Source organism: Lepidochelys olivacea, assembly GCF_965140295.1.
Source record: "Lepidochelys olivacea isolate rLepOli2 genome assembly, chromosome: 2".
Lineage (NCBI taxonomy): Eukaryota > Metazoa > Chordata > Testudines > Cheloniidae > Lepidochelys > Lepidochelys olivacea.
In genome coordinates, this window is record NC_140412.1 from 252,856,967 (window position 1) to 253,088,687 (window position 231,721).

General features: G+C 43.9%; 1 protein-coding gene and 2 long non-coding RNA genes across 3 annotated transcripts; 2 read left to right on the forward strand and 1 right to left on the reverse strand.

Moving 5' to 3' along the window:
* Positions 1–39,113: 39,113 nt before the first annotated feature.
* On the forward strand, positions 39,114–230,134 carry LOC311515869. Its single transcript, XR_014710248.1, has 3 exons — positions 39,114–39,199; positions 173,728–173,839; positions 229,264–230,134. It is a non-coding gene; the product is annotated as an uncharacterized lncRNA (long non-coding RNA).
* Positions 123,500–129,809, forward strand: LOC311515870. The gene is made up of 2 exons (XR_014710249.1): positions 123,500–123,673; positions 128,302–129,809. It is a non-coding gene; the product is annotated as an uncharacterized lncRNA (long non-coding RNA).
* Positions 192,067–195,272, reverse strand: HTR5A (5-hydroxytryptamine receptor 5A). Its single transcript, XM_084619318.1, has 2 exons — positions 194,165–195,272; positions 192,067–193,228 (listed from the first exon to the last, which is right to left on the reverse strand). Exons 1-2 carry the CDS (start codon positions 194,903–194,905, stop codon positions 192,896–192,898), a joined length of 1,074 nt encoding a protein of 357 aa, XP_084475444.1. The 5' UTR covers positions 194,906–195,272; the 3' UTR covers positions 192,067–192,895.
* Positions 230,135–231,721: the final 1,587 nt, after the last annotated feature.

A 231,721-nucleotide genomic window follows, 5' to 3' on the forward strand; every position in this document is an offset into this window, starting at 1 on the left:
AGTCTGGGACTTAATTGGGTGTGGTTACGTACTATAGTGAAATCTCCACTGCGGAGTACGAAGCAGGAGACAGAAGTCTTGATTTGGCCAATTTTCCATTCATCACATGGAGGACATAAATCAAAGCCGCAGCCACTGAAACAGAGCAGTTTGCTTCCTCTACACGCTTTCTGATGACTTTCTGGGACTATATAAAGGCTGACAAATTAGTAATGAACTTAGTCTACATTAAATAGTCCTTTGGCCTGGTTTGTGACAGGTTTATCTGCAGAAATACAAAATCCCAAACTTTGGGTACGAGAGGATGACGACTTACTGGACAAGAAAAAGCTGTGGAATGCAGAGATTTCCTATTACTCTAATCATAGTTATATAGCGACTAGACTATCTCTCGTGCTCATCTTCAGAGTGCCATGTCATAATTCTGTTTTCTCAGGTCATGCTATTACTCTATTATATTAATAGCTCTGAACCAGTGTGAACTTTAGGGTTGTGGACCAGATCAGAACTTTGCAAATGATCTTTATCTCTACAATGGGCCAAACTAAAACCCCAGAGCTGAACAACCCCACATTTTGGGCAAGTTTGAATCTGCCTGCAGGTGTGAACTTTCCAGCTGGGGCCCATGTCAAAGAATCACCTTCAACCAGCAACCCACTTTAAGTGACCACTTTAAAGTATGTTTAAAGCAGGGGTGAAAGTAAGTTGAGTGACTTACTGGTACGCTGGGGCCAGCTCTGGCCTCCGGAAGGGGCAGGACCTAGGGCAGAAGGGGCAGGGTTGAGGGGGTCAGAGCCAGCCCCAGCCCACCCTGTAAGGTAAGTGCCCCTCCCCGGGGTAGCAGCAGCAGCTGGGGGCTCCAGGGGCTATTTAAAGGGCCCAGGGCTCCCCTCTTCTACTGCCCCAGCCTTTTAAATAGCCTCCAGAGCCCTGGGGAAGTGACGGTCCTCCAGTGGCTATTTAAAGGACCGGGGCGGCAGAGGCTGCTGGAGTCCCAGCCCTTTAAATAGCCCCCGGAGGGTCCCCCCCACCCTAGGGCTCTGGTTGCTATTTAAAGGGTTGGGGTGGTAGAAGCCTGGGAGCCCCGGGCCCTCTAAATAGCCGCCGCAGCCCTTCAGCCACTACCCCAGGGTTCCAGCAGCGGGGCTCTGGAGGCAATTTAAAGGGCCTGGGGCTCCAACCACTGCCCCAGGCCCCAGGCCCTTTAAATTGCCCCCTGGGGAAGCCGGGCTGCCCCAGTACGGTGCACCGGCTCTTGCCAGTACGCCGTACCGGGGCATACCGGCTTACTTTCACCTCTGGCTTAAAGCTTCCAGTACAATTGATTTGACCTTTAGTTAAACGTCACATCAACTAGGCAATAAGTCTTTACCTATTCTTTGGGCAGCCATGTAAGACTGGGTTCATTACCTCCTCTAGGAGAAAAGGGAGAAGAGTAGAAATTCACTACAGAGCTGACCACCCAGAGCGAATATACCTGGCAAGCACACAGAAACTAATATTATTTATGTGTATTGTGGTAGCACCTAGAGGCCCCACCCCAACTGTGCTGGGTGCTGTACAAACGCATAATTAAATGGTTAGGAAAAGTATTGCAAACCCTAAGATTTCTGATTGGACTAACTACTGCAAGAGTTGCTAGTGTCCCCCACTGTTGTTAACCAGATTTTATTGTATTTTTTCTTTTCCAGACTTTGTCTGACTGCTGGTCTTTTAAACCTTATCTCCAGTTTCCCCCTGCTTGATTCAGTTGGCAGGACAATGCACTGAGCTTGTCTGAATTTCATGGGGGGTGGGAGGGCGGGGTGCTACCTGCTGATATTTATCATGATGATAATCGCCAGAGACCTGAAATTCAACTGACCAGTCAGCAAGCTGTATTATAGCACAAAATTCAGTCAATGGAGAAACTGAGATGCAAGCCATGAAAAGCACATTGTTGCATCAAAAGTTTATATAGGGTTACTTTCCCCCTGCACATTGGCTGCCTGACCATTTTGGGAAAAGAGCACTGCAGGGCACCGAATCACAATATGGGCCTGGTTTAATTTACGCTGAGGCCATTTGACACTTTTAATTCAAAGGTATTAAAAGGGGGAGTGAATTCTATTTACACCCATTTGAAGGTGGTTTTCCATGACTAGAGCAGTGTAAAGTGGCCTTAGTATAAATGAGAATCAGGCCTCATGTGTTTACTTTGCAAAGTTAGTAAATTATACTACTGGGTATCTCCACCCCCACCCCAAATTTCAGGTCAGCTCTTGCTCTCGTGGCAGCACCAATGCCTAAAGAGGTCCAGAAATTGGTCCGCTATATTGCCTGGATGGGACTGTGATCTGATTCAAACAAGTACAAGTGGAATCTGTGAATGACTTTATGTTATGGTCCAGAATTTCAAATGTAAGCATTTTCAGCCATGTACCTCATTTATATGTACAAATACCCAATGTGCATGTACAAATTAGGTATTGGCACATGTACCTTGTTCATCTAAGCACTTAGTTGACATGTGCATGTATATGTGCTTAATTTGTGAATGCACCTGGGATATATGCATGCATAACTGTGCACTAAGGTACACAGACAATTATACACCCCAACTTTGAAAATTGAGCCCTGTATGTACTGATTATGGCTGTCTATCTGATACTGCACTCATTCCTGGGGGGGCTCTTAACAGTCTGCTCAATGGAGTTTTAAAATGTTATTCCTAAAGTTTCCTTAAAATGACCTGATTTCTCCCTCTAATTTCCTATATTGATTTTGCCAAATAAGGAACCATCTTGTAACCAACTTATATGGTTTATAACACTGGTTCTCAACCAGGGATACACGTATCCCTGCGGGTACACAGAGGTTTTCTGCAGGGAGGGGGAGTACATCAGGTTATCTAGAACAGTTTCTCAACCTGCAGGGGTTGTCAGACAGATTTAGGGGATCATAACTGCAGGACCAATGATGGGGAGTGGCAAGCTTACATGCTTCAGCCTTGGGCAGTGGGGAACAGGCTCCAGCCCTGGGCGGGGTGGGGGGGTGAGGCTTAGGCTTCAGGGGTACAGTAGTCTGGAAAGGTTGAGAACCACTGGTTTATAATATTGACTTATTTCCTGCTTCTAATGTGATTTAAAGCAATGTTTTCCTGTGGATTTCCAATGTAAAGTCACAAAGAAACCAGTGGGATTTTAGCAGTGCTATTTTCCTGCTTGCTTTGAATTTGTTCTGGATTGAAACTGAAAGCTATGTAAAAGGCCTATAGGGGAAAAATTAATTGTAGTTTGCCTGGACAATTTGTCCAAAATGTACCTTTTCAACTGGCTCTTGGGCTCCAGAGTTAATTTTGAGCCATCACTTCCATTCTAAACGCCACAGGAGGAATTCTCCTTGCTGCTGGAGCCCCCTACTCAGCCAGAGGAGAGGTCTCCTGGTGCAGGGAGAGAGCCTGGAGGCTGCCCTATGCATGTCCCCTCACAAGTCCCAGCTAAGGGGCATGCCAGAGAGAGGGTGGTGAGGGCATCAGGGCAGGATCATGGTACTTAGCATTAAGGAGATTCTGTGGCACCTCTGGTCTGCTTAAGTTATACCAAGGGCCCCTAACCTGCCTAGAATTAGGAGGATGCAAACGGTGGCTTAAAGTAACCTTTTCCCCCATCCCATCAGTTGTGCCTGCATCTGCTGAACCTCCTGCAGGCATGGCACTCAATCTCATCCCTATTGTTGTAAGGGTGCCTTGCTTTCTCATTGCCTTGTCTTTGTTTCCCTCTGAGAGAAGGTTTAGAATAGGGTGAGATGGTATGTCTATTTATGGTATTGAAGTTGCAATGCTGTAATTGGCCCAAAGGTAACTTTTCTGAGATAATTGTAGGCAACTGAAAATTAAAATGAATAAAATAGCTTTAGGCCTTTGCATCTCTTTCACTTGAAGAGTATAATCTGCATGAGCATGTTCTGTGAAATCTCTCACTGACTTAATGGGATTTAGATCAGATCCTGAAGGAGCTTGATCATGCAGAGTGTTCAATATTCCTGTGAGGTGCTGAGCCCCCTCAATGCCCAGTGGCTTCCATGGGCATTGAGGGCACCCAACACTGCTCAGGAATGCTCAGCACGATGTAGGACTAAGTTCCCAGAGTCTGATCCACTGAAGTCAATGGCAGCACTCCCAGGGTATGTCTATACTACATTAAAACATCCAGCTCTGTGGGACCCATGCCTGCAGACCCGTTCTTTCCAAGCTCATGCTTGAGCATCCATGCTAGCACTTGACTGGAAGTGCCCTTGCCCATCAACATATCCAACAGAGCCATTCTGGGGGTCTGCACACTCCCTGCAATGGGAGTCAGTAACATAGATCCAGAACAGGTGGGAAAAACTCCTTGTATTTTCACTCCTTCTCTTGGAAATCAGAAGGAGCATCTGCCTTCAGTAGGATAATCAGACCTCATTGGTACAGACATGGCAGCCACTAACCCAGCTGATGCTGCTCATGTCTGTTGCCATAAACATAGATTTCCCCATATGTTGACTGGCATTTCTGGAGCAGGCAGACTGGTGGAATCACATCATCATGTGGATCTAGAATGACCAGCAGTGGTTCCTTTTCCATATTTATTTATATAAATAAAGAATAAGTTTATTTAACAAAGCATAGAGATTCAAAGCAGTAGCAAGTAGAAGCACTGGAAACAATCTTCAATCTCTTGGTCACTCGATTACAGACCTAAAAGTCGCAATACTACAACAAAAAAATTTCAAAAACAGACTCCAACGACAAACTGCTGAATTGGAATTAATTTGCAAACTGCACCATTAAATTAGGCTTGAATGGAGACTGGGAGTGGATGGGTCATTACACAAAGTACAACTATTTCCCCATGCTAATTTTTTCCCCCTGCTGTTACTCACACCTTCTTGTCAACTGTTGGAAATGGGCCATCCTGATGATCACTACAAAAGGTTTTTTTTCTCCTGCTGACAATAGCCCACCTTAACTGATCACTCTCGTTATAGTTGGTATGGCAACACCCATTTTTTCATGTTCTCTGTGTGTGTGTGTGTGTATATATATATACACACATCTTCCTACTGTATTTTCCACAGCATGCATCCGATGAAGCGGGTTTTAGCCCACGAAAGCTTATGCTCAAATAAATTTGTTAGTCTCTAAGGTGCCTCGTTCTTTTTGGAAACAAATGGTTACATATAAAATACAATTATACACATGCTAGAGTTTGTTTTAATTAACTTGATACTCTCATGTCTAATAAAATATGGCTCACCAGCACTTCACAGCCAGGGTGGCTGTGACTTTTTTTTTTAATGAGACAATCATGCTGTCAGCTTGCCTCCTTGGTGATGGATGCTTTCTGTTTCTTTGCATCCCATACCAGACTAATTCTTTGATCTTTGCTATATACAGAATACCCTCTTCCTGACTTTTTTCCTGTCGATTTTCTCTCTTGTAGATTTTGCAATCTTTCAACTGATATCTGGCTCAGTATGCAAATAGGCATCGATGGCGAGGCACACAATGACTGATACTCACATGGCCAGACAGATAAGCATCTGTTACTTCTAGCCCGAAAGGAATAGGTCTGGAATATGTCTTCTCTGGGTGACCTCCCTCAACTCCCAGACCTTAAGAATATAACTTTTAGTATAATACATAATTTAATTATTATTTGTACATACATATCACAATGATTATGATGACCAGTAGGCTATTATAGGCTCTCAGTAGAGACCTCAAGTGCTACCCTTTGAACTATTTTATTTATATATAAAAATCTGACCCAGGGATCTCCATAAATCCCTGTGTACCCCGTGTGCCCCCTGCCAGTTGGCACCAAGAGGGTGCCTGGGTCACAATCTCATTAGCAAAACTGACTCACAGTAGCTAGCCAGCAAAGTTTCATTTAAGTTCAAAGGTAGAAGATAAAAGCTACTGTGCAATGAATAAGAGCAAGGGAACAATGGCCATATGTTTTATACCTTTCATTAATCTGGCATTAAATTAAAAAAACCAGACCATATAATAGGTTTCCTTCTGTAGTTTTGTCTGACACAGCTAAACATTCTGATGGTGTGGCAGATCATCAGAGAGGTGGAACTGGGAAGAGTGAAAGGATGGAGTTCCTGTAGTTCAAGTTGGTTTTTTTTTTCTGAATCAAAAGGTAGCAGCAACTCTACTAATTAGGTTCAGTGTACATGTTTTGGCTTTCTTAATAGCAGGGTTTATAGGCAGTGCTTAGTTTAATACCTTTTTAATTAGTGGCTACAGATACTCACAGTAAATAACAAATATTCCAGTTTCAATTTTGTACCCTGGAACCTACAACTGACTTGGTGATGGGTGTTCTACGAATACCCATCACAGATAGGTAGAGTAGATAAGTTAAAAGACCAGTAGGTACATGCAAGAGAGGAGAGAAAGAATGCTCCATGGGATCATTCCTAATGAAAGATTGAAAAGGCATAATAGGAATAGCTTGGCTAAGCAATGACTCAGACAACATAATAACCCACTAACATTTGTGTGTGTAAATATGGCAAAGGGAATTATTTAGGGAGATGCTAGGAATTACAGGATGAAATTCATTAAGGGAGAATTCAAGATGACTAGCATGAAAAATGTCTAGACTATGAGATCTCAGAGGCTATGGGAAAGTCTCTCTAGGGCCCCTGCTGAGTACATTTTCCGTGCCAGCTTGGGACTCCAGAACCCTGCCTTGTTGAGCCAGACATGCTAGTCTGCTGCAACACAGACCCAGGTCTGGTCCACACCCCCAAAGCTGCAGACTTTAACCAAAAAACTGCTCAGAAGGTCACATATCTCCACCACCCAGTTCCCAATGGGATCCAAAGCCCAAATAAATCCATTTTACTCTGTATAAAGCTTATACAGGGTAAACTCATAAATTGTCTGCCCTCTATAACACTGATAGAGAGATATGCACAGCTGTTTGCTCCCCTAGGTATTAATCACCTACTCTGGGTTTACTAATAAACAAAAGTGATTTTATTAAGTATAAAAAGTAGGATTTAAGTCATTTCAAGTAATAGACAGAACAAAGTAAGTCACCAAGCAAAATAAAGCAAAAACATACATGTCTGAGCCTAATACATTAAGAAACTGATTACAGGTAAAATCTCACCCTCAGAGATGTTTCAATAAGCTTCTTTCACAGACTAGAGTCCTTCCTAGTCTAGGCCCAGTCCATTCCCCTGGTACAATCTTTGTTAGTTCCAGTAGACATCTTAGGTGAAAAGCAGGTGTGTTCTCATGACTGGCAGCTGCTTTGATCTGTTTCACCCCTTTATATCTTTGGCACAAGGCGGGAATCTTTTGTGTCTCTGGGTCCCCACCCCTCCTTCTAAATGGAAAAGCACCAGGTTTAAGATGATTCCAGTATCAGGTGACATGTTCACATGTCCTGTGAGACCCCAGCCTCCATTCTTCCAGGGCTGGCCTGCACGGACCCAGGAAGGTTTGCAAGTAAACAGATCATTTACAACCAATTATCCTAGTCAGTGGGAGCCATCAAGCTTACAAACCACCATTAATGGCCCACACTTTGCATAATTACAATAGGACCTCAGAGTTATACTTCATATTCCTAGTTTCAGATACATTCATACAAATGGGATGAACACACTCAATAGATTATAAGCTTTGTAATGATACCTTACAAGAGACCTTTTGCATAAAGCATATTCCAATTACATTATATTCACACTCATAAGCATTTTCCCATAAAACATTATGGAGTGCAACGTCACAAGACTCATTCAAACTTGGTCATCTTTCACGTATGTTTTTGCTAGGGTGATGATAAAGCTTGGAAGTTTTGGGGCATGGTCACATGTTTACAGTTACAAGTGTAGTTACAGAATAGATAAGAAGCACGTCACTGCTGTATCTGAACAAGTGCAAGCGAAGGCTAAATCGATAGTTCTGGTGCTATTGTAATTGGGGGTTAGCTTTGATGAAGAGGAAGGCCTGGGACCTTGGGGACGCTGTTCTGTAGTTATGTTATAACTGATAATTACTACATCTTTAGTTCCTTATACAATATAGCTAGGGGTTAGCAATTGTAATACCCTTCTCCCCCTCTTCCTTAAGTTTCTACGGTAAAATAGAACAATGCTGGAGGCACAATGGACTGTTTGTAGCTGTGATGCTATGGAGCAAAAGTACAGATGGATGTTTCACCACCATGTCTGTTAATAAGGCATTGAATGCAATGGGAGTGGAGGAGAGAAGAATATAAGTGGGTAACTATTGAAAGACTTCTTGGCATCAATGGACTTTGGATCAAGCCCCTGGCAAACAGTCAGTAAAGCTAGGTACAAATCTATTATAAATGCCCATTCCTTACTTCTCTTCTCCCTAAGCACTTAACACAGCAACGGTAGTATAAATTGGGGAGGTGGGTGGCTTCCCACCTCAAGCATGTAGTGGAATGTGCTGGCCTCAGTGGCCAAAATAGAAGATGTACTCCAGTCCCGAACCATCCCATGGTGAATAGCGGTAGGGTATGGTGAAGAGAAGTACAGCTACCTCAGAGGTTTACACAAGGAAGAATGAGCTTGAGTGATCTAAGTGGCTTAAAATCCATCAATTATTTCTTGCCTTCATTAATGAAAATAAAGAACAATTAAGTGTCATGAGACAGAGAGAGAGCACCCAGTGGCCAGCTCAGTAACATTGGTATCTGAACTGCAATCACAAAATGGCAGCTGCCTCATTTTGCTGCAGGCAAGGAGGCTGCTTTACACTTAAAGGTGTAATACACAGAAGACATTAGCACATCTCCTTTCAGTTTCATAGCTGCATGTATCAGGATTGTTTAAGTCTGCACATATACTTTATTAGTAGTTTGGCATCTTATGTAATTTTAGGTTTTGTTTTGTTAATTATTTCTGTCCACTTTTAAGAATGGCAAGATGTTTTAGCCTGCTTTGGGCTGCTGTCCTAGTTCCAACCTTGGAATTGTTTAACTGTTAACTAGATTTCTTATGGGTTCTGTAATGAAAATACAGCATGCAGCATTCTGGCATCACTAGTAGTTGAATATCAAAACATTTTAAATTATATTTCTACATATCTAATTACTTCCACTGTACCACAATAATAGGTTCCAATACAATTACATTCTGGGCCTTTTAATATATAAAAAAAAGCAGGAACTTAAATTATAGAGAATCTGAAAAACAAAGTTCCCTGGTAGTTTTTCAATATTCATCTAGCCACTTGAGATTCCACAGTCTTTTGAATAATCCTGGATTTTTATAATCAGAGTGATGGAGCAAATTTAAGATAAACAATTCATAAGAAAGTTAAAGTTCATTTTCAGAACAAAACTGGGCCTTTTCCTCTGACTTTCCCTAAAGATAAGGGCTCTGAGGAATTCAATACATTGAAGATAAATCCTCCTAATATAAAGCAATGTATTCCTAACTACATGGAGATGAGGGAGACATTCTCCCTCTAATAAACTTCCTTTCTAACCTGCTACTGAGGAAACAAGCCTGTCTGCATGAATAAAGGCATTCCTGTCTTAAGAGACCTCATTACCATTACATTAATGCTATTCATTTCTCAAGTACAATTCCTCTGAGGATCTCAAAGCTCTTTGCAAACATCTAATTAAGTATCACACTGCACTTGAGAGGTTATATTGTTTTACCCATTTTACAGTTCTGTAAATTGAGCTGGGGAGAGAGGTTCAGTGATTTGCTCAAGGTCAGCTGGTATATTGGAATACAGTGACCTCTTCCCATCTCACAAAGGACCCACTGCCACACCCACATCTCTTTCCCAGAGTGTGCAAAATTAACAAAATTGGTTCTTCAGTCCACCCTGGGACATAGTTCCCCTTTACTTCTCAGTCCTTCCTGCAGGAATCTTCCATGCACTTTTCACTGAGCACCATTAACTGGGGCTTTCTTCCTGGAGGCCCTTTTTCCCCAGAAGGTTCCCACTGCTGCCTCTTCTGGGGAACTCTTGTCCCAAGACCTTCCTGCTGCTCTCTGGCCCTGACTCACTGAGTCTTCCCCAAGGCCCAGCTTCCCTCTTTTAAACCTAATTGGGGGCAGCTGACCAGTCTCACATGCATTAGCCTTGCTCCCACTTAAAGGGCCAATGCCACCCTGTGACACCTCTCTGTGTTTTAAGACCTTGCCAACCCATAAGCCAAGCTTTACAGCTGCTATTTTTCTTTTTGGAGTCTCTGTAGCACATGTTTTGAGGTGGCCAGTTGTTCTGACAGTCCCCCAGTCCTCACGATGGGACTCATAAAAAAGGGGTCCCCTGACTCCCCTTCCACAAAGGAACTGCATTCACCCTTAGTCATTTTCCTGGGTCCTGGCCTGCTGATGAAGTACAGTCTGGGTCCCCACTTCACACTGCTCAGTCTCTACAATGAGCTTCCCCTCCCTGGCACCCTTGTCTATCTGGAGCATGGCCAACACCTGCTCCAGTTGTTTCCCACACTACCTCCACCCGAGACCTTGCTCATTCTTCTTTCATTTTTATCTTCTGATCAGTGATTTTCTACCAGGAGCTGCTTACATCCTCTAGTTCTCGTAGATACTCTTTCAGCTGTTTCCGTAAGCTCTGAAGAGGACAGGAGGCTTCCTTTTGGCTGTCTCAACTCAAACTTCCAGCTCCCTCAACTCCTTTTACAGTGGAGTGTTGGTTTTCACCATCTGAGGCTGTTGCCCTGGGTTCATGACATCTTTCCTCTCTGCATGGTTTTGCACTACTTTCCTCTGCATCACTCCCAGGAAACAGCACCAGACTGTTCCCAAAATCACTGGCCACAGAAGATCCTTGGCTACGCTGACATGTAGCCAGCCACGCCCCTACTGTACCCCCAGCTCAACCTCTGCCATGGGATAGACAAGTGCGTTGCCCTGTACACATGAAACATGTACAGAGAGATGCTGGTCCACTTTCTTTGCCAACACTCCTCTTTTCCAGACAAGGGTGCACCTGCAACCTTGAGTCCATGAGACCTACTGACAGTCTTCCCAGCCTGACTGGCACTTCATGTGGCCAAGACCCAGTGCCATTCAGAGTGGACCTCAGGTTCACAAGCCTGGCTCTAAAAACAGGCCAGGTAAACACCCTCCATTATTGGGCATTCTCTCCTAATATGCCCAGGCTTGCCACATCTGAAGCGTACCACTGGACTTTCTGGCTGCCCCCAGAAGCACTTCTGCTAGATTGTAGGTCTGAATGGGGCCCTGGTAGCTCCTGAAAATCCTCCTGTTTTGGGCTACTTGGGGCCCTCTCCAATTGAGGGCTTCCCAGTGACTCCTTAAATCAGGGTACCCCCTTGTCTGGTCTCTCCCAGTGGGCCACTCCTAGTGTGCCATGCCATTCAGGCCAATCCGCTTCTTTGGCCTCAAAGGTGGCTTCTGCCCACCCAAAGAAGCAGGCTGGAATCATCTTACCCAGCTCTTGGATTCCAAGGGAAGAACCTTCAAAGACCATGGTTTTCTCTGTGGAAGTTGTCTCTGGGCGTAGCCACCAGGCAGCAAGATCCTGTAATCTCTGAGCCTCTACCTGTGGCCATGCCCCTGTGAGAATGGTCCAGCCCAGAAATGGTGCCAGTGTACCTCCAGCATCAGTCCTAGTCTATCAAGATGGCAGCCTTCACCACAGGTTAGGAGCTCACCTGTTCATCTCTCGCTGCCCAGTAGGCTGCCTGTGCCTCATGCCAGAAACAGTGCTCTGCAGCCCCCCAGATCGATTCGTCCAAGCCCACTGCACTGGCCACTCACTTCAGGGTATGCAGGAAGGTCTCCGGATTCATCCTCTGGCACCTGCTTCGCCAGTCCAGGGACCAGCTGGCCCAAGCTACTCCTTCCAGTATCAGCTGAACTCCCCAGAGTCCCTTGGCCCAGCCGTATCTGCATCCACTCCTGTTGCTGGAAGTGATTGCAGTGCCCCTGCTGTTGAACCCCTTGTTGTTTCTGCAGGCTGCCCATTGGTTGCAGGAATATAGCCTGGACCTATTGCGGCTGCCTCTGTAATGCAGCTGTCTTCTGCTGCTGCACATCACCTCCTCCACCTTTCCTGATCACCCAAACTGGGGTGGGGGGTTGTCAGTCAAAAGTCAGAGGCTTCAATGTCCCTTGGATTCCAGAGGCCAATCACCTGCCCACATTCTCCACCATGTGTAATGAGCTGGCCAGCTCCCCGGCTCACAAAGGACCCACTTCCACAGCCAGCGTCTCTTTCCAGGCAGTTTGAATTTCCCCATTCTAGACAACAGTAACAAAACCAGTTCCTCAGCCCTCCCTGGGATACAGCTCCCTGCGGATTTTCCTCCCTTTACTTCACAGTCCTTCCTGCTTCAGGGCTTCCTGCAGGACTATTTCATGCTCTGCTCTCTGAGTACCACTACACTAGGCTTTCTCCCTGGAGGCCTTTTGTCCCTAGTACCTCTCCTCCCAGGGGATGCTGGTAGCCTGTTGTCCCAGGAACAACATAACAACCTCCTCCTCCTCCTGCTGTCAGCAGCAGCTGCTGCCCTTGCTCTCCAGGTCTCCCCTCCCCCCATCTCTAGGGTCAGTGCCCTCTTCTAGACCTAATTGGGGTCAGCTGACCAGTCAGGTGCGCTGATCTTGCTCCCTCTTATGGAACTAGGGAAAGAATCTAGGCCTCCTTGTTCCCAACTCTTCGTTCTAACCAGTAGACCAGAACATCTCACACAAGCTAACTAATGACAACATTCTTTTGAAATGTTTGAGCACACAACAGATTTCTGCTGGCTTGAGAGTAAAGTGTCCAGTGCATCTGTAATCATTGTCTACCGTATTTAGCCTTTATTAAAACCAGCTGGAGGGCCACAAACTCTAGATTGGTCTAGAGAGATGCCAAATGGTTCTGTAAAAACCTTGATGCTTCATGTGCAGTATAGACGTGTTTTCTCCAGCATGCTGAGTCCATTCACCACGTATGCCTACATCCTGCAAAGGCAAAGAAAACTCATAGTGACATTGTTATATCTTTGCACTATGGGGCTAAAAAATAGCAATTGGGCTCAGGCTGGAGCCATGGCTCTGAAATCCAGTGAAAGAAGTGGAGCTCTGAACGCGGGCTCTATGCCTAGCAGGAGCATGTATACTGCTTGCTGTGGCCTCCTAGCGTAAGCCAAGTCAGTTGGCCTGGACTCTGAGACATGCTGCCGTGGTTGGTTATTTTTGGTTTTTTCCCCCAGCATAGACATGCCCTTTGTGTCTTGACTGACAGTAGGTCACAAGTGTTTAGGATATAAGTTTTGGGTTGGGGGTGGAAAGCGTTCCTTTGCAAGGAGATAATCCCCACATTTTAGAGACGTAAGTATCCATAAAATAGAACAAAGTTAATGGGAAGTGAAAATCATTGAAGAAGTGGGTCCTTTTGAAGCAAGCAGTTGTGACTTTTAAGGCAAAGTTCTAGTAAGCTCTTTCACCCCTACCTCACCGGCACAGCACCAGGGTAGGATTCCAGTCTAGGGCCCTGATCCAGCAATTGGATCCATGCAGATGTGCCTTTGCATGCAGAGTTCCATTCACTTCTGTGAGGCTCAGTGCAGCTGCGAAGATCTGCCTATGTGGATCCAATTTGCAGGACCTCAACCTAACTAAAAAGTTGCTAGAGTGGGGACTCCGCAGATCCAGAGGAGTGATCATGGTCTGCTGCTTAGGAAACATGGCCAAGTGGCAGGGGTGGTCTGCAATATACGCTTGGAGAGTTACATGTGGCTCGTATTTTGGTGTGGCAGTAAGGTGCACCCCACCAGCACTCACTTCCACCCCGAGCCAAATACCGTGTCCACAACGTGAATGCAGCATGCTTGGCACTGCTCCACTCCCATTTCCCCTACTCCCCACATGATTCACATCTCCTATAGCAAAATCCCTGGGCTCCATTCTCCAGTAAAACTACGAGAAAGATATTCAGAGCAAGGGTTTTCCAAATCCTCTCCTTAATCTGACAAAGAGCTGAGGACAGTCACATGCCCAAAGCTTGACACACAATGGTTTAATCTAACTCAATTTAACAAGGCAGAGAATAAGTTACACGGTTCTGCAAACCCACCTGAGGTCAGAGAGCTAAGTAACTTCCAGAGTGTCCTCCCCTCTCTTTCAGATAGAGCAGCCTGTCAATCCCCAAAAGCCTTATGCTGCCTTTGCTGCTTTTAGTAGCCTGGATATGTCTGTAGAGCGCAATAAAACAGTCTGCAGAGCTACCTGAGTCCTGAGGCAGCTATAACATAGGACCCTTGAGTGTGCCCTGCTGCCTGACAGGGCAACTCTTATTGACGTTATAAGGCTTCTCTCGTGCAATGTGGCTGAATAGCTCCCATCTGACTGGATCAATTAGCAGCTCGCAGCACTGATGTATTTCTCTCCCCCACCGCCTGTGCCTAGATTCATCCTTTAGTTTAGCACCTTGGCAGCTGCGCGGGATGGTCTGCTTTTAGTAAGTTGGCTCTGCACTTTTCCTGCAAGTTTGTCAATCAAGAACCTTTCTACCCAGTGTAAGGGCCTGATTCTGAGAGGTGCAGAGCCCAATAATTGTAACAGGGCTTGAGGGTTGCTCAGCATTTCACAGGATGAGTCTCTAATCACTTCTAACTCTCCAGCCAGTCCACGGCTTGCTTTCTGCACAGTGGCTAATGTTTCCTCTGACAACATTTTCCCCTTAGAGCCGGTCTCCGTATCTAGAGGCTCTTCTTCCCCCAAGGTTCCTGTACTCGCTCAGGCCAGCCTTCAGCCCTAGTGTGACTCCATTAAATTCAGTGCCGTTGTGCCACTTTGTACCATTGCTGAGTTTGGCCTAATGGTTCTACTAGGTTTCTTTGCCTATATCTTGTATCCTACACTAAAGAAAGTCATGGCACAGACACCCATGTATTTTATACTCTATATTCTTTTCATCTAGGGCTGGGCTTTGTTCTGAAAATCTCCCCACTTCCATTCCCCCTCCCAATTCTGCAGCTCGGGCACTGTTCTGCTTAGAAGCAGAAGAACAAAAATGAGCGTAAAATAAACCTTCTTCCCACTTCTGTGCAGCTCTTTCAGATGGAGGATTTTAGTGGGGCACAGTGGCATGCCAGGAGGGCACTTATTGTGTAGGGTACATTCCAATGATGGGCTCTGAAAGCAGCAAAACTTCATTAAACAGCCTGGCAGCCACAGCTCAGGGGTATATTTTCAACTGGGCCTTTAAGGCACTGCCCCATGTTGGAGGTATTGTGGAATCACACTGCTCCAGAGGCATGTGCACAAGCTTTCCAAGGCGCCAGTGAGCATGGGGGGAACAGACCACTGCCACATGGTGTTGAGATCCAGGCATAACAGGCATTGAATCAGATCTGCAGTTGGTGTAAATTGGCACGGCTCTATTGACCTCAGTGGATCTCTGTCAGTTCATATCAGCTGAGGATCTAGATCATCCTTTTCTCATCCTCTTCCCCTAGAATCAAAACATTAAAAAAATCCTACATGTTTCTCTGAGCCAGAGGAATGGAGTATGGGGGTGGAGAAAAAGCTTTAATTTTGGACTCCTATGCTCAAATTAGATCTCAGCACTCTAATATTGTGCAGCATTTAGCTACCATGATAAGCATTGGCCACAACGTGAATGTGTGTACCTAAGGCAAGTTACAAAGCCCCACCCCTGTTTTTGATCTGGAGTCACAACTGGTTAATCCTGATCTCCTTCATATGCAGTCATGTTTGGGTATTGTTACAGCTGCCTATCAAGATCTGTCCGGCTCAAAACACCATCAATTCTCCTCTTTCTCCTTTCCATTGAAACTGACTGCACATTCTGTAACCAGTGATGATTACATAATAGTGATCTAATGATCTTTCATTGGTCTAATACAAAAAGTAAATCTATTTATGCACGTCTGAATATCAGTGACATAGCAGAATTTTCAGAAGCCTTCACAATCCGTCGCTAACTTTAAGCACTCAGCTGCTGCCCTTCCATGGATCTGCCACACACCATCCACCCAGCTCCTCATTGGTCATCCCCTACAACTATGACCCTCTACCATTCCCTCCATAATAACTTTCTGAAGGTTATGTCCATGTCTACCCCTAATGTGACCAAAATACATAAGTTTGTGTCTATTGATTTCTGACACCAGGGTCTGCTTCTCTCCGGTAATAATTCTAACATAGGCATTCATCTTTTTTTTCAGTCCAGGACATATGCAAGAACCTGCATCAGCACTACATTTCCAAAGTGTTGATTTTCTGGTCAGCAGCATTAACTTCCCATGATTTACATCCATAAATAGTTATGGAGAAAAGTTTGTACATTTTGAGATGCTATGTTTTTTCCACATTTTAAGGAAGTCCATAACTGATCAAGACATCATTAGTCCTCTTCCAATTTTATTGGATCAGGCCTGTTGGGTGATATTAAATTAATTAATAATTAATTAAATTAATACAGCTTGTTCATTAATTGTGGTGTCAACTTGCATTTTTTTTGTCACATCCAGGAATAGTCCATATTCCTCGCTAACTGTTTTTATAGACTCCAACATTTATTGTATTGCATCAGTGGTTGTAGCAAAGAGTGTCATGTCATTAGCATATCCAGAGGTTGGTTAGAGATGTCCACCAATGGAAATCCCAGCTTCTTCCACTTTGTCAAAACATTCCAAAGCTTCTCTTTTCATAAATTCTGTGTTTTATGTTAGAGGCTTGGGGACCTTTGTCTTACACCCTGCCAAGTGGAAAACCACTCACTGTTGCCTATTGCTGTTCATACCGTGGTCTGTCGGTGCTCAAGACTTGCAGTGAGTTTAATGAGATGCTTTAGAATCCCCACGTCTGCCACTATCCTCCAAAGATGATCACATTGATGGTATCAAAGGCTTTTGAGTAGTCAATGACGCACATGGTCAGTGGATGATGGTCCTCTGCATTTTTTACTGATGTAACCAAACTGTGAGTATCAGTCACATGTGTCTTGGCCCCCTCTGAAACCAGCTTGTTGTGGTGATAGTTCTGCTTCTATTCTTCATTTCAGGTTATGCTGGATTATGCAGAACAGAATTTCAGAGAGATGATACAATAGTTACTTCACTCTGTTATGACTCCCTTCTTTAGCAAGGGCTGAAGAATTCCCTTTGTCCAGTCCTCCAAACAATTTCTAGTCATCCATACATTGTCACAAATTTTCCACATAAAATCAATGCCATGTTCACCAATAGCTCTTAAAAATTCTGCAGTCATGTTGTCTACCTTCGTTTTCCTAGTAGCATGAACCACTTCCTCTCACAGAATTCATGGCTCCATTTCCATACCCTGTACTATGAATGGTTCTGGTGAGGCATACAGATAGGCACAGTAAACTCTCAATGTGCATTTCATATCTTCAGTGAGGACCCTGCCATCATGATCTTTTGTTATGTTTGATCCACAGGGAAAACTTTTTTGTAAGAAGCCTGACCACTGTGAACACACCATCTGGGTTATTACTCTTTATAATTCTGAAGTTCCATTCTTTTTGCCCCTATATATTCACCCTTGTCTTGTCTATTCTGCCTTTGACACAGTTCCTTATATTGTCTGCACCTTTCATCTCCAAGCCACTCTCTAACTCCATATTGTATTTCTGCCAGCTCAAGCATTTTTTCAGTTAACCATGGTGCAGTCTGACATGCTGACTTTTTGGAATGTGTGTTTTGGCAGTTTCAAGCATAATAGTTTTCATTTTACTCCAGAGGTCATTGGGATTGTTCTCCTGTGTCACCTATGCCAATGCCTCAAACCCATTCTGGACAGAAGTTACATAATTTTTATTGATTTATGGACCAGTTCAAATGCAGTGACCTGTGTGTCGACCATCCTATCTTTTTAAGTTTTAATTTTGTTTGAGACTAACAGCTGCAGGGCTGACCCACAGTCTGCACTTGGGAAAGTTTTTTGTTAATTAAACACTATCTCTCGCATTGCTGTATCATTACATATGCAATTTGGTTCTGTCATACTATCAGGTGACCTCCGTGTGAATAAATATCTAGAATTTGAGTGAAGATGGTATTTGAATTCTGCTGCTCTAATAACCTGGTCATTACAGCTAAGTGCCTTCCTCTCTCATTTTGTGACCTCTGATCATTGTTTCCCCTTACTTTATAAGAGCGTACAGCTCCAACTTTCTCATTCATGTCCCCAATTACAAGGTTGACATCTTTACTTGGGTGTTTTAGTGAGTGTCTCTTTGAGTCATTCATAGACCTCAATCACGTCACTTTTGAGCAAAGCTAGTAATGTATCAATCATACAGCCTTATGCCCCTACAACAACAGCATCAATATGTATGTATGATCAACATATTGACTAGGTTTGCTCAAAGCTGAATTATCATGATTCTATTGCTGATTGGATTATCATAGAATCATAGAATATCAGGGTTGGAAGGGACCTCAGGAGGTCATCTAGTCCAACCCCCTGCTCGAAGCAGGACCAATTCCCAGTTAAATCATCCCAGCCAGAGCTTTGTCAAGCCTGACCTTAATTATATCCAAAAACACACTTGGATGTCTCCTTGGATGAGATAAATGCAACTTCATTCTCTCTCCTTTTCTCAGTAAATGGTATCCCTCCATTGTGATGAAATGATCCCTATTCTTCTTGTAACCAAAGAATTTGAAAGAGGTAAGGTAGAAATATGTGCATCTAATGAAAGGAAGTATTAGCACATGTGCCAAGAAACAGTCCCCAAGAGTATACTTGATCAAAAGGAAATACAGGTGGCCAGATCGCAACAGTAAAATATCGGGCCACATTCGGGTGCCGTCGGCCCCGCCCACGCTCCACCCCAGGGACCCACTTGCCGCCGTGTCCCTCCTGCCCGCCGCTGGCTTGCTGAGTCCCGCCTTACTCCCACACCTGACACTCTCCACCTCACATCCCCACTGGCCTGCTGCTTGCCTCCTCACTCCCGCGCGTGACCCCTCCCCGCAGCAAGACAATACAAGTGACTAATAATAATCCCTTGAATGGGCTTCGGGTCAGACCCATAGAGTCCTGGCTTTCCTCTAATACACCCTTCTCTTCCCTCCCCCTTAGCCATGTCCCCTCTTGGTGTCCTTGAGCTCCGCATAGATTTGAGCAGGCTATATTGTTTCCAAATCGCAGTATATCCTGGGATCTTAATCATGCTAGAACAGGGGTGGTCAAACTTTTTGGCCTGAGGGCCACATCTGGGTATGGAAATTGTATGGCAGACCATGAATGCTCACAAAATTAACAATTCAGAGATATTCAAATAAACTTTAATACATTTTAGTGGAAATAAACATAAAACCTTACTATTATAATATACCATCATAACAATGTATTACAATAATTAAACCAAACTTACCCCTTTCCACGCCCTCTTTGATTAATGTGAACAATGCAGCTGGTCACCCTTCTTTGACACCAGACTTTGATGCTGTTGTATTCTCATTGTGGAAATCTGCAATAACGAGCTGAGATGCTGGTCAGTTAACTGACATCTGTAACAAGATTTGTTGTAATTCACCAGGGAAAATGTTTGTTTGCACACATAGGTGGAGCTGTACAAAACAAGGATTTTCTGTGCCACTTTGCTAATATTTGGAAACTTTGTTTCACTCAAGGAGGCATAACACTCATCCAGTTCTTCTGAATTGTACTTTTTCCTTCAAGGTAGAATCGCACTGGAGATCAGTGCGCTCCAGTTGTAATTCTTCTGGGCTTTCTTGTAGTCAAATGATGGTGGGCATGACACCAGCTCCAGTGTCTTCTCTATCTGAAAGTCAAAGAATCAATGAAAAAATTCTCCATGCAAGTCACGCAAAATTTTGCTGTATTTTTCTGTCTGCTCTGCCAACACTTCCAAGTATTTCAGTGTTGGAAAGTGAGCGAACACTTTTGTCCTTAATTTATTTTGAAAACAAGACTAACTTGACTTTGAAAGCTGTCACACGAGAATACAATTCGTGTACAAACACATTCTTTCCTTGCAGCTTCACATTAAGTTCATTTAAATGTACCAAGATATCCACACCAAAAGCGAGGTCGCACACCCAGTTAGAATTCTTTAATTCAGGGAAATCATTTTCCTTCCCTTGCATCTCCAGAAAAGTGTGAATTTCATCTCTGAGCTTCCACACTCTCTGCAATACCTTTCCTAGGCTGAGCCAGCAGACATTTTATGATAAAGTCAGTCCTGGTGTTCGGCGACAGTGTCTTCAAGAAAGGAAATGACTTGCTGCTGATTAAGTCCCCTCACTCTTATGTAGATCACTATTTTCACTACGATGTGAACAATATGATCAATGTCCAGGACATTTTTGCAGAGGGCCTCCTGATGTATGATACGATGCAGAAACATCACCTCTTTATCAGGGTCGTCTTCCTTTACTTTGTCCTGAATTCTTTTTAAAAGTCCTACGTTTTTCCCAGTTAAATTTGGTGATCCATCTGTTGTTACGTTTGCCAGTTTACTCCAGGGGAGCTTCAGATGTTCAAAGCAGCCAGACACCCTCTCGTATAAATCGTATAAATCTGATCCCTTAGTTGTGCTTTTCATTGATTCCATTGATAAAAATTCCTCTGTGATTTCAAATTTGTCATCAATTCCTCTGACAAAAATCAATAACTGTGCTGTGTCCTTAATGTCAGTGCTGTCACCAAAAGCTAATGAAAACAATGTAAAGCCCGGTGCTTTCTTGTTCAACTCAGAAGCCAAATGTTCATCAATCACTTCTACACAGCGAGTAACAGTTCGTCGTGACAAACTAATGGTCTCAGATATGTTTTGGTATTCTGGGCACAGCATGCCAGCAACATCAGCCAGGCATTCTTTCAAAAACTCCCCTGCAGCAAAAGGCTTATTTTGTTTAGCAATTTTAAATGCCAGAACATAACTTGCCTTTGTAGTGACTTCCTGAACTGTAACTTGTTGCACATAAATATTTTGCTGAGCTTTTAAACTCATGACGAGTTTCTCAACTTTTCTCGTCCTTTCCTCAGTTGTTAAATTGCTGCCATAATTAGGATGTTTCATTGAAAAATGGTGATTCAAATTGTACTCCTTGAACACCGCGATGCTGTCCTGACAAATCAGGCAATACAGCCTTCGAGTTCACATTTGTGAAAAAATATTTTGCATTCCATTCTTTGTTAAAAACCCGACACTCACTGTCCACGTTTTTTTTTTCAGCACTCATTTTTGAAAGGGAAAAGAAAATCCTAACTGCTGCCCTTATTTCAAACTGACGTTTTACAAGACGACACGCACTGTGAAAAACCGAGCGCTCTCCCTAGCCTGGATTTCTCAGGCGGCAGCTTCCAGTCATTGGAACTCATGGAGATTCACCACCCACCTGCTCTCAGAAATCTCTTCCCACATAGGTCCTGAAAGCCCACAACTTTGAAACCCCCCACTAAGCACTCCCTGGCCAACTACTCTGTTTTATCCTCAACAATGGAAAATGAACACTACTAAACCATCAGAGTCACCTCAGCAGGCACGTGGGCTTGCCATCAGAGCCTGGAACGTGCACACGAGGCACATGTATGTTGTGCAGTCAGAGTAACATGTGTGCCTTCATGTCCATCACTCAGGTCCTGAACATGAGGGAGGGCCGGCCGGGCAGAGCGGGGCAAGTCCCTGACCCCACTCCCCAGCTGGAGCGCGGGAGCAGGGCAAGCTCCCAACCCCACTCCCTGGCCAGAGTGCCAGACGGGAAGAGCGGGACAAGCCTCCGACCCTACTCCCCTGCCGGAGAGGGGCAATGGAACTCGAGGGCAGGATTAAAAGGTCTGATTGGCCAAATGCGGCCCACGGGCCATAGTTTGCCTACCCTGTACTATCAGGTTACTACCTGCAATCCCAAGGGCAGATTGTGCATCAGGATTTGGTCCTAAATATCTTGAGTCAATCACACAAGCAAAACCCACAGAGCAAATCCTTACTGCTAACAATCACACCCAAGCCTGTGCCCTGAGGGCAGTGTTTAGAGATATTTACCTTCACAGGGGAGGACTTTTTAGGAGTCTGTAATGACCCCACCATTTGTAACTTCTGAGCTCACCCCTTCAGTGTGATAATGTCTTTCATCACAAATCCCACGCTTCGCCTAGGCTGGGAAATCAACTAGAGGCTGAGGAAACATCCACCTCTGAAACTTCAGATTCAACCCTCATTTACACCCCTGCAAATCCGGAGTGACTCCACTGAGGCCAGGGCAGTAAGCAGAGCACATTTGGAGCCCTCGCTCTGGAATGGAGCATTCAGAAGGAGACAGTAGGCGTTTGCTTGTCAGTGGGGATCACGGAGTCTCCTGTTGCAGTAAAATAGTTCTGGGGAGGGGGCTGATTCCTGAAAACTCTGGCTCAGCCGCATGTGCCCCGCGAGGCTGCGTCTGAATTCCCCACTGGTGGTGTCGGAAGCCATGCGATCTGTGCGCCTTTGGGAATGGCTGGGGTTGGGGAGCTGGGGCTAGCAGCGAGGCTGCCGTGTGCGGGGTGCTCGCACCCCGCTGAGTCCGGTGCATGCCCCCCATGTGCAGCCCCTGCTCTCCAGTGTTGGGAAGAGACCTGGGCAGTAGCTTAGCAGCACTCAGCCCTGGCCTGCTCTGCACATGCTGATTCTACCCAGGGCTCCAGCAGCAGCCTCTGCAGCCCTGTCCCCAGCATGGCTGCGCACCTCCTTTCCCTGGCCCCACTGTGAGCTAGGTGGGTCGGTCTGCACATGCTCTGCATCCTCACCCAGCAGCTATTACCTCTGCAGGGCATCTGCCCCTCCCCCTGCACCCATGCAAAAACAGGGGGGGCAAGCAAAGCTGGGAAACGGCAAGGCACTGCTTCTAGCAGCCTCCCACAGTGAACACGGAGCTGCGTCTCATTTCAGAGTCGGCGGTTCTAGCCCTTCCACTGCATCCATGGAGCTGGCCCCGGGGGACTCCCTGCCCGGCTCTGGGTACCAGCTGCCCTGCCCAGCCCTTCTTAGGGGCACCCCGAGCACAGAGGGGTCCAGCTCTGGGACTGTCACTCAGCCCTGGGTGCCAAGAGCCATTGGAATGCTCCAGTCCTGGGGCTGGGCCGGGGGCCAGCAGCCCGCCCTGGGCTCAGTTGGGTTTTCCTGTCTGTTGTCGCTGCAGAGTGGAGTCTCCCAGGCGGCAGAGCTTTCTGGGGGTGCTGCCCCCAACCCTTAAAATAAATGAGTGACTTCAGTTCACTTTGGATCGGATCCCAAAGCTCGTTCGCCAAAAGCAGGTTTGAATCTGGCGCAGCTCTAAACCTGGTCACAAAGAGCTGGTGGTGACAGCTGAATTGAAGTGCAACTTTTGTTCCCACCTCAAGGAAAGGTCAGCCCTTTCCCCTCCCTGCCGCTCTGCTCAGTGATTGCCAGGAGTCGAGACTCTGGGGGTGTGCTCTGGTTTGTGGGGAGGAGACCCCCCTGCCAGCCACTTCACCCCTCTGCCCACCTGCTGCTCGCCTCCTCACTCACCCACCAGACCTCCTGCCCCACCCGAAGTGAGACCCCCCCACCTGCCTCCTCACCCCTCTGCCTGCCTGCTGCTCACCTCCTCACTCCTCCACCAGACCCCCACACCCACTGCGAGACTCCCCAAACCCGCCACTGGCTCACCATTCACCTCTTCATCCCAATGCATGCCGCTGGCTTCCTGCATCCCTCCTTACTCCCCCACCCACCACTCACGTCCTCACCTGAATATCAGGACAAATGGCATCCCAGTTGTACATTAGTTGGGAAGTGGGACAAAGAGTTAAATATCGGGACAGTCCCGATTTTATAGGGACGTCTGGTCACCCTACACAGGACACAGAACTTTAAAATAACAGAACATACCATAGGTGCTGACTTTTGTTTTTGGCAGCGGGTGCTTTTGAAGAGGTATGTGTGTTTGGGGTGGTGGTGGGGGGCTCTGTTTTGTGGGGAGGCTATTTTCAGTATATTTAGACACTTCTTTCCTATTCTAGTTATTGAATGTATTGTATTGTATTGGTATCTTTACTATTTTAATAATGATTAAATTATTATGAACTACATAATTACACTATCATGAATTACAGTTATTAAATTACAATTATTAAAATCATTACAGTCACCTAAAAGCTGTCTTCACTAACATCCCAGTTTAAAGTCATTATGTCTTACAGTAGCTTTGCAATCTTATTTACATCTAGTTCCCTGGTATGGTCTTGATGCCAATTAAGGACAGCTACATTATTTAGGTTTCAGAGTAGCAGCTGTGTTAGTCTGTATCCACAAAAAGAACAGGAGCAATTGTGGCACCTTAGAGACTAATAAATTTATCTGAGCATAAGCTTTCGTGGGCTACAGCCCACTTCATCAGATGCATGCAGTGGAAAATACAGAAGGACGATTTTATATACACAGAGAACATGAAACAATGGGTGTTACCATGCACACTATAACGAGAGTGATTAGTTCATGTGAGCTATTACCAGCAGGAGAGAAAGAAAAAAAACCTTTTGTAGTGATAATCAAGATGGGCCATTTCCAGCAGTTGACAAGAAGGTGTGAGGAATGGTTGGAGGGGGGGGGGAATAAACATGGGGAAATAGTTTTACTTTGTGTCATGACACATCCATTCCCAGCCTTTATTCAAGCCTAATTGAATGGTTTCCAGTTTGCAAATTAATTCCAATTCAGCAGTCTCTCGTTGGAGTCTGTTTTGAAGTTTTTTTGTTGAAGTATTGCCACTTTTAGGTCTGTAAACGAGTGACCAGAGAGATTGAAGTGTTCTCCAACTGGTTTTTGAATGTCATAATTCTTGACGTCTGATTTGTGCCCATTTATTATTTTACGTAGACACTGTCCGGTTTGGCCAATGTACATGGCAGAGGGGCATTGCTGGCACATGATGGCATATATCACATTGGTAGATGTGCAGGTGAACGAGCCTCTGATAGTGTGGCTGATGTAATTAGGCCCTGTGATGGTGTCTCCTGAATAGATATGTGGATAGAGTTGGCAACGGTTGTTGTGAGGTGTGTGGTTGCTGGTGAGTATTTGCCCCCAACCTGAAGCAAATACTATCTTGAGTAATTTTGTATCATCTACAAATTTTGCCATCTCACTGTTTACCCCTTTTTGTAGATCATTTATGAATATGTTGAACAGCACTGGTCTCAGTACAGGCTCCTGGGGGATACCAGTATTTACCTCTTTCCATTCTGAAAATAGACCATTTATTCCTACCTTTGGTTTCCAATATTTTAACTGGAGTGCCTGGCAATGCTTTCAGGATCATCTAATGATCCTTTATGTAATTTAATTAGAAGCCTTTTGTTATCTTAATCACCCTGCCTCTGTTTTTAAACAAACTCCCTGCCCCAAGGAAAGAAGCTGGGAGCAGCACAGAATTTATTACATTCCACACCCAGGCGCTGTCTGAGGCTTGGGCGTGTGCTATGATCAGACCTCAGATATGAAACTCTGCGGAGGCAGGAACCCCTATGGCTTGTGGGTGCTGAGCATTTTTCCATGGGTGCTTGAGCCCCAGCACACCCACTGAGTCTAAAGCTGAAGTTTTAGAACATGGTACAGTATAAGGTACTCCATTCACAGATTCCAAGACCAGAAGGGACCACTGTGCTCATCTAGTTTGACCTCCTGTGTATCACAGGCCAAAGATCTTCCCCCAAAATAATTCCTAGAGCATCTCTTAAAAATAAAATCCAATCTTGATTTAAAAATCACCAGTGATGGAGAATCCACCACAAGCCTTCATAAATTGTTTTAATGTTTAATTACCCTGTATGACAGACTGCACCCTTGTATTCACACCATATACACTATTGTAACAATTGTACAAGGTATGCCTTGTAAGGTAACATCTGAAATCTCATAATTTTCTGGTCAGTATTGTAATAATAAAATGTGTGGCAACACAGTTAACTTAACACTGAAGTTAAGATTTCCCTGTATAATGTTATTAACACATGTTCCATATTCAGCAAACAGGTCTGTGTCAAACAAAGGACTCTGTGCTTGCATAAATGTGTGCTTGCTTGAATCTGCATTTAAACAGTAAAGGAAGTCATCAAGCAGGAAGGGAAAACAAAGAAAGCTCAAACAGGTGAAAAACGTCAACAAGGAAATTCCTTCCACACAGATTCTTTGTCTCTTGGTTCTCAGCTGGAAATGTTCTTCAAGAGGGGGACTGAAACTATAAAAAGCAGGGGCAAACATCCCAAGACACCCCCCCCCCCACCACAACCACCCTTCTCTCTCCCTGTCTGTGTCGGACATCACACCTAAGATGACAAAGGAAAACAGCTGTTGGACTTGGGGGAAGGTGGAGGGTCTGACTGGAAGAGTCTGGTCAGTAACCGTGCTGGAAGCATGTGGTGAGAAATTTTGCTTGAGTCTAATATAGTTTATTACATTAGGCACTGGAAACATTACTTCTATTTTTCTTGTAACCATTTCTGATTTTTATGCCTCATTACTTGTACTCACTTCTTTGAAACTAATACTCTTGTGTTACTCTTTTATCTAATCCAGTGTGTTTAAATCTGGCCCCTGGTCTACACTACAGAGTTAGGTAAACATAAAAAGAGCCTACACTAAATTGTTGCTTCCTCCAACTTAACTCATCCGCTATGCTGACTTAACTCCACCTCTGCGAGGTGCATAGTGCTTAGGTTGACAAAGTTAAGGTAACAGTGTCAGTGTAGACACCGTTGCTTACATCAACTGTTGCTGGCTTTCAGAAGCCATCCCACAATGCCCACACTGACAGCTCAATCGATGCAAGCGCTCCTGGTGAGGCTGTGCATTGCCGACACAAGGAGCACGGTGTGGACATTCAAAGGAGATTTAATGACTACGGTGTCTGTACATTGACACAACTTAGGTCAACATAATTTTGTAATGTAGACATACCCTGGGTAACTCCATTTAAGGCAATAAACTGGCATATTATTCCTTTAAAGGAATAATGGACTTAATATATTGGGACTGTCCAGGAGAGGGCTGGGCAGGACAGGGCATACATTTCTGGGGGAAGATGCAGGACTGGGGTTTTGATGGGGTCACGCTGCAGTATAACCAAGACTGGTGAAAGCCAAGATGTAGCTTGCTCTCAGGGTATGGCTTACATGCTGGAAGGCTGTTTGTGAGCAGCGCAGGTGGGAGCTACTTCAGCAAGGCATTGTAAGGTACCCAAGGTTGCAGGGCAGGGGTGGCACAGCCCACTGCTGATGTGAATTGTACCCTGGTATGTGTCACCCTCACTGTTAAAAAATTACACCTTATTTCCAGTCTGAATTTGTCTGGCTTTCAGCTATTGGATCATGTTATACCTTTGCCTACAAGATTGTCAAATATTTGGTACTTATAAACGGTGCTCAAGTCACCCCTTTTGTGTCTTTTCATTAAGCTAAAGAAATTGAGCTCCTTAAGTTTATCACTATAAGGCATGTTGTCTAATCCTTTATTCACGCTCATGGCTCTTCTCTGAACCCTTTTCATTTTATCAACATCCTTCTTGAATTGAGGACACCAGAACTGGACATAGTATTCCTACAGTGGTCTCACCAGTGCCAAATGCAGAAGTAAAGCAACCTCTACTACTTCAGATTCCCCTGTTTATGCATTCAAGGATTGCATTAGCCCTTTTGGCCACAGCATCACACTGGGAGCTCATATTCAGCTGATTATCCATTACTGAGCCTAAGATTTTGTCAGAGATATTTTTAGTAAAAATCACGGACAGGTCAGGAGCTTCTGTGAATTTTTCTTTATTACTGTGACCTGTCCGTGACTTTTACTAAAAATATCCATGACAAAATGGGGAGCTGCAGAGTTCCCACACTGCCCACGGCGGCAGGACAGTGGCAGGGGCACCGGCTCCGAGCTCCGAGATGCCACCCGTGGCAGCTCAGAGTTCTGGAACCTCCCCGCCACCGGCTACAGCAGGCAGCAGGGGGACCCTGCAGCTCTCAGCTGCTGCGGGCTGAAGTCATGGTTGTCTCTGGAAGTCACAGATTCTGTGATTTCTGCAACCTCCATGACAAAATTGTAGCCTTATCCATTACAACCTCAAATCTTTTTCAAAGTCATTGCTTCCTACCAGCCTGTAAGTATATGGCCTACTTTTTTCCCTAGATGCATACATTTACATTTAGCCTGATTAAAATGCATAGTTTGCTTGCACCCAGCTTACCAAGCACACCAGATCACTCAAGTATCAGAGACCTGTCCTCTTCATTATTTACCACTCTGCCAATTTCTGTCTCCTCTGCAAACTTTATCAGGGCTGATATTATGTTTTCGTTTAGGCCATTGATAAAAATATTAAATAGCATAGGACCAAGAACCAATCCCTGTGGGACTTCATTAGAAACACACAAGCTTGATAATTCCCTGTTTAGTTATATTTGGAGACCGACCCGTTAGCCAGTTTTTAATCCATTTAACATGTGAATGTTAATTTTATGTCGTTCTAGGTTTTTAATCAAAATGTCCTGGGTACCAAGTCAAATGCCTTACAGAAGTCTAAGTATATTACATTACCACTATTGATTAAGATGTAGCTAATTGTTTGACTACACTCATGGTTCATTATTAAAAGTGTTCAAGAGACCAAATAACCAAACTTAGCCAATTTACTGCCTAAAGACAAAACCGTACAAAACAAAAAGGAGATATACATACCTGTCTTTGTCAGGAAGTAACTTTTATCTTGCAGCAGATTCACCCTACACAGTAGATGTGCTTCAAAAATATGCTTCCAAACACATTCATATTTATAGGTTTCAGAGTAACAGCCGTGTTAGTCTGTATTCGCAAAAAGAAAAGGAGTACTTGTGGCACCTTAGAGACTAACCAATTTATTAGAGCATAAGCTTTCGTGAGCTACAGTGAGCTGTAGCTCACGAAAGCTTATGCTCTAATAAATTGGTTAGTCTCTAAGGTGCCACAAGTACTCCTTTTCTTTATTCATATTTATAGCATGCTTGTTTACAAGTTAGAAAGCACTTTATAGGTCACCTAAGATCCAACCTACCAGTTCCTTACTTTGTTTTTTGGTACCTTTTGATATCTCTGTGGTGGATATGACTTTCCAAACCAGTTGCCTTTTAAGATACCTCCCAAAATATACTAAGATTTAGAACGAATGTATCTTGCCTTTGACAGGTTTTATATTTGCTAATGCTTTGCAGAGTGTTGTGGCATATATTTCTCTTGACATAAGTAAGCAGTGGCTTACAGAACAGAACAGAATGGCGGGAAAGATATAATATAATTCAGTTAATATATGCTGGGTATAGTACAATATTAATGTTATCCCCTATGCCTAGCATGTAGTTTTAGCTAACAACACTATTACATCAACCACACTTGTAATCTCATCAGAAAAAGATATCAGGTTAGGCAGGATCTATTTTCCATTAAACCATGTTGATTGGCCATAATTATGTTACTCTCCTTTAATTCTTTATTAACTGAGTCCCATATCAGCTGCTCAATTATCTTGCTTGGGATCGGTCAGAGTGACAGGCCTATAATCACTCAGTTTATCCTGTTTACCCTTTTAAAATATTGGCACAACATTAGCTTTCTTCCAGTCCTCTGGATCTTCCCCACTGTTCCAAGACTTATTGAAAAATCAAAATTTTATGATACAGCAAGCTCTTCAGCCAGCTTTTTTAAAACTCTTGGGTGCAAGTAATTTGGATCCGCGGATTTAAAAATGTCTTACTTAAGTAGCTGCTGTATAACATCCTCCAGAGGTACTAGTGAAATGGAAAGAGTTTTATGTGAAGGGGTAAATAACACTTCCTTATTTTACTTTCTCCACACCATTCATGATTTTATAGATCTCTTTCATACTTCTACTCCTCCCCTTCCCCCTCCCCCCCATTATGTGTCTCTTTCCTAAGATGGACAGATCCAGGCTTTTTAGTTTCTCCTCATATGGAAGCCGTTCCATACCCTTGATCATCTTTGCTGCCCTTCTCTGTGCCTTTTCCAATTCTAATATATCTTCATTGAGATGAGGTTACTAGAATTGCACATACTATACAAGGAGCGGGTGTACCATGGATTTATGTATTGGAACATTTTGTACCCTGGTACTATTATGTTTCCAACTCAAGCACTTTTCTGGATTACAGTTGCAGCAGGATCACATGGGGAGACAGACAGTCTCTCAGGTAGGCAGGTCCCAGACCATTTAGGCATTTAGATCTAGCCTACATCCAGAAACTAATAGGCAGTCTGTGCATTTCACAGAGCACTGTTGAAACGTGCTCCCAGCAAGACAGTTCCCTAAACAATCAGTGAGGATAATATGTCAAGAAGGAGAGGCTGATTGACCCTTCAAAAAGCAAAAGAAAGGTTAAGGAAGACATTTGCATCATTATCTACTGAAGTCCAGTAACTGGTTCGCTCCACTTAAGTTGCTGGAGATGTTATACTCCATGTCTAGTTGGCAGCTGGTATCAAGTGGAGTACCCCAAGAGTTGGTCCTCAGGCCCATTTTGTTCAATATCTTCATAAATGATCTGGAGGATGGTGTGGATTACAGACTCAGCAAGTTTGCAGATGACACTAAACTGGGATGAGAGGTAGATACGCTGGAGGGTAGGGATAGGATACAGAGCGCCCTAGACAAATTAGAGGATTGGGCCAAAAGAAATCTGATGAGGTTCAACAAGGACAAGTGCAGAGTCCTGCACTTAGGACGGAAGAATCCCATGCACCGCTACAGACTAGGGACCGAATGGCTAGGCAGCAGTTCTGCAGAAAAGGACCTTGGGGTTACAGTGGACGAGAAGCTGGATATGAGTCAACAGTGTGCCATTGTTGCCAAGAAGGCCAATGGCATTTTGGGCTGTATAAGTAGGGGCATTGCCAGCAGATCGAGGGACGTGATCGTTCCCCTCTATTCGACATTGGGGAGGCCTCATAGAATCATAGAATATCAGGGTTGGAAGGGACCCCTGAAGGTCATCTAGTCCAACCCCCTGCTCGAAGCAGGACCAATTCCCAGTTAAATCATCCCAGCCAGGGCTTTGTCAAGCCTGACCTTAAAAACCTCTAAGGAAGGAGATTCTACCACCTCCCTAGGTAACGCATTCCAGTGTTTCACCACCCTCTTAGTGAAAAAGTTTTTCCTAATATCCAACCTAAACCTCCCCACTGCAACTTGAGACCATTACTCCTCGTTCTGTCATCTGCTACCATTGAGAACAGTCTAGAGCCATCCTCTTTGGAACCCCCTTTCAGGTAGTTGAAAGCAGCTATCAAATCCCCCCTCATTCTTCTCTTCTGCAGGCTAAACAATCCCAGCTCCCTCAGCCTCTCCTCATAACTCATGTGTTCCAGACCCCTAATCATTTTTGTTGCCCTTCGCTGGACTCTCTCCAATTTATCCACATCCTTCTTGTAGTGTGGGGCCCAAAACTGGACACAGTACTCCAGATGAGGCCTCACCAATGTCGAATAGAGGGGAACGATCACGTCCCTCGATCTGCTCGCTATGCCCCTACTTATACATCCCAAAATGCCATTGGCCTTCTTGGCAACAAGGGCACACTGCTGACTCATATCCAGCTTCTCATCCACTGTCACCCCTAGGTCCTTTTCCGCAGAACTGCTGCCTAGCCATTCGGTCCCTAGTCTGTAGCTGTGCATTGGGTTCTTCCGTCCTAAGTGCAGGACCCTGCACTTATCCTTATTGAACCTCATCAGATTTCTTTTGGCCCAATCCTCCAATTTGTCTAGGTCCTTCTGTATCCTATCCCTCCCCTCCAGCGTATCTACCACTCCTCCCAGTTTAGTATCATCCGCAAATTTGCTGAGAGTGCAATCCACACCATCCTCCAGATCATTTATGAAGATATTGAACAAAACCGGCCCCAGGACCGACCCTTGGGGCACTCCACTTGATACCGGCTGCCAACCAGACATGGAGCCATTGATCACTACCCGTTGAGCCCGACAATCTAGCCAGCTTTCTACCCACCTTATAGTGCATTCATCCAGCCCATACTTCCTTAACTTGCTGACAAGAATACTGTGGGAGACCGTGTCAAAAGCTTTGCTAAAGTCAAGAAACAATACATCCACTGCTTTCCCTTCATCCACAGAACCAGTAATCTCATCATAAAAGGAGATTAGATTAGTCAGGCATGACCTTCCCTTGGTGAATCCATGCTGGCTGTTCCTGATCACTTTCCTCTCATGCAAGTGCTTCAGGATTGATTCTTTGAGGACCTGCTCCATGATTTTTCCAGGGACTGAGGTGAGGCTGACTGGCCTGTAGTTCCCAGGATCCTCCTTCTTCCCTTTTTTAAAGATTGGCACTACACTACTACTCATCTGGAGTACTGTGTCCAGTTTTGGGCCCCACACTAGAAGAAGAATGTGGAAAAATTGGAAAGAGTCCAGCGGAGGGCAACAAAAATGATTAGGGGACTGGAACACATGACTTATGAGGAGAGGCTGAGGAAACTGCAATTGTTTAGACTGCGGAAGAGAAGAATGAGGGGGGATTTGATAGCTGCTTTCAACTACCTGAAAGGGGGTTCCAAAGAGGATGGATCTAGACTGTTCTCAGTGGTAGCAGATGACAGAACAAGGAGTAAAGGTCTCAAGTTGCAGTGGGGGAGGTTTAGGTTGGATATTAGAAAAAACTTTTTCACTAGGAGGGTGGTGAAACACTGAAATGTGTTACCTAGGGAGGTGGTGGAATCTCCTTCCTTAGAAGTTTTTAAGGTCAGGCTTGACAAAGCCCTGGCTGGGATGATTTAGTTGGGGATTGGTCCTGCTTTGAGCAGGGGGTTGGACTAGATGACCTCCTGAGGTCCCTTCCAACCCTGATATTCTATGATTCTATATGTCTCTCCCAATCTTCAAAGTTTGGTGGCTTTCCCCTGTTCTTGTGCCATCACTGGGGGAAAATGTTGAAGACACAGCTTGCGGGGAGGGATAGCTCAGTGGTTTGAGCATTGGCCTGTAAACCCACGGTTATGAGTTCAATCCTTGAGGGGGCCATTTAGGGATCTGGGGCAAAAATGGGGGATTGGTCCTACTTTGAGCAGGGGGTTGGACTAGATGACCTCCTGAGGTCCATTCCAACCCTGATATTCTATGATCTTGAACACTAAATGTCTTCCACAGCATAACAAGGTCCTGTTTTAAAATGGTGAATATTCTCATGTGCCAGTTAATACTCCAACAGCAGATGAAGAAATCTGCCATAATTGCAAAATGCCCAAAGTTGTAATATACTGTTCTTGCAAATGCCTGCCAGGGGCACAGAGAAGGGAATACAGCTGGAGGAAGTGTCTTCCAGGGTCCAGGAGCAAATGAAATGCAGCTGGAAGAGATGGCCCTAAATCAGTACTGACTTACACCCCATGCAGCCCTACAAACTTAGGCTGGATTGCACCAAGTATAAATCAACCCAGAATTGAGCCCAGTCTCCTGGAGACCCAAGACTAGCAGTGATATAGATGTGCACAAATTATAGTACTAGCAGTAGGAGTATTTTGTGCACCCTTATCATGCATGTCCTCTGCTTTCCCCATCAAATACAATCTTTGGCTAGGCGTTCTTTACCCTTTTTTATAGCCCCCTTCCTCATTAAAGCTACCATTATATCACGGAAGTCACGGAATCGGTGACTTCCATTGACCTCCGTGACATTTTCTGCCCTGGGGCTGGAGGTCCCAGCCAGCCCCGCCCTTGCAGCTGCCCAACCATGGCGGGTGGCCGGCGGGACCCCCTGCAGCTCCCAGCTGCCCTGAGGGTGAGGGGACCCCGCATAAGCCCAGCTCCCACACACCACATTGGTGGGGGACCCGGGAGCCCCAGCAGCAGTGGGTGCTGAACCCACCTTCCCCTTTTGTCTGGGATATTTTTAACGAAAGTCAGGGACAGGTTGCAGGCTGCCAAGAATTTTTGTTTATTTCCCGTGACCTGTCCCTGCCTTTTACTAAAAATATCCGTGACAAAAACTTAGCCTTACTCATCATCCATGTACCTTTTTTTGCACCACTAGTGCCTTATTGTGATGGGGTGGCCAAAGAGGTAAATCAGGCCAATTAACCTATTGGCCAGGGTTCTCAACCTTTTTCTCTCTCAGGCCCCCCTCGACATGCTATAAAATCTCCAGGGCCCAGTGATGGAGCCTCGGGGCAGGGCCCTTGGGCTTGGGCATAGTTTGACTTTTATTTTGGGGGGCGCAGAGGCCAGCCGGGCTCAAGCCACCTCTGCATGATGGGGTCCAGGGTAAGGTTGCCAACTTTCTAATCCCACAAAACTGAACACCCTAGCCCCACCCCTTCCCTGAGGCCCCGCCCCTGCCCTGCCCCTTTCCCAAGGCCCTTGCCCCCTACCACTACATTTCCCCCACCACCACCACTCACTTTCAGTGGCCTGGGGCAGGGGGTTGGAGTGTGGGAGGAGGTGAGGGCTCTAACTGGGGGTACAGGCTCTGGGGTGGGGCTAGCAATTAGGGGTTCAGGGTGCAGAAGGGGGCTCTGGTTTGGGGGGGCTCAGGGCTGGGGCAGGGGATTGGGGCTCAGGGTTGGGCTGCAGGCTTACTGCTGGTGGCTCCCGGTCAGCGGCACAGCAGGGGGCTAAGGCAGGCTCCCTGCCTGTCCTGGCACCGCATACCGCGCTGCGCCCCAGAATTGGCCATCAGGTCCGGCTCCCAGGTGGAGGCATAGCAGACGGCTCTGCATGTGCTGCTCTCGCCCCCATGCACTGCCACCACAGTTCCCATTGGCCACGGTTCCTGGCCAATGGGAGTGCAGAGCTGGTGATCGTGGTGGGAGCACCGCACGGAGTCCTGTGGCCCCCCCGCCTAGGAGCCGGACCTGATGGCTGCTTCCAGGGCGCAGCGTGGAGCCAGGACAGGTAGGGACTAGCCTGCCTTAGTGCCTCAGCACTTCTGACCGCACTTTTAACAGCCCGGTCAGCAGAGCTGACTGGAGCCACCAGGGTCCCTTTTCGACTGGGTGTTCCGGTCAAAACCGGATACCTGGTCTCCCTAACTCAGGGAGGAAGTGCCACCTCCACCCCCTGACTCACCTCAGCAGGCCACCAGCCTGTCTGGGTTTGGGCAGGCAGGGGCACAACCAAAAATTATAACTCAAAGGTGGGGGGCTTATCTCAAAAAGTTTGAAAACAGCTTAGGGAGCAAGGAGTGGGTAGCTAGGGGCTGTATGCAGGCAGGGGATAGCTCAGGGCGCAGGGAGGGGGTAGCTGGGGTTGTGTGCAGGGGGTAGCTCAGGGTGCAGGGAGGGCATAGCTCAGGGTACAGGGAGAGAGGTACTAGGGGCTGGGAGGGCTCCCCTGCAGTCCTTGTTCTCCAAGGGCTCTGCCAGCCACAGAGCCCGGTCTCCCCACCTGGGTGGCTCTTACCAGCTGTCTCTGTGGGAGCAAAGGGGACTGGGAGCAGCTTCAATCCAGGGCACCAGCAGGAGAGGCGGGAACGCTGCCTGTTCCATGGCACCAGCCAGAGCAGCAGCTGCCCTGCACTGCCCGGCTTCCTGCCTCCAACCTGGCCAGGGGGCGGGCAGAGGAGATGGGGCGGGGGAGGTGTGTAGCTGCCCCCAGGACTGACATGCTCTTGTGCTGCAGTTTTTTGGGGGGGGGGCAATGCCCTCCATGTCCTCAACTCTGCCCATGGCCTCAGGGCTTCTGCCCCACAGGGGGTGTGCTAGGGCTAGGGCTTTGGGTTTCAGCCACAGGGCTCCACGGCCCCCTGGAAAAGGGCTCATGGATCCTGAGGGGTTCGCAGAGCCCTGGTTGAGAACTGCTGCCATAGGCCACCCCTGGAGGAATCACAGGGCACACTAAGAATTAATTTGCAGATGAAATCCAGCTGGGGAAGAGCTGGGCTGGGGTTATAAAAGCAGGAAGCAACAGAGAGGGCTGCAGGGAAGTAGTCTGCAGTTACTCACTGGGAGGAGTGTTTAGGTCTCCAGACCCAAATAGCCTACAGTTATTCCCAGGAGGAGGAGGAGCTGTGAGGCTGGCAAACCCAGAGCAGTAAGAAGGTGAGGAAAGGCAGTAATGTCCTGGAGGGTGCTGGGCTGCTGGTTGTAGGGTCTCTGGGCTGGAACCTAGAGTAGTGGGCCTGCCTAGGTCCCCCTACTAGCCACTGGGGAAGTGGCTCTGTTTGGGCAATGAATGGGAAGACTGTCTGAGCCAGTTTAGAAAAGACTTTGACTCCTTGGAAAGGGGAAACATGTATAGTTTCCCATATTGCTTTGTCTGCCTAGACATATGGGTCCCTATGCAAAACTAATAGAGGCCCCTGGAAGTACCCCAATGACTTGGCCTGATCCAGCCCCCATTCCCTTTTTTTCTTTAAGAAGTGTTGAGCATCCACATTTCAATTCAAGCTGTGGAAGCCACATTTCTGAAAATCAGAAACTTGGTGCTCTATTCTAGTCTCCCACTGGTGTAAGTCTGGAGTAATTCTATGGTTGTCAATAGAGTTAGACCAGATTTAAAATTATACAAGTGCTGGGAGATCTTCAAAATCCAAACTGAACTGAGAGCTGCATTTTGCTGATGGCCCTTATCCTTATGATGGAAGGAACCAAACCCATAGCTGTAAACATTCATGAAAGCTATGAAGTCGGGCTTGTCAGGCATTTTCCAATACTGTATAACATTTTCCATTGAGAAATCCCAGTTGGTCAAAAGCAAAATATTATAAGGAAATCTGTCCATTTCAAGGAAGTTTTGGTTTTGGGGGCAGGGAGGGAGGGAGGGAGAGACTCGGAATGGAACATTTCAATGAGGGCAAAACAGAACATCTCAATTTTCTACTTATAAAATTTTAAAAATGAAATGAAAACTCATTTAGATTATAGTATCTAAGTCAAAATTAGAACAAAACTAGGGCTGTCAAGCGATTAAAAAAAATTAATTGCAATTAATTGCCCTGCTAAACAATAATAGAATACCATTTATTTAAATATTTTTGGATGTTTTCTACATTTTCAAATATATTTATTTCAATTACAACACAGGATACAAAGTGTACAGTGCTCACTTTATATTTATTTTTATTACAAATATTTGCACTGTAAGAAACAAAAAAAGTACTGTATATTTCAATTCACCTAATACAAGTACTGTAGTGCAATCTCTTTATAATGACTGTTGAACTTACAAATGTAGAATTATGTACAAAAAAAACCTGCATTCAAAAATAAAACAATGTAAAACTTCAGAGCCTACAAGTCCACTCAGTCCTACTTCAGGCAATCACTCAGACAAACAAGTTTGGTTACAATTTGCAGGAGATAATGCTGCCTATGTCTTGTTTACAATTGTCACCTGAAAGTGAGAACAGGCATTCGCATGGCACTGTTGTAGCAAGCATCACAAGATAATTACATGCCAGATGCACTGAAGATTCATATGTCCCTTCATGCTTCAATCACCATTCCAGAATACATGCGTCCATGCTGATGACGGGTTCTGCTCAATAATGATCCAAAGCAGAACGGACCAACACCTGTTCATTTTCATCTTCTGAGTCAGGCGCCACCAGCAGAAGGTTGATTTTCTTTTTTGGTGGTTTGGGTTCTGTAGTTTCCGCATTGGAGTGTTGGTCTTTTAAGACTTCTGAAAGCATGCTCCACACCTCATCCCTCTGAGACTTTGGAAGGCACTTCAGATTCTTAAACCTTGGGTCAAGTACCGTGGCTATCCTTAGAAATCTCACATTGGTACTTTCTTTGCATTTTGTCAAATCTGCTGTGAAAGTGTTCTTAAAACGAACATGTGCTTGGTCATCATCCGAGACTGCCATAACATGAAATATATGGCAGAATGCGGGTAAAACAGAACAGGAGACATACAATTCTCCCCCCAAGGAATTCAGTCACAAATTTAATTAACGCATTATATTTTTAACGTGCATCATCAGCATGGAACCATGTCCCCTGGAATGGTGGCTGAAGCATGAAGGGGCATATGAATGTTTAGCATATGGCACATAAATACCTTGCAAAACCGGCTACAAAAGTGCCATGTGAATGCCTGTTCTCACTTTTCAGGTGACATTGTAGATAAGAAGCAGTCAGCAGTAGCTCCTGTAAATGAAAACAAACTTATTTGTCTTAGCAATTGGCTGAACAAGAAGAAGGACTGAGTGGACTTGTAGGCTCTAAAGTTTTATATTAACTTGGTTTTAAGTGCAGTTATGTAACAAAAAAATCTACATTTGTAAGTTACACTTTCATGATAGATTGCACTACAGTACTTGTATGAGGTGAATTGAAAAACACTATTTCTTTATCATTTTTACAATACAAATATTTGTAATAAAAATAATATAAAGTGAGCACTGTACACTTTGTATTCTGTGTTGTAATAGAAATCAATATATTTGAAAATGTGGAAAAACATCCAAAATATTTAGTAAATTTCAATTGGTATTCTATTGTTTAACAGTGCGATTAATCATGATGGTTTTTTTTAATCACAGTTAATTTGTTTTAGTTAATCGTGTGAGTTAACTGCAATTAATTGACAGCTCTAAACCATTTCAATTTTATTGAAACAAAACATTTTAATCAACTCAACTTTTTCTGAACTTTCATTTCACAGGAAATATTGAAATATTTTGTTTTGTCCGTTTTGAAATTCTACAATTTCCCACAGAACAGAAGATCCAATTCCCATCCAGCTCTACTTTGTTTAAAATCCTGATCTTGCATCAGGATACAGTCCATCTAATCTGTAGATGGATGCTATCAGTTTAAAATATGTTCAAAGACCAAATTTCCTTGCTCCTCTTACCAATAAGACAACCGTAGTCCCACGTGGCTCTACTTGCAGGGTCAGGGCCTGCTAAGGACAGAAATAAATTTTCTCTATTTTCACTGATCTTGGACAGAGAAAACAGACAAGTTAGTTTCACTTCATTTCTACTCAATTTCACTTCCTGGTTCTTCTCACACTCATACAATGTTATAATAGTGGAGGTCCAGACACAGCAGGGAAATTGTAATGGGAAGGCGGAGAGATTCCAGGACCCTATATGGGGACACAGGGCTTTTCTGTTAATGCTTTACTAAGTGCCTGCGTGCAGCATGAAGGTGTGGAGGACATATTGCTGAGCTGTATGTGCAAATGGAGTCAATTAACTCCAATCAAATTATAAAGGTGAGCATCCTCCCTGCCCTATTTTTAAGGGCAGAATAAATTAACATGCAGAAAAGGGAGAAGTTTTGGAACAGTCAAGCTTAGTGGTTGTTTCCAACTTTTTCAGTAAACCCCAGGAAGCGGTTATGTTTGGATTGTATGTGGTCTCGGTATGCTTTCTTAGGAGCCATTTTCGTGGAATCTTTAAGCCACAAAACAGGGAGACTTCCATTTAGTATTAATCTTTAGTGCTTTCTTCCAAAAAGACTGGAAACAACAGAAGCAAATATTTCAAGCATGTGGAATATTTCTTGGATAAATATTTTAAAATGATTCTCCACCTTCTTATGCTCATTTAGACTCCCACTGGAAGAAGCTAGATCAGACCCTGCATTGTATCTACTTGTTTGTTTGTCTTATTCTTTGTGCTTGGCAGGTGGCATTTTTGTTCAGTGATTCATCCTCAACCTCGCATGTATTTATCTAATCTGACATTTTAATCATGCAAATAAGGATCTCCTTAATGAAGAAAAAATGAATTTCTCAACAGCTGCTATGTACACAGTGACAGTCTTGCTGATGTTATTACATTTGTAATATGGTTAGTGACTTTTCATAATTGCTAAAAATTTAAATTTAACATCAGAGTAAAGGTTGCATGAAGAACCATATGATTCCTGTCTGCATTCTGTTTTTATTGAGAATGTTTTGGACTCTTCAGACATTCCTTAAGTCTTTCAATTCTAGCTGTTTTATAGTCTGTACTGCAGATGGTTTTGCCTTTGTTGCTCACCATCTCTGGCAGAAAGACAAAACAAAGGAAGTGGCAAAAATCAGCTAATCTGCAACCTTTTGTGGCTCCTTGTCTTTCAAATTGCAGTGTGCTGAGCAAAGACAGTGACTCATTCTTTTTTAATAGACAACTGCCCGTCTACATTTTTCATTTGCATAACTTCACTGTTTTACATCTGTCTCTGAATAGCAGTGTAATTTGAGCTGTGAGAGGTCACTCGGGGTATGTACAGTATACACTGCAATAACACAGCTGTAGCTAGCCTGTCTCAGCTGACTCAGGGGCACTGGCTGTGGGACTATAAAAGTGCAGTGTAGACATTTGGGCTTGGGCTGGAGCCTGGGCCCAGGAACCCTTCCCCCACCACAGGGGAACCCTGGGACCCCACAAGGGGGAGGGTCCCAGAAGCCAGGCTCCAGCCTGATCCCAAACATCTACACGGCAATTTTATAGCCCTGCAGCCAGGGCCGTCCCTAGCTATTCTGGGGCCCTACTCAGCTCATCTCTGGGGGAAGGTGTGGGGCCCCAGGCCTCCACAGGGCTGGCTTGGGGGGCAGGTGGGAACCGCCCCCCCAGGACTCACTGGCAGCACGGCTGGGGCTGGGCTGCTGCACTTCCTGCTGTCGGTGAGTGCAGGCCTGGCCCTGCTGCAGTCCTCGGGGTGGGGGGTGGGGGAGTGGTGATGGGGAAGGGGTGGAGTGGAGGCGGGGCTGGGGAGGGGAAGGGGTGGAGTGGAGGCGGGGCTGGGACAGGGGCTTTGAAGGGAAGGAGTGGAGTGGGGGTGGGGCAGGGCTTGGGCTTGGGCTGGAGCAGCACGCAGCTGCGCAGGGCACCAGGAAATTTCCTGGTGCCCTACGCAGCTGCTTACTTTGCGTCTGGGTAAGGAAGGCCCTGCCTGCAGCCTAAGCCCCAGTCAGCTGGCATGGGCCAGCCATAGGTGTATTATTGCAGTGTAGACATACCCTCAGCCGGTATCTGCTTCCAGACACCCCCAGACTTCATGCAAGGTAAGCAATTAGTGTCCTATATTTTCATATAGTGCCAATCACATCCTTGTCACATATGTTTTGATGTTACAGTTTGCCCTTAGACCAACCCCAAATTAATGAATCGGTTACAAGCTTAAAGAGTTATGAAGTGAAGAATGATAGGAATAAAGATTAAGAATTGGTGGAGGTGCTATAAAGTCCTGAAACGAGCAGAATAGACAGTGACTCATCAAACTCTGCTGTGAGTAAACTGTGGGTACTAACTGGCTGCAGAAGCTGTGAAGCAGAAATAGTTGTTTCACATTGAATGTGCTAGGTCTTCTCTCCTCTTTTGTTCAAGAGGCACAGGAGGCTTAGCTGAATGTTACCTCATCTCCAAAGAACAAGACAGTCTGTTCTCTCAGAAATGAGTTGGGAAGAGTGCCCTATTTTCAAGTTTTAAAGGTTGAATTTTGGAGCATGTGCTCATTCCAGCACTGCTACTGAAATTTTCTTTGACTTTGTCCTTAGCAAACAAGGGGCTAATGTTTGATTCCAGCCCCCAAAACAGAACTGCTGCAATTTGTCCCAGGGTCCCTTTGAACAGACGTTTGGGACTATGTCAATGAGACACATAGTACCGGTAGGTTTCAGAGTAACAGCCGTGTTAGTCTGTCTTTGCAAAAAGAAAAGGAGTACTTGTGGCACCTTAGAGGCGAACCAATTTATTTGAGCATGAGCTTTCGTGAGCTACAGCTCACTGTCCTGCCTAATTTTATTTCTTTGCAAACTATATTGAGGTGGGTTTTTTTGGCAGCAGCAGCATAGGACGAAGGATTCTCATACACTTTTAGACCACTACTAGGGAACAGTGGAGCTGTCTCCAAAATTTCCCTGCAAACTTCCTGTGTTCCTTTGTGAAAGGAAGAACAATGAAGAATTAGGGGCAAGAGAGGAAAGAAGAGGAGACATTGTCTACTGTATTTCACTTGTTTTGTAAAGCACCAGGCACATTTATGGCTCTATATTAATAATAAAATAGGACACTGGGAATCGAGCCAGTCCTGGGTTCTATTCCTGACTCTATTGACTTTCTCTGTGACCTTGAACAAGTCACTTAAGGAGAGATCTCCAAAGATGCAGAGGGGAGCTGGGTATTCTACCAGGGTTAGCAGTTCAGTCAGCAGGCCTAGCAGTCAGGTCCTGCTGCCCCAATCTCTTTTCATTCAGTAGGTCCAGGATCTCTGAATGGGATCCAGCTGAGTCAGCTTTCTTGTCAGCAGACCCCTGGTCCTACCCACTCCATGGCGAAGCAGAAGTGGAATCAGGGGTGGGAAGCCATGCGTGGAGCTGAGAGCCCTGGCTCTCAGCCCTCTACCCTCTTCCTCTTAAGTCAGTGGAACCGCTTCTGGTGAGGATGCCCACCACCAACAGAAGAAGGGCAGTGTGGACATGAACCTTGCTATTTATTGCGGTGCCTGTATGTCAACCTAACATAGGTTGACTTAAGTTTATAGAGTAGGCTTGGTCTACACTTAAAAATGTACCAGCATAGCTGTGATAGTCAGGGGCCTGATATTTTTTTAACCAATATAGCTATGCCAATAAAAGCCCTTGTGTAGATATAGTGATGTCAATATAAGAGTGCTTAGCATATGGTGGTTCCAGTACAGTTAAACCAGTAAAACGTTTAAATGTAGACAATTCCTTAGTTGCGGTAAACTCTAGGTATCAGCAGGCAACATAAGCTACTGGTTGGCTGGTTTTTGTCATTCCTCTGAACAGCATTAGCTTGTCATCCTTTGTGTTACAGATGGGGCTGGTTGACTGCTTACTATTAAGATTGCTCAATACTTCCCATTATGAGACCTTGTTTCCCGTTGCTTATAACTTTACCCAATTGAACTTTTTGGGCTGCAATTTGTCATTCTGGGTGTCTGCCTCAAGCTAAATGTTTGTTCTTTAAAGTTTCAGGCAAACCAGTTCAGCCATCTCTGAGAATGAGGCTTGTGAAAAGTGCATTCCCCACGTTGAAAATGTTTGCCCATGTTGAAAATTTCTGACTCTCTTTTCTTTGAGAAGCTCTGGTGTCCCCACAATTTGGAGCAGAGACTTTATATTTGGCCTGTGTGTCAGGGATATGCCTTTTGCCACTGCAATGAAAATCTGTTCAAAATTGGCCAAGTTAAGTCTTTGAAAAATTGCAGTTTGTACATGCTCATTTAGAGGCTTACTGGAGCTTTGCAGCTAAAATCGCCAAAGAGTCTGTCCACACTGAGCATGATCCAGCCGGGAGCTAATCAGGATTTTCCCTTCAGTTGTAGATCTGGGCTGGGTCCAGGCACTGGAACAGAGAGCACGGAGCCTGTCTCTCCTGTGCGTTCAGTGACTGCCCTGTTGGGTCCAGCCAGAATGGAGGACCAAGCTGCCTGATTAGAATGTGGAGAGGATAAGACACAGACAGGGACAAGGTGCCTGATGGGGGAACTGGGACTAGATGTTTTGGGGCGGGGCAGGGGCTAGGAAGGCTCAGCAAGGAGAATGGGAGCTAGGGAGGACTATGAGCCAGGAGGTGTGTAGGGGGAGATTAAGATCTGATGAGAAGACTGGGAACCAATGTGGCTGGGGGAAGGAGAGACAGATCTGAGGAGGAGCCAGTATGCAGGGTATGGGGGAGAACTGGCACTAATGGGGACAAGTAGCCAGGAAGGTGGTGGAGGGGAGGCTGAGATTAGATGAGGACTATTGGGAAGGAGCCTGGTCCTGAGAATGGAGGGAGAACTGAAAAGGGGAACCTAGGACTCGCTGGGCCATGAGGCTGGTACTGGCATAAGGTGCCTGAGGAGTTGAGACTGGGAGTGTGTAGGTGAGGGGAATGGGATGAAGAGCCAGGAGTAAGGAGGAGACAAGACTGGGAGAGGCAGAAGTGCCCAGTGCTGGGGGAAATGGGCAAAAGTTGGTACCCACTAGAACATGTTCCCCTCCAGAGCCTGGAATGGAAATCAAGATTTCTGAGTCTCACCCTTCCTCTGTTGTCCAGTTCTGGGCACCACATTTCAGGAAAGATGTGGACAAATTGTAGAAAGTCCAGAGATGAGCGACAAAAAATATTAAAGGTTTAGAAAACATGACAAGAGGAAAGACTGAAAAAATTGGGTTTGTTAAGGCTGGAGAAGAAAAGACTGAGGGGAGACATAACCTTTTATGTACTTGAAAACTGTTACAAGGAGGCGGGAGAAAAATTGTTCTCCTTAAGCTCTAAGGATAGGACATGACGCAATGGGCTTAGATTGCAGCAAAGCAAGGTTTAGGTTGGACATTAGGAAAAATTTCCCAACTGTCAGGGTGGTTAAGCACTGGAATAAATTGCCTAGGGAATCTCCATCATTGGAGGTTTTTAAGAACAGGTTGGACAAACACCTGTCAGGAATGGTCTAGTTATTACTTAGCCCTGCCTTGACTGCAGGGGACTGGACTACATGACTTACTGAGGTTCCTTCCAGTCCTACACTTCTATGATTCTAACACTAGTGCTGACCCCCAATCTGCCCAGTATCTAATACACACTCCCTGCAGTCCCACCAAGGCTGTTGACACTCTAGGACTTCATGAAAGTTAACACAAGGGACACACAGACTTTGCAAAGGAATTTCTAAACAAACACATACACTTTGCTCAGAGACAAAGCACAAGAGATATACAGATCCACAAAAAAAAACAAGTACTTGCATGCAAGACCCTCTATCAGTTTTGTCACTGATCTTGAGAGCCCGGCTTTGGGTCTTAGTCAATGTCCATCAGAGACTCCCACACTCTTTCTGCACCCTTCCTTCTTCTGCTAGATCTCTTTTGAGTCTGCGCTTGTCTTCCCTTGCCAGAGACTCCTTTTTAACAACAGATTCTAACATCTTTGTCTCTTTCTGTCCTTTCCATTCTTCAATCCTCTGAGTTCATTACAGTGGATCAGAATCATTAGCAAGCCAGTAGTCTTTGGCCGGTACTCTCTATCTTCCTATTTGGACCCCGTTTCTGTTGTAGGGCTAGTCTACGCTACCACTTTTGTCAGTATAACTTATGTCGCTCAGCGGTGTGAAAAAAATCACTCTCAGAGCAACATGAGTTACGCTGACAGAAGCGCCAGTGTGAACAGCACTATGTCAGCAGGGGAGCTTCTCCCGCTAGCAAAGCTACTGCTGCTTCTGCAGGTGGTTTTATTATGCCGATGGGAGAGCTCTCCTGTCAGTGTAGAGCAGTGACATGAGCAATCTTACTGCAGAGGGTCTTTTTTTCTCTGCTATGTGATTTATTTGAAACATGTTGGCAATTTGAGAATTGGTTATTGTTTTCTGGCGAGGTGCCAGAGGCCTTTGGGGCTAGGGTATGAAAATTAAAGTGTCTTTGTAGTAATCGATGAGTAGTGTGCATTTCAGTCGTAATTCCCCTTCAGTGGGATTGGCACCTGGATGACAGAATTAAGGCCCCAATCCTGCAACGAGGGCAGTGATACCCATTGACTTCAGTGGGGTCCCACTCAGGTGCAAAGGTCTACCCATGCAGAGCTCGTTGCAGGATCAGATCTAAGTCTTTCAGCTATGAGGGCATTGAAGGGATGTCCGGTTACAGATCGTGGGGCCAAATGCTAAAGATCTTTGTTTTACTCAGTCAAACAAAGGTCTTTAGGATTTGTTTTGGAATTTTGGGGTATGGGCTATTTGCACTGTGTTTTGGTTAATAAACTATGTTGGTGGACTGGAAGATAAGTTCATATGGAGTTACTGGGGCTCCGAGAAGGGAACTGAGATAAGGGGCCATGTACAGGGCTGCCCCAAGGCCAAGAGAGGGCACACAAGAGGAGGCCACTCATTTGCAGTCCCTCTGTTACTAATACCCGCTTATAGTTAAATCTGAATGGATTTAAAAGGTCCAGTTTACTTTTCCCGGTTCATGATGTTTGTTTACTTTTGCACTGCTCACAGCCTGGGCAATACAAATAGACTGCTAAGCAGACTCATGTCGCAGTGCACAGGATTTTTTTTTTTAATAAAAATGCTTCCACTGAACTTTCAAAATTCTTGGCCCAGTTCCTATTGGTCGCAGACTTTAATTTCTTCATCCAAACCTAAAACCAATAAAAATGTTCTAGGAGTCTTTTAAAAATTCTCAAAGACCGTTCAACAAATAAGCTTTTATAAATCCTAAATTCCAGTCCAAACTTGAGCTAATAGTATCCCTTTGGATTAGTCCCATCCACTGAGACTTGCAAGTTGCTCTTCTGAAAATGACTTGCAACTGCATTTTGCATGCACAAATGTGACATTTGAAGGTGCACTGGGAAGATACACTCCTGCTGATGATGCAGATCATACTGCCAGCATTATAAATTTGGCTTGAAAAGTGGGATCAGTGCTGATGGAATTATTTTGTTGTGTGCTGCTGCCTTTTCTTTTTTCCTCCTTCTCCTTGAAAGAACAGGAAAACTATTACTTGGTGCTTCAACTGCTGAATATAGAATTGACATTTTTGAGACACGTCAAGCAGAGGAAGCAGAGATGTTCTGATCCAACGTAGGCAAGGTTGATGGCAATTTAAAGAAGATGGTTTTTGTATGTGGTAAGATGTCAGAGTAGTAGGTTGATGGAAAGAAAAACTGCTGGTGAAAAATAGCATTGTATAGGAAGAAATTCTACTGCAAGGAAGTCTCTTTAGATGGAGTATAATCTTTAGTATTTAAAGGGAAATTATGATGGTGTTTCAAGTGTGCTTATTTACAATACTTGATTCTTTTTTTTAACAAATAAGAGGATAAATATTAAGGGTTGGTTGGAAACTCTGAGAACCCTGCGAACTTCAGATTGGGTTCACCAAACTATTGTTCAGTTCATGAACAGTTCCCCCCTCCCCCACTCTTTAAATCCAGAAACTTATTTTTAAAGTTTGATTTGGTTTTTAAAAGCAAATATTTTTCTAGCTAGAGGGAAACCTGTGCTATGTAAAACTAAAACTATACTTATATATAACTCTACATGAATACCTAGTGGTGCCCAGATAATTAGGTGATGGATGGATAGAAAGACCGATCTCTACTTTCATTAGAACTTTTCACTCTGCCTCCTCTCTCTCTATTCATTCTTTCTGTTGCTTTTCTCTGCAGAACGTGAGCTCAATAAATCTGAGTTCTACTCATAGTTTTGAACCCAGGCTAGATTTTAAAATAGGAAAAAGCTAACATATCCTCAGCCCACAGTGCGTTGAACAGAATTGATTTGTGTATCTCACACTGTATCTTAACTTTTCCCAAGCTCACTTCATTTAATTCTGAAATAGTTATGTTAGACTGCAGTAGCAAGGAACTAACACTAGATAGCATTTCATCTTTATTTTGAGAAAGAAAAGTCCTTTGTTCATGTGCATAGACAGATGCCTGCTAATGTCCAAAATTCAACATGAACAGAAATTTTAAACCTGAAATATTAGCTGTAAATCATGGTGATCTGTATAGAGTCTAATCTAAACTCAAAACAGAGAATAAAATTTATTTTTTCTCTCTAATTTTTTAGCTAGATACAACATTGTATCTATATACACTATATCTGCATTTCTAAAGTCCCTTTTGCTAGATGCTGATATAAGAGGCAAATATTTGAATCTTTGTATTGCCCTTGATCCAGAACCCATTAAATACTTGGAAAGGCCCCTGATATTAAACACAATATAAAAAGGTTAAGTCTGAATAGCTAATTTCATTTTCCATGTGAAATTAGAGCTACTACATTTTGAAAACGAGCTAAGCTATTGACAGGCTGTTTAGTAAGGCCTAGGGCCAAAATCTTTACATTTGGGTTCCTTGATCTTGATTTTAGGCACTTAGGCCCAGATTTGTAGAGGTATTTAGGCATTGCTGAGCTCAGCGTTGTGGCACCTACTTGAGTCAGGAGCTTAAATCTTATTTTTCAAAAGGGCTTTAGGCACTTAGGAGCCTAAATCCCATCAACTGTAATAGGATTTTGGCTCCTAAGTGCCTAAATCCCTTTTGAAAATTAGATTTAGGCTCCTGAATCAGTTAAGCATTGCCATGCATGTGTGGCAATGCTTAAATAGCTTTAAAATCTGGGCCTTAAACACTGACTTAAATGCATCACGGCCTACTTTTCAGAGGTGCTCAAAGCACATCTTGCTGAAGAAAACTAACTTCAGGCACCCAACTGGGCCCGAAGAGTGCAATCCTGAGAGGTGGTGAGTGCCGTCGTTCCTTGGGAACATCATTTTAGGAGTCACCCCTCGTCTCACAGCGAGGGGCCTGTGTTATTGAGAAACGTGGCAACAACATAGTGAATCTATTCTTAAAAAAAAATGCTACTCACACAGTAACTTGAGGCAGCTCCACTATAGTATCTTATGATAACAGCACTAGAGCATATGAAATTGTTTGTGCTGAAAGTATTCGACTGCTTATTCCATTTGTGCAGAGTTCCTTGTAAATCTGCAAAAAAAAATGAAGAGCTTTCATGTTTGCATTTCTTTGAATGCAAACCAAAAGTTTTTTGAATTTCCTTGGCAGGGCTAATGATTAAAACAGGTGTCTGAAGGTGATTGTTGCTCTGGGATCTCACTTTATAAAAATCAGGTTAATAACGATATCTAACATTTAGGTAACTCTGTACATGTTCAAGCTGCTTTATAAATATGAATAAATCTTCACAATAACTCTGAGTACCTCCTGCAGTGTGCCACACCTACTGTCATGGGAATTGAGGTCACGTAGCCCTTTGCAAAATGAGGTGCTAGACATTAGCTGGTCTAAAGCTGCTTCAAAATGGGAATTTCCATCCAGTGGGAAATTCTGATATTTCAACATTTATTTTCATGCCAAATTGGAATAAAAAGTCAAAATAATGAAAATTTTCACAGCAGAAAATTTAAAAAAAAATCAATTCAGGAATGTTGAAAAGTTTCATTTTATCACTCCCAAAATCTAAATATACTCTTTATTAATGTTGTTCAGACAACTAAAGCATGACTTTTGTGTTGTGTATTCACGCAGGGAATATGGGGCTTTGTAGGAAGTAGATTTACATTTCAGACATACACTTGCATTGAACTAGTGGTCTTAATTTTTAATAAGTTTGGATTTCTGGTTTTAGTACACTTTCACGTGGACTAATACTGTTCATTTCACCTTTGAAGCCATTACTTATGTTGCAAGTTCTTTACGGCAGGGACTCTCTTTTTGTTCTGAGTTTGTATAGCGCCTAGTATAATGGGTCTTGGTCCATAACTGAGGTTCCTAGGTGCTAATACAAAAATAATAATCCCTTTCCTTCAATACATTTTTTTATTTATTTAAGTTATCCACATGATGTTTGTTTTAAGTTTACCCACATGATGACTTTTAAATTAAGTGTTTTATTTAAATTATATAATACGTATGTACACATGCATTCAAATTATGATATTGTTAGGGTGAAATTCTTGAAGCCACCCATACACAGAATCTCACTGCACTCTGCAGTGGGAACATGGGGTGGAATGACCTCCCCAGTCAATTCCTTATTGACTTAAGCTAAATCAAGACGAGACCCTCTTAAACTGAAACAAGAGTGTTAACACAGGGGGGTTACACTGATCGAACTAAATCAGTTTAAAACATTGCCTATGTGGAAAACCTGCACCAGTTTTAATTGCCTTCACCTGACAAAGCGCCTTGTGTTCACACACATCTTATCAGTTTGTCTCAAAATAGGACACAACTGCATTGTAATTGGTTTCCCAGATGTGGTTGTAATTGTAGCAAAGATAAGGCCATAGAGTGGACTACAGTCAATGCATTATCCTTAACATCAAAATAAACTTCTGTGTTTGTTTGATCCTCAATAGCATTTTTAATATTTTATATACTTTTTTCTATGCTGCTGATTTTATATATATATATATAATACACACACACGCACATAAAACCTGTGACATTCCATCTAGCAATTTCTTCTCATGTTATGAGTATGAATTAATATTTGTACAATTCTCTGAAAAACTCACTTAGCAGTTCTGTGGCACATGATTATAATGCATGCATTTTGCTGCTGTTAGAACTGAGAAAAGGGTGGCTCTGTGTATTCAGTTAAATCAGAACCATGAATCCTGTCTTCCAGTGGGTATGTATGTTTATTCATGACCATATTTGCCTCCATTTAAAATTTCAAGACCTTGCCTACATAAAACTGATGTTTTTCATTAATGAGCTGCCAATAGAACAGCTACCCCAAGGTAGGATGTAAATAATAACTATGAGAAGTGTGTAATCTAGCTACATTACTGGCTTTAATAATAATAGGCCCTATCCTTCAATCCCCACTCACATGAATAGTTTCATTGCAGTCAACTGGGCTATTCACCTGAGTAAGTATGATTGTGAGCGCTGGGATTTTCAGGATTGTTCCCATTATCAATATCCATGTGATAAAGAGCTCGTGGGATTATCAATCTGAATACCTTTTTAATGAAATTACAATTGATTTTTAGGCCCAGATCCTGAAAAGGTATTTAGGTACCATTTCCATTAAAATTGAGGCATTAGGTGCCAAAATACCTTTGAGGATCTGGACCCGAGTGCCTTCATGTTACAGTAATGCACTCCTTAGAAATGCCATAGTAATGCCTGGTCTAGGCACAAGGTTGTGCCGAAATAACTAATAATATGATTTTAAACCAGTTTAGTTAAACTGGTGTAACTTTGTGCGCAGATGCCGTTCTATCTGTTTAGCTTGCTCCTCTGAGGTGAAAGCTAAATCAATATAAGCAGTTTAAAACCAATATAAAGAGTCAACACACAAGATGCACTGGTTTAATTAAATCAGTGCAAAGTTAAACTAGTGCAACTTGTATGTAGACAAGCCCTTGGATTTGATCCAGTGATTTTTATCAGGGGCACAGATCTCATTCTAACAGTTTCTCCAGGACTACCTGGATTCTTAAATAACATGGTCAGAACTTGACAGGAATCTACAAGGCTGTGTTCAGTTAACAATATTGCCTTTTCTTCTGTTTTTCATTTGACTCCCTCAATTTTCCCCACTCATAAATCAGATCCAGGAGTCAAGTTACAAGACAGTGATTCCAGTAGGTTCTTCAGGAGATAGATCCAACTTGGCAGCCTACTCCACTGAGTTGATCCCACAAGAGGCTCCTCCTCTTAGACTTTGAGAAGAAGTAATGGCTTGATTTTCCTGGTCTCACTATGGAAAAAGTCTCTACACCCATACTTGCAATGAAATAGCTAAAGCTGTGAATCTCAATTCCAGTTTCCATGTACATGAGTCCTTTGGAAGAAGTCTGTAGTTCTTATTACATTTGCTAGCCAGCTCAATTTCTCTTCTCGGAGAACATTCATTTTATTTTTAATAAATAAATCATGCTCTTTCATTCAAAAAATGGACTCTGAATTGTAGTGAAAATGCTCTCTATGCACTAGACTTTCATAGTAGAAATCCCATACTATGATTTCACACCTGACCTTAAATATCCTGCTAAATAAAGCTTCAACAACCTATTGATAGAGAGCAGCTCAAGTGAATCTGGGGACTGCTTTTGAAGCCATTCAGTTAGATTCCCTGAATGCAAGACCCAAGTTTACTTCTTCCTCCCCACCTTGCTCTGCTGCATCAGCAGACGTTGGGGAGCTAGTCACATGGCATGTGAATTTGTAGGAAGTGTTAGGAAAACAGTGTATGAAGGGTTCCTGTTAGACAGGAGGAGAGGAGAATCTGCAATGTGCCCTCCCCCCATAATGAAAAGGAAAGAAGCATCCTGATTCCGCAGGCGGCTCCAGTTATCACTGCAGAGCTTTCTGTCAGCACTGAGCAGTTCGTACTCCATGCTGCACACCACTGGAGCATGAACAATGAACATCACTGTAGCATTTCAACCAGGCCTGGGTGTAGAGAGGGTCCTCGTGACCAGGAGCCCGCTGCAGCCGCAGGTTTGTAGCATTGTCTGAACTGGAGCTGGTGGCTGATCTTTCTAAAATAATCTTTTAACTTTTATGATTATAAATAAGATCTCCCAACTGTATTTTCCACTGAATGCATCCAATGAAGTGAGCTGTAGCTCACGAAAGCTCATGCTTAAATAAATGTGTTAGTCTCTAAGGTGCCACAAGTCCTCCTTTTCTTTTTACGAATACAGACTAACACGGCTGTTACTCTGAAACCTGTAAATAAGATCAGACACTTTACAAAACTAAACCCTGCACAAACAACTGTGATAAATGCAAAGGCAGCTGCATTCATATTGGATGTTATTGCTTCACTGTATTTTGATGCAGAAGAGCAAATACATTCAGGAGCCAAGATTTCTGCTTTTAATGAACCAGCGGGCTGAATTCCGATAGCCTAATTTTAAGGAATCTGTTCATTAAAGTGTTGCATGAAACCTAAACATAAGAAAAGTTTCAAGTATAGTTTGGTGATTTGCATGCAATTTTAAAGATGCTCTGGCTTTTTTGAGATTTCTGCCTGATGGTGTTTCCCCCCCTTTCTCTTAAGGAAATACAAACAGGGCAAAATTCACCCAATACAATCTACATGTGCACAACACCCAGTGATGTCAAGATAAAAACCTTTGTTTTAACCAGTATGGATTAGTATTCCTGGTATATTTTTGGCTGCTTTGCAGAGTGGCAGTGCAAAACAACTGCAAAGGTGATTGAAATAGGCTGTACAATGTTTCACTTCCAAGCGAAAAAATCATAAGATTTGCATATGCTTTCTGTAAAATGGGCCTATTTTCTCTTTTCTAATAAAACCCACAAAACCGTGGGTAATTTTTGCCGCCTTGTTGCAAAATATTTTGTACCTCTCTGGTAGTAACCTAGGAAATTAGCAAGAAAATAAAAAAAATCTGTCAGTTATCTTTGTCAAAGAAAAAATTGTAGATAAACAGCTATGAATAAGGAGAAAACACAAATGAAAAGTTATAGATTCAGGTAGGTGAGGTAATATCTTTTACTGAACCAATTTCAGTTGGTCCCATAAAAGATATTACCTCACTCCCCTTGTCTAATATCCTGGGACCAACACCACTGCATACAAGTGATAGGTCAGTTGAGCTAATTTAATGTATTGCATTTTTTTTTTTTGCAAATTCTGGTTGCAGTAATTATTGTTACCTGGCTAGTGAGCTGACTCTTCCTTTTGGCTCATTAAAATGCTTTCTGAGCATGCACAGTTTTAGTAGATTAAAAATAAAAGTAGTTTGTTTAGTGGCTTAAGATAAGCAAAACCAAAAATTACTGTAGTGAAAGCTTAAAGAAAGTGGGAACATAGTGTTGAACTGTAGGGGGTAATGTTGCTACATACAGTCCTCTTGCAAGCTGTGAAAGGTAGATAAAGCTATTGACTGTTTTTGTATCATTACTTGACAGAATGGGTCTCTGTGGAAAGAATAAAAAACATGCAATTACTCTTAGCAACCCTTCTATCGTGATCACTCGTTTGTAATGACACATTAGCTCTCCAGTCTTCAGATACTGAACTGCAATATCCTACACCTAGTCATTTTTGTCCTGAATGTTTATATATTCTCACATTCTAGGGTCATGTTTTGTCATATCGAAATGTTTACGGATCATGAGCAATATTTGTTAGTATCAAGTTACCTGGTTTGTGTAATGTAACAGGCATCCTGAAGGCCCTGTGTAGAAGGGGGAAACCCCATTATCATTTGTAAATTCAGAGAGCAGAGGGACTTGTAACTGCCATTCCTGGGACAAAAATTCTCATTGGTCAGGAGGTATAAGGCAACAAACTTAAAATGGGGGGTTAGCTAAGAGACCATCTGTAAAGAGGAGAATGTACTGTCCTTTTCTCCCGCTGGTCAGGGTGAGCGAAACATTCTATTTCCTTGTGTCTGGGTTAGATGGCTAGTTGAAGTAGAAATGTTAGGGCAGAAAGAAAAAAATCCAAGAAGAAAAGGAAACTGGAACAAAGAGCTGGTAGAAGGAAGTTAAAAATACAAGCCCCCAATCCTGCAAATGCAGACCATAGAGGTACTTGCAAGATTGGAGCTAGTGAGAGAATGTAAGATAGGAAAAGTGATTGGGAAAGAGAGAGAAGCTAATGGAAAAATAAATGCAGTATTTATATGGACCACAGATTGGCTCAAATGGGCACTCTATTGCCATAATTCCATTGAAGTCATTGCTGCTATGCTAGTTTACACCAGCTAAGGATCTGGCCCACTAAGGTTGGTTAATAGAAATCATATGGTATTGATGTGACTGTAGTGTGAAAGGGTCAACCCCACCCCCACAAGACCTGAATGATTGGGCGGGGAGGAGAGCCCCAGCTGGCTAGAGAACCCCAGACTTCCATTTCAGAGTAGGAATGCCACTCCAGAGCAGGAGCTCAGCCCTGCCAAAGTGGGGACGGATCAGTGGTTGGAGGCCATCTGATTGGCTCTGGCCCAATTGGCTGGCACTGGGGAGGGGCTGGAGAGAGGCGACATAAGGCTGAGCTGAGAGCGTGTGCTGCTGCTGCTCCTCTTGAAGGGAGCAGGACTCAATGCAGCATGAACCCTGGGTTAGGGGATGAGCAGGCTGGGGGCACGGCCCTCGCCAAGCTGCGGGAGCAGCCCAGACCCAGCAGAGAAGTCCTGACCAGCATAGGGGTGAACGCGAGGCAACACAGCAGAGAATGGGATTTATTCCTCTAACCTCATGTGGCACCTAAGCACCAGTGACCACAGGAAAGGGCCGAAGGTCCCTATTTGTGGACTACGAGCCTGGGGAAGAGGGGTGAGTCCTTAATTGGGTTAAAGAGCATTAAGCTGTATATTTAACTGCTGGGGACTCAGTATGTTCTACAGTTGCTGTGGGGAGGTACATGTGACTCCCCATAAGGGTCCCCAAATGGTTCCTTTTATGAACTGAGATTTTGGTTCCATTCTGAGAAGTGTTGGCTTATAGGTGAGTGCAGTAATTATCGCTGTATTTAATTCCTGCCTCTTCAAAGGTTGTGGAAGTGAACCAAGGGGTTTGGTCCTAGTGGGAGGCAAGCAGTGTTCTCTTAAGCATGTGGTGTGGGTCTTTGGATCCATTTAATGAACCTGGAGTGCCTCTATCACAGACACATTTCAAGGACGAACACAAGTGTAAGATAATTATGCTTTCATAAGGCATCAAGCTTTTAAGATCCTGTTTAGATGGACAAAGTCACGTATTTTTCCAAAAGTTGACCTAATATGGCCATTAATTGGTGCCGTCTTCCAAAATCCCTAGGAATTAAAAATGGAAATATTACATACTGTACATGCAAGAATACTTTTCCAAGCAAGAGAAAACATTTCAAAGAGATTTGACTTCACTGAATTCAGCATGCAGATTCAAACTTTTCTGTTGTAATTGGCTGTAATAAACTGTACTACACAACAAATCTCTCTCACAACTGCTGTATCTTTTTAAACTGGTGCCTGCAGAGAGTTTAACACGATAAAACTTTAAAAAAATAAGTGATTTGCCTTAGGGATGACTTCTGCACTTATTGCCCTTTGGGCATCCCGGAGGGAGTTGTCTGACACATCTGACAGCATCCACTGTAATTTGAAGGGATTGTTTTGTATTGCCAAGGACAGTTAGCTTTATAAAGTACAGTATCATTGTTTGCATGGAGTTTTTTGACTGGAGTGACAGTAAGTACTCCAGAGAGTTAGGAGGGCTACAGCCGTCCATAACTGACTTCCGTTCTGCACCAATCTGATTGCTGTCATGGATCTGATCTTCCTCATGAATACCCTCATCTTTGATACAGCCAGAGTTGAGTGCATACAAGATAGAGCTCTGGTCCTGTCAGTGACAGAAAGATGCGTGAGGGTAAAATGGAAAATTGCACAGCACAAAAACAGCTTGCTCTGGCCTGATCCTTCTCTTGGTTACACTGATGTAAATGATTAATAATGCCATAGAAACTACTGGAGTGATACTGGTGGGAAAACAGTGCCAGTGAGAGGAGAATCAAGCATATTTTAGAATAAAAATGTTGTAGGCAAGGAGCAACCTTAAGTCCAGCATCACACTTAACAGAATTAACGAGGTACTAAATCCTACACAGTTTTGGGGGGGATAAGATTAGACTTTTCAGTAGCTGTATATTTCTTTGTAGACCTGAAATTTGGTCTGTCTCAAACTTTGAGAGTCAAACCAGTCTCTTAGGATGTAAAACGACCAGACAGTTCATTTCTAGGGATGGGGGTTTTATTTAAGTATTAAAAAAAAGCTCAAAGTAAAACTGAGACAGAGTAAAAGAGATGTATTCATCTGTCAGGGACTCTTCCTCTTCATACAAAATTCTGGCTTATGATTAATGTGAGTATGGGGTGGGGGGAGGGTGATTATATGTCCCATTTTGGCTGGGACGCTCCCTTTTTTAAGCCCTATCCCAGCTTTCCTGACTTTTTTGGCAAAAGTGGGCATTTGTCCCGTTTGCTCTTGCCAGCTTCATCATTTGGCAAGAGCCAACAGGACCAATCAAATGCCCACTTTCATCAAAAAAGTGGGGTGCGGAGGAATATCAGGGGGCAAGAGGTGATGCCAGCCCCATGCAGAGAGGGAGGCATGGCTCAGGCAGGGCTTGTGCGAGCAGCGATGCCAGCCCCAGACAGGGAGGGGGCTCAAGCGTGTGGCTTGGGCCAGCCTCACATAGGTGCTGGGGGGTTCGGTCCAGCCCTGTCGGGGGAGCGTGTGGGACCTCGGGCGAGCAATTCGGGTCAGCCCTCTCAGGGGAAAAGGGGCACTTGGGCTAGCCCCACGCGGTGTCCCGTTTTCCCTTTGGGAAATATGGTCACCCTGGGGGGGGAGGGGAATTAAAATATTACAAGACCTTTCTTAGCGCTTTCCCTCCATTCTTCCTGCTGGGAATTTTCCAACAGCTATCACATCAAAGGAATTTATGGTCATCTCTTTCTAGAGGGAAAGAATATCCTAGCTTAGAACCAAGAAACTAAATTATCTCTTCCCACTCAGTAAAACAAAATAGATCAAGATTGGTTTCGCTGGTTATGGACAAGCCAACTCTTGGATGTTGGCAACAAACACCACAACATTCCCTATGGTGTGGTTAATATTTTTACAGTGAAACACTAAACTAAACCCTACTTGAACTAAGCTATTTGAAATATATGGATATAAAAAGTTTGTCCTTTTCTTCCAACCTCTGGGTGCTATTTAGTGCTCTGCTGACTGAACCGAGAGTGCTAGAGAGGCATTTCCCTGCAGTGATCTGAGAACAGAACCCCAAAAGGTGATAATGATCAAATGAAATTAAGGCATCTTACTCATTACTGAGTTGTAACAAAGTATAAACTCTTACCTACTATGATTTTGCCTAATTGCACTGGGAAGTATTGGTCTAAAGAACTTAAATACATGATATCTCTACCTAGAACTGTTCAGGAAGCCAGGTAGAGACTTAAATTAGACAGCTTGAAGTGGCGGCTCAGAAAAAGCTCTTGAAGCTTGTTAGTGTTGCTGTCTGAGTGATATGAAGTCTTTAGTATGTCAAGAGACCGTTTTTTCTTTGACAGGAAGTAAGGGAGAAAAGAGAGTTAGTCAAACCTATTAAAGCAGGAAACTACAGAAAAAGCAGGAAGGTATCTGTAGTAATTCCATATTTCAGGTTGCACTGAGATTTTCATAGAAAGCAGGATTAAAAGCCCTCACTGATTGAATTGTCTCTTGATTTAAAAACCCCCGTTTCAGTGGCCAGACCAAAAAAGCTGGAAAACAAATTACAACCAAAATTTAATTTTCTTGTTTTTTCTTGCTGAAACAAAAAACTGGAAAAAAAATGATTTAGTCGAATTAATTGAGTTTTTCTAAACAAAATGTCAATACAAACCTTTTTGACTCTTTCAAACTTTTTTCCTCATTTGGTATTCCACCAAAATCTATTTACCACATTTGACCTGAATTCATAGTTTTGGGCAGTTCAAAGCTGCATTTTTGGCTGAATTTGCTGTCTGCCAAAAAAATTTCATGAAGCTGCAATTATGGCACAATCTTTAACTACATAATCATCTGCTATTGTATTTCTCCTTTCTTGACCCAGCAGTTCCCATTGACTTCACTCTTGAAAATAACCCTTTTCATTTAGATGTCTAAATATGGATGTGGGAGCCTAAAATATAATTAATGACAATCAACATGCTTTCATGGAAAATAGGTTTGTTACATGAATTTGGTATGGTTTGCAGAGAATGAGGAGATTGGTACACCCAAGCCACTCTTTTTAGGTGACAAATCTGAAGAACTGTCCCCAATAGAGGTGTCATCAGAGGAGGTTTTGGAACACATTCATAAATTAAACTATAATAATTCACCAGGACCACATGGAATTTACCCAAGAGTTCTGAAGGAACTCAGACATGGAATTGCAGAACTACTATCTCTGGTATGTAATCTATCGCTTAAATCAGTTTCTGTACTAGATTACTGGAGGCTAGCTAATGTGATGTCAATTTTTAAAAACTACCCTGGAGGTTATCCTGGCAATTACAGGCCAGTAAGCCTAACTTCAGTACCAGGCAAATTGGTTGAAACTATAGCAAAGAAGAGAATTATCAGACACATAGGGAACTACTGGTTAAATCGATCTAATTTATGTCACTTAGGGGTATGAAAAAGCCCCTCCTGCTGACATAGGTTATACTTCTTGCTGAGGAGGAGTAATTATGGCTGATGGGAGAGCGCTGTCCCATTGGCATATCGCATCTTCAGCACAGCTGAACGTCTGGTGAAGTACCGTAGTAGTGTAGACTTACCGATAGATGAACATGATTTGTTGGGGAAGAGTCAACATGGCTTTTGTGAAGGGAAGTCATGCCTGACCAGTCTATTAGAATTCTTTGACGGGGTCAACAAACTTGTGGACAAGTGGTGATCCAGTGGGTATAGTGTACTTAGACATGGAGAAAGCTGTTGACAAGGTCCCTTGCCAAAGGCTATTAAACAAACTAAACTATGGGATAAGGGGAAAGGTCCTCTTATGGATCAATAACTGATTAAAAGATAGGAAACAAAGGGTAGGAATAAATAGTTTTCAGATTGGAAAGAGATAAATAGCGGTGTCCTACATGAATCTGCACCAGTGCTGTTCAACATATTCACAAATCTTGTGGAAAAGGGGGTAAACAACGAAGTGGCAAAATTTGCAGATTCAGAATTATTCAAGAGTTATGTCCAAAGCTGACTGCAAAGAGCTACAAAAAGATCTCTCAAGACTGAGTGACTGGGCAACAAAATGACAATGAAATTCAGTGTTGATAAATGCAATGTAATGCATATTAGAAAACATAATCCCACCTACACATACAAAATAACGAAGTCTAAATTAGCTGTTACCACTCAACAAAGAGATCTTGGAGTCATCGTGGATAGTTCTCTGAAAACATCCACTCAATGTGTAGCGTCAGTCAAAAAAGCAAATGGACTGTTAGTAATTATCAAGAGAAAGATAGATAATAAAATTCTAAATATCGCATTGCCACTGTATAAATCCATGGTACACCCACAAGTTGAATATTGCATGCAATTCTGGTTGCCCCATCTCAAAGATGTATTGGAAATGGAAAAGGGTTTAGAAAAGCTTCCATTGAGGAGAGATTAAAAAGACTAGGACTGGTCATCTTGGGAAAGAGACAACTAAGGGGGGGGATATATGATAGAGATCTATAAAATCAGGAATGTGTGGAGAAAGAGAATAAGCAAGTGTTGTTTACCCCTTCCCATAACCTAAAAACCTGGGATCAACCAATTAAATTAATAGGCAGTAGCTTTAAAACAAACAACCCACAGTCAACCTGTGGAATTCATTGTGCGGGGATGTTGTGAAGGTCAAAAAAGAATTAGATAAGTTCATGGAGTACAAGTCCATCAATAGCCATTAGCTAAGATGTTCAGGAATGCAACTCTGTGCTGTGGGTGTCCCTAAGCCTCTGTGTGTCCCTAAACCTCTGTCTGCCAGGTTTTGGGACTGTATGACCAGGGGTCACTCACTTGATAATTTGCCCTGCTGAGTTCATTCCCTTTGAAGCATCTGGCATTGGCCACTGTTGGTAGACAGGATACTGGGCTAGATGGAGCATTGGTCTGACCCAGTATGGCCGTTCTAATGTTCTTTGAGCTAAAATCATTTATTAAAATGTCCATATGACAAACAGATTGGTGGGGTGGTAATAACAAGGACAGGTCATTTATATGGCATGTAATCTAGGCTTAATCACACAAGTATTTTAAGACTGCCAAATGTAAATTCATACTTCTAAAAACAAAGAATGCAGGCCATACTTACAGCATCGGGGACTGTATCCTGAAAAATAGCAACCATTCCAGGCTTATATTAAACTCCCAAGGTTACAGCTTCTCTCTGACCTTGGATGCGTAGATGTTGCTACCACCCAAATGCAAAAAAAACCCCTTTGAGCCCAGGAAGGCACACTTGGGAATTCCTCCCTGTGGGTTATCCTCAAGCCCTTTCACCCCCACCCCTGGGGAAGAGCTGAGAAAGAAAACAAAGGAAATCAGCTGTTGCCACTAGTTAAACATGTGCACAAACCTCTTAGGACACAAACCCAATCCTGTTCTTAAAGATAAAGTTTTTTAAACAAAAAGAAAATACATCTGGAACTTAGGCTATTGCCGGATTTAAAAAGAGCAAATATAATAATTAAGCATCAAGAATGGTTTTCTTGAGGTCCAGCTTAATGGTTACAAGCAAAACAAAAGCATTTGGGGGTTAGCATGGAGGAGTCCACAAGCCATAAATAAATAAAAGAAATAAACCTAATCGCATCTTCCTAGACATTTCCTGATCTACTTACATATCTGGGGTTTTCAATAAGTAGTTTCTAGGTATGAGCTGATGATTTTTCATACCTTGCTGCTCTGTGTCTCTTCTCTGGAGAACAACAGACAGACAAAGGGAAAGGTTTTTTTTTTCCCAATTTTAAAAAGTTCTAGCTCTTATGGTCATCTCCCTTCCTTTTACCTATGGGCTTTTTTAACCCTTTACAGGTAAAGCAAGTAGAGAACAGCTACTAACAGGGATTTTGTAGCTAACTGGCTGGCTGGGTGTCCATAAAAGGGAGCTACCCACCCCCTTCATTTATCATACTGCCCATGTGATAAACAAATACATTATTCTTGTCAGGTACTAAGAGACACATGGTTCTTCACCAACCAACAACCTTAACTTGCCATGATTATGACCTGTAAAAACCTTGAGTAAGCTTCTCACATCCCCTTTATGCTGGTAAAAGGGCCACAGTGTTATAAAAGGACCTAAAAAGTCCCAGATGCAATCAGGGAATGGATTCTTTCCAGAAATCACACAACACTATCTGCCTGTTACGAGAGAACTGGAGTTCATATAACCTGGACTTGACATAACCTGCAGCCATCTTGTGTACTTAGCCACCATAAGCTGGGAGCAAAGACCTCACGTAGCAAAGAGAAATTTGGACTGGGCTTAGGCAGACAGAACAAAAACAGCTGCACAGCTGCGGTGTTACTAACAAGGATAAGATAAAATGGTGAGATTCATGAGACTAAAAAGAGAGGATGGATAACTGACCTTGAGTCTGGGTGTCTGTAATTATACGTTTCTTTCTGAAGTTGCTTTGCTGATAAGTAGAATAATGAATTATTTGCTGTTGCTAGGGAAATTGTTTGCTTATTAGAGGCCATTGTGAGTTATGCGCTTTTGTCTAGCGAAACCTATAAAGAGTTTGTGTACTTTGGAGAAGCCTGGGAGGAGTTCTACAAGCTTGGAGTCTGACAGTTGCCTCCCCAGTGGCTAGGAGGAAGGCCTGCCACTGGGACCTGACTGCCAAACACTCGACACTATCTCAGACTTGGGATAAATATATTAAGGGGTGCTCTAAAACTATTGCTATTATAGAAGTGTGCTTTGTATTCAGCAAAAATAAGGATTTTGGGGGAGAAGCACTCTTCGTTGTACCGATCATTTATCACAGAGATATTGTGTCTGCCACTTATTTCCAGACACCACCTAGAATACAGAGATTAGTTACCATAGCTTTGGGTTCAGATAACCCTCCGTAACATGCTACCCAAGGCAACATTTCAATGTTCCTCCCTCACACCACTTAAATTTGGCCCAGCCGCCTCTCTGTCATGATGGAGGGGTGACCAGGATAAATTCAAGTGAGGAGCTTTGTGACATGACACACAGATACAATTTCAGTCCTATTTGGGCCAGCTGCCCCTCTGTCATGCCAGAGATGCAGCCAGGCCAAATCTGCCACTGTAGGCAGCTGCCTTGTTGTCTAGAGCTAGAGTGGCCTCTGGTTCTTTTGGGTCGGGAATTGTGGAAAACCGCCCCAGGCTGTCTTCAGAAGACCCCCCAGCAAGCTTCAGTATAGGGAGCATGTAGGGTGGGGATGAGAGGCATGTTCATGGTAAAACCATAGCATGGAGTGCTGCAGTGATTCCAGACAGCACTGTCTCCCATTGGCAGCCATAAACAGGCTGTCACCACTTAGAGAGGCCCCCAGGGCCATCCTAGTCCCTGTCCACCTGGGTTGCAAATTCTGTGCTGTATTTCTCACAGGTGCAAAACAGAATCTCTCACCTTTTTTTTTTTTTTTAAGGTGGGAATTCAATTCATGAATATTTCATCTCCTCCTTCCTCAGTCTCCTGGCACTCACTGGAACTTGGATTTCCCTATCAGACTACCTCTGCACTGTGACAGTGGCTTCTTTTCTTCACACACCATGCTCTGAATCTTCCCTGAAGGATGGCAGGGTGGAGAGGGTTGTCAGGTTCCTTCCCTTCCAGCCCCTCCTTCTACTGCCTTCACACTCCTTTTCCCCCTGCAAGCAAAAGTCCATCAGACTCTATACACCTTTCATGTAGCCATCATCTGCTCTCCACACCCCGACGCCTTGCTGAACACTTTTCCCTCTGATTTTGACATCTGACCTCCCCTCTCCATCTCCTCTAGTCTCTACCCCTCATCCTTGGCCGATGACCCATGTGGTGCCCTCACCTTCATGTGTGACCTTCAGCCCTGGATCAACTTCTGCAGTCACCAAAGTGTCCATGCACTAGACCTTGTCTTCAAACATTGCTGCCTGTCCAATTTTTCAATAGCAGCGTTCTTCCCTCCACCTCATCTTCCATGGCCACTTGCTTCTGTCCCTTCAGACAGCTCTTCCGTAACTTCAAATCTGTCAACATCCATTTCTCTGCCATTCAGTCCCCTCCTCCCAGCTGTCTCATCCCTTACCTCACACTCCATTGTCCAATCCCCTCACCCGATCCCAGCCTAGTAGGTTTTAATCTGCTGAGAAAGTGCTGAGGCCAAAGTCAGGCACAGCTAAATGGAAAATGCTCAGTGTCCAGCAGCAGTGAATTTTTTATGCAGTGTAACTTTGGTGGGTAGTTACAGGAAAGTACTTTCCTCTCCCAAATGGGAAGAGTGGCACTCAGAAACCTAGCAAAGAATAGCTGTCTGGTAGCAGCCAGGTGCTGGAGGAGCTGTCCAACTTCTGAAGGTGTTCTATTTGCAGAAAAGAGCAAGTGCAATTCAGATGTCCTGGGTAACTTATGGAGTACTTCCTTTTGTCTTCATTTTCTCTGACAACTGCCTGCAGTCACCAGCTTCCTCTCAAGCCTCTACAACTCTCAAGAAAACAGAATTCATTTTGCTTTCACTCTCTAAAAAAGGAAACCATTATGCACTCTTGCTCCCTGCTGGATATTACAGCAGAGCCTGTTGGATGGAAAAGCAGAACAAATATGCAGTCATGGAATTTTTGATCATATGACAGCTGTAGATGGATCATCTAAAGGAATTTTAAAGCAGCCAAGAATGTTCGTTCATTTGGCTCATTCACTTGGCAGAACATTCTAATATTTTGATGCGTTTATGTATTTGGAATTTTGAAACTAAAATAAGAATGGCCTATCTAATGCTCTGGGTCCCCTTGGCAGTCTTCTAAAGTACACTAAATAAATAAACAGTTCCATCAGTTACTCAGATGAAATGAAATAACCATGTGACAAATCAGAATGAATTTTACTAAAAGTGGGCCAAAGCGTGAGATCCTTCCATACCAAAAATTCCCTTTGATTTCCATGGGAGTTCAACTCAGTAAAAACTGTGAAAGACCCTCTGAATCTGACCCAGTAATAGTCATATTAAAGTGTACATCAGCCTCCCAAAGGACACGTTGTCCCATCACTTGAGTAACTTAGAACTAGGATGGACACTTCACTTGGCGTATGTATGGCAGAGGGAGCAATCCCAGAATGACAGTGAGAGAGACTAGATGACCTAATTCTTGGGTCTCTTTCAACATCCAGAGATGTCAGACTGGGATATGGGGAATGTGACCCAACAGCAAATGGAGGTAAGAAACAAAGTGTGTGATGTCAGCTGCTTATAGAGCAAGTTCAATTGAAATGGGAATTAGGTGCTTCTGTACATTGGAGGATCTGGGCCTTACTTGCCATCTCTTGGTGACTGGCTGAGTTAAATTTGTAGTGGTTTCTTTAATACATTTGTTCATGAATGTCTTGGCTTGGCACGATTACTCAGTGCTAGGGTCCAGGTGCTCCAAAACAAGAGATTTGTTTTCTTTCCTCTGATCTGTCCCAGTGAAGCTCTTTTCCCTGTTCCTTCATGGAACCTTTCACTGTCTGTTCACTAGCTGTGCACATGTAACCTTAGCAGCCTGGCAGTGGACACAATGGAACCAGCGTCAGGTAAATTCTATACGAGGGAAAGCCCTTTGAATAAATTGACCATTTCCTTACATCACTGTCCTCTATGACAGACAGACCTCGTCACTGTCACTACTGGAAACATGTGGCATAGGTTCTTGTTAGTGATTACAAGTAGGTTAGTGTTGGTCCCAGAAAAATACACACACCAGATCAAAGAACTGAGTTTGGCCCTGGTGTTCTGATACACTATATGTAGCCACTTGCGTTGCCTGTGCAGTGCTCTAAAATAACAGCCAACACAGAATATCTGTTGGGCCACAGGGATTGACAGGAGCAGCACTAAAAGGCACCTATGCCAGCTTTCGCTATGACACAAGCAGTTCACGAACAAACCTCGTAACATCCAAAGTACTGGCTGCAAAATGTGTTGGCAAATATCAAAGAAAACTTTGGGAACTGTTCAAGTGGTATAGTTGGGTCTGAATGAAACAGGTAAGATTGAACAGATATTTTTGAATAAACCCTCTAGGTGTATTTGCCCTGTAGCTATCAGGCTGTTCAATCTAAAAGCAGCTCCTGTGAGAGATTTAGATGGCTAGACAAGATCATCAGCATCATTCTAAACTGTAGTGAGTAGATAGGTAATTTCATAACGTTACTTGTGCTGAAAGGAGATGGATTATTGTTTCCTGGTTCAAACAAAGTGGACTTTTTTACATGGCTAGAGTGGGGATTATCCTGTAATAGGCTGTGTTTTGATGAGCTAATACTGTGACTAAATGAATCCACAGCAAGCTGATGTTTTGTGATGAAGTTATCCTGTGACAAGATTAACCAGTGTTTAGCCTTCATAGGCTGGGCACTCAGGAGTGTGACGTATAGGATATATTTTAAAAGCATTGTACAGGGAATTATATGCAGAAATCTTGATGATGTTGTGCAAAGAGTCGGTTAACAGAATTTAGACTCGTAACTCCCTATGTACTACTTTGAAAGCACCCCATAGACTGCCAAGGATTCTGCACAGTAAATAAATTAGCAGCTGCCAACCCTTTATTTTTAATCCTGTGGTTTAAAAAAAAAAACACCACATTTTCTACTAAACTATTGTATGCAGCAGAGAACTACTTTCCAGTTGTGCCTGCCTGTGGAAATCCTTGTGGTGCTCTCTTCCTGTCAGGCAGGGTAATATGCCTGTAAATTTCATCTGACAGATAACACATCACAGCATCAGCAGCACCAGGAACTAAATGACAAAACAACCAAACTGTGAAAAAGTGACAGGCGCAGACATTCAGCAGCTCTCTGCCTGCATAGGCCCTGCACACAAGATATGTCTGGCAGCAAACCTGAAGCCTCACTCTGAAAGTGACCTGTGCCAGTCTCAGATGAAAGGGAACCTTAGTGGATGACAGAGGCCTTGATCCTGCAATGAGCTCTGTGTGGGCAGATCTGTTAAAGTCAGTGGGGCTCTGTGTGTGGGCTTAGGGGTCTGCATGTGCAGAGTTTGTTATGAGATTGGGACTTTAGTCTGGTCTGGGATCAGCTTTTCAAAATTGGGTACATGTGATTACATGGTCAGTTAGAGCACAAACTAGATTATTTCCACTGATTGGGTTGATATATCCATGCTGGAAAAAATATATATGCCTTTTCACTGATGCTGGGCTAGGGTTTTTTTGTTTGTTTTTAATTTCAAAGATGGTTTCATTCCATTCATTTTCACAAGAGACCTAATTTTTCAAAATATTCTGTACATGGTTTTTAATCTTGTTTGGTTGTGAAATTCTGAATTTTTGAAAACACTTTTTTTGTTTTGTTTCAAAACTGAAAATGTTTGGTTTTTTTTAGAAAATGTTCAGTCTGGAAAAATTCCACCATGTGAATAGTGGACCAGTCATAATTGGCCAGCCTCCCACCCCAAAATGAAAACTAGACATTTTTGTTGAAAAATGTCAAACTTGAAAAAAATGAGTGTTTTGCATACTTTCATTTTGGAAAAAACATTTTGGTTTTATGCTGAAAACCTTTTACTTTGAAAAATTCCAACTGGTTCGATTTTTTTTTTTTTACTTTAAAAAGCATTTAAGATTTTTGCAGGTAGAGAACTAAAACACAGCAACCTTTAAAAGTAGCTTATCTTTAAGGAGTAATGGTTGCCATGTTTTGTTTTTTTTTTTTTTGTTATAAATTAAAGTGACTCAAAACATCTAATTTCCACTGTGCTCATCAAGGCCCCTTATGTGCACAATATTTGTATTGAGTTTTAATTAATAGCCCTACCACTCTTATTTGCACAGCTGTCACGTGCAGTAGTTTGTGTCTTCTGCAGTTATGCAATGTCACAGTGCTAGAGCTAGAATTTTTCCTCTTGCCTATTTTTTTAAAAAAAGGAAAATCAAGCACAAAAACCTTCATTAATACAATCAGAAGGTTGCAAAGGTAAACAGTGGTCAGAAAATGAAAAAAAAATGTCCTCATGTGACTGACTTGCCTACATTGCAAAATCTGTCCCCGCTTACTCTTGTGCTACCCCAGTAGAGTGCATAGGGTAGCACACTAGTAACTCAGAAAAGAATTTGGCCCAGTGCATGTGTGTGTGTGTGCGCACGTGCGTATTAAGGGCCAGATTGTGTCTGGTCCCAGAACAAAAGGGTGGGGGAGAGCTGAAAGGGTGCATGAATCTTTTTGCCCTTGCAAATCCCTAGTCCTGGTAGAGTGGGAGTTCATGGACTATGTGAGTCTAACGTTACTGGTGACATAAGATCCCCCAAAGTGCACAAGGTAGGCAGAGCCATGGCCTGAACCAGTGTGGGACGGGTGTGTTTGGTTTGAACTGCACCCTGTAGAAGGATAAGTGAGCTTCCACTCCAATATGCATTTCCACAAGGACTGTACAAGTGTTTGGGTTGAGTCTGCCAGAATGCTCATAGGGCTATTCGCTAGTGTGCTGCATCACTCTCCACAAAAGCCACCATATTGTCCAAAAATATTTAACAGCTCAACATCTAGCTAATAATCAAATATGGCCTCCCTGTTATGTGAGTGAACAATGTTGCAAGGAGAACCATGGACCAGATCGTCAGCTGGTGTAAACAGGCATCACTCCACTGAACTGGATTTCCACCAGCTAAGGATAGGCCTCCTATCTTTGTTTGTTTTAATTTTCTGGCTTTGGGGTGTTTAAATCTGCAACCTTCCTGTTACCTTTACAGAGGTATTGTTAAAAGAGAGAGAATCCTGGTGTCTCTTCATAGACTTCTCTATCACCTGGAGAAAGAAACTCTTCTTTCTTTTGGTGTGCTGGAGATTTATCAGTTTCAAAACAAAACCTGAAATGACAAATATGTGAACCAGTAAATAGAGGTAGACAATGCAGAGACTACAGTACAAAATGTTCTTTTAAAAAAACCCAACCCAGACAAACCAGTCATTTCAAATCGGAAACAGAATACCACCGCAATCGGGCAAGCTGTTACTCTTAACTGTTTCCCCCTTCTTCCCCCCAATTTTTTTTCCATAGTAAAATGCACAGCTCTGCATATTAAAAGCAACGTGGACCAGATTTCTTAAATCACATGCATGTATAATTTCTTGCCTGGAATCACTACAATTTCATGCCAAGCTGCAGTCAAGCAAGTGAACCACTAGATTTTAAACTGTGGTTAAATTTCCACAATTGCACCTGCAGTGATGGTGCATCAGTATCTTGAAAAACTCTGTCCCTAGAGAAAGAGAGAATGACAAGTCCGAGGCTCAGTCCTGCGGACTCTGCAGAGAACTGTTAAAAGAGCTGTGGAGTAGCAAAGCACCAGACCTAAGCAATCAGGGTTTCTTCTAAACCTGTTCAGAGAGGCCTCTGTATAGGGCAGAGAAAAGGCATGATCTGCTCATGGTGGCTTAACTCCAGTCCTGTGCATGCCAAGGATGGGAGCAGCAGCCATTTTTACTATTAGAAGGAAATCCTGCTGCCACCCGAGAGAACTGTTTTACATGAGTGTGAAAGAACTGATGTTAGGAGAAAATGGAGCAGAGACCAGCCACAGACATGCATGCTTCTCATGGGTCCAGTGAATCAATGTATTGCTCAGCCTGTTATTCAGTACCTGTGATGGCCGGGGTGGGAATTATTCAGAATATTTTGTATGAAGATTTTGTGTGCTTCAGTTTCCCCTATGTGGTGTGTGGTTAACTAGGTTGGGGGAAAGGTCTTTGCAGAGACCCAGAGATACAGGTGTAACGAGTGCCTAGCTCCCTGGGGCCCCATGCCCATGGAGAGGCCCAGAAGACAATGGCCACTCCAATTGCCCGGACGTTTTGCACCTAGCAACAAATGACCGTGGATGGCCCACCCTCCTTAGGAAACCAGCTGGGTATGACCAGCTGGAGAACAAAGGACTGAGGTGGGCCAGATGCAGTTAAGTGTGGGCTGCTGGAGAGAAGAGAAGCTTCTGGACTGGGGCTCTAGAGGGGAATCAGAGGGCTCTAGACTCTGGTCTGACCAGATGGACTATGCTGTAACTGTCTGTTCTCCATGTTAACGAAGGACTTTCTACACTGTGTCCCACACTTCTAATAAATCCTTCTGCTTTTACAAGTCTGGCTGAGAGTCACTCCAGATCAAGGAAGTCGGGGGTGCATTGCTACCTGTGGGTGTGTTAGTCTCCCTCAGGTGGACTTGCTGAAGGGAGCTCACGGTGTGACGCAAGGGTGCTGAAGACTCTGAGGTTCAGTCCCAGGAGGCGGTGAAGCCAGGTGGCTTACCCTAGTGAGACTGTGACCCTAAGGGGGCTGACACACTGAAGAGATCCTCCCGGGGACTGTTCCAGAGCTGTGTGAGAGCACCGGACCTGTGGATCCACAACAGTACCACAGGCAACAAAGCACCACTCAGTTTAGCCACCCTACTAAGTAGCTCAGCATTTCTCTCTCACAATCCTCAGCTGCAGCCCTGCAGGACTGAGCTCGAGATGACTAACAAGGGTGGTTATGAGTAGTGAACTATGCTGTTCTACTGCATACCAAATAGCGGCTATTTACTATTCAATGAATAACAAAAATCAATAGCTGAAGACAAGCAAATTATTGTAGATCTTATAAAGTTTATGGTAACAGACCTGCTTAACGTTAAAATGTTTAATTCACAACACATCTGCAGCAGCTGCTAATTTTAACGTGACAGGGCGCAGAGTACTCTGTTTCCTACAAGAGTGGGGTCAATAAAAACCCAGGCTCACGCAGCCGCTCCAAGGAGGGGCCATAAAAACCACTGTTCTAGGAACAAGGAGAAAGAGGCTGTAGGTTTAGGTAAGAAACTTTGAGGGGGGAGGACATCTCTTACATTTGGCAGGTTTCAGAGTAGCAGCCGTGTTAGTCTGTATTCGCAAAAAGAAAAGGAGTACTTGTGGCACCTTCTTACATTTGGATGGTTAGAGACATGTTGCTGTGACTAAAATGTAAACTCCCTGAGAGAAAGGATCTGACTGGCTGACCATGAATGTCTCTGTGACCTGTTTGTAGGTTATAAGTTTCAGGAACATTCTACATGGGGAAAGTGTTACCAGTTATAGCAGTATAATTAGATAGATAGATATGTCTGTGTAACACTCTGTGTGGACACTTAATCTGCAACAAGAATGACTGACTTTTGATTTATCTTAAACTTCTTCCAAAGCAACAAAAGCTCAAAGCTATATTGCTTGGAAAGAGATTTAAGCTAAACAGAAAAAAGGTCACTCTTGGAGAATAAGTATCTACATAGGGGAGAGGAGGAGTTTCCTTAGATAACTCCATTGGTTTAAATTAGTACCTTAGGTTATACTGAAAACATTTACCTGTGCGGACAAGGTCGAAGGGTTTGTCTACATGTACAGCACTGCAGCTGTGCTGCTTTAGCGAAGACTCTACTATGCCGATGGGAGAGCGCCTCCTGTTGGCATAGTTAATCGACCTCCATGAGAGGCAGGAGCTCTGTTGACTGGAGAAGCTCTGCCATCAACGTAGCGCTGTCTACACCGGGGGTGAAGTCGGTGTCTCTACGTCACCCAGGGGTGTGGATTTTTCATGTCCCTGAGTGACGGGGTTACGCAGATATAAGTTTGTAGTGTATACCTGGCTTAGGGGAACTCTGAAGGACTCAACTGGTGAATAGGCCTTTAGCTCATTCTTTGAGAACTAAAAATGTACAAAGGACTGTCTAAGGATCGAATCCCGCTTTGGAGCAAAATCGTCTGGCCTCCAGGATGGGCATACAAGGCCTAAAATGAAATGGGAATAGTGTGTATCTGCTGCATGGGGTGAGGAACCTAGAGCCTCTATAAGGGGCTTTGAGCACTGTTTCCTGCAGGCTGCCAAGTTCTTCAAGAAGCAGGGGGAACTTGTGACTGACTGGGGCATGGCAGGAAGACCTGTAAGTCCAGTAGCTCAAATCCCCACACACAGACTCTTACGTAGAGCATCTTCTACTTCTTCCCTATGGCCCTAGTAGCGATTCTGCACTGGCTACTGCAGGATAAGGATGGAATTTCTGTTCTTCACTGACTCCTATGTCCCAGGTTCACAGCTCATTTGCTTAAGCTGGGCGTTCTGTACCAGGATATGGTCCTATGTCCTCAGCCTTCAGTGATCAGTTTCCCTCAGTAATGACTTCAGCATTGGTCACTAAAAGAGAAAAGCTCTTTAGGCTCCTGAAAGACAATTGACTCTAAACTACAAGCTATCCCTACCTATGCTCATGAAATGACAGCGTAACTAGACCCAAGTCTTCACAGAGGAAGTCTGGACATATTGAGCAGAGATCGCATTGCAGGTTGCCTTTGCTTCCTTCCCAGAAACAGCAGGAGCTGCCTACTATTTCACTAACATGTCTCAGGCCTGAAGAGGATGAGGCCATATCTGCATTGGGTTTCCAGTCACTGGTGTAGCTGCACTGCTGTCAACTGCAAAAGTAGATATGGTTTATGCCCGTGCAGTTTGCCCCTATTTGAAACCGTGTGGGTGCAAGCCACAGTTTACACTGGTGCAGAGCATCTTTGCTAAGTGTCTGCAGTTTAAAACCCAGTGTAGACAAGACATAAGTTCCTTATGTAGTACACAGCAGTCACAGACGTGGACAGGAGCATACAAGAACAGCAGGACTGCTTAAAGCAGTAGGACAGTGATGGTATGCCTTAGTGGCACTGTACTATGCATTAGTTTCCAATCAGAGGGACTGGATCTTTCCAGCATTCAGCTCTACGTGCTTCTCCCCCATGGCCAGAGGAAATGTTTCTTCCCCTGCCTCAGGGCCAGGAAGAAAGACCATGGGGGGAATGGCAGTTTATAGTGCTGGGCAAAGGCCTGAATCATTTTACTTGAAGAAAAATCATGAACTGCTGGGTTGTGTTGTCTGTGTGAGTTAATGTGACATGCAGTATTGGCATTTTGTGGTCATTTTACCTGTCACTCCTGTGCAGCCAGTCTGTACCTCAGCTAGCCCACACCACAAACTACCCCAAGTCAGGAAAGACAGAAAAAATAGTAAATCGAAGTATCGATAATAGCTGGCCTAGCACACACTGAGGATCTGATTTTCTTCAGGAGTGCTGAGCACTCACAATTCCAATGAGAGCTGCAAGTGTAATTCCCATGAACACAAATGTGGATATTTTTCTCTTTCTCTAGTGGCTGGACCATGTGCAGAGGTTTGAGTTTGTTACTGCTTGCATCCTAGTACAGCTGATCCTTTTACTCAAGCAGTATAATCTTACGCACTTACATAATAAGCCTTGGTTCAGTCCTCGCAGAGAATCTATCTAAGGAGTTATTATGCAGCTACTTAGCACCTCTGAAAAATCTCTCTGCAGCAGGCCATCACAGTGCTTGGCACACAGATTGATCGCAGAACCCTTTAATGCAGAGTCTCTTTTCCCATTTACTGTAAGCCCATCATCTCAAAAATTGTCAGACAGTAACATCTGACATCCATAAATGCTATAATTGCAAACAAAGATAACTGGCCAAATTCAGCCCAGGCACCAGCAGACAACTACTCTGATGTCAGTTCAGTGGTACCTGCCAATACTCAGTTTGACCCACTGTATCAGCCCTTTCAGTCTCCAGAATTTTAGAGCCAGGTCTTTCAAACCTGAGCTGTCTCAATGATATTTATCTCCTGCGGTGCTTCTAATGTTCTATTCTGGGCTTCAATGAAGGATGCAATTCAATTCAAAAGTTTCTGCAAGTCACATTCCTTAGGGGAACTGGTAAGGGGAAGATGCTCCAGGCAATGGTTTCATAGCTGGTTGGGGAAAATCAATCAATAAATGTTTAATTATCTAAGACTTTTTAATTGTTAAGGCTCCTGGTTAAAGAACTATAAGTAAAAATAGAGAAAATAATTGGACAGACAACAAAAGCTATAAATGGAGCCAAATGACTCCAAACCAGCTACAAAAGTAGGAGCAGTGGACAATTATAAGAGGTTTTACCATCTGGCAGAGCTGGAGAATGGTGAGGAATATTTGCAGGGCTGTTTCTTCTGTTATGCAACTGATTTTCCATTAAACTCCTCTCCAGCTATTTCTTTATACTTCTTATATGTTCCTGCAATCAGACTCGAAAATGAGGCTGATGTGAAACACATCAATTCTGCAGTTGGTCCTGTTTTTATATCCTGGAACTTTCAGCTGTCCAAAATCCAGAGCCAGCTCTAAATAAAGGGCCAAACCCTAAAGTTTATGGCCAAAGGTGCAAATGGTGTGCAAGTTCTGAGTCAGTGATGTGTAAGCACTCAGGATGAAACTCTTCACAGAAAAAATTAAAGTTACTCCGTGCAGTAATTGCGCCCAAGAGGTGCTAAGAGGATTTGCATGGGATAAAGCATTCTCCTTCATCTGCTGGGCAGTCTTTTTTTGCAGAGCAGCATCACAAACAGATCATCATTGGAGACCATGTGCTCTTGGATTAGGGGGTTTCCCCAGTGTAAAGCTGAGGCAGGAAAAGGAAACAGTGTGTTGTAGAGAGCTGTTTCTTGGTGACAGGACACGCTGGTGCCTTAGCTGAGGTTTCATCAGCAGGGACTTGCCTTTGAGCGGTTTTGACTGCTCCTATTACAGGTAGAGAGGACTGGTGTATATTTTGTAAATAAACAAATCTCATTAGAAAATTCCTTGACTCTGCCTCACTGATTTGTTCTCCAACAAGAAATTGACCCTGCTGCAAAAGCCCCAAGCTCTAATGCTGCTCAGCAAAAGGGCTGCATTCAGGAACAGCCCCTGTGAATTGCTCACAGCTGCATGAACAAGAAATGAAGCAGGGAATAAATGCTGATTAAGGACTTCAGGATTTGATCCAATAATAATGTTAAGGCATTGAATAGAAGTGCTGGCAAAAGCATTGGGGAGCACCAGCGATGGAGGGTTCACCATTGCTAAGAAGTAGATTTGTTACACAGCTCACCGTAATGACAAAATTTATTGTAACATATTTGTTACCACCTAATACTGCATAGGTGTCATCCCATGGCCCTTCTCATCTTCCCATCCAAAGCAGGGATAAGACTCTGATCTTCCTGATTGAAAAGACCAGGCTACGACCACCTGAGCTACAGGAGAATTGATGACAACTATATGATGCCAGTTTTTTTAATAGTGCTTAGCGCTAGACTTGGTCAGAAATTTTCCAGTGAAACAATTTTGTTAGAAAATGCCAGTTTGTTGGCCCCAAAATGTCTCATGAAAGCAAGTCAGGTGGAATGAACTTTTCTGACATCTCAGGCAGATGGAACCCTGTCTGCCAGGCACCTAAATAAGGGCCAGACTTCCAAAAAAGCTTGGCATCCCATGCGCTGAATCCTTTTGAAAACGTGGCCCTGATTGTGGGTGCACATGTTTTGAAAAATCGGGCCTCAGGGCCTGTATAATCCAGGTGAGCCTTTTTGATGTGATCTAGAAAAGGGTGATGGTACTCATACACACACTAGCCGGTTCTTTACTATATTCACACTTTAATTGTTCATATAATAATAGATATTAACCTTTGGCTTCTTTTTCTTTGTAAAGGGTATTTGATTCCCCGCCTCTTTCATTAATGATATTCACTTGCTTTTCCTCAGTCTCACTTCATTAGTGTAATTAAAGGGGAAGATAACCATGTCCATAAGGACAGCAGGAGAATAAAACAGCGAACAAACCAGTCAAAAACATATTACGAGACTAGTTCTGTAAAACAGAGAGATAATTGAAAGGGGACGATCAAAGACACAAAATGAGCACAGTGTTTGAGCAAGAACTGTGATGTTTGCTCTTTGATCTTACTGAACTGTAAAGAAAAACATATTAATGGAGAAATGAGAGAATATGCATCTCTCGAGCACTAAATATGCAGCCTTTGTTGTGGCAAGGTTACAAAACATGCATGTTGAAGATAAAGGTGTTTTCTGTAGAAAATAATTAGAGTCAAATAAATTTCTTCTCTGTCTGCAATGAGAATTAGTAGAGGTTTTGTTGAAGAGCATGCCAAAAGACTGAGTTAGGGAAGAAAACATAAAAATATAGTAATATAAAAACAAGTTTGAATAAAGATAAGATGCATTAATATGTGACTATGGTGGATGTATAAACCAAGGTCAGAAAATAGAGATTTTCCTGCAGATTTTTAATTATTATTATTAGGCAAATGCTGAAATATCTTGGCCAAAAACCAAAATATTTTTATTTGAAAATGCTGTCATGGGAGTTGTAGTTTGCACGCTTCATTCTCTTTTATTGGTCAGGCTCCTTGGTTGGTCTACATTTTCCCTGATGCATACATTTTCCCATTCAGAAGAATTGGGGATATGAGACAAACAAACTACAACTCCCATGAGGCACTATGAGAGTATATCCAAATCAAAATATTTTATCTTTTGACCAAAAAATTGAAATTTTGGACAAAAGTGGACACTTTTCACACACACACAAAAATTGAAACCCCAATTTTTATGTTGAAAAGCAGTTTCAAGGGAAAACTTTTGACCAACCCTAATATTTACTAGTAATTTCTACACAGTGGTATCTGAGACAATATACTCTTTATCTGTACTTTGAATAAGTAATACTATACTATTTCTCAGAGCATGACAAGGCAGATGTTAACATTTCAATGGCAATCACAGTACAAGTCTCTATTTCCAATAGTGTATTTGAAAAAAAAAATACAAAGAGTTGGATTCCAGTTACATAGAGTTGATCAGAATTGGTCCCAATAGACCAGCTTAGTTGGCTATTTAAAACAGTGATGCACAAACTTTGCCCAACTCAGCCTTAGCAGATTGAAATGGCTCTGTGACCTGAACCACATATACATAGAATGCAAGAGAATTAAAGCCAACCTGGTCTCTCAGGCAGCATTTGGGCACCCAAAGACTACAGCTGTAAGTGTACGCTGACCCATCTTGTTCTGAGCAGAACCCTGAGATCGCGATGGAATGTTGCTCGCTGGGACCTGAATTCTGCACAAGCAGTTTCTCCCCTAAATCTTAAAGCCACATGGACGCCTTAGAAGTCCTTAGGGGAGGAATGGGAACTCAGAGTGCTTGGCTCTTGTCTGTCTCCATCATCCCTGCCTCCTCACCCTTCTTTCTCTTCTCTCTTCCAGCCCATTTTAAAAAGAGTCCCACTCCAGACCACTGAAACAGCCCCCCTCTCCAAGTGGTGGAGAAACTACTGCTTCCCGTTCGCTTTGCCTGTCATCAGCTCCTTGAACATGAAGCCACTTCTGGGCTGCAACCTACACCTTGTTGCTGGCCCTGTTCTTAGCCACTCACCCTCTGTTTACTGGTGAGAGGTTGGGACAGGACCCAGCATCAGATGGAAGCAAGGCAAAGCAGGCCAAGGAGGAGTGAGGTGAGACTGGCTCTGCCTGGGCATTTGAACCTACTTCATGTAGCCTCCAGTCAACCACAGACCCCACAGACCTTCCCTGGCCATAAGGTCCCTGAGGAGCTGCAGTCACACCCAGGCCAATCTGATACCTCACCAGTATCCTAAAGGTTAAGGTAAATACTCTGGGCCTGATTCCACTCACTTAGCACCTTGCCTAGTCATTTACATTTGTATAAGACAGTGGAGGATTAGGTCCAACAGCTGTAATTCTTGCCACAGGGCTGTTTCCATACTGGTGAGAGTTACTCATGGAGCAGCAGCCTTAACTTTGAATCTTCCAACTTTTTGTTAGCCTGTGCTGCAGTCTTAACATTACACAAATGTGGTTTTTGACATTTAATGGGCTCCAGGTCAGAGCTATAATAAACTCAAATAGATCTAATAATGAGTGACAGACTTAATAATGTAACGAAGGAGGAGTGTTAGTTGGCCTCTGGAGGTTAACAAGGCTGTTAAATAAGAAAGCATTATTTATATTTTACGGTGTTAATAGTGCACCATGTTGGCTTGAATAGAACAGTGAAAATGCACAGTGTATTTTCCTGCTGGTTATTGGGCATACAGGTGCATGTCAATTTCGTTGACGTGGCTCTCCTAACTAGCTGCCCAAATTCACTATGTACACTGAGCCTGACTGATTTTTCTTACATTTCTGTAACTCTGTTGACCTCACTGGAGTTATGTCTGCCTTGCTTTGGAGCATGTGAGAGGAAAAGCAGACCCACAATCTTGTACCCACAGAATATACCGTGTGATCACTCACACACTATTTTTGATGGGGTTGCTTAGTGTGGATTGGAGCAACCACCGAAGGAAGAACCACAGAAATGACATGCTTAGATGTTACTTAGAGATGAGTCCAAGCTACAGCATACTGATCGATATTTGGATCCAGCTTTCCCCACAAGTGTCTGTGTTCAGAATTTGTACTTTAGCTCTTCTCTTGTTTTAATAATGAACCTTGCAACAAAAGAGGGTAGATCAGTGGGAAGATCAGCATTACGGGGCTTGGAATTACGGGGCAAGCTAGTTGGTGGGGGAGTAACTCAAGAGCATCCACATGCTTCTTACATGCTACTTGGTAATCTGCTGCAACCAAGTCCTTGCTACTGGTGCATCCCTATGGGGTGACTCAATTTCAATCTCCATCTGTCCCTCCTAAAAGAGAAGTGCCAGGGCATTAGAAAAGAGCATAAACAATCACTTGATCTCTGGTGTCACGGATCCACAACATGTGGTCTATACCCCAGACTGCAACCTGTCCCTTGGGCGTGACCCCTTTAGTATGCTGGACCCCATGCCCCACACAGTTCCCCAGGGGCAGGCCCATGGCCTCTAAGGCTCCAAAACCGGGCCTTCGGGCATCAGCAATCTCTGTCTCTCTCCATGGCTCCCTGCAGCGAATCCAGCCCAGCCAGACTCCTGCAAGGATAACAGAACTCCACTAGCCATCACCTTCAGCCCCCAAGTAAAACCTCTCCAACGCATCATCAAGAATCTACAACCTATCCTGAAGGACGACCCATCACTCTCACAGATCTTGGGAGACAAGCCAGTCCTTGCTTACAGACAGCCCCCCAACCTGAAGCAAATACTCACCAGCAACCACACACCACACAACAGAACCACTAACCCAGGAACCTATCCTTGCAACAATGCCCGTTGCCAATTGGTCCACATATCTATTCAGGGGACACCATCATAGGGCCTAATCACATCAGCCACGCTATCAGAGGCTCATTCACCTGCACATCTACCAATGTGATATATGCCATCATGTGCCAGCAATGCCCCTCTGCCATGTACATTGGCCAAACTGGACAGTCTCTACGTAAAAGAATAAATGGACACAAATCAGACGTCAAGAATTATAACATTCAAAAAGCAGTCGGAGAACACTTCAATCTCTTTGGTCACGCAATTACAGACCTAAAAGTGGCAATTCTTCAACAAAAAAAATTCAAAAACAGACTCCAACGAGAGACTGCTGAATTGGAATTAATTTGCAAACTGGATGCAATTAACTTAGGCTTGAATAAAGACTGGGAGTGGATGGATCATGACACAAAGTAAAACTATTTCCCCATGTTTATCCCGCCCTCTCCCCCCCGCTGTTCCTCAGACGTTCTTGTCAACTGCTGGAAATGGCCCACCTTGATTATCACTACAAAAGGTTTTTTCCCCCACCGCTCTCCTGCTGGTAATAGCTGACCTTACCTGAGCACTCTCATTACAGTGTGTATGGTAACACCCATTGTTTCATGTTCTCTGTGTATATAAATCTCCCCACTGTATTTTCCACTGAATGCATCCGATGAAGTGAGCTGTAGCTCACAAAAGCTTATGCTCAAATAAATTTGTTAGTCTCTAAGGTGCCACAAGTCCTCCTTTTCTTTTTGCGGATACAGACTAACACGGCCGCTACTCTGAAACCTGTCAATTCAGCTTTAAGTGTAGTACAAAGCACAGATGTCAATTATAACAAAGTTCTGATGAAGATGGGTTGTATGACATAGTCTAGATCAAGGGTTCCTAAACTGTGGTAAGCTACCTGCAGGGGGTACATGGGAGAAACTGTGTAATGGTGGATTTTATTTATTATTATATTTATTGCATTTTCATAATAGGCTACTCAGACGAAACTTTAAAGCTCTGTGGGAATTTGTTATATAAAATACAGTAGTTAATTTACTTCAAGACGTACCAGTGAGAACACGGATACAGAGAGATGCTGACATACAAAGCCCTCGCCTCCAATCACAGCACAGAGTGTGTTCAGTTGTCCAGCAAGTATCCAGTCTAACTGAGCTCAGAACTCAGGGTGAGGGTGGGAGTGGGTCAGTTTGTAGCCAGTGATTTTTGTTTCGTATCCATTTATTGTGTGATGTTATGATTAATCAATATGTTATACATGTATATATATATTGTATGTTAATTAGAGTTGATTCGTAGGATTATAAAAGTATCAGATTGATCAGAACAGTATTTAGAGCAGTGGTGGGCAACCTGCAGCCCATGGGCCTCATGCGGCCCATCAGGGTAATCCGCTGGCAGGCGCGAGACTGTTTACATGGACGGCCCACAGGCACGGCCTCCTGCAACTCCCAGTGGCTGTGGTTCGCCGTTCTCGGCCAATGGGAGTTGCGGGAAGTGGTGCAGGCAATGAGGGCAGCAATAAGAAAAGTTTGGGAACCTTTGGTCTAGATGATCTGAGAGGAGCCTTGGGCACTTTTTTGCATAATCTACTTTATATCTATTTAATAGACTGATATTGCAACACAATGGATAGAAAGAAAAAAAGCAACACAACAGAAATAAAATGGCAAAAGGGCCTGACCAGCAGAATGAATTCAGTATGTTGCTTTTTTGTAAAGTAGTCACTCATGCATTACATTTCTCATCAGCATCACAAAAGGAAAATAATCAATGCTTGAAAAGCTAACTGCTCTTGTTTTGCTTTTATGGCCTGGTAAGATCTTGCTTAGTTCTATCCAGTCTGTCTCAGATGCACCAGGTTAGGGAAATCTGTCCTCTGCCTTTTGGAATTATTCAAGGTGTGCCCTCAAGACACTATTAACCAAAGCCACCATACATTCTGATTGAGTTGTAACTCCTGTGCTTCCTTCTTCTTTCCCTCTTGCGGCAGAATTGACCACTTATGTGCATTTGTGAGCTGCAACTCTATGCACAAACAGGCATTTAGAAATCCAGTTGTCCACTTAGTGCAAGCAATTCCAATCATCAGTCACACAAATGCACAAGCATTTTTTGTGCTTAGACCTTAGTTTATAGCATTTATAAGTCAGTCTCTATCCAACCTGCACATTCAAATAACAAGAAATGCCACCTTCAAATAACCTGCTGTAATAATAAAATATTATTCTTTAAATGGGGAATCCAAAGGGGAAAAAAAAATCAATGGTGATTTAGACCAGTATTCACATGGATCAGCATCTAGTGCTCAGTCCAGAACGAACCTCAGTTAGGCTTGATCGCACAAGCTGAAATATAGACAATAAAAAAGAGAACCTTGGGGAAATTAAAATGAAAATGAAACTCCACAGAGGTAAATTAAATAACTGAGCCAATCAAAGAGACAAGAAATTATTAGACTATATCTGCAAAAGTATTTTCGGGACTGCTTGTGTGTTAACAGGTTCTCTAAAAGTAACAGGCCAGTGTATCACAATGAGACTGAATCGTGTACAATCACGAAGCACGCGAGTCAAAGCTGCTGTCACATTATGTTTCTCTAGGGGGAGGCAGAATGTTCACAGCACTCGTTCTCATGACCTTACACCTGCCATGGAACAACTTACCCATGGTTTGTGGCTAAAATCGAGTGGTGGTGTGATCTAGTGGACAGGGGGGCACTGCCCTGGGATTGGGAGACCTTCATTCTTAAATTCATAGCAGTTAAAGCTTTATGATTATCTGGCCTGCCCTCCAGTAAAGAACCTCACCCAGTAATTTCTGCATCAAGGCCATATTCTATTCCCAGTTCTATTTCCAATTCTGCCAGGGGCTTGCTTCGTGCCTTGGGGGAAGTGATTTTGCCTGTTTCCCACCTGCTGTTTGTCAGTCTTGTCTATTTAGCCTGTAAGCTTTTTGGGGCAGGGATTGGCTCTTACCATGTACATGGCCAGCTCCTAGCACAAAGGAGCCCACCATATGGGTATGGGCCTCTAGGCACTACTGTAATACAAACAACAAAGTTATTCCAATATCGGGAGTGGGAAACCCCTTTGGATGTGGCCTGGATATTGAAAAAACCAGAATGTGAGATAAAGAAAGTTTGTCTGCCACTGCGTGTTGCTCAGTAGCCCAGAGCAGCAAGGCGGAGCAACACACGTGAGTCTCAGTTCATTTAAGAAGATCCCCATTGTGAGTGGTACCTGAACAATCGCACGGGGATGAACAAGAAGTAGCAGCCTCTGCACTCCCCAGAGTACAGGGCCTGCTTGTTCCTCCTCCTGCATTTGGGGAGCAGGGTGCCAAAAGGGTGAAGCTGATCTCACAGCTCAGCCCCCTCTGCCCTCACCAGTGGAGATGGGCATGAAGCAAAGCAAACTCTATTCTAAAGAGTGGATCTAGTGCCCCCCTCCCCAGGATTTACCTCAGCGAGCAACATCAAGGTCGCCGTGTCCATGCTGGGATTTGTCAGTGAGGTAGTGATCTTGTGGTGGTGTTGATTGACCATAACTGTTGCCGTAATTCTGCCATCCTTAACAATGCTGAGAACATACTCCACAGGAGCCCCACTGAAGTCAGTAGGGCTATTAATGAAGTAAGGTTCAGCTCAACGTCAGTAAGGGTGGCGAATCTAGCCCCGAGGATACTGTGAGGAGATGCCCAATTCCTCCATGAGGGCCAAAGGGAAATGTTTGGTTTATTTTCCCATTGTAAAAAGTGAAGGTACTGGGTAACTCCAAGTGAAGGCTTATCGTTTTCATGTCACTTAAAACTTAAGCCCAGAGAACAGATTAGAAAAACCTAAATCTGCTGTCTATGCAATAAAAATGACAGAGAATTCCTAGCTGAGATAATGGGGGGGGGGAGGCGGAGGGGGAGGGGGAAGGGGAGGGACAAATACAGTGTTGTGTCTTATGAACGCTGAAAAAATGAGCAGAAAGGGACTAATAAACTGAAGACTGGAAAACAAAACTGTATTAGAAACTAACTTGGAGCATGGAAAACTCTAGGCTATGGAATAAACAGAATTGACATTTCCCCAGTCCATCCCTTGCCTTTGCCTTATTGCTTATATGTTGCTTCTAATCTTGTTTGTTAGTCTAGGCCATATACTTCATTTCCTTATTCCTTCTTTGCAATTTTATTTCCTTATCCCATCTTGCTTTTCAAGAAAAACATATTAAATCACGTTTTCAATCTCATCTACGGTATAATAAACTGTGAGCTCCTGAGAAAATTAAATTAAATAGGAAAAACTGCTTTGGAAACAGACATTATCAAGCATTTTTCACACGCAAGGAATGAAAAATGCTTGGGATGATCTGAGGCAAAACCATAGAGGTGATCAAAGAAATAAATTATGAGCCAGAGATTAAAACTATGATCTAAAATGACCTTAACTTGCTTGTGAAGACTTGCAATTTTCTCACCACAGAGATGCTGATACCTTCTACCACGGTGTTTCTCCTTGGTCTAAACCCCGAATATATAGTCAGGGCACACTCTCATTGCCTCATCATATCCTGAGGATTGGATTCTGTCTGCAGCAACTTCTGAAAGCTGCCTTTTGCCAAGTTAACTCTACCAGAGCCAGCGTACTAGAATGTTTGGGTTAGCATGTGGGTTGGAAGCCTAGGTAGAGAGCATTGACCACTGCGATACTGGCTCCCAAGTGGCTGGGAACTGCATGGGACCCCTGCCAGAGCTCCAGGACTGGTGACTGGGAACTGTGGGGGCCCCCACCATGTGCAGTGACTGGGAGCTGTGCCCCCCCCCTTTCCATAGTGGCTTGGAGCTCCAGGTTTCCCCACCACCCATGGTAACTGACAGTTGCAGCGCCCCCCAGCGAGTGAGAGCCTGCGGTGGGTTGGAGCTCCCGTTGGATGACAGCTTCAGCCCCGCCTCCCCGGGACTAAAGCGGAAAATATTCTGGAGGTCTCTGGAAGTCATGGAATCCATGACTTCCGTGACATAATCTTATCCTTAGTAATGGGTTCCACAGGTTAGTTGTGCATTGTGTGGTACTTCCTCTTGTTTTTATTAAACCTGCTGCCTATTAATGTAATTGGGAGACCCCTGGTTTTTCTATTGCGTGAAGGGTTAATATCTTATCTATTCACTCATCTATTTACTTATCACTTATCTATTCACTTTCTCTATACCATTCATGATTTTATAGACCTCTAGCATATTCCCCCTTAGTTGTCTCTTTTCTAAGGTGAACAGCCCTAATTGTACCTTTGATCATCTTTGTTGCCTTTCTCTGAACCTTTTCCAGTTCCACTAGATCCTTTTTGTGATGGGGTGAACAGAACTGGGACTGTCAGCTGCAGCGGGGGCGGGTGCTGGACACCCCTCCTTTGCCGCAGCAGGGCTTGGACTCTCATGGCCCCGTCAGCCCCATTTTGTCTCAGTTATTTTTAGTAAAAGTCAGGAACAGGTCAAGGGCTTCCATGAATTTTTGTTGATGTTGTGATGGCCAAAAGTATAGCTGGGTTCAAAAAAGAACTGGATAAGTTAATGGACGATAGGTCCATCAATGGCTATAGCCAAGATGGTCAGGGACACAACGCCATGCTCAGGGCAATCCTAAACTGCTGACTGACAGAAACCAGGAGGGGAAGATGGGTGGATCACTCCATCTTCCGTTCCCAGTTTCTGGTAGTCATAACTCCCCCTGAAACTCTGGTTCAGGCCAGTGTCAGAGACAGGACACTGAGCAAGATAGACCATGGTCTAACCCAGTATGGCAGCTCTTACGTCTTGGAATCCAGCCCATAGGTTTTTCCCTGCTCTGACTACATATACAAGCTGCCTCTTTTCTTAATTGTGTTTGCTGTCCCAGTTTCTCATCCACTCTGTTACTAAATTATTCCAGAACATCAGAACCCTGCTATAAAATAACTTGCAATGATCCCCTACTATGTGGGTGGAGAGTTGCAATAATTATGGCCAAACTCTCACCAAGAAATGCTCCATCGGCACTGTGGTTGGGAACACCTGTTATTAAACACTAATCCTACATTCTATTTAACAGTTAGGTTAGAGCTGATCTCAACTGGTTAAATGGGTTTCAGGTATGCCTGTCCCTGTGGATGTCAGGAGGTGATGGGATAGTTTGCCTGCTCTACCTGCCTTTCGAAGCACGGGCTGTGTGGTTTTGAATGTCTTCCTTCCAGAAGTGCCTCCCTGTCATTGGCACACCTAGTAAGTGGCTGCCAATGCTGACTGTTATTAGGGACGGTGTGGGGGTGTATGTGGCTCCCCTTTGGAGCCCTAAAGGATCTGAACTACACCTCCCATACACCATTACTTTTGTTTCTGTGTAAAGCAAAGCTGTTCTGTTTTTTGCAGACATGGAATTGCTTCCTGCAAAGGTTTCCATAAGTCTCTCCCTGTCTTTCCAAAATTAAAGTCACTACTTTAGTGAGCTTTCTCTGATGCAAGTGCTGTTTAGAGCTAGTGCTCTGAGTTCCCACGAGTGACACTAATACCTTAATACAGATTGCTGGTACTGCAGCTCATTGCCTGGTCTGCTTCAGTACAACCTCTTGGGCTGGAACCTTCCCTATAAGTCACATTTCATCCATCTCTTCTTCTCACTGGAGCTTTTCTTTACTAAACCCAGGATCCATTTTTGAAAAGAACTCTGTATGGGTGACAGCTCATACAAAAGATCTTCCACCCTGACTAAGGTACCATGCCACACTCAGAAATTGAGTCAGTTTTTGTTGATGAATCTGTGACTTTTCTCAGGAATCCTTTCTTCTCCACCTGGCTGCAGATGAAGCAGCTGAGAGAGAGAATCATTTTTGCTAAATCAGTTCATTTGTAATTCCATTTGTAAGGCACTGTTTATACATAATGCAAAGCTGAAGAGCCTAACATTTAACTTCAGATGATTTAATAATCAGACTTTATTCATGAAATCTAGAGGCCTAATTTGGACACATGATAGCCATGATTATGATCTCACATTGAATATTTGCATGCACTAATGGCGAGTTATGCATCCAGCTGATCATTTAGGCATACAGTCACAATACTTGTACATTAAAATGCACCTAAATTTCTTGCACATGTTTGTTCACCTAAAATCAAGCCATATATTATTAAACTAACCTTTAAGTGTTGCTGTAGATTTGGGCTAAGACCACGTGTAGTATCAGTGTAATAAATGACATGTCCTGCATTTTCAGGGGGATGGAATTGATGGTGGAAAGTGGTTCTTCTCCATTGCTAACTTCTATGGCATCACATCATTATTCTTAAAACATAGTTCCTCATATTCCCACATAGGTGCTCAGATACTATTATGATAGACAAGGTACAAACTCCTAGATAGACAGGCATGTATGAGTCAGATCCTCAGCAGCTATAAATTGGCATAGCTCCACTGAAGTTGCCATTGAAGTCAATGGAGCTATGCTGATTTACACCAGCTAATGATCTGACCTGTAGTTTCCATAATTTATCTAATTCTGTTCTTTTTCTTGAACCAAACTTTATCTGTCTGTATGTTCACTTTTGGTTGTTTAGAATTTTCCTCCTTTCCTCTCTGCCTCACAAGAGTATGTAGAGAGAAACTGGATAGTAATGGCCTTGCTAGTCATCTTAAATCAATACATGTAGCTATGCTGTGCTGTGCTGACCTTTAAGGTACCTTTCTTCTCTAGTTATTCCCCTTTTTCTCTTGCCCATCTCATTCATCTGTGAGATGAAGTAGAATAAGCTGCTGATAAAAATTCAGGAGGCAGAGAAGAACTCCGAGAAGTACAGCTGCGGCAAACTGTAACTTACTGGGTACAGCTAAGCAATTGTCTCTATTATTGCTGTGTGTCCTGCACAATAAACAGCTGCTGAAGTGGATTAAATACTGGTGCAAATGTCTAATCACCCACCAACACCATTCGCTGCAAGTGTACTATAGCCTCACAGAGGCTATTGCTATCGTACCAAAAACTATTACACCTACAAAAGATGATTTGATCTTTCCTCTCCTTTGTGAGAGTTGAGAAGTGATATGCAGCTGCTCTCTGTCATGAACAGCAATGTTAAAAGACGTGGGCGCTCTGGGGCACAAATTGTTTGAACTAGATTCACACAGATTAACCTTTGCTTCAGTGCATTAGTTGCCCTAGGCCAATCTTGTTCAGAGAGTGCCTGCACTGCCCACTGAGTGCCGTGAGATTTAACGACGCTCTTTGACCCTCGCTGGGTTGGACCCAGACAAACTAGTCTCTGTCAGGATGTTGGCCAAAGATGGAGTGCAGAAGCTTTAAAAACAAATATGAAAACAGGTGTGTGTGTGTGTGTGTGTGTGTACAGCTCAGTTATTACCCACAGCTGTGCAGCTTCTGCCACTCTGGGGAGGCTTGGCGATTGCAGGCCTCATTAGGCAGGTTTCTGCTTTGCTCCACCCTCGTCATCCTGTTTACACTGGATTAGACTGAGGTAGCTGAGAGCAGAGTTAAACCCACTGATTGGGAAAGTAACTCAGTCAGATTGTTTTTTTTCAGGATTAGGCAGGTGAATACCACCTTCAATTACACCAACTAGAACAAACAACGAGGAGTCTTTGTGGCACCTTGGAGACGAACAAATGTATTTGGGCATAAGCTTTTGTGGGCTAAAAACCCACTTCATCAGATGCATGGAGTGAAAAATACAGTAGGCAGGTATATATATTGCAGCCCATGAAAAGATGGGAGTTGCCTTACCAAAAAGGGGGGGGGGGAGCAGTGCTAATGATGCTAATTCAAACAGGTTGGATGTAGTGTATTCCCAACAGTTGACAAGAAAGAGTGAATATCAGAGTGAAAATTGCTTTTTATAGTTGATTGAATTGGCCTCGTTAGCACCCCCACTTGACAAGGTGACTCCCATTTTTTCATTTGCTGTAATGTATGTACTGCTTACTGTATTTTTCACTCCATGCATCTGATGAAGTGGGTTTTAGCCCACAAAAGCTGATGCCCAAATAAATTTGTTAGTCTCTAAGGTGCCACAGAGACTCCTTGTTGTTTTTGCTGATACAGACTAACACAGTTACTCCTCTGAAACCTGTCATCAAGTAAAACAATAGCCTAATTTTGTAGTGCTTGCTCAGGCAAGACTATGGCCTGGTCTACACTGGGGGGAAGGGGAAATTGATCTAAGTTATGCAACTTCAGCTACATGAATAATGTAGCTGAAGCTGACGTACTTAGACCTACTCACCGTGGTGTCTTCACTACGGTGAGTCAATGGCTGCCACTCCCACGTCAACACCGCCTGCGCCTCTCGCTCCAGTGGAGTATCGGAGTCGATGGGAGAGCGTTTGGGGGTCGATTTATCGTGTCACTGCCTGCCAATCCGGCGTGTAGTATAGACATACCCTAAGAGACATCTGCCTGAGCAAATAATGTAGGATTAGACCCAAAATTATAAAGGGTAGTTGTCTTCCTTCTCCAGGACATAAACTGATCAGCAGCTGGGGTCAAAGAGAAATTTTCCCATTATATTAATTTACATGGACTATATGGACCCAAAGAGTCAAATGTGTTACCATGACTCAGTCACTGTCCAATGTTAAACAGTTTTAAACAAGATTTGGAGTTTGGTATATACCTCAGCCTGCTTAGTACCATGACAAACACCATTAAAATGATTTAAACCTTTCATTAAAGATACAGAAAAAGAAGGAAAAACTGTTAAGGCATTAGAAATATAAAGTATTAAGTAAGGTTTTCATTTTAGCAACATCCCTTGTTCCCATTCCCTTTCGCTGGAGAAAGTTTTTAAAGGGGGAAAAAAAACCTTTGACAATCTCTTACATGGCACCAAAGATGGCAGTAACTGTCCTTTCTGGGGAAAAGAGAAGAAGTTGGAATCGGCTGGAGCTGTTGTTGTATCCCATTTCCTAGAAGACAAAACATGGCAAACACATGCAAAGGGAGAATGAAATCAACAGCAAAGATTGAAAACACAGCTTCTGCCTGTGGTGTTGACTTTCACTTGCAATCTCGCTGCTGGAAAAACACAGGCACGGCACACAGTCTTATCAGCCCTTCCAAGACCTGGCAACCGGGTAACCAGCATCAAGCTGTTTAGGGCATTGCTTCTAGCTGCTTCTCTGGTCATAGGCTCACAGAAGTGTTGCAAATATGTAGTCTTGGACAGATAAGCAAGGCTCTTATTAAACAGAAGACAAAAGGAGAGAGAGAGAGGAAAGAAAATAAGGTGGGGAAGGAAAAGGATACATGGTGCGGGGGGGAGACAAAGTCTCACATCCCAGGTGGTGTTTGGGATTTAGCCAGAACTGGGAGGTAGAAGCAATGTCATCTGGGAACCTCTATTTGGCCCAGTCTGGCCAGGACCTCCCTCAGGACTAGGACAAAGAAAGTCCAGGGTTCCAGGAGATTATGGGGATGGCAGCCATGGTAATAAAGCTTGCTGCAGTAGTTGATGGCAGGCATCTGCTTGTTCTGCTAATTTCTGTCAGTCTTTTCATTTTAAGAATCCTGAAAGGGAGTATTGGACAGAATAGTACATCCTTTTGTTATTTTGTCCACCAAAAGGCCTAATTTCCAACACACTAAGTCTGGTTAATTGATTTCCAGTCCTCTACTCCTCTTGTTTATCGGTCATAATCTTAACACTCCTTGGGTGGTGTCAGTAAACCCCTTTCTGTTCAAGTTAATTCTGTCTTTGTTTCTTTTTGACATATTTTTTTAAACAATTTTATGTAACAGGTCATTGTGACAGTTTATGAACTTTCACTCACTATTTACACCTGAGTTTACAATGAGGGTAAATTTGTAGGCCCAATTATCACAACACCCCAGCATCAAAATAGAGAACAGCCAGATACCATGCGGGTGGCATGGATTCGTATACACTTTCCTCTTTAAGCATCCAACCCTGGCAATTTTCAAGAGACAGGAAGCTGGATAAGATGGACCATTGATCTTTTGCAGGGTAGAATTTGAAATTGAGCTAATAGGGACCCTCACTTTATCATTTTTTCTAAATGTTTAAGATTAGATTTAGTAAAGTAGCAGACTACATACTGTCCTGCTCTTGATGGACTAGACAATCTGATTCTGTATGTTTTTTCTTCATCTTCTTTCTAAGTATAGAGTGTGGATTTAGTTATTTTTTTGATTGTACGTGCTCTCAGAGGGTGGTCACTGAAGAAAATCTTCCAGCACCTTTCCCATTTTTCTCTTCTCCTTTTCCTTCTAGCAGAAAGGAACCTCAGAATTTTTTTTAAATTACATCCAAAATTCTAGTTCCAAGGCTTGTGAGCAAAATGGCAGAACACAAATTTGAGTGAATGACTTCAGAGTTCTGCCGGGTTTCAATTTATGAAGCTTCTTGTTGGGGGTTGACTTTCATGTTGTTACACAAACAGACCCAGGAGCCTTGACACAACATGCTGTCATGCTATCTCAGCCAGAAAATCTCTCAACTCCAGAAAAACTAATTTCAGGAAACAATTTTTGGAAACAAATCTCTGTCTCCTCAGTCCCTGGAAAAATCATGGAGCGGGTCCTCAAGGAATCAATGCTGAAGCACTTAGAGGAGAGGAAAGTGATCAGGAACAGTCAGCATGGATTCACCAAGGGCAAGTCATGCCTGACTAATCTAATTGCCTTCTATGACGAGATAACTGGCTCTGTGGATGAGGGGAAAGCAGTGGACGTGTTATTCCTTGACTTTAGCAAAGCTTTTGATACGGTCTCCCACAGTATTCTTGCCAGCAAGTTAAAGAAGTATGGGCTGGATGAATGGACTATAAGGTGGATAGAAAGCTGGTTAGATCATCGGGCTCAACGGGTAGTGATCAATGGCTCCATGTCTAGTTGGCAGCCAGTATCAAACGGAGTCGGTTCTCGGGCCAGTTTTGTTCAATATCTTCATTAATGATCTGGAGGATGGCGTGGATTGCACCCTCAGCAACTTTGCAGAGGACACTAAATTGGGAGGAGTGGTAGATATGCTGGAGGGTAGGGATAGGAAACAGAGGGACCTAGACAAATTAGAGGATTTGAGCAAAAGAAATCTGATGAGGTTCAACAAAGACAAGTGCAGAGTCCTGCACTTAGGACGGAAGAATCCCATGCACCGCTATAGATTAGGGACCAAATAGCTAGGCAGCAGTTCTGCAGAAAAGGACGTAGGGGTTACAGTGGATGAGAAGCTAGATATGAGTCAACAGTGTGCCCTTGTTGCCAAGAAGGCCAAGGGCATTTTGGGCTGTATAAGTCGGGGCAATGCCAGCAGATCAAGGGACGTGATCGTTCCCCTCTATTCGACATTGGTGAGGACTCATCTGTAGTACTGTGTCCAGTTTTGGGCCCCACACTACAAGAAGGATGTGAAAAAATTGGAAAGCGTCCAGCAGAGGGCAACAAAAATGATTAGGGGATTGGAACACATGACTTATGAGGAGAGGCTGAGGGAACTGGGATTGTTTAGTCTGCAGAAGAGAAGAATGAGGGGGGCTTTGATAGCTGCTTTCAACTACCTGAAAGGGGGTTCCAAAGAGGATGGATCTAGACTGTTCTCAGTGGTAGCAGATGACAGAACAAGAAGTAATGGTCTCAAGTTGCAGTGGGGAGGTTTAGGTTGGATATTAGGAAAAACTTCTTCACTAGGAGGGTGGTGAAGCACTGGAATGCGTTACCTAGGGAGGTGGTGGAATCTCCGTCCTTTGAAGTTTTTAAGGTCAGGCTTGACAAAGCCCTGGCTGGGATGATTTCGTTGGGGATTGGTCCTGCTTTGAGCAGGGGGTTGGACTAGATGACCTGAGGTCCCTTCCAACCCTGATATCCTATGATTCTATGCTATACCTGACAGGGATCCTAGCCTGCCCTTTTACAGGCAACTTGAAGAATGGGAAATACCAGGACAAATATAGTTCTGATCATTGGTACTTCCATTTTCTAAGCTATTTTAAATTCTGTCAAACCATTTTTAACATCTTACGGGGGTTTTTTATTTTTTTTTAAATTAGTGCTATCAAACAGGATTTTTTTTCTCCCTCCAAATAGCAAATCACTTTCCATGTGCTTCTGTATTATACTACTACACTGCCCTTGCCAAGGCAGCAGTGTAATATCTGGGACTGGTAAATATAGAAATACTAGCAGGGACATTCTGGATTCAGACTGCCAAAATGCACTGAAACGCCCTTCCTTAAGCTAGAGATGGAGCTGAACCAGTAAACTAGATCCAAAGCACATGAACTTTGTGAAAGTTTGGATCCAGACTTTGCAGATTGGGCCTAAATTTGTAATAGCCCAAACCTGATTCCTAATCTAAACATTCAGGAAGTCTGGATTTGGATTAACCCAAATTCAAACTTTGACTCAGGTGCATCTCTAGTTAAATCAGAGGGTCAGTAAAATGAAGTATATGAAGTAAATGAAGTATAGATTTCATGAACCGTCTGTTACCTGCAGCCGTTATGACCGTACCTATGTCTAATAAAAATAAAGAGGAATACAGCAGTAGTGTAGCCAGCAGCACATTGTACAAAAGTGTAGTAAAAAACACAATATACTAAGTCACTTCACATGATAATTGGATGCAACTCAAACAGTGTATTGCCTGAATGACCTCACAATTTAATAGAATACTGTTGCTTTGTAAAAGTAGTTGGAAATTATCTATTACTACTAGGGACACTGCTTCCACATGAAATTATTTTTTCATTATAGAAAGAAGTTAGCAATAGTTGTTATACAGCTAACACACTTCTAATGGGGCATGCCCATGTGAAGGCAACTGGCATGATCAAATCTGCCATTTAATTCAGAATGAAAACTGAATGCTTCCACTGAGGCAAGTGAGGTGGCAAGGAGGGGAGACAGGAAAAAATACATTTGTGAATGATTATTGGGATGCGTATGATTTCTAGTTGACAGGCTAAGATAAAGGTAAATAACTCTCATACTTTGGAAAACCAAATGATTGATTTGAGATGAAATCTCTCCCTGCCCTCTATACAGAATTCTGCAATTAGCCAGACGCATTCCTCTGAAGTATAAGTAAGGAGTCACTACTGTAGGCAGGATACCAGACTTGATGGACCAGTGGTCTGATCCAGTATGCCATATACGACACACTGGTACAGTACATCTGGACCCTTGAAGTAGATTTTTTTTTAAATATCACCCAAATTATTTTCTAGACATTTCATTTTATTATTTTACTGCACTGGACAAGAGATGCTTTTAATAAAAGTACTGGTTTTCATTAAAAATAGTCTTTATTTTAGTCTTGTTAAGTTATCCTAGAGGAAGAAAATTAAAACTGAATCTAAAATGATTCAAACTTAACAAAATAATAATATTTAATTAAAGATCATGGATTTTTTAAAGTCTTCCACCATTCCAACATTAATTTACTGTCCGGATAATTTCACAGACCACTGAGCAGCAGTGGCTATGTTTGACCTGCTTATATCTAAATGAAGGGGTCCACTTAGGGTCTTTGGATGCAACTCATACAGCTTTCAGTGCAACAACAGATCAGCATCAAGAGCCTGATCCAACACCCATTGGAAAGATTCCCATTGACTTCAATGGGTTTTGAAGTAGGCTGAAGACGACTGGCCACTATGTGCATGGAAACGTGGCACAGAGAGTAAACCATAAGAGTTTGTGGGCATCATTACCAGATGCCGTGATCTCTTAAAGGGACAAATAATGCAGTCCTTTGTTAGCCAACAAAGTTGCATCAATCTAATTATAAACCTTATATTTCAATTCCAAGTACAGACAACATTTGCACTGATTATGCTGAGTGACAGGTAATTCTTATGGGCTTCGTATCGCTACATAGTTGGTAGCAAAGGAAATGCACTGCAGACCTTTCTAGAACAATGAATTCCAGAGATTAGTCTAAACTATGGCCATTTGAACCCTCTCTTTAGGTGCAATAAAACACTTCCACCAATGCTATTATACTGCCAGACAGTCTAGAATAAATTAGGTGAGCATTACACTGCAGCAGGCAATAAAAAATGAAAAAGAAAGGAAAGATCCCAGGATGCTGAGATAGCCACAATTTATTAAACACAGCACATTATTTAAGTCATTGACTTCCAGTTACCAGGGAAACACCGTGTAGTTCTATATACACATTTTGAATCCTCCATTTGTCTGTTCCCAGGGATCTTTTTTTATATGAATGTTTTTCTGGAACCCATTAATGTTTTGTCTGTGTAAAGAAAGGCAGCTTGCACAAAACGAATAAAATGTATTTGAGTTCCTGAGAATCTATTCTTTCTGATTTGCATTACACTATCACATAGAGGGTTTGACCAGGATCTGGATCCCCCAGGTGCTTAGAAACATATACTTAAGAGACAGTCCCCATCCTGAAGAGATTCAGTCTAAATAGTCAAGAGGGACAATGAGTGAGACAAAGTAAGTACTGTTAACCTCATTGTAATGAGGGAGCTAAGGCCGACAGATTAAATGACTTGTCCAAGGTCACACAGGAAGTCTAGGCAGAACCAGGAAATAATCCCAAGTCCCAAACCACTGTCTTAATCATGAAACCATCCTTCAACTCCTTGTTATGCACCTCGTTTTACGGGAAGTGTGTCCATTAACCAGGTAACAGCCCTTTGAAAATGTACACGTGCCAACAATTATTAGTTGAAATTTGAGTATGTAACAAACCAACTGTGATCTCTAGCCCTGCTAAGGTTTGCCTTGCACTGATGGTCGGGGATGGGGGGAAGGTTCCTTATGTTGTGACTGAGGCAGAGGTGACCAGACCCGGTGGCCAGAGCATGAATCAGGAACCAAGTTGCCAAGTCCAGGGAGAGAGCAGGAACTGAGAGCCAGGACTCAGGAGCTGAGGGTCAGAAGCCTAATACCAAGTTCAGGGAGTGAGCCAAGAGCAGCTGGTCAGAGCCAGAATATCAGCCAGAGCAGGAGTGGAGACCAGGAGCTAGCAGGAGAGAGACAGGAACAAGGATGGGGAGTAGAACCAGAAATACAGCTGCAGGATTTAAGAATGTACCTGCTGGAACCTTCATTCAATTAGAGGGCCAAGTTCATTAGCTGAACCAGCTGAGGGCAATGATTCAGTTATGGTTCTGTGACACAAAGCCCCAACATCTGGGATGGGATTTGGATCCAGGGGCTTTCCTGCAGTCCATCACAGAGCCAAGGAGCAGATGTGACATTTGACTCTGGTTTCAGATTCCAAGTTCAGGCATATTTGGATGTGGAACTTTCATTCAGATCCATCATTATTTGATCACTGGGTTTGTATGTTCCTTTTAGAGATGGAACTACCGCCTGTTATCTCTGAATACTGTCATTATTAAAAAAAAAACCACTTACTGTTTACATCTTGAAACTATCATTACTGAACATTCACCAAGCGAAAGGTTTCTCACCATGTCTAAGCCGTGAAATATATTTGCAAATAGCAATTCTAATTAAAACTGGCATTTCTCAGCCTGTGCCGGTGCAAGTCCTCATACTGCAAAATGGCACCATTTATTACACAAGCAGTTCAGAATCCCTATGCGAGACACTGTAAGCCCGTTTCATTACAGTCTTAATGCTGCTTTCTAATCTCTTACAGTAAGCAGCCATGCTGCGTGTGGTGGAACTAATGCCATTTTTCATCCTTGTGACCACTGCGAGCAGTAGGGCACAAAATGTCAATTTTAATTAAAATGTTTATTTACACGTATATCTTCTGCTTTGTACCAGGTGAGGGATTCTTCTGCTCACGCGGGGGGAGGGAAGATTTTGCTATGGAGAGAAAGGGGTACAGTTTGTGCAGGAAGGAGTGACTCTTTTGGCAATGCTTGTTTAGTTTTCTTTGCAAGGCAAACGGCTTCCGCCAATGGCCTAGTTAAGAGAAGAAAATTAGGGTTTCTGGGCTGTTTTTTATTAGAATTGATTTCAGTCTTAGTAAAGAGCTGTTCTGTTAAACCTGACATTTTCTGTAATACATGGCAGGGGCTCCTCTTTTCATTTTGCTGTGAGAATTAGCCCAATTTGCTTCTCATGATATTTTCAAATATATTGTTCGGATCCCTTTATGGCCCCAGTAATTGCCCATACAATAAGGAAGCAGTCTAAGTACTGGAAGAATTATTATTTGGATTAAAATTCTCCCACCTAAAATGTGCATGTCATCTAGTGGCTGCTTTCTTGTTTTTTGTCTATTTTATTGTTTATCCTCTACTCTCAGCCACCCATTTACCTCCCAGTATCTGCCTCCGTCTCCCATTTCATCCATTGTGTATCTTCTGTTCCCTAGCCCCGTCTGCATTTTCCTGTCTGCCAGCCAGGTCTTCAGTGGGTATAAATCTGAATAGCTCTGTGGCAGTCAGCTGTGTTGATTTACACCAGCTGAAATCAGGTCCCAAAGATCTAATGAGCTGTATCATTAGAAAAGCCCTTAGCCCTGATAATAAGCTGTAGCACTGGCCCCCTTATCTTTGTGTCTCTTTGGCTCCCCACGTTCAACCTTCTCTGCAATTCACACCTCTCTCCACACCAGAGAGGCCAGCATGGCAAAGAGTAGGGCAGGGGAGAGAAGTTGCTGCCCCACCTCTGACATTGCAAAAAGGGGCTGATCCTGCCAAGATGTAAGCATGTGTGTAACTTTACTCATGTAAGTAGTCTCACTGACGCCAAGGAGACTATCCACAAAAGTAAAATTACTCACCTTTAAGGCTTTGCAGTATTGTGCCCATAAAAACTGCCCAGGGAAAGGTCTCTTGGTCTTTCCTCCTGAGGTGCGTTTCTACAAGGTGAACCAGTCTTCACTTCTATTTCACTGTATTAGTCTACCTAGAAGAGTAACTCACTGCCAATGCAGTCTTCTCCTCTGGTGCCCCCTGCTGACAGCTGCACCAGCCCTGCAGTGGTTTACTTATAGTGACTCACCCTCACAAGAAGGTCACAAGAGGGCTGAGTCTACTTGGGGATAAAAGCCCCATGGCATGGCTGTGGCTGGCCCAGGTCAGTTGACTTGGGCTTGTGGGGCTAAAAATTGCTGTGTAGACATTCAGGCTTGGGCTGGGGCCCAAGCTGTGGGACCCTCCACCCTCACAGGGTCCCAGAACTCAGGGTCCAGCCCAAGCCCAAACACCTGCACAAGTTTTCAACCCTGGAGCTTGAGTTAGCTGACTTGGGCCAGCCACACATTTTTTTGTTCCCTGTGTTGACATATCCATATAGTCCAACCCCTTCATCAGTCCGTGAACCTTGCAGGTTCTATCCCAGGAATGTTTTCTGCACTAATTGGGCGATCTCTGCTACTTAGACTTGCAGGATGTCCTCAACAAAGCTGTGCTGAGCTTAGGGAAGGGGTCAGGTCAGGTGCTGTTCATTGCTAATGGCTTCAATTAACTTTTAGATGTAGTTTGTGGCAGCCATGCTGCCCTTTCAGGACAGGAGTTACCCAGTGTGCCAGAGCATCTTCATAAAGCTAAATAAGGTGAGCTTGTGCTAAATCATCCTACTGAGAATTGCTGCAAGACTTGACTGCTAACTCGGGTCTTATTTTCCCAAGGAGAAGCTTCCTCTATATCTTTGCTATATCTTATTTAAAGATATGCATAACTTACATGGAGGATACAAAGGAGGATATAAAAAGAAGGCATGGTTTTTGTAGAACATTCTTGCCAATTCTGGACTGTGACAGGAAGATGATGAATCTGATAGGAAAGGAGAGTGCTTCTATTTCCATAGAAATCTCTTCCTAATTGGCTGTGATGGGTTGGGATCTAGGCACTAGATAACATAGCTGTCTTCTCATATAATGTGTTTTGTTTTTTCCTGAAGTTGGCTGGCAGTGGCAGGGACACTGTAGGTGCTGTGCATTGTGCTCTGCAGGTGGCTGGTGACTCGGGCTATAATGAGACCACTGAGGCATGTACTGTAAAACACAAGTGCCAGTCTAGAAAAGCAATTCTTAAAGCCCCAAATCTCCTGTCTGTTTTTTCAAGCTAAATTCAGTGATGAGCCCCAAGTGTCCCATTTTAGAGAATTGGGATAATCCTGCCCTCTCTGAAATCAGTGGATGTTTTGTCATTGACTTCAACAGGTTCAGGGACTAGAGTTTATGAAGAATCCCCCAGCCCACTCTTGTCTGTCCATTTAGTTTATTGCCTCTCAGCTAACCTCCTCTCCCCCCACCCCCCAAAAAAGTAGAACTAATGTGACTTTTGCTGCCATCATATAAAACACTCTCCTTGTGCGTTATGTCCCTTTCCCCTACACTCTGTCTGTCTTGCCTGTTTATAGATTCATAGATATTAAGGTCAGAAGGGACCATTATGATCATCTAGTCTGACCTCCTGCACAATGCAGGCCACAGAATCTCACCCACCCACTCCTGCGAAAAACCTCTCACCTATGTCTGAGCTATTGAAGTCCTCAAAGCATGGTTTAAAGACTTCAAGGAGCAGAGAATCCTCCAGCAAGTGACCCATGCCCCATGCTACAGAGGAAAGCAAAAAACCTCCAGGGCCTCTTCCAATCTGCCCTGGAGGAAAATTCCTTCCCGACCCCAAATATGGCGATCAGCTAAACCCTGAGCATATGAGCAAGATTCACCAGCCAGATGCCCAGGAAAAATTCTTGTTATTAATCCCTAAATGCATAACCTTACACTTCTCACTATTAAATTTCATCCTATTACTCCAGTTTACAAGGTCATCCAAATCTTCCTGTATGATATCCCTGTCTCTCTCTAAATTGGCAATACCTCCTGGCTTTGTATCATCTGCAAACTTTATTAGCACTTTTTATCCCACTTTTTGTGCCGAGGTCAGTAATAAAAAGATTAAATAAGATTGGTCCCAAAATTGATCCCTGAGGAACTCCACTGGTAACCTCCCTCCAGCCTGACAGTTCACCTTTCAGTAGGACCCGCTGTAGTCTCCCTGTTAACCATTTCCCTATCCACCTTTCAATTTTCATATTGATCCCCATCTTTTCCAATTTAACTAATAATTCCCCATGTGGCACGGTATCAAACGCCTTACTGAAATCTAAGTAAATTAGATCCACTGCGTTTCCTTTGTCTAAAAGATCTGTTACTTTCTCAAAGAAGGAGATCAGATTGGTTTGGCATGATCTACCTTTTGTAAAACCATGTTGTATTTTGTCCCATTTACCATTGACCTCAATGTCCTTAACTACTTTCTCCTTCAAAATTTTTTCCAAGACCTTGCATACTACAGGTGTCAAACTAACAGGTCTGTAGTTACCCAGATCACTTTTTTTTCCTTTCTTAAAAATAGAAACTATATTAGCAATTCTCCAATCATATGGTACAACCCCTGAGTTTACAGATTCATTAAAAATTCTTGCTAATGGGCTTGCAATTTCATGTGCCAATTCCTTTAATATTCTTGGATGAAGATTATCTGGGCCCCCCAATTTAGTCCCATTAAGCTGTTCGAGTTTTGCTTCTACCTCAGATATGGTAATATCTACCTCCATATCCTCATTCCCATTTGTCATGCTACCATTATCCCTAAGATCCTCTTTAGCCTTTGTCAAGGTTCCTCCCCCACTCTGAACCCTAGGGTACAGATGTGGGGACCTGCATGAAAAACCTCCTAAGCTTATCTTTACCAGCTTAGGTCAAAAGTTCCCCAAGGTACAAAATATTACACCCTTTGTCCTTGGATTGGCCGCTACCACTAAACAAATACTGGTTACTGGGGAAGAGCTGTTTGGAAACGTCTTTCCCCCCAAAATACTTCCCAAACCCTTGCACCCCACTTCCTGGACAAGGTTTGGTAAAAAGCCTCACCAATTTGCCTAGGTGACTACAGACCCAGACCCTTGGATCTGAGAACAATGAAAAAGCATTCAGTTTTCTTACAAGAAGACTTTTAATAGAGATAGAAGTAAAGAAATCCCCCCTGTAACATCAGGATGGTAGATACCTTACAGGGTAATTAGATTTAAAACATAGAGAACCCCTCTAGGCAAAACCTTAAGTTATAAAAAGATACACAAACAGAAATAGTTATTCTGTTCAGCACAATTCTTTTCTCAGCCATTTAAAGAAATCATAATCTAACGCATACCTAGCTAGATTACTTACTAAATGTTCTAAGACTCCATTCCTGGTCTATCCCTGGCAAAGCAGCATATAGACAGACAGACCAGACCCTTTGTTTCTCTCCCTCCTCCCAGCTTTTGAAAGTATCTTGTCTCCTCATTGGTCATTTTGGTCAGGTGCCAGTGAGGTTATCTTTAGCTTCTTAACCCTTTACAGGTGAGAGGATATTTTTCCTCTGGCCAGGAGGGATTTTAAAGGGGTTTACCCTTCCCTTTATATTTATGACAGCCTTATTAAAGACTGAGGCAAAGTATTTGTTTAGATATTGGGCCATGCCTAGATTATCCTTGGCCTCTGCTCCATCCTCAGTGTTTAGCGGTCCCACTTCTTCTTTCTTTGTTTTCTTCTTCTTTATATGGCTATAGAACCTTTTACTATTGGTTTTAATTCCCTTTGCAAGGTCCAACTCTACTTGACTTTTAGCCTGTCTCACTTTATCCCTACATGTTCTGACCTCAATAAGGTAGCTTTCTTTGCTGATCCCTCCCTTCTTCCACTCCCTGTATGCTTCTGCTTTTTCTTAATCACCTCTGAGATGCTTGGTCATCCAGCTTGGGCTACAACTCCTGCCTATGAATTTTTTCCCCTTTCTTGGGATGCAGGCTTCTGATAGCTTCTGCAGCTTTGATTTAAAGTAATTCCAGGCCTCCTCTGCCTTTAGATCCATAAGTTCTTCAGTCCAATCCACTTCCCTAACTAATTTCCTTAATTTTTGAAAGTCAGCCCTTTTGACATCAAAAACCCTAGTTGCAGATTTATTTTTGTTAATCCTTCCATTCAGTTTGAACTGAATTAGCTCATGATCACTTGAACCAAGATTGTCCCCTACAACCATTTCTTCTATGAGGTCCTCACTACTCACCAAAACCAAATCTAAAATGGCATCCCCTCTAGTCGGTTCAGCAACTACTTGATGAAGAAATCCATCAGCTATCACATCTATGAAAATCTGAGCCCTATTGTTATTACTAGCACTCGTCCTCCAGTCTATATCTGGGAAGTTAAAGTCTCCGATGATCATGCAGTTTCCATTAGTATTTACTTCATTAAAAACATTAAAGAGGGCTCTGTCCATATCCAGATTAGATCCCAGAGGTCTATAGCACACCCCAAGCACTAGCCCAGGGGAGGCTCTAATAGTTTTCTTCCCCAATGTAATTTTTGCCCAGACGGACTCTGTCTTATCCATTCCATCGCTTCTTATTTCTTTACATTCTACCTCATCATTGATATACAATGCTACTCCACCGCCTTTACCTTTATTTCTGTCTTTCCTAAACAGCACATACCCTTCAATATCTGTAGTTCAGTCATGACGACTATTCCACCACGTTTCCGTTATCCCTATAGTATCTGGTTTCACTTCCTGCACCAGTAGCTCTAGTTCCTCCATTTTGTTACCTAGACTCCTCGCATTGGTGTACAAACACCTTAATTTTTGCTGTTTGGCCTCGCTCACATTCTGTACCCTATTAGGGACAGTCGTTCTACAGCCAGTAAAACCTATTAGACTGGTATCCACACTGCCCTTCCTCCTTATGTCCATTCTCCTACCCACGGCTATATCCTTTCTTACTTCGTTTTCTTCTTTCTCAATGCTAATATCTGGCGTGGAGATTACCTGGACATCTCCCAATCATCTCCCCCAAATTCCTAGTTTAAAGCTCTCTTAATCAGTTGTGCCAGCCTCCATCCTAGAAGTCTATTTCCTTCCCATCTCAGATGAAGTCCATCCCGAGAGAACTGTCCTCTGTCCATGAATGCCTCCCAGTGGCCAGACATCCCAAAGCCCTCCTTATAGCACCACTGCCTAAACCATCTGTTGATAGTCATAATCTTGTCACACCTTTGTTGCCCTTCTCTAGGAAGAGGCAGAATCCCACTAAAGATCACCTGAGCCTCGATTTCCTTAAGCGTCTTCCCCAGCCTAGCATAATCTCCCTTAATACTTTCCAGTGAGAATCTAGCCGTATCATTTGTTCCCACATGAAGGATAATTAGGGGATTCTTTCCCGCTCGCTTTAGAATCCTTTTCAACCTCAGGTCTACATCCCATATCTTAGCACCTGGAAGACAGCACACCCTTCTATTCTCTGGATCAGCTCTGGTTACAGGCCTGTCTATTCTTCTCAGTAAAGAGTCCCCGATCACATAGACCTGCCTTTTCCTGGTGACGGTGCTATTCTCCAGTCTTTTCCCTGTTCCCTCTGGCTGCAAGTTCTTTCCATTCCTCTTCTCCCTTGTAATCCTCTTCAACCCATCCTATATCCTCCTGGGGCTCATATTTGGTGTAGTCTCCATTGACTCTTCCCCTTTTCCTATAGGACTAGCCTCTCTTCTCTTCTTCCTTGCCCTTCCATCTTCAGTGACTACCTGCTGAGGCCCTTCTTCATTTTCCAACCTTACAAACCTATTCTTGAGCTCTATTTTTCCTTCACTAGCCTGTCTTTTCCTCTGCCTGGTTCTTTTAGTCACATGTTTCCACTGACCATTTTCCTCACCCAGCAGTCTCCCCTCAGAATTCCTCAGTCCTGCTTCCATTTGCAAGTCTGAGCTTTTCCCTTCAGATACCTCATGTTTTTGCTCCATAATCTGCTTGAACCCCTTTCTAAACTCAACCAGACTTTCCACCTGCATCTCCAAACCTCGGATCTTTAAAAAAGGGAAGAAGGAGGATCCTGGGAACTACAGGCCAGTCAGCCTCACCTCAGTCCCTGGAAAAATCATGGAGCAGGTCCTCAAAGAATCAATCCTGAAGCACTTGCATGAGAGGAAAGTGATCAGGAACAGCCAGCATGGATTCACCAAGGGAAGGTCATGCCTGACTAATCTAATCGCCTTTTATGATGAGATTACTGGTTCTGTGGATGAAGGGAAAGCAGTGGATGTATTGTTTCTTGACTTTAGCAAAGCTTTTGACACGGTCTCCCACAGTATTCTTGTCAGCAAGTTAAGGAAGTATGGGCTGGATGAATGCACTATAAGGTGGGTAGAAAGCTGGCTAGATTGTCGGGCTCAACGGGTAGTGATCAATGGCTCCATATCTAGTTGGCAGCCGATATCAAGTGGAGTACCCCAAGGGTCGGTCCTGGGGCCAGTTTTGTTCAATAGCTTCATAAATGATCTGGAGGATGGTGTGGATTGCACTCTCAGCAAATTTGCGGATGATACTAAACTGGGAGGAGTGGTAGATACGCTGGAGGGGAGGGATAGGATACAGAAGGACCTAGACAAATTGGAGGATTGGGCCAAAAGAAATCTGATGAGATTCAATAAGGATAAGTGCAGGGTCCTGCACTTAGGACGGAAGAACCCAATGCACAGCTACAGACTAGGGACCGAATGGCTAGGCAGCAGTTCTGCGGAAAAGGACCTAGGGGTGACAGTGGACGAGAAGCTGGATATGAGTCAGCAGTGTGCCCTTGTTGCCAAGAAGGCCAATGGCATTTTGGGATGTATAAGTAGGGGCATAGCGAGCAGATCGAGGGACGTGATCATTCCCCTCTATTCGACATTGGTGAGGCCTCATCTGGAGTACTGTGTCCAGTTTTGGGCCCCACACTTCAAGAAGGATGTGGATAAATTGGAGAGAGTCCAGCGAAGGGCAACAAAAATGATTAGGGGACTGGAACACATGAGTTATGAGGAGAGGCTGAGGGAGCTGGGATTGTTTAGCCTGCAGAAGAGAAGAATGAGGGGGGATTTGATAGCTGCTTTCAACTACCTGAAAGGGGGTTCCAAAGAGGATGGCTCTAGACTGTTCTCAATGGTAGCAGATGACAGAACGAGGAGTAATGGTCTCAAGTTGCAGTGGGGAAGGTTTAGATTGGATATTAGGAAAAACTTTTTCACTAAGAGGGTGGTGAAACACTGGAATGCGTTACCTAGGGAGGTGGTAGAATCTCCTTCCTTAGAGGTTTTTAAGGTCAGGCTTGACAAAGCCCTGGCTGGGATGATTTAACCGGGAATTGGTCCTGCTTTGAGCAGGGGGTTGGACTAGATGACCTTCTGGGGTCCCTTCCAACCCTGATATTCTATGATTCTATGATCTTTTCCTCCATCGGATCTATCAGACGGTATTTCATACAGACAAAACTCTTACCAGGTGCCCCCTCCAGGATCACGTACATACCGCAGCTTCCACATCCAGTCATCTTCATTGTGTCTTCCACTACATGAGTCACTCCCACTGCTGCCTCTGTATCTGTCATAGCCTTCCCACCTAAATCCTGTTCATCTGGGAAACACAACCCACACCAAAACCCACCACCCACAGCAAAAACAAACCCCAAACAAGCACCGCAACACAAACTCCCCCTGAAACTCCCCTGTTTACAGCTCTGTTTGCTGGCTCCTGTGCTACTACAGCTGTCTGTGCCACTGCCTGACTGGCTGGCTACCTTTATAGGACCCCTAGTCAGAGAAGCCCCGCCCCCTAATCAGGGTTTAGATAGAGAGCTCCTCAGAGCAGGGACTGTCTAGTGCAGTGGTTCTCAAAGCCTGTCCGCCACTTGTTCAGGGAAAGCCCCTGGCGGGCCGGACCGGTTTGTTTACCTGCCGCGTCCGCAGGTTCGGCTGATCGCGGCTCCCACTGGCTGCAGTTTGCCACTCCAGGCCAATGGGAACTGCGGGAAGGGCAGCCAGCATGTCCCTTGGCCCGCGCCGCTTCCTGCAGCCCCCTTTGGCCTGGAGCGGCAAACTGTGGCCAGTGGGAGCCGCGATCGGCTGAACCTGCAGACGCGGAAGATAAACAAACCAGTCTGGCCTACCAGGGGCTTTCCCTGAACAAGCGGAGGACCGGCTTTGAGAACCACTGGTCTAGTATTTGGTGTTTGCACAATAAGACAATGTCATGGCTGATGTCTCAGGGCTACCGTAATGAACACGATTAATAATTATAAGAATTATTCTGAACTCATCATGTGTTGTATGGGGCCTTTCTTGCAAAGGTTTTGTTTCAGTATTAAGAAAGGAAAAATGGGCTCATGATTAAGGCACTGGCATGTATGTCAAGAGGTCTGAGTTCTGTTCTTTGCTCTTCCTATGCGACCCTTGGACAATCTTCAGAAAGCCTTTGACAAGGTCCTACCCCAAAGGCTCTTAAGCAAAGTAAGGAGTCATGGGATAGGAGGGAAGGTTCTCCCATGGATCAGTAACTGGTTAAAAGATAGGAAATAAGGTAGGAAAAAATGGTCAGTTTTCAGAGGAGAGAGATGTAAATAGTGGGGTTCCTTAAAGATCTGTACTGGGACCAGTGCTATTCAACATATTCATAAATGATCTGGAAAAGGAGGTAAACAGTGAGGTGGCAAAATTTGCAGACAATGTAGTATTACCCATGATAATTAAGTTCAAAGTTGACTATGAAGAGTTACAAAGGGATCTCACAAAACTGGGTGTCTGGGCAACAAAATGGCAGATGAAGTGCAATGTGATAAATGCAAAGTAAAGCACATTGGAAAACATAATTACAACTATAGATGCAAAATGATGGAGTCTGAATTAGCTGTTACCACTCAAGAAAGAGCTCTTGGAGTCATCGTAAATAGCTCTCTGAAAACATTTGCTCAGTCTGTTACCTGGAGTTTCTAAACCTGAGGCTCTTGGTAACTTTTACTCCTGGCAAGGCAGTGGCAGGAAATAGAACAATGGTGATATGGCCGTTCGACCGATAGGTGGCTGCACAAACATCACAATACAAGAGTGCTTTCACTTAAAGCTTTACTTTAATTAGTCTCCAGCACTTACACACATCTGCAACAGATTCATATTTATCCAGGGTCTTGAGGAGGTCTCTAGTGCATAACTGCAAACGTCCAGTGGCCGGCCTTCCATCTGCAGGGGAACTTGAGAGGTTTCCCAGCATCCACGTGTCCATTGAGCTCAGATTTATTCCTCTTTTTATGCCCAATTTGTTAGTATTACATAGCTTGTTCATCAAAAAAACCTGCTGAGCAAAAGCTAAGTGTGGAGATTTCCAGCCTGTAGTTTTCCATCAGTTAACCAGCTGTATTTCACTTAGCAATAGTTATCTATTGCCAGATTTTCCAGCTTGCAAAACCACATGTTTTTGGAAAAATAACTCAAGTCAGGAGGGAACAGGGTCATGTTTACTCCTCAAGGTCACTCACTTCCCCCTCCCCTCCTGGTCTGTCAGTTGTGCTAATATTTCAGAAATGCCTCCTTTTAGCTGCTTTCAGCAAGAAGCATAACAGTTGGTATTCCAGCTGCTGGCAGTGGCTTAAGCATGTTACTGGGCTCTGGGCTATCAAAAATCTGCTCCTACAAATGTGCAGCGACAGTCAAAAAAACTAACCAAATGTTAGGAACCATTAGCAAAGGAAGAGATAATAAGACAGAAAATATAATGCCACTACATAAATCCATGATATGCTCACACCTTGATACTGCTTACAGTTCTGGTCACCCCATCTCAAAGAAGATATATTAGAATTGGAAAAGGCACAGAGAAGGGCAACAAAGATGATCAAGGATATGGAACGGCTTCCATAGGGGGAGAAACTAAAAAGACTGAGACTGTTCAGTTTAGAAAAGGGATGACTGAGGGAGGGATATGATGGAGGTCTGTACAATCATGAACGGTGGGGAGAAAGTGAATAGGGAAGTGTTATTTATCCCTTCACATAACACAAGAATCAATACTTGTAATGACTATTCAGCAGGTTTAAAACAAGCATAAGGATGAACTTCTTCACAGAACGCACAGTCAACTTGTGGAACTTGTTGCCAGGGGCAGTTATGAAAGCCAAAAGTATAACTGAGTTCAAAAAAGAATTAGATTAAGTTTACGGAGAATAGATCTATCAAGGGCTGTTAGCCAGGATGGGCAGGGATGCAACCACATGCTCTGAGTGTCCCTAAACTTCTGACTGCCAGAAGCTAGGACTGAACAACAGGAGATGGAACTCTTGATAATTGCCCTGTTATGTTCATTCCCTCTAAAGCATCTGGCACTGGCCACTTTTGGAAGACAGGACGTTGGGCTGGATGGACCTTTGGTCTGACCCAGTCTGGTCATTCTTATATTCTTATGTTCTCCTAACCTTTGCGTGCCTCAGTTTCTCCATCTGTAAAATGAGGAAAATAATACTTTCCTGCCTAATCTGTGGCCTGCCCTTCTCGGGAGTATTGCATCCACTTCTGCTCACCCTATCTTAAGAAGGATATAGCAGAAATAAAAGGGGCTCTCAGAGGGCTGACAAAAATTATTAGAGACACAGAGAGAGTGATGCTACTTAATTTACGAGAGGACACATAGCAAAGGAATGCGACATGAATGGCATAAAAACAGCTATTTATATGTAAAATGACTCAATTTGCATGTGTCGTTTTGCAAATGTGGATGGAAAGCCACATTTGGATGGTGGGGGTCAGTTTTTGCAGCCAAAGATTTGAAAATTTGTTTCTAGACACTTGTCTGCTTTGGAAATCTTTCATTCTTTAAGTCGCAGTGTTCTTCTTTCTAACCAACTCCCCTGGATATTGGCTTGACAGTCCGGCAGGTATATAAATGAAGCTTGAGTAAGATGCACATATTGATTTCAAAGCTTTCATTGTAAGCCTCCCGTGGAAATATTGTGCTATGACTCCATTCACAGCGAAGACTCTCCTGTTGGTGGAAGGCTAACAGATAAAAGTTTTCCAGCCCTGGATAAAAGTGCATCATCATGAAGCTCCAATTAAGTGTCTGCTTAAATTGTTTGGGGTTTTTTAAATGAGGAAGGAGTCTCTTCTAAATCTTAAGAAAAATTACAGAGGTGGCATGAGTTCATGATTCTATATTTATGGGAGCCACTCCACTGAGAGATTGCCCTGGCCTAGAGGTAGCCTAGCAACAACTTAAAATAATGATAAGCCACACAGTGGCACATAGATTTAGTTGGGGTAGGTTCTGCTTTGAGCAGGGGGTTGGACTAGATGACTTCCTGAGGTCTCTTCCAACCCTGATCTTCTATGATTCTGTGATTGTAAGATCATGCCATGCAATGGTCACTCATATGTGTCAGTCATTATTGTAGTTGTTGGCCACTGACTAAACACAGGTTTCAGAGTAACAGCCGTGTTAGTCTGTATTTGCAAAAAGAAAAGGAGTGGCACCTTAGAGACTAACCAATTTATTTGAACATGAGCTTTCGTGAGCTACAGATGCAAGGAAAACTGGAGCCAGAACCTCAATAAAGGGTTCAGGAGGAGCCAGAAGAGGGGCTGCAACATGATGCACTCTATGTAAATGTGCTCCAGGGTCTCCCTCTCACTGTAAAATTAGGAGACTTTAGATAAAGAGCTTCTAGAATTCAAAGCCACCTTTGACGAATGGAATCACCATCTCAAAGGTGCCCAATACCCGATACAAGTGCACACAGATCATAAAAACTTTTAGTATCTCTGTAAGGCAAAGGTACTGATTCAAAAGCACCTTCAATGAGCCATGTTCGTCACATGCTTTAATTTTACCACCACCTATCAAGCAGGTGCTCAGAACCAGGCAGCTACTTCTCTGTCCCGAAAAGGAAAATACCTCCCTGACCACAACCACTCCTACATCTCCTCAAGCTCTGTAATTTCCTGGATGCTGCCATTCTCCAGGTTGCTTAAAAAAAATGCTAATTACAACCCTTTCCATGGTGACAAAGTAATTTTGACAGCTGTGTACAAATGGAAAGTTATATTGTAAACAGAAAACAACAGGTGTTCCTATATATGCTGGCAAAAGCTATCTGAAACATTAAGCCAAATTCTACCCTTCTTGCCTCTGCAAACAAGCTCACTATAGTCACTGTAAAGCAATGGCCAAATTTGGCTAACTGTATGGAAAATGTTATGTTCAGAGATAAGCAGCTACATGCAGTTGAATAGTACAAGCTAATTGAGCTATTGCTTTAGAACTGAGATATTATTGAACTGGCATGAATCTGCTCCTGGCTTGCAGAAAGGAAGATTTTGCATATTTCAAGCTGGAGTGGCGGGGGAGCAGACGTGTAGTCTAAATAACTGATGGGAGTGAGAATGACTCTCACTATCAAGTGTGCAATAAAGTGAGCAAAAGAGGTTTTATTTATGGGCCAATAAAATAATTGCAGAAGTCATAAAGAAGATTATGAGAAAGGGAACAAAGCTAGATCATTCCTACCCTACCATCAAGGGCATTGCTAAATCTGTGCTTAAAGTATATTAAGGTCCACATTATCAAAACTGGCTGCCTAAATTCCACCTGAAACATTTGCATGGCACTTGTTACACACAAAGATCCCACCGTTACACACACAGATGTGTAAAATGCACATTTCTACACCCTTGGATGTGTTAAATGCGTTAAACAATGACAAAGTGTCCATTTGGCTATGCCATCAGTGGCACAGTCTCTCCAGCTCTCATGATGATATCAAGGCTGGTGATAGTTGGTATTTTTCTTACATTCCCAACTGCTGGTGTCATTTAGTTACGTGAGAATTTCTGCTTTCACTGGAAAAAAAAAGTTTCTAGTTCTCATGGGTGCAGTGAAAATCTTGAAAATGTGACCCCCCTAAAATTCAAAAAGCAATAGGCAAATACAAAGCGCCCAAAATGTGTGTGTGTTTGTTTTCAGTCCCATGATTTTTAAGCTAATCTCCTGGGTTTTATGAGCTTGACTCTATCCTCGATCCCCACCCACCCCCGGGCTTGGTACTGACAATACTGGAGGAAGTATGGGGCAAGGGGCTAGGAATATTAGAGTTCTAATTCTGTCACTGGTTTCTTGGCCTTGACTTCCCTACCTTAGTTATCCCATCTCTGTAATACAGCTAATAATACTTATTGAAGTGACTCTGTGAGAAGCAGGATGACAGCTCTGAATCAAGTCAAATTAAGAAGCCAGCTTTAGCACTATGATCTAAACCAGGTTTGATGGGGACACCCAAGATGTTGTCCTGACAGCATTCTAATATCACATTAAAAAAATCACCTTAACAGGGTGCCTATTTGTAGGAAAATCAGGAGTCAAATTATATAGTGTTGCTGGATTTCCAACTGACATGAATCATTGGCTCGTGGCTCCTTTATCTAAAATTAGTTCAGTTCTGACCATCATCGTTAGTTATTTACACTGGTGAAGTGGTCTCACTACGCAATATGGTATAACCATAACTGAGCAACCGGCACTGTGGGATAACCTGAAATGGTCACGGAGGAACTTTTTTTTTTTTTTTTAATATTCCACTTTTCTTCACTAGCAGATCCAGAGATGCTGGTTATAATTCCCCATTTCCCTGCACTTAGGTCCCTACTGTACTGGGTCTGGTGGATTACAACTCTCTGCAGCACATCGCATGCATGCAAGGACACTGAAAATAATGCTGGTTGATGATCATGTTTGCAAAGAGCACATTTCGTTTGGATTTTGTGACAAGGACAGACTTGTCTTTGTAAAACATTAAAAAAAAAAAATGGGAGAAACTAATACACTAACTGAAGAGTTTATTTGTATGTCAGAGACCAGCTCCTGAAAAAAGGAAAAGCTACTTCAGACCTAGGCATCTCTCCCAAATCTCATATCGTGATGTGTATCATTACCTTTTATTTATGGTCAAGACAACAGTGCTTGTATGCAACCATTTTGAACTAAGATTTATAAAACACTTTACTGGCTTTTTAAAAAGCCAACATTTTGCCCCTTTTTAAAATCAGAAATTCAAATTTCCCTATAAAAACGAGCAGATAGGTCTTGTGCCTCCCAACAGAGAACCAACAAAACACTTAGAAGATACTAAAATAATGCAGCCAAAATTCAAAGTCTGAAATGTCACCTTCAGTTGATGTCTAAATCGGTAGCTCCCGATTGTCAGCTAGATGAGGGAGTAGCAATACATAATGCAGTTTCCAACTGTGTGGTTGGCAAATTTCCACCTACTGTTCACAGACTGCATACCAATATCTCAGGTTGTTATATCAGTTCTGGATTCTTAAAACAGGTCCAGGTTTGTTCATTAGTAACAGGATATAAATATCTGTTTCTGAGAAAGCCACACATTCTGCCTTCTCTTCTATTTGGTGTATTTTTAGTTTTGAGAAAAGCCAGGTATGAGTCAAGGAAAAACTGCTACATTAATGATCCAAGGTAAATTTGCAGCACTTTGCATAGAGAATTTTGATCCACATGCCACTACAAAGAGAGTAGCAAACCTATTTCCCCCTCAACTGAACTGGAAATTTACCATGCCATCTTTATTTCATTGTTTGTTATAACTTTGAGAAGTGATGAGCGTCTGTTGTTTGGAAACAAAACAAAAAAAAAGATGAATCTTGCAAGTCCCTCTATAATGAGTATGTGTGACTCACGCAGACACAGTTTGGCCATGTGCAACTAGGCAATCTGTTATAACTTCAGCCATTTTGCTGTCAGCCACAGTTATCAGACCATGCATTGTAAAATATTCCAAATGATAACTGTGAGTTACTCTAATTTTTTTCCTGCATGTATCAACAGTTACTTGGTCTGTACGGGACACTTTCAAAATGAGTGGAGGAAAATTATCAAACAGTAAACTTGAAGGGAAAAGCTCTGAGAAGCATGACGTTGAGCTGTCAACGGTAGAGATGCTACAACAAGTGAATTCTGTTATGAGCACAATGTGTGAACTGCACACCTTATGCAAAGCTGCCCTTTGTCCAACTTTGAGGAGGATGACTGAATACAAATTTTCATTCCTGACCTTTGTGTGTGTTGCTGATGTGAGTACATGGTGCTGCTTTATGCGTGTGTCTGTATGCATGAGTGTGCGCTAGGGGTATCTGGGTGTAAATTTCACTGGAATGGGACAGTAAACAAGGACACAGACTCATTTAGAAAATCTGAAAGTCAGACACAAATGTCTAAACTTTAATCAATGTATTCTTAATACTGTTGTGTGAACTCTCCCATTTCCAGTGGCAGCTTTGCTAACGGTGTTAAGGTGAATGGCCATGTCACAGGTGCTGGAGCAGGGTGGGTCAATTTCATTTTATTTGTTAACTAATGACAAGATACAGCTTGTCTCTTAAGAGCTCCCCTAACACAAGCTTGACGCATGTGGATCTTTGTCCCCCTCCAGTGGCTGATCCAAACAAAGGTTAATGAGTCAGTGGCAGTTGTCAGCTAGGGGACGTAGGGCCAGATTTTCAATGGTACTAAGGCTCCTAAAGCTACAGAGAGCCTAAAAAGGAGTAAAAGTTTAGATCGAAAGTGGGAGCTGGTCTTATCCCTAAAGCAAGGGACTCACTCTGTGGCACTATGCCTGGGATCACCCATCTGTAAAATATATATAATAAACACTTGGCTATGCAAAGGGTTGTCACAGAGCTTACGTTTCTTCAGTGAAAGGTGCTATCTAAGGGCCTCACCCTGCTTCCATTGAAGTCAGTGGCAAAACTCCCATGGAGCCAGATCCAGAGCTCATTGAAGGTTTGAGGTGAGGAGGGGTTTTTTTTTTGGAGGGCTGTATATGTGGTTTAATGTTTGTAACTGCACCTGGAGAATCTGATGGGTTTTTTTCAGTTGTGCCTTAAATAAATAATTTCTCATCATAGTCTTTGCAGGTCTGCAGGAAAGTGCTACAGAGTGCATTCTCCAGCAAACTCTGAGCTCTGCTGGCCTGGGCTAGCACAATGACTCCGTAACCTTGGCACTTAAACTCTTAGGACAAGATTTTGTCCTTAGTTAGTTTGTAAAGTATGAATGGCTTAAAATCCTTATGTTTGTGTCTTCAGCAGTAGCTTCAAATTTTAATTGATCATTTATCAACCAAACCTTGTGCTCGCCCATTGCACAGCTCCATGGTGCTGTGACTCATCTGTCATTCAAACTCTGTCCTGTTGGAAACCACTTCAAGCTCAAAGTTTATCCATTAGCTGTACAGGACATGAACCAATGATAATGCTGCTTAGTTTAAGTGATTCTCAAGTGGCCTGTCCTATAAATAGATGTTACTAATTTCTGAGTCTGATTTAGTAACTTCCTTGTGAAATCAATGGTAATTAGGTGCCTAAATACTTTTGAAGATCTGGGCCGTGAGTCAAACCTGCACAACTCTCATTAATTTCAGCATGCCTATCAGAGATCAGGATTTATGTTGCTTGGCTACTATATGTATCTGTGCTGTGTTAAAGGTTTCAGAAAATGGAGTTGTCTTCAGAAGCTGAACAAGATGAAAGTCAGCTTGCTTTGTTTGTAGCTTGTTGCTGATCTCCCTAATAAATTCCTGTTTAAGGGGGTCTGTGCCTCCTTTTATTATAAGTGTCTTCACCCCATTGCTCTTCTTCATATGCTGTCTATATGACCTAGTCCAGGTTATTTATAAATGTCTTGTTAGAACAATAGATGACTTTTTTGTAGTGGCTACATAATAATTATAACTATAGTACATTATCAGCCCTAGAGCATAATCTATTTTCAGATGCAATATAGGGGAACTAATCTTTCTGTTCTTTGATGTAACTTTTTTCCATTTTAAAAAGCAATTATGTGGATTTGACTGTATTTTGCTACTGTTCAACCCTTTTAAACAAGAGACAGTGGTGCATAGAGCAATTTGTAAACAGCAGTTCAGAGCTGGCCGTTACACACCACGACCAGCATGTCGGCTTTGGTGAATGGAGAACTGAGTACAGAAATTAAATCTGCTCATAAGAAATTATCTGCTTTAATTCAGATGATGGATGATATGGTCAAGAATTTATGTGCTTTGTAGAAAGTATGGGCAATTGGCTGGGATGTTGCACTCCAAATACCAACAATATGGCTTAACAGCATGTTGATGAAATTCACAGATGGACAATGTTAAACTGGGAGAAGTTATGAATATAATAGCCTTTTGAGGCAGCTCTGAGAAACCATTTTTTGCTGCACCCTGCCCTGATCATAAGTTACCACGATTACATAGCCAGAGCCGTAAGTAGGCATTTTAGCATGTGGGGTGAGCAAGCATATTTGTGCTCCCTAGAGGCGATGCAGGGAGGGCATGTGGGGTCACAAACCACCCCAGATTTCTGCCTTCCATTTAGCACAGAGGTTTTCAAACAGGGAACACCCCACAATTTGAAAACCATCGTCTCCTGCCAGGAGTCAGCGGATCAGAAGCTGGTGGGAGCCGCCACTGATGACCCCTGGAGCTGGCCCCTGCCCACAGAGCCTGGCTGCTATGAGATACTCCCCTGCCAGGAGCCAGCCCCTCCCCATGCAGCAGCAGCAGAGTCAGGAGCACCAGGGCTGTGATCAGCGAGTGCCTCGGGCTGCCAAGCAGCCAGCTAGTGCCCCGACTCCCACAGAGTGGAGAGCCAGGGGTCTGAGCGGACCAGGCAGCTTCCACCAGCTACTGATCTGCTGGCTCCTGGCAGGAGGCGATGGTTTTCAAACTGTGGGGAACACCCTGTTTGAAAACCTCTGTGCTAAATGGAAGGCAGAAATCCGGAGGGGGAGAGAATGTGTGACCCCCTGTGCTGCCCCATTTCCCCTCCCAACACAGCTTTGCGTCCTGGGCAGCTGCCCCACTCGCCCCACCTTGGTTACAGTCTGTACATCGCTATGCACAAACTTAGGTTCAGTGGCATCCTGGGGTAGCAGACAGGAAATTCTTCACTTGAGAATTAACATATGGAGGTTTTTAGATAATAGTAATGTACTGGGTGTGTCATTCATTTCCTTCGCATTCTGATAACACTTACAGTCTTTGTCAGTTTCAACTTGTCTGAGATTGTGCCCACATTTTCAGTGTTCGGCACATCAAGGCACCGACAACCCAGAACTGCATTGTGGATGTTGCCAGGAGAATCTGGAAGTTTTAGCAGCTGGATGAGGACAATTGTGGCTTTTGGCAGTTGGGGAGTTTGAGGAGGTAATTTAGGATTGTGGGATAGGCACATGGGTTAAAATTTTTCAGTTACCTGTGACATGGGAAGTGATTAGGCACTTTGGAGTCTAAGTCCCATTAGCTGAACATTTCTGCTAAGACGCTGATAGCTCTTCATGGTCAAAGCCCTGCCATCAGCCCTCTCCTTTTTATTACGAAGGAGATGGAGCACCTCTGCTAATCTCTCTGCCTCTCTTCCTGGCCGTACAGTCACAGCAGTCTCTCAGGTATCCAGGTTTTGATCCTATTAGGGCCAGTCTGAATTCCACCTAGAAATGTACAGGCAGCCAGTGCAGACCCCAGAGTGATGGTGTAATGTTCTCCTGACATGAAACTTCACTTATTAAATAGGCAGCTGCTTTGTGCGCTAGACCCAGAACGAGTGGTCTTCTTGTGTATCCCCATGTGGAGCATGTTGTAGTAATCTAATCTCTGATCCAACATGTTCTGAATGGCATAAACACCAAGAACCATCACAAACCTTCCCAGCTTCCCTTCCCAGTGCAAAGCACACTTCTTCACCTTCTCTAACACAAACATGGGGCCCTGAGCCAAAACATTTCAGCTCAGTTCAACAAACTGAAATATTCTAATCTGAACTGAGCTGGCCCAGAATGAAAATGAAAGTTTTTATTTTTGTAGAAACTGCAGTTTCCATTGAAAAACCATTCCAACAGAGCTCTCGTTGTAAGAACCCAGACCAGTCACCACCTGCTCTATACCCCTGGGTGCCTCTGTGCTGTGCAGATCTGGTTCAGAGCCCTGACTTCAGAGCCTGCTCACAGCCCAATAGCTTTACCCTGGCTTTTGCCAGCTGGGTTAGTGCTTGCAGGGTGGCACCAACACCCTCCCAGCCCCACATTTCCCCAAAACTATCCGTGCTGCAGAGTCCAGTTCTTCTGACAGTAGCACTCTCAGAACCTCACTAAGTTCGCTGCTCCTTTAAAGAGACAAAAAGAAAAGGAGGACTTGTGGCACCTTAGAGACTAACCAATTTATTTGAGCATGAGCTTTCGTGAGCTACAGCTCACTTCATCGGATGCATGAGCTCGCGAAAGCTTATGCTCAAATAAATTGGTTAGTCTCTAAGGTGCCACAAGTCCTCCTTTTCTTTTGTGAATACAGACTAACACGGCTGTTACTCTGAAACCTGTCTTTAAAGGGACAGTACCCAGCACCAACCTATTAATTTAGCTGAGGACTCTCACTTCTCTTTACTATACAGCACTGAGATGGTTTGTAGTAAAACCAAAAATAAGTTTATTAACAAAGAAGTGATTGCTAGTAAGAGTGAAAGAGAGATGAAAAGTTACAAACAAAACACACTTTCTAGTGACTAAATTTAACTTCAGCAAGTTACAGTCTTGATCTAAGCAGTTTTCTCACCAATATTCAGTTCCTAGAGTCTTCTGACCCCCTTGGTTGAAAGGTTCCACTTTCCTCAGATGTACAAGAGCTCCTGCCTCTTGTATCTGCCCAGTAATGGATGCCACAATGGTTTTTTACTTTCCCTTATATTTCCCAAAACTCACTGTTTCGTCCCTAGACTCAGGATGATCTCATGCTGTTCTTCCCTTCCTGTGGACTTCCCATCCCCCTGCTGATTCATATGTAAATGGAGCTTCCATTGTTTTGATTCCACCAGGATTATGTACATTGGAGACATTTAGATAGCAGTAATGTTCCCCCCTGTCTGGGAGAAACCTGTTTCTCCCTTTGGTCACAGACTTTAAAGCAGAATATCAGTGAATGTCCATAATTACTCATACAGTGTTAATACATACATTTCACAATGATAGTTAATCCCTATTGTGTCACTGGCTTTCATACAAGACTTTACTTAGTACACTTTTATAGTATAAGTAATATTGTTTAAATCAGTTGATTGAACTGCTTATTCTTTGGGGGTTTGGATCCTCTGTTTTCCTCCTGGGGTGTCTGGACCCTGACTGTCACATTACTGCAATAAATAATAAGAATGCAGAGTACTCAAGTGTATTACTTTGCAAACTACTAGTTTTCATTCGATCATTCAATCTGCTGTCTAGAACCAGCATACTTTCTGCTTCCTTTTGTAAAAGTTGTTTTAAACCTCCAATTCGCTTCTAACTTCTAAAACTGTGCAAACTTCATTATCTTACCTAGAGCCCTGGAAGTTGGGATTTCCCAATGCTCACTGCAAATGCCAATTACCATTGTCAAAAAAAGCAGGATTCCCCTGAAAGCACCATTCCTAGGAGCCATTCATTTTGAGAAAGTGCTATAACAAGGGTAATTAAATTAGAATGGGACTTAATAGATAGGGTTAGTAGTAGGGAAGCACAGGAGCCTTAATTATGTCTGACAGGTAGATGTTCCTGCACATCAATGTAGCTCTTGACTATTTTCCACTGGCATATATGTATATTGCTGCTCAATATATAGTGTGAGACGCAGAATTTTGAGAATATCTTTCTGCAGTTTGGATGCAGGATTTTACTTACGTTTGGGAGTGTTTGGACTTAGTCTTGCTATTTGGGTGTATCTAGTTTGCAGATGGGTAGTCTCAGAAGGGAGGATGGCCTTGTGGCTGAGGCACTGGTGTGGCACAGTGCTGATTTGGGTTCAATTTCTGCTTCTACCACCGACCTCTGATAACCCCAGGAAGTCTCTCTGGGGGAAATGGGATTCCGCAAGGGTTTTGTGAGGATAAGTTTGTGAAGCACTCAGATAATAGTTATTTACATTGAAGAAACACCCAAAGGCCTCAATCTAATGGGGCCTCTCTGTGGTAAATTCTGCACAAACGAAGAAGAAGAAGAAGAAGATACAGTCCCTACCTAACGATCTAGAAGACAATATGGAGATGAAGGGAAGGGACTGGACTCTTCTGACCGATGACCACCTCCCTGTCATGTAACCCCACTCTACCAAGATCCAGAGCCAATGAGAGGAAGGGAGAGGGTTAATGTGGGTTGCTCTAGCAACCAAACTAGATGCTTGCCAAGTGTAACAAGAAAGTGAAGTGGCAAAGGAGCTTACAAGGACAGCCAGGGGGCGTAGTACAAACAACAGAGGGGTGTGAACAAGGCAGCAGCTTGAAGACTCAGCAGTATCCATGACTGAGGCTAAACTGGGATCCAAGGTCAGTCTGGAGAAGAGATATTTAGTGAGGTTAGTGCAGGGCAGGGGGAGCTGTGAAATGGTGCATGCTGGGAAGAATCCAGGGAAAGGAGAAAAGACAAACACAGTTTCTTCCTATGATACCCAGCAGCAGCCTCCATACTACCTACTGCCACTGCACACTGAAGCCTCTACAGGTATGGCTGAAGAAATGTTGTTTTAGGCTTTTAGGGCAGAAATGTAACTGTGTCTACTTTAGGACAGACTATCTCTTGTTCTGGGGTTTTTTAAGCAAAAGACTTGCTACTTTTCCACTGTCTCCTTCCAAAAGTCTTTACTAACTCAACATACTTTGTTAAGTTTTAAATTGTATTTCTGTTTCCCCATCCCAAACGTCAGTTTATACCTTTCAAGTGTGAGCAAGTTAGTTAATATTCTATTTAATACAGATTTGTAAAATATTGCCATTTCCCTCTAAAAAACTTTGTGTTTTCTGCTAAGCCTGACCTTAGGTATCCTTGTTGAAATCCATATCAGCATCTGGTCTGAAATGGGCCACTCTCATTACCACTTCAGAAGTTATTTTTCCTCCCTTGGTATCCTGCTGTCAATTGAATTGTCTCATTAGACTAACCTCACACTTGGTAAGGCAAGTCACATCTGTTCATGTATTTATACCTGTTCCTATATTTTCCACTCCATGCATCTGATGAAGTGGGTGCGAGCCCATGAAAGCTTATGCCCAAATAAATGTGTTAGTCTGTAAGGTGCCACAAGGACTCCTCGTTGTTTTTACAGAGAAAACGTTTACTGTGGGCAAGGACAGGTGAAGGAGGTAACATGGAGTTTCTGAACTGCTCTGTGGCCTTTTTGTCTAATGAATCCCATTCTCACCCACCCTGAATGAAGCAACTGACATCTGGCATGTTCTGCAGGTGAATTATCATATGTACATAGAACCGCAAACAGCTGGCTCGCAGGGTTTATTTGGGGCTTACGAAATAAGGCTTATTCTCATGGGAGAATATTTGAATCATTTCTTCTGTTGTAGTTTAAGTGTGCAACAGTAACACGTAGGGTCCGAGCCAAAGGAAAAGGCCCAGATTGGGACACACAGGTCTGTACAAAGATAATCTGAGTGAGGATGTTTGGACTATGCAGTTCAGTGGCTGAAATCCTATATAAACCAACCTCCTTTGCTAATGGCCAAGTGAATGTGGCAGACAGTTTAGGACTGGAATAAACTGCAAGGGTTTCATTAGCAGGGTGTTGCTGTCCTTGCATCCGGACCTGTAAGTGTGTGAATTGGAGGGTATATTTTCCACTCCCCAGGGATTAACCATCCCTCCCTATTACTCCCTCCTATATTACTTTTCTCTTGGCAGGTTGTACTTCTGGTCAGTTTTATGGTTTTATTTTTGCTCTGCTTCCTGTTATAAGTGTGCACACACGTGCCACGCTGGACCAGAGCAGGAAGGGGTTGATGGTTTGTGCTGAAGCCAGCCCTAGTCCAGCAATACCTGTTCGCAATATCGAGCCTAGAGGATGGATTCTTCAGCTGGAGGGAGACAGCAGACGTCAGTGGGGTGCTGCTCTGACAGCGAGTTGGTGGATCTGAGGCAGGGAGGAGCGAAGTGGCAGGCTAACCAAACCTAAACTAGGTTTCCTCAGACAGTGGTTCTCAACCAGGGGTCTGAGGCCCCCTGGGGGGCTGTGAGCAGGTTTCAGGGCAGCCACGAAGCAGGGCCAGTGTTAGACTCCGTGGGGCTCAGGGCAGAAAGCCCAAGCCCTGCCTCATGGGGTTGAAGCCTGGGCCCTGAGCCCCACCACTCAGGACTGAAGCTGAAGCCTGAGCAATGTAGCTTTGTGGGGGCCCCTGTGGCATGAGGCCCCGGGTAACTGCCCTGTTTGCTACCTCCTAATGCTGGCCCTGGCTTTTATATGCAGAAAACCAGTTATGATGGCACAGGTGAGCTGTGGAGTTTGTATAGCGTGTTGGGGGGCCTCAGAAAGAAAAAGGTTGAGAACCCCTGCCCTAGGAGAAGCCTTGCCTGGGGAGAAGGCTTAGGCCAGACTTTGTAGTTTTACTGTTCATTTGTTGGTTCATAACATCAAATCCCAGGGAGATGGGGCGTTCTGACCTTCGGCAGGGTGTGCAGAATGCGTCACAAAGCCAGTGGGGAAGCATCTGCTCATACTACCTTATTTCCAACCGTGTTTCCTTTCCCTTGAGTGGACAGTTCACTGTGTTCTTCACAGGTGTTTATGAGGCAGAAATAATGCACTAGTGATGACACGAATGCTTTCTTCTATTCGCTCTTGCCCTCTGCACAGACTCCTCTCTTGTTTCTCTGTCTGTGTTATCTGAACTCCTGGCTTGAAAACATAAACATGGAGAGGGAAAGAGCTGCAAATCCTGTCGCTCATAGACAGCAATAGGAAGTAGTTTACGCCAGATTTGCCAAGTGATCATTTGTCAGTTTGTAGGAGCAGTATTTCCTATTAGCTAGAAGAAAAGGAGGACTTGTGGCACCTTAGAGACTAACAAATTTATTTGAGCATAAGCTTTTGTGAGCTACAGCTCACTTCATCGGATGCATTCAGTGGAAAATACAGTGGGGAGATTTATATACACAGAGAACACGAAACAATGGGTGTTATCACACACACTGTAAGGAGAGTAAGGTGAATTATTACAAGCAGGAGAGCGGTGGGGGAAAAAACCTTTTGTAGTGATAATCAAGGTGGGCCATTTCCAGCAGTTGACAAGAACCTCTGAGGAACAGCGGGGATGGGGTTGGGGATGGGGGGAGGAATAAACATGGGGAAATAGAAAAGGAGTACTTGTGGCACCTTAGAGACTAACCAATTTATTTGAGCATGAGCTTTCGTGAGCTACAGCTCACTTCATCAGATGCATACCGTGGAAATTGCAGAAGACATTATATATACACAGAGAATATGAAACAATACCTCCTCCCACCCCACTGTCCTGCTGGTAATAGCTTATCTAAAGTGATCATCAGGTGGGCCATTTCCAGTACAAATCCAGGTTTTCTCACCCTCCACCCCCCCACACAAATTCACTCTCCTGCTGGTGATAGCCCATCCAAAGTGACAACTCTTTACACAATGTGCATGATAATAAAGTTGGGCCATTTCCTGCACAAATCCAGGTTCTCTCACCCCCTCACCCCCCTCCCAAAAACCACACACACAAACTCACTCTCCTGCTGGTAATAGCTCATCCAAACTGACCACTCTCCAAGTTTAAATCCAAGTTGAACCAGAACATGCTTCCATCCCCAGACCAGCTCCACCGCCAGCCTCACGCCTCCCACAATCCAGTTCAGTCCCCAGTTCTGCTCTGCCTCCAGGCCAGATCCACTCCCAACTTGCTCTGCCCCCATCCCCAGTTCCACTCCGCCAGCGGCCCAACTCTCCCCCCATTCCTTCTCCAACCCCAGACTAGCTCTGCGTCTAGCCCCAGCCCCTCCCCCATCCCAGTTCTGCCCCCAGCTCTGCCTTCAGCCCACGCTCCACTGCTGAGGAGGTCTTGGCTGTGCAGTAACGGAGCGGGGAGGGCACAGACAGGTTCCATTAATGATAAGGGATGGGCATGAGCAGAAAAGTTTGCGCAGCACTGATTTAGATACATATAAATGTGATAGGCATCTGTAGGATGGACCCCATCCTGAAAGAAATCTTTCCTGAACCCCCTCTTCTGGCCTTCAAACAAGCCCCCAACTTACCCAAGGTCATCAGAAGAAGAAAGCTCCCCACAGACCAAGACACATCAACTCAAAGCGGCACCAGACCCTGCCAGAACAGACGCAAAACCTTCAGGTGTATCTCCACTGCTACAATAAGCAACACCCCCCACAACACTCTTTTCAAGATCCATGCGTCCTACACATGCCTGTCACAATATGTGATGTACCTTATCCAGTGCACTAAATGCCCCAACAGCAACTATGTGGGTGAAATCAGACAATTGCTACACTCTCGAACGAACTCACACAGGAAGATGTTAAAAGACAAGGACACCCTGTCACCTATGGAGGAACACTTTTCTCAGAAGTCAGATGAAGAGTGAGCGCTATCAGGCCTCATCCTCAAAGGAAACCTGCACGGTGCTTTCAAAAGACGAGCCTGGGACTTAAATTCATAACTTTGCTAGACAGTAAAAATCATGGTCTTAATAAAGACACTGGATTTATAGCTTCTTCCAACAATCTTTAACTCACTTAACCCCCTTTTTGTTCTATGACTATAGGAGTATTAAAGGGCCACATCACCTTGAATGGTCCCTTAGACTATGTGCTAAGAACTTATGCTAAACTCTGTTCCACCTTGTATTTAGCTGTGACACTCTTAAGCCATGTCTACACTAGAGACCTTACAGCAGCACTGCTATACTGATGCAGCTGCGCCACTGTAAGATCTCCCTTGTAGCTGCTCTATGCCGGCAGGAGAGAGCTCTCCCATCGACATAATTAAACTACCTCCAATAAGTGGCAGTAGCTATGTTGGGGGGAGAGCGTCTCCACCGACATAGCGCTTTCCACACCAGCGTTTGTCAGTGTAATTTATGTCGCTCAGTAGGGTGTTCTTTCACACCCCTGAGTGGCATAAGTTATACCGACAAAAGTGTAGACATACACTTAGTACCTTTTCCAGACCTGAAGAAGAGCTCTGTGTAACTTCAAAGCTTGTCTCTCTCACCAACAGAAATTGGTCCAATTAAAGGTATTACCTCACCCACCTTGTCTCTCTGATATCCTGGGACCAACATGGCCACAACAACACTGCATGCATAGCTTCTTGCATGACCGTCATCATCATAGTATCTGAGGAACTCCCAGACATTAACGAGGATTATTATTAATGGATTTTTCTCTTCACAACACCCTGCATAGTAGGGGAACTATTAGCTCCCTTTTATAGAGTTAAGCCAGGCATTAAACCCAGATGTCTTGAGTCCAAGTCCTGTGTCCTTTCCACTAGACTAGTGTTTCTGAACTTCCCTGTGTTGACAACCCCCTTTGGACTTAAAAAAATCATGACCCTCCTACTAAGACTTGAAAAGGTGGGGGCTTGAGCAGCCACCTGGGGCTGACAGCCTGAGCCCATGACTCCCCTAAACCCAGGTTGAGAAACACTGCACTAGACCAACCATTCTACCCTACCACATACAGCAGCATGGATTCAAGACTCAGTTGTTAGAGATGCTGTTTAGCTGGAATAAAACTATTCCTCCTTTTAACTGATGCAATGGGATAAGCTGAATAGAATCCAATCTTCTAGCCTTGAAAAGCCAAATCACTTTCCTACAAGCAGCCTCCAGTAATTCATTTATCACCGTTCCTGGAGTGGAAATGGATTAAGTACTTTTTTTGCAGGGGGATGGTGAGCACAAATTTAGGCTGACCAGTTTCTCTGTTATAAGAGGCCTCCGCAATTTAATTAATACATATTTTAAAAACCAAAAACCAAAGGCTTTTGTATCTCTAGCTTATCCCTGTTTTCTCAGCAACCACATTCTTTATCTTCTAATTCCCCAGTCTTAATTTGAATAGCCGTATTGTCCTTTACTATCTTCACTGGGCTCAGATTCTGATGTCGTTGCTCCCTTTCAGTATCATTCCTCACTTGGTTGGGACTTCTTGTGGAATATGAGCAAGGTATCAGATTCTCACCCAATAAGAATTTCATGCTCAGATGTGATTGCTTCCAAGTCAGTCACTCTGTTTTCGATCTTTCATTTTCAATTATTGTTTGGATTCATCCATTTTTCAGCTTTCCGTTCCTCTCCTGCAAGATGCTAAATGCCCCCTAAACTTATCTGAGTAGCAGCCATGTTTTCTGCTGTATCTTGGACAGCCCTAACATGAGGTCAGGGCTTACCAAATAATAGATAGTAGCGTTGCTGGAACATTTCTTGTCTGCCAAGCATCCTTTTTTCTCCTTCATCTAAAAAATCCTCCTTAGAAACCACATGTCCATGAATCATTCATAGTTTACTGTGGCATATTGAGGAGTGTTTTGCAATTGGAAGCTATCACTTTAAGAGCTGGGGGTGGGGTTTCTTGGTCCTGCTTGCAAGGGGCTTTGTAGGGAAGCATGCAGTCAGTCAATCCGGAAAGAGCCTGCCTGGAACAAGGTGGGCTGAGTTTTGCCTCCTCTTTAGGGAGCAGATATTTGTCTAGGTTTGCAACTACATAAAAAGCACTAGTGAAGTCAGTACGAACTAAAATTTCATACAGACAATGACTTGTTTATGCTGCTCTATATCCTGTACACTGAAATGTAAGTACAATATTTATATTCCAATTGATTTATTTTATAATTATATAGTAAAAATGAGAAAGTAAGCAATTTTTCAGTAATAGTGTGCTGGAACACTTGTATTTTTATGTCTGATTTTTATCAGCAAGTAGTTTTTAAGTGAGGTGAAACTTGGGGGTATGCAAAACAAATTGGCCTCCTGAAAAGGGTACATTAATCTGGAAAGGTTGAGAACCACTGGTTCAGATAGTTACTATCACTAAGAATGGGATTCAAATTATTATGCACCTGTTCAGAGGTCCATCAAATAGCTATTTTACCTGTAAGTCTCTGAACAGAACACAGCAGTGAGATGGTCATTCCAAAGGAGACAGAAATATTTCTGGAAAATGTGTTTTAATCAATAGCAATAACTAAGTGCCAGGCCAAGTGAAGAGTATGAATATTTCTAAACAAATATTGAAGAGAAATATCAAGTATTATACTGTGGTCATTTAGAAAAATGTTGATTGTCTCCAAAGCATTAGCAGAGCAAAAAATTGGCTAGGATCATGACTACAAGAAGATCTTGGAGAGGTTTAGATACTTATACTGTTATTTTCTATAAAAATAAACAAGGGATTCGTCTACATGATGGATGAAGGAGGCCGCAAATTTCACTCAAAGAAGTAGGTCAGTCTTTTAATGTCATAAAAACATGAATTGTGTATTACTCAATATAGGGTCCCCCAAATCATAATATCTGAGCACCTCCCTTTATGGATTTATTCTCACAACACCCTTCTGAAAAAGGAAAGCATTATAAGTGTTTTTAAGGTCAGGCTTGACAAAGCCCTGGCTGGGATGATTTAATTGGGGATTGGTCCTGCTTTGAGCAGGGGGTTGGACTAGATGACCTCCTGAGGTCCCTTCCAACCCTGATATTCTATGATTCTATCTTCATTTTATAGGTGGAGAATTTAGGCACAGGGAGACTAGTGACCTGCCCATAGTCACACAGGAAGCTTGTGACCTCCAGGAACTGAACTCTGGATCTTCCAAGTCCTTATCCTCTCTAGTTTTGGGACTCACCCCCTCCCGCTCCACAACCTATGTACCTCTTCTTTCTCCACGTAACAAAATAACCTCTTATGAGCTTATTCTATTTAGATTCTAATACCATGATCATCACCATAATATCTGAGTGCCTTGTATATATTAAAGGCAGAACTGCAAACTATCGTGATGGGAAGCAAAGATAGGAAGAATAGTAAGAGGCCACTATGGCTCCATCAGGAGCTATTTAATGGCCTGAAAATCAAAAAGGAATCCTACAAAGAGTGGAAACATGGACAAATTGCTAAGGAGGAGTACAAAAGAACAGCAGAAGTATTTAGGAACAAAACCAGAAAGGTCAAGACACAAAATGAGTTACACCTAGCAACAGACATAAAAGCCAATAAGAAGAGGTTCTTTAAATACATTAGGAGCTAGAGAAAGACGAAGGAAAGCGTGGGTCCTTTACTTAGCAGGGAAGGAGAACTAATAACTGATCGAAAAAGAGGAGGTGTTAAATGCCCATTTTTCTTCAGTCTTCACTAAAATGGTTAATGGTGACCACATACTCAACACAATTAATATTAACAACAAGGGGGAATGCAAGCCAAAATAGGGAAAGAATAGGTTAAAGGATATTTAGATAAGATAGATTTATCCAAGTCAACAGGCCCTGATGAAACTCATCCTAGGGTACTAAAGGAACTAGCTGAAGCAATCTCAGAACCATTAACTATTATCTTCGAGAACTCCTGGAGGATGGAACGGTCCTAGAGGACTGGAGAAAGACAAATATAGTACCTCAGAGGACCTGGGGAATTATAGACCAGTCAGCTAACTTTGGTACCTGGTACCTTAAACAATTGATTTGTAAGCACCTGGAAGATAATAGGATTATAAGAAATAGCCCGCATGGATTTGTCAAGAACAAACCATGCCAAATGAACCTAATTTCCTTCTTTAACAACATTGCTGGCTCAGTGGATGCGGAGAAGCAGTAGATGTCATATATATCTTGATTTGTAGTAAGGATTTTGATACAGTTCTACGTGAGATTCTCGTAAGCAATCTTGGCAAATATAGTCTAGAGGAAATTACTATAAAGTGGGTGCACAGCAAGTTGAAAGATTGTACTCAACGAGTAGTTATCAATGATTCCCTGTCAACCTGGGAGGCTGTATCTGGAGGAGTCACACCAGGGTCCGTCTTGGGTCAGGTACTAGTCAATATTTTCATTAATAACTTGGATAATGGAGTGAAGAGTGTGCTTATAAAATTTGCAGATGACACCAAGTTGGCAGGGGTTGCAAGCACTTTGGAGGACAGGATTAGAATTCAAAATGACCATGACAAATTGGAGAATTGGTTTGAATTCAACAAGATTAAATTCAATAAAGATACAGTAGAACCTCAGAGTTACAAACACCATGGGAATAGAGGTTGTTGGACTCTGAAATGTTCGTAATTCTGAACAAAATGTTGTGGTTGTTCTTTCAAAAGTTTACAACTGAACATTGACTTAATACAGCTTTGAAACTTTACTGTGCAGAAGAAAAATGCTCCTTTCCCTTTGTTTTGTTAGTTTCTGTTTAGCACAGTGCTGTATTGTATTGGCTTTATTTATTTTCTTCTCTGTTGCTGCCTGATTGCATACTTCGTTTCCAAATGCGGCGTGTGGTTGACTAGTCAGTTTGTAACTCTGGTGTTTGTAACTCTGAGGTTCTACTGTAAGTGCAAATTACTTCACTTAGGAAGGAAAAATCAAATACACAACCACAAAATGGGAAGAACTGGCTAGGTGGTAGTACTGATGAAAAGGAGCTGGGGGTTATAGTGGTTCACAAATTGAATCTGCGGCAACAATGTGATGCAGCTGCAAAAAAGGCTAATATCATTCTGAGGTGTATTAACTGGAGTGTTGATGTAAAACAAAATTGTCCTGCTCCACTTGGCACAGGTGGACTATTGTGTTCAGTTCTGGATGCCACATTTTAGGAAAGATGCAAACAAACTGGATATATCTAGAGGATAGCAACAAAAATGATACAAGGTTTAGAAAGCCTGACCTATGAGGAAAGGTTAAAAAAACTGGGCATGTTTAGTCTTGAGAAAAGAAGATTGAGGGGATCCTGGTAATAGTCTTCAAATATGTTAAGGGCTGGTATAAAGGTGATCACTAAGGGCTGGTGATCAAATGTTCACTGAAGGTAGGACAAAAAGTAATGGTTTTAATCTGCCGCAAGGAAGATTTGTTAGAAAAATTTTCCTAATATCTAACTACAAGGGTAGTTCAGCTCTGGAATAGGCTTCTAAGGGAGGTTGTGGAATCCCCATCATTGAAGCCTTTTAAAAACAGGTTGGAAAACACCTATCAGGGATGGTCTAGGTTTATTGATCCTGCCACAGCACAGTACTTGATGACTTCTCGCATAGGCGCCAACTTCTCCTGGTGCTGGTGGGTGCTCGACCCCCGCCCTGACTCCACCCCTACCCTGCCCCCATTCCGACCCCTTCCCTAAAGTCTCTGCCCCAACTCCACCCCCTCCCTGCCCCTATTGGACTCCTTCCCCAAATCCCCACCCCAGCCCCACCTCTTCCCCGCCTCCTCCCCTGAGCGCACCGTGTTACCACTCCTCCCTCCCATAGCTTGTTACACCACAAAACAGCTGTTTTGCAGCGGCAAGTGCTGGGAGGAGACGCGGGGACACGGTGCACTCGGGGAGGAGGCAGAGGTGAGATAAGCTGGGGTGTGTGGGGGAGGACCTTGGCTGCCGGTGGGTGCAGAGCACCCACCAATTTTTCCCCATGGGTGCTCCAGCCCCAGAACACCTATGGAGTCGGAGCCTATGACTTCTCAAAGTTCTTCCAGCCCTACATGTCTATGATTCTATTTGGAATACAGTATTGTCTATAGCTAGTTATAGATCCATTTTCTATTTTAATACCCACAATTATAAATTATTGCGAAGAGAAGATTTAATTTTTATATTTTCTTTAGTCAAGAAAAAGGGGCACCTGGGTGGGTGGAACTATTTATAATAAAAGTATCCTTTATTGGGTTTATTTTGTGCCTTAAAGTATGTATTTGCTGAGAGATTACACCTTGGTAAACAGAATTCTTCTCCTAATAGTTGTATATGCCGAATCAAAACAAATGAGGTGCTTCAGAATGCCTTCTACAGAACTTTTCAAGGGTGTGGACGCGATACAAATATGCTCTAGTGGTTACAGCAAGGAACTTGCTGATGGAACTTCTGTTTTCTTCCCAGTTTTGCTATTGACTTGTGTGAATCAGGACATGTTAATTAACCTCTCTGTGTGTCAGGTTTCTCAGCTGTGAAATGGAGTTAATGATGTTCACCTATCTCATCAGGGTTGTTGTGTGAGTCAGTGAATATGTGTGTAAAACACTGAGATTCTTGGGTGAAAAGTTCTTTAAAGGTAAAGTATTATTTTACTAAATATCAGTCTGTCACTAACGCCAAGAAACAGTTCTTCCCAGACTGACACAATTCTAGTCAGATATTGCTTAGTATTTTATTGAATCTTGACTGACTATAAGTTTTTATTCTGCGCGATGTGTAGTTTTAATTCAGTCATTGATCTTTTTTCAGTGACCTGTATAACACAATGCCTTCGACAAGCCAAGGGATGACTGAATATCTGCAAGCATGCAAAAAACCTGGCAAGCAAACATCAGTAATCATAGCAGTAATACAGGGTGTGCAAATGGCTTATCAAATGGGTAATGCTTTTAGACATAGTATCAGGGCTCTGATGGGATTTCCAATACGCCATGAATTTCAAATTCCAGTTCTGCAGTCTGTCTATACTGTGTTTTGGTTTTCAGACTACAAGTGTGTTTGTCATCTGCACACAGAATAACTCCCTTCGCTGCAAATTGCCATTAAACAAGATCATGGCGCTAAATTTTTTGGAATCTATTCTACCACTCTGTACTATTCCAAGTGTATCACAGAAATGGTTGCATATACGTGTTATATAACTTGGCATATGACCTAGTGGTCTAAGCATCAAGCTGTGTTTAAAAAAATAGATTGCTTGCTGATTTGAACCACAGACTGTCCTTCACTCTTCCATGGTAGCTAGATTGTTATTGTGGCTGGGAGGGCTGTATTGGACAAGCCCTTAGAATTTATACAAAAACAACTGCTGTACGCCCAACTTACCAAAGGAGAAAGGAAACGGGGAGGCCAAAAGAAATGCTTTAAAGACAGCTTCAAGATAAACATCAAGAGATGTGGCATTGACACCACACACTGGGAGACTGCAGCCCAGGCTAGGGATAACTGGTGAAGACTTGTCAGAGAGGGAATGTCCAGGGCAAGGTGAGGAAAATCACCTTGCCCTGGTCACAGAAAAATGCCAGAAAAGAAAGGAAAGACAACTGTCACTCAGCAATCGCGGCCCAACCCTGTCTTCCAACACCATCTGCAATGTCCGCCAACGAGCCTGTGGCTTCAGGATCAGACTCCTCAGTCACCAAAGGACCCATGAAAAATAAAACCTGTGAAAAAGATCATCCCTGACCTCAAGAGATCGACAACGAGAATTTAAACAAGGGTCTGTGCAGAGGTCAACTCCTTTCTTGAAGTGAGTTAAGGCAAAAGCTATCTGTACAAATGAAAAATATTTTTTACATGCACACAGTATTACCCTCTGTTATTACAGGTATGCTCCAACTTCAATATCTAAATGTCCTGTGCTCTGAAGTAGTGGAAGTCACATCTGGCAAGCCTTAGTTGGTAACATAATAGACACAAGGATTTAAGTTTGCATGGAAGGCTATGTAATGGAAGAATATCTGTCCCCTCATCAGAACTGTTCCAATTAATTCTACATGTCATTTAAACTCTCTGAAGGTCATTACAGGGAATTCTTATCCCACAGAGCCTGACAACTTTTTAAAATCCATTTATTCAGTTACCAATTGGATAAGAAGCTTAATGGTACATATGCTAGGCAATATGAACTGAACTTAGGCATGCTGGGATAACTTTGGGTGGGTGTCGCTGAATACATGTCTAAAATGATGAATACAGAGATACACGTGTAAGCCAATGTCCAGGCAGTTCAAATAAAGTCGACACATGTTGGTCAAGTTCCATGTCCCTTTCCTCAAGTTGGGTTTTATTAAACAAAAGATGCAAAAGGCTCAAAGTAATACAAAACACATAGACTTTCCTGCCTTTCTCAAGCTAGGAAGTGGGAGGATATAAATATCCTAGTGGCCTGTAGAAATACAGTGCATGCTACTAAAAGTCAGATACCATTGCTGGTGTCTATGGGATGTAACTTAAGGTCTTGCCTGGACTACACAGTTTTCATGTGGGAGGAAGCTTGTTACGTCTTCTCCATGATCGGTTCAGTGTTACTTCTATGCAGTAAGACATAAGATCAGTCTGTGAAGTAATCACTCCAGCTTTCCATGAATAATCGCAGGCTTTCTCCCCCATGAAAACAGCACAGTCAAGTGTGGCTGTCTGTGGCCATTTGATCACTGTTCTTTCGACTGTCCCTGTATAGATCAGGCTTTAACATGTCCAGACAAGACTTTAAATTAAGTGACCAACATTGCTGATTTCCAGTAGCATGGGCTGCATTCAAAGAGGCCTTGGTATATGCTTAACTGTTCTTGTGGAGCAAAGAAAGCTGGAAACAGTTGATTATGTGCAAGATTTCATCCTCGCATCCTAATGTCAGAAACTTTAGCTAGCACTGGATCATCTTTAGCTTTGCCTTGTACCATGGGTATTTATCTCTGATAAGGGTTCAGTGTGTGCCATATTGAACATATCAACTATCTCTGGTTCCACTTCAGTTGTCTACTTTTGGCTTCCAATTGGAGGTGTCAAACACAATCTGCAGTCCCATGTTGACTGGTATTTTTGAACTCAGTATCATAATAGTGAGTGCCCAAGAATATCACGCATCTCCCAGGACTCCTTTCTTTGAGTTAAAAGTGGAAACTATCAGTGGATGTTCTGTAACCAGAGTAAATCATTTCCCATGCAGATACTGGTGAAAGTTAACTCCCCACACTAAACTCTGTCAATGTGGGACTAGATACGTTCTGCCAAGGTAAGATCTAGAAGCAAAGGCATCAGGCCTTTCAGTCTGATCTTCCATCCCATGCGAAGTTACTATGCCTGTTCCATATGGGGAAGCGTCACAAGATAACTTGATAAGCAAGATGCATTTAGTGTATAAGGTGTATCTAGATGCTACACATTTCTTGGCCTCCTCAAAAACCTTGGTGCACTCTGAGGATCAACACCGTTTCTGTCCATTGTGTAACAGGTCATTCAAGAATGTAACTGCCTCATTCCGGGGTACAATCCAGACCATTGAGGGGTTGTATCACTGCCTGCCCTGCAACATTGGGTGCCTCACAGTGCTTTGTTGTGGTAGTTCCCAACCTGGGCCGCTCACAAACAGCCTAACAGCATGCCAGTCACCCCCTGAGTGTCTGTGTATAGCTGCAGCCCTCATCCAGGAACTCAGTATCCTGTCAGCAACAATCCAGCCACATTCTGGCTTCCACAAGCCTTGGTTACTACTTGTAGGGGGACCCCCCAACACACTCCCAGTCCCCAAAACATGTGTTCTGCACTGTCCAGCCCTCTCCTAGGTAGCTGAGGTATTAGAGGTCCATTGCGCCTACAAGGGGGTCAATAGTCAACAGTTTGCTACTTTAATTGGAGTTACTAAACAGTTCAGTTTAAACACAACATGGGATTATATCTGATTTAAAAATAGAACAGATTTATTTAACTACAAAGAAATTTTTAATGAGTAAAAGTATCAGGTATTAAAGTCCGAAATGGTTACAAGAGAAATAAAGATTAAACGCTTTCTAGTAGCTAAAACTTAATAAGCTAGACTTGGTTCAAGGTAAAATCCTCACCACAAGTTCCCAGCAACTGTGCTGACCAAATTATCAGATCAGGATCTCCCTCAAAGTCAAAGGGCTGGTTCCTTTGTCTTCTTAGGTGAAAGAGGGAGAGAGAGACAGAATAGCAAATATGGCAGGCAACCAGTTTGGCTTAACAGAGAAATCTTCAGTGAGCTTAAACATAAAAAGGAAGCTTACAAGAAGTGGAAACTTGCACAGATGACTAGGGAGGAGTATAAAAATATTGCTTGAGCATGCAGGGGTTTTAATCAGGAAGGCCAACGCACAATTGGAGTTGCAGCTAGTAAGGGATGTGAAGGATAACAAGAAGGGTTTCTACAGGTATGTTAGCAACAAGAAGGTGGTCAGGGAAAGTGTGGGACCCTTACTGAATGGGGGAGGCAACCGAGTGACATGATGTGGAAAAAGCTGAAGTACTCAATGTGTTTTTTTGCCTCGGTCTTCACAGACAAGGTCAGCTCCCAGACTGCTGCACTGGGCAACACAGTATGGGGAGGAGGTGAGCAGCCCTCAGTGGTGAAGGAACAGGTTAAGGACTATTTAGAAAAGCTGGATGTACATAAGTCCATGGGGCCGGATGCAATGCATCTGAAGGTGCTGAGGGAGTTGATTGATGTGATTGCAGAGCCATTGGCCATTATCTTTGAAAACTCGTGGCGATCGGGTGAGGTCCTGGACGATAGAAAAAAGGTAAATATAGTGCCCATCTTTAAAAAAGGGAAGAAGGAGAATCCTGAGACCTACAGACCAGTCAGCCTGACCTCAGTCCCTGAAAAAATCATGGATCAGGTCCTCAAGGAATCCATTTTGAAGCACTTGGAGGAGAGGAAGGTGATCAGGAACAGTCAACATGGATTCACCAAGGGCAAGTCATGCCTGACCAACCTGGTTGCCTTCTATGATGAGATAACTGGCTCCGTGGATATGGGGAAAGAGGTGGACATGATATACCTTGACTTTAGCAAAGCTTTTGATACGGTCTCCCACAGTATTCTTTTCAGCAAGTGAAAGAAGTACGGATTGGAATAATGGACTATAAGGTGGATAGAAATCTGGCTAGATTGTCAGACTCAATGGGTAGTGATCAATGGCTCACTGTCTAGTTGGCAGCCAGTATCAAGTGGAGTGCCCCAGGGGGCGGTCCTGGGGCCAGTTTTGTTCAACCTCTTCATTAATGATCTGGATGAGGGGATGGACTGGCTAAGCGGCAGTTCGGCAGAAAAGTGGACGAGAAGCTGGATAGGAGTCAGCAGTGTGCCCTTGTTGCCAAGAAGGCTAATGGCATATTGGGCTGCATTAGTAGGAGCATTGCCAACAGATCGAGGGAAGTGATTATTCACCTCTATTCAGCACTGGTGAGGCCACATCTGGAGTATTGCATCCAGTTTTGGGCCTCCCACTACAGAAAGAATGTGGACAAATTGGAGAGAGTCCAGCGGAGGGCAACAAAAATTATTAGGGGGCTGGGGCACATCACTTACGAGGAGAGGCTGAGGGAACTGGGGTTCCTTTAGTCTGCAGAAGAGAAGAGTGAGGGGGGATTTGATAGCAGCCTTCAACTGCCTGAAAGGGGGTTCCAAAGAGGATGGAGCTAGACTGTTCTCAGTGGTGGCAGATGACAAAACAAGGAGCAGTGGTCTCAAGTTGCAGTGGGGGATGTCTAGGTTGGATATCAGGAAAAACTACTTCAGTAGGAGAGTGGTAAAACACTGGAATGGGTTACCTCGGGAGGTTGTGGAATCTCCATCCTTACAGGTTTGTAAGGCCCAGCTTGACAAAGCCCTGGCTGGGATGATTTAGTTGGGGTTGGTCCTACTTTAAGCCAGGGGTTGGACTAGGTGACCTCCTGAGGTCTCTTCCAACCCTAATCTTCTATGATTCTTTGAGAGGTAGGGAGAGGTGTCTTGGAGTGATTTTGCCCCTCACTTTTATAGTCCGGACACCCTTTGAAGTAGATTCTTCTGAGGATTACCCCTGAAAGCAAAGTTTATTCAAACAGTAAAGAAGGCAACATGGAGTCTGGTGGTAAAGGTGGCTCCATGCTCTTTCTTCTTCCCAATGTATGCTGAAATGCTGATTTGTGTTGTCTCCTGCCATTTCCACCTCTTGCTGCCTCAGGGACCCTGTTTACTTCTTATACATAAATTGAGGTAAACATATATTCCTTTGTTTAGGATAGACCTGTTTAACAACTTTTGCCTAGTCAGGACTGTGTGGGTTTGAACATGTGCTAACAACATCCTAGAGGGGGACTTCATAACTTCACATATAATGTTGCTACATAGATTTCACCATGATATTATTGACCAGCAAGTTATTAGTTTTCAAATGATACCCCACAAGTCATAGTTTGTACAACGATTATTGCAGTAGTGTGGAGGGTGTGAATCCAGGGTGTTTACACCACAGTAATACTGGTGCTATATGTCAGGGCAAGGGTGTAGGCAGCCTGGCCTAGAGGATAGTGTCAGGCATGGGCTGAGGGGCCAGTTACCAGGAATCAGGCCGGGCGGAAAGCCCAGAGATCGGAATCAAGAGACAAAGCAAAGGGCAGGGATTGAGAGTTAGTCACCAAGACTCAGGTCAAGTCAGGATACAAGGAGGTTAGGATCTGGTGATAAAACCAGAGTGCAGCAACCAGGAGGCTTTTACCAAGAGTGAAGCCAAGTAAGGATACCAGGAAGTTAGGATCAGGTGACAAAACCAAAGAGCAGGAACTAGGGTCAGGCTGAGTCAGGATAGCAATAGGTCAGGGTCAGATGGCAGGAACAGGTAAGCATCAGACTAGAAGTCCATGGCAAGGTGAAGCCCAGTTGTACAGACAACTTCCTGTTTCCTCCTCTGGCTTAAATAGGATTGCAGCCCAATCAGGAGCCTTGGATCTCTACCAATCAAAGGGTAAGGACGGGGCTTAGGCCTCAGTTAGGCTTCCTGGACTTCGGTCCCAGCTGCTGTCTATGAACTGCTAGGTGGAGAATTGGAGCGTGAAGATTCCCAGGATTCCCTATGGCCCCAGGTTCGAGATCTGTGAGACCTGACATCAAGTTAGGTAGGAACCCATGGTAATAACTGACCATCCCAAGAAAGAAGCATAATTGTGACACATCTTGTGGTTGCAGTTCCTTAAGAATAACCTGAACTTTTTCTTGTGATTTATATCAGCCATCTTTGTGAGTATTATGGTATGGCCACAATATCCAACTGAATCTTTGAAAAGTTATATTTCTCCTTATTTGCTCCAAGCCCACACTTAGACAGCCTCAAGGAGTTTTTCATCACTAGCTCCCCAGACCAGTATGTCATCCAAGTAACACTGCATGCCAGGAGTGTCTTGTAATATCTTGTTCATGGCTCGCTTCCAAATAGTGGGTGCGACTGCTGTTCCAAACACTAGCCTGTTATATTGAAATAATCCCTGTGTGTGTTACTTGTGAGGTTTGTCAGTGACTTAGATCTCCATTTGCAGATATGCTTGGGCTAAGTCGATCCTAGGGGAATGCTTCCCACCAGCTAATGAGGCAAAATATCCTCCATTTGAGGTAAAGAACACTGAGCTGCATACAATACTAGGTTAATTGTAACCTTGAAATCACCACAGATAAAGGAAATCCCATTCTTTTTCATCACTGGCTCTCAAGGGATGCTCCATTTGCTCCAATTAACCTTGGATGTACTTTTGACTGTATTGCATAAGGTACTGAATGAGCTTTTCAAAATTTAGGAATTGCTCCTTCTTCCAGAAACATATGAAAGCAAAATTTGTGCAAGGTTGAGTTCTGATACTACCCCAAAAGGCATCAGTTCCCTGTCCAAAAGTTGGGGTCATTTTTATTTTGGCTTGGAGGTCATAATTTTTTTAAAGCTTGCAGACACTTTATGCTTTACCAAGCCAACTGAATCTCTCTCAGCCATTCTCTATCAAGTAATGCATGACTCTCTCACTTAACAACATAGAGTTTTTGTATAGTGTCATATGTCACCTTCCCGATAATAATGCTGGGGCAAGGATTTCCCCTGTTATGTTTTTAGAAGTATTGAGATTTTCTGCAACTTCACCTTTTTATGTAGTCTCTGATAAGTCTGCTCTGATATTACAGGAACAGCAGACCCTGTATTAAGCTCCATTTTAAGTCTTGTTTCTTCCACTAGTAGAGATGGCACAGCATTCTCCATGAACTCCATGTTGTCATCTGCACACTGATGAGTCTGAAATTCTTTGGTATTGTCCTTGGGAGGTGGTGATTGTGTGTTTTGCCCTGACCTGCACATCTTCTGTGTGTGTCCCAATTACTTACAGGTTTCTACAGGGTTTGTCCTTGAACTAACAACTATTTGCATTGTAAGTCTGTTTCCCACAATGAACGCACACAGCCTTGGAGTGTTATCCGGGATGTGCTTTCTGCTTGACCCCCCAGTTTATTTGATGCAGAGATGTAATGATGCTCTGGCAGCTCTCTGGCATCTTTAGTGTGGTCTACATTGAAACAACAAAGGGTCAAATCAGCATTAGTCAATAACCATTTTTGGATTGCTTCATTTTGCATATCAGTCGCTAACCTGTCCCTTCATGCATTATTTAAACTCTCCAAAATGGCCATGTTCTGTTATCTTCCTTAACCCAGGCATGTGGTTTCATTTTATTTTTGATTCAGTCGGTGAAAGTCGAGCTGTTCTGCAACCACCAGTGGCTACAGGGAGAGGTGGTTTTATAAAATGTCCTTAATCTTAGAGAATATTTTTTTGTCTGCTGATTTAACAGGAGTTGTTAGGCTGTGCAACAAGTTATAGGTTTTTACACTCAGTGAAACTGCCACCTTTTCCTCATCACTGATATCATTAGCTGTTTTATACTGTGCCAGTCTTTATACATGGCCCAGTCCTCAGCTGAGTTATCCAACAAGTCCATTTTCCCTAAGCAGCCAGGCATTTTAATCCCTCTTTCTTTCTATATGAGTGGGTTATTCACAGTCCCAATGTTGCAGTTTTAGGCTATGTCTGTACTGCCCCACAGTTCTGACTACAGGGGTGTGAATAGCCGTGCATGCCAAAGGGATGTGCAGTAATTCCCCCACGTGAACGCTGTGGATGTGACTAAAAGTTACCTAGGCGCATGAATGTAGGCTTGTATGAAGAGGATTACATTCATGTGAGCTAGGAACTTTTCCATGCATGGCCGCAGTATCCATGTGGGAGATTACAGCCAGCGATGTAGTCTGAAATCTGCAACGCCAGAGTTAGAATCATAGATTAGGGTTGGAAGAGACCTCAGGAGGTCATCTAGTCCAACCCCCTGCTCTAAGCAGGACCAACACCAACTAAATCATCCCAGCCAGGGCTTTGTCAAGCTGGGCCTGAAAAGCCTCTAAGGATGGAGATTCCACACCAGGTCCCTCTCTAACCTCACCCCCACACTGCTCTCTAATCCTGCTCCCGCATCCAGATGCGGCCCACACCAGGGGTTGTGGGGTGAGGAGGGTTCGGTCAGGGGGTGCACTGTGGAAGGTGGGATGGGGGTTGTGGGGTGGGGAGAGACACACAGTGGAGGGTGGGTATTATGGGCTCAGCTACAACTACACAATGGCATTCTGGCACATTCCAGCTTGACTACCCCGCTGGTGACAGTGCAGCACTTCAGTGCACACTGCTACCCACCCTCCCATCGTCCAAACCATGGGGCAGTGTAGACAAACCCTTAGTTTCACTTTCAGTAGGCCTCTTCAGTCACTATCTATATGATTGTTCCTGGATTAGGATCCCATCCTCCTACCAGATTGATGGGTCCTTGCTCTCTACACAATATAAAGACTTTGGGGAAACCACACGGGCACAGCTGGATTCCAGATAACCATCTTTATTAACTGTGTGCAAACATACAAGGCCTAGCTACCTATGTGCAACTACATTTTCTGCCAGGGTTGTGATGGCTTCTGCAACAGAAAATGCGTGGGGGGAGGGCACAAGATGATTCCCAAACTATTAAAGGGTTATTACCCAATGCCTATACTCTACACTGCCTCAGTTCCTCATTTGTGAAATGGGAATCCTAAATCGCTGGGCTGCTGGGAGGCTACATTTGTTAATGTTTGTGTGATGCTGTGTACGTCGGGGAAACACTCTACACCCCCATGTTCATCTTTATAAAATGATTGTGTGGTATCCAATGCAAAGTTTGTCATGTTGGGTGTCTTCAGACGGCTCATGATGCACTGAGCATGGTTGTGATAGTGATGTTACAGTAATTGTTACAGTAATGTTATAGATTATATTTTCATGTATATAGTTATGAAGCTGAAAATGTATCCTTATGGCTTAAAGCAAGCCCAGGCAAAAACTCCCCAAGAGCAGAGAGGCAGTTCACATCTCATCAGGGCATGTATGGGACAAACCCAGCCCAGCCTCACAGGGGAACAAAGGATGCTGGCCTAGGCAGCAACAAAAGGATCTGTTGGACTTTGAATGAGTCACCCCCCTTCCTTTGGTCAGTTTAGGACTGCATTGAGGTAATGCTCACCTGACTCTGAAGGGAGGGGCGCAAAGCTAAGAGGGAAGAAAGAACATGATAAAAGGGAGAGACGTTTGCCATGCTCTCTTTCTCTCTCTTCCACCTCCATCTACAGACATCACCACCAAGCGACGGAAGTGCTGATCAGAGGGGAGAGACTGGCTGAAGGGCAACCAGCCAGCCTGTGGTGAGAAGCATCTAAGTTTGTAAGGGCACTGAAAGTGTTAAGATCACTTTAGAAATCATTTTGCTTTTATTTCGTTTGACCAAATCTGACTTGTTATGTTTTGATTTATAATCTCTTAAAATCTATCTTTGTAGTTAATAAATCTGTTAGTTTATTCTACCTGAAGCAGTGCGTTTGGTTTAAAGCATGTCAGAGACTCCCCTTGGGGTAACAAGCCTGGTGCATATCAATTTCTTTGTTAAATTGACGAGCTCATATAAGCTTGCAGCGTCCAGCGGGTATAACTGGACACTGCAAGACGGAGGTTCCTAGGGTTGTGTCTGGGACCGGAGATATTGGCTAGTGTCATTCTGTTGCACAATCCAAGGAGCAGCTTACATGTCAGAGGCTGTGCATGAACAGCCCAGGAGTGGGGGTTCTAACAGCAGAGCAGGGTAAGGCTGGTTCCCGAGTCAAGGATTGGAGTGACCTAGCAGATCACCAGTCCAGATAACACCAGAGGGGAACGTCACAGTTTGTGACCTGTTTAGATGCTACACCAACAGCAATAGGGAGAAAGAGCTCATATTTCCCCCTGAAGAGGACACATGCACTGAGACTTTCAGGAGCATTTATTTCTAGAAATAGGGCAAAGCCAACAGCTTCGTGTTTGTTTGTTTTTAATTGAGATAGCCAGGTCAGGCCAGTTCAGATACCCCTTTGAGTCCAAAGATGCCCTACCAGTCCTGGTCCAATTCTGAAGTAAATAATCTGCCTCCTCTCTTCTTTCTCTAAACGTGTCAGCATAAAGTACATTTATTCCTTTTAGAGCACATATTCCCGATCTGTTCTCTAATGTGTCCTTGTCTCCTGGTTGAAATATTACAGCTTTCTTTTTTTTTAAAGAAAATCAACTTCCATTATATCTTTTTCCTGGAATCATCTGTCTTAATCTGTTCACATCCATTAATTTAATTTATCCTATTTGCGTTACGCCTCTGGATCTTTTACATTGATCACATGACTATCCCAGTTTAGTACCTGTCATTTGTTCCAGATGTGTCTCTCTTGATCACTTTTGCACTGAGATAATAGACAGCAGTTTTCCTCATTTAACAATTGGGGGGCAAATGTTTTCTCTGCACCCATCCTTTCTTTTGTTCCCGCAAATTGAATAAGACTCTTCCTCTTCAGTACAGTATCTTTAGCTATGAAGCCTGGGATATCTGAATCACAGCCGTTCTATGACGTAATTTTCTCTACTGTTCTTCTTTGTGGTGTGTATATTATTGCTGCTGATAAACACACACTATATACTCTAGAGCAGTTGTTCCCAAACTTGTTCTGGCGCTTGTTCAGGGAAAGCCCCTGGCGGGCAGTTTGTTTACCTGCCGCATCCGCAAGGTTCGGCCGATCGCGGCTCCCACTGGCAGCAGTTTGCTGCTCCAGGCCAATGGGGGCTGCGGGAAGCGGCGCAGGCCAAAGGACGAACTGACCGCCACTTCCAGCAGGTCCCATTGGCCTGGAGCAGCAAACTGCGGCCACTGGGAGCCGCGATCGGCCAAACCTGCAGACACGGCAGGTAAACAAACTGGCCCAGCCCGCCAGGGGCTTTCCCTGAACAAGCAGCGGAACGAGTTTGGGAACCACTGCTCTAGATATGAGCAGTCTGACACTGGAGCAATGAAATAGATATATCTCAGGTCAGTTTCTAAACAGTTTTTCTGATGAAACTGTCAGGTCTTGGCCTTTCATACTTCTAAGCAGACAGCAGTCTCAAGCAATTTCCACAAGGCATTTTTTTCTTACTTTGCCTTCCTTTACGAGCTGCATCACTTTTTACCCCTTTTCCCCATTAGAACAGACAGTTCCTGTTATAATTTTGCAGACAGTGCCCCTCCATTCATGATCACAGCTTTATTACAGGGGCCTGTTTTAATTCGGACCCTGCTCTAATGTCTCATTCCATAGCTCTGAGTTCATTGGAAACACTCACTTTTTCTAGAAAACCAGAAAAAAGACTACATTGGAGTATTCCTTTAAGCTCATTGTCCAGCCACCCCACATATTATGAAAATTACTTGTGTACCTAGCAGGAGCAATCTTTGTGGAGGTGGGCAATGTGTAAGGAGCTGCTAGGCAACAGGGGTTATTGCTACAATGTGCCTGAACCACCACAATAAATCCAAACAACTCTCGACTTTAGGGAAGTGCAGAGCTGTACCAAAATCCAGATCGAAACTGTGCAGCTCGGTTAACGGAGTATCTATCTGCGTATGTATGGGGCTCCCATCAGCATTGTGTCTGGGTGCTTTGCAAACAATAATGGATTTTATTCTTGCACATCTCCCTTATGAACAAGGGAAGAACTACCCACGATGGAAAGGAGCACAGAAGTATTAAGTAGAGCTGGTCAAAAGTCGCAATTTCCCTTTCACAGGAAATTCTGGGGGAAAAAATCATTTTGAGCCCTACTTGACTGCTGTGGCAGTAATAATACCTCTTGTCAGCAAAAGTCTGAAACGGGTCTTTACACCCTGATCCCATCTGCCCCCCACATTTTACTCCGCCTTTTTACACTGTACAATTTCATAACCTTTAGGGCATTATGTTTAACTAACGCTTTTACTGCTCTAACTTCTTGGGTTCCTGGTGTATAATTAGAATTTCTGACAGCCTTGTCTTTGTGTTCCTTCATCTCAAAGGCCTACAGAGAGAGAGAAGGGCATTACTCTCCTTGTAGAAACACTGGCAAGCTATTTGTTAGAACAACAGATCTGTCAAGCTCTGTCAACTTCACTGTAATTAGTTCCAAAGTTAAATACCTTCTGTCTCCTGAAGAGGCCAACACCTTTGTGTTTACTTTTTTACTTCAAAATTTCCACACCATAGCAATTTCCATGTCTTCTTTAAGCTGTCGATGAGTTTAGAGGAGAAGCATGCAAAATATTTACGACACAATGCAAATCTACCCCAAATTATTGTCTGATTTCATTAAGATTTTGAAAAAGGAGTCCATCTTTGCAGGAAAAGCCACTCAGTTATGCACAATTTTCAAGGAAAAAATTTATCGTTTGTGGGGATATTTGGATCAGCTTTTAAATTAATATTGGCAAGCCAGTCAAATGACTGGTCAAATAATTGTGTGCAGCATAACTGTAATCGTGTCGGACCCAAGATATTAGAGAGACAAGGTGGGTGAGGTAATATATTTTATTGGACCAACATGTGTTGATGAGAGTGATAAGCTTTGTCTCTCTCACCCACAGAAGTAGATCCAATAAAATATATTACCTCACCCACTTTGACTCTCTGGTCAAATAACATCAAATGATGACAATATTTGACCCTGGTCAAATAGGCAAATATTCCAGCAATGCCACCTTATGGGGGGAAAGGTGAGCTAACAAAGTAGAACATCTTGATTGGCTGGAATCTGCATTGTATACATACATGCAGTGTACATATATCTTTATTTGTATACCCGGCCATCAATGTGAGTTTACAAAGCACATTAAACAAGTTAAAAGATACAATCCTGCCCCAAAGAGCTTACAAGCTAAACGGAGTAAACAAATAGAAATTAATTCAGAAGCAGGAGTGGATTTACCTTGAAACATCCTGTGCCATGGCACGGGGCCCCCAAACGACAGGGGCCCCCAAAACGTAGGCGTGGGAACTAGGGTTTGGGGAGTGCTGTAGCAGCACCCCCACGTTTTATGCAGGTCTCCGCTGCCGCCCCACACCCAGAGTCCCAGCTGCCGCCCCACACCACTTATGTTAAAACATATTGTTAGGAGCACAGAACTGCCCGGGCTCCTGGGGAGACCAGGAGGTGCCCAAGCCTGGCCGCGGGGGCTGCAGCGCGGCCGCGGAAGCTAAGGGGGGATCGCAGCCGCCTGCTTTGCAAGGACCCAGCGGCCGGGAAGGTGAGCAGAGATCAGCGGGGAGGCAGTGGGGTGCTCAGGTGGCTACCGATGGAGTGGTGCCCCCACCCCCCAGCTTCAGGTGGGTGTTGAGCCCACACGGGTCTCTGCCGGCTTCTCCAGGCCAGCTAGCAGGGCGGCAGGGAAGCCTGCAGAGCCCTGAGCGCGGGGTGGTAGCCGGGACCCCAGGCGCCCTGGAAGCAGCGCACGAGCGGAGAAGGGGCTGGAGAAGGAGACAGGAGACACCAAGATCTCCATGGCTGAGGACAGCTTTGGGCGCCAGCCCGGAGAAGCAGGCAGAGACCCCTGTGGGACTTTGCCAGGGGCCTGGCGATTCTGTCGGCAGCCCTGCCTGCACTCCTATTTCCCACACCTATGGTCCTGGCTGCCACCCCGCGGCCCACGCCCAGGTGTGGACCCACGCCTGGGGTGGACAGGGGTCTGGCTTTCTTTTTCTTGGCTGGGTCCTGGGGGGAGAAGGGGGTGGCAAAATGAAGCTGCGCACAGGGCCCCAGTAACTCTAAATCTGCCACTGTTCAGAAGGGAGTGGGTGAGGGGGAGGAGGGTTCACACCCATTAAACTTCAGCCCCCAACACAAAGAGAATAAATGCAAAGCCTTTAACCTTCCTGAAGTGTTGGCCCACTGTCCACCTAGCAAAAGTGCAATTAAACAAGACTTTTCTTTTATAGTTGCAATATGTTTGTTTTATTTCTGTTTCATTTTATTTTTCTTTTCTTTTATAACTGCACAGTCTTGAATAACATTCACATTTATTGCTAACATAACCTTGCTGAAAGGCAATAATAATTATTCTTTCATTGTTTGACATTTCATTTCATTGTTTCGCATTTTTCTGGGTTAAAATAACTCAGTTAAGTAACTTAGGTTTTTTGTAATTAGGCATCTGTATCCATCCAAGGCTAAGCCTCCTGGAGACCATAATGTCTTCCTTGTTTTTGTTACTGTTCTAATAAATTGGTGCTTTAAAATAGTTGACCATTTTTTACATTATTTGACAATGTATGACCAATATTTGGCCCTCAGTTGAGCAATTATTTTGGGACTGGTGAAATGCCCAACCCTATTTTAAATAAAATCAGGGCTGTTTCTGGGATGAAAAAGGACCAACTTTTCATGCAATAATGGCTTCATGTTTAAATTCATGTTTTTCCCATTTTCTCAATGCCAAAATTGTTGACATATTGTGAATAAAGTAAAAAATAAAATAATTTTGTGGGTGGGATCATAAGAATTTCATCTGATAAAATATTATTGGTATGTATTAAAATAGCATCTTGGAGCTCTAGTTATGGACCAGGTATTGTCCAAATGAGGAAGACGTTCCTGCCGAACTAGCACTCTCAGGTTTGCAGTTTTAGTCTGGAGTCATATTTTTCTCTTTCATTTTCTAGACTACTTTTTGGACACGGAATGAGTCTGAGTGGCAGAGTTCCAAGCTAGGGTGTTGTTCTAATTCATACTTAAGTCTATTTTCACTACTGCTATCACTTACAAGGAACTGAAAGCAATGATTGTATCTTCCAGACACCCACAAGAAATAAATGACTAGGATCTATCTCGGTCTTGTTCTCTAGGCATGGGATTTTCTAAAGCGCTCATTGGCCTAACTCAGATCCCATTGAGTTTTACCATTTACTTCCATAGGAGCAGAGATAGGCCCATGCTCAGCACTTTTCAGACCCCACTTCAGGGGCCCAATCCAAGTTAATGGAAAAACTCCCATTGAGTTCAATGGTTTTGAATCAAGCTGTAGGCTCTTATACCACTCGCATCACTGTAATAGCCAACCACACTGAAAATGTCTGGAACTCCAAATAAGTCTGTCCCCTTTCCCCAGTAAGTATGAGTAACTGCTTGATCTCATCATAGGTGGAGGTGCTTGTTAGAGGAGCTGTGTTAATTGTGAAAAAAACATACTGTAAGAAAGGGAAGTCAAAGACGTGACCATTGCCTTTCATTCCAAAAGGAGTGAGGCCCATGGTCATTCTTAGGCCTGGTGGTGGTGAGACCTGCAGACGTGGTCCAGCTCCGGAGAATGTTTTGTCTGTGCTGCTCAAGTCTTCCCCTGTTGGGAGATAGTTTCATTCATCCAGTGGAACATAGTTGTCGTGGAGAGGTCATGTCTGCACTCTTTGGGTACACAGCAAAAAAAAAAAAAACCCAATAAAACCCCATAGCAGTGAGTCTCAGAGCCCCAGTCAACTGGTTCGTGCTTGTGGGGCTCATACTGCAGGGCTAAAAACAGCAGTGTAGATGTTTGATTTGAGCTATAGCCGGGGCTCTGAAGCCCGGTGAGGAGGGAGGGTCTTGGAGCCCATGCTTCAGCCAGAGACCCAAGGCCTGCACTGCTTTTTTTAGCCCCACAGCACAAGCCCAGGTCAGTTGACCCAACCCTGCGTTGTTTTTTTTGGGTATGTAGATGTATCCTTTGTGTGTCTGAGTCATATGTGCTGCTTCTACTGAAACAGGTTTTTACTATTGGTAGCTCTGCTGGCACTGCCCTGCTATGGAACTGTGAGCTTTATGCTAGTCTGCCACCAAGAAAATTCTGATGGCAGAGTCTGGTTTCCTGGTGGGGATGGGAAAAGGCAGAAAAAACACAGGTTGACTTCCCCCTGCCCCACGCACACTCTGATGCACACACACACTAAATTGAGTTGAGAATATTAGAAGCTAGAATAATAATCCTTTGGCTGTAAACTCTGAGCTAATTTGATATGGCAGTAGTTCAGAGAATCAATATGAAACCCCCTGGCATCCTTTTTAGAGTCTCCTTAGATTCCCTTACTTTAAAGGGTATTTTATTTATCTTGAATTTATGTAAGTGTCCAATCTATTTCTTATGACTATTTGTTTCTGGGTTGATTGTACACCACATTTTAGGGCCCATCTTTTTGTTTGTCTGAAGGGAGGATGGGTAGTGAAGGTGTGGGATTCTGGTGCTGGCGGTGACACTCCATCAGATTGTTACCTATATTGTTGCTGAGTTATTTGATCTTAATGTAATTGATGGGTCTGTTTAGTGTATCTTTCAAGATTGTCAGGGATGTCCAAAGCTTTGCGTGGTCATTGGTCACTCTTCTATTAGAGTGATAAAAATCTAAATAGCAGTGAATCACCAATTGCCCCATTTCTCCAAGGCTAATTTATGCTTCCATAGGAGCTGTCCTGTTTCCGCCTTTCTTTTGTTGTCTTGCAGAAATCTCTTTGCCGACATGAATAAAAGAGCTTTGCTGAGGAAAGGTCCGAGCTCTGCTAAATGTTGACCATAATAGCAACAGTCTTTCTAGTGCTCTCCCTTCATTAACTTGAAATTGCCTCTACTCTTCTGTTATTTCTTTTAATTGTTAACATAACTTCTGAGGGCTTCTAGGATCAGCTACAATTGTTTCTAGAACACATAGTTATCTCAGTGGAGGCTTTGCTAATGTTAAGACTGTTTCCTGAGAACTCTGAATTCAAAGTTCATTTGATTTTTACACTGACCATCAACATCATTTCTCTGTGTATTGACTGTATATGAAGAGTGGAGTTTGTCACTTTTCTTGCTTTATTTCAGTTGGTCCTTTGAGATCTTTAGCATATAAACTTCCCTCTGCTAGCTGTGATTTTGCTTTGTTCCTTTTGGAGTTTTGTACCATATCATTATTTTAAGTGGTGTTTTTTTGTTTTGTTTAGTTCTGTGTTACTGTTGCCAGCTCATAGCATAAAGGGGGAGTCCAGTCTAACGTCTGAGTAATTCAAGACGTGTTCAGTTGTTCTGAAAGTCAAAAGCAGTCAGGATAAAATGAGTCGTGTTGTGCCAATGCAATTTTTAAACATTTGTAGCTGGGAAAAGATCCCCTGCGAATTTCATTTCAGATCTCTCCCTGTTGTTTGAATACAGCTTTTTTTTTAAAAAAAAAAGAACAGGAGTACTTGTGGCACCTTAGAGACTAACCTATTTATTTATTTATTTATTCTTTACGCTGGCACAAGTACTTCTGTTCTTTTTGTGGATACAGACTAATACGGCTGCTACTCTGAAACCTGTATTTTTAAGACATTCAGTCTGCGCTGAAGCCACGACTCATGGATTTCTGATCTGTTCCCCCTGTTAAGACAACTAGCCTAAACTTACACCTGCCTTTCTCTTGTCTTCTCCAAAATGTGCAATTCCTACAACCCCATCTCCTTTTTTCAGTCAAAGTTCAGTTCCAATCTGAGAAATGACACGAATGGCATTGTGAAGTTCAGGAAGGAGTTCCAAAAGTGCCTAAGTGATTTAGAAGCTCATATGCCATCCCAGCCTCCATGTTTATCTCTCCAGAGCTTCAGTTCAAATGTGTTCTTTTTAGAAATAAAAGGATTAGGAAAAAAAATCCAACTTCCAGGCAGCAAACCCAACCTGATCTGAAATTCAAAATGGCTTCTTTTTGGCTCATATATCTTCACCCATATTAAAAGTTCTGTTTTAAGGGTGAAAGGCAGGTCTTCCTTCATCTATCCCAATACAACTGCATTATCCTGAAATTCTGCCTTCTGACACGTTATGCTGCTCCATTGTCTTCCAAGGACCTCCCAGCTGGATGGGGGGAAATCTGGCTATGTAACTGGAACTCTTAATGATTCTACTGGCTGTACGTAAGCCCAGCTACAATCCAGCTCAGCTGAGTTGGTCCTGCAGTGCTACTTTTGATAGCATTTCAGGACCAATTTAGCTGAGTTAGATGGTAGCTGGTGTGTGTGCATAATAAAACTGGGTGGGTTGGGGGAGGGTTATTAAGGAAGCAAGATATATATAGCTTTCAATACACAGAGGGAGCAGCAAGGTACTATTTTGGTACAGTCACATTTCAGAGAGGAACCACAGTTTGAAGGTGTTTGTTTTACCGACAGCTACAGTATAGGTGTGAAGTCAAACAGATGTAGGATGTAGCTTTCATCATATTATTCTTACCTGAATAAAAAGTAATTATGCGACCTTCCTAGTATAATTTGAGGATTCAGGATGTCAGATGCAAACTCCCCCCACCTCCGGCTTGTAGGTGTTGATGATTTTGCTATATGGCATGGAAGGGATTTTCGTTAGCTTTGGCAATGCAATGTCAGATTTGACCCCGACACGCTCCCCCAACCCTCTCTTTGTGTGTGTGTGTGTGTATAATTTATTTTTCCATTAAGAGGCAGCACCACTAAGGTTGGTACATCTATTCTGTATTTAAACAATTTTAAAATCATGGTCCTATTTGGATGGAAAGACAAATGTAACACTTAAAATGTGCATATTTATTTTGCTGTTTATTCTTTTCACAAGGGACAAGCAAGAGCTATCTTTTCTAAGAAACCAGAGATCAGGAAAAAATTCTGAATGTGGATGTGTTTTCTTTTTCATTCTGCATCTGGCCAGCCCTTTTTCACTCTGTCAATTCTAGAGCTGGAAAAATACTGCAAAACAAATTCACGCTCATTTTGTTCGCAACCCTTTGGTCTTCTTCGCTGTATGGGTGATGTAGATGTAGAGCAACAACGATAATTTTACCTTCTGATGTGCTTGCTCGGCACTGAAGCAGTTTACTGATGGGAAAGTTCGTGGGAACAGGGAGCTTTAGACTGATTGGAAGATACTTGGAGAAAGTGAGTTTTCAATTTGTAAAAGTAAATATTCACACCAGAACCCAATTCTAAGAGCTAATCAGATTGTAGCTTGGCTTGTGCAGCAACACAAGGAATAGGGGTTCCAAGACACTCCTTTAAGTCACTGCATTGGATTGCAGACAGCAGCCTTCAAAGGTCTGCTTCATCCAGCCCCTGCAGGAGTGGATGTGAAGGGGTGGGCAGTGGCTGGAATGCTGACTGCCCTCCTTGCAGTGCTGGCTAACACAGTGATGCTAAAATGCTGGGTCCAAGCATCTTGTGTAGCAACCTGCATGGAACTTGGAGAGAGGAGCACAGGTTAAGGACAGAAAGAGTTTGGAGAAAGCACCAGGAGTGTACAAGCTGACATTCCACTTCCCCCGGGGGTTGCTCAAACCCTGCTCTGCCCCAGCCCCCGCCCCGACCCCACCTCTTCATGCCCTGTTCCACCCCCTCCCAAGAGCATGCCCTGCCCTCGCTCCTCCCTCTCCCCCCCAGCACCTCCTGCATGCCGCTAAACACTGATCCATGGCAGGCGGGAGGCACTGCGAGGGAGGGGGAGGCATTGATCAGGGGTAGGGTTGCCAGGCATCCGGTTTTCGACTGGAATGCCCAGTCAAAAAGGGACCCTGGCGGCTCTGGTCGGCACTGCTGACTGGGCTGTTAAAAGTCCTGTCAGCAGTGCAGTGGGGGGCCTGAGGCTAAGGCAGGCTCCCTACCCACCCTACCTCCACATGGCTCCTGGAAGTGGCTGCCAGGTTCCTGCAGCCCCTAAAAGTATGGGCGGCCAGGGAGGCTCTGCATACTGCCCCCACTCCTAGTGCCGGCTCCCCAGCTCCCATTGGCCGGGAACCGTGATGGATGGGAGCTGTGGGGCAGCACCTGTAGGTGCAAGGGCAGTGTGCTGAGCCTCCCTGGATGCTCATGCGCCTAGGGGCCACAGGGACCTGGTGCCTGCTTCCTGGGAGCCATGGTAAGCGCCACCGGGACCCAGCATCCTGAACCCCCTCTCACACCTCAACCCATTGTCCCAGCCCAGAGTCCCCTCCTGCACCCAAACTCCCTCCCAAAGCCTGCACCCCGTACCCACCCCAACACCCTGCCTCAGCCCTGAGCCCCCTCCTGCAGCCCAAACCTCTCATCCCCGGCCCCGGCCCCAGCCCAGAGCCTTCAGCCCCCTACACCCCACCCCTCTGCCCCAGCCCAGAGCCCCGTCCTGCACCCCAAACCCCTCATCCCCAGCCCCATTCCAGAGCCCTCACGCCCCCCCCACACACATACCAAACCCCTGCTCGAGCCCAGAGACCTCTCTTACACCCTGAACCCTCATCCCCAGCCCCATTCCAGAGTCTGCACCCCCAGCCCCTGACGGCTCCATGCTGCCACATGTTATCTTGTTCTTTGGTTCTCCCATCCTTGAGGCTGTTGGGTGGATTCCAGTCTGCCCTCCGGTTGTCCTCTGGTTGTTTCCACTTGACGCCTTCTTCAGCCAATGGACACTGGATTCTTAGGCTGGCACCTCCCTGATCATTCAGTTATTATCCACACCAAGCATCCATCCACATGTATCCTCTATCTCTATTTTAATCACAATTGTTAACCAAGCGAGATGAATACAACAAAAAGGTGGGGAGTCTCTGGGTGAATCTCCTCCGCACTCCTACTTAATACTCCCGTGTTTTATACATCCAAGGATCTCGTTAGCCCTTTTTGCCACAGCATCACACTGGGAGCTCATGTTCAGTTGCTTGTCCTCTCTGCCCCCTAAATCATTTTCAGTCACTGCTTTCCAGGATATTTTGTTTTCTTCAGGCTCGGTCTCCATGATGGACATTGGAACCTGGCTCACAATCCATAACAAGCCTACCATTTACCCAAATGAGACCTCTGGAGAGCAGAACAGTTCACTGCTGCTGCATTTAAAAGTTATTTCTCTTTCTCATTAAACAGAATAATCCATGTAATTTGCCCCAACTCCTATGGCACATTTGATAATGAACTGCTATGCTCATACATGAATTGATAAGGTTTCCATTCTGCTGTTTGAAGTCAAACACTTATTCTAGGAAGGTGCAGGAGAAAATGCAATACTGCAGTATTACATGGGATATTAACTCTGTACTAGGTTCATTCCAGAAATAGACACTTATCCTATCACTAAGCCAAATTCATTTCTGGTCTAACTTGTAACGATTTCAGTGGAGTTCCCCCAACGATGAATCTGGCTCAGGCACTCTGTTTTGGTGTATCGCAGCGTGACCTCTGTTTACTTCTCCCAGAGATGCCGGAAAGAGAGCGGGTCTAGCAGGCTACTCCCCTCAGGGCACCCATCACCACAAGGTCAACAGTGTCATTGTGGGTTCCCTCCCCAGTCCCTTCTTACTTCAGGATTCTTTTTAGGCAACAGGTTAATATTCAAATTAAGCAGTGTTCTTGTCTGAGATTCCCAGAAATCCAGAAATTTGGTTCTGCAAGCCACTCTTTAGTGAACCTGGGATAAGTAATGATTTGCGATGGAAACCAGAATAAAACCTGATGGATGCTTCTGAGTTTTGGGTTCTAAAACTAATTCGAGGGAGGCAGGAAGGGAGGGTTCAACTGAACAAACATTGGCTTAATCACTTGTAACCCCAAACCTCTGACTCATAATTCTAGTTAGCATGGCCCCCAAGTTTTCCTCTTTTGTAAAGCAGTCTCTTTTTGATTTTCTATTTATGGAAGCGAGTGCCGGGGTTTATAATTTATTAAAGGTTTTACAAGATCCACATTGCATGAAGACAGAAAAAGGGAAGAATAATTAGACATATTGGATGAAACATGGGGACCTTTATTTCTTCCTTTATGATAGTGAACGAATCAATTAATGAATGAGACTTTGTTGGCAAAAAAGCAAGGCACAGTAGTTCAATTTACCTGGGATTAGTATAGATTGAGACCAGTAATAAAGTGTCTGAAATAAGAATTTAGCTGGCAATTGTGATTAGGCATGAGGCAGAGCAGAATTCTGCTGTTTCATAGCTGCATTGGCTGAGTGTAGAACTAATCATAGAATTGTAGGACAGGAAGGGACCTTGAGAGGTCATCTAGTCCAGTCCCCTGCACTCATGGCAGGATTATGTATTATCTAGACCAGTGGTTCTCAAAGCTGGTCCGCCGCTTGTTCAGGGAAAGCCCCTGGTGGGCTGGACCGGTTTGTTTACCTGCCGCGTCTGCAGATTCGGCCAATTGCAGTTCGCTGCTACAGGCTAATGAGGGCTGCGGGAAGGGCGGCCAGCACATCCCTCAGCCCGCACCGCTTCCCGCAGCCCCCATTGGCCTGGAGTGGCGAACTGCGGCCAGTGGGAGCCGCGATTGGCCGAACCTGCTGACGCGGCAGGTAAACAAACTGGTCCAGCCCGCCAGGGGCTTTCCCTGCACAAGCGGTGGACCAGTTTTGAGAACCATTGATCTAGATCATCCCTGACAGGCATTTGTCTAACTTGCTCTTAAAAATCTCCAATGATAGAGATTCCACAGCCTCCCTAGGCAATTTATCACAGTGCTTAGCCATGCTGACAGTGAGGAAGTTTTTCCTAGTGTCCAACTTAAACTGCCCTTGCTGCAATTTAAACTCATTGCTTCTTGTCCTATCCTCAGAGGGTAAGGAGAACAATTTTTCTCCCTCCTCTTGTAACTCTTATCATGTCCCCTCCCAGTCTTCTCTTCTGCAGACTAAACAAACTCCATTTTTTCAATTTTCCCTCATAGCTCATGTTTTCTAGACTTTAATCATTTTTGTTGCTCTTCTCTGGACTTTCTCCAATTTTTCCACATCTTTCCTGAAACGTAGTGCCCAGAACGGGACACAATACTCCAGTTGAGACCTAATCAGCACAGAGTAGAGCAGAAGAATTACTTCTCATGTCTTACTTACAACACTGCTGCTAATACATCCCAGGATGATGTGTTTTTTGGTTTTTTTTTTAAACACTGTTACACTGTTGACTCATATTTAGCTTGTGATCTGCTATAACTCCCAAATCTCATTCTGCAGTACTCCTTCCTAGGCAGTCATTTCCCATTTTGTATGTGTGCAACTGACTGTGCCTTCCTAAGTGGAGTACATTGCATTAGTCCTTATTGAATTTCATCCTATTTACTTCAGACCATTTCAGAAGCGCTTTCAAGACATACTGAAAGTACACCTTAAAAAGGGAGGTTTCAGAGTAGCAGCCGTGTTAGTCTGTATTCGCAAAAAGAAAAGGAGTACCTGTGGCACCTTAGAGACTAACCAATTTATGTGAGCATAAGCTTCATGAGCTACAGCTCACTTCATCGGATGTATTGACCCAACAACCTGGGAGGACTCGGTGCAGAACAGAACACAATGGTGCCACACCATACACCAAGCCACAACTCACTTTGAGGAGAACAGACGTGCTCATGAGACAGAGAAGTGACAAAGGAGGAAAGAAAGGGCACAACAGTCCAGCCAACAACTATGTCTCCTCCAAGATTACACCAGTCACTTCTGTGGGAAAATCTGCAGGGCACGAATTGGGCTCCTGAGACACTTAAAAACCCACCAATGACCCCCCACGGCAGACATTATCTCGCATTGAGGGATAGCTGAAGAAGACGCATAGAGCACAGGGAGAGATAATGTGTTTCAACTTTTAAAATCTTGTGAGGTCTCAGATATGTGATGGGTGTGATATGAGAACAAAGATAGATGGATTTCAGCTGTCCTGGGGAAAGAGCAACACACCGAGCAAGTAAATGCCATTTTTTTGTCCAGAGCTGCATTTAAAAGATAATTTCAGTAAGTGCTTGACTGGACTGAAAGGCAAATCTATGTTTTTATAGCAAAGTGCCTTGGAGTTCGTCCTGTGATTTTCGCAATACACTTGCACAAACACAGGACATTATGCAGGAAACATAGTGCTCTATCATCCAACATTTTACTTCCTTTCAGATGCAAAGATCCAGTGAGGCTCACCAGATTCTTTAACCCTAAGATCACCACGTGTCATGTCGTTCAGTGCCTTCTGCTAATCCAGTTGTCCCCCAATTCCATAATCTTAAAAAGAAAAGAGTTCTTCCTTCAATTTAATCAGAACCTTGCCACAAAAACAAGAGGCGTCTTGGCATTTTTAAGAGATGGGGCTTGACTTTCCACACTCTTACACTAATGCAAATCAAGTTACTTTATAAAAGTCAGTAGGTTTACACAGCTGTAAAATCAGTGTAAGAATCAAGCCCAAGTAATAAAGGGCCAGAAAACTATTTAACCCCTGCTCATTCCTAGGAATCAGACTACTTTAAAAAGAGTTTTCCTCCGCACTAGTCACAAAAGGATAGAACTCAGGCAGCTAACATTCAGATTGTTTAGAAGAAATTGCCTTTCATGTGTTCTTCAAATATAATATTTCAGAATGTTCCTGAAAGCCCGGATTTAAGATGGCACAAATGACCTTAAACCCCCTATTTACATAGCTTACAGTCACTGTAACAGAATTTGCGTATGAAACCCCGATTGGAAAATGTAAGATGTGGGGCTAAACACTGAAAACAAATTTCATTTTATGGTACATGATACACACTCAGCAACATGAACAAACCCATCACATACCTGTATCTCTGTTTTCTTTCCTTTCTACTCGGATATTCCTAAGAGAATTAAACTCTTATGTGAGCAGTTTTCTCCTCTCTGGAAATCTGATGATCAGAGAAGAGGGAGAACAAATAAAATGCTAGTGTAAATTGTGGAGGGGATAAGAGTTATAGGTGAGACTCATTTTAATAGGATTTCTCTCTTAGAGCAGTGCAGAAAATACCCTTTAACTTTGGGCTTGATTCTGCTTGCATTGAAGTCAATGGGAATTTTGCCATCAACTTCAGTAGGAGCCGGGTCCAGCCCTTATTTTTAGTAGTTAAGCACCAATGCCATGCTCTACAAGACATAAACAAAGACAGTCCCAGCCATAACACGCCTGAGATAAGATGCATTGGGGAACCCAGCAGAGGTGTTGACTTGGAACTGAGGTTTTGAACACAGTCTTCTCCCTCTGCTTTACTCCTATGATGAGGGGATAGGGAAGGTATTTGACTGGTGAGGACAAGTGTCCACTGACCTTTTGGGTGAAATGAATCTATAAAAGGGGGTTGAATAAGAAGAGCATGGGGCTCATGTGCGTGGGACACAGTGTGTTCCATGCACAAGGGTAGGATGGAGGAAGGTACAAGGATGGCTTGAGCAAAGCAGAGAAGGTGAGGCAGGACAGAGAGAGAGAAGATCTGGGCATGGTTGCACAGGGCAGTGAAGGTAAACTTAATGCAGCAGCAGAGGGGGAGTGAAGCTTGCTGTGTGCACCCTTGCTTTCCTTAACTGGTCCTATTCACTTAATAAAATGGGAGCCTTTGATCTGAAGGACAGTTCTTTGCATTGCTGTCTGTCAACAAAAAGGCACTATTTCATGATTCAAATATATTAGCTGCTTCAGAGGGTAATGGCTGAGGTTGTATCACTGGACATTTTGCTTTAGAAATTAATTTTGGACTTTGGAACATGTCCAAGTCTTACCGAAGCAGTGTGTGTATGTGTGTGTGTGAGAGAGAGAGAGAGAGAGAAATGTTTGGACTTGGATGAGCAAGGGTTGTTTGGGTTTCCACTTCTGCCAATGGGAAGCCAAGCATTTCCCATTCATTTCAGTGGGAGACTCCTCCATTGCTACCCCCACTCCATGGAGGACACCTTGTCTCCAGTGGACACAGTAGGCTGGGTTCTCTTTACTCCTTTGCGCCTTGTGTAGATAGTTACATCAGTTCACACTATGTGTAAAATTTCTACCTGATCAGAATTCTCCACTCATTTACACCAGTAGTGTGCAATGCTGGTGTAGCTGTGTCATCCCATGGTATTAGAAAGACAAGGTCCTGAAGAGAAGCTTTGTGTCAGCTCAAAAGCTTATGTCTCTCACCAACAGAAGCTGGTCCAATAAAAGATATTACCTGACCCATCTTGTCTCTCTTACACCAGTAGTGGCATTTTACACCAGTTGGCACTCATTTTGCACAAGTGTAAGTGCAAGATGGGGAATCAGGGTTGGTACATTTACAAGAATGAATAAGGATAACAGGAATGAGTATAAACTAGCGTCAGCACCCTGTGGTCCAAATAAATGGTGGCATTCTGGTGCTCAGGAACCTTCACTGTATCTGTGGTTAAATTATGGTAACTACTTCAATGAAGAAGACATTAGGGTTTGGATAAAATAAGAAATATCCCAGTATGCCCTCACTGAGAGTGAGTGTGAACCCTACAACTTTGTTTTGGTTCAAAAAAAGTCTTGCCAAATGCTTATATCAAATGTCTCTGCAGTTCCTGGTCCTGGTTCTCCCACAATAACAGAAGGGAGGCTGTGATACTTCCAATCCAAATTGAAGCAGCACATGATGGAAATCTCATGCAGACTTCCAGTCTGCTTCACTTAATATTTCCAGTTTGATGTTGCAGACCCAAGAGGTTTGGATGTCATGTAAAACTCTTCTTACATGTAACTTCATTATATAGACATTTGGATTAGAAACCAAACTTTTGGGTCTTCTGCCAAATTGAACCAAACCTCAAACCCATCAGAAATCTGACTTTTTTTTTAAGTGCCATTTTGGTCACAAAGCTTGAGAGAGATCAAACGCTTCTGAGTCAGAGCACAGTTATTCCAGGGATCTGCTGCCAGAAACTTCAAAGGTTCCAGAAAACAAAGTGAGGATAAGAATTAGCATAAATCAGTGCTGTTGTTAGCCCCTACCTGGTCTGATGAAGGCGATGCTGGAACCTAGCAGATCCAAGGACCCAACTCCTTTCTTCTCCCCGATCCTGCTTTACAAGAGTCACTTGCATCCTGCAGCACGGGGAAGAATTAGGCCCACAGGACGAAGTTGTAAAAGGCTGTTTTGTGCTCCATTATACTTACAAGATGGATTTAAGTGACCTGATGATGCAGAGCTGTAATTGGGGCACCAATCTGATCATCAGCTCAGGGCTTGTCTACCCTACAGCCCTAAGTCAACCTACGTTTGGTCGACTTATAGCCACCGCAGTAATTGCTGCAGTCACTGATGTCCACACTGCCCTTCTTCTGTTGGTGGTGCATGTCCTCACCAGAGCACTTTCACCGACTGAAGAGGGGCCGCGTGGAAGGCTGAGAGCCAGGATTCTAAGCTCTGTGCAGCTCCCCGCCGGGAGCCCAGCTGCCCCCCTCCCCTGGGCTCTCCGCTCCCTGCTCCCAGCTGCTGGCGGGAGGGCGGCTGCCTAGGCTTCTTGGCTTCCTGAGTGGGGAGCCTCCAGGCAACAGCCTGGCTGGGAGTGAAGAGCTGGTGGCAGCCAGGCTCTACCTGCCCAGGTTTTTTGTCAATTTCATGATTGCACAATGGAGCCGTGAAACTGACAAAACAGCCAAGGTAAGTAACGCAGTGTCTACACAGACATTACATCGCCTTAAGGACACTGGCACAATCACTACGCCTCTCATGGAGGTGGAGTAATTACGTCAGTGTAGTAGGGTACTTACATTGGTGAGACAAGACTGTAGTGCGTACACTGACATAATTAGGTCGAGGTAAGCTTCCTTACATCAATCTAACTCTGTAGTGTAGACCAGGCCTCAGTCAGCTAAAGAGTCCTTTTCCATTGCAGAACATAAATCGCAACCTGGTTCTCACTGCTCAGCAATATCTAGCTCTTAAATTTATTTCTGTCTATCTTTAAAGATTTCCATCTGTCTTTGGAGAAAAAAACAACCATTTATTCTGGATCATTTTTATCTTCAGTAGGTATGTGTTTATTTAATTCACATCCTCTTTGATTCCTTTTAACATCATTTTCTCTGTAACAGTCTACAAAGCAATCTGTGTTAGTTCAAAAGATGCTCCCTAATCTCCCTTTAGAATCCTGGCAACCTTAGTTCTCTGTAGTGCCTCCGAACAGTGATTAAATGGCTTTCTTTTCATCTGCTGGTTAGCATGGAATGGGCCAGATTCTGCTCTTGCTTGCACAGGGTTTTATACCAGTTTAATTCCACTGAGTTATTCCTGGTTCTCACTTGTGTAAGTGAGCAGAATCTGGTCTGATTCACCACTGCCTTTGCACCTTGTGTAGTCATTTACACTTGGACAAAATGAGTGGATGCACAATGCTGACATCCTTGTGTGGTAGTGTGTTACACTTAGTTTATACATGTGTAAATAATGGCGCAAGGTGCCAGATAATGAAGAATCATATCTTTCCCCCCAAACTAGCTCTTGACATATTACCACTGAGTCTGGTTTTCATTTACACGAAGGCCCTTTTACTGTTCTAGCAGAGTAAAGGGGCTTTACAGTGATTGCAGATGTAATTTACGCATACTTTTGGGCCACCCGTATGCTGCTTAAGCAATGTAAAGGGACCTTAGTGTAAATGAGATTCCAGGCCTGAAACTTCAGTGGAAATGTTAATTTATGTTGTTCATTGAAAGTTAGTAATATTTGAACAACTCGCTCCTCCTCAGAGTGGGGTAAAGAGCTGCGGAACTTATCGCTTTGATATTTTGTTTCTCACTCCACATTGTGGTGGGCAAAAGTACTGTGGGAGGAAAAGCCACAAAAGCCATGGTGGTGGTAATAATACTAATGATTCAAAATTGCTTTCCCGCATTGCACCAACAGACAGCATAAAATGCCTGACTGATTTTTTTCAGAGTGGTAGCCGTGTTAGTCTGTATCAGCAAAAAGAATGAGGAGGACTTGTGGCACCTTAGAGACTAACAAATTTATTTGAGCATAAGCTTTCGTGGGCTAGAACCCACTTCACTGGATGCATGCAGTGGAAAATACAGTAGGAAGATATATATATATATATACATACAGAGAACATGAAAAAATGGGTCTTGTCATACTCACTATAATGAGAGTGATCAGTTAAGGTGGCTATTATCAGCAGGAGGAAAAAAACCTTTTGTAGTGATAATCAAGATGGCCCATTTCAAACAGTAGACAAGAAGGTGTGAGTAACAGCAGGGAAAAAAATAAACATGGGGAAATAGTTTTACTTTGTGTAATGACCCATCGACTCCCAGTCTTTATTCAAGCCTAATTTAATGGTGTCCAGTTTGCAAATTAATTCCAATTCAGCAGTCTCTCGTTGGAGTCTGTTTTTGAAGTTTTTTTGTTGTTGTATTGCCACTTTTAGGTCTGTAATTGCGTGACCAGAGAGATTGAAGTGTTCTCCAACTGGTTTTTGAATGTTATAATTCTTGACGTCTGATTTGTGTCCATTTATTCGTTTATGTAGAGACTGTCCGGTTTGACCAATGTAACATGGCAGAGGAGCATTGCTGGCACATGATGGCATATATCACATTGGTAGATGTGCAGGTGAATGAGCCTCTGATAGTGTGGCTGATGTGATTAGGTCCTATGATGGTGTCCCCTGAATAGATATGTGGGCACAGTTGGCAACGGGCTTTGTTGCAAGGATAGGTTCCTGGGTTAGTGGTTCTGTTGTGCGGGGTGTGGTTGCTGGTGAGTATTTGCTTCAGGTTGGGGGGCTGTCTGTAAGCAACTACTGGCCTGTCTCCCAAGATCTGTGAGAGTGAGGGATCGTCCTTCAGGATAGGTTGTAGATCCTTGGTGATGCACTGGAGAGGTTTTAGTTGGGGGCTGAAGGTGACGGCTAGTAGCGTTCTGTTACTTCCTTTGTTGGGCCTGTCCTGTAGTAGGTGACTCCTGGGTACTGTTCTGAATTTTTGAAAATGCAGCCAAAGCATGATTGTTTTCCTTTGATTTCTCTAGTAGTGCTTGGGCACAGCCCTTCTTACATTACTCCTTGTTCACTAGTTTTTCCAGGATCACTTCTCCATTTGGCTATGTCTCCTTTCTCCCTCCTCCAAGCCATCTTTCCCTGGCTATGTATGATTAATTTGTTTCCATCTTTCAAATTTTAGACTGAAATTAATGAATATATCCTTGAGCCAAACCCCTATTACTTTCCACTGATACATTCTCTTTCTCCTTTTTCTTCTGGCTATTTATAGTAGGATAATGTCCCTGTGAAAAACACTTGTAACTTACAAACTCAAGATTTTCTTACAGATATTTAATGGTACATAGAAGCATAAACCAAGTCCATCCCGTTAATTCTTCTCTAATTATTTTCTTATAGTTTACACAAGGAAAAGATTACTTTTTTTAGAAATATCCGCATTTCTGTATAGATCTGAAAACCTCCAAGTAATGAGGGGAAGAATGCTATCTAATGTGTTTCTGCTTTTCCAATCTCCTTGCTAATTTGTGAGCTCTTACCTAGAAATTACTCCCAATTTTAAAATGCAGCAGCGATGAGTGAAAAATTGGGTCCCATCTGTTCTTTGCTTCACAGTTTCTGCTTCATGAGATCATTTCTAGGAGGGCATTAGTTATTCATTCTTGTGCAGCAAGTGTGGGTATTGTCTGTGCAAGCAGCCACAGAACATTAACAAACATGTTTCAGAGTAACAGCCGTGTTAGTCTGTATTCGCAAAAAGAAAAGGAGTACTTGTGGCACCTTAGAGACTAACCAATTTATTTGAGCATAAGCTTTCGTGAGCTACAGCTCACTTCATCCACAGTATGCATCCGATGAAGTGAGCTGTAGCTCACAAAAGCTTATGCTCAAATAAATTGGTTAGTCTCTAAGGTGCCACAAGTACTCTTTTTGTATTAACAAACATGACACCTTTTCCAGTTTCTTTATGCAGTGAGGATCTTGCATAGAGTTAGCTGCTAAAAAGGGTCAGTGTTTCATGGGTAATCCTTAAGCAATGATTATCAGGCAAAAACATCAGCTAATGAATGAACCACCCTTTGGAACAACTATTCAGAGTTGTAATGTGAATCCCTGTACCTGCAACTGAATTAGGGTCTGTTCTTTCAGTCATGCCTGCCGGATGGACCCATTGACGCTAGCAGGACATACATGTACACAGCAGGGGAGTAGACTTCTTGGTGCGATGTGTTCTCTACTCAAAATTGTATCCAGTAACGAGTGGGCATGGATCAATACCATGGTGTGTAGGTGGCAGATGCCTTCCGGCCCCTGCCCCTTCCCCCCCCCCCCCCCCCCCACTGCCTGCAGACAAATAAATGAAAGGAAAACTAGGACCTAGCATGCATAGTAAGAAATTGATTGCTAACTGCAGTACTGAACACCAGGGCACTTAAACTGTGGCGAAGCGATGCAGACTGATAGTTTGTCCCTAGTCTCTCCTGCTCGTTATTTATAAAAATCTTCAATTTGGTCTCTGTGTGTATGGTCTCTGAACAGCCAGGCTACCCCCTTCCCATCAGTCAGTCCCTTTCACTCCTCGTCTTCCCTGCTTAAGGAACCCTGCCCACGCCCATCTTGCCTCTGCCAGGCCTTGATATGTCTTGATACTGAGAAGGTGCCTGTGTCTCAGCAGCTAGACCCCTCTCTCGCCCTGCTTCCCCCCATTCTCTCTCTCATCCTTTCTGCTCCCACATTCCCCCCCGACTTCCCTCCCCTCACCACCTCTGTCTTCTTCAGGCCTCTTTAAATGACTAACCTTTCCTCTGGTCTCAGAGCTCAGTGCTGCTACAGCCTCCTGTGGCCTGAATAGTTGGCCAATACTCAGGGTTGAGTTGAGGCCTTGGTTAGCTAACGCATGCTAGCATTTGTTCTAGTCCAGACAAAGCCATGGTGGCTGTGCTGGGAGTGGCTGCTGGCGCACATCCCCTCCAGGCCCCTAGCCCCCAGCTCCGGCAGGGGATGAAAGCTACAGTCTTGCCCTTAGTGAGCAAAAGCACCGCAGCCCATGGTGCCCTTCTGTCCTTCAGAACTTCCCTGGCTTTGACAGGCTTACACAAGTGGCACTCAGGCTCCCTAGATCTGTGCAAAACAATGTTTTGAGACCAACTAGTTGTGTCGCCCCTTCACTTTTCAGAGGCTGGCCTAGTCACTTGCTCTGCACCCATTGCCATAACGTAATTAAAGGAAAAAATACCCAGTTAGGCAACTCTTTACAGTCCAGTATAATGGGCTGCAGTTGGGTTAGGTAAGCTGCTTTTTCTACACAGGCACATCCATCTCATGGGGACTTAAATTAGCTTTCTTGGATTACCACACATCTCCACGCACTAGCCCCTTTCTGTTCCCTGCGTCCTCACACAGCTAGCTTCACTAAGAAAAGATGCAAAGACAGCTGCTGGTAGGCTGTGGCAACACCCACAATGTTGCCAGCTCTCATGGGTTTATTGCAGATCTTGTGATGTTTGGTGTTTTTCTTATAGCCCCAGCTCCTGGAGTCATGTGATAGTGTGACAATCACAGCTTTCTTTTATTTTTTTTTTTAAAAAGAATTCTAGCCCTTATTGTTGTAGAAATAAGAAAAGGAGTACTTGTGGCACCTTAGGGACTAACAAATTTATTTGAGCATAAGCTTTCGTGAGCATGCATCCAATGAAGTGAGCTGTAGCTCATGAAAGCTTATGCTTAAATAAATTTGTTAGTCTCTAAGGTGCCACAAGTACTCCTTTTTTCGAATACAGACTAACACAGCTGCTACTCTGAAACGTGTTGTAAAAATGTGACCCAAGTATAACCTCAAGGTTTAAAAAATATCCCCAAAGAATCCCAAAGTATTATTTCAAAGTATTATTTATTATTTGTATTGTGATATAGCCCCTAGAAGCCCCTGTTACGTATAGACACAGAACAAAAACATGGTCCTTGCCCCAAAGAAACTTACATATTTTATTTTAAATGTCATGATTTTTAAACTAATCCCATGATTTTTGAATGCTTGGGGCTGTCAACACTGTACCCTGCATATCACCAGACTCGGGTGGCCACTCAGGCATTCTCAGAATCCCAAACATTACAGTATTTCTGGGAATGGTGTGGGCTGCCCCACCAGTGTGACCTTGGATGCGTGATCCGTGTGAGGTCATGACACATTGGAGCTGCCATTTTTAAGAGCACGCCACTCTGCTGCCACTGATGTGACCTTGTGTGTGAGGTCACACTGGCAAGGGTGGAGCGGTGTTCTCATCAAAATGGCATCCCCTCATCCAATACTGGAAAAAACCATGTCCCATTTTGCCTAAGCATTGGACAGGGGACAAGCCTTAGGAAAGCAGGACTGTCTGGTTTCATACCAGACAAGTGGCCTGCCTCATGCAGACATACTCTGAGGGTCACAGTATTTTTATTCTACACTCAAATACTGAGTATTTGGGTAAGGTGCGTCCATGAAACAGCAAAAAGAAAAGGAGTACTTGTGGCACCTTAGAGACTAACCAATTTATTTGAGCATAAGCTTTCGTGAGCTACAGCTCACTTCATCGGATGCATACTGTGGAAAATACAGAAGATGTTTGTTTTTATACACACAAATCATGAAAAAAATGGGTGTTTATCACTACAAAAGGTTTTCTCTTCCCCCCCCCCCCCACTCTCCTGCTGGTAATAGCTTATCTAAAGTGATCACTCTCCTTACAATGTGTATGATAATCAAGGTGGGCCATTTCCAGCACAAATCCAGGGTTTAACAAGAACGTCTGGGGGGGGGGGGGGGTAGGAAAAAACAAGGGGAAATAGGTTACCTTGCATAATGACTTAGCCACTCCCAGTCTCTATTCAAGCCTAAGTTAATTGTATCCAATTTGCAAATGAATTCCGATTCAACAGTTTCTCACTGGAGTCTGGATTTGAAGTTTTTTTGTTGTAATATCGCAACTTTCATGTCTGTAATTGCGTGACCAGAGAGATTGAAGTGTTCTCCGACTGGTTTATGAATCTTATAATTCTTGACATCTGATTTGTGTCCATTTATTCTTTTACGTAGAGTCTGTCCAGTTTGACCAATGTACATGAGCTGTAGCTCACGAAAGCTTACGCTCAAATAAATTGGTTAGTCTCTAAGGTGCCACAAGTACTCCTTTTCTTTTTGCGAATACAGACTAACACGGCTGTTACTTTAAAACACTCTCCTTACAATGTGTATGATAATCAAGGTGGGCCATTTCCAGCACAAATCCAGGTTTTCTCCCCACCCCCCCATCTCCCCACCCCACCCCCACACACAAACCCACTCTCCTGTTGGTAATAGCTTATCTAAAGTGATCACTCTCCTTACAATGTGTATGATAATCAAGGTGGGCCATTTCACTCTCCTTACAATGTGTATGATAATCAAGGTGGGCCATTTCCAGTACAAATCCAGGTTTTCTTCCCCCCCATCTTCTGTATTTTCCACAGTATGCATCTGATGAAGTGAGCTGTAGCTCATGAAAGCTTATGCGCAAATAAATTGGTTAGTCTCTAAGGTGCCACAAGTACTCCTTTTCTTTTTGCGAATACAGACTAACACGGCTGTTATTCTGAAACCTGTCATAGACAAATCTAGTAGGGGCAACAATACAATTTGTGAACCTGAATGTGGTGAGACTCTCACATGTCCCCTTTGCCTATTTATAGTTGAAATTCACAGCATTAGTGAATGGGCAAAGCAGATTTGCCCAGATGCCTGGTATAACTTAATATAATATTCCTTTTTGGTGAATAGCATGAAACTATCGCATTCTTCCCCATGTAGGAGGCCTGTAAAAAATATGCAAACAGCCATGTGAGACAAATGTTTATGGAGAACGCCAAAAACTGATTCTTTTTAATACAACATAAAACCACTGCTCAAATCCCCCCACTCCAGAAATAATTTTTTTCTATTGCCCAAGCCCTCGGCCCTACTTTCTGCATCAATTGGTAGAGGTTCTTTTTAGAACTCTAAAGTGGATTCTATTTTCTAAGGTGCAAATGCCTCCTGCATACCAAGCATGTCTTGGGGAAGTTAGTCAGCATGAACTGTGACTTCACTGAAGACTATCACTACACTGCTGGGAGGGAGATGTCACTCTTTATTAAAGTTGTATGGGAAGCCAATTATCTGCCTCACATTTCATCAAGAATTGAGCCCAAGAGGAAGATCAGTCTGGGAAAAAAGAAAGCAGAGAGAACCCAGTTCTATCTGATTAGGACTTTCAACCACCCACCTTTTTAAATGTGGGAACGATGAAGGGCGGGGGGGGGGGGGGAACGAAACTTTTATCACTTGACCAATAGGTTGCCAGCTCACTACCACTTTTTTACTAGTGAAAGTAAATTAATTTCAGGTTGCACTGACAGAAAGTCATTTTGTCTTGGTTAGCTCCCAAATTCACTGTGTGCCCCCCTTATATGTCAAAAAGTGTATCCAGTCTGGCTAAAGACAGGTACATTATATCAACAAAAACTTGATGCACAAATGATCCATGCAAGGTATATTATTGGTGTGGGCGGGAGTGAAATCAAAGGAAAATGTACTGCAGAGCTAAGTAAAAATAGTACTGTATGAGAAACAGAATTTTTATTCTCAGCATAAAAGAACATATTCTGAAGTGCCATTGAAGAATTGTGTTGGGACTTTACTTGCAAATGGACATGCACAATCCTTTCCAATGGAAATGTAGTTAGAAGCATTTGGATCTTAAACCTCTTTCTGGAGATACTCATAGAATATTAATACACGTGCACAAAAAAATTGGGGCTTACACTAGCATTCTAAAAATAGCAGGGTAGATGTTGCTTTGACATGGTGACTAGAGCCGAAGTCACAACGTCAAAGCAACATCTACACTGCTATATTTAGCGCACTAGCATGAGCTCCTCTAGCACAAATCTGTGGACCCAGCCTGGGAAGCTCACTCTCAGATCAGTGTAGATGCACGCTGACAGACTAGGTGAGATTCCTGCCCTGACGAATTGACAGTTCAAGCTGACATAATTTAAACAAAGTGATGGGTTTTAGTGAATGTCTCCTAGATTTTTGTCCTGGGCCAGATGTGGGTCTTTTATGGCACTGTAGATATATCCTTAGAGGAGAACAGTTAAATGATGAATAAGGTTTTCAAGCAGGCCTGTGTCATGGAGGATGCTACATCAGTTCATACAGTGGTTTGGGGTTTTTTAATGTACTTGGTTCAAATTATGGATATTATATTTCCTCCACAATGTAAGAAAACTACCTCTGAAAAATCTTGATCCAATATTTCTGTTTGTAAAAGATTTTTTCACACCAGGTATAACCTGCCACAGTACCTGAAATTGCCTGTAGGATGTTCACAAAGCAGCTGTAGCATGTGAAAACCCACACACTTCCTCGCTGCTAAGGCTGTCACGTTTTTTTCTGTCAAAAGATAAGTTCTACTCCAAATGGTGATGGACAAGAAATAGAGCCGTGATCGTGGCCCCAGTCCAGCAGCACGTTATGACAGCAAGTTGTGTTGACAACAAACTCATTTAGTGATGCTTCTCATACTTGCCAAAATATTTGCATGAGGACTAATTAATGTGTTGCACTTTCTACCCCGTCAGTATGTGTGTTCTCTGTGTGCTCCAATGCCACCTGGATGAAAGCTATTTGGGGGAGACAATTAGGGCTCCAGAATGGATGTCTCGTGCAGAGTTGCTTTAGATAGGATAGACCAGTCTCTTCCACAAAGGCTGTGAAGCTTTCTGTTCAATCAGGTCATTGAGAAGAGCGTATAAAGTATGTACCCTTTAATAGACTATATCTGACCATTGCACATAAATAAGGCCTTAATACTAGAAACTCTTAAGCTGGTCATTTGTCCCACAGAAGAGACTGGACCAGGGTCTATGTGCAGGAGTATGTGTAATATAAAACCATGGGAGCAAGCTGGGACCGTATCCCAACGGAAGATAGGAGGACATCGGAAATTGTCAGGGGTGCAGGAATATTGATACTAAGGCTAATTGGCAAGTGTGGAGTGCTGCCACCCCAACCCACAGATCCACTTGTAAGGCTGAAGGACAAGTGCCCCCAGACTGTGAATCCTGCACCACTTTCTGTGGGGTTTGACAGTGAAGAGTAGTTGTGCTCTGGTGCTTTCCTTTAAAGGATTCACGTTCATAAAGTAAACCGCATTTGCTTAGTTTTGCCAGTGATTTTCTATGTGTGCAGAAATAAAATCCACTGGCCTTGATCCTGCTTTTAACATATATGAGTGCACATCGAACAGCATCTTGTGAAATCAGCTCTGTCAGGCTGCCAGCATGGAAGTCAAGTTCTATGCTGCGAGAGAGAACATAAGAACGGCAATAGTGGGTCAGACCAAAGGTCCATCTAGCCATGTATCCTGTCTTCCAACAGAGGCCAATGCCAGGTGCCCCAGAGGCAATGAACAGAACAGGTAATCATCAAGTGATCTATTCTCTGTTGCCCATTCCCAGCTTCTACAAAGAGGCAGAGAGGCACATATTACTGCTGTGATCTGAGAGAAGGGCCCAGACAACTTGCTATAAATTCCTTGGTGGTGTTCTTACCCTGTGCATTTCTCATCTCAGAAGGGAGACCTAATAAACCTGTTGTTGTTTTTTTGTTTTTTTTTAAAGAGTGTTTAGGAAGAGGGCAGGTGGGAATTGCTTCTCTGGCTCCTCAGATGACAAATTTGATTGTTAAAGTCTGTGTTTTGTGAGAACGGAGCCCTGCTGAGAGACATCAAACATCTTGAAAGGAAACAGCTCTCTGAAGGGCCTTTCCTACCTTTACAGTTACTGGAATTGATCTGAAAACCCCAGCTGAAGCTAGCACTGAAAAACACTGAGCTCTTGTTCTTACTGCTTGGTCGTCTCTGTGACAAGATTGACCGTTGCACAGGTCTCATGTGAACAATGTCCTACAAGAATCTCTGCTGTGCAAATACAGACTGGTAAAATTAGCCATGATTTTAACCATTAGAGGCATCATAATGTAACATTATAATTACCATTATAACAATGTTTTGCATTTCTTTAGTGCTTTCCAGCTGAGGTTCTCAAAAGGCTTTACAAATATTAGGGAATTAAGCTCCAAAGCAGCTCTCTGAGATAGGCAAATGTTGTTGTCCCTGTTTCATGGATGGGGAAACAGGCACAGAGAGAGTAAGTGCTAAATTATACCTCCTCCTGTGCAACTGTTGCAATCCTGATATGCCCTCCCCCTGCTGAACACTCACCAGGCTGCTGAACTGGACCCAAACCTTGAGTCTCACGTGTACTGGGCTTGCTGGGGCTGGGCACTGCCTCTCTGGCTCTGGACCTCTAGAAACACACTCCAGATGCAGACTCTCTGCCTGACACCCCTATTGGCAGTGGGAACCCCTGGTCCCATTGCTAGGCCCTGAAACTAGCACCAGCTCTCCCCAGTAGCAGGTGCACATCTTAGGGGTCCTCTGGTTTACTGTTTCCCTCTTTGGGGATTGCATGACAGCACAAGCCAGTGAAACATATACTCTGCAAAGGGGTTTCTAAACACACATGCACTTTACTCATAGAGAAAGAGGAAGGGACTTACAGATCCCTGCAAAAATAATAAACAGTTGCATGCAAAAACCCCCCTCCATGGTCCTCACTACTCCAGATGTGCTTTGGGTTTTGGTCAGTCCTGTCATGGTCCCAAGACCCTCCTCTGCCTTGTCTCGCCTTCAATTTCTTGTTATGGCCCATAAGAGGGTGAGAGCTGCTAGGACCAGACCTTGTCCTTTTTATGTCTCCAGGGCCCTTGGTCATGTGACCTTCCTGGTCAGCCTCTAAGCCCCCATCAAGTGATCTGCTGCTTGGTTATTATGTACCTGAAGTTCCAACTAGAAAAACTGGTTTTTTGCAACTTTGTCGTCCTCTGTAGCATACCCATTATGTTGACAGAGCAAAGTCATTCAATATTAATGACTCTTGATCAGTCTACATTGTTCACCTGTCAGTGTCTCCTGGAATTTCAGTCCAAGATGGAGGAAAAAAGACAAGGAAGGTGGCACAAGACAATCTTACAATCACATGATGCTCCCGAAACAAAATGGAGTTTGCAGTTTGATATATATACAAATGTGGACTAAATCATAGCAGGACTCTCTCTTCCCACTAGCCCACTCAAGCAGGATGCAGGTATAATCCATCTCCCAGCACTGGAAGCATGAGGGAGGGGCAGCTGGCTAGCACTGCCAACAGTACTGGCTAGTCTGGAAGAGTGCATTTCTGCACAGCCTGCCCTCCCCACCAGAATGCCTGCTCTAGGAGGGAAGCATTTGTTTCACCTTTTTAAAAGGGTGGCAAAAGGTAACTTGTCATCCACTCTCCCAAGTGCTCAGGGTGCTTTATTCTGTCCAAAGTCATCACCTTCTTCCCCCTTCTCAGCATGGATCAGCCACTGCTTCATTTGTAATGAAAGAGGTGCTGGAGCTCACCCAATTAGATGCTGGGGCTCAAGTAATTTTTTTACTTTCATAACTGACGCAGCAAGCTCAGAGGTGCCGGGGTGATGAACTGCCAAGCCTAGAGGTGACAGGGCTCAGCCCCGGCACAAATTAAGCACTGGGATCAGCCTCATAGGAGGAAGAGTTGAGGCCAGTGAGACTTGCCCAATGTCTGACATGAAGGCTGTGGCAGCGTCAGGGAAAGTATCCAGATTACCTGGTTCCCTATAACCACAGGAACAAGTTCTTCCACTCTCCGTCCCAAAACAATATTCAGCTCTGCTGCTGCAGGGTGTGCACCAATCATGTGCAGGGGTCTGGAAGGATATACACTCAGCAGCATGCAATTGGCTAGGTATGTTACAGAAGTAGCCCATCACACTGGATGGACGGTGACCTGACCCAGCATGGCCAATCCTTTCTTCCCAGTAAGTGGAATTCTGGAGCATAAAAGCACTTTAAATATTGTGCCTTCTTCTCACCTTATCCAGGATAAATTCCATTCATCCCACAACAGGGGAAATTATATGCAGGCCCCTCTCAGACATGATGTGCATGTCTTCCTGTGGCTGCAGCAAAGGGGAGTATACACCTCCAACACTTTTTCATCTGAGGATACTTAACCATGAATTAAAGCATTTGTGCATTCCCTACAGAGCACAGGCTTCGCTGCCAGGTGGCTATACTTTGCTTCCTGTTTATCTAAAAGGTTTCAATGGTGGTTTGAAAAACAGAGGTCAACTTAAAAAAAGCTTTCGATGTACTGTTTAATTCTGATATTGTTTTCACGTGCTGTTGAGCCTAAATTCAGGGCACTGAAGAGTCTATAATGTGTTGGAATGATCCAAACTAGCATCATGAGAGAGAGAGTCCGAGTTATTTCGGGTTCTGGAGCCTGCATTCTAGGGTAGCTGGCTTGATTGCTTAGATTGCTATCCCTTGCCCTTGTGTTAGTTGTGTTAGTTTCAAACAGACTGCCAAAAGAGTCCTTGGATTGTAACAAGTTTTTACTAACTTTAGACAGTAATATTCTAAAAGGAATTGAGAAGCATAATGATGTGTGGCCAATAGCTACTGTTCTAAGTAAAATGTAAATTTAAATATACTCTATAACTTATTGGTTTGAAATATGTTTGGCTGGCCAAATGCATTCCAAAATGCAAATCCATTAATTTGGAGTCAAAATAATGCCATCTGAATTGTAATTCTAGTCAAAGGGATAATTTAGACTCTTCAGTTGATGAATCTCCCAAATGGGAAATATTTATTGGGCTGAAGATATTACATTAAAATGAGGAAAGAAAAATGAAAGTGAAGTTTTGAAAATTAAACTGGAAAACTTAACATTTAACTGACGTAAGTGATTCTTCTGTGGAGGTGACTGTGAAAATGAGAAATTGTCCTATGTTTGAAATGATATTTGTTTTCAAGGATGATGAACTAACTGCTTCTTAGACACCAGCTGACAGCCTTAATGATCATTCTACTTTTGTAGCATTAGGAAAACCTAAACTGAAAATGCCCAGAATTGTTCTTCTAGACACTTTTATTTCTATTTTTTAAAAAGGAATTGAAAGGTCCATGACTAGAGCAATTTGTGTGCTAATGACTCTGTTGTATGCTATGGAAAACTTTAAGATGGCCTATAAATCTGTATTGAATATGCTTCCATTAGTAAGATTTGGGTACAAAGAACATATGAACTTTGGTTTCACTCCTCATCTAAATTAAACAAATTATTTCAGGTAAGGGAGATTCTCTTGCTCAAATAAAAAAAATCAGATTCAGTTTCTGGTTCATTTAAAAAACCCAAATCAATATGTATAATGTCCTATTGAATAAGGAATGATGCCTCGTCTTCCGGCTCCAGTATTCCTTTCTGACAATAGTGTTTCCCTTCTACCAAGTGGCAGCACAGCAGATGTCTTGAGCCTTGCAGTTTGCCCTCCTGGTGAAGAAAAATCAGTGGTGCAGAATCTGGCTATATTCAAAGTGTAACTTGTTTTATTTACACATGTACACCAGTCCTGCAACAGAAATAGCTAACCAACATGTAGAGCAGAAAACTGGCTAACTGATCTCACAAATCTTGGGAGACAGGCCAGTCCTTGCCTACAGACAGCCCCCCAACCTGAAGCAAATACTCACCAACAACCACATACCACACAACAGAACCACTAACCCAGGAACTTATCCTTGCAACAAAGCCCGTTGCCAATTGTGCCCACATATCTATTCAGGGGACACCATCACAGGGCCTAATAACATCAGCCACACTATCAGAGGCTCGTTCACCTGCTCATCCACCAATGTGATATATGCCATCATGTGCCAGCAATGCCCCTCTGCCATGTACATTGGTCAAACTGGACAGTCTCTACGTAAAAGAATAAATGGACACAAATCAGATGTCAAGAATTATAACATTCATAAACCAGTCGGAGAACACTTCAATCTCTCTGGTCACGCAATCACAGACATGAAGGTCGCTATCTTAAAACAAAAAAACTTCAAATCCAGACTCCAGCGAGAAACTGCTGAATTGGAATTCATTTGCAAATTGGATACTATTAATTTAGGCTTAAATAGAGACTGGGAGTGGCTAAGTCATTATGCAAGGTAGCCTATTTCCTCTTGTTTTTTCCTACCCCCCCCCCCCAGATGTTCTGGTTTAACTTGGATTTAAACTTGAAGAGTGGTCAGTTTGGATGAGCTATTACCAGCAGGAGAGTGAGTTTGTGTGTGTATGGGGGTGGGGGGGATGTGAGAAAACCTGGATTTGTGCTGGAAATGGCCCACCTTAATTATCATGCACATTGTAGGGAGAATGGTCACTTTGGATGAGCTATTACCAGCAGGATAGTGAGTTTGTGTGTGTGGTTTTTGGGAGGGGGGTGAGGGGGTGAGAGAACCTGGATTTGTGCAGGAAATGGCCCAACTTGATTATCATGCACATTGTGTAAAGAGTTGTCACTTTGGATGGGCTATCACCAGCAGGAGAGTGAATTTGTGTGTGGGGGGGTGGAGGGTGAGAAAACCTGGATTTGTGCTGGAAATGGCCCAACCTGATGATCACTTTAGATAAGCTATTACCAGCAGGACAGTGGGGTGGGAGGAGGTATTGTTTCATATTCTCTGTGTATATATAAAGTCTGCTGCAGTTTCCACGGTATGCATCCGATGAAGTGAGCTGTAGCTCACGAAAGCTCATGCTCAAATAAATTGGTTAGTCTCTAAGGTGCCACAAGTACTCCTTTTCTTTTTGCGAATACAGACTAACACGGCTGTTACTCTGAAACCTGATCTCAAAATGTAATTGTAAACAAGTGAATTCCTCATCAAGTGAATGTGTTTCCAGTGGGGTCCTGCTGCACAGACTGGTTCTTGGCGCTGTGCTTTTTAACATATTTATCAATGACTTATGTGAAAACCTAAGATCATCACTGATAAAGTTTGGAGATGACACAGGTTTGGAGAGTAGTCAATAACGAAGAAGACAGGTCACTGATACAAAGCAATCTGGCTTGTTTGGTAAGCTGGGCATGAGAGAACAATATTCATTTTAATATGGCCAAATGCAAAGTCCTACATCTAGGAATAAAGAGTGTAGGGCATATTACAGGATTGGGAGTGGAGGGAGTGGGAAATTGTCCTGGGAAGCAGCGACGTTGAAAAAGACTTGGGTGGCACAGTGGATAATCAGCTGAACACGAGCTCCCAGTGCAAACGTGTAAGCGACAGGGCTAATGTAGTCCTGGGATGTATGTGAAACAGCATCACTTGGTGATAGCATACTTATTGTTAGAGGAGGTAACAGTTGGCAGAGAAATCTTTTCCCTTAAAATAAATTATCACCAGCAATCTGTCCGTGCATAATTTAATTGGACTGCAACAAATGCAAAACAATGGCATAATTAAAGGTATACCAATAAGTGTCCAAATAGCTAATTTAGGCACTGGAGTATTTTAAGAGATTATAAGGGCCCATCCTGCTATGGGCTGAGGCCTCGTGTGAGGCTGACTTCAGAGGAAGCTGAGGATTCTGAGCATCTTGTAGCATCAGGCCTATAGGCATTATAGACTCAATGTGTCACCTAGTATGAGCCCCATGCCGTGTAGGGTTGTTCCCTTCAGTATAGTCAATGTGTTTTGTCCCATTTGAATGACACAAGCCCCAGGGCTTCCACCGTTCCAGATGGAGACAATTCCTCAGGCTAGTACAGTTATTATTACTTAGAGAAATTCTCCCTCATATTCAGCCTGAATTTCTTTGATTAATTTCATTCTGTAACTCCTATTTATACCCCTCAGTCCATGGTAAGTCTATTGTTCTCTCCCGTTTCCGCACCCATGTCCAAAATTCGAGGTCTGGCTATGGGGGCATCTGACTCTATCAATTCAATCTAGTGATCCTTGGGTAAGATTCCTTCTGGCTGCTGCACAGGCAAGCAAGGGGGTGGAGCAAAGCGCCAGGACAATTGCAGTGTCTGCATAGGATCAGTGAAGGGACTACTGCTTCTGTGAAAGCCCTGGGATGGGGAGGATGTGGAGCCATGCGTCACCCTCTGCACACATAGGCCCATGGAGCTGGCCTGGGCGCGCAGACAGACAAACAAAACTCTGTACACTTATCAAGCTGCAGGCTGAGAAGGAAGAAGAGAGAGGTGGTTGTTTCTATGTTTAAATACTTGGGAGGCTCTCAGATCCCACTGTGGCAGAGAGGCTGCTCTAGTTTATGCTGGGGGCCAAACTGGCCCCCAACCAGTCTGAGGATAGGGGAGAAGAGTGGGTGTAACCCCATCCACTACTCAGATCTTATACTTAGATTGTAAACTCCTTGGGAAAGGGACTGTCTCTTTGTTCTGTGTTTGTACAGCACCTAGCACCATGGGGCGCTGGTCCACAGCTGGGGCTCCAAGGTGCTACCACAATACAAATTAATTGTAATAAGAAGGGTGCACCAAGCACAGCGGACACACCCAAGGATTGAGCCCCACGGTCAGAATTTTCAGAAGAGCTCAGTTGGTGCCCGTTGGGTGCAGAGCTGGTTTGATAATCTGGCCATTAAAGTCACAGTGGAAGTGACCGGGTGCTAAACCCTTGAAAATCTGGCCCAAACTACCTAATCCTCACAGCTCTCTTCTGAGGTAGGTATTAAATCCATTTGACATATGTAGGGCCTGATTCTTCACCCATTCCACCAATTTTTGCAAATGCAACTTCCTTGATATCAACAGGTAGGTTGGGATAAAACTGGTGTAACACAGTGGAGAATCAGGTCCAGAGAACGGAAGCCAGGCAGGCTAAGAAACTCACTCCCAGGCCCAGTTGGACCTGATGCTATTCTGGTATAGACCTTGAAGAAGTTCATGGCTCCCAGGCCTCTGCTCGGACCACTAACGCATGTTATGCTCCATCTGTGCATGGAAAGGAAACAATCTTGAATCTTGAGCACTTGTTAGAAAAGCTGCCCACTGGGCTAGGGGGAAAGAGTGTTTCCTTTCTTTACAGTAGGGTTTATGCAGGGAGTTCTTGGAGGTTAAGTCTAAAATATATTTGTTTTGTCCAGGTGTGACTGGTCTGTGACGTTCAGCTCCTTTGAAGCACTCCTGAGAAGGTGATGACTGGAACCTACTTCCTGGAATGGAGGCCTTGACCTACTGAGCCAGCTACACCTGCAGGTGCTTGTTAAAGGGGAAAGCCTCTGTGAGGAGCAGGGCCCTTATTAGGCTTGTTAACAGCAGGAAGAAGGGAAATGGCACTGACAATAAAAAGAGGAGCCATTAGCAGGCACAGGAGGGGATAGCTTTATTGTCTTTGTGTGTAATCTCCAGGAAGATTAGAGGGAGAGCAGGGAATGAGGGGAACACTGGGGCTGGGCATACATGGCTGAAACTGGAGGCGAAGGGAAATGGGCAGCAGGCAGGGATATTATGGGTGCTGGGAAGGTGGGAGGAAGTGGGGTGACTGAAGGAGAGCCCAGGAATGGGAGGCAGGAAGGGACAGGGTTCTGAGATTTTTGTTTCTGTATATGGATTTAAGTCCAAACATCAGGAAGTGATGTGGGAGAACCCAATGGTCCACATTCATTTTCTGTTCCTGTAAATAATCTACCAGCAGTGTGTATAATGCCAGTATTCATCTGTGAGCAGAGAACAACCAACTGTAAAACAGAGCTTTGGCTACCCAGAAACAGACAAGCCTCCTTTTGGATGATATGCAAAAGTGCAGCAGCAGTTCAGTAATTAATTGATTCTATATGGAGTAAAACTAAACAAGGTTTTTTGTTTGTTGTTTTTTTTGGCTTCTGACCATCAACCAAGTGTTTCAAAAGTGGATTTCTAAAATCAGTTTATTGATGAAACTAAACTCTTAGCAACTGTCAAAGTTCAAGCACACTGCGCTTTGTGCTCTAGAGATGAGTGATGTCGTTTGCCATTCACTGTTTCCTGCATACCTCTGTACGCTATGTATTCCCCTTTAGATCTTTCTAACCATATCTAAGGGTTCCTTACAATGCTCCATAGTCAGGTTAAACTAAGCCTAAAGAATGCTGAACTAGGCCTTTGGCGTATTAGAACTATTCATAGTCTAATTTCGTTTTTGACAGAGTAAAGTGCAATGAGTAAACAGCCTGTGTATTGGCAGTTTCGTTTTCTGGTGCTCATACACACGCACAGTGCCCATGTCTCGGCTCACAAAATGGTAGGAAAAGTTTGTTTACTGCTAAGCCTGGGATGTTTAAAAGGACCTAAGAATTAGGCACACAAATCCCAGAGGTTATTTTGAAAACCCCATAGGGTATTTTGAAAATCCCAGCCTAAACGGCTAAGTCATATAAACGTTTATATTTGGTCATTCATCATTTGTTGCTTCTTCAGAATCTAGCTGTTGGGCCCAATATAATTTGACAGCGGGCCTCTGAATGGTTCTTTCCTTGTCCTTATTTGTACTAGTTTTGCCCCAAAAATGTGGGGAACAGTTAAGGCAGTTCTGTGTTTTGACAGGGTTATTTGTTTGCTCTTTGACTCATCAAATAAAAATCTCAGTCAATGAAATCTGCTCCCTGGGAAGGCTGAAATGGCCCCCTATTATTCTGCATTGCAGAATGAGTGAGCTCTTACAGAAGAGGGCACAAAGTGATCAAATAATTAGCAAGGCAACTCAAAGTCCTGTAATACAAAGCATGATACTTAAATGGTAGCCCCTTAGGTTAGGGTTGCCAACTTTCCAATCGCACAAAACTGAACAACCTTGCCGTGCCCGTTTCCCAAGGTGCTGCCCCCCTACCACGCCCCTTCCCTGAGGCCCTGCCCCTGCTCACTACATTCCCCCTCCCTCAGTGGCTCACTCTCCCCCACCCTCATTCACTTTCACTGGGCTGGGGCAGGGAGTTGGAGTGCAGGAGGGGGTGAGGGCTCTAAATTGGGGTGCAGGCTCTGGGTGGGGCCAGAAATGAGGGGTTCAGGGTGCAGGAGGAGGCTCCGGGCTGGGGCAGGGAGTTGGGGTGCAGGAGGGGGTGATGGCTCTGGCTGGGGGTGCAGGCTGTGGGGTGGGGCTGGGGATGAGTGGTTTGGGGTGCAGGAAGGGGCTCCAGGCTGGGGGGTGGGGCCAAGGTCTCGGAATGTGGGAGGGAGCTGAGGGTTGAGGCAGGGAGTTGGGATGTGGGAGGGGTATGGGCTTTGCGCTGGGGGTGCAGGCTCTGGGGTGGGGCTGGGGATGAGGCGTTTGGGTTGGAGAAGGGGGCTCCATGCTGGGGGGTGGGGCCGAGGGATTTAGAGTGCAGGAGGGGGCTGTGGTTTGAGGCAGGGGTTAGGGTGTGGGAGGGGGTATGGGTTCTGGGCTGGGGCTGTGGGCTCTTGGGTAGGGCCAGGGATTAGGGCCCCTCATTGAGGGGTTCAGGGTGTGGGAGGGGGTTCTGGGCTGGGGCAGGGGGTTGGGATGCCCCCCCACCTAGGAGCCAGACCTGATGGCCGCTTGCGGGGCACAGCGCAGTGCCAGGACAGGTAGAGACTAGCCTGTCTTAGCCCTGAAGCACCGCTAATCAGACTTTTAATGGCCCAGTCGACAGTGCTGACTAGAGCCACCAGGGTCCCTTTTCGACCGGGCATGCCGGTTGAGAACTGGACACCTGGTCACCCTACTTTAGGAAGGTAATACAATGGAACTGAATGGTCAGCTCCTAGCCTGTGAGCAGACTTAAAATATGTAACAGCCAGATGGTGACAGAGTAAGTCCACAGGGCCAGATCACTCTGAGCTAGGGACAAACTCGGAGAGGCAGGAAAACTCCCATATAAAGTTCCTTGAAGTCTCCTCAGCAGAAAGAGGGTTTGAGCCCTAGAAGTGCTCACTCACAGTGGGAAAGAGGGAATCCTTCCAACCTTATGGATCCTGGGATCCGCACGTAAAGGTAGAGGCCCACATTCAGAGGCCCACTCCCAGATAGAGCCACAGAGGCAAGAGCCCCCACAAAAATTGCTCCTGCATCCATTGGCCCCTCTAATTCTTGGCAGTAACCCACTGCCATTGGCTGGGCCCCTACCACAGGAACATAAGAATTGCTAATCTGGATCAGGCCAGTGGTCCATGAAGTCCAGTATCCTGGCTCTGACAGTGGTCAGCACAAGGTGCTTTAGAGAATGTGCAAGAACCCCGCAGCAGACACTTATAGAATAACTCTGTGTATAGGGGACCCAGCTGGCTTTAATGTTGCTTCAGGCAGCACTGTCTCCCACTCAGGCTTCTGCTTGAATACCCTAATGGAATAGTCCCATAAAAAATAATCTAAGGTTTTTTTTAAGAAAACAGCTTATAGAATTTAATAGATAATTATATCCCTGCTTTGGAAGTCTACAGGGTAGTTTTAAAAAAACCCTGTAGAAAGAAACTCATTCTCTATTAATGTTCTGGTTTTAGCATAACTGCTATAGAACCCTATTGGTTTCATCCCTCGTAGATTCTATAGGGCTTTTCCATAAGGGTATCCATGGTGGGCTGCAGGGACAATGCTGCAAAGAGCAGTTAGTGCTTTACTGCCTGCCTCCTGACTCTGGCCTTACATCTGTGCCCCTGGGAAAAAGCCTTGCTTCATAGAGCCCTCCTAGAATGGCATCGACGGCCTAGAAGATGTACCATGCAATGGAGGTTTCAGAGTAACAGCCGTGTTAGTCTGTATTCGCAAAAAGAAAAGGAGTACTTGTGGCACCTTAGAGACTAACCAATTTATTTGAGCATAAGCTTTCGTGAGCTACAGCTCACTTCACCGATGAAGTGAGCTGTAGCTCACGAAAGTTTATGCTCAAATAAATTGGTTAGTCTCTAAGGTGCCACAAGTACTCCTTTTCTTCATGCAATGGAGACAATCCAGAGAGAACTCTTTTTTGCTGAGGAGATACCTAGCCCACAGTAACTAAATGGTTATTTCTATGTTTTCAAACCATTAGCAGTAGGCACCATCTGATTCCAGGTAACCTCCAGGACAAGGTAAGTACCATTCTGTAATATGGAATTGCCAAGTATGACCTGAGGTAACTTCACAATGCATAGGAAATGTAAAATGTTACTGGTAGAACTCCTGTCACAGGCAATAGTTTGTGAAAAATGTTGCTGTTTGTTTTCTAGATGTACTAAGAGATTAAAAACTGATCTATTTTTTAACAGCAAAGGGTGTCTCTGCTCTGAAACTCTGACAGCTTGTAGCTGTGAGCAGAATATTTGAATTGGCCATTTTTGAGCAGCTAACCAAGAATTTAGGTAGAAAGTCCAACTCATATTTCCCCCAGGTATCAGAGGTGGGAGAAAAACAGCAACTTCTCCTGATCCTTTAGAATGAATTCTCAGTGGTGTACTGCATGTTCTTGTTGAAAGCTCCATAAACTTGTTGTTTGTCTCAAGGAACATAAATATTTGTATCACTTTTAGTTGCCAGTGGTGATGTAAACTTCCTTTTGTTTACTGGGGATATCCTACTAAGCAATTTTCTATCGAGACCACAGGAGCTGTCATTTGAAAGCCCATAATATTTTTGCCATAGGACATTCATGTCCTTATTTATAAAGAGTGGCCAGTGATAAAAGAACAGATCCCTTGCCCACTGAAAAATGTCTGTTTGACAGATGCTTTGTAATATTGTTGTAGTTAAGTCTCCCGTTCTTCATGGGTTCTGCACAGTCACAACCAGGGTGAGAGTGTCTTCCAGAGCCTTGGGCTAAGAGAGTAAGTAATTCCTCCCATTCTCTACCCAATTAAAGAGTCAACAGTAATGTTTTAGCTGTTTTCAAAGCAACAACTACATATCCCATTCTTGGACACAGAAGATGCTTGTGTTTTTCAGATTTTCATTAATAGATCTATGGAGTATGTTCTTACAGCTAAAAAATCCTGGGTGTATAATGTGCTTGTAAACAACCTACACTCATGCACTTGAGTTTCATTAGTATTTTGGCTCTTCCCAAAGTTCTTTTTAACTAGCTTATACTGCAGATGCCAAGCAGCAACAGTGAATTTTGAAGGGCAATCAGCAAATGTCTGGTGTGTGACAGAATTAACAATGATGCCACATGCTGGCAATTAAATGCTAAAAGAGTGATCTGCACAACTATGGGAAAGGGAGACATGAAGTTCCTGGCCACATGTGGCTGCCAACAAAGACAGATGGAATCACACTCAGAAATGAATCAGAAGTTCATTCAGATGACTGAGGTAATCAGAAGTATATGACAAGAGAACAGCAGATTGTTGCTGTATTGTAAGGCAACCCTATGGCCACCACAAGCTACTGCTGTCTTTGGTGCAAAGTCTAATGTCGATCTGCATGAATGTGATTCTTGTACTGAAGACCCAGTTCCTGGGGGGGAAAGGGCTAACTCCAGTGATTTCAGTGGGATTATAAAAGCAACACATTCTGGATTTAGTAATAAATCACTGCAAATGAGAGCTACTTTTGAGGGTTGGTGTCTGTGGAGCAGGGATGGGAGCACTCATTTTGCCAAATTTAGATTCCACATGAAAATATTGATTTCCAGATTCAAAGCAAAAATGGAACAGTTTGAGATTCAAGTTCTATTTGGCTCTAGCATGAGAGGTTGTGGGCTGCTGCATAGCTTTTAGTTAGGTCGTCAGCTCTTTGGAGCAGAGACCATCTTTTTGTTCTGGATTTGTACAATACCTAGCAGTGAGGTCCTGGTCCATGAATAGGACTCCTAGGTACTATTGCAGTACAAATAATAAATAATTCCCCTGAAAGTAAGGTAAGAATAACTTTCCAGTAGAAGTGTTTATTGTTTGCACATCACAAGTTTCCACAGTGAAAACCAAAATATAACGAAAAAAACTGTTCTAGGGGTTTGCAAAAATCCAAGCACTGTCCAGTTTTCCATTTCATACTGTGAGTTCGTGTGTCTGGAGGGCTGTGTGGTTCTTTCCTTGAAATTGCCATGGTAAAGCTGGGTTTAGCAAATGGAGGCTTGAGAATCCCTGGATAATAAGGCAGATATTATAAGGGGACTGTGGCTAAAATTTTGTGAGCAGAGAATAAGCAGCAAAGAGGAAGATTTAAAAGGAAGTGGCTGAAACACCTAGACCAGTGGTTCTCAACCGGTGTACACATACCCCTGGGGGCACACAGAGGTCTTTCAGGGGGTATGCCAACTTATCTAGATATTTGCCTAGCTTTACAATAAATTACATAAAAAGCACGAGTGAAGTCAGTACAAACTAAAATTTCACACAGACAATGACTTGTTTATACTACCCTATATACTATAATCTGAAATGTAAGTACAATATTTATATTCCATTTGATTTATTTTACATGAGAAAGATGAGAAAGTAAGCAATTTTTCAGTAATAGTGTGATGTGAATTTGTATTTTTGTCTGATTTTTGTAAGCAAGCAGTTTTTAAGTGAGGTGAAACTTGGGGTACGCAAGACAAATCAAACTCCTAAAAAGGATACAGTAGTCAGGAAAGGTTGAGAGTCACTGATCTAGACAGGTCCCAGCAAGGAAGTGTTCAGGCAGTAAAACGGAGTCAGAATTTGGCTGTTGCTGGCCAGCTCTGAGACTGGCAGAACTGGCTCCAATCACAGGCGCCGGCTTCTAATTTTCCCTGGGGGTACTCAACCCCTGCTCAATCCCAGGCCCTGCCCCTACTCAACCCCTTCCCCCCAGGCCCCACTTCACCGCCACCCCATCTCTTCCCTGCCTCTTTCTGTTCCCTCCCCCTCTTTCCGCACCCTGTCCTCCCTCCTCCTCCCACCCAGTGCCTCCTGCACACCACTGAAGAGCCATTCCTCGGTGTGCGGGAGGCACTGGGTGGGAGGGAGAGGAGTTGATCAGTGGGGGCTGCCAGCGGGCGGGAGGCACTGCGGAGAAGAGAAGGGAGCTGGCTGCTGATGGATGCTGAGCACCCGCTATTTTTTCTCCGTGGGTGCTCCAGGGCTGGAGCACCCAAGGAGTAGGTGCTTATGGCTCCAGTGCCAGCAGCTCCCCTCCTTCCTGGTGACAGGACCAGGGAGGGGTCAATTCTTAGCATGTGCATTGTTCCTTAGGGACCATGCCCAGCTGGCATCAGTTAGAGCAGCCCATAGAATGCCCAAACTGGCCCACAGAATCAGGACATCTTAACCAGCTCACTGACACTCCATCCACTCTGACTGGGAAGATCTCCGTGCAGGACAAAATCTGGCCCTGTAAGATCTATGTATGAGATGGCTGAGGTAACAAAAATACGCCATCTCTCATTAAAAACAGCCACAGTTCCAGGGGATTGAAGGGCAGCAAATGTTGTCTCTACATTTTTAGAGGCTTTGGTAGCATGGTTTCTGCAAAGGAAAGTTGTGTCTTGCTAATTTCTTAGAATTATTTGAATGTGGCAGAGTGGTAGTGTAGGGAGCTAGGGTGGCTTCCCTCCGAACCAGAGGGTAAAGAGCCACCCTCTCAGCCTGAGTGAGCAGGGCCAGACCAAGCTCACTCCAATCCCGGAAGGGGAGGGGTGGAACAGGAAGTACAAAGGGCGGGGCCCTTTGCCCCGTGAGGAGAGCACCAGGGAGGGAGACAGACACAGGCTGCTCCCTCCAGACCCTGCTGCCGAGCCAGGGGCGGCGGCCCTGGGCCAGGAGGAACCTGAGCTGGAGGAAGGACTGAGGTGACCCGGACTGCCAGCCGCTGGAGGGCCCAGGCTGTAACCCGGGCCAGCGTGAGCCCGACACAGAGGGGGAGGGCCCTGCCTGAGGGGCGCGCCGCAAGGCTCTGGCCTGCACACCTTCTCCGCTCGTTCCCCAGTAGCCGAAAGGTGCGACTAAGGCCTGCCAGTAGGACAGCAGCTCTCCATCGCCCCCTGGAGGCTCAGTGGACCGACTGCCTTTATCTACCTGTGACAGGTTTCAGTCGGTCCACTGAGCCTCCAGGGGGCGATGGAGAGCTGCTGTCCTACTGGCAGGCCTTAGTCGCACCTTTCGGCTACTGGGGAACGAGCGGAGAAGGTGTGCAGGCCAGAGCCTTGCGGCGCGCCCCTCAGGCAGGGGGGCGCGGGCACGAGTCTGCGGCGTTCGGGATTCTGCTACCCAAGGCGGGTTGGCCGGGGTAGGGGAATGCAGGCCCACCCAAATCCACTGTGTTCCAGTCCAGGGCTTTGGCAGTGTCGGGGTGTGGGGATACATGTGGTTTGTTTCTTTTAGAGTAACCCGGGCCCCCCGCTGACTCCATCCCCCCTTCCTACGTCGCTTGCTCACTTGCTCATTTTCACTGGGCTGGGGCAGGGGGTTGGGGTGCTGGAGGGGGTGAGGGTTCTGGCTGGGGGTGTAGGCTCTGGGGTTGGGCCAGGGATGAGGGATTTGGGGTATGGGAGGGGGCTCAGGGCTGGGGCACGGGTTGGGGTGCAGGGGGCTGTGTGAGGGCTGTGGCTGGTAGTGCAGGCTCTGGGGTGGAGCCAACGGGTTTGGAGTGCAGGAGGGTGTTCAGGGCTGAGGCAGGGGGTTGGGGTATGGGAAGGAGTGTGGGGTGTGGGCTCTGGGAGGGAGTTGGGGTGTGGAAGGGGCTCTGGACTGGGGGAGGGGCTTCAGGGTGCAGGGCGGGCTCCAGCCAGCACTTACCTGAGGCAGCTCCCAGAAGCAGCTACATATCCTCCAGCCCCTAGGCACAGGGGTGGCCCAGGAGCTTTGCATGCTGCTCTCGCCTGCAGGCACTGCCCCCGCAGCTCCCACTGGCTGCGGTTCCCGGCCAATGGGAGTGGCGGAGTTGGCGCTCAGGGCAGGGTCAGTGTGTGGAGCCTCTCTGGCCGCCTCTGTGTCTAAGGGCCACAAGGACGTGTTGCTGCTTTCTGGGAGCCACGAAGAGCCAGGGCAGGCAGGGAGCCTGCCTTAGCCCCACATCCCGCCAATGAGATTTTTAACAGCCCCATCAGCAGTGCTGACCGGAACCACAAGGGTCCCCTTTTGACCAGGTGTTCTGGTTGAAAACTGGAGACCTGGCAACCCTAATTATATATACTGTAGGAAAATTACCCATCTAGAGTGCTGACATTTTTCCAAATGTGTTGGCTGATCATTGTGCCCACAAAAAAAATTTTCCTGAGTACATTTAGGCCCATTGTAGAGTTTGCTTATTTATTTGGAGTGGCTGTAGCAGGTAAGGAAGAAATTTTTCAAGACTATTTGTCTATTCCATTTTGCACATAGGACAAAACTCTGGCTGGTACATGTTCATGTGCGCTGACCAGTCCTTTGCAAAATATAATAGAAAATGGTAGCTCTTCTACAAAATTCCACAGAGAATTATATCCCTGCTATAGAGCTTTATAAGATGGTTCAAAAATTCTTTTGAAAGGATATTGCCCTCTATTAAATTCTGTAGGGGTTTAAAGTAATTTCTATAGGACCCTACTTTTCATACCTATTGAATGCTGTAGAACTTCCCCTCTGCCTTTCAGCTGAGCCCAATTGAATGGAACTGTAGGGGACCTCATCTTTGCCCAAACTAGTCCTGGGTTAAGCATGGAAACAGGAGACAGGAACTCTTGAGTTCTAATCCAAGCTTGGCCCATCCCAAAATGTAGAGCACCCTCAGGGAAAGCAGGAGGAGAACCAAGGATCTGACCTTCTGTTTCAAGTCCCCCCCATCATCTGTGAAGTAAGGAATAATGCTGCTTGCTTGTCCACTGCGTAGGTGTTACTGTTTCCAGGTGCTTTACATCTTTAGAGTGCTGTGCAAACATGAGCACTTCTGAACACATGAATACAAAGTGTAAATGATCATTATTTTTCTCTGTACCTTGAGATCTCGCCTACTGAAATGTAATTATTAAACCCATCTTCGCAAGCAGGCTGGCTAACCTAATGAGGAGGGCTTTAAACTAGGTTCACCGGGGGAAGGAGACCAAAGCCCCGAGATAAGTGGGATACCGGGAGGAAGCACAAGCAGGAGAGCGCAAGACGGGGGTGGGGTCCTGCCTCATACTGAGAAAGTGGGAGGATCAGCGAGTTATCTTAAGTGCCTATACACAAATGCAAGAAGCCTGGGAAACAAGCAGGGAGAACTGGAAATCCTGGTACAGTCAAGGAATTATGATGTGATTGGAATAACAGAGACTTGGTGGGATAACTCACATGACTGGAGTACTGTCATAGATGGATATAAACTGTTCAGGAAGGACAGGCAGGACAGAAAAGGTGGGGGAGTTGGATTGTATGTAAGAGAGCAGTATGACTGCTCAGAGCTCCGGTATGAAACTGCAGAAAAACCTGAGAGTCTCTGGATTAAGTTTAGAAGTGTGAGCAACAAGGGTGATGTCATGGTGGGAGTCTGCTATAGACCACCGGACCAGAGGGATGAGGTGGACGAGGCTTTCTTCCAGCAACTAACAGAAATTACTAGATCGCAGGCCCTGGTTCTCATGGGAGACTTCAATTACCCTGATATCTGCTGGGAGAGCAATACAGCGGTGCACAGACAATCCAAGAAGTTTCTGGAAAGTGTAGGGGACAATTTCCTGGTGCAAGTGCTGGAGGAACTAACTAGGGGCAGAGCTCTTCTTGACCTGCTGCTCACAAACCAGAAAGAATTAGTAGGGGAAGCAAAAGTGGATGGGAACCTGGGAGGCAGTAACCATGAGATGGTTGAGTTCGGGATCCTGACATGGAGAAGAAAGGAGAGCAGCAGCATACGGACCCTGGACTTCAGAAAAGCAGACTTTGACAACCTCAGGGAACTGATGGGCAGGATCCGCTGGGAGAATAACATGAGGGGGAAAGACAGCCAGCTCTCCTGGACTCATTTTTAAAGAATCCTTATTGAGGTTACAGGAACAAACCATCCCGATGTGTAAAAAGAATAGTAAATATGGCAGGCGACCAGCTTGGCTTAACAGTGAAATCCTTGCTGATCTTGAACACAAAAAAGAAGCTTACAAGAAGTGGAAGATTGGACAAATGACCAGGGAAGAGTATAAAAATATTGCTCAGGTATGCAGGAGTGAAATCAGGAAGGCCAAATCACACTTGGCATTGCAGCTAGCAAGAGATGTTAAGAGTAACAAGAAGAGTTTCTTCAGGTATGTTAGCAACAAGAAGAAAGTCAAGGAAAGTGTGGGCCCCTTACTGAATGAGGGAGGCAACCTAGTGACAGAGGATGTGGAAAAAGCTAATGTACTCAATGCTTTTTTTGCCTCTGTCTTCACGAACAAGGTCAGCTCCCAGACTACTGCACTGGGCAGCACAGCATGGGGAAGAGGTGACCAGCCCTCTGTGGAGAAAGAAGCGGTTCAGGACTATTTAGAAAAGCTGGATGAGCACAAGTCCATGGGGCTGGATGTGCTGCATCTGAGAGTGCTAAAGGAGTTGACGGATGTGATTGCAGAGTCATTGGCCATTATCTTTGAAAACTCATGGCAATCGGGGGAGGTCCCGGACGACTGGAAAAAGGCTAATGTAGTGCCCATTTTTTAAAAAAGGGTAGAAGGAGGATCCGGAGAACTACAGGCCAGTCAGCCTCACCTCAGTCCCTGGAAAAATCATGGAGCAGGTCCTCAAGGAATTAATTCTGAAGCACTTAGAGGAGAGGAAAGTGATCAGGAACAGTTAGCATGGAGTCATCAAGGGCAAGTCATGCCTGACTAATCTAATTGCCTTCTATGATGAGATAACTGGCTCTGTGGATGAGGGGAAAGCAGTGGACGTGTTATTCCTTGACTTTATGATATGGTCTCCCACAGTATTCTTGCCAGCAAGTTAAAGAAGTATGGGCTGGATGAATGGACTGTAAGGTGGGTAGAAAGCTGGCTAGATCATCAGGCTCAACGGGTAGTGATCAATGGCTCTATGTCTAGTTGGCAGCCGGTATCAAGCAGATACCAAGGGTTGGTCCTGGAGCTGGTTTTGTTCAATATCTTCATTAATGATCTGGAGGATGGCGTGGATTGCACCCTCAGCAACTTTGCAGAGGACACTCAACTGGGAGGAGTGGTAGATATGCTGGAGGGTAGGGATAGGATATGGAGGGACCTAAACAAATTAGAGGATTAGGCCAAAAGAAATCTGATGAAATTCAACAAGGACAAGTGCAGAGTCCTGCACTTAGGACAGAAGAATCCCATGCACTGCTACAGACTAGGGACCGAATGGCTAGGCAGCAGTTCTGCAGAAAAGGACCTAGGGGTTACAGTGGACAAGAAGCTGGATATGAGTCAACAGTGTGCCCTTGTTGCCAAGAAGACTACTGACATTTTGGGCTGTATAAGTCGGGGCGTTGCTAGCAGATCGAGGGACATGATCGTTCCCTCTATTCGACATTGGTGAGGCCTCATCTGGAGTAGTGTGTCCAGTTTTGGGCCCCACACTACAAGAAGGATGTGGAAAAATTGGAAATCCTCCAGCGGAGGGCAACAAAAATGATTAGGGGACTGGAACATATGATTTATGAGGAGAGACTGAGGGAACTGGGATTGTTTAGTCTGCAGGAGAGAAGTGTGAGGGGGGATTTTGATAGCTGCTTTCAACTACCTGAAAGGGGGGTCCAAAGAGGATGGCTCTAGACTGTACTCAGTGGTAGCAGATGACAGAACAAGAAGTAATGGTCTCAAGTTGCAGTGGGGGAGGTTCAGGTTGGATATTAGGAAAAACTTTTTCACTAGGAGGGTGGTGACGCACTGGAATGTGTTACCCAGGGAGGTGGTGGAATCTCCTTCCTTAGAGGTTTTTAAGATCAGACTTGACAAAGCCCTGGCTGGGATGATTTAGTTGGGGATTGGTCCTGCTTTAAGCAGGGGGTTGGACTAGATGACCTCCTGAGGTCCCTTCCAACCCTGATATTCTATGAGTGTTTTTCTTTCTCTGCTTACATAATGAGTGATAAGTGCCTGGTTGCCTTTCAAGGCCACAGCTAGGAACAAGAAATGGATATTGTCCCCTCTTTCTAGCTCACACTTAAGGATGCCAACTTTCTACTCACACAAAACTGAACACCCTTGCCCCACCGCTGTCCTGCCCCTCCTCTAAGGCCCCACCCATGCCCCGCCCCTTCTCTGCAGACCTGTCCATCTTCCCCTCCATCTGTTGCTCGTTCTCCCCACCCTCACTCACTCACTCATTTTCACTGGGCTGGCTTGGGGGTTGGGGTGCAGGAGGGGGTGAGGACTCTGGCTGGGGGTACAGGTTCTGGGGTGGGGCCAGAAATGAGGGGTTCAGTGGTGGGAGGGGGCTCTGGGCTGGGGCAGTGGGTTGGTGTGTGTATGTGTGTGGGGGGGTGAGGGCGCAAGCTGGGGGTGCAGGCTCTGATGTGGGGATGAGGGATTTGGGGTGCAGGAGGGGGCTCTGGGCTGGGGATGAGGGGTTGGGGTGCAGGGGGAGTGAGGTCTCTGGCTGGGGGGGCAGGCTTTGGGGTGGGGCTGGGGATGAAAGGTTTGAGGTGTAGGAGGGTGCTCTGGGCTGGGATTGAGGGTGGGAGGGGGACAGGGCTGGGGATGGAGTAGAGGGTTGGGGCTCGGGAGGTGCAGTGCTTACCTCAAGCAGCTCCCAGAAGCAGCAGCATGTCCCTCCTCCAGATCCTACGTGGAGGCACAGCCAGATGGCTCTGCACGCTGTCCTGTCCGCAGGTACCTCCCCCGCAGCTCCCATTGGCCTCAGTAACCATCACGCAGGCCATGACATTGGATCATAAACTCTTTGAGATGGCTAGAACTTCCAGGGTAAAATCCTGACCCTGCTGAAGTCTATGGGGATTTGGTGTGAGTGTTCTATATTTCTGACATAGCAGTATAACTGTTACAACTTCCAGTAATTAGGTTCTCTATTATCAGTTCTAGTCAGTGTATAATATTGTGCCTAACTCTAAAATGACTTTTTGACTCTGCAAATGGCGCTCCCACCACTCTCAGATGTATGTAAAAATCACTAAGGCCTGGACTGCAGTAGGAGATTAGGTTGGTATAAATAAGTCACTCAGGGGTGTGAAAAATCCACATCCCTGAGCAATGCAGTTAAACTGACCTAACCCCCACTGTAGACAACTCTAGGTCAACAGGAACATTCTCCCATTGACCTAGCTACTGCCTCCTGGGGAGTTGGATCAATGACCGATGTCAATAGGAGAACCCCTCCCATCGGCGTAGGTAGTGTCTTCACTGAAGTGCTTCAGAAACAGTGCAGCTGCTGCATTTTAAGAATAGACAAGACCTACTGCATGGCCTGTTGTACCTCATTGCCTAGTCAGACTGATCACGATAGACAAGGGCAAATAATCATTAATTATTAGGGTGACCAGTCAGCAAGTATGAAAAATCGGGACAGAGGGTAGGGGGTAATAGGAGCCTATTTAAGAAAAAGACCCAAAAATCAGGACTGTCCCTATAAAATCAGGACATCTGGGCACCCTTTAATGATCCATGCTAGCTAGAACTTCTTTAACCAGATAGCACTTTGCCTACTCAAAATCGCTCCTTTAACTACCGCTGCCAGGTGTCTCAGCAGCAATTTTAATGAGAAGTCCAGTCAAATTATCGAAACATGTAGACATACCTGGCACATCTCTGGCTGTGTTAGATTAGCACATTTCCTGCCTGCTTTGTCTGACCACATTGAAAAGGAAGTCCAACAGCATTCCAGAAAAAAAAAAAATAAGCCACCCTGTTTTCTGTTTGAATCGAAGGGCAGTCAGCTGTGACCTTCTCTCCTTCCTCAGAATAAAGCAACTAATGTAAGTAACAGATTGTCTTAAAAGCTGCTGCTCCCTGAGCCTTGATAATTGCATTCAGTGTGCTGCAAGGCTCATCACCAGGCAGCATTTAGCACACAGCATATTTGATCTAGTTATTGAGTCTCAGTACAGGTGTTCCAGGCTGTTCATTGAACGGTCACAGCACTGAGAGGAAAATCCATTAATTGTAAATTTGGAAAAGGTTAGTTAAATCTTTTCTGGGGATACTACACTGTCATGAAATAGCACAGGAGGAACAATAATGGATAATAATGGCCTTCAGAGAAATTAAATTGCAGTTTTGTACCAGCACTTAGCATTTATACAGTGTTCCACATTCTAAGCGCTTTAAAAATGTGAACTAATTAATCCTCACAACACCCTGATAAGGTAGATAAGTACATATTAGTATTTTCATTGTACAGAATGGAAAATTGAAGCAGAAAAACAAACTCTTTTGGGGCAGGAACTCTCTCTCTCTGTACAGCACCTAGCACATCAAGGTCCTGATTTGTGCCACTGGGCCCTGCCCCAAAATAACTGACTTGTGCAAGACCTCAGAGCTGGGATCAGAATTCAGGAGTTCCTGGCTCCTCCACTTGTGCTCAGATCACACCTCTGTCTCATTTTAGGTGTGAATCTCTAGAATGATCTTTGGGATAGAAATCTTTCTTATACCCATGTTACGTTGCTAGAATGATATGCGATCAAATCTTGCTGTCCTAAGTCCTGAGTAAGAGCTGCAGGATTTGATCCATAGTGTAGATAACTGGAGCTAGTCAGTAGCCATTACTTGCAGAAGGGTACTGTGGATTTTAATATGATATAGTTTGTTAAAGCACAACTATAGACAAATCAGAATTTTCTAATACCATTTTATAATCTTCTCATGTCCTTTTGCTTGTGTAGAAATGACATCAAAGGAAAAATTAACGAGAAAATGTAAAATATCTTTTACAGGACCAATTTCCTTTGGTGAGAGAGACAAGCTTTCGAGCAACACAGGGCTCTTCTTCAGGTCTGTGAAACTATGGCTATGTTTACACAGCATACCTTACAACGGCGTGGCTAGCTTCATTGACAGGCGCACGGCTCCCACCAACAAAGCGCTGTCCACGCTGGCACTTTTCATTGCTAAAACTTTTGTCATTCAGGGGTGTGTTTTTTCATATCCCTGAGGGACAAAAATGCTAGTGTAGACCTAGCTTTTGGCCAGGTCGACATTGTGAGGTCTCCTGTGTAGCCACTTTTTGATGGAGGGAGAAAGAGATCTCTCCTGTGGACGTAATTAAACCACCCCCAACAAGTGGTAGTCACTATGTCAGTGTGAGAGCCTCTCCTGCCACCATAGCACTGTCCACACCAGCATTTTTGTTGGTAATACTTATGTCGGTAAGGGGTGTTCTTTTTCTCACACCTGACTGACAAAATGCTATTGTAGAGAAAGCTAGACTCTCAGTACCACAGCTAAATATAAGGTGGCTATATAATATAAGTAGCTAACACATATTTCAATGGACCATTCAAGATGAAGTGGCCCATTAACACCCCTCCAGTCATGGGGGGAGGGGGGGAGAAGGTAGCTGTGTGGAGGGGTTGTTAGTGGGTATATAGTGTTGTAATAAGTCATAAATCCTTGAAACATGTGTTGTGAATATTGCCAAGCACAGCTGCTCAGACCAGTTAAATAGTCTTCCTTCTATTTTCAAGCACTGGTGAGTAGAACAGAAGCTCTGCCTGGACAACAAACATTGAAGTAGTTTCTTCCTAGTCCATTCTTGGCTTCACAGCTTTCCACTAAATAAAAAAATAAATAAATGTAGCATCTTCAATAGTGAAACAATCGCATCCATACACAGCATAGAGCTGGTCATCATCCGTAAAAATGTGGCTTGTGGGTTTATTAGATTATCTAAGATGTCAGAGCTTCCACTGAAAATAGTTTAAAACCATACAACAAAAGTACTAAAAGGCTCATTTAATGTCTGCAGTTTGTCCATGGTTTGAGCACAGCCTTATTCAGAGAACCTGCTCAAGTGGATTTATGAGGGATTATGCCTCTCACTCATTTTTTGTTCAATAATGAATTTTTTAAAATTCCCCAGGTAAGACATCTTGGATGAAATTCAAGCCCCTTGAAGTAAATGAGAAAGTTTTGCCATTGACTTAAATAGGGCCAGGATTTCATCCTTTGTTTCAAAACATTAAACTGCCTCCTGCAAGCACCAGGCAGTGCGTGGGGCCAGACTGGCCAGGATGCTGAAAGCTTAAAGGCCTCTTACCACCCAGGCCAGGATTTTTGTTTGATTTGAAGGACCAGTGACAGGTTTAAGGTCCGATGTCTCATGCGCCATGGTGGCTAGAAACTAATCCTGCACATCACTGGAAAGCTTTCCAGTGATTTATAGCATTTTTTTCTCTTTATCTTTGCTTCAAGATATCAGACCCTGAAGTCATGTAATTCTGATTCCCATCTTGTCTTCTCCTCCACCTTTTAAATTCCAGTCTGATTTTAATAGTTGCACCTCAAGAACTGATAGTTAGAAGTAATGCTGTTCTCCATCTGAAAACTTGTCATTGTAGCAGGGCAGAAAGCATGTATCTGTACTTTTAGAGGCAAGTGACATAGCAGTTGCTAAAATCATGCTGGTGAAGTGGAGGCACAAGAAGAAAGCAAAACAGTAAGCAGCAGCCAGAACCTGCACTTATAGTAGAAAGGGGCAACAAGGGTAGATTTGATCCTAATCTAGACAGAAGGCATGTCTGTTGATGGTTTATACTTGAAGCATAGCATGCTGGCCCTTGACACAGGGCCCCCCCCCCCATTGCTGGAAACCTTAGACTCCTAGGGTCAAACTTCATTAGCCACTAAATATACTTAGATTGGTCATTAACTCCCACTGAAATCAGCTGGAGTTTTTCCTTTGACTTCAGTGGGAATGGTATCACATTCTAGAAAGTAAAACACAGCTTTCAACTGATGTGCATTTTGAAATATATTTTAAGAAATTTGCCCAAAGTTGATTAAAATACATTCATGAATTAGAGTAAACATTCACAGTCAAGGAACACCTGTGTATTTCATAACTAAAGCAGGCATATGAAAGAGATGTTTTCAATAATGCACCCCTTTCCTCTCACTCTATTGCACATAACAAATTAAGCTTCCACAACGAGTAAATACAGAAAAACTTGCTACACTGAATCCAATAGTAAATATCCCACTGTTAATAGATCCATAATGCAGAAGCCTTTTCTCATATCTTTATCTAGTGGTTATATTTGGGGAATAAGATTCATTTTTAGAGTTAAAATGAATCTCTGTTTGCAACAGATTCCATTCTTCACCTCTGAAAAAATAGCTGGTTTCACACAAAAACAATGAGGAGTCTGGTGGAAAGACTAACAGATTTATTTGGGCATAAGCTTTTGTGGGTAAAAACCCCACTTCTTCAGATGCATGTTTCACACAAATCATGAGAAACCCTACTGCTAAAGGGGTCTGGCTTTGCATATGGGAATATGCAAATTAAGGGTTCTGAAATGCAAAAAGCAGCTAAGCAGGCACTGGGCTTCAAAACCCCTTTTCAGAGTAACAGCCACGTTAGTCTGTATTCACAAAAAGAAAAGGAGTACTTGTGGCACCTTAGAGACTAACCAATTTATTTGAGCATAAGCTTCGTTAGCTACAGCTTACTTCAGATGCGATGAAGTGAGCTGCAGCTCACGAAAGCTTATGCTCAAATAAATTGGTTAGTCTCTAAGGTGCCACAAGTACTCCTTTTCTTTTTGCAAAAACCCTTTGGTTACACATGGACTCCTCTGCCCTGCTCTTGCAACCAAACTGCCCCTGAGTGACATCACTGAAGAGAGGGTAAAGTCAAACATATGCTGGAAAAGGACCCGGCTGGAGACTCAGCAAACCCTTGTTTGCTGTTTACAAGACAACTGGCTTGAAGGGTTTTTTTTTTTTGTTTTTGTTTTTTTTTAAGTTTTGACAAAGCCCTGGCTGGGATGATTTAGTTGGGGATTGGTCCTGCTTTGAGCAAGGGGTTGGACTAGATGACCTCCTGAGGTCCTTTCCAACCAAGAGATTCTATGATTCTAAGGGTGGGAAACAAGTGTGGGCAGAGTCTCTGAGGGCTGCTGAATTTCAGAAGCAATCTTTTATGAGCTCAGTGAATCCTTATGGTGATCTCTGTAGTGGAGAGTTTCTTTCAGTGTTCCCCAGTCTGTTTAGGACAGTGGTTCTTAATCTCTTGTACTGGTGACTCCTTTCATATAGCTAGCCTCTGAGTGCTACCCCCACCTTATAAATTAAAAACACTTTTTTATATCTTTAAACACCATTATAAATGCTGGATGCAAAGCGAGGTTTGGGGTGGAGGCCGACAGCTCCCAACCCCCCATGTAATAACTTTGCAACCCCGAGGGGTTCTGACCCCCAGTTTGAGAACCCCTGATATAGGATATGCTAAGTAGGGAAGGTGATGGATCTTTAGAGGGGTTGCTGGAGAAGAGGGGGTTTCCTCCTATTTCCTGCTTGCTGCTCAGTGCTGTCTGGAAAACAGGTTCCTGAAGGCATTGTTGTAGTTTTTGTTGAAAGCCGTATAGATCAATGGATTGAAAAAGGAATTAGTATAGCCGAGCCATAGAAAAATACTTTTCCAAATGGGTGGGATGTCACAGGAGCAGAGAGGGTTGATGAGTTCAGTGATGAAGAAGGGGATCCAGCATAGTACGAAGACCCCAATAAGGATGCCCACCATGAGGACAGCTTTCTTCTCCTTTTGCTCTCTCCACGTATCTCCATCGGTCTGGAAGGTAACAGTGGCGTGACGGACCGTGAAGACCATTTGGGATTGTTGGGAGGCCTCCTTCACCTGCCAGATGTGAGCACAAGCATCAACGTATGCACCCTGCCTGCTGCCCATCATCACACCAGGCATATTGCATGTGTCAGCAAACCTACAGAACAGCTGTAGTTATATGAATGTGATTGGGCACACTGAAGTAGTTTGGGTCAGCAGTGCAACTTTATCATATTTAAGAGATGTGAGGTATATGTCCCTGTTTTGGGTAATAGGGAGTTTTAAATAACTGAGATTAGAAAAATAGCAGTCATAGTGGAAACTGCATATGCACAATTACTCCATCTATCACAATTCAACCACGTATATGTCACACATTTAGTACAATCAGAACAGTACATCTCTCTCACATACACACACAACCCTGCCTGCTTCTTCTGACTATGCTACTCTCTGAGGGGCATACGATGGGGGAAGGATAAAAATGCACTCGGAGAGCATACAACATACATTATTGCCAAAAACAGTCATATAGTTCATTAATACATCAGCTAGCCATGAGTTCAAAGCATCCAGCCACCATTAGGAAACAATTGCAAGGTAGTGTAGGTGTCTGCATAGACACACGTTTTCCCTTAGACTTTGTCAGGTTATTTTCCATATTCTGGGTGGCTACCTACAGACCCTCCACCCCCAACTCCTAAGGGGCAGAGTCACCTGTGAAACCCTTAGTCATACAAGTGAGCACTGACCCACAGGATTTCAAGGATTTCAGCGAGTCACTGCTCACCAGCCTGAATCAGAGGTTCACAGTCAGACTCAAAAGTTCCCGCACAACATTTCCACTAGCACTCAGTGACTGCACACTTGGCCTGCAAGTCTCCCTTCTAGACCTGACAGTGCTCCACAGTCCTTGGGCAAGTTTCCCTCCCTGCAGGGCTGGGCCATGGACATCATCCCAGCTGCCACTCAGCCCAGGCCAGCTGGCAAACCCCAGGCTCGACCCACCTCTAGCCCTTCGGGGGCAATGGGGGTGATGGAGTTGCTCTTCCGGGATCCGATGCGAAACTTGGCCGCCTTGTAGATCTTCCAGTAGACGAAGAGCACGACGCAGAGCGGCAGGTAGAAGGCGCCGAAGGTGGAGAAGACGGTGTAGGAAGGCTCCTTGCTGACCTGGCACTCCTGGCTGCCCTCGGAGTAGGTCTCGCCCCAGCCGAAGAGCAGCGGGGCCAGGGCGATGACGGCGGAGAGGGCCCAGGTGAGGGCGATCATGGCGTTGGAGATGCAGCGGCGGGCGCGCAGGGTGTACTCCAGGTGGCGGCTGAGGGACCAGTAGCGGTCCAGGGCGATGGCCGTCACGTTCCAGATGCTGGCCGTGCAGCACAGCACGTCGAAGGCGATCCACACCTGGCACAGCCGCCGGCCCAGCCGCCAGCGCCGCCCGGCCAGCTCGTGCACCAGGCTGAGGGGCATGACCAGGGCCGCCACCATCACGTCGGAGGCGGCCAGGGAGGCCACCAGGTTGTGGGGCACGCGGTGGAAGGCGCGCACCCGCAGGATGGTGGCCAGCACCAGCACGTTCCACAGGAAGGTGGCGGCGGCCAGCAGCGCCAGCAGGGTGGGCAGCAGCACGCCGAACACCGACAGCGGGGCGCGGCCGGCCAGGGCCGCCGGGGGACCGCCGCCGCCGCCGCTCCGGTTGGCCGCTGCTGCCCAGGGGGTGGCGGAGAGGTTCAGGGGCCCGTCCATGCCGGCCACCGCCTGGGAAGGGCGCGGCGGAGAGCGGCCGCGGGACTCAGGGCGCGGGCGGCGGCGGGCTGGGCGCCGGCTGCGCCTCCGTGCCCGGCCCGAGGCAAAGTTTGGGGGGAGGCGCGGCCATGGCGCCGGCGGGAGGGAGCGTGCCCGGCGCCGGGGACGGGAGAACAGCCCCGGCCCCTCCGCGAGCGAGCCCTGCTGGCCGCCCCGCCGTGGGGAGCCCGCCCCGGGCGCCTGAGCCGCGCTCCCTAGCGTAGCTGCGGCTCCGCGCCCGGCGGTGCAGGGCTGGGAGCGGCGACGAGCGCAAGTCCGAGCCGGCGGCGGGGCTTTATCAAAGAGGAGAATGACTCCGACGTCAAAACGTGGCCCATCAGCTGACGGCAACCCCCCTTCCCCCCAGTCCTCCCCAGACGAACGCACCCCTTGCTCCGCGAGAGCCTGCCTGCCTATCTGCCTTCCCCTGCCGGGTGGCGGCCCCTGCCTCCGTCGCTCGCTAGCTGCCAGGTGGAGGAGGAGCCCGCTTGGGTTCGGCACCTGCTGCTTAGCTCGGTGCCCTGCTGCTCTTCGCCCTGAAAGTCTCCAAGAACAGCCCAGGTGTCTTGCAGAGGACTGCACCAGCAGATGGTAAATGGATTCTCTGAATTCCCTCCTCTGTGCTCAGCTCAGTGCTTCACTCACTGTCACAACCTATTCATCTCCTGCACCTAATTACCCTGTTCAGCTAGGATGCTGCTCTGCACTTGCTCGTATGAATAAACTCATACGAGATTTGGTTTGCGAGAAGAAAGGGGGTTAATTTACAGTGAGGGATCCATCTTCTATTACAAGGGAGGAGGTATCCATAGCTTAGGTTTATAGGCACTTTAACCAAAGCTCTGTTCTACCTGGCAAGGTGCATATGCATGTAACCAACTGGTCAGGTGGGTTACCTGTGCATATAATGAAAATAGAGTATTTCCCGTGGGCTTCAGCAGAGCAGAGGCAGATTAAAGTTGTCTCTGGTCTCAAGTGTGTTGGTAAAAGGAGCTGGAGAATAAGAGCTTTTCAAAATCATGCTTAGTCATTTCAGTTTCTAGATGTTTATCTAGAGATTAGCTATAGTTAAGTCAACTCAGCTTTTCCAGTACTGCTTTTTTGCTAAGTGTTTGGGGCATCCATCATGCAAACATCCCACTTCACTGGTGCTGCTTTTTCATGGACTTTAATTTCCCCTGTTGTGAAATATAATTTTAAAATTGAAAAGAATTACACCTAGATGTTTTAAAAACTCAGGAGTTACTGGCAATGTTAATATACTCACACTGAATGTGTCTCACAGTACCGCATGTATCTAACAAGCCATCTAGTATGTGTAAGGGGTCAAGTGACTCTTTCTTTTGGAATCTCACCTTTTGCATATCCTGACTTTTAACTATAATTAACTTTTTATTAAAGCTAAACAGAATACTTCTCTGACTACTACACATTTTTGTATTTACAAAATTTGTATTTACTTTTTTTATTATTATTTCTGTAACATTAGTGATTAGAGGTGCCAAATGGAGTCAGGGCCCCATTGTGCTAGGCACTGTACAGAGACAGAGAGACAGTCAGTACCTTAATCAGCTTAACAAACTAACTGGACAAGACAAACAGGAGGTGGGAGAAAGGAAATAAGTAAATAAATATTAAGGAAGAGTGATAGATACACTTAATGCAGTTCCATTGGATTTAGGGGAAGAAATAAAGATGTAACAGTTCTGTAGAGATGCACAACAGCACAGTACTATAGGCAATAGCATAACTAAAAATCAAATGGGTATTTGGTACTGCACATTTTTAACCTCCATAGAACTTTTTATATTCAAGCTACTCAGTAAGGGCTAGAGACATGTGATGTTTCAAAGTTCAGCCTATTTGCATATTACTCGTATAGGAGGCATGCGGGGTTTTGCTTCTCAGTGCTGCCAGGTGAAAGAAACCCATCAAGAAAAAGTTGGAGAATGTAGGGTTGTCGGGATGTGGTTTGGAGGGGGCAGAAGGGGAGTTTGGCACTATACTACACTTTTAGAGGCATACCATTACTTTTCCTCTTGTGCACAGGAATAACCACAATGTTTTTGATGGGAAAAGTCTCTCTTTTCCACTCACAACTCAAATATAGCTGAATGGATTTTGCACAGATTTATAAAGCATCCCTTTTGGGGCTGAACCCAATCCCAGAAAGTTCCTGATCCTGCAAGATGCTGAGCCTCCTCAATTACCACTGACCTCAAGGTCTTGAAGGAATCACTTAACACCTATCAGGATCAGGCCTATATTAATTAGTGGGCCTTTCCCAACAAACTGCACAAACACAAAGCTAAACATTATGTGGTATGTGCGCCTAAGACCAAAATACAGGTACTATTGCTTTAGTAAGAAGTAAACAAGAGTAACCATGAGAAAAATTGGAAATGTAACCATGAAAGCTGAAGCATAAATCTAGATGAGGTATGTTCAGTGTGTCCTCTCACTATGCACTAGGATTTTCACTATTGTATTGACTGGACCTCTCACTAAACGTATTAACAGATTCCTGGGGACTGAATGGATCAGGAAAGAGTTAATTGGAAATAGCTCTTTCATCTGGAAGTCACCTGCTGAATCCATCCTGACAGAAAACTATTACTTTAAAGGACAAAATCCTCCCCGCTTTACTCACGTAGGTAATCCCATTGATCCCACTTCTGGGGTTGGGATTCAGTATGCTTCTCTGCAGAACCTGGGTCTCTTTGCCCTGTTCTTCCAGGGGTTGCTTTTTTATCCTTCGGAAGTCTGTCTCATAAACCTGATCAAATGGGTTCATGCAGGATAGACTTGAAAGCAGTTAATTCTCTGCATCGTCTTCTAAGTACTGGTAAGTGGGGGGCTATAAGAAGTGTTTTTCTGCCTTCCTGCTGAAATTAACTCTTGAGAGGTGTTAAGTACGTGCAACTCTCATTGATTTCACTGGTGGTAGCACGGTGATGCTCAACCAGTTTGTGATGAGCCCATAAGAGGCAATTATGAGATATTTGTCTCACGATCCTTCTGTAAATTTCCTGCAAGATAAGCCAACTAAAGGCTGACCACTGTTGCATACACAAATGCACACATCACACCTGAAAGTTGTTGTCCACGTTCCTGTTAAAGTTTCGTTATTAAATAACTTTATTAAAATGAATTATGCTTTTAAGAGTAACTAGTATGATAGAGGTCCATCAACATAAGTATATACCACCATGTGTCTCTCTTTTAGAATAACAGACACAGAGAGAAATATTAAGAAGAAATTGTATGCAGGAAGATGAAGTTTCTTTAGCTTAATACATGAGCTTTGACTATCAAAGCGTCCAGTACAAACTGTCAAGTATCTGCCAGTAAGACACACTGCACTGATGACAGGAAATGGATGGATCTGTAAAATGCAGTTGTTGTTCCGACCCTTTTTCCTGATGGTAAGTTGTAGAAGAGATTTGTTTCTCACAAGCTTTAGGCATTTTGGTGGCAAACTGGCATTGGTGCTAGTAAATTGGTGAAACTGTGGGAAAGTTTGTGATGTCACTAGGCTGCAAATGGACTACTTGGTGTGTGTTCTCCTGAATGTCATTCTGCTTCATCCCAGGCAGCTGATGACCTATATTTATATAAATCCTTTTGGACGGCGGCAATGTTCTGCAGAACACCAGAGAAGAAATTATATAAATTTTAAGACCCTTCTCTTACCAGTCAAGATGTCGTCCCGAAGGTCTGATTTCTTTACCCTTTTATGAAGGATGAAGAAAGAAATCATTTTAAATAGTTTTCTGTGTTGGCCTTTGGGGTTCCCCAGTGCTGTCAAGTTGGTTTTGTTGTTATAACACAGTGTCAACCTGCATAGTAATGAAAGAACCATTGAGATCAGAAATAAAATGCAGATGTCTTCTAAGGGATATTTTTTCCCCATCTGTAGTCCCTTAATCCTGGTTTCTTGATATGCAGTTGAAAGCTTTCTTGTTACTTGGCAATACCATTTCCTGAACAGCCACTCCACTACTGCTTTGTTTACCTGTCAAGTGTTTCTGTTGGCATAATTGACTTATCAGTGTGCTGCCTTCCCACATTGTGGATTGCTTTCAGGAGAATAATCTGAGATCCAGGAGATGGATCTGAGCTAATATGCATCAGATCCACATTCACATTTTTTCCTCTAGACATGGAATGTGTGCTCAGTTGCTTGCCTTTTAAGTAAAGGTTGTCAGTTCTCATCAGACTTGTAGATTTCTCTAAAAAAGAAAAGGAGGACTTGTGGCACCTTAGAGACTAACCAATTTATTTGAGCATAAGCTTTCGTGAGCTACAGCTCACTTCATCGGATGCATTCAGTGGAAAATACAGTGGGGAGATTTATATACACAGAGAACATGAAACAATGGGTGTTACCATACACACTGTAAGGAGAGTGCTCAGGTAAGGTGAGCTACTATCAGCAGGAGAGCGGGGAACGTCGGGGGAGGGAGTGGAACGTTCTCAGACCTTCTTGTCGACTGCTGGAAATGGCCCACCTTGATTATCACTACAAAAGGTGTGTCCCCCCACCCCCCGCTGGTAATATCTGACCTTACCTGAGCACTCTCGTTACAGTGTGTATGGTAACACCCATTGTTTCATGTTCTCTGTGTATATAAATCTCCCCACTGTATTTTCCACTGAATGCATCCGATGAAGTGAGCTGTAGCTCACGAAAGCTTATGCTCAAATAAATTGGTTAGTCTCTAAGGTGCCACAAGTCCTCCTTTTCTTTTTGTAGATACAGACTAACACGGCTGCTACTCTGAAACCTGTAGATTTCTCTGTTTCAGCCTTTTGATATTGTGCAAATTGCTGTTAATTTGAGTAAGTTAAATACTCCATGTTCTGAAATCATAGTACTGAGACATGGTGAAGTACCTTCATGGATGCATTTCATGAGTGGGTGAAGTGATACCTGGATATATTTTGTGAAGCTATTTATTTAGACATTTAGATCAGTGCCCACCACAAAAGCAACTGGGAGCCTTCTACAACTAAAACCAGTCATTCCTAAGCTAACAACATATTAAACTGTAGGGTCTGATCATGCAAACTCTCTCACACTGAGTAATAATTGGGTCTACTAGTGAGTAGGGACTGCTTATACAAGTAAGGGTTTGCAGGACTGTGTCTCACATTCATAGACAGTACATTACAGCTAATTCCATCAATAGGTCCATGCAAAGATGTGTTTTTCCATGCATTCTGTATGTAAGTTCTATGAGACAGATTTCCCTCTCGCACAGAAAAAAACAAAACAGAAAAGCTGTAGGGGGAAAGAAAACTCCATAAGGTTCCCATCACAGGGTTCTCCTCACAGTATCCCATCTAGTGGGAAGGGGACAGTGCATGGATTTTGGAGGCCAGCCCCAATCTCCCAAACTTGCATATTTTAGGAATCCACAAGGAAGGATATCTCCACTTTTGCATGGAGCCTGGAGCCATCCTTGTGGGCCCCTAGAAACACAATTCCTGCTTGAGCTGTTCTGCTATGGAAGAGACTTAAATGGAGATAATACAAAGTGTCAGCACCCACCGGGATTCCTTTGCAGAAATTTTGGGTGCAGAGCAGAGGTTAGTGCCATGGTACACTCTCCTGTGCTGCTGCTCCTCCTGTCCCCAGCATCCCTCTACACAGATCCCCCAAAGAGGGGCAAATAAGTAGGGCCAGTTGTGGGGACAGTGCTGCAGAGGTGGTTTTGTCCTGCTTCTGCATGGAAGGTGGGGGGCTGTGTATGGGGAGGTCTTTCTCCAGACACAGATTTCTGGGAGATTAGACAAGCGCATGTGTGGTTCGATGGAGGCAGATTACAAAAGCCCACAGGTAAGTAAAAAACGTGGAGACTTGGGAGAAGAGTCGGAATCTGGAGGGAGCATTGGTCATTTAGCAGTGATAAGGGAGAGACCAGAAAGAATATACGGGGGAAATCGAATCAGTATCTTGAATATCTATATACTAACGCAAGAAGAATGGGGAATAAGCAGGAAGAACTTGAAATGCTAGTGAATAAACACAAGTATGACATAGCTGGCATCACAGAGACTTGGTGGGTTAATATGAATGACTGGAATATTGGTATAGAAGGGTACAGCTTGCTCAGGAAGGACAGGCAGGGGGAAAATGGAGGAGGTGTTGTCTTATATATTAAAAATGTGTATATTTGGACTGAGGTTGCAATGGAAACAGAAGACAGACTTGTTGGAAGTCTCTGCGTAAGGAAAAAAGGGGTAAAAACCAAGGTTGATGTCATGGTAAGTGTCTACTACAGACAGCCTAACCAGGAAGAAGAGGTGGATGAGGCTTAACTAACAAAATCAACCAAAGCACAGGACTTGGTGGTGATGGGGGACTTCACCTACCTAGACATCTGTTGGGAAAATAGCACAGCAAGGCATAGATTATCCCACAAATTCTTGGAATATATTGAAGACCATTTTTTATTTCAGAAAGTAGAGAAAGCTACTGGGGAGAGACTGTTCTAGTTTTGATTTTGACAAATAGGGAGGAACTGGTTGAGAATTTGAAAGTGGAATGCAGTTTACGTGAAAGTAATCATGAATTGGCAGAGTTAATGATCTTAAGGAAAGGTAGGAGGTAAAACAGCAGAATAAAGATAATGGATTTCAAGAAGGCAAACTTTAGCAAACTCAGGGAGTTGACAGGTAAGATCCCATGGGAAGCAAGTCTAAGGAGAAAATGTTCAAAAGAGTTGGCAGTTTTTCAGAGAGATATTATTAAGGGCACATAAGCAAACTATCCCTCTGTGTAGGAAAGATAGGTAGAATGGCAAGAGACCATACTGGCTTAACCAAGAGATCTTCAATTATCTGAAACTCAAAAAAAGAATCTGACCAAAAGTGGAAACTAGGTCAAATTTCAAAGGATGAATAGAAACAAATAACATAAGCATGTTAAAATTAGAACAGCCAAGGTACAAAATGAGATTAAATTAGCTGTAGACATAAAGGATAACAAGAAAATGTTATACAAATACATTAGAAGCAAGAGGAAGACCAAGGACAGGGTAGGCCCGTTACTCAATGAGAGCGTGGGGGGAACAATAACAGAAAATGTGGAAATGGCAGAAGTGCTTAATGACTTTTTTTTGTTTGTTTTCACCAAAAAGGTTATCAGTGACTGGATAACTAGCATAGTGAATGACACTGAAAATGAGGTAGGATCAGAGGCTAAAATAGGGAAAGAACAAGTTAAAAATTAGACAAGTTAGTTGTCTTCAAGCCACCAGAGCCAGATGAAATACAGCCTAGAATACTCAAGGAGCTGACTGAGGAGATATAAGCCATTAGTGATTATCTCTGAAAACTCATGGAAGATGGGAGAGATTCCATAGGACTGAAAAAGGGCAAATATAGTTCCCATCTATAAAAAGGGAAATAAGGACAACCCATGGAATTACAGACCAGTCAGCTTAGCTTTGGTACCCAAAAAGATAATGGAGCAAATAAGGAATCAGTTTGCAAACATCTAAAAGATAAGGTGATAAGTAACAGCATGGATTTATCAAGAATAAATTGTGTCAAATCAACCTAATAACTTTCCTTGACAGGGTGTAACAAGACTTGTACATATGAGGGAAGCAGTAGATGTGGTATATTTTGACTTTAGTAAGGCTTTTGATACTGTGTTGCATGACCTTCTCATAAACAAACTGGAGAAATACAGTCTAGATGGAGCTACTGTAAAGTGGGTGCATAACTGGTTGGAAAACTGTTCCCAGAGAGTAATCATCAGTGGTTCACAATTAAGCTGGAAGGACATATCAAGTGAGGTCCTGCAGGAATCAGTTTAGCTTCTGGTTCTGTTCAATATCTTCATCAATGATTTAGATAAAGGCATAGAAAGTACATTTATAAAGTTTGTGGATGAGTGGATGTGAAGGAGTTGCAAGTGCTTTGGAAGATAGGATTAAAATTCAAAATGATCTGGACAAACTGGAGAAATGGTCTGAAATAAATAGGATGAAATTCAATAAGGACAAATGCAAAGTACTCCACTAAGGAAGGCACAATCAGCTGCACACATACAAAATGGGAAATGACTGCCTTGGACGGGGTACCGCAGAAAGAGATCTGGGGGTCATAGTGGATCACAAGCTAAATATGAGTCAACAGTGTAACACTGTTGTAAAAAAAGCAAACGTCATCCTGGGATGTATTAGCAGGAGTGTTGTAAGCAAGACATGAGATGTAATTCTTCTGCGGTACTCTCTGCTGATTAAGCCTCAACTGGAGTATGTGTCCAGTACTAGGTGCCACTATTCAGGAAAGAAGTGGTCAAATTGGAGAAAGTCCAGAGAAGGGCAACAGAAATTATTAAAGATCTAGAAAACATGACCTATAAGGGAAATTTGAAAAAAATTGTTTTTTTTTTCCATCTGGAAAAGAGAAGACTGAGAGGGGACATGATAATACTTTTCAAGTACATAAAAGGTTGTTACCCGGAGGAGGGAGAAAAATTGTTCTCCTTTTACCTCTAAGGATAGGATAAGAAGCAATGGGCTTAAATTGCAGCAAGGCCAGTTTAAGTTACACATTTGGAAAAACTTCCTAACTGTCAGGGGGGTTAAGCACTGGAATAAATTGCCTAGGGAAGTTGTTGAATCTCCATCATTGTCTCACCTGCTCTTAAAAATCTCCAAACACCTATCGGGGATGGTCTAGATCTGGGTCGGCAACCTTTCAGAAGTGGTGTGCCGAGTCTTCATTTATTCATTCTAATTTAAGGTTTCGTGTGCCAATAATACATGTTAATGTTTTTTAGAAGGTCTCACTCTATAAATCTATATATTCTATAACTAAACTATTGTTGTATGTAAAGTAAACAAGGTTTTCAAAATGCTTAAGAAGCTTCATTTAAATTAAAATGCTGATCTTACACCACTGCCCCGCTCAGCCCGCTGCCAGCCTGGGGTTCCGTTCCCCTAGGCCGGCAGCGGGCTGAGCGGGGCCTGCGGCCAGGACCGCAGCTGCAAGGGGCTGGCAGCCAAAACCCCAGACCAGCAGTGGGCTGAGCGGCTCAGCCTACTGCGACTCAGCCCGCCGCCGGTCTGGGGTCCCGGCTGCCGGCCCCGCTCAGCCCGCTGCCGGTCTGGGATCCCGGCCCTGCCCACATAGATGGGTACCTACCTTCTCCCTGGTTCTAGCCCATTCTCTTCCTTTCTCTCTCTGCACTGAGCTGAGGATGGGAGTGCACTGAGCACAGGGCTGGGGGTGAAGGAACAGGCTGAGGGTGGGAGTGCACTGAGTCCAGGGTCTGGCCAGGAGCTAGAATGAGGGAGGAGGCTCAAAAGGGTTGGGGCAGGAGGTTCGGGTGTGGAGTGCTTACCTGGGCAGCTTCCATTTTGTGTGAGGGGTGCAGGTGCTCCCATTTGGTGCTCAGGGTGGGGGTGGGAATGTGTGTGCAAGAGTCAGGGCATAGGGTGTGCGGGGGCTGCATATGTGTGGGAGTGCAGGAGTCAGGGCAAGGGGCTGCGGGCATGTGTGGGGGTGCAGGGGTCAGGGCTGGGGTTGTGGGAGGGTGCAGGGGTCAGGGCAGGAGGCTGGGGTGTGAGGGGGTGCAGGGGTCAGGGCAGAGGGCTGGGGGTGTGGGCTAGAGTTGTAAGGGGTGCTCCCTGCCCAGAGCGGCTCACGGGAGGGGGCTGGAGGGGATATGCCCTGATTCCACCCCCCTTCCGCAAGGCCCCGCCCCCACCTCATCTCCGCCTCCTCCCCCTCCCCGGAGTAGTGAGCTCGTTGTGGCTCCGCTTCTCCCCGTCCCGCGCAAGGGCCATCAGCTGATGGGCGGCAGGGAGGGAGAGGGGGAGGGGCAGGAACCCAGCATGCTGAGGGAAGAGGCGGGGGAGGGGGGAGCTTGCCTGTCCTGCTGCAGCAGCCGCCAGGACCAAGCTTCTTCACCCTGCCCCCACGGGGGGGAAGGAAGGGCAGAGAAGAGCGGGCCAGGGTGGGCAGGATTTTTAATGGCACGCTGCTGCCTGCTGGGGTCCCGGCCGCCAGCCCCACTCAGCCCGCTGCCGGCCTGGGTTCGGCAGCGGGCTGAGCAGGGCCGCGGCTGGGACCTGGCAGGCAGCGCCGTGCCGTCTTTGGCATGCGTGCCGTCTTTGGCGTGCGTGCCATAGGTTTCCGACCCCTGGTCTAGATAATACTTAATCCTGCCACGATTGCAGGAGACTGGACTAGATGGCCTCCAAGTCCCTTCCAATCCTATGATTCTATGGAACCGTTTTGCATAATTTGGGAATGTATCCTGCCACTGGCTGTGAAGTGGAATTCCCAATGCAGTGTTTACAAAAAGTCCTAAATTCTTAGTCTGACTGCTGTTGAGGAGGTTGCACAAGGGTTTGTAACAGTCATCTGCCTCCTCCAAGATCATGAAAAATCCTGTTGTCTGTGAGCAGAGACATGTGAGTTTAACAGGAAATGTCTTCAAGTAAACCAGTTTTTCTCCACCTTTTTCATATCAGGACCTCCCCACCTCCAGCCCCCATCTAGCTGGGGTCTAACCAGCAACATGTTGCATTTAGCAATCTGGGAAGGGCAGGGTGGTTGTGATCCCCTGACACCTCTTTGTGACCTATGAAGTGAACCATTACACTGGCATTGCTGGGATATTCTGAGATATTCCTTTCCTTTCCTTCCATGTTTTGATAAGCAGTGAAATACCTAACACTGTTGACTTTGTGGGTATCTCAGTTAGCACCTGCTGGAATGAATGGGGCAGTATTGTTTCAGGATCTTTGCAAACTCAAGCAGATACCTCTGTATCAGTTATGCTCACTTCACCGTTTTGAAGGTTTTCTTTGCAATCGTAACAGCTAAATATTTATTTTTTTAAATGAAAGTGGATACTGGAGAATAATAAATACATTTATCTGTGCTCCCAGATAGTCCTTGGCACCCTCTGGTGGCATGCCCCACAAACACTGCATTATAATAATGGATTAATGGCAAAAGTATTACAAAAGAGCATAATGGGTTGTGGAGAACCACAAAAAGATGGTTAAGGTGCATCTCACAGACAGTTATTGATACATACAAAGCTGGACTATTTTATTCAGGTCAGGTTTAGTATTAAGGCTTTGGTTATGTATGTGAACCAACTTTAACCAGCAATGTGTCTTGTTTTGTTTTATAGAAATATAAGGTAGGTGTTCTCTGTGATCATCAATAAAATAATAAGGCTGAGATTTGCAAAAAACAGACTAGGGGATTTGGACACATGTCTTCCATTAAAATCAATAACAGACATTAAAAAATTAATATAGGGACTCATATTTATATAATATTTAATGCCTAATTTTTGTATGGCACTTTTCATCAGCTGATCTAGATGTCTAAGTCCCCTAGACTGCTTTGAAGATCTCAACCTGCTATATTTCTGTGAATTAATTTTTGTTTCATTTAGTGGAATTGTAGGCTTGTGGTGGAAAGGCTACATTGCTTATATCCTTTATCCAATCAGACTTGCAGGGACTAGGCTGGATAGCTACAATATGTTTGACCATCAGGTGCCAGGCACACTTTTCAGAGTATTCAAGAGGCATGTGGAGGCTGGTCTTTTCCAGGAAAGATGGATATTTTTGTATTCCGTGATTAATCTGATTTATTTACACAGGTATTGATCCAAGTTGGGATTGTTATAATTTAATTTTGTGAGCTTTGTTTGTATGGCACAGTATAAATGATCGGTAGAACTCTTGGGACAGATGCATATGTTGCAAATAGAAATAAATCAAAATGGATCAGTTTTTCTAACGCCCTGATTCGGCAAAGCATCTTTATTCAGGACAGCACTGTGTTTAACTTTAAGCATGTGCTTAAATCCCAATGAAGTCAACAGGAGTTAAGTAGATGTTTAAAGTTCAAAAACATGCTTTAGTGCTTTCCTGAATCAGGGACAAAGGGTGAAAAAGTTATCATGCTATGTGGGAGGCAAAATCTTATATTGTAGGGAAATTGTGGACATGGAAATTTCCCTTCCCTTTTGGAGGAGAGAGTAGAAATGAATCCAGTTCTCTAAGTACACAAATTTAGAATGAGTTAAATCTATTGACAGCCCTGCAGCTGCAGAGAAAAAATATATAATTACAACTGTGAGCAGCAAAGTGGTGTAGCCTAATCGTTAAACATTGATAAGCGCCAGAGTGCCTAATAAATTGCAAATCTCATTACCTATTTGTTATGTACATCATGAGATAACTGTTGAGGTTGAAAAGTATAAAAATTTGATTTAATTCACTGACATTTTGGATACACTGGGTTAGACTGGTCTTATAGCACATAGCCGCTTGTGGCCTATGAAAAGGAGTGTAATTGAAGATAAGGCTATAGCAAAATGAGTGAAAATGTAAGAGTTCAAGAATACATTAAAGCAGATGTATTTTACCTTCACACTGTAATCACCTACATGGGCCATGAGGCAAATTGCAAATACATTTGACACCCAGAAGGAAGATTATTACAGCAGTGGCACATTCTGCCAAATGTTACAATTTCTTCCATTCAGAACTCTTGAGAATCCAGTAGCAAATTAGACAAGTCCTGGGGCCCTGAGGCTACTCTTACTTATTCAGGTTAAGATTTCGAACAGCCCCAGAATGATTTTTGTTTTTTTTTACATTTTTCAAATACATCTATAGCCCTGCCCCTACTTTAAAAATTACCACATAAACCAAAGATTGCACATAAATATGTCCACCTTGACCCACACCCTCTTCAACAACCTTAACAAAGAGGGGGAAAAAAGATGGACGTTGCAACATGCTCCTAAGGCAAAGAAATCCATCCAGGCTCTGCCAGACGGGAGGAGGGAGGGAATTCCAAAACGGAGTCACAGATGACTCCTTGCCAATAGCTCCTTCTTGCTTATATGGGCAAGCTCCTGCCCAAGCGTGTCTGCTGATTTCAACAGTGGCAGTATATTGCAAGGAGAGGGCTGATCTCTCAGCTAACCTGGTCCTAAACCACTGAGGGTTTTATAGGTTAAATTCAATACCTTGAATTCCACTCTGAAGACATTAGGGAGAAAAAGGGTGATTTAAAGTCAACGTCCCCTTACATCCCTCTGTTTCTTACTTGATTGCAGGCTGGAGGAACTGAGAATCAGGCCCTTATGTTTTTTCAATACATCTGTTGCCCACATATGTCTTGTAAAAGTGTAAAATAATTGAAATCGTGGAAGTGAGTCCCAGAAAGCAATTCTATCTCTCTTGGTTAATGCTAAGAACTTGAGATCATTAAACGAGACTTACTTTAGATACAAAATCAATAATTCAAATTTTTGCATTGAGAGATAGCAGATAATTAGTGGCTAAGTGCCCAATATGCTAGTGTATAATGTGTTCTGCTTACAACATAATAAAAAGACAGTTAATTTTAGACCTCAGTCTAATTAATTAAGCTAAAATACAGCTCCTAAGTCAAGTTACATTTATTGATTTTGCTTGTGGTATATTTTAACCAGATACAATACCATATACTACTCCTCCGTATAAGGAGAGAGTAATAAGACTGGGACTTTTCAGCTTGGAAAAGAGATGGCTAAGGGGAGATATGATTGAGGTCTATAAAATCATGACTGGTGTAGAGAAAGTAGATAAGGAAGTGTTTACTATTTCTCATAACACCAGAACTAGGGGTCACTAAATGAAATTAATAGGCAACAGATTTAAAACAAATAAAAGGAAGTATTTCTTCACACAACGCACAGTCAACCTGTGGAACTCCTTGTCAGAGGATGTTGTGAAGGCCAAGACTATAACAGGGTTCAAAAAAGAAGTAGATAAATTCATGGAGGATAGGTCCATCAATGGCTATTAGCCAGGATGGGCAGGAATGGTGTCCCTAGCCTCTGTTTGCCAGAAGCTGGGGATGAGCGACAGGAGATGGATCACTTGATAATTACCTGTTTTGTTCATTCCTTCTGGGGCACCTGGCACGGGCTGCTGTCGTAAGACAGGATACTGGGCTAGATGGACCTTTGGTCTGACCCAGTAGGACCATTCTTATGTACTGTAAATATTTTGTAATAATGCTGCTGAATAATTGAGATGTTCTTGGTTTAAAATCTTTGAGGTAGAGGAGAATCCCCCAAAACAATGGAAATTCTGTTCTGCCCCACTATAAATAATTTGTGGTAACGTGAAATGTTCTTGTTTGTGTAGTACAGTAGCGTAAGTTCAGATATCCTCTGTAGGCTTCAGCCACTAGGGGGTGACAGATATGAGCAGCTCTGACATTCTGTCCAGTAGAGGACAGCTGTGCACATAATATTCTGAAGGAGGACAAACAGCTGTGCATGTGTGTGCATGCATATTCATCTATGTATGTGTAACAGAGTTGGCAGCAACAAGGGCCAGGTTCAGTATCTAAGGGTTCCGTTTTAATAAAGGAAGGCAAAACTGGCTCGAGCCCCCATCCAGTGACCTGGGACAATTACATACTACCCACCTGGGTGCTTCTGAGGCAATACTTTCCCTCTCGCAAGCACTGAGTCTGAGTGTAGCAAAAGCCTTTTAATAAAGGAGGGAAACAATGCGGCATTATGTTGGGGAAACACCACAGACAGGATTCATAACACAGACCATGAGCAAAAGACCCACCCCCAAAGTAAGTTTGACAGTGTCCTTTTCCCATCAGAGTCTTAAGTCCAGCAAGCCACCAGTCACCCCACCCACAGTTTTCTGACCATGGTCAGTGCAGCCCCCAGAGTTCAGAAGTTCCTCTGCAGAGTTTACTTCCCAGCCTGGGTGGAAGTGGGGGGAGATATGGAGGGGGGCATCTCACGTGCTCCACTGCTCGGGTCGACGGCCGATTGCTGTGCCTCTCCATGTGACTCTGCTGTAGTCTTCACTGCCCACTGCTCCTCTTCGCCAGCCGCCCTGCTATCCTCTCCACCTGCCGGCCACGCCTCTCCATCAGCCGCCCCGCAAACTGCTCTGCTCCACCAGCCACTCAGCAATATATCTTCAGGCCCCCCCCCACCCTCACTACTTAACACAGCACTCCCTGATTTCAGTTCTTAATAATTTTAGCTCATTAGTGATTTCAGCTTGCAGTAGAGGAGCCTCAGTGCTCATGCACCTTTGGCCCTAAAGTGAATTCAGCTCAGCAGCCTGTAACTAGACTCCTAATAGAATCAAAATTAGCTCTGATATTCTATAGTGAAGAGAGAAGGAGGCACAATTGGTGTTTCAGACCCTCAAAAGAGGCCCACATCCCCAGGTACAAATGCCTGTCTCCACCTTCTCAATTCACTGGGTTTTGGAACCCATGTCCCTTGTTTAGTGAATGCTACTATGTTGATGGTGAGTCCCTCTGTCATAAAACCGTTCCACTGTCCTTGAGTCACATAATCAGGGTAACAACACTTTATTTTTCCTGCCCCAATAACAGAGAAACTGGGGATCCCACAGCAGCCAAAGTGACCATTTGGGCTGCTGTAAGCTCATGCTTGGCGGGGTGGGCGTGCCTATGCAAACAAGATCAGCCCCTGAAGTTCTTTTCCACAACTCGCCACAGTTCACCACCAGATGTCAGGGTAGAGCTCATCCTGACTCTGCTTACATCTGCATAGGCATCACTGCTAGTGTGTCACATTTTGGCTCCACTTTTCCCCTCACCTTTTTATTTACACACTCCCCATCCGTGGCCCCACAAAATCACGAGATCTCCTGGTTAACCTCCTCCTAGCCCTGGCTAAAACGGCCATTTATAAAACCAGAGAGGGGAGGTTGGCTAATGAAGCGTCCTGCGATTGATTGTAGGGCCGTTTTTCAATCCTCAGTACATTCACGTATCTGGGCGGAGTTCCTCTGGGCAGCGTCCACTGACTCCCTTGACGCCTTCGAGGAGCGGTGGGCGCTGTCCGAGGTTCTCTGCTCGGTGACCCCGTCCGGTTCCCTCCGTCTGACCCTTTGATTGAGGGGAAGAGTGAGAGACCCCAGCCCCAGCCGTTGCCACTGTGGATACCATCATCACTGTCACCTAGGAGGGGTCCTATAACATGTGGGTGTACACCCCACCCCCACCCCCAAACCACCCACCCCGCAGCCGTGCCCATCTTGGTGGGCACTCTCAGGAGAGGAATAATCGGTGACACTGGGCGTGGCACTAGGTAACTCGAGGGGGTGGAAGACCACGAGTGTCGAGGAAGCCCCCCCGCTCTGGGCCCAGGCTAGCCTGAACACTTCTCCCTCCTGAAGGCTGCTGTGTTATACCTTCTGTTTGCTTTGTTTTGTTGCATAGTTTTGCTTTATTCTCTTTGGTGATTTTTTTGTAAGTGTTACACAAATAAAATTCCTTTCTGTTTTAAAAAAAAAAAAAAGTGTCACATTTTAATTTCCTGACATACTTCCCCCGCAGTAAGAAAAATGAAAGGCAAGAAGTAAAGTCTTTTAAGCACCCAGTACGTGTCACTGCATCATCAATAGTTGGGAGGGAGGTGAGGAAAGAGGGGTAGTGAACAATAGTCATTGTGGCTATTTTAGAGGAACAATTCTACTCTCAGTTACGCTAGTAGGAGGTCAGATCCCATGATCATCATGGTCCCTTCTGGCCTTAGAATCTATGAAATCTAGAGAAACTGCATTGAAGATAATCAAGTTACTGCGTATTTACACCTGTGTAAATGAGAGCAGAATCTGGCCATCACAAACATCTTGTCAGAACTCTTTGAGTCTAGTTGTAGCACCAGCACTGTGAGTGGGGTGGCTGTTGCCCATTCCCTTACTGTGAGAAGAACAAAGAAAGTAGCCTGGATGATAAGGAAATCTCTGACAGGAGGAAAAACGATGCAAGAGACCAAATGTGGTATAAAGGTTTTATCAGCATGAGTTCAGCATGTTCACATGACTCACAAGAGGCAAAGCTGTGAATGAGCTATGCAGGTCAACCCAAATCAAATCCACCCCACACAACAATGTATTCTGTAACTCCACCATCTTTAATTGAGTTTCTCTGGATTTACATAAATAGAATTTAACAATAAGCAGAGATGTTGGTATCATCTGGATCACATAGTAAATTACATGCACAAATGGAACGGAGTTAGTTCTTTTCTCAATAAATCTGTTTTGTTGTTTCTAAGTTTCATTTTATTTTTGAGGCCTGTATAAATGGCAGTCAAACTTAAAAGCAATCCTCTACTCTGTATTGTTTTGTGGATATTAGTTTGTCCATCTGCAAAATCTCTGAATGCATGAGGTCTTCACATACCTGAGAAAAGAGAGGATTGTATGAAAAATTAGACATCTCCCTCCACTGAGTATGATCACTGAGAAACTTAAAGAATATATAGAAATTCATAATTGTAGTAGTAGTATCCTTAGAAAAAGGGAGCAAAATCAGTCTTGGCTGGGGGGAACTTATGAATGATGGCCTCAAATATTGTGACAAGTTAATTTAGATGCACTGCACCTCAGTTCTCAACCACAGCATTGGGAGAATTCTTAAAACCATAATTGCACTCCTCTCTTGCCCTGTACTCAAAACAGGGACAGAATTCATTTTAAATGTATTATGACTTTCAAGGCCTCTGCATCCTATATAGGGTACTTAAGTCATAACCTAAAAATCAACTCACTAGTCCTCCCTAAAGTTCACAAACCAATCTTGTGCACAGTAGCATAACGCCGACAGACCCTGGTCGTCAGCGGGCAGGATCAAACCGGGATCTCTGGAGCTTAGTGCATGAGCCTCTACTGCATGAGCTAAAAGCCAACTGGCTGTTAGCTAAGACTGTAGAGGAGACTCATTTTATCTCTCTCTTTAAGTGGTCTCGGTGCCACTAAATTGGACAGAACACCCTACCCAGAAGGTGTGTGGGTTACAGTAACATGATGCTTTTTGTTACATTTGGGAAGGGGGGAATGGGAGCAAGAATTATTTTCTAGGCCCACCCAAAATTGCTAAGGGTGATTCTGCTTATATTTGTAATATTAGATGTGTTTATAAAAACATTTCCCCCCCAACTATACATTGTTCTGTTAAGAGTACTCCTTGTTCTTTGACATTCACAAGTAATTTTGTATTGTACTTAAACAAAAGAAAAAAAACTGTCATAAGAACATAAGAATGACCATATTGGCTCAGACCAATGGTCCATCTAGCCCAGTATCCTGTCTTCCAACAGTGGCTGGTGCCAGATGCTTCAGAGGGAATGAACAGACCAAGGACAATTTTGAGTGATCCATCCACTCTTGTCCAGTCCCAGCTTCCAGCAGTCAGAGGCTTAGGGATACTCAGAGCATGGGGTTGCATCCCTGACCATCTTGGCTAATAGCCACTGTTGGACCGCTCCTCCATGAACTTAACTAATTCTTTTTTCAACCCAATTATATGTTTGGCCTTCACAATATCATCTGGCAATGAGTTCCACAGGTTGGCTATGCATTGTGTGAACTACTACTTCCTTTGTTTTAAACCTGCTGCCTGTTAATTTAATCAGGTTACCCCTGGTTCTTGTGTTATGTGAAGGGATAAATAACACTTACTTTCTCCACACCATTCATGATTGTACAGACCTCTATCATATCCCATCAGACATTTTTTCTAAGATGAACAGTCAGTCTTTTTAATCTCTCCTTGTATGGAAGCTGTTCCATACCCATAATTATCTTTGTTTCCCTTCTCTGTACCTTTTCCAATTCTATTATATCTTTTTTGAGATGGGGTGACCTCAAAACTGTGGACATACTATGGATTTATGAAGTAGCATTATATTTTGTCTTATTATCTATCCCTTTCCTAATGGTTCCTAACATTGTTAGGTTTTTTGACTGACACTGCACACTGAGCAGATGTTTTCAGAGAACTATCCTCAATGACTCCAAAATCTCTTTTTGTGTGTGTTTTAACAGGTACTATAGACTCCATCATTTTGTATGTATAGTTGAGATTGTTTTCCAATGTCCTTTACTTTGCATTTGTGAACTGTAGCCAATGACTTTAGTTTATTGTTCATTTATTGTGTGATGTTGTGATTAACTAACACGTTATGTCATATATAATCATTGTATGCTAAATAGAGTTAATTGTAGGATTATAGACACATAAGATTGGTCAGTAGTTAGAAGGGATAATTATATATTGTGTATCTAAGTAAGTAGGGCTGAAACGCAAGGCCTGCAGTCTGAGGACTGAAAGATTTTAGCTTAGCCATACTAGGCCATAGGCTTAAGATATGCTTGACATAAGTAAGTGACCAAAGAATAACCCTGTGACAGGTTGGATCACAGAAACCCCCTTGGGACTGCTAACTGATGTGCTGAGACTACCTCTAAGCCCGTTTTCCCTGGCAGCTTGGGACTTCAGTGTGCTGCTTGGTTTGAGCCAGACATGCTAGCCTGCTACAAACACAGCCCCAGGCCTGAACAACATTCCCCAAAAGCTGCAGGCTTAACTGAAAACAGCTTAAGAAGTGTTCCTGTCTCCAACCCTCAGATGTCAAGCTCCCAATGGGGTCCAAACCCCAAATCTGTTTTACCCTGTATAAAGCTTATACAAGATAAACTCATAGATTGTTCGCCCTCTATAACACTAATAGAGAGATATTCACAGTTGTTTGCCCCCCCCCCAGGTATTAATATATACTCTGGGTTAATTAATAAGTAAAAAGTGATTTTATTAAACACAAAAGGTAGGATTTAAGTGGTTTCAAGTAATAACAGACAGACCAAAGTGAATTACCAAGCAGAATAAAATAAAACGTGCAAATCTAAGCCTAATACCGTAGGAAACTGATTACAGATTAAATCTCACCCTCGGAGGTGTTCCAGCAAGCTTCTTTTACAGACTAACCTCCTTCTAGTCTGGGTCCAGCAATCACTCACACCCCTGTGGTTACTGTCCTTTGTTCAAGTTTCTTTCAGGTATCCTTTGGGGGTGGAGAGGCTATCTCTTGAGCCAGCTGAAGACGAAATGGAGGAGTCTCCCAGGGGCTTAAATAGACTTTCTCTTGTGGATGGAGAGCGCTTCCTCTCTCCTATGCAGAATCCAGCTGCAAGATGGAGTTTTGGAGTCACATGGGCAAGTCGTGTCCATGCATGACTCAGAACTTTACAGGTGGCAGCCATTGCTCACATGCTACCTTGAAAGTCCCCAGATAGACTTCTTATGCAGATTTGAGTCTTACAAGGTCCATTGTTCGTTCAGTGTTTCTTGATTGGGCACTTAACTTTCAAATTCCTTTCTTAAGAAGCTGACCAAATGCCTTACTAAGGGTATGTCTACACTACGGAATTAGGTCGAATTTATAGAAGTCGTTTTTTTAGAAATTGGTTTTATATATTCGAGTGTGTGTGTCCCCACAGAAAATGCTCTAAGTGCATTAAGTGCATTAACTCGGTGGAGTGCTTCCACAGTACCGAGGCAAGTGTCAACTTCCGGAGCATTGCACTGCGGGTAGCTATCCCACAGTTTCCGCAGTCTCCGCTGCCCATTGGAATTCTGGGTTGAGATCCCAATGCCTGATGGGGCTACAACATTGTTGCGGGTGGTTCTGGGTACATATCGTCAGGCCCCCGTTCCCTCCCTCCCTCCGTGAAAGCAAGGGCAGACAATCATTTCGCGCCTTTTTTCCTGAGTTACCTGTGCAGACGCCATACCATGGCAAGCATGGAGCCCGCTCAGGTAACAGTCACAGTATGTCTCCTGGGTGCTGGCAGACGCGGTACTGCATTGCTACACAGTAGCAACAACCCATTGCCTTCTGGCAGCAGATGGTGCAATATGACTGGTAGCCGTCATCGTAATGTCCGAGGTGCTCCTGGCCACGTCGGCTGGGAGCGCCTGGGCAGACATGGGCGCAGGGACTAAATTTGGAGTGACTTGACCAGGTCATTATCTTTAGTCCTGCAGTCAGTCCTATTGAACCATCTTATGGTGAGCAGGCAGGCAATACGAATTGCTAGCAGTCGTACTGTACCATCTTCTGCCGGGCAGGCAAGAGATGAGGATGGCTAGCAGTCATACTGTACCATCTTCTGCCGAGCAGCCATGAGATGTGGATGGCATGCAGTCCATCTGCACTGTCTGCTGCCAGCCAAAGATGTAAAAGATAGATGGAGTGGATCAAAACAAGAAATAGACCAGATTTGTTTTGTACTCATTTGCTCCCCCCCTCCCCTGTCTAGGGGACTCATTCCTCTAGGTAACACTGCAGTCAATCACAGAGAAGGTGCAGCGAGGTAAATCTAGCCATGTATCAATCAGAGGCCAGACTAACCTCCTTGTTCCAATAAGAACAATAACTTAGGTGCACCATTTCTTATTGGAACCCTCCGTGAAGTCCTGCCTGAAACACTCCTTGATGTAAAGCCACCCCCTTTGTTGATTTTAGCTTCCTGAAGCCAACCCTGTAAGCCGTGTCGTCAGTCGCCCCTCCCTCCGTCAGAGCAACGGCAGACAATCGTTCCACTCCTTTTTTCTGTGCGGACGCCATACCAAGGCAAGCGTGGAGGCCGCTCAGCTCACTTTGGCAATTAGGAGCACATTAAACACCACACGCATTATCCAGCAGTATATGCAGCACCGGAACCTGGCAGAGCGATACCGGGCGAGGAGGCGACGTCAGCGTGGTCACGTGAGTGATCAGGACATAGACACAGATTTCTCTGAAAGCATGGGCCCTGCCAATGCATGCATCATGGTGCTAATGGGGCAGGTTCATGCTGTGGAACGCCAATTCTGGGCTCGGGAAACAAGCACAGACTGGTGGGACCGCATAGTGTTGCAGGTCTGGGACGATTCCCAGTGGCTGCGAAACTTTCGCATGCGTAAGGGCACTTTCATGGAACTTTGTGACTTGCTTTCCCCTGCCCTGAAGTGCATGAATACCAAGATGAGAGCAGCCCTCACAGTTGAGAAGCGAGTGGCGATAGCCCTGTGGAAGCTTGCAACGCCAGACAGCTACCGGTCAGTTGGGAATCAATTTGGAGTGGGCAAATCTACTGTGGGGGCTGGTGTGATGCAAGTAGCCCACTCAATCAAAGATCTGCTGATATCAAGGGTAGTGACCCTGGGAAATGTGCAGGTCATAGTGGATGGCTTTGCTGCAATGGGATTCCCTAACTGTGGTGGGGCCATAGACGGAACCCATATCCCTATTTTGGCCCCAGAGCACCAAGCTGGTGAGTACATAAACCGCAAGGGGTACTTTTCAATAGTGCTGCAAGCTCTGGTGGATCACAAGGGACATTTCACCAACATCAACGTGGGATGGCCGGGAAAGGTACATGATGCTCGCATCTTCAGGAACTCTGGTCTGTTTCATAAGCTGCAGGAAGGGACTTTATTCCCAGACCAGAAAATAACTGTTGCGGACGTTGAAATGCCTATATGTATCCTTGGAGACCCAGCCTACCCCTTAATGCCATGGCTCATGAAGCCGTACACAGGCAGCCTGGACAGTAGTCAGGAGCTGTTCAACTACAGGCTGACCAAGTGCAGAATGGTGGTAGAATGTGCATTTGGACGTTTAAAGGCGCGCTGGCGCAGTTTACTGACTCACTTAGACCTCAGCAAAACCAATATTCCCACTGTTATTACTGCTTGCTGTGTACTCCACAATATCTGTGAGAGTAAGGGGGAGACGTTTATGGCGGGGTGGGAGGTTGAGGCAAATCGCATGGCTGCTGGTTACGCGCAGCCAGACACCAGGGCGGTTAGAAGAGCACAGTAGGGCGCGGTACGCATCAGATAAGCTTTGAAAACCAGTTTCATGACTGGCCAGGCTACGGTGTGAAAGTTCTCTTTGTTTCTCCTTGATGAAACCCCCCGCCCCTTGGTTCACTCTACTTGCCTGTAAGCTAACCACCCTTCCCTCCTCCCTTCAATCATTGCTTGCAGAGGCAATAAAGTCATTGTTGCTTCACATTCATGCATTCTTTATTCATTCATCACACAAATAGGGGGATGACTACCAAGATAGCCCAGGAGGGGTGGTGGAGGAGGGAAGGAAAATGCCACACAGCACTTTAAAAGTTTACAACTTTAAAATTTATTGAATGTCAGCCTTCTATTTTTTGGGCAATCCTCTGTGGTGGAGTGGCTGGTTGGCCGGAGGCCCCCCACCGCGTTCTTGGGCGTCTGAGTGTGGAGGCTATGGAACTTGGGGAGGAGGGCGGTTGGTTACACAGGGGCTGTAGTGGCAGTCTATGCTCCAGCTGCCTTTGCTGCAGCTCAACCATACACTGGAGCATACTGGTTTGGTCCTCCAGCAGCCTCAGCATTGAATCCTGCCTCCTCTCATCACGCTGCCGCCACATTTGAGCTTCAGCCCTGTCTTCAGCCCGCCACCTCTCCTCCCGGTCATTTTGTGCTTTCCTGCACTCTGACATTATTTGCCTCCACGCATTCGTCTGTGCTCTGTCAGTGTGGGAGGACAGCATGAGCTCAGAGAACATTTCATCATGAGTGCGGTTTTTTTTTCTTTCTAATCTTCACTGGCCTCTGGGAAGGAGAAGATCCTGTGATCATTGAAACACATGCAGCTGGTGGAGAAAAAAAAAGGGACAGCGGTATTTAAAAAGACACATTTTATAAAACAGTCGCTACACTCTTTCAGGGTAAACCTTGCTGTTAACATTACATACATAGCACATGTGCTTTCGTTACAAGGTCGCATTTTGCCTCCCCCCACCACGTGGCTACCCCCTCAACCTTCCCCCATCCCCGTGGCTAACAGCAGGGAACATTGCTGTTCAGCCACAGGCAAACAGCCCAGCAGGAACAGGCTCCTCTGAGTGTCCCCTGAAGAAAAGCACCCTATTTCAACCAGGTGACCATGAATGATATCTCACTCTCCTGAGGATAACACAGAGAGATAAAGAACGGATGTTGTTTGAACGCCAGCAAACATACACTGCAGTGCTTTGTTGTACAGTGATTCCCGAGTACGTGTTACTGGCCTGGAGTGGTAAAGTGTCCTACCATGAAGGACGCAATAAGGCTGCCCTCCCCAGAAACCTTTTGCAAAGGCTTTGGGAGTACATCCAGGAGAGCCGCGAATGCCAGGGCAAAGTAATCCTTTCACGTGCTTGCTTTTAAACCATGTATAGTATTTTAAAAGGTACACTCACCGGAGGTCCCTTCTCCACCTGCCGGGTCCAGGAAGCAGCCTTGGGTGGGTTCGTGGGGTACTGGCTCCAGGTCCAGGGTGAGAAACAATTCCTGGCTGTCAGGAAAACTGGTTTCTCCGCTTGCTTGCTGTGAGCTATCTACAACCTCCTCCTCCTCCTCATCTTCTTCATCCCCAAAACCTGCCTCCGTGTTGCCTCCATCTCCTTTGAAGGAGTCAAACAACACGGCTGGGGTAGTGGTGGCTGAACCCCCTAAAATGGCATGCAGCTCATCATAGAAGCGGCATGTTTGGGGCTCTGACCCGGAGCGGCCGTTCGCCTCTCTGGTTTTCTGGTAGGCTTGCCTCAGCTCCTTCAGTTTCACGCGGCACTGCTTCGGGTCCCTGTTATGGCCTCTGTCCTTTATGCCCTGGGAGATTTTGACAAAGGTTTTGGCATTTCGAAAACTGGAACGGAGTGCTGATAGCACGGATTCCTCTCCCCATACAGTGATCGGATCTCGTACCTCCCGTTCTGTCCATGCTGGAGCTCTTTTGCGATTCTGGGACTCCATCATCGTTACCTCTGCTAATGAGCTCTGCATGGTCACCTGCAGCTTGCCACGCTGGCCAAACAGGAAATGAGATTCAAAAGTTCGCGGTTCTTTTCCTGTCTACCTGACCAGTGCATCTGAGTTGAGAGTGTTGTCCAGAGCGGTCACAATGGAGCACTCTGGGATAGCTCCCGGAGGCCAATACCGTCGAATTGTGTCCACAGTACCCCAAATTCGACCCGGCAAGGCCGATTTAAGCGCTAATCCACTTGTCGGGGTGGAGTAAGGAAATCGATTTTAAGAGCCCTTTAAGTCGAAATAAAAGGCTTCATCATGTGGACGGGTGCAGGTTTACATTGATTTAACGCTGCTAAATTCGACCTAAAGTCCTAGTGTAGACCAGGGCTAAGGCTACTTAAAATCAAACAAGTACACAGCCAATATTCATAACTTCAAATACACAAATGATACCTGCATAGAAATAGGATAAATATATCCAGTAGATCATAACCTTTGCAGAGATATCTTACATGGCGTATCTATCATAACACATATTCCCGTTATGTCATCTTTACATTCATAAGCATATTTCTATAAAGCATTATGGGGTGCAACGTCATAGACCCTATACCACAAGATTATGGGAAAAGATGTAACAATGGGTGATATTGTAAAAAATTAACAGCAAATTAATTAATTTTTTGCTTACAAGATACCCGGTAGTCACATTTTTCTAACACATGCCCTAATCACAGAGTGCACTATGTGCATAAATGCTAATGAGCTATAGTCAGAATCACGTCATAAAAGGAGGGTGCCCAGATTAGGAAAATTGAGCTTCCTATGGGAAACTCCATCAGGAACCATCCCTCTACTGATGATCAACTGGCAAGGCAGCCATCAGACCCTAATACTATTGTTAAGGATGTCAGTATAACTATATTTGTAACTTGTGCATGGGTCTTTATAGAATTTCTATATGCTTGTGTAATCATAACTTTCATTGTAACTGTAATAACACTTGTAAAACAGACTAGACCTTGTACTTGTAAATGTGTGAGTGGTCACTATCCTTGGTCTTGTGTTCCTAGAGACTAAATCTGAAGTAAGTGACAGAGGTGACTTTCACTCTGTTGAGCTTGAAACAGTAGCCACTGTAGAGCCAAACCATGGTGGTGTAATGCCACATGACAAAATTCACTTTAAATAAAAGGCTACGCAGCATTGAATTTCATCTGCCATTTTGTTGCCTAGTCGCCCAGTTTTATGAGGTCCCTTTGTAACTCTTTATAGTCAGCTTTGGACTTAACTATCTTGAGTAATTTTGTATCATCTGAAGACTTTGCTTTCTTACTGTTTACCCCTTTCTCCAGATCACTTAAGAATATGTTGAACAGCACAGATCCCAGTACAGATCTATTTACCTCTCTTTGTTGTGAAAACTGACTATTTATTTCTACCCCTTGTTTCCTATCCGTTAGCGAGTTACTGATCCATGAGAAGACCTTTCCTCTTACCCTGTGACTGCTTATTTTGACAAGGTCCCTAACCAAAAGCTCTCAAGCAAAGGTTTTTTGAAAGTCCAAGTACAGTATATCCTTTGGATCACCCATCTCCATATGTTTGTTTACCCCCTCAAAGAATTCTAATAGGTTGGTGAGGCATGATTTCCCTTTACAAAATCTGTGTTGACTCTTCCCCAACATATTGTGTTCATATATATGTCTGATGATTCTGTTCTTTACTGTAGTTTCAACCAGTTTGGCTGGTACTGAAGTTAGGCTTACCAGCCTGTAGCTGCCAGGATCACCTCTGGAGTCTCTCTTTTTTTTTAAATCTGCATTATGTTCGCTATTCTCCAGCCATCTGGTACAAGGCTGATTTAAGCGATAGGCTACGTACCACAGTTAGTAATTCTGCAGTTTCACATTTGAGTTCCTTCAGAACTCTTGGGTGAATACCATCTGGTCCTGGTGACTTACTACTGTTTAATTTATCAATTTGTTCCAAAATCTTCTCTAGTGACACCTCAATCTGGGGCACTTCCTCAGATTCATTTAGCATCCCTGCAATGGCCTCATCTTCCTTGAGTGCTCCTTCAGCACCTTGATTGTCCACTGGCCCTAACTGATGTTTTGGCAGTCTTCCTGCTCCTGATGTACTTAAAAAGAATTTGCTGTTCGTTTTTGTGTCTTTTGCTAGTTGCTCTTCAAATTCTTTTACAGTCTGCCTAATTATACTTGTACACTTGACTTGCCAGAGTTTATGCTCTTTTCTCTTTTCCGCAGTAGGATTTGACTTCCAATTTTTAAAGTTTGCCTTTTTTCTCCTAATCACCTCTTTTACTCTGTATAGAATTTCTCTGGTGGAATTTTTTTGGTCATTTTACTGTTTTTTTTTGTTTTTTTTTAATTTGAGGTATACGTTTAACTTGAGCATCTATTATGGTGGTTTTAAAGAGTTTTCATGCAGCTTGCAGGCATTTCACTCTTTTGACTGTTCCTTTTAATTTCTGTATAACTAGCTTCCTAATTTTTGTATAGTTTTGTATTAATCTCTTGGACCAGATGCTGTGGGCCAGTTAGGACTAAATCAAGAATTACTTCTTCTCTTGTGGGTTTCATATCCAGCTGCTCCAAGAAGCAGTCATTAATGATGTCCAGAAATTCTATCTCTGCATCCCCTCCTGAGGTGACATGTTCCCAGTCAATATGGGGATAGTTGAAATCCCCCATTATTATTGAGTATTCTATTTTTGTAGCCTCTGTAATCTCAAACACATGACAAACCATTCTCACTGCAGCTCTGAAGCTGACAAACAGTTGGGGGTGAAAGCATCCGTTTCACATGCGTTTCAGTGATTATGTCTACACTACACGCTGTGACGTGGGCAGTGTAGACACGCTTTATCGCCGTGGAAGAGCTCTCCCAGCGATTTAAAAAAAAAAATCCAGCCCAAATGAGTGGTGGTAGCTTTATCACCGGAAATGCGGCTCCCATCAATAAAGCGCGGTCTATACTGGCGCTTTTCAGCGCTGAAACTTTTGTCGTTCAGGGGGGTGTTTTTTCACACCCCTGGATGACAGAAGTTTTCGCGCTGAAAGTGGCAGTGTAGACACAGCCCTAGTGTTACCGCACAAATGAAAGACAAGTTTTAAATTTTATATCATGTTTGCCTGTGCATTGAAGACAATAGAAATGTGCATGTACATCTCAAGCCAGAGTTTAGTCCTGTCTGTACATATTTTTATAGATTTAGGTTCAAATGATTAGAAAAGATTCTTATCTATGTTAACTCACACTGAAAAAAATTAGCTTGCTGACAATATAGCAAGCATGCCTATTTTGACAAACAGCTCAACAGCTTGAAACTAACAAACCTCTTGGATAATATATCTTTTTGTGAAAATACAGTTTATTAGGAAAGAGAGATCCATCATTTGTGCACACAGATAATTTAGTCAAGCAAAGCCATTTGCACATATGAACTGCATGCAAGTGTTTATGCAAATCCTGCCAATTGCATGTATTTCTGCACACTAGCACTTGTACATGTAAGTGTCAGGGCTGTCAGGTCTAGTGGTTAGCCTAGAGTAGCAGCTGGGTCCCCCCACTTGCCACAGTTCAGAACCAGGAGCTGAGTTGGTAATTGAGAGTCTGATACCAGGAATCAGACTGAGTCAGGAAACCAGGAGATCAGGATCAGGATATATGTCAAAGATCAGGAACCAAGAGTCAGATACCAGGAGTCAGGTCAGAGACAGGAGTAGGTAGCATTGGATGAGCAGGTCAAATCAGGGTAGAGCCCAGACAATTTCCTGCTCCTCCTTCAGGCTAAAGTAGGGGGAGCAGTCGAATCAGGCACTTCAATGTTCCACAAGTCAGGGCCCCAGGGGTGGAGGTGTCTATTGAAGCTGGGCTTCATGGAGTCTCAGTTCTAGTTGATGCCAGTAAGCTGTCCAGTGGATGGGTGAAGTGTGGTGACCTCCAGGAACCCTGCAGCCCTGATTTGGGAGCTGTAGGTCATGACAAAGTGATTTTGTGTACATGCTAAAGCAGTGGTGGTCAACCTTTGTTTTAGGGGTCCACGAATAAAAAAAAAAATCTCAAATGGAAGTGCCAACCCCTTTGGAAATCTTAGCCATAGTCTGTGGACCCCCAGGAGTCTGCAGACCACAGGTTGAAAACTGCTGTGCTAAAGTGAAGGTCAGGTTGAAACTCCTTTAAAAATGTGGCCATAAATGTATGCATACTGTACACTGGGATTTGATATGTTTCTTATGCAGCAAGTTTGCTATTCAGGGCACATGTGGATTTTGGAAATTTGTGCAGTTGTAACTATATTGGTGCCAACCCCAATGTAGACACACCACACCAGTGCGAAACAGGATTTGCACAGGTGTCACTTACTCTAGTAATTTATGAGGGCATATTACACCATCAGTGCAAAAACCTCACTATAAGCAGGGCCTAAGTCTCATATGTTTCTCCAACAGAGTAAGGTCCCAGTTCTGTAAGGTGCTGAGCACCTCCATGGGAGTTGAGGAAGCTCAGTACCTCACAAGAAGCCATTCAGCATTGCCAGCTCTTATGATGTTTGCTTCAGCTATTCCTAACAAGCCCCAGCCGTAGTCATGCAATGATATGAGAATCTCAGTTCTCATATAAATAAAACGAAGTTTCTAGCCCTCATGGTTGAGGAAAAACGCTGGAAAATGTAAACCCTAAAGGCTCAAAAACCCAAAGGCAAATAACCCCCCTTCCCCTAAAATTTATTAATTTTTAACAAACTCATGATTTTTAAACCAATTTGATTTTGGGGGGCTGAGTCTTGAACGTTGGGATTGATAATACAGACATCTTGAAGGATCAAGGTCTACAAATGGAAATTTAGTACAACACAGGAATACTGGAAAGCCATACTTATTGTCTAATAATCAGATTTAAAGTATATAATATACAAAAGGACTTTTTCATGTAAATGTTCCTTAATTCCATATATATTAAGCTTGTGTGAAATCCTGGTTTCATTGACATCAATGGCAAAACTCCCATTGATTTCAGTGGACCTGGAGTTCACTCCTGGCATTCATATAGAAGTGATGTCTGAAGTGAGTGAGGGAAGATATATGAAAATTGGTATTATTATATGCACAGTTTCTTGTTATGGTGTATGTTTATTTGCTTATAGTATATAATACATATGCAAAATATTACATACAACATATTATATAGTTATATTCTATTGCATGTGTAAATATATATTAGTAATATAAAATTCAAGAATATGATTTATTTAATCTGGAAAGATAAATAATTACAAAATGCTACAACTGATAAGCCTGTTCCTGGGGAAGAAGGAAATCGGATGGGATTTGTTTGTAGTTAAAAAATAAAACAGAACAAAAACCTTTAGACTTGATACGTGTGTAACTTTTTCTCTCCAGATTTTTATGCCTTGTCCACCCAGTCCTGTGTAGATTAGCAGCAGACACCAGAAGACAGGAGTGAATGGGCACTCACCCCCAGAGTTGTTCCTGTAGATTAGTATTTAACGATGATTTCACTGAATCCTCTTATTGTGAAGAATTGCCCCCATTTCAGCTGAAGAAACTTGTAACCCTAACAGTGCTGGAAAGAGTATGTTTGTCACTAACTGTTATTGACATCATGCTAGAGACACAGATTGGACATGGGTCCAGGTGTTGGCCTGTAAACAGAGTTTGAAATTCATATCTGGTAAATATTTGTGGGGGGGTGGTGGTGGTGAGAAGGGTATAATATTTACCATCAGGATTTTTCAGTCTAGTTCTCTATTCTCTCTGATCATAAAATAGGTTATAAACATAAATGCAGAACTTGATGTAATTTTTTTTGCCATAAACTGGAAAATAACTTGTTGGAAGATGACTCATTAAATATACAGAGTATTAAAAATAGGTTAGTTAATTTAATCCCCCTCTAATTTAGAAACTAATTAAGGGACAGAGCCTGCAAATTCTTACTGATAGATTCTAAGGCCAGAAGGCACTACTGTGATCATCTAGTCTGACCTCCTGTGTAACATAGGCTAGAACTTCTCCAAAATAATTCCTAGAGCAGATGTTTCAGAAGAATATCCAATCATAGGAGTAATCTTTACCACGTGAGTGGTCACCTTAAAGCCAACCAGACTACTCACGTGGATAAAGATAAGATATTCATATGTGGGCAGATTGATAGCCCTACTTGTATTGAGTAGCACCTTAATTCATAAGTAGTCAGACTGAAATCAGTGGGGCCGCTCATGGAATAAGATACTGCTCTGCATCAGTCAGGGTATCAATCTCACCCATTATTAGTAATAATTTACAAGATCAAGCCCTATATTTGAAGTTGGAAGCTAGAAAAAAGAGATGTGAATATCAGGATATAAGATTTAGCTAGATTTGTCAGTTGACTTCTCTGACTTCACCATTTCTGGCAGAAAAATCAGCTACAAAATAAACCTAAAGCAAAATAAAGTCCTTAATAACTGTCTGGATGGGATGTGTATGAGAATAACATTTCTTTTCTCTAATTGTGGGGTGGGAAAGAGACTGTGTCTCAGTTATGTTGTGAAGGCAGAGAGAGCCTAATTCTTTCTCACAAGCAGTTTTACTGCAGCGCAGAGCTATTAGATCTGTCTCCTAATTGGCTTCAGTTGCATTACTCCAAACTTACATGGGTGTAAAAGGAAAAAATCAGGCCCAGAATCTCTAAAAATCCCACAGAAATTTCAGTTCATTTCAAATATTTATAAATCTCTATATGCATGCAAAATTATGAACCTGGCTTAAATAACTTCCTGAACTTTACATATATATTTCATTTTTAAGAGCCTCTGACAGAGACTACTGTGACTGTCATTTCAGAAATGAATTTACACAACTCTGTAAATTGGCTTCCCATAAGTCTCTGAGGCCAGCCCAACTAATAAATGAAATTTTTAAAAAATCTCACATGCTATTAAAAACTGTCTCTTGAAATGCCCCAAGGAATCTTGAATTGAAAAAGAACTACCTTCTACATTAAGACCAGCACTAATGTTCCCAATCTCATCGCACGATTCTGCCCCTCAGGGTACAAGTAACTCTCATTGACTTCAGTGGAAGGCAGATACTCATATACTGTGGGGAAAGAAAGGAGCCTCTGCTGACTGGGAAAAGACAAATTCAAACAAATGGAGAAAATTGGAAACTATTTCCCTTTGCAAAAAATGTATTACTGTTTACTACTTTCTCCCTCCTCCCCCCCCTTTTTGTTTTAAATTTGATCGCATTCAAACAGAATTTATTAAAAATGGGGGGGAAATGGAAGCAATCATTGATGTTGCAAAAGACAGGGAGAAAAATTTGTGATACTCAACTGGTATAATCTTTGGGCCCGATCCTGCTCCATGCCAATGGCGGTTTTGTCATGAATCTCAGGATCAAGGACCTGAGTTTTAGTCTTCCGATTTTAGAACTTAAAGCTTTTATCCCTAAAATCTTATCTCTGTTTAGTTTTTATAACCTGTTTGGGGGGAGGAGGGGCGGGGAAGTATTCCTCATTCTAAATATCCAGTAGTTTGGGTTTTTTCAAATGTACCAATCCATCAGGAAGATATTTTGAAAGAAAAAGGCTGCAGTAGAGAAACTGTAAATTACATATTGGGAAAAACTTTACAACTGTAAGGCATTGTTTTTTAAATGCACCCTTTTTAGAGACTAAAGATTATAAAATGGATTTCTGTCTGTGGTGCAGTTTTATGGACTTTCCCCCTTTTTATTCACATTGCATTAAACATGCCCAGATGGAATTAAACTTCATCCTGAGATCTTTATCATAATTGGCCAGGAAAAACAGTTTGGTTAAGACTGACACCTTATTAATGGGCATTAAGTGATAGGTCTCAATGATTTAAACATGTGCAGGGCTCTGACCTTGCATACTTAACATCTGATATTTTAAAGAGGCTGTCAGGTTGATGGGATTTTAAATATCAGGTGGATCTCTTCTGCTCCTGATTTGTCTTGCTGAATAAATACAGTAGAACCTCGGAGTTACAAACACCTCAGGAATGGAGGTTGTTTGTAACTCTGAAATGTTCGTAACTCTGAACAAACATGGTTGTTCTTTCAAAAGTTTACAACTGAACATTGACTTAATACAGCACTGAAACTTTACTAATCAAAAGAAAAATGCTGCTTTCCCTTTATTTTTTTTTAGTAGTTTACATTTAACACATGACTGTACTGTTTGCCCCGCCCCACCCCCTTTTTTTTGTCTCGGCTGCTGCCTGATTGCATACTTCCGGTTCCAAATGAGGTGTATGGTTGACTGGTCAGTTTGTAACTCTGGTGTTCATAACTCTGAGATTCTATTGTATTGGAAAATCAAAGCGGCCCAGCTTGCCTCTGCCTAGCATTACTGAAGCAGAGGCCTGGGCAAGGGTATTTATTATTAAAAATCATGTACATAGCGCTGTCTATTTGCAATGTGCTTTCTAAACCGTGTAAAACATAGTGTCTGATTTGAAGAGTTTGCAATCTAAAGGATTAGTACTAGGAAAATCCAAGTCACAATGATTTCTTCCATGAGTAATGAAAATGTGAGTAAGGCTTTGTAGAACTGGGCCCTAAGATACCCAAAAAGAAAGAAAAATGCAAGACATAGGTCAGCAGTTCAGGGAAGGGAGTGTGATGAGAGATTGCTGAAGAAAAGTTGGAAGAAAGGATTCCTGGAACAAGTAGGTTTTAAGGAGGGATTTGAAAAAGGAGGGGGGGGGGTCTTGATGGATGCAGTGGTAAACTGTGTCGACTTTGAGGGACAGTATATAGGAAGCACAAAAACAGGAGTGAAAAAGAGATATAGGGAGTGATAAAGTGAATTGATTGGGAGAAGAATAGGGAGCAAAGGCAGGAATAGAAAGGAATGAGAGCAGGGAACAAGATTGTGTAAGGTCTTGACAGAGAGGACTAGGAATTTCAATTTGATCCAGTAAGAGGCAAAGTAAGCAAACAGATTCAAAGAATGAAGTGTGTGATGGAGGGAGAGCAGAGGGGGAGAAATTTGACTTCAGCCGTTACAAAGGGAGAGGAGAGGTTTCAGCAGTCAAGGTGTGGACCATACAGTGGGGCAGTGTGGCTAGTGAGGATAGGATGGATTTTGATGACACTACAGGAAGGACAGGGCTTAGAGAGTGGCTATGTAGGAAGAGGAGAGAGAAGAGCTGAAGATGACATCAAGATTGTGAGCCTGAGAGATGGGAAGGAGAAGGGGAACTGTTAATAGCGATAGAGAAGATAGGTAGAGGAGAGGAATCAGGAGGAAAGATAAGAAATTCATTTTTGGTGGGGGTTGATGGCAGTGGAACATTCAGTACAAGGTACTTGAAGATATAACACTGGATGATAGGAGTCATTGGTAAAGAGACAAATTTGGCAATTCATAGAATCATAGAATATCAGGGTTGGAAGGGACCCCAGAAGGTCATCTAGTCCAACCCCCTGCTCAAAGCAGGACCAATTCCCAGTTAAATCATCCCAGCCAGGGCTTTGTCAAGCCTGACCTTAAAAACTTCTAAGGAAGGAGATTCTACCACCTCCCTAGGTAACGCATTCCAGTGTTTCACCACCCTCTTAGTGAAAAAGTTTTTCCTAATATCCAATTAGATTTGAGAGACGGCAGATGAAGCCATGGGAGTGAGTGAGATCACCAAGAGAAGAGTATGCAGAATAAAAAATGATGGAACTGAGGACAGAAACCTGATGGATACAGACATTTGGGGAAGAGGGAAGAATGAGGATCCACTGAAGATGCAGAAAGACCCATCAGGAAGATAGGAGGAGATGCAGTAGACCTAGCACAGAAACTTATAAGCCAACAGCATAGAGAAAGCTTAAGAAGAGAGAACAATAAACTGTGTTGATGATAAATAAATGTTTGACTTAGCCATGAGAAGATTGTTAATAAGTTTGGTCAGAGCAATTCTAAAAGAGTGGAGAGGAGAGAAGCCAACACAAATAGCAACACAACTGCTAAAATACTTATTCTTTTAAGATTTGTTTTAAATGATATTTAAAAGGACTTAAACCATAATAGCCATAAACCACATGTGATTGCTAATTTTGAAGTAGTTACAATATTCCATGGAAAATGTGAATTTTAAGAAGAAAAATGTATCAGGAAGTTTAAATAATAATTTTAATAGAAATATTTGGGGGTGACCTGTATACAAATAGCAATTAAACAACTTGGAGTATGACAGCAAGTAAGCATATCTAAGCAATAATTATTTAGGACCCAATTCTGCCTCACTTACTCAAATTGAGTAGTAGCTTATTTTGAGAGAATATTATTCTTATTCAATGGGGCTACTCCCAGAGTAAGATACTTTTCAATGTGAGTGAGAGCAGAATTGAGTCTTCAGTATTTAATGATAATTTAAAAAATTCTCCCTGTAACTGTCCTATGAATTGTCTTACTTCCTTCTATGTTGCCCTTACGTTGTATACTGTATATTATGCCTGGTGTATTTTTTAGTATCTTGTCTGTTGTATCCAGTATGTGTTTAATAAATCCGTTACTATCTGTAGTAAATTTGTTGTTTTAAATTAGCATGCATTTGATATCTGCTATATAGTCTGCAATTTTTGTTCATGTATTCCGTAACCTAATAAAATGTTGTGACTAAGTAATAATCCTAGCATTATGTCTGACTTTTCATCCAAGATTCTCAAAGCACCTTACAACCATTAGCAGCCAGATTCTGCCACCACTAACACTCATTGAGCAGCACCTTAATTCACAAGTAGCTTTTTCAATTAAACTACTCCGAGTGAATTACTGTAATATCGAATATCAGGGTAGCAGCATCTGGCCGTAAATACTTAACTGTCATAATACCCCTGTGAGGTAGAAATTATTATCCACATTTTACAACTGAGGAAACTGAGGTCCAGTTCAGCAAAGCACTTACAAGTTTAAAGTCCCATTGACATCAAAGGGAGTTAAGCAAGTGCTGAAATGCTTTACTGAATCAGGGCTTGAAGTTCAGGAACAGAGAGTAGCAGATCAGTAGCGGACCTGGGAAGTGAGCAGTAGCTCACCAAAGCTTATGCTCAAATAAATTTGTTAGTCTCTAATATGCCACAAGTCCTCCTTTTTGCGGATACAGAGTAACACGGCTGCTACTCTGAGACCTGGGAAAAGAACCCAGGAGAATACTTTTGTTCCCTGAGGCATTTACTACTGGATTGCTTGACATATGTAAAACTGTACAAATATTAATACTCATTAGGACACTATCTATAGTACCTGAACTATCACAGCAGGCAATGATTAGTCACTGAATATTGATTAGGTCCCCATGGACAGAGAATGGAGCCTTGAGTGATGAAGAAGCCAGAGGTAACATATAGGACTTGAATCTTTGCGTGCACCAGTGTTTTAAAATGGAGTAGAGCAGCTCCAATCTCATGTTTGTAACTGGGAGCCATGGAATGCAGGGGGCAGGGAGAAGGGCAATAGATGGGCTTGCTCCCTCCTAGCACTGGGGACTGGAAAGGCCTGAGTTAGTCCATGTCTACACTAGTACTTATGTTGGCAAAACTTTTGTGTCTCAGGGTATGGGGGGGGGGGGAATGGTCACATCCCAAGTGACGGACATTTTGCCAGCATAAGCACGTGTGAGCCCAACGCTATGTCCGTGGGAGATGCCCCCTGAGCTGCTTTTAGTGTGTGGAGGGGAGAGCTCTCCCCCCACCCCGACAACAGGCGGCTACACCAGCACTCTTCCAGCGGCACGGGTAGGGGGCTGCCCCTGTAAGCTTAAGGACTTGGGGCACCTGGGAGACCAACACCTTTATTTGCGCAGAAGCTTCCCTGAGCGACAGCTCCCTTCGCAGCCCGCTCCCTGCAGGGGCGAGGGGACCGCGCCATCCGCCTGCACAGCGGGGAGGGAGGCGGAGGGACAGAGCCAGACATCTCCCCCTCCCCCACAGCAGGCCGGTCTGTGGGGGCCGGGGGCGGGGGAGTGGAGGCTCCTTTCCGGAGGTGCCCACGTGTGCCCAGGCGGGAGGAGGAGGAGGAGGAGCAGCGGGGGGAGCTGACGGGAGGGGATGGGGGAGA

Coding starts and splice junctions, on each gene's coding strand:
- HTR5A (XM_084619318.1), bottom strand. CDS start 194,905: ATGGACGGGCCCCTGAACCTCTCCGCCACCCCCTGGGCAGCAGCGGCC. Junction 193,229..194,164: donor TTGCCCCCGAAGGGCTAGAG/GTGGGTCGAGCC, acceptor CACATCTGGCAG/GTGAAGGAGGCCTCCCAACA.